Source organism: Balaenoptera physalus, assembly GCF_965194825.1.
Source record: "Balaenoptera physalus genome assembly, chromosome: 1".
Lineage (NCBI taxonomy): Eukaryota > Metazoa > Chordata > Mammalia > Artiodactyla > Balaenopteridae > Balaenoptera > Balaenoptera physalus.
The window spans coordinates 114,593,372-114,806,347 of NC_138882.1; the positions used below are offsets into that span (position 1 = coordinate 114,593,372).

Here is a 212,976-nt window from a genome sequence, read left to right on the forward strand (position 1 = left end):
AACAGTATATAATGAAGCATTAAATGGTACAGCAAGGAAAATTTGTAGGATATGGATAATAAAGAAAAAAAGACAAGTGAAAAACTTTGTGAGACTTAAACATCTCTGTACTAATTTTATTTGTGTGATTTTCTGTTTATTCATGGGCTAGCAAATTAAAACAGGTTAAAAGTAATTCAAACAAGAGACCATGTCCTCTACTGCTCGCAAAATAATTTGGCAGGTTTGTAAGAGTTTTGACGCCCCCTAGCGGCCAGTTATAATAGTATTGTCTGCCTGCACTTACAGTTCTGCGGTAACTTTTGTTTTTTAAATTTAATTTTATTTTTTTTTATACAGCAGGTTCTTATTACTTATCTATTTTATATATATTTGTGTATATATGTCAATCCCTATCTCCCAATTCATGACACCACCACCACCCCGCCCACTTTCCCCCCACTTGGTGTCCATATGTTTGTTCTCTACATCTGTGTCTCTATTTCTGCCTTGCAAACTGGTTCATCTGTACCATTTTTCTAGATTCCACATATGTGCGTTAATATACAATATTTATTTTTCTCTTTCTGACTTACTTCACTCCATATGACAACTCTGGGTCCATCCATGCCTCTACAAATGGAACGACCCAAGTTCGTTCCTTTTTATGGCTGAGTAATATTCCATTGTATATATGTACCACGTCTTCTTTATCTATTCGTCTGTCGATGGGCATTTAGGTTGCTTCCATGACCTGGCTATTGTAAATAATGTTGCAACGAACACTGGGGTGCATTTGTCTTTTTGAATTATGGTTTTCTCTTTTGGCTTCTGTTTTGAAGCCAAAAACAATAGGGAAGACTTTGATTTAAAAATATCAATACTTTTCAAAGTTTTCTTTGACTAATATAGGCTGCATAGTGTAGTGGTTAACACATAATCTCCAGAGCTGGCCTGCCTCAGTCCAAACACCAACTTTGCCACTGACTAGCTGTTTGAGCCTGGGCAAATGTTGCTTAATCATTCCATGTCTCAGTTCCCTCTCTGTAAATTGGGAATAACAATAGTACCCTCTTCATGACATTTTTACAAGAATTAACTGAGCTGATATTTTTAAAGCACTTAGAACAGTGCCTATCACATAGTAAGCATAATATAAATATATGCTAAATAAATTAGAGCAAATCACAGTAAAGCTCATTCTTATATTTACATTATACTGACAATAATTTATAATTTTTCTAAACTTGGGAAAATTAACTTCTCTGTGCTTAAGCTTCTTTAATAATAAATAATCATGTGTGAGGAAATTTTTAAAAATAGACTTTCATTTATTTATTTTATTAAGAATTCTCTTTTAGGGCAGTTCTAGGTTCACAGAAAAATTGAGAGGAAGGTACAGAGCTTTCCCATATACCTGCTGCCGCTACACATGCATAGCTTCTCCCATTATCAACATCCTCCACCAGATAGAACATTTGTTAAAACTGATGAAACTATTGATACACCATTATCACCCAAAGTCCATAGTTTACAATACGGTTCACTCTTGGTGTTGTGTATTCTGTGAGTTTGGACGACTGTGTAATGACACATATCCATCATTATGGTATCATACAGAGTATTTTCACTGCCCTAAAATTCCTCTGTGGTCCACCTATTCATCTTTCCCTCCCACCAAACCCCTGGCAACCCCTGACCTTCTTCTTGCCTCCCTAGTTGGCCTTGTCCAGAATGTCATATTTGGAGTTACATAGTATGTAGCCTCTTTAGATTGGCTTCTTTCACTTCGTAATATGCATTTAAGGTTGTTGCATGTCTTTTCATGACTTGAAAGCTCATTTTTTTAGCACTGAATAATATCCATTGTCTGGATGTACCACAGTTTATTTATTTATTCACCTACTGAAAGACATCTTGATTGCTTCCACATGAATTATGAATAAAGCTGCTATAAACATCTACGTGCATGCTTTTGTGTGGACATATGTTTTTAACTCCTCTAGGTAAATACCAAGGACTGTGATTGCTGGATCATATAAGAGTATGTTCCGTTTCGCAAGAAGCCACCAAACTGTCTTCCCTTTTGCATTCCCACCAGCAATGAAGGAGAGTTCCTGGTGTTCGCATCCTTGCCAGCATTTGTTGTTGTCAGTGTTCTGAATTTTGGCCATTCTAATAGGTGTGTAGTGGTATCTATTGTTTTAATTTGCATTTCTCTGATGATATATAATGTGAAGCATCTTTTCATAGGTTTATTTGCCATCTGTATATCTTCTTTGTTCAGGTATGACTTTATTTTTTAGAAAAGTTTTATATTTACAGAAAAATTGAGAGGCTAGTACGCAGAATTCCCATATACCCACACCCAGTTTTTCCTACTATTACCATCTTACAGTAGTATGGTACATTTGTTACAATCTATAAACCAATATTGACACTTTATTACTAACTGAAGTTCACAGTTTATTCAGATTCCCTTAATATCTACCTAATGTTCTTTTACTATTCTAGGATCCCATCCAGGATACCACATTCCATTTAGTTTTCATAATCTCCTCAGGCTCCCCTTGACTATGACAGTTTTTCAGACTTTCCTTGTTTTTGATGACCTTGACAGTTTTGAGGAGTACTGGTCAAGTATTTCGTAGAATGCCCTTCAATTGGGATTTGATATTTTGCCCATGATCAGATTGGGGTTATGGGAGTTGAGGAGGAAGATCACAGAGGCAAAGAGCCATTTTCATCACATCATATATACTATCATCATGATTTATGACTGTTGATGTTGACCTTGATCACTTGGCTGATGTAGCTTTTGTCCACAATAAGTTTTTGTAGGTTTCTCTAGAGTACGGTTACTCTATTTCCTCCCTTTCCATAGTCTTTAGAGGGAAGTCACTACGTGCAGCCCACACTTAGGGAGTAGGGATTTATGTTCCCTCTCCTTGAGGACAGAGTATCCATATAAATTATTTGAAATTCTTCTGCATAGACTATTTGTCTCTTCTCCTCCATTTATTTTTATTCAATGATTTATTTACACCAGTATTGACTCAGATAATTATTTTATGCTTTGGGTTATTATCCAATTTTACTTTTATTTATTTTTTCCAAATTGTTCCACCTCTGGCTATTGGGAACTCTTTCAGTTGGCTTCTCTGTCCCTTTGTCATATCCCTATCAATAAGATTTTTAAAGAAATCACATCCTAAAAAAAAAAAAAAAGAATGAAATCTCATTCCTTACTTTCTGTCACTTCAACATGCTCCAAGCTTATCTTGTATATTTCCTGCCCTAGTCCTAGAATCAACCATTTCTCCAAAAAGCCCTAGTTCCTTTTATTGGAGAATAATGTTAGAAACCAAGATCTGAGTGTTATGTGTATTTGTGCTAGGGGATGTCATTTCTTTTATGATCCCTCTCGGTTAACAGATCAAAGAAATGTATGCATGTATAATAATCAGTGTATACATACATATCTATTAATATTTTTATTTGTAACCATATGTGTCTATAGTAAGCTAAACATGAGTTCTTCCTGATATCTCCAACTCTAACCCATCACTACATAGATCGTTCTAGCCTCCTCCCCTTGCTTGTCTGTAAATTCTTACTCCAGCAATGAGCTACACCTGCCGCCCAATCTCTCGGTTGTTCAGTTCCAGTATACACATGTAGCAGTATCAGAATTGTTAACACATACCCCCAGGTGAAACAACTTTATCAACGAAAGTAGAGTTCTATGCAATTTCTTTTCCCTTCAGTCTTCCAGATTCTACTCATTTCCAATTTTACTTAAGGTCAGCACCTTTCCCCGCCCCCTCCTTCAGTGACGTTGTTTCATATATATATATATTTTTAAAAATTATTTATTTATTTTTGGCTGTGTTGGGTCTTTGTTGCTGCGTGTGGGCATTCTCTAGTTGCGGCGAGCGGGGTCCACTCTTTGTTGCGGTGCGCGGGCTTCTCATTGAGGTGACTTCTCTTGTGGAGCACGGGCTCTAGACGCGGGCTTCAGTAGTTGTGGCTCACAGGCTCTAGAGCACAGGCTCAGTAGTTGTGGCGCAGGGGATTAGTTGCTCCACGGCATGTGGGATCTTCCCAGAACAGGGCACGAACCTGTGTCTCCTGCATTGGCAGGCGGATTCTTAACCACTGCACCACCAGGGAAGTCCTCATATATATATATATATATATATTTTTTTTTTAATAATAATTTATTTATTTATTTTTGGCTGTGTTGGGTCTTCGTTTCTGTGCGAGGGCTTTGTCCAGTTGCGGCAAGCAGGGGCCACTCTTCATCGCGATGCGCGGGCCTCTCACCATCGCGGCCCCTCCTGTTGCGGGGCACAGGCTCCAGACGCGCAGGCTCAGTAGCCGTGGCTCACGGGCCCAGCTGCTCTGCGGCATGTGGGATCTTCCCAGACCAGGGCTCGAACCCGTGTGCCTTGCATTGGCAGGCATATTCTCAACCACTGCGCCACCAGGGAAGCCCATATATTTTTAATATATTTAGATTCTCTTTACATGATCTGCTTTCCTTCCTGGAATTTTCTGACCTCCTAAATGATTTTATTTTAATTTTCATACATTAAAGTTCACTCTTTGTGTTTTACAGTTCTACAGCTTTTGATAATTGTAGAATGTCATGTATCCATGATTAAAGTAGTATACAGAATAATTTCACCTCCCTAAATGTTACCTGTGCTTCAGCTCCCCATCCTTCCACCCTGAAACTCTGGTAACCACTGTTTTTATTGTCTCTATAGTTTTGCCTTCTCCAGAATGTCATATAATTGGAGTCATACAGTATGTAATCATTTCAGGCTGGCTTAGTTCACTGAGCAATATGCATTTGCAATTCCTCCATGTCTTTTTGTGGCTTGATAGCTTGTTTCTTTTTATCTATGAATAATATCCCATTGAATGGATGTACAATTTATCCAGTCAGGCAATGTTTTAATAACTGAAAATGCAGAGATGAAAAAGTCATCCTTACCCTGGAGAAATTCCCTGCCACTGGAGTTGGTGGCACATAAATAAACTACAGCATGATAGAGCTATATTACATGTATAAACAAGGCGCTGTGGGCACCCATAGGAGAAAGTGGACATCTACGTAAGAATGTGATGAAGCATAATACAGAGAAAAGCTTACACTTACCTTGGGCCTTGAAGAAAAAGTAGGCATTTGAGGGTGAGAAGGGAGCAGTAAGATGATTGATGAAAATGAGCCTGCCAACAAGTATTGCAAGAAGGTGAGAGAGACTGCCTCAGGTCCCGGATAACAAGTGCATTTTTCTAAGGTTGGGAGGAAGGGGCTCTGCAGTTCCCCTTCTGGTGTCACTTGGATAATAGCAATAACAATGACTCTCACTTGTCGAGCACCTACTACCACGTGCCAGGCACAGTGCTGGGCATTGTATGTGTATTTTTCCCTCACAGGACTGTCCTTGTGTGTGTGTAACACACACACATGCAAAGATATGGAAAAAACTCCATCATGCTTCCTGTTGGAAGCTGATACTACTGAAGGTGAGTGCTATTCAAGTGTGTGGGGTAACTGAAGAGACATTGTCTGATACATGTGTAGAAAGCCTGCCCTTTGCTGTTTAGCTGCAGCTACCACTTTCAGGCCTTCCTCACCCCAGCTCCTCGTCTCTAGGCCCCAAAGCTTTAAAATAATCACTGCATTACCAATTGCTGCATTCCATGGGATTGGCCACCTCCTCTGTCTTATCCAGGGATCAGGTCTCGAGATCATCTCATTTTCTTCTACCTCTGAGATTCTATATTTACCTAAACAATTCCAGAAATGAGAGATGGTAAGAATTTGGATCAGAATTAGAAGACACCAAGCTTTTCTTTTATGAAAATAGCAAAATGAGGTCAACTTTCTCTTGACTCTGCCCCATGTAAGTTTCCTAAAGAAAGTCAAAGCAAATCTGTTGATCTATATTTAGGCTGCCTGCTTCCTACTCGAGAGCTCAGAACTGAACTCTTCTCCCTCGTGTTGACTCTGTAATATGTGACAAGGCCTTGAGATTGGCCCAGCACCCCATGGAGGCCATTAGAACAGCACTGTCCTGGAATAGAGTTCTCTAGGGGAAAGAGCTATAAAAATGTGGAAACTGAGAGAGTAAGTAATATTCCCAGAATATTAAATAGCTCCAACTCTGATAATCTTGACTTTTGGCACTGGAAGATAACAGGCCAATTTGTACCAAGAGACAAATTACCACTTTGTGATAGTCTTTAACAAAGACTTGGCAACCCTACTGATACTACAAATCTTGTTCATATTTCAGCCAATGAGGTCCTCCAGGGCATGTGTACTGAGTGACACATCACATAGCTAAATATAAAGCAGCAGTTAATTTGACACCCACTGCAAGATGACAGAAGTGGAACCTACCAAATGACTCATAATTATTATTTCCAACATTTAAAATACTGGTAATTAAGTTTCCTGTATTCACTTCCTAAGATGCAAGCTTTTCCAAAAATTAAACTCAAATTTGTTGTAGAATATAATTTCAGGATCTAAGGAATTATAGAAAGTCACAGTTGCATAAATATAAACATGTGTTCTTATCCACATTTGGCTAGTTAGCATTTAGCTTACAGTCCTTAAAATGTTATCAGTATTGACTTTCCCTTTAGGCAAAAAGTTATTTTAGTCAAGTTAGACTAGAGGTAATTGTGTAAACAACCAATTCTGCTACTAGACTGAAACATCCTGAGGGTATGTATGTGTTTCAACTGTCCTTGTACCCTTCACACACCAGAGGCTTCCAGTTGTCCTTCAGTATTCATGGTACTACAGCCCCCAGTTTTTTAAGTGGGTTACATGGTCACTCAGAATAAAGACCACATCTCCTCAGGCTGACTTAACAGTGGGTGTGGTCTGGTAACTAAGTTCAGACAAATGATATGTGGGCATAAGTGTAAACAGTCTCCAGGAGCCTTCCTTAACTTAGCTTTCTTTTCCATTTTTTCTTCTTCCTGCTGGCTGGATGGTGGATCTAATGGCTACAGGTGAGCAACTATCCAGGAGGTGAGCAGCTTTGACCATGAAATGATCTTAGAAGAGAGGCCAGGCCTGGCAGAGCAACTTCATAGAGCAAAATCACACACCAGTCTGGCCTGCCTCCATCTGGACTTTTATGTGGGATAAACTCTTCTGTCTTATTCAGGCTGCCGTCACTAGCAACAGAGCATAATTCTAACTGTTAAACCTTAAAATCTCTAGCATGTGTTAATGTTCCCAGTGAAGAATATATAGTAATGAAAGTTTATTGAATAAATGTTGCAAATTTGGGGGTATACATTATTTTTGTTGGTCCAGAAGTTCACTGGCTGAAACAGGAAAACAGTGAGGTCATCCTAAGGTCAGAGGGAAATCAGATCAAGGAGCTTAAGCATTCAGGAGACCAGCAATTATCAGGCAAATAAGGAAGAAACAGTCAATGCTAAGGCTCAGTGAAAGAAGACATGGCTTGGTCTAGGGACATGGAGATAAGAGGAGTTTGGGATCATCTGTCTCTGGCCCAGAGGATAGTGAGCAAGTAGCTCAGGGTCTATGTCAGAGGTTCTCATCCGGGGGTAGTTTTGCTACTGAGTGGACATTGGCAATACCTGGAGGCTTTTTTGGTTGTCACAACTGGTTGGGGGAGGAGTGATGCTGTGAGCATCTAGTGCATAGAGGCCAGGGGTGCTGCTAAACATCCTACTATGCACAGGGCAGCCCCCATAACAAAGAATTATCTGGCCCAAAATGTCGATAGTGCTGAGGTGAAGAAACCCTGGTTTAGCTGACGATAGCTGTACAGATTGGACCCCAAACTCCAGCTGCTCTTGGAATTCAAGCCAGAGTTAAAATGGATCATTCAGCCAGCCTGGATAGCATCTTGGAAATAGACAATCCAGACTTTCGTGTTCAGCATCGTTAAGCAGATTTCGTGACTAAGCTGAGTACCTGCAAACTGCTCCCAGAATATTAAATAGCTTATACCTCAGAGTTCCTCCCTCAGCACAAAGATAATTGTGTTTAAGTATAAGGCTGAGGCTGTGACATGCTCACAAGCCCTTAAGGAGAGCATAGGATATAAAACAGGCATATATTGGGGCCCTAAGATCTCAGATAGAGAAGCCCCCTTCTGTTCTCTGAATGTAGGGAGAGGAATTAGCTTGACAAGCAGCTTCTCCTTTGATGTGCGTCATCAGCTTCCTACATGTGGGAATTGTCCCCACATTCCCAAGGCCAGGGCTTGTGCAGAAGATCTATGCCAGAGCAGCTGAGAGGGCAGACCTGTCCTTAATGCTGCAGTTGACTTGCTGTTTGAACTGAAGTAACCCTCTGACTTTTCCAGGTGCCAGTTTTCCTTACAGTGTGAAAGTCAAAATTATCATTAGCTGGAGGGGAGGCCTGAGGGAAAGAGAGAGGAAGAGCAAGTTGATTGAGCTGCTCTGGCTGTTAAGCACTGTGTGCATAAATCAACTCACTTAAACCGAAGAATATCCCCCTTGGTTCTAGGATGACAGTACTGTGGAAATGAAGTCCTATTTATATTCTTATTATATTCCTGCAACATACATTTGTTTCTCATATTAATTAGAATGGCAATAATTACTTTCGTTTCTCAAAAAATTATTGCCCAGCTTCCTTCAATATTAATTGAATGCTTATACACAAAGCACTATGCTTGGACTTCCCTGGTGGCGCAGTGGTTAAGAATCCGCCTGCCAATGCAGGGGACACGGGTTCGAGCCCTGGTCCGGGAAGATCCCACATGCTGTGGAGCAACTAAGCCCGTGCACCACAACTACTGAGCCTGTGCTCTAGAGCCCGTGAGCCACAACTACTGAGCCTGTATGCCACAACTACTGAAGCCCGTGCGCCTAGAGCCCGTGCTCCGCAACAAGAGAAGCCACTGTAATGAAAAGCCCGCGCACTGCAACGAAGAGTAACCCCTGCTCGCCGCAACTAGAGAAAGCCCGTGCACAGCAACAAAGACCCAACACAGCCAAAAATAAAATAAATAAATTTATTTAAAAAAAAAAAAAGCACTATGCTTGGTGTTATGTGGTTCCTGCAGGAAAGCAGACATTCACACAAATAAATTGTAATACAAGGGAGAAAGTCATAATGTCACCCGAAAACTGGGTTTGCCTCTTGGCGGCTGTTGAGCCAAAAAGACACAACCAAGGCAAAGAGTGGGGGACAGAAGGACTTATTATCACTCGCAGCAAGTAAGGAGAGCACCAGGGATCTTTCCCAAAGTAGTGTCTCCTCAACTGCAAAACTGGGGAAATTTTAAGCTAGGGGTACATGCATAGTCATGATGGGGCTTGGGCGGTCAACAGAGTGCAAGCTCTAGTGGATTGAAGTCATGAGGGTCAGAAAAGGTCAACATCATCAGCCCTTAGGTTCCAGTTGATCTGGTCGTTGAGCGCTCTAGCCAAATCTTTACCATTGGAACAGAACGGGAGTCTTCACAATGGATGTATTATCTTTGCTCTTGTTACTTCTCTGGCCTGATAACAGTCATTTGTTTCTGCATTCTTTTGTTCCCTTAAGACCATCAGTTACTGAGAACTGTTCAAGGGCAAGCATTGCAGCCAGGCTTAGACCACAAAATGGCTTAGGCCAAAAACGGCTTCTCTTATGTCAAGAAAGCCATGCCTGGTTCTCTTTCTCCAGGGACTCCTACCTTATCTGCTTACAATAATGCCATAGAAGAGACATAAAATATTATGGGTCCATTGGGAATGGAATAATCAATTTTGTTGGAAGAAATAGGTTCGGCCATTAGTTATTTTGTTTAAAAAATATTTACTGCACTTTTACTATATGCCAGGCAGTCTGTTAAATGATGGAGATTCAAAATGAATGAGACCAAAGAGCCCTAAGCTGAGTGGGTAACAGATGTATATTGAGAAGTGGCATTTGAGCTATGAGAATGGGAGGAGGTGCGGGTTATTCCAGGCAAAGTAAAAACTTCAAATTAAGTTTGTCTTTTGTCTTGGTTTCTTTCCAATGCCTTCAAATAGTTGTTTAAGAATACACCCCCACACACACACACACTGGAATATTATTCAGCCATAAAAAAAGAATGAAATTTTGCCATTTGCAACAACAGGGATGGACTTTGAGGATATTATGCTTAGTGAAATAAGTCAGACAGAAAGAGACAAATGCTTTTTTTTTTTTACTTATATGTGGAATCTAAAAAATAAGACAAACAAATGGATATAACAAAACAGAAACAAACTAAGATACAGAGAACAAACTAATGGTCACCAGTGGGGAGAGGGTTGGGTGAGCGACAAGATAAGGGAAGGGGATTAAGAGGTACAAACTACTAGGTTAAAATAAATAATATACAAGGATGTAATGTACAGCACAGGGAACGTAGCCAATATTTTATAACTTTAAATGGAGTATAATCTATAAAAATATCGAATCACTATGTTGTACACCCGAAACTAATACTGTATTTCAATTATACTTCAATTAAAAAAAAAAAAGATTCAGGGCTTCCCTGGTGGTGCAGTGGTTGGGAGTCCGCCTGCCAATGCAGGGGACACGGGTTCGAGCCCTGGTCCAGGAAGATCCCACATGCCACGGAGCAACTAAACCCGTGAGCCACAACTACTGAGCCCGTGTGCCACAACTACTGAAACGCACGCCCCTAGAGCCCTGCTCTGCAGCACAAGAGGCTGCCATGATGAGAAGCCTGTGCACCGCAGCAAGGAGTGGCCCCCGCTCACCGCAGCTAGGGAGAGCCCACACGCAGCGACGAAGACAAAAAATAAAAAATATAAAAATTAAAAAAAAAAGATTCAATCTTAAGGCCAAGCCTCCAGGGAAGCTTTTTTTAAAATGACTTTATTTTTTTTAGAGCAGTCTTAGGTTCACAGTAAAATTCAGAAGGTATAGATTTCTCATATATTCCCTGCTCGCACATAGGCATAGCTTCCCCCCATTATCAACATGGGAAAGCTTTTAAATTGTCCATATCTCAGTGTGAATTTCTTCCAATACCCAATCAGATTACTTTCTCCTAGCACCTTGGAGAGGAATTTTATTTAGGAAGCAGAAGTTGGGATGAGCATGACTGTAGAATGTAGGGCAATTTGGGGGAAGACATTTATATTAGAACACTTCTTATCATAACAGAAATTGACCACAACTGGTCAGGCAAACGGGGGAATTTATTAGCAGCCTATCATGACTGCAGACAAGACGTAGCCAGAATTCAAAGAAGTCTGGAACCAGGGGATCCAACACCACTATCTTTCTCATTTCTTTGCTTCTCTCAGCATGAGGCTTCATTCTCTCAGTATAGCTTCCTCCACAGCCGGGAGAGGACTGTTAGGTCCCTATCCTGGGCTCTCACAGTTTTGCCTCTAGATGACTGACTTTTTTCCCCTGAGCTCCAAGCCAAAAAAATCCCGAGGATGGATGCTAACTAACTTGGCTTGTGATTTGACCTAACTTTGACCAGGTTATGAAATACTCTGGTTGGCTCAGTTTGGGTCATGTTTGCACCCACAGACCCATCAACTGTGAACAAAGGGCAGGATTTGTAACAACTTGGCAGTTCCTTTTGAATCACATGATGGTAACAGGAATAATATACCCCAGAAGAAAAGGGGTGCCATTTTGAGGAAGGAAAGCATGTGGACCAACACATATGCTAGGTGTCCACTAGGGGAACACCCCAGGTGGCTTGGCAAAGCCTTGGGCAGAAGGTTCAGAAAGAGGTTTAAGTGTAACAACAGGGACTTCCCTGGTGGCACAGTGGTTAAGACTCCACGCTCCCGATGCAGGGGATTGGGTTCAATCCCTGCTCAGGGAACTAGATCCCCCATGCATGCTGCAACCAAGAGTTCACGTGCCGCAGCTAAGGAGCCCGCCTGCCGCAACTAAGACCTGGCGCAACCAAATAAATAAATAAATAAATATTTGGGGGGGAAAAAAAGCAAGAATGACTTGACTGTCATAAAAAAAAAAAAGTGTAACAACAAATTCCTATTACTTGTAAATTTTTTCAAGGCCCTAGAAGTCCTAACAGCCCTACATAGCTCTCAAGTCATCTCTGGCTTATGCTGCTGATAATCTAACAAACCCAGTAATAATGAGCTGGATTCCTCTGAGACCTCTTATCTTCTGCTATTTGGGTAGCTGGGGAAGGAAATGTACCCAGTTCTGTCCAGTAGCATTTCCTCCCTTGAGGATTAGGTTGTAACATAAACCACAGGGTCCTAAAGTGACAAATCATATCAAATATCATATCACACTGATTTGGTCTGAATTCTTGATATTTTCTGGCTCCTTATCTCATTGTATTCACATCAAGGTCACCTCTACAGAGAGACCTCCCTGATCCACCCACCCAGATATTTTTATTTCTATTCTCCTGCCTGATTCTACTTTTCTAATCACATTTATCATTACCTGATGTCTGTTGGTCTCTTTGTTTACTGTGTATCTCTCAATAGAATTTAGGCTCCATGAGGGCAAGGATTTTGTTTACTGCTGAACCCCTGCACCTGGAGCAGTACCTGTCACATGATAAACACTTAATGAATCATTTTTGCACTGTGGCAACCCTTTGATAGAGCAGTGGTCTTCTCATTTATTCAAGGTGAAATACTGGGAAATCATGATACAATGCTGGGAAAATAATGTATTTAATTTCATCTTATGGAATAGAAACAATTTTCTTACAGAAAAATGGCTGTATGCATATAATTTTGGTGAGACTTTCAGCTGGGCCTAAACTATAATTCATACATTGATCTAGGCATGTGGATTCTACAACCAACTCACCAGGATCCTAGATTGGCATTGGATAGTTGGCCTGAGGATCCATTTTATAGATAGATAGATAGATAAATAGATAGATAGATACATATTCATCAAATTCAAAATAGTGGTGACCTCTGGGAACCAAGAGGGATAACATTCAAAAGGGACTTTAGCATTAGTTTAATGCTCTAATATTTTAAGATATTTTGAATAGAGAGAGCGACAGAAAGAGAGAGATAGACAGAGAGACAGAGAGACAAAGACAGACACACAGAGACAGGGACAGAGAGATAGAAAGAAACATTTTTTAAAAATACTATAAACATGATAAAAGACTGGAAGCAAATATGCCAAAATATTAAGAGGAGTTGATTTTGAATGGTAGGAATATGGCTGACTGTTTTCCTCTTTATTCTCTTATTTATTTTTCAACTCACCCTCACTAAATAAAACATGATATAAAAACAGAATTAATCATAAAAATTGAAGATTTGAACTACTGCTAAGAAGGTTTTTACTGAAATAAATTGATGGAGTAGCCTGGCCATTTTTTTCTGCAACTCCAATCTCATATTCTTGCACTTTCACTTCCTAGGCCTAGGATTTATCTTTTTTTTTTTAATATAAATTTATTTATTTATTTATTTATGGCTGCGTTGGGTCTTTGTTGCAGTGTATGGGCTTCTCATTGCAGTGGCTTCTCTTGTTGCGGAGCACGGGCTCTAGGCGCATGGGCTTTAGTAGTTGTGGCACATGGGCTCAGTAGTTGTGGCTCACAGGCTCTAGAGTGCAGGCTCAGGAGTTGTGGCGCTCAGGCTTAGTTGCTCCAAGGCATGTGGGATTTTCCAGGACCAGAGCTCAAACCCGTGTCACCTGCACTGGCAGGCGGATTCTTAACCACTGTGCCACCAGGGAAGTCCCGGCTTTACCTCTTTTTAAAAACCATTTTCTTTTTAATACTGTGGTGATATTCTGAAAATATGTTGAGAGGGAAGATGTGACTGTGACCTTGTGTTGAGTCTCTACTTCCCAGAATCATTTTAGATTCAGAACTGGTTACATATTAGCTCTAACCAGCAGAGTGATTCAGTTCTTTGAAAGAATAGAATTTTAATGTCTCTTTCTATTGATATCTTCCATTTTTAATATGCTTTGTAGAGTAGTAGTTTAGTCTTAGAATCCACAAAATCTATGGTAAAACTTATTTGATCATAAAGGTCTTTGCTGGATCCAGTAAATGCCCTACATCCCTTTTTAGCACTTGGAATTTTAGCAATTACATGGCCGATGTTGTCCGAGTTACAGCATTATCCAGGGCAGGGATTTATGTTTGCTCTGTTCATTGCTATATATTTCCCCAGGTCCTAGCACAACAGGTAGGTAGCATAGAAAGGGCTCAATGAATGTTTGTTGATAAATGGATTTGAAGCATTTGAGAAATTCCTACTTGTGTATTGCTTAATTTAAGATTTGGTCTACTTACTTTTTTAAAAAATATTTATTTATTTGGTTGCATCAGGTCTTAGTTGCAGCATGCGGGCTCTTTGTTGCAGTGCAGGGGCTTCTCTCCAGTTGTGGCGCACAGGTTCCAGAGCACACGGGCTCAGTAGTTGTGGCACGAGGGCTCCAGAGTGCATGGGCTCAGTAGTTGCGGCATGCGGGATTTCTAGTTGTGGTGCGTGGGCTCTACAGCATGCAGGCTTAGTTGCCCCGCAGCATGTGGGATCTTAGTTCCCTGACCAGGGATTGGACCCATGCCCCCTGCATTGGAAGGTGGATTCTTAACCACTGGACCGCCAAGGAAGTCCCCCGATTTGGTCTACTTTCTCTCGGTGAGAGTCTCTAAAAATATACATAATAAATCACCAGGAAATGGGAGACTGGACTGATCAGACTAGGGTCCCACACAGCTGGGGGAGTGGAGGGACAGAATTAGGACTGGGGTGGGAGAGGTTCAGCTAAGGAAGGGAGGAGATAGGGTGTTGGGAAACAAAACCAATAGCTGTCCACATGGTAGCCCACAAACTCATCATAAACTATTCAATCACATTAGAAATTTCAGAAAGAAAACTTAAAATGAGAAAGAAGGAGAAAATGCTAGGTGTTATGGTGAGGGGCAGAAAGGGGTTGGAGGAACAGAAGGGAGGCCAGAATGAGTGAGGCAGAGAGCGCTTGGACATGAAGACAGAGAGGGAGGCACAGCAGGCCAGGGTGTAAATCTAGGGTTTTATTTTCAGTGTGTGGGTGACATGACCCATTTATGGATCATTCTGGTAGCCATGTGGAGAATGAACATCGAGACGGGGCAAGAGTAGAAGTTTAGAAACCAGCTAGGAGCTTCTTTCAGCCATTCAGGCAAGTGATGCTGATGGCCAGGACCAGAGTAGCAGTGGGCAAAGGTAGCAACCAGATATTAAGTGACTATTTAAACAAATAATTAATTATAATTGAGATATGTGCCACAAAAGAGTTGAATGAGGCAACTCAACTCGGTCTGGTCTGGCGGGTAGAAGAGCAGTCAGGTAAGGTTTCTTTGAGCAAATGGCATTCAAGCAGGGAATGGAAGGATGAGTGAAGTGGGAAAGGAGAAGAAAAATTTCTAGAACAGGGGTTGCAGGTGGGAAAGCTTTGGGGCCAGGAAGAGCACAGCTAAATCCGGGAACTAAAAAGTGGTCTGTGTGGCTCAAGCAGAGAACAAGAGGAGCCACTGTGTGGGATGAAGCTGGTGGGGTCAGCAGGAGTCAGATATCATAAGGTCTTCGAAGCCTTAAATGCCTTATAAGACTGTTGAGTTTTAGCCGAAAAGCACTAGGAAGACACAGAGGGACTTTAAGCCTGAGGGGAATGTTACTTGTTTCTTCATTTAACATATATTTATTAAACATCATCTATTGTACATGACCATCATCTATGTGATCAGATTCATAGTTTAGAGAGAGTACTCTGATTGCAATATGGGAAATGAATCAGAGGGAGCAAGAACAAGTGCAAAGGACTAGTGGGTGAGCTTCTGAAGTAGACAGTGGGAGACAGTGGTGGTTTACCCTACAGAGGTGGCAGTGGGCATAGAAGGATATGGATGATGTAATGATTGGCAGGTTGGGGGAGCAGGGGTATGGAAGAGGCTCAGAGACTGAGCACTGCACAATAGGCATTGGCAGATGGGGTTCAGCAAAGAGTTGGGACATTGTATTAGATTCCAAGGAGCACCTAGTCAGTCTCCTGCTTCTTATCCTAGAGTATCTTAGAATGTCCTTACAGGACTATGATAAACCTTGCAGAACGACTACCAAAAAATAGATGGTATACTTAGAATACTTGTGAGCGAGCTTCTTTACAAAGGCTTGCTTATAAAGAAGTGGGCAGGGTGTAAGGGAACCAACCACAAAGGGTAACCCTAGGCCCCAACTATATGTGACAAGGGGAGAGGGCAGTTACCGGAACCCAGAAGGAGAAAGTCATATGGAGAAGGTCACTTTGACCTATACTCTTTGGTCAAGGAATTTACAGGGAAGAAGCCAGGGGAGTAGAAATTCTCCCTGACTCACTTTCCTCCCATTCATCGGTCCACTGCCTGGGATCCCCATTGGTAAACCCCAACCAGAAGGACTTGGAGACTCTGTGGTATATTCAAGTCAGCCTCCAGGTGTGAATGCAGGTGAGGGTGGAGAGTAGACCTGGAGAGGCAAACAGAAGTCCATGCTGGAGCTCAGCCAATCAAATTAACAATTCAAATTATCACCTCTTAGCCTGCATTGGAATAGGATTTCAGACATTTTAATTGAGAAACAAAAATGAAACAAGGAAAATTGTTCTCAACTGTTAGAGGAAGTCCCTCCATCTATTCTTACTTGTTACTCAGGTTATTTAGTTGTAAAATCTGATGAAAATAACCTTTGGGAATCTGCAGTTTTTGCCAATCTTGTAGCAAGATCTTCTAAAATACAGTTTGAGAAATAAAGACTTTTACAGTGAAGTTCAAAGGAATTTGCATCCTGCAAAAGTGTGGTTTGTTTCCTGCAACCTAGGCAACTCCTTGGAGCTTAAATGCATCAGAACCAGAAAACCTGGCCAGATAACAAAATTATTTTGCCGCATCATGAATCTGAGCTACCTAGGCTTTCTGCGTTTGGCTTCCCTATTACCCAAGTTACAGCAAATTTGTTTTTCTAAGCACATTACCGTTTTAAAATCCTTGACAAATCAAGGAAAAGTCATTATTCTTGCTTAAAATTCATCTGGTCAACACATTTTCCGTATATGACCTAGTAAAACAGGTTAGTCAGGTATCTTATTTCTTTGTCCTCTAAAATGTTATTATCCTGGAACAAGCTTTCAATATTTTTCTTAATGGCTCTGGTTTCCACTGCAAGTTAACAATGATTATTTGTGGTCTGACAGTTCCCTTGGCTTTACACCAAAAACAGGAGCAAGAAAGCACATTCTTAGGGAGGTTTAACATCTAAGCCAGACATTCAGCTGTGAATCCAAATTTTCTCTTCTGTACTCCTTCTCTCCCTCGAGTGAAAATGCCATCTGACAGTTTCTTTGGTTTCCTAGCTTCAGAAAGTTATTCAAGCCCAGCAATTCCCAAAAATATCACAGCATTTTCAAGTCAGTATAAATGTCGATCTGTTTTCTTAAGTAGGATATTTGTCTCCAAGTTAAAAGAAATGAAGTATTTTTTTCTCTATTTTAGAAAGTTGGTTATCAAATATTGTCTTGGGGCAAAACTTCAGCCTGAGATTAGTAATGTAGACAAGTCAACGGCAGGTTGTGAGGTGCATACAAAGAAAGTGGAAAGCTCTCCCTTCTCTCCCTTCTCCTTCTGCTCTGTCCCTGCCACCCATGCCCCACCTAAAACAGTCCTCCCCTTGAGAAAGAAGAGAACAACAGTGAGAGGATGGGGCAGGGAAGGCTGTATGAAGAACTTGGGAAATTTCTTGGTTTCTGAACACTTTAACTATCAACGTTCAATAACAACAGAAAAGTTTCAATTAAAGACCTTAGGCACTAAAGGCAAATTAATTTTGCCTTTTTGTTTTGAAAGTGAAGACTAGAGAACTGAAAATTCTATTTAATAAAAATAAAATTTGGCTTTCAAGAGATGTAGCTTCGGCTCCAGATCGTCAAAGGTGCTGAAGATGGGCAGGCCAGCATTGAGGTAGACCAGTAAACCAGTTTATTTTGCAACTGATTTAGCAGCTATAGGAAGCAAACAGCCACAATCACTACTGGCAGCCACCCAGTCATAAGAAGAGGAGATTAGGATGAAGCCAATATGGGGAATGTCACAGAAGAGAGATGAGAATAATACGACATCACTCACTGATATCACTAAAGTACTGGAGAAACCAACCCTGAAGGCAACCTTCCACCTCTGGACTTTATGCCTAATAAGCAAATACATTTTTACATGATGTTAACAGATTTGATTTAGGTTGTTTGTTCTTCACAGCTGAAAGCATCTTTAACTGATGCTGGGATCTGTCACATCTCCAGCATCCACATGACTGTGTACTCATCATTCACATTTTGAATGATGGTCGAGAGACCCCATACAACCCTCAATCAACCAACAAAAGCCAGGTTTTGGATGTGGCAAGTTTTGCGTGGTACCTTAAAGATGGAACAAATTTTTTGTCATTGGGCAGCCACTGAAAGATGAAGTCAGTTTTCCCTTCCATTGAGTCTGGGCTGGCCATATGGCCTCTTCCGACTAACACAATGCAGTGAAAGTAACATTGGATAACTTCTGAGGCTGGGCCTTAAGAGACTTGCAACTTTCATCATGCCACTTGGAACTCTCCCTCTGAGAACCCAGCGACCCTGTAAAACATCCACCTATCCTGTAACCGTCTTGCCGTGAAGAAGCCCAAGCTAGCGGTAAGAGAGAAAGAGACAGACAGGCAGACAGACCCTGTGGAGTAGCACTGAGGTGCCAGACATGATAAAACCTTCTTGAATGCAGCCAAGTGAATCCCAGCAGACTCCATAGAGAGCTAAGAACCACTCAGATGAGCCCTATCCAAATTCATGACTCACAAATAAAAATAAATAAAGATTGTTATTTTAAGCCACGAAATAAATAAATAAATAAATAAAATTTAACTTAAAAAATCCAGTTCTAAAGTATAATCAGAGAAATGATAGAGAAAAGCAGGAGAATGAAGAGGTGGAGGGAGAAATAGAGAAATGACCACAGTGATTGTCAGATTCCTGAGAAACACAGATTTAATGTGTTCATATTAGTGCTTATATATTAATACCATTCTTTTTCCATTAAAAATTTTAATTATAACTTGTTAAATATAACTTACATTTTTAACAACTTTGAGCATTTTTGAAATAATTTTGAGTTTTTTATTTTTAATAAAAATGATTGTATTTAAGGTATAACATGATGATTTGATCTATATTTATGCAGGGAAATGATAACTACAGTCAAGCTAGTTAACATGTAATCTCCTCACATAGTTACCAGTTTTTTGGTGTGATGAGTACCTGAAATCTATGCTCTTAGCATATTTCTAGTGTTCAATAGAGCATTATTAAGAAGAGCCATCATGGAACTTCCCTGGTGGTCCAGTGGTTAAGAATCCACCTTCCAGTGCAGGGGACGTGGGTTCGATCCCTGGTTGGGGAACTAAGATTCTACATGCCGTGTGGCAACTAAACCTGCACCACAACTAGAGAAGCCTGCACGCCACAAAGAAGAGCCTGTGCGCCACACGAGAGATCCCACATGCCACAACTGAGACCCGACATAGCCAAATAATAAAATTTTTTTAAAAAGTTGATTTAAAAAAAATAGCCATCATGCCTGTACATAATACCTCTAGACTTATTCACGCTACACAACTGAACATTTGCATCCTTTCACCAGCATCTCCCCTTCCACCTCCCTACTCCCCAGCCCCTGGTAACCACAACTCTATTCTCTGCTTCTGTGAGTTCAATTTTTTTTCTTCTTTTTAGATTCCACATATAAGTGAGATCATACAGTATTTGTTTTTCTTTGTCTGGCTTATTTCACTTTGCATAATGTCTCCTTGTTTGTCCTGATAGGACCTCATTCTCTGCCCACACACTCCTCTTTAGCCAAACCCATCTCCATGCTCCCAGAGCCTGCCCAGTCTCTAACCTGACCTCTGACATCTGCATCTCCCTAACTTCTCTAGGCCTGGTTTATAATTTATAATTCCTTGCTTTGCACTGGCCTTTAATTTTCGTGGGCATCTGGATAAAACATTTATTGCTGACTCATTGCCTAGTTTATGAAGTGATCCTTGTCTTTTTCTGAGCAATGGGTCTAGTAGAATAGCCCAGGCCTTAAAATTAGGTAGATCTGAGTTTGGATCCCACACTGCCAACTTACCAGATGTTTGATTTTGGTTAAGTTAACCAACTACTTTGAGCTTAAATTTTCGCGTTTGTCAAATACGGGCAATGAGGTCATTGTGAGGATTATTTGAGACTTCATATGTAAAACAAGTAACATGATAGGTGACAGATACTTTTCATTTTCTTTTCTTTCCAACCCATCCATTGGGGTAAAAGTGAGGGAAGAAGCAATGGTTTATGGGTGTCTAAAGTTCTTTTATTTTATTTTTTTAAAATTGAAGTATAGTTGATTTACAATGTTGTGTTAATTACTGCTGTACAGCAAAGTGACTCAGTTATACATATATATACTTTTCATATTCTTTCATTTCCATTATGGTTTATCACAGAATATTGAATATAGATCCCTGTGCTATACAGTAGGACATTGTTGCTTAAAGTTCTTTTTATATCTCACCAAGAAGAGAAATGGGATTCTCTGGGCTTATGAGCAATATAGTTCTTAGTGACAGCTGAGTCTCCTAATGTCTCAATCTCAAGATTAAGCATCATAAGAAAAATGGTGTTTGTAGTATCAATGGCAGTATTCAACACCCTTGGAATATTTCAGTCAAATCTCAGTAGTGATGTTTTTTGCAGTAGACCTTTTTTTTAAATTCCCTTGGCAAACTACCCTGGCCTAATTTTTAGAAAGGAACCTGGATAGGAAAAGGAAAACTCTGAATATTAATCGCCTCCCATACTTGTAAATAGTAAACAGAATTAAAACTGCCTGATGAAATCAATTCATTAAAAATCCTCTTCAATAAAAGCAAAAAGAATTCTAAAAAGGCCAAAAAAAAAAAAAAGTTTGGCATAATGTGCCTCTAAAGAAATAATTTTTTTTTCAAGCAATAAAGGTGATAGCAGAAAAACCATGGCTAATTAACCAGAATAAATGTGGTTAAGAAAAGCTGTTTCATCAAGTAAAAACCAGACAGTGTGAGAAATTCAGGCAAAGATTTAGTAATAAATAATAAAAATGATTAAGGGACTAACAGTAAAGAAAATAAGTGGCCACCATAACTGAGTCCTGACTCAGGAAAAACACTCAATGATTTAAACCATGGAGATAATCCCATGATATATAGGTAGATCTCCTGGATAATGGGCACCTGGGGAGAGCAGGGAAGTATGTGTTGTAAAATAGGCACCTTGACAGCCTGCCATCTCTCTAGCTCTCCTATACAAAGATCTTACTCCAGGCACAGACTCTAAGAGTCACTGGGCTAAGCTTGCTAATATCCCTGTGCTCCTCCAGATCCTTCCAAAGTGTCTGGGACTTGGAATAACTAGGCCAAGATGTACCTCCCGCCTCCCACAGCAATCCTAGAGCTCTTCTTCACCCCCTACCCTGCCCCAGTTCTGGAACATATGAAGTGGCTGACCAAGTGAAAAACACAATAGTCTAGCCAGTTCCTGAAACAGCAGAGTCAAGAAATATGCAAGGTCTGTGTCTATCTATGGTCACGTCATACAGGGTCATGGATTTTGGTTTGCCTCAGGCTTCTATTCTACCTGAACTGATTTTAGCCCACAGCGTAATTCTCTAGGCAGCCAGCCTAACCTCCCTGTCTACCACAAGGCTAAGGAAGGAGTAAGAACTGGTCTGTTCCACATGATGGCAGAGGACACAGACCTGCCCAGTTTGAGCCTGTGCCCTTAGGACTGGCTTAAAACCAAATCCTGGGTTTGGGCACCATCCACCAAAGTATTTGCTTTGTCATGATACTGAAGACCAAAGGCTGGGAAGATTACATTATCATGGCAGTAAAAATAAAGCTTACTTTCATGTGTGTTCTATGATTTGTTTGCCTAGTAATCTTACTTCTTCATTGGGCAGTATTAATGGTGAGGCAGAGAGTGGAGGTATAGAGATTCTAAAGGGAGGAGCACAGAGGCAGGCAGTTGAGAAGAGAGATGCTGTAACCATCAAGTCCCTTGCTGCTTACCTCTCTCCTCTAAAAACATCTCCATTCCGCCTGAAAAATTAAGATCCTGTTTTCATAAATGTCTACGTTTCGTAGGTTGTGTCATTCTTTCTCATGGAACCATCAAGGTTTAAAAAGAGCTTAGGTGTTTGCCCACTGAGAGCAACCCTAAATGCTACAATGCCAATCTGAACATGAGCCCCCTGAAACCCCTGGTGAAAAGAAGGCAGATACCCTTCTGCATCTCTTCTTGCTGGGTCTTATGGCTTTTGCATCCTTATACTGTCACTGCAGGAGAGATCAATACTCTGAGACCCAGTTAAAAGCCAAAGTCCTGCTTTCCCACTTCATTTCTGCTATCCCATTCCCCAGGAGCTGGGTCCTGTTCTCATTAGTCCTCATTAGCTTTGAATAGATTACTTTGAATGACACTACTCTGCTTAGAATTTCTGAGGATGGGATAAATGCTAAGACCAGTGAATCCCATTATCACAGCCTTACTTTTTTTTTTTTTACTGTAAAATAAGTTCCTTGATCAGAAGCAATGTTGTATAGTATACCATTCAGGTGAATGAGGCATTAAGTAAGTACATGGAAATATTACTGGAGGACATACAGTGGGCAAGAAAGATTATCCAGAATAAATTTCCATTACAATGAGGACCAATTACTAAATTACTATCCCTTAATAGTACTAATAGAAGGGGGGGGCAATATAATCAATATGCCACCAGGTGGCAGTGTTTTCCTGCTGAGTATAGCACTGTATTGCAGGCTCAAGGTAGGTGGAATTGAGGGCTCAAGATCAGGTTGACATTAAGCAGTGGTAGTAGCCAGACCAGCTTTGTTGAAGAGAATCCCATATTATATCCATGAATAATCTCCAACCCTGACACCATTAGTCTTTCCATGAACCTAATGTGCAAGTACTGAAGTGTTTGGGGAAAGAATCTTGAGTCACAAAATGGGTAATTTTGTCCACCTGACTATGCAGAGCATCTTCTACTGCAAAGGCTGTTTGATGGGCATTCTCAAAGGACACAAATATTCTCACATTCGGGATCATTCCTAGATATTCATTCACATATATCTTCCCTAAACCTACAGCAACTGATCCCCTGGTGTTCTGTTCTTCCTTCCAAGTTTCTGAATATGTGACCAAACCTTTAGCCCCTGTCCTTGAATTTATATAGATCTATACTTCAATCCATCTCTCTTTCTTGGCAAATGGACCATAAAATGTACTGGTCAAAGTTATGCCCACTGGGAGGATTTCCATTCCTCCATTGTCTTTTCAGGACATACCTAAGTTGAACTGCCATGGCAGTTCAGTTTTGGCTAATAACATCAGATCATGGACAGTCATCTGTAATCCAGGCTTAAATTTCTTTTTCTTCTGTCAGTTGATCATAGGTAATTCCCCAGAAGGATATAGCTGTGGAGTGAGTGTGGAAAGAGTAGTCATACTGTGAGTGAGAGACACCTGCTCATGAAACTTATTTGGGTCCTCAGAAGTAATTTAAATATGATCTTATACATGCCATTTCCCCCGATGACGGAATGCTTAGCTCACCAAATTCATGGTTTTGTGGCTCAGATAACTTCCAGTTAAGATGGACAACTCACTGCATATTGGGTGTTCTGTGGCCAGGTAGAGGTGGCTGGATACCTTGGTAAGACACATGCATTCCAGAATTGGGAGGGAAACTCCATCAAGGTTCAGAGACCAGCCAATTCAGCGTGGTTTTTAGGAGCCCAGTGGTCAGAGGCTTGCCAGAATAATCTCTTCAAAGTAAAATACAAATTGTAACATCTCTCACCCTCACTATAAAGAGAGAAGCAAAGAAACTGGAAGTGTCTTTGGGTTCTGGAGACACAACATATTCCACACTTAAGAATATTGCTCCTCAACCACATAGCGCAGGGAGATCAGCTCTGTGCTTTGTGACCACCTAGAGGTGTGGGATAGGGAGGGCGGGAGGGAGATGCAAGAGGGAAGAGATATGGGAACATATGTATATGTATAACTGATTCACTTTGTTATAAAGCAGAAACTAACACACCATTGTAAAGCAATTATACTCCAATAAAGATGTTAAAAAAGAAAAAGAATATTGCTCCTGCTCATAGACTGGGTGACATGGAGGGATGTCAGCTCTGAGGGGGCTCAAAGCAGGAAAGGATACTCCAGCAGGTCCAAAGTGTGGAGCAGTCAGCCACTTGGGCCATATGATCCAGCAGGCCCTATGGTGTTAGAGGTACCATTGGTGGCAAAAAATGCAGTAAGAGCCTATGGAGAACTCCACAAGGTTGGCCCCTGAGATTTTGAAGAAAGGTCATACCATCCACAGCAGAGAATTACATATTATTTGAAAAACAGGTCTTGGCAAGTTACAGAGGGGTAAAGGCAGAATGCTTGACGATGGAACATCAAATGACCCATGCATTCAGAATTTCCTCTTATAAGCTGTGTTCTGTCAATTACACCAAGTCAAAAAGTTGGAGGGGCTCAGTAACAATCCTTTATAAGATGGAAACAGGATATCCAGGATCAAGTTCAAACAGGGCCAGAGGGCACAAGTAAGCTGTATGAGCACATATCTCAGACTCTCATGCCACCCATCATAGTTGTGCTAGTTCTCCTCCCATGGCTTGTACCCACGGCCTAGTGAAGGGCCCCGTATGACCAGGTAAAGCAGTGAGAAAAGCCGAAGACTGGTTTATAGATGGGTCAGCTCTAAGTACCTACAGGCTAAAAATGGATGACTGCATCATAGCCACATTCAGAGTTGGTCTTGGAAGACAGTGGAGAGGGCGAATTTTCCCAGATGACAGAGTTAGGTACAGAGAACCTGTTCATCTGCTTTGGTGGAAGGAGAAGTGGCCTGAGGTAAGAACATATAGATTCCTGAGTTGTGGGCAATGGCTTGGCTGTTTGGTTGGAGGCCTGGAAAAAAAAAAAATTGGAAGAGCACAGACAAAGGGGTCTGGGTAGAGGAATGTGTATGAAAATGTGAGAGGAGGTACAAGTGTGAAGGTATTTGTATCACATGTTAACACCCACCAGGAAACATGCACCAGACACTAAACAACCAAGTAGACAAAATGGCTCATCTAATTGATATTAACCAGACGTCATCATCAGCAGTCCCAGAGTTGACATGATGGACATATGAATGGCATGATCATGTGGCAGAGATGGAGACTACATGTGGTCCCAACAGCATGGACTCATAGTTAACAAAACTGCTGCCTCTGAATGTCTAACGTGTCAGCAACAGAGACCAATGTTAAGCTCCCAATATAACATTATTCCTCAAAGAAATCATCCTGGACATTGGAGCTCTCCTATTCTAAAAGAGCTAGTGACTCCCTCTTACAAAGATAATACCTATTCCAGGTATGAGTTTTCCTTTCCAGCCCACAGAGCCTCAGCCAGGACTACTATCCAGGGGCTTTTGAAATGCTTGAGCCACGGGCATAGCATCCCACACAGCATAATATCTGATCAGGTGACCTGATTTAGAGCAAAGGTGCAGGTATGGACCTATATGTTCTATGGTCCTATGTATGGACCTATGTATTCTATGGACCTATGTATTCTATGGTCCATTCCATGGACCTATGGCCATGTATTCTACTCATCATATCACATGCCACATCATCCAGATGCAGCCAGGCTCATAGAATGCCAAAATGACCTTATAAAGGGCCAGTTGAAGTATAAACTAAGTCTGTCTGTCTGCTTTGTCTGCATTTATTTATTTGTTAGAATAACAAACCAAAAATGCTAACAGTGGTTTTTTCTATATGGTGATTTTTATTTTCTTCTTTTTGCTTATCTATATTTTCTACAGATTCTGAATGTGATAGTGTTAAATTAAAAAGGGGGAAAGTAAAAGAAGCTCCTCTTTTTTCACTGCACCAGAAAATAGTCCTTTACCTTCTGAGCTCCAGAATCTTTGCTTTTTATCTCTTGAACGCTCTAAAATCTGTGTGGCTCTTTTTTCACTATAAAAAACCTCCAGCACTTCCCTAGAACCAGAGAATCACTTTCCACAGAAATCTGCATTGCTGATGCATTTGTCACCCATTTTCCCTGGACCCTCTGAACCCATCATTGTTATTTTTCCATCAATGTTCTGAGAGCTCCTTACAGTGTCCGGCAAAAAAATTTACCTTGGTACCTTCTGAGTTCTAGAAACCCACTATTATTTATCTCAAGTCTCATAAACTATTTCACAGTGAATCTGTATTAGTTGTCTATTGCTGCATAATAAATCGCCCCCAAATTAGCAGTTAAAGCAACATTTATTATTTTACACAGTTTCCAAAGGTCAGAATCCAGGAACAGCTTAGCAGGGTGGATCTGGCTTAGCATCTCTTATGATGTTGTAGTAAAGATGTCGTTTGAAGCCTTATGGAGCTGAAGATCTGCTTCCAAGATGGCTCACTCACATGGCTGTTGGTTCAGTTTCTTGTAGAGCGGAGCTTTCCTCACAACATGGTAGCTGGTTTCCCCTAGAATGAGTGATCCAAGAGAGACTAACTTAGAAGCTGCAATTGCATTGTCTTTTATGGTCTAGTCTTAGAATTGACATGTCAATTATGTCATATTCAATATGTTAGAAGTAATTCACTAAGTTCAGGCAACACTTAAGGGAAAGAAAGACTTTTGCAGGGGAGAGTATCACAGAATTTGTGGACATATTTTAAAACCACCACAGAGTCAAACTTTAGAAAAAGTTCCAGATGTAGCAAGATCCATCAATCCCATTAGTTTCCTCTGAATCCTAAGGCTGTCCCTAGGGAATGTTGCCAAATTGCACAGTTCAGCCAAAACTGGGTATTCAGAACCCTAGATACCATCATTTATTATCCTACTGAACCATGGAAGCCATCACTTACTCCTCTTGAGCACACATGGATAAACCCCGGGGTATCATTAGATCCTTGAAATTTAAAAAAGCATAATTTATTCACTTAGACTGCCAAGCATGCTGTTATTTTCCTCAAACCCCAGAAACATGTTAAGACCTAAGATCACAAAATACAAAGAAAGGCCATAGAACATAGAAAGGAGCGGTTTTTCACTCAGAAAGAACCATTAATTCTAATTTTGTTCAGAGAAACAAATGAAAAACAAATTTTAAAAAAACCATTTATAGGAGTCTGATGCCTATTCAGCAGTACTGGTATCAAATGACAGATCTGGAATCAGTAGATCTAAAAAGTATATAGAAGGAAAGATCTTGGTCCTATGATCAATAAATTTTGATCAAGAGCTAATTCCTATTAATTAACTCTAACTTCTGTTTCCAGGCATGATGGGATACAGGAACTAGACTTCTTCTCCTGCCAGAAACCACAACAACAACAACAACAAAACAGGCAAACTACCTTTGAAATTTAAGAAACTACCTTAAGAAACTACCTTAAGAAGAGCAAATTATAACACAACATTGTAAATCAACTATACTCCAAAAAACATATAAAATAAAATAAATCCAATGATAGCACAGGAAAAAAAAAAAGAACAAATTAAACCCAGAGTAAACAGAAAGGAAAAAATAGAGATAAAAATATGTATAAATTAAATAGAAAAAATAAAAAAAAACCCAATAAAACCAAAAGCTAATTGAGGAGATCAATCAAATTGATAAATTAATAAATCTATAGCCAGATTTGTCAGAGAAAAACAGAGAATATACAAATTACCAATATCAAGAATGAGAATGGTGACATCACCAAAGATTCTACAGCTATTAAAAAGATAATAAGAGAATATTATCAATAACTTTGTACCTATAAATTCAACAGCATAGATAAAATATCAAATTCTTTGAAAGACACAAACTATTAAAATTTACTCAAGAAGAAATAAGGAACTTGAATAGCTCTATATCAATTAAAGAATTAAATCTGTGGTTAAAAACCTTCCTACAAAGAAAACTCCACAAGTCCTCATGGTCCATTCATAGGAGGATATAAGCAGTTGAGCTTCTAAGATGCTAAACACATCCAAAAAGGGCACTGAATGTGGCAGTCTGCCTTTCTTTTAAATTTTTTAAAAATGAATGAATGGTTTTTTGGAAAAGGAAGAAAACTCCAGGCCCAGATTGTTTCACTGTTAAATTCTAAACAACATAGAAGGAAGAAACAATACCAATTCTGCACAAACTCTCTCAGAAAATTGAAAAGTAGGGGTTTTCCCCTAACTTAATCTATAAGCCCCATATTATCCTGATACCAAAATCAGACAAAGACATTACAAGGAAACTATATATAGACCAATATGCCACATGAACATAGTGCAAAAATTCTAAAAATATTTTAACAAGTCAAATTCAACAATATATAAAAGAAACAATACATCATAGCCAAATAGGTTTTATCCTAGGAATGCAAGGTCAGTTTAACATTTGAAAGTCAATCAGTGTAACACACCATATTAACAAACTGGAAAAAAAGTCATATGACCATCTCAATAGATGGAGAAGAAACATTCAACAAAATCCAGCATCCTTTGCCAATAAAAACTCTCAACGAACTAAGATTAGAAAGGAACTTCATCAACTGGATAATGGCATACATCAAAAACCTATAGGTAACATCATACTTAATAGTGAAAGATAGGATGCTTTCCACCTAAGATTAGAAACAAGCCAATGATATTCATTCTCACCACTTCTATTCAGCTTCATCCTAGAGGGTCTAACCAGAGAAGTAAGTCAAGGGGGAAAAACCCAGATCTGAAAGAAAGAGCAAAATTATCTTTATTCACAGATAAAATAATTATGTATGTACAAAATCTAACAGACTCTCCAAAAATCTACCAGGACTAATAAATGAGTTTAGCAAGGTCTCAGGATACAAGATTAACATACAAAAATTGACTATATGCCTATATATTTGCAACAAACAATTAGACATTAAAAATTTTAAATATCATTTACAATTGAAGTTATGTCAAAAAATATGAAATACTTAGAGATAAATCTGACATAAGATGTGAAAGACCTGTACACTGAAAACTATAAAACACTGTTGAGAGAAATGAAAAAATAACTAAATAAATGGAAAGCTATACCTTGTACATGGGTCAGAAGACAAAATATTGTTAAAATGTCAGTTCTTCTCAATTTGTTCTATAGATTCAATGCAATTCCAAACAAAATCTCAGTAGGCTTTTTCATAGAACTTGACAAGCTAACTCTGAAATTTATGTGGACATGCAGAAGTCAAAAAAAAGTCAAAAGTAAAAAAAAAAAAGTCAAAACAATAGGCAAAATATTTTTGAAAAGAGAAAAAAAGAACAAAGTTGGAAGGCAAACACTATCTGATTTCAAGACTTATTATAAAGCTATACTATTCAATATGGTGTGGTATTAGTGTAAAGGTAGACATATAGATCAAAACAATAGAATAGAGAGTGAGGAAAAGACTCAACAAATGTACAAAGTAGACTCAGTGGAACAAGAGTAGTTTTTTTCAACAAGCGGAATTGGAACAATTGTATATCCTAATGCAAAACAATGAACTTCAATCCACAGCTCATACCATCTGCAAAAATTAACTTAGATGGATCATAACCTAAGTGTAAAACCTAAAACTGTAACACTTCTGGAAAAAAAAGGATAACATCTTTGTGATCTTAGGTTAGGTAAAGATTTCTTAGACAAAATGCACAATCCATGAAAGAAAAATGATAAATTTGATTTCATCAAAATTTAAAACTTCCACTTTTCAAAAGATATTGCTAAGAGAATGAAAAGGCAAGTCACTGACTAGGAGAAAACATTTTCAAAGCATGTATCTTATAAATGACTTTTATTCAGAATATATAAAGAACTTTTACAACTCAATAAGACAAATAATCCAATAAAATAAATAATGGGCAAAAAGTTTGTATATCTTCACCAAAGAAGATATATAGATGGCAAATAAACACATGAAAAGATGCTCATCATTAGTCCCTAGGGAAATGCAAATTTAAACCACAATGAGACACCACCATGCAAGCACCATAATAAAAAAGACAGACAATATAAAGTGTTGGCAAGGATATGGAGAAACTGAAACTTTGTACATTGCTGGTGGGAATTTAAAATGATACCAACCAGTTTGGAAGTCTTTTAAAATGTTAAATATACATCTATCCCATGATCCAACCAACTTCTAGTATTTACTTAGGAGGAAAGTAAGCATATGTTTATACAAATACCTGTACGTGAATGTTCATAGCAGATTTAATTGTAATAGTCCAAAACTGGAAGCAACCCAAATGTCTATTGAAGGGAGAATGGATAAACAAATTGTGGTATATCTAGGCAATGGCCTGCTACTCAGAATAAAAAACAATGAACTTTTTTTTTTTTCTGTCTGCATGAGTACGTCAGGCATTTGTGGAAATCTTTATTTCTTCAAGTCATCAAATCTCAATTTTTGTAAATTACCCCGGCAGTAATTAACAAATAGTCCTGGGGTGGCTTAGAGTCATAGATGACTTTTTTAATGTGCAAGCCACTGCACCCTTTGGGGGCAACTTGGAATCCAGAGAGGCTTCCTGCCAGCCTGGAGCATTTTGATCTGCTTCAGGAATGCTAAGTCCTGAGGGTGAGTATGATGGTATTTTAAAAAATTTCCTATCCTATTCCTAAATTTCCTATTCCTATTCCTAAGAATAGTTGATGAACAATATTGTATGAGTTACAGGTGTACAATATAGTGATTCACAATTTTTAAAAGTTATGCTCCATTTACAATTATTATAAAATAATGGCTATATTCCCTGTGTTGTACAATATATCCTTGTAGCTTATTTTATACATGATAGTTTATACCTCTTAATCTCCTACCCCTACATTCCCTCTCCCCCCTTTCCTCTCCCCACTGGCAACCACTGATTTGTTCTCTATATCTGTGAGTCTGTTTCTTTTTAAACAATGAACTATCGACACACACAACAGCATGAATAAATCTCAACATAATTATGCTGAGTGGAAGAATTCCGATCCCCTAAAAAAAGTACATACTGTATTATTCCATTTATATAAAACTCTAGAAAATCAAACAAATCTATAGTGACAGAAAATAGATCAGGGTTTACCTGGGTAGGGAGTGGCTAGGGAGGGGGTACAGGTGTACATGAAAACTTGTGAGGGTGATGAATACATTCCCTACCTTGATCATGGTGATTGCTTCACAGGTGTATGTATAAATACATCAAAACTTACCAAATTGTACACTTCAAATATATGCAGTTTACTGTATACTATTATACTTGAATTAAAATGTTTAAAAATTGTAATAAAAGTGATAATTTAGCAAGGACTTGAGGGAAGTGAGGAAGTTAGCCTTGTGGATAACTAATGGGAGATTTTAAAAAACATATTAACCAAATATTTGCAGTAAACATTCTTTTTTTTTTAACCCAGCAACTTTTCCTTTTAGTATAATATTACCTTTTGCATCAGTTAGGATTAGTTTTGGCTGCAAGTGACAGCAAATTTTAAAAGCTAGGAGCTAAAAAATCTAGAGGTTTACTCTTCTCTTTCATAAGCCTAGGCAGTTCAGGGCTGGTATGACTCCATGACGATCAAGGACCCAGATTCCTTCTAATTTGTTGCTACAGTTTCCATTTTGTGATCCTGGCTACTCCGGGCCCAGCCAGAACATTTCCCTTCCAGGTAGCAGGAAGGAGAAAAGAAGTATGCCCCTCCTGTTAGGATACTTAGAAATTGTGTATACACTCTTCTGCTTACATCCCATTGGCTAGAACTTATGGCTAGTCATATGACCACACGCAGGCCAGGAGAACTAGGAGAGGCTGTTTCATTCTGAACTGCCATGTGTGCAGATGTAAGAGGAAAAGGGAGAAGAAGGATATTAAGAGACATCTGATCAGTCTTTGCCATATCCTCTTCTTTTTTGAAGACAACTCCTTTTCTCTTACAAAGTGTGTGGCTCTAGTAAAGGCTGCCAATCATCTTAACAGCTCATTGGTCACAGAGATGGATGCATGACCTAAGCTGGACCAATGGGAGTGACAAAGATGGGAGATGGAAACTCGGGAGCCCTTGGAAGTCATGGGATCATCCTCAGGAACGCCAATGTGCGGAAGGCAGCGAAGACTGAAAGAAGGGTCCTGAAGGTTTTCAATCCCTGCTCCAGTTACACTTGAGGCTCGCTTGGCTACATTACTCACCCCTCATTTATGTTACCTGAGACAATATACCTTCGAAGCTCAATTGTTAACCAAAGAGTTTGCTAAGGGACCAGTTTTGGCCCTTGTGCAGCCTCCAAAGGGGCCAGTTTCACTAAAGAATTAACACTACCTTTGAAGCAATTCACATAAGAAGAAATATAAATGGCTGGTAAACATATAAAACAATGCACAATATCACTTCTAATTAGGGAAATTATAATTAAAGCAAAAAGAGGATACATTTTTGTTTGCTTAGAAGATTGACAAAGTTTCAAAAACTGGATAATATTCACTTCCTTTTAATGAGGAAACAGATGTTTTAATATACTATTATGAGAATGTAAATTGGTACCACATTTGTGGAAAAAAATTTCCAATACTGATCACAATTTAAAATGAATGTATCTTTTGACCAGCAATTTACTTTCAGGAAACTTCACTCCAGAAAACCATGCATAAGGATATTCATCAGAGCGTTATTTAAACAAGTGAAAGTTGGAGACAAAGTAAAACATTTATTAATAAAAACAGTTTCAATAAATTATGGTACATTCATATGATGGTACATTTTTTTTTTTTTTGGCTGCGTTGGGTCTTCGTTGCTTTGTGCAGGCTTTCTCTAGTTGCAGTGAGCAGGGGCTACTCTTCTTTGTGGTACATGGGCTTCTCATTGTGGTGGCTTCTCTTGTTGCAGAGCATGGGCTCTAGGCGCGCAGGCTTCAGTAGTTGTGGCTCACAGGCTCTAGAGCGCAGGCTCAGTCACTGTGGCACATGGGCTTAGTTTCTCCGTGGCATGTGGGATCTTCCCAGACCAGGGCTCAAACCCATGTCCCCTGTCTTGGCAGGCAGGTTCTTAACCACTGCGCCACCAGGGAAGCCCTGATGGTACATTTTAAAACAATTTTATAACAAGGTTTTTTATAACTATGGCCTTATGGTATATACATAAAACTATTGTAGAAAGTAGGTTGAATTTAGGTGGTGGCATGTAGGTGATATAGTTAAATGGAAAGAGCAAATTACACAACAGTATATAAAATATAATCTCATTTATTTTAAAAATACATGTATAGAGACCCTGTCAAAATTTGGGATTCCTTATCTCTCTAGGACCCTATTTTCATTTTTTTAAAGAATAGCAATGAGATAAAAATCAAAGAATAGCAAGAGAGAGAGAGTTGTAAAATAGGTTTGTTTTGTTTTATTGTGGGCGAGGTGTGTGTGTGTTGTTTTGCAGTCCGACCAGGTGTTGTCCTGATACCAATCATACTACCCCTGCGCTTCTGCCTGAAGGTGAGCTTGCTCAATGATCTGAATGGGATTGGGTCCCAGAGTTGGCTCTGCTCACTAGGCAATGAGCGTCAACAGCAAGAGGGATGTCCTCTCTCTCTGCCAAACCTTTTCCAAACCAAGCGAGCAAATGTTCCAAAACAGGAAGTTGTTCAGATGCCTTCTACTAATTTCCTCAGAGCATAAATTGTGAGCTCATGGTTATGGCCAACCTTGACCCCTTTCTTGAGGCCCTGAGAGACAGACAGATTTCTCTTCAGTCTTTTGTAGAAACACAAAAAGCAAACAATGCTTTCTGTACTAAGAAGTGTAAAGCGGGGTACTTATGGATGCTCCATAAATTCTCCTTTATTGCAGATATGAGTCTTATCTTCTTGGAAGGATCACACAGTCTTGGTGTACCTTGCTTAAGAATAATAGACAGTAGTTACAGCCTGTTCATCTCATCTGCTCTCCATGAAAAAAAGAGAATCATAATATATAGTGTCAGGGGTATCAAGTCACCCCATCCTTCGGGATTTCCTTAAGGTTGTGCGCAGATAAAGGTCTGGAAGGAGACACAAGAAACCATCCGTAGTGGGTACCGAGAGGCAGTGAGAACAGAGAGGATGGGGGCAGGAAGGCTTTCTGTGTGGTGTGAATATTTTACAAGTGTTTATTACTTTGTAATTAAACTCTTTTCTTTCCTGCTAAGAATTCATGCTGTATGCCTATTGTGTGTGTGAAAATGGACACCCTAAGGGACTTCCTTCGTGGTCCAGGGGTTAAGACTCTGTGGCCAAAAAAAAAGGACTCCCCAAAAGTATGATCTGAGGAAAAGCGTGGCCCTGCATTCTCCTGTCTACCTCCATGAAAAAGTTGACTCACTCTCCATTTAGGTATGCTTACTTGTTAGTTGCTTTCCTTTCATAAAGGGCACCAATTCTAGGTTGGTTATGCTTAATTATACCATAGAACTTCTACACTTCAGGCTCTTATCAGAAAATACAACCTTGAGTTTTCTGGTGTTAAATTATTAACAAAAGTTTAGTTGTAAAAATCATGTTCAGGGAGAACAGCCTGATGGGAATGGACCCATTCTCTAGCCATTCTAAATTTTGTTAGGTCTGGGGACAGATCCTTGGAGAGATTTCTTGGGCCACATTGTCCCAACACCCCTCTCCCTCATGACATGGCCCTTTTCTGACCTACATTTGGCATTTTGCCTTGAGTCTACCCTGAGAGGTATTTTAAGAAACAGTCAAATTATAGTCACCATGGTATAATACTGTAGAACTGTTATTAAGAACATTTTCTGGACATCACAACAATATAGGAAAAGCAACATTTTTTCCTGAGCATCTTGTCCTCTTTTATCTTATGGATACTGTGAATCTTGTAGTAGCTTTGCTTTCCCTTGGGCATTAGGAAACTCTGAGCCAAATCTGTGTTTTTCTCTGTATCTATGTAGAAGTTCATGGATGAAGTTTTAGTGCCTGGGTATTCTATTCCATTCTATTCTATTCTATTCTACTCTACTCTATTCTATTTTCAACCCTAGGTGTTATATTTTTCTACCTTTTTACTTTCCCTTTGCTCCCTTTACTCATTTATATTAGTAGATTTTTATTGTTATATTTTATGTATTTCTATAAATGACTCCAAATCCTTTTTTAAAAAAAAAAATAAAGTGTACTAAGGAATTCACTTTACCTTTGGAGCATATAATTTGCTAAACCTCACATGATTCCCAAAGTCTTGTGCAATGGTTCTGATTATACCGTATTAATACCAGTGTCCTCAATATTAACATCAAACCCTATTGTCACAACTCTAGAGTGACCATGAGAGTCACAGAACCTTATAAAGTCAATACTGTCTACAGCAAGCTATTGTGTTTTGAGTTAGTGAAAAATGTCGTAAGACTTGAACTCTAGATCCAGTTAGTTTGTTCATCCATTTAAATATTTATCACTATTTTACTATGTACTGGGCACACAGGTTCTGTGGATACAATGGTAAATAAAAAACAGACATGGCCTGTGCCCTCATAGAGCTTATAATCTAGAAGTGAAGACAGGCACTAATCAAATAATCCCACAAATATAATTACAGGCCATAAGTAGGCTTTGGGAGCATATGATGTGGAATCAGAACTTGTCTTGGGAGTCAGGGAAGACTTCTTTGCACTGAGATCTGCAGGATATCTAGAAGTTTGGGGAGAGGATAGGAAGGGGCAAGAAGCATTTTGGGAAGGAGGAAAAGTGTGTGCAAAAGCCGTGTGGCAGGAGGGAGCACAGTACAATGGGGGAGCTGAAAGAGGAGTCGTGTGGTGAAATGCAGACATCTGAGGGACAGTGGTGCTAGCTGAGGATATGCCAGCAGACAAGTGGAATGCCACTGAAGCATTTTAAATAATGACTATCTGTGAGCTATAGTAAATGATCCAACCTTTCTAACCCTGTTTGCTCGGGTATAAAACTGATCCTTAAGTGCATGGTAAATGCTGAGCTACCAGTCCAGCTACTGGTATTGGGGATTTAAGCTAAACTTTCTCTAGGGACCAGCACACTGGAAATTTCCATCTACTCAAGAGGAAAGCCATCTATAGAAAAAGAGCCCTTGGGGAGTTGTGGTTTGTTTTTTTTTAATGAAAGTATTCACTGTGAAAGAACAGTCTCAAATGTAAATAGATCTGGATGGATAACCTACAGGGATCAGTGTCTGCCCCATGCCCTTCAGGTACAAAGGTTTTAACTTAATGCTATGTTAATCTCCACAGAAAACTTGCAATATGCAAAACACTTTCAGATATATTATTTTGTTTAAGTCACACAAGTCTGTGACTTAAGTATCATTTTTTATCTTTCAGTGATGATAAAACTAGGCACCAGAGAAATAATTTACCCAAGGTCATATCACTAGAAAATAATAGAGCTGGGATTCAAACTCAGGTAGTCTGATCCAAATCCATATAAACAACAGTCATCACAGGGGTCTCTACAAGAATGAATGTGGCTGGAATTCCCTGTCAGACCTTGTAGTGACTGTGAAGATGAGGGGGAAAGGGAAAACTGGATCCATCAGTCCTCATTCCGTGAACCCAATGTAAAAGCAATCTTATCTTCTAAGGAAATGCCCTCAACTTCTCCTATCAACCTAGTCAGGTAAGGCAGGAGTAGACAGTCATTTGTCAATGTATAGTAGACCTTGGTATCTGCCAGAGAGTGGTTCCAGAACCCCCGAGGATACCAACATTCACAGATGCTCATGTCCCTAATATAAAATGGTGTAGTATTTGCATATAACCTACACACATCCTCCCATATACTTTAAATCATCTCTAGATTACTTAAAATACATAATACAATGCAAGTGCTATGTAAATAGTTGTCTGCACAGTATAATTTCAAGGTTTGCTTTTTGGAACTTTCTGAAATTTTTTTCAAATATTTTTGATCTGCTGTTGGTTCAATCTTTGGATGTGGAAACCACAGGTATGGAGGGCCAGCTGTATGTAACTACATGAGATGGTCCCCAGCTTAAAAGAAGGAAGTGAAACCGATAAACCCTCTGCCTACAGAGATAAAAGATTCTGTTTCCCCAGATGGCCTCGACAGGGTGTGGGTTCTGTGAGACTTATGCTTCATAAAGAGAAGGGAAATGTCACCAGACTCATATCTGTAGAACTTTATTAGCATTCCGTAAAGAGGGAGAAAATAACATGGTACTAGCTGTTACTTCTGTTTTAATAAGAAAACAACATTTGGAACAAAATCAGACCCACACTGGGGTAGAATAGGATGTCCTAGATACAACAAGTACTGACTTGGTATGGGATTATTAAGAAGCAAGCTCTCCAGTCATGCTGAGTCTATGCGCAGGATCTGTTTTCAGTTTTCAACTTGTCCTGAGAACTTGTAAGCCTCTTGCCAAGTTGAATTAGAGCAGCATCTGTGGAAACCGATTAAGAACGTCACATTACCTAGGAAGAGAGCAACAGAGTGCTGTAAACTCTTATCTGGATTAAAGTATCCAAAAGTGAAAAAAAAAAAAAAAGGTTAGCTAGTCGTTGAGTCAAATCTTTTGTTAACAAGGAAAAGGAAAGACCTCCTCTGGATGGACCAACTCTGTATTCCCCGGGCAGCTAGGTGTCCATTTTTCTACTTCTCCTGACAGTCCCAAGCTGGACATGGTTTGGCCTGAGAATCAAGTTTCCTTTGTAGACTTCTTTGCCTGGGTGCTTGACTTCTGGAGCACCTGTCCAGACTTGACTTCTGGAGGTCTGTCCAGACCTCTTGCAGAGGCAGTGCTCTTACCTCTTTTTTGCTCACTGGGTTCCTGTCTGCCTGGCTTTGGGTATTCCTGGTCTCCTAAAGCATTCCTTTGGGATTTCTGGTCAACTTGGTTGCTGTCTACTTGCCTGGTTTCTGGCACACTGTGAATTTTGCCTGCCTTTGGCTTCTGGATCACTGATTTTTTCTTTTTGGGTTCTTGTGTATTTCTAAACTGTTTTTTCATGCTTGCTGGCCCACTGTCTAGCAGACATCCACTTCCAACTTTCCTTAACTGTTTGATTTTTTTTTTACCTGTCTTTGCAAAGCGCTATCATTATTCACAACCCCAGAACCGACATTTTTAGAGCCTGAGATGGAGCAATCACAAGGAAATACCTTTTTGGAAAGAGGAAATGCAAGATTAGAGTGGAAGGTTGTTTAGCCTTCTTTAGATCTGAATCTCAAAAGGCAATAATAAAGACTATAAAGTTAAAAAAATCTGAATTCTAAGAGAAAGCCATTTATTGTTGGTAATACTTATAATAGAACAATAATTATCTAAGAATAATTTAAAGAACCAGACAGAGCATTGATTCTTAATAATATTCTATTTTTCATATCAAGAAAATTCTGTTCCTTTGAACTGTATGCTTTTAGCTTATTATGAAATGTTGAATATGTGAATTTCTTTTAAATGGGTAAAATTGAATTGTGCTATTTTCATAGGGATACACTGGCTCCTTTTGAAAGATTTACTTTTATGAGAGTTAATTTTTAAGGTACATATATAGAAAGCTATTCCTTACCAACAGTGTATTTTTCTTATGAATATATTTTTCTTGTCCCTTCAAAATTTATAAATGATGTGACTCTAGAATTGTACAATTGTAGTTTTCCTTGGAATCAGAAAAACAAATCCAGTTATTTTTGTATTTTCCAGAGTAGTATAACCTTTATTTTATTGTAAAGTGAATAGAGCAAAACAGCAGAAATATGTAGGGAATCTGACAGCCTGTGATAAAATTCCAGGTGTGCAGCCTCACAGTAAGACCTGGGGGAAATTACTCAATGTCTCTTCACCTGAGAAAGATTTTTAACGAACTCCACCTCCACAGTCTGTGACCTGGGGTCAAGTCATCCTTGCCACTGGTTTAATCTAGATAAGATTCTAAATTTTGCCTCTCTCCATGTGTCCCTATTCTAATAGTTAGACCTTTGCCTTGACCCCTATTCCAAACTTTGTGTTCCAGTTGCCTGTCCAGCACAGTTGATCACCTCTAGGTTTAGAACCCTGCCCTTCACACAGATGACAATTTTTAGATAGATCTTCCAGTTACCACTTCCAACCTGCTAGTCTGAATCCCAGAATACTATCTCCCCCTGAACTGTCTGATTTTCTGTCAACTTGACAGTGATCAACTGCTGCCTTGGACCTCTCATTGACAATTGCTTAGTGAACTATGGCCTGATACCTAGAAATATTTTGGACACTTGCTGGCATGTCAGTATTCCCAAGTTCTAATCCTATCCCAGTGGATATGTTCAAGACTGGTTCTCTTCCCCTCTCTGGTATTAGAGGGCCATACCCAGCCTACTTCCAAGATGCCAGATGTGTGATTCTGTATTGTATGATCCTACAGCACTAAGAAATTGTTAAATTGTGTTCATTATAATCTGTTTAATAAGATAGGGACTTGGGTGACATAGTTCAAAATGATCTCTATTAATGTAACAATGGTCTAAAGTTTTATGAGAGTTGGTATTTAAGGGACGAGTTTTGTTTTCTAAGAAAATTAATTCTTGTGGAAAAGCTTATTCCCCCAAAACTCAAAAATGGGTTTTTACCTAAAGCTTTTTGGGAAAGTTTCTTGAAGATGCTGACTTTCCATGAAGTTGTTCAATAATAAATTTCAAGAATGGTTGTAAACAAACCTACTTATTCAGTATACCTTTGAATTTAAAAAAACCCCTCCTTTTATTGTTTCTTTTCATCAAAAAAAAAAAGAAATCTTACATGGCCTTCCAGCATTTTATTTTATTTTATTATTTTATTTTATTGGCTGCCCTGCGTGGCTTGCAGGGATCTGACCAGGGATTGAACCTGCAATAAAAATGCCAAGTCCTAACCACTGGACCGCCAGGGAATTCCTGGCAACATGGCATTTTAGACATCTCTGTGTGTAGTGCTTACTCTGTGCTAGGTATTATGCTAAGAGCTTTATAACATATAACCTCCTTTAATCCTCACACAAGTTTATTAACCTATTACTAAAGATGAAACTGAAGCATAGAGATTTTAAGTAACTTGCCTGAGGTCACACAGCTAGAAAGTGGCAGAACCAGACAGTTTATCTATCTCTAGATAGCTCCTAATCATTACATGGAAATAAGAAACACTGAAAAAAAGAAAAAAAAAAGAAAAAAAGAAAGGGGGGGGGAACCTCAGGAAAAGATAAGGAGTATGTGCCACACGAAGTTTGGAATCCTTATGACATTTTCTGGATTGGTTGGTTATAACTGAATTTTACTCAGGGTAATCAGCAAGGAAACAGATGGGTCCTCTAAGAGCTCTGCTATCATCTGAGTGAATCGGTTGTTTCCTGGGTTAGGATGGTTATTCTTGTGTTCAAGAGATTTGGGAAATATTTAGGACTGGTCTTCAGAAGGAAAGAAACACTACAAATCACCCAACGAACAGTGTTCTGGCAGTGCTACCAGGTCATCTCTTGCTGCATTATGTCTCTATGCAATTTTCCCCTTTGGTAGAGAGCATGGCATATCCCATAAACCAAATTAAGAGGGTAGTCAAACCATATTGTGGAATGCTGTTTGAATACTATGACATTAACAGTTTGTCTGTATGAAACCCTGAGACTACTGCCAGAGGCTGAAAATATTCTCAGTCTCAGGACAGGTTCATATCCTGCTGAAGACCATAATTCACCCTAATAAGGTAATCCCTTCAATAACTCCCATGTGACAGGTTTTATACAATCATTTTTTTTTTAATTTATTTTTTATTTATTTATTTTTGGCTGTGTTGGGTCTTCATTTCTGTGTGAGGGCTTTCTCTAGTTGCAGAAAGCGGGATCCACTCTTCATCGCGGTGCGCGGGCCTCTCACTGTCGCGGCCTCTCTTGTTGCGGAGTACAGGCTCCAGACGCGCAGGCTCAGTAGTTGTGGCTCACAGGCCCAGTTGCCCCGCAGCATGTGGGATCTTCCCAGACCAGGGCTCGAACCCGTGTCCCCTGCATTGGCAGGCAGATTCTCAACCACTGCGCCACCAGGGAAGCCCGATATGATCATTTTTGACACACTTGCTACAGTCATTGTGAATTCTCAATACAGGTCTTTTACTGCAACCTTTTCATTAGGGAGGATTTCAATTTCCAGAATTTTAGTGTTATGCGTCAAGTAAGACAAATCCTAGCACCAAATTATTATAGGCTATTCTTTTTCCTGAGGAACTATTCCCCCAAAATGTCTCAGTGAATGTACAGATAAGAATAAGGAATGGAATAAATGATTCTGTTTCAGATTCTGAATGTTGCTTTCAAGTTAAAAACTTCTTAAAAATCTATTCTATTCTTATACCTTATATTCTCCTGGCAGCTTCATTTATTCATTCTTTCAACAAATATTTATGAATTACCTTCTATATGCCAGGTACTGTGCTAGGTATTATAGACGTAACAATGAACTAGAATTCTAATTATTCCCTTTTTTCTTTTCTGAAGCATTCCATATAAAAACCAGATACACAAAATACTTGCCCTATTTCATCTTAAGTTTCTGTGTTCCAGAGCTTCCCTGGCAGTGCAGTGCTTAAGAATCCACCTGCCAATGCAGGGGACACGGGTTTGAGCCCTGGTCTGAGAAGATTCTACATGCCGTGGAGCAACTAAGCCCATGCACCACAACTACTGAGCCTGCACTCTAGAGCCTGTGAGCCACAACTACTGAAGCCTGTGCGCCCTAGAGCCCGTGCTCCACAACAAGAGAAGGCACCGCAATGAGAAGCCCGCACACCGCAAGGAGGAGTAGCCCTGGCTCACCGCCACTAGAGAAAGCCTGTGTGCAGCAACAAAGACCCAACGCAGCCAAGAATAAATTAAAAAAAAAAAAAAAAGTTTCTGTGTTCCATACTCTTAACATCATTTCATAACATTTTGGACATAAAAGTTTCATAATACTTGGTGGTGGTGTTAGTGGAAAATTAGAGAACCATTGTATTTTTTTATTCCAATATCCAATTTGCCTTTTCATAGAAGATAAAACAGAGCCCTGTCCTTCATTTTCGTCTATGTTCTCATGCCTAAAACACAACAGACTTCATTTTTCCTGGAGTACAAATTCAGTCTCCACCTTGCCTAACCTATACCCTAAGCCATCTAGTGGATACAGGCTAAACAGTGTGAGTAAATAATTCATTTGTCTATTCTTTTCTCTAGGGAAGTTCCGGTGAAACATGGGTTCTTTTTTAATTGCATTATTAATCCAGAGCCTAATCTCCTCTTATACTCTTCACTAGTTCCTTTCTTGTTTCCAATTTTGAAGCTTCAAAGATGCTCCTGATTGGGTCTACTTTCCCAAATCACTATGTGGTTAACTCAGAGGTCATAAAGTCAAATGCCTACAAGGACAAGACTGGAAAAATAAGTAAGTTCTGAGGACTGGGGCAGGAAAATTGAGGAGTGAGGGGGACCGTGGCAAACTGCAGCACCTGGGCCCCCTCAAGGAGGAGGATGTGGTACTCAGTGCCGGCTCATTGTTGCTGAGTGAATGAAAGACTTGGTTAGCTGATCATCTGATTTTCAAAAGAGTCAAAAATCTGGAGCTTTATGTAAAATGTACCAATCTGTAAATGTTGGACCAGTCAAACAAAATGTGTCTGCCCAGGGCTGCCATTTGCAACCTCTGCTCTCACTGGAGTTGAATTCAAAGAACTAAAAGCATCTAGGTTTCCGAAATGGCCTTGAAGAATGTAAGTTGAGTTCTGTGATCCAACCCCACTATCCAGAGAAAAGGGAAAGAAAGACTTCTTATCAGAAGTGTGATTTGATATTGCTCTAATCAGTATAGTTTCAGTAATACTAATTAGTAGAGGGACTTTCCTGGTGGTCCAATGGTTGAGACTCCGTGCTCCCAATGCAGGGGACCCGGGTTCAATCCCTGGTCAGGGAACTAGATCCCGCATGCCACAACTAAAACTCCCGTATGCCAGAACTTAAAAAAACCTGGCACAGCCAAATAAATAAACAGTAGATTGTCATTCTGCAGTTTTAAAAAATGTATAATAAAGTAATCCATCTTTTATGTAATAAAAGGGGGATGAAATATATATTCAATTTCTAAAATACATTCAATTTTGCTTCTATTTATAAAGGAACACTGGCACTGGAAGAATACAATAAAAATTAATAAAAGTGATTATCTATGTGGGTAGCGACAAGGTAGAAAGGCAAGAGTGTGGGAATAAGACTTCTCAATGTATGTTTTTATTTAGGTTTTATTTTTGAACTAGGTGAAAGTATTACATGTTCAAAAATTAAAATAAATTTTAAAATGAAAGTAAAAGGCATTAAAATGTCTATTTTTTATTGCAGAGAAATGTGGTCGGTTGAAAGATAGATTAGAATGCATAAAGTATATAATAGGAAAAAATGCTATAAGGAAGTGGAATTATTAAAGTTCAAGAAGAAGAAAAGGTAACAATGTTACATTTCTGATAGCTAAAGAAACAATGTTTCATTTACTTTTCAAATGGGTGATACTCTTTCAATTATATTAAATCAAGATGGTATTTATATTCAACTAGACATACTTAAGAATTGTGTATTTTATTTTTCAATGCCAATATTTAGAACATAATGCTGGAAATAACTTCCTTTACAATTGTTTAATTTTATGAGAAAAAATTCGTATGCTGACATAAAAATGAGGAAGATATACATGTATTTTTCAAAATTCTTTTGGGAGTATGTAAATGAAAAAGTCCAAAGACCATTGATCTTGATTTTTCCTATATTTGAAATCACTGGAGCTGCTCCTTTGTCTCTGTAAGACCAAAGTTATGTTATACATGAGGACTAAGAGGCCACAAATTAGCACCTCTGAACACAACCATATGCATCAGCTACACAACAATTAGTTTTGGATTAGCTAGCTTTTATTTAGAAAAACAAACTTTTAAGTTCCATAAGAATGAGTGCTAGGTAAACAGGTAAATTTAAATGTTTGTAAGGTAGGTCCAGCATAAGACATCAAGAATTCATAGGGCCACTGTAATGAGTGTGGGAAGGAGAGCAAGGTCAAGAGGTAGAAGGTTTCTTATCCAAATTTGCTACAGGTCAACCTGCTTGGACCCATCTTGGGACTCACTTAGATGGATTTATAGCCAAAAGTGCAAGTCCAGTGGTATGAGAGCTCATCAAACCCACCTACAAGTTTTCCAGGATGGACCCTGGGGTAGCTGCTGTTCTACATGGGATGACAAGATAAACTACCCAAGTGAGAAATGAAAATGATCTAAACTGATTTTCCCCTTTCAAATAAGAAAATGTTAACTACACTTAATCTTTGTTGACTCTATATGGAAACTGAACAATCATTTCTTTTCGTTTGGTTGAAACTTTGTCCTTGTTATCTGTGTTTATATCCTTTACCATAAGAAGTCCCAGACTCCCGGGTCACTCTTTGTCTCCTACCCACTAACTCACTCAAAGCCCTTCACATCACCTATTTTGATTCCCTTTACCACACTCCCCAATTTCTGAGACTCTTCCACTGTGTCCTCTGGAATTCACAGTCCATCTTCATCAAAAACCTTTGTATCCTCAGTCTCTTCTCTGAATATTTCCTTCACCTTCCTGTTCTAAAGCAAACCTGGTTCACCCCTGGTGGATGCTGTTGTCCCTGCAGCCTTCCCACAGCCCTTGTACCACTGGACTTGGAGGTGGGAGAGGGATCCTTGTTGCTCTTCATTGCTTCTCTCAGGTTATTCTCTCCACCTCCTATCTAATTCCTCCCCCTACCCAGCATTTGTTTTTTTAACTCATGTCCTCTGGTGTTATCACTCTCCTCATTGTGGTAGTCCCCTACTCGCTCATAGATCACTCTGCTTTATTTCTCAAGGACTTTAGCTTTTGACTACTGGCATCCTATCCAGCATCTCTCTTGTCCTAAATCTTGTTGTTTTCAATATATACATGGATAATCCTCATGATACTCTCTCTTTGACTCTCTTCTAGTGACACTGTATTCCACACTCCTCAGCCATTCACTGCCATTTTCAGATTCCACCCTAGGCTTCATCACTTCTTCATACTCTTAATTTCATGCATCCCACTCTAACTACCACATTGTTGTGGTCACTCTGCAGAAGTGAGATAGATTCCTCCACTTAAATTTTGTTTTGGATGTCAAGATTGATGATGCTACACATGTACCAGCTTTTTCAGAGTATGAAAATTTTGTTACATACATAAAGAAGCTTTCTGGGGAGAGTAGGGCAGGCTCCAAACTGGTCTGAATATAGCTTGAGGGAGCAGAGAAAGGAGACTTTCTTAGGGTTTATGGTGGTTGGGGGTGGATGGGGCCAGGGTGAGTGGTCCCTCACATGGACTGGGTCTTGCATAGTTTGAACTTCCCACTGACACCAAAGGAGCAAGCACCTGGGCTTTCTTAACAGTTTACCCAGATGTGGGGCACAGGGAAAAGAGAAGTGGTGGGGCTTGAAAGCTGTCATTGAGTATCAAAAATGGAGCCAGACCCCTTATGTTATACCTACCTTTTCAGATCATTCCCCCTTGTTCTCTGACTCCTATAGTCCCTCAACCCCACAAGGACTGGCAATTCACTGATCCTACCACTTTTTTCTGTCCTTAATCTCTCCATATCTACTCTTCCCTCATTTTAAACTCCATGGTGAATCATAATCACTCCCTTACTTACATCCTTGACTTCCTTGGTCCTCTCTCCTTGCTCTTATTTCCTTGGTAAAACCTGATTACATAGAATTCTAAGCCTACTCTGAGCCTGCATCTTGACAGTCAATTATTGATGGAGGAAAAAAAGCACAATCACACTGACTTATCCCACTTAAATTTATGACCATGAACTCAAGTGGGCCCTTAATGACACTCAGCAAGCATATGATATTTTTTTCCTAGTCTATTCATCTTTCCATTCTCCTGGATGACTATTTCGCACCTTCGCTTCTCTCCTCACCTTCCCTTGCTCTTCTGAATCTCCTCCCCCCTGATGACCTGACTTCCTATGTCTCTGAGAAAACTGAAACAATCAGAAGAGAACTTCCACAGATTCCCACGGCCACTTCTACCACCTGCCTGCCAGTTTCCATAGATGAACAGACTGTGCTCCTGTCTACAGATAATCCTTTCATTTGTGTGCTAGATTCTAAACTCTTTCCTTCTCAAGGACACTGCTCCAGCAATTCTCTCTTCTTGCCCCTTTGTAAAATTTTCCTTCTCTTCTAGATCATTCTTATCAAAAACAAATATTTCTCCCAATTTTTTGGCCAACCCACTTTTGGCTCCACTTCCACCACCAGTTACTGTGGTAGTGGGCTCCCCACCACCATTTTGGGGCTCCCCTTTGCAGGAGAACTTCTCAAAAGAATTGCCTATAATATTAGCCATCTCCAATTCCTCTCCTCCTATTTTTTTCTTAAACCCATTCCAATCAAGTTTTCCCCCTTTTGCTCCACTGAAATATTACCAGTGGCTCCATGGTACCAAATCCAAGAGTCAATTCTCAGTCCTCACTCACATACTGAGCACTCACACCTTCTTGATAACATTGTATTCACTTGGCTTCCAGGCACCTCACTCTCGGCCCACCTACTTCACTGGCTGCTCCTTCTCAGCCTCCTTTGCTGGCTCATCCACTCTCCTGCCTTGAAGTTGCAAGGTTTCCTCCTTGCTTCTCTTCTATTTATACTCACTCCCTTGGTGATCTTGTCTAGTTTTGTGGCTTTAAATATCATTTAAATGCTGACACCTCTCTACTTTTTTGACAAATGTAAGTTTCTGATGACTTTTAGATCATACTACTGAACTGGCAACAACTCCTATATATCTTGGCTCCTCGCTTACCTCTTTGGTACAGTTCCTCAGAGCTATCTGCCTCCTGGGCTGCAGTCCTCAGTAAGGGGACCGCATGAAACATAACTCTCATCTTTAAAAAAATGCTGCTATCTCTCATATATCCCTAGCTTGGACCACCCTTCTTAACTCTGGACTCATATGTACAACTGCTTACTCAAGATCTCCACTTGAATTTCTAATAGATGTCTCAAATGTAACAAAGTCCAAAACTGAATTCCTGATCTTTCTCCCCAAAGCAACTCTACCTTTAGTCTTCCTCATCTCCATTGGTTTGTTTTCTTTGTTACATATCCCCTATCAGCTTGATTATCCTATTTGAATTTCTTGTTTATTACATTTATTACTTATTATTTATTACTTATACTTATGTAATATCCACAAGCCCTGGGGTTTTTGTATTTTGCTCAGGTATATAATCAATCAACTAGAACAATGTCTGGGTGCTCAATTAATATTTATTTATTGAATGAATGAAAGAACGAATTAAACCAGTACTTATCATACTTAGAAATTACCTTAGTCTCTTAATCCAAACTGAAAATCAATGAAAAACGGGTTTATTTGCCAGCAATAAAATACCACACAGGTTTTTTTTTAAATTTAATTTTTATTTTTTATACAGCAGGTTCTTATTAGTTACTTATTTTATACACATCAGTGTATACATGTCAATCCCAATCGCCCAATTCATCACACCACCCCCCCAACCCCCCCTGCGGCTTTCCCCCCTTGGTGTACATACATTTGTTCTCTGCATCTGTGTCTCTATATCTGCCTTGCAAACTGGTTCATCTGTACCATTTTTCTAGATTCCACATATATGCACTAATATATGATATTTGTTTTTCTCTTTCTGACTTACTTCACTCTGTATGAGTCTCTAGGTCCATCCACGTTTCTACAAATGACCCAATTTTTTCCTTTTTATGGCTGAGTAATATTCCACTGTATATATGTACCACATCTTCTTTATCCATTCGTCTGTTGATGGGCATTTAGGTTGCTTCCATGACCTGGCTATTGTAAATAGTGCTGCAATGAACATTGGGGTGCATGTGTCTTTTTGAATTATGGTTTTCTCTGGGTATTGCCCAGTAGGGGGATTGCTGGGTCATATGGTAATTCTATTTTTAGTTTTTTAAGGAAACTCCATACTGTTCTCCATAGTGGCTGTATCAATTTACATTCCCACTAACAGTGAAAGAGGGTTCCCTTTTCTTCACACCCTCTCCAGCATTTGTCGTTTGTAGATTTTCTGATGATGCCCATTCTAACCAGTGTGAGGTGATACCTCATTGTAGTTTTGATTTGCATTTCTCTAATAATTAGTGATGTTGAGCATCTTTTCATGTGATTCTTGGCCATCTGTATGTCTTCTTTGGAGAAATGTCTATTTAGGTCTTCTGCTCATTTTTGGATTGGGTTGTTTGTTTTTTGAATACTGAGCTGCCTGAGCTGTTTATATATTTTGGAGATTAATCCTTTGTCCACTGGTTCATTTGCAAATATTTTCTCCCATTCTGAGGGTTGCCTTTTCATCTTGTTTATAGTTTCCTTTGCTGTGCCAAAGCTTTTAAGTTTCATTAAGTCCCATTTATTTTTGTTTTTATTTCCATTACTCTAGGAGGTGGATCAAAAAAATCTTGCTGTGATTTATGTCAGAGAGTGTTCTTCCTATGTTTTCCTCTGAGTTTTATACGTGGTAATAAAATACCACACAGGTTTTAAACCTGTGTCTGTACTTGGTTTGGGGGAGGGGCAGACAAGAAAGCATCTCTTCATAAACGGAAAGCACTAGAACAAAGTTTAGGTAAAAACCACAGTAATAGTGAGTAAAGGTTTGCTTCTGGGGAAAACTCTTGTCAGAGCAACAGGCCCGAATGAGTTCTAAGTGGCCACCTAAACTTTGTTGGCGTCACGTGAAAAGGTGGTATACCGGGTAAAAAGAAGCAAAAACATCTTCCTCCATTACAAGTTATTAGGATCAACAGCTGTTCTCCCGCTAGGGTGGCTGTTTTTTTCCCTTATTTGGACTTCACTGTCAAAAGAAAGACACCACACCCTGTGTTATGTAGCCTTAACTGAGTAGCTATGCCACGTCCCAGGTCTACTGTCTTCAGTACTGTATTTAATTCAGTAATATTTTTCTTTTTTTCTTTTGACGCAGGGTTCCTGGGTGGGGCCAGGAAAACTCTGAAGCTGTCTGAAAACAATACAGACCCAAAAGGTCAGACTTTTAAAAAAGTACTCAGGAAAAAAGTTGAAGGCCGTTAGAGGAGAACTGTATTTGGCGGGCACGTTGACTTCAGCAGAGGGGAGCCCCGTCTGCGTTCGCTCAGGGGATGCGCCCGCCGGCGCCTCCTGCGGCCAAACGGACCACCGTGCTCCAAGGAGAAAAAGCCGGTCCCCCGGGAAGGAGCCCCAAGCTTCCCTTGAATTTCCACGCAACCCGCCCAGACACGTCCGGCCTGAAGGAGCAGAGTCCAAAGGGAGCGTCAGACCCTCCGGGCGGGGTGGCGGAACGCGCAACGCTGGGAGCGGGGAGCCGGGAGCAGGCACTTAGGTCGGCGTCGTCTGAGCGCTAGGCTCTCCCGTCCGCGGGGCGCAAGCCCTCACCCTGCCCGGCCAGCCCCTCCCGGGTCCGAGGGTGCGACACCCCCGCTTCCGCGGCGCCCCACCCCTCCTCCGCACGCCTCCCCTTTAAGCGCGAGGCGCAGTTGGATTTGTGTCGGCCAAGGCGAGGCGCGACTCCCCTTTATGCCGGAGACGGCGGCGGCTCTGACAGCCGCGGCAGCCCGGCGAGCAGAGCAGGAGGCCAGGCCTCGGGCCGCCGGCTGCAGTCACCGCAGCGAGGCCGGGAGAAGCGCGGCGCGCGCCGCCGCGGGGGCGGAGGAGTGGGCGGGCCCGGCCGAGCTGGGGGCGGGGGAAGGCGGGGAGCCGGGTCGCCAGCGCTCGGGTCCGCCTCTGACTGCGGCGCGGCGGGGCGATGTGTGATTACCATGGCGAGGAGTCTCTGTCCGGGGGCCTGGCTAAGGAAACCCTGTTACCTCCAGGTAGGCCGGCGGCGAGCCCGGCGCGCGCCCTCTCGCTGCGCGGGACTCGCCCGCCTCCCTCCTCCCTCCCTGGGTCCCGCGCCCGCCCGAACCCCGCTGCCCCCTGCCGTCCGGCACCTGGCGGCGCGCCCTCCCCCGCCGCCCGGGCGCCGCAGCCCCAGCCGCTGTCCCGCCGCCCCCCGCATGTCGGCCGGCCCGGGCTCGCCCTCGCGCCCCTCGCATCCCGAGAGCCCCGGGACGTGACCCGGGTGCGACCCTACGCCCCTCGCGTTCGGGGCTTCGCAGTCTGGGCTCGGGACGTGCCGCCGTCTTCTCCCTGGTCCGGTGCTCTCTTCCCCCCTCCGTGGTGGGCCCCTCAGGGAGGCTGTTCTCGAATCTGTCCTGAGTCTTCAGTAGGTGGTAGGAAAGGTGGTGTGTCATTCCTCCATATTTTAGAAAATTATGGTAATTTGTCACGTCAGTGTTTTCCCCAAACCCTGGAGAAGCGGCATGTGCCTCGGGCTGAACCCCTTGGTTCGGTCTCTCCGTCACACCCGTGATTTAAATGGGAGGTAGGGCTCGGAAGCCCAAGCGAGGCGGATGGATGTTTGCGTTTTAAAAGGAAGGGGACAGTGTCTTGGCCGATCTCAGATACCCCAACAATGCAAACGTAATTCTCAGTCATGTCATGTGTACTGTTGGCGTGTTAATTTTTCATGATTTCCCGTTCCACCCTCTGCTCCGCTGCCAGTCTGTGTCTTCGAACCCTACTACTGTCTTCATGTACTGTTGGTCACCAGGGGGACCTAGTAGACACCGTGAGTAGCTGAGCGCAAATCCATCACCCCAGTGGAAAAACAACTACAAATCAATGCCTCGCGTGGGTCTGCAGTGGCCTCTGCATTCAGAGGACAGTATTCCTTTACCGCTTACCTTAAAAGGCTTAAAGCTATTGATAGATTATTTTGGGATGGGAATTCGTGCTCAGCTGGTGCTTTTATCAATTATTTTAAAAGTTGAGAAGAAACCGTCATGGGGCAAGTAAGTCTCACATTTTTGTTTGGAAATTGCATGTGTGAATCATTACTCTGCAATGAGTGATGTACTGCAAGTTGGAAGCATGATTGACAGCCCATGATATGAAGAGTATAGGAGTAAAACGGAACGTTCTGAGTCTTTGTAGCAGCTCCACCAGTAGTAACTGTGCCTTGAGTAACAGTAGAGCAACCCCGTCTAGAATTCAACCCAGGCCAGCTACCTCTTTGTAACCCTTTATGTAAGAGGAAAAAAAAAAAAAAACCTTTCCAGACTCTATCCTCAAAATAAGTTTATTGAGATATTTTAAATGTTTTTTCTTAACTAAAACTGTCTAGCTATTTATTTATTTTTTCGATTTCGTGGCAGACTTTTAGACTTTGACTCATTTGGTTCTCAGTGTTCTCCACAGGTGTGGTTCTGACAGTTTTTTTGGCACCATAGTACAAGAGCTTTCAGATTGGCTGAGTTAAGATTAGTTTTACAAATAGTTATGCTTCTGTTAATGGGAAACATTTGGTATTTCTGCCTTCCTGAATGTGTGCATCATTATCTATTACCAAATTAAGGTAAACTCAGGTTTTAAGCATTTCAAAAGGATTTGGGGGCATAGTGGTATTTTAGTAGGCTATTTCTATATAAAATAATGATTAAGTAGAAACCTTTATTGATTATAGTATTATATTTGAGATAAATAAATTTAAAACTTGGGAACCTGATACGCTGGTGTTTTAAACATTGTCTTGGCATTAGTATTTATTCTCTTTATGAATTTTCTTTTTAGTTGTCCCTCACCATACTGTTTCAATTTAACCAGCTTTTACAAAAAGGCCTTCAAATTATTCGTGTCATGCCTTCTTCTGTTCTCTATTGCCTAAATGCCTCACCTTATGTTTTTAATACTTCCTCTACCATTAGGTGCTTCAACCTTGAAATTGTTTTGGGTGAAGTCAAAATAAAATATTTTCATCTAAGACCGTTATACAGCTAGCTACTCAGTTTCTCAGCCACTGAAAGTTGAATTAACATATACAGTACTCCTATTTTTATATTTCTTTTTCTTGAGAATAAAACCATGTTCCTTTGGGAACAGCATGAGGCATGAGGACAGAGCTGAGTTTTGTTCATTTGTGCATCTGGTTCATTATGCCCTTGAAAAAATTTCACAACTTTTCAGTTCCATAGTTTCCATATCGTGAAGTGGAGAGTGTAGTTCTTAGCTGAGTAATCACATGAATGTAGTGAGGATTAGCTAGATGAAGTTAAATCTATTTTGTGACACCTTTACTACATTTTTTAATAGAGAAGCATATGAACTTAAACGGTAAATACATATAGGTAAATATGTTAAATTCCTTCAACCAAAGGTCCCTGACTTTCTACCATCCCCCTTTTTATTTATTGAGTATTTATTGATCTGGGGGCATGATATGACTTAATTTTATTGACTCCATTATTTACTTAATAAATATTTGTTGATGCCTCTCACATGCCAGAAACTCTGTGAGGTGGTAGGGATTCTACAGGAGCGAAACAGAACACCTTTGTGGTTCTCATGCAGCTTAAAGTCTAGTCAGGGAGACAAATATTAATCAAATAATCTTAGAAATATATAGTGACATGAGGTATCACCTCACACCGGTCAGAATGGCCATCATCAAAAAATCCACAAACAATAAATGCTGGAGGGGGTGTGGAGAAAAGGGAACCCTCTTTCAGTGTTGGTGAGAATGTAAATTGATACAGCCACTATGGAGAACAGTATGAAAGTTCCTTAAAAAACTAATAATAGAACTACCACATGACCCAGCAACCCCACTACTGGGCATATACCCAGAGAAAACCATAATTCAAAAAGAGTCATGTACCAAAATGTTCATTGCAGCACTATTTAAATAGCTAGGACATGGAAACAACCTAAATGCCCATCAACAGAGGAATGGATAAAGAAGATGTGGCACATATATACAATGGAATATTACTCAGCCATAACAAGGAACAAAATTGGGTCATTTGTAGAGACATGGATGGACCTAGAGACTGTCATACAGAGTGAAGTAAGTCAGAAAGACAAAAATAAATATCGTATTTTAACACATATATGTGGAATCTAGAAAAATGGTATAGATGGCCTTATTTGCAAAGCAGAAATAGAGACACAGATGTAGAGAACAAATGTCTGGATACCAAGGGGGAAGGGGGTGGGGTGGGAGGAATTGGGAGACAGGGATGACACATACACACTATTGATACTACGTATAAAATAGACAACTGAGCGGAACATACTGTATAGCACAGGGATCTCTACTTAATGCACTGTGGTGTCCTAAATGGGAGGGAAACACAAAAGGGAGGGGATATATGTATATGTATGGCTGGTTCCTTTTGCTGTGCAGTAGAAGTTAACACAACATTGTAAAGCAACTAGACGCCAATAAAAATTAATTTAGGGCTCCCCTGGTGGCGCAGTGGTTAAGAATCTGCCTGCCAATGCTGGGGACACGGGTTCGAGCCCTGGTCCGGGAAGATCCCACATGCCGCGGAGCAACTAAGCCCGTGCGTCGTCACAACTACTGAGCCGGCGCTCTAGAGCCCGCAAACCACAGCTAGTGAGCCCGTGTGCCAAACTACGGAAGCCCGCACGCCTAGAGCCCGTGCTCCACAACAAGAGAAGCCACTGCAATGAGAAGCCTGCGCACCTCAACAAAGAGTAGCCCCCGTTCACTGCAACTAGAGAAAGCCCACGTGCAGCAACGAAGACCCAACACAGCCAAAAATAAATAAAATAAATAAATTAAAAAAAAATTTAACTTAAAAAAAGAAATATATAGTGACAACAGTAAGTGCTATGAAGGAAAAGTGAAGGAACAAAAGACTGCGTGACAGGAACAGAACAGTTTCTCTCTTTTTAAAAGTATTTTACTATGGAAATTTTTATACATACATAAAGCAGAAAAGAATAATGAACTCTCATGTACCTTATCACTTGCCCTCAACAATTATCAGTATTTTGTTTCATCTCCCCTCCCCCATGTCCTCTTTCCAACTAAAGTATTTTGAAGCAAATTTCAGGTATCACATCATTTCATCCAAATACCTCAGTATGAATTTCTAACAGATAAGGATATCTTTAGACATAATACCATTATCACACCTAACAAAATTAATAACAGTTCCTTATTTTCTCTCACTCTCCTCCTAGATATGCATTACCCTGAGAGGACTGACTAAATTCAATTTGCCATGGGGTGGGTTTACTATGATTTGAGAGGGTCTCTTGGTAAAAACAAAACAAAAAACTCTCCGCTTATCAGCTTGTTCCTACCGGAAGTTCTTTGCAGGGAAACGAATTCTCATTTCAGGTTTTGGGAGAATGTCTTAGAAAATGTCTGGTTTAATTAACATTTTCATGTAAATGTAATATTTTAATTTAAAGTGAGGCTGTAATTAGTCAACACATATAAAAGTTCTTGTTTTGTTTGGAACTAGGGGGAGGGGTGAAGAGTACCGAAGGAATTGAATGTCAAAGATAGGGGGAAGAGATGAAGGGCCCAGCAAGAAGAGAGGGAAGTTGCAGACAACGGCTTTGTATACTTGCCGTTTTGCTGTTCATCTTCAAGTGGGTGGAGTCAAAAAAGTAGTTTTGTCCTGAGGTGTTCGGGCCTTAGGGCTTGCAAGTTCCTCTTCCTACTGCAATTTACAGGGAAAAAATGTGAACAATTAACTTAATTATAAAGGAGCTTCGTTCTCAGTATTTCTTTAATCCAGATATCACTGTGGTGATTGATAATGTTTCTAGAAACCGTAGTATTACGCAATTATGATAAGTTTTCAGCTGTAATATGGCTTAAATAGGCATTTATGGACTAATGTGGGGACCTAAGTACTTTTTGTAGTTTTGTTTATATAGCAAAAGAGATTCTACTGCTTGTGAAGAAAAGAACTGATGTGGTGTGTCCATGTAGTAGAATGTTATTCAATAATAAAGAAGAATGAAGAATTGATAAGTGCTATAACATGGATGAACCTTGAAAACACTGTATGAAAGAAGCCACTCACAAAAGATCACATAGTCTATGGTTCCATTTATATGAAGTGTCCAGAAAAGGCATATCTATAAAGACAGAAAATAGATTAGTTGTTGCCTGGGGCTGGGAGGGTTGGGGGGAAATGGATATGAGATTTCTTTTTGTGGTAATGGAAGTGTTCTAAAATTGATGCTTTGTACAACTCTGTGAATATACTAAGAACCATTGAATTGTGTACTTTAAATGAATAAACTGTATGGTTGTGAATTATATCTCAATAAAGCTGTAAAAAAAAAAGAAAGAAAAGAAACTGAGTTTATCCCATTCATGTGGTCCTTCTCTCTGCCTCTTGTTGTAGATTCCACCAATGCCAGCTTTTTGGTGCAGGGAGTACCTCATCCAGAGGACTGGTGCAGGCACACTGTTTGCCTTTGCGGCCTCTCTGTGAGCCAGGAGGGACTGTGATAGCCCACAAGCATTTACCTGAGCAACAGGCAGCTCATGGCCAGGCAGTATTCTCAGAGCACACTAACTTGCGGTTGTCCTTCCTAGCTATTTTGTTGAAAACTTAACCTGGGAAATAGTACTTCCTGGACTAGCTAAATGTTGTGGCACATTGAACGGAGTAGAATCCTGCCTCTGAGAACAGAATCTGTAGGTGTGTTAACCAGTTTGGACCATTTTTAGGCAGTGTTTTTCTTCCACACATCATTGTGATGATACTCCTTGTGGCCTGCATGGTGACCCAGAATGACACCTGGGTTTGTCTGTTTTTAGCATCGTGTTTTCTACAAATTAGGAATCACTTGGTTTAGCGTTTACTCAGTCTGAGTGGGACTGATAACACAGCAGCCCTATAATTCATTGGTTTTACTTTTTAATACCTTCTTCCTTCTCACTATCATTAAGTCCTGGAAGAATGAAAGTTAAGACAATTTAAGCTAATTCTCTATACTTAGATTAGACACATTTTCCATTCCAGTTATTCTGCCTGCATGCCCTGTTACATATAAAAAGCTGGTGCAACTCTAATGGAATTTGAAGTCTGAGATACTTGGGTACTTCTGAAGATTTTTCAAGTCCTTTAAATCGCAAAAGTTTTAGATTTCTTAAGGCATCCTCTTAAAAATGACTAACAGTTTCAATATGTGTTCAGTAGGGCTGTCATGAATGGATGGATAGATGGCATGTTCTAATCAGGGTGTTGGCGCTTGTTTTAACATTTCTGATACTTGCCTGGCTCTTTGACTTACATTAGTACTAGTCTTCAAATATGACTACTGTAGATAGTTTGGTTATGACTTCATGTGGATATTTTGCAGGATTTAGTGCCAGATAGGGTTACTGATACGGATTAGCTGGTAATAGTGATAATGTTGACAAATATGGTAGTAAGACTAATACGGCTTTTTGCTCATTTTCAGCTCACAGGATTATTCTAAATCTAAGGATAGTAAGAGCAAGTAGTTGTTTCCTATTCTCCAAAGGGAGAAGGACTATAGGTAGCATGGTTTAATAATATAGCTTTATTATACCTGCTGTTCAGAGTTACACTTTTGCCTTTGCCTGAAACTATATCTCCAGAATGATGATTAGCTTTCTGAGACTTGTGAATACACAGGGAGCATCTGTATCCCATAATGTGTCTTAAATTCAAGCATAGAATTATAATGCAGCCTTTTGATATTACTATAAGTTGCTTTTCTACCCCTGTTAGAAACTCAAAGAAATGGTGAATTCTCAGGCAGACTTCATCCTCACACACTTTCAGGCTGTAGCATATAGTAAAAAAGTTTCTTCATTGTCATCTTCCCAGTGCCTCAGTTTTTCATCTTAATGTTGTTTTGTATTCTTTATAGAAGTTTTCTTTTTTTAGAGGTTTTCATTTTTTAAAGTTACTTTGAAAAACAATACTATACTATTCTGTTAAATACCATCTTTTTACATTGATTGAAAAGATAAATGTCTCACATTCTTAACGTATCTATTTCTAGACATTCAAATTATTTTGTGAATAATCTTCCTTTAAAACCCTTTAATCTAGAAAGTATATGAGTTTAGAAAACCCAGGATACTATAAAATGAACATGTTTTAAAAACCCAAAATATTAGTGGATGAATTTTTCTTTAGAAATAGTAGGGGATTTTTTTGATGACTATTTAATGAAATTAAATAATTATCTTTTTAGGTATGATCATGATATTGTGGGTATGTTTTTTTTTTCCTTTGTTTTGTTTTTTATTGTGGCCAAAACACACAGTATAAAGTTTACCATCTTAACCATTTTTAAGTGTACAGTATAGGACTGTTAACATATGTGCATTTTTGGCAACAGATCTGTAGAACTTTTTCATCTTGCAGAACTGAAACTGTACCCGTTGCACAACAACTCCTCATTTTCCCCTCCTCACCAGCCTGGTGACCACATTCTATTACACTTTCTGTTTCCATGTGTTTGACTTCTTTAGATAACTCATGTAAGTAGAATCATGCAGTATCTTTTTTTAAATTTTATTATTGCTTATTTTATTTATTTATTTTTGGCTGCGTTGGGTCTTTGTTGCTGTGTGCGGGCTTTCTCTAGTTGCAGTGAGCGGGGGCTACTCTTCGTTGCGGTGCGTGGGCTTCTCACTGCGGTGGCTTCTCTTGTTGCAGAGCATGGGCTCTAGGCACCAGGCTTCAGGAGTTATGGCTTGCGGCCTCTAGAGCTCAGGTTCAGTAGTTGTGGTGCACGGGCTTAGCTGCTCCACGGCATGTAGGATCTTCCCGGACCAGGGCTTGAACCCCTGTCCCCTGCATTGGCAGGCGGATTCTTTTTTTTTTTTTTTTTTTTAAAACGGCTCTGATGTCCTGCTAGCCATCTTTTTTTTTTTTTTAATTTATTTTATTTATGGCTGTGTTGGGTCTTCGTTTCTGTGCGAGGGCTTTCTCCAGTTGTGGCAAGCGGGGGCCACTCTTCATCGCGGTGCGCGGGCCTCTCGCTATCGCGGCCTCTCTTGTTGCGGAGTACAGGCTCCAGACGCGCAGGCTCAGTAGTTGTGGCTCACAGGCCCAGTTGCCCCGCGGCATGTGGGATCTTCCCAGACCAGGGCTCGAACCCGTGTCCCCTGCATTGGCAGGCGGATTCTCAACCACTGCGCCACCAGGGAAGCCCCGGCAGGCGGATTCTTAACCACTGCACCACCAGGGAAGCCCCAGAATCATGCAGTATTTGGTTTTTTTTGTGACTGGCTTATTTTACTTAGCATAATATCCTCAATATTCATCCATCTTGTAGTGTATGACAGATTTCTTTCTTTTTAAAGGTGGACTAATATTCCACTGTATGTGTATACCATTTATCAGTCGATGGACATTTAGGTTGCTTCCACCTCTTGGCTATTATGAATAGTGCTGCAGTGAACATGGGAGTTCTAGTATCTCTTTGAGATCCTGCTTTCAATTATTTTGTGTATATACCCCAGAAGTGGGATTGCCACATTATAGGGTACTTCTATTTTTAATTTTTTGAGGAACCTCTGTACTGTTTTCCACAGTGGCTATATCATTTTATATTCCCATCAACAATGCACAAGGGCTTCAGTTTTTCCACATCCTTGTCAGCACTTGTTATTTTCTGTTTTTTGGGTTTTTGTTTGTTTAGTGGCCATCCTAACGAGTGTGAGGTAATATCTCGTGGTTTGGATTTGCATTTCCCTGATGATTAGTGATGTTGAGCATCTTTTCGTGTGCTTGTTTAGCCATTTTCATGTCTTCTTTAGAAAAAGTTTCTTCTTGATTTATTGTTTCAAAATGATGTTTATTCAACAGGGTTATGGGTTATTGTAAACAGAACTCCCTTTTCTTTCCTAAGAAGGAGAAAGAGGAAGAGGGAGAGATATTTAAATACATTTAGAGAAAGTGAGAAAGCAAACAAATGTAGGACAATGTTAGCAATTGATTAATATAGGCATACAGCATAAGGGTATTAATTGCACTATTCCTCTAAATTTTCTGTAGATTTAAACATTTTCAAAATAAAAGGTTGGGAGAAAATTAATTAGGCTGGACTTCATAATAACTGAGGCTGACTAGAAATGAATGAACTCTCTCCAAAGTTACATTAAGGGTTAAGAAAATGAGATTTGATAGAGCATGTTTGAAGTCAGGGATTAAAGAAAGCATTGTTAGTTTCCCAGTGGTCCTATAACAAATTGCCACAGATTTAGCAGCTTAAAACAACACACATTTATTTGTACCCGTATCTCACACTTCTGAAGGTTAGAAATCCCAGGACGGTATGGCCCAGCTGGTTCTCTGCTCCAGGTTTCACAAGGTTGAAAATCAAGGCATCAGTAGGGTTGAGTTTCTTTCTGGAGCTCTGGGAATGAATTGATTTCCAGGCTCTTTCAGATTGCTTTCAGAATTCAGTTCCATGCTGTAGTAGGACTGAAGGCTCCATTTCCTTGCTGGCTGTTGGCTGGGGGTTGTTCTCAGCTTCTAGAGGCTGCCTCCATTTCTGGGTTCGTGGCTTCTTTTCTCCATCGTCAAAGCCAGTAACCGTGGGTGGAGTCCTTCGAATGTTTCCAGTGTCTCTGACTTCTTCTGCCTCAGCCCTTTTCTACCTTTCTCTGCCTCATCTCTCTGACTCCTTCCTCTTCTGCTTTTAAGGGTTCATATGATTACATTGGGTCCACCTGCATAATCCAAGATAATATCTCTATTTTAAGTCTCTTCACAGCAGCATCTAGATTAGTGTTTGATTAAATAACCAGGGAGTGGGAATGTTGGGAGACAGCTTTAGAATTCTGTCTACCCCAGAAAGAATACAACTGAAAATTCTGACAGTTTAAAAAAATCAATCATTTCCTAAAATATTTTGTTTTTTCCCCCTTTACTATTAGGTTTTAAGATATTGCCAAAGAAAAGATTTTATAAGAGAGTTATCATTGTATTTATCATTCCAGCAGTTACTATGAGAGGAATCTTGCATACTTATTAAAGGAAGGAAAGTACAAATAAATAGCTGCTGAACAACCACATGTGGTGATACTTGTTTTTACAATAGATACTGTTCTTGAATCTTTTGTATCCTTGTACAAACTGAAGTAAAAGTGGAAAAGTATCACTTTATGAACTCTAAGAAAAGGTTCTTTAAAATGTAACCTATTTCTTTCTGTTTATTACTGTAATTAATACTCTTGTTCTTTACCCCTTAAAGAAGACAATGCTTGGTTTTGTTTTAATGTGCCAGCTTATAAGATTTTTCAGTCACACCTGATCCAGTAGAACTAAATTCATATCCAGTGAAGGCAGAGCCTGTTTATTACTCTGGTCTTGTCCTTTATCCTAAGCATATAGTACTCAGGATATGCAAAATGATATAGTACAGTACATATATTCAAAAATATTGTGTAATGACTCTGAGATATTGAACTCCAATAGCTCACGCTAAGCACACACTGCTGTCTCTTTCACATTCTTACTCTTTACTGTTACCACCAGCACCATCGTATCATCCTTCCTCATCATTGTCATTATAATTGAGGCTCTTGCCACCCCCATTTCTTCCAATCTGCCAACCTCCTCTGGCTTCCCTCTTTTCCCTATTCAGTCAGGATCACATGTTCTGTCATTTCAGCTACTCTTCTTTGGTCACTCACTACTTCTTTGCTCCTCTGACCTTCCTTTATTCTTATTCTATCCTTTATTCCACTTTCCTTTCAATCTCATCTTCCTTTGCCCCCTGCTTTCCTCAGGACTCCAAGCTTCTCTACTTCTCACTTTGTAGTCTCCTTGGGTAATTGCATCTCTTCACGTGGCTTCCACTACAACCCAAATACTAATGGGTCTCAACTCTGTATCACCAGCCCAAACCTCCCCACCCAGAACTTCAGATTTGCATCTAGCTGCTTATTTGATATCTACCTCTAGATAGCACTTCGTATTCAACATGTCCAAAGCTAAAGTCCTGCCCCCAAATTGCTTCTTTCCCTATTTCAGTTAGTGATACTCTCCAGTTACTCAAGAGATAAATATACCCAAGTCCTTCTAGACTCTCCCTCTTTCCTTACCCTCATGTTTAATCCCTCAGCAATTCCACTAGTGCATCTCCTAAATAACTTTTGATTGCATCATCTTTAAAAAAAAAAAATACAGTGTTATCAACTATAGTCACCATGTTTTACATTAGATCCTCAGACGTTATTCATTGTGCAGCTGTAAGGTTTTACTGGCCTTTTATTGGCCTCTCCCTGTTTTCCCCACCTCCCAGCCTCTGGTAGCCATTTTTCTACTCTCTAAGACTTTGACTTTTTAAAAAATTTTTAGATTCTGCATATAAATGATATACCATGTAGTATTTTTCTTTCTGTCTGGCTTATTTCACTTAGCATAATGCCTTCAAGGTCCATCTATTTTGTTGCAAATGGTAGTATTTCCTTCTTTCTCATGGCTGTATGTATACATGTATACATGTATGTATACATGGTGTATGTATATGCCACATTTTCTTTATCCATTCATCTTCCAGTGGACACTTTGGACTCTTAGGTTGTTTCCATGTCTTGGCTATTGTGAATAATGCTGCAGTGACCATGGGAATGCAGCTATCTCTTTGAGATCCTATTTTCACTTCCTTTGGTTATATACCCAGAAGTAGGAATGCTGGATCATATGGTAGTTCTATTTTTTATTCTTTGCAGAATCTCCATACTGTTTTCCATAGTGGCTGAACCAACTTACATTCCCATCAGTAGTGCACTAGGGTTCCCTTTTCTCCACATCCTGGCCAACATAGTTGTCTCTTGTCTTTTTGATATAGCCATTCTAACAGGTGTGAAGTGATAGCTCATTGTGATTTTGATTTGCATTTCTCTGATGATTAGTGATAGTGAGCACCTTTTCATGTACCTATTGGCCGTTTGTCTCCTGCTGGTACTGTGATTCTCTCCTTTTGTCTCATGAGGCCCACTGTAATAGCCTCCAGAAAGCCCTTCCTCATTTACCCCTTTCAGACCCACCCTCCACATTACTTCCAGAGCAGTCTTTCCCAAAACGCCAATCTGATCTAATCTCCCTCCCTACCAGTGAAATCCTTCAGTGGCTTACCATTGCCTTCAGTAGACTAAGCAGAGTTCTGAGCATGGCTCTTTGTTTCTGGTCCCTTCCTATCTTGCTGTTTCATTCCTGCCACTGCCATCTCATGCACTGTTTGCTCTAGCAATTCTGAAAAACTTCCAGTTTCCCAACACACTGTGCTTCTCTCTCACATGTCAACCTCTCTACCCCACCATTTCCTCTTTGCCCTAGAATGCCCTTCCCCCATTTCCCTGCATCCCTCTTTACCTGGTTTATTCTCAGTTTTCTGCTTGTCCTTTAGGTTTCAACTCAGAGAGGAAGTGACCTTTCAGCAATTCCTCCCTAACATCCCACATGGTATTAGTGTACCTCTTTTGTGCCCCACACTGTGGGTACATGATATCTGGCACACACTTCTCTTACAGCAGTTATGATATTGAATTGTCATCAGTGATTTTCATATCTTTCTTCTGAGCCCCAGACTGTGATCTCCCTGACAGCCAAGATGTCAGTTTCCTCTCTTTATCCCCTGTGCCTAGCCCAAAGCAGCTGTTCAATAAATGTTTGTTGAAGGACTGAATCCAGACATAGAGTTTTATGGAGTTGATCAGATTAACTAATTACTTATATGAAAGAAAATGTGTATGCAATAAGTAAAATAGTATAGGTGAGCTTATGATGCAAATCATAAGTCTCCCCTTCCACTTCTCCTTACCCCCAGCTTTGCTCCCGAAAGGTAGCCTCCTTGAATCACTTATCTTTTTGGATTTCCCGGTGGCTAAACCTCTAACTTCTAGAGCTGTGTGTCTAAAGGGAACTGCACACACCCTGGGAGGTGCATGTGATGCTGAATTTGGGTACTGGAAGAAATTATTTGAAATTGTATTTATTCTCATATACTTTTTATATCTTAAAATGTTTTTGTCAGAATAGCTGATGATTTTTTGTTTTCGGTTCATTATTATAATAAGCATTCCCCCCCCACAATAAAAATTTCCCCCCCCACAATAAAAAGAATTCAAAATTATTCTTATATACTTTTAATTTCTATTACTGTGTGAGTCACAGTATACAAATAATAGGTTAATATAATCATAATTTTATATAGAGTATAAATAAGTAAATATACAAATGTTAGGGATTTGTGCTCTAAAATATTTTCCCTGAGAGGATTGTACAATAAAAAATGATTTGGGGCTGCTGCTCTAAACAATAGACTTTCACCTCTGTTTCTTGATTTATCAACTTTAGATATATCTATTGACTTTCTACTTTTAAGGAGTATTTAGCTTGCTTACACTACGGTCATCTCATTCTCTTCCAGTGTTTGTTTTAAATTTTACTTCTTCTGTTGCTTAACTTAGTAACTTCAGATAATAACAACTCTTTCTAATTTCATCCACTTTTGTCAGTCTGTCTACTCCTCCCTTTTTTTTTTTTTTTCACACACACACACACTGTATTTTATTTTTACAAGAGATAAATAGACTGACACCAAGCATTGTACATGGATGACCACAACAAAAGCAACAATGATTGCCATTACCAAACATGAAACACACTCATACTATGTCATAATATTGACATTCAGTCCAGTAATCCTCCATTGTAACAGCTCCTTTACTTTGCAGTGAAAATTGATTTGTATATTCTTTGCCTCTGAGTCCTTGTGGGATTTTTTTTTTTTTAAATTCAGACAGAAAGTCACAAAAATTATACTCATCCTCATCAGTTCACTCAGTCCCATGTAATTAATTTTTTTTTTCATCTTGATCTTTTGTTAGCACTTTTATGAGTTCATCAGTTTTTCATTAGAGTTCTGAAAATGCTTATTCATTCAGTTCAGCAGTACAGTCAGTTACTAGAAACCTGTACTTGTCAGAGTCTTTTCCATGAATTTCTTGAAGATGAAACCCTTTTATAGGAACATATTTGCAAAATCATCAGAGTACACCCAGAACTGTTTCACTCTGTATGACAGTCTCTAGATCCATCCACGTCTCAACAAATGACCCAATTTCGTTCCTTTTTATGGCTGAGTAATATTCCATTGTATATATGTACCACTTCTTCTTTATCCATTCGTCTGTTGATGGGCATTTAGGTTGCTTCCATGACCTGGCTATTGTAAATAGTGCTGCAATGAACATTCGGGTGCATGTGTCTTTTTGAATTACGGTTTTCTCTGGGTATATGCCCAGTAGTGGGATTGCTGGGTCATATGGTAATTCTATTTTTAGTTTTTTAAGGAACCTCCATATTGTTCTCCATAGTGGCTGTATCAATTTACATTCCCACCAACAGTGCAAGAGGTTTCCCTTTTCTCCACACCCTCTCCAGCATTTGTTGTTTGTAGATTTTCTGATGATGCCCATTCTAACAGGAGTGAGGTGATACCTCATTGTAGTTTTGATTTGCATTTCTCTAATAATTAGTGATGTTGAGCATCTTTTCATGTGCTTCGTGGCCGTCTGTATGTCTTCTTTGGAGAAATGTCTATTTAGGTCTTCTGCCCATTTTTGGATTGGGGTGTTTGTTTCTTTGATATTGAGCTGAATGAGCTGTTTATATATTTTGGAGATTAATCCTTTGTCCGTTGATTCATTTGCAAATATTTTCTCCCATTCTGAGGGTTGTCTTTTCGTCTTGTTTATGGTTTCCTTTGCTGTGCAAAAGCTTTGAAGTTTCATTAGGTCCCACTTGTTTATTTTTGTTTTTATTTCCGTTACTCTAGGAGGTGGATCAAAAAAGATCTTGCTGTGATTTATGTCAAAGAGTGTTCTTCCTATGTTTTCCTCTAAGAGTTTTATAGTGTCCAGTCTTATATTTAGGTGTCTAATCCATTTTGAGTTTATTTTTGTGTATGGTGTTAGGGAGTATTCTAATTTCATTCTTTTACATGTAGCTGTCCAGTTTTCCCAGCACCACTTATTGAAGAGACTGTCTTTTCTCCATTGTATATCTTTGCCTCCTTTGTCATAGATTAGTTGACCATAGGTGCGTGGGTTAATCTCTGGGCTTTCTATCTTGTTCCATTGATCTATGTTTCTGTGTTTGTGCCAGTACCATATTGTCTTGATTACTGTAGCTTTGTAATATAGTCTGAAGTCAGGGAGCCTGATTCCTCCAGCTCCATTTTTTTGCCTCAAGACTGCTTTGGCTATTCGGGGTCTTTTGTGTCTCCATACAAATTTTAAGATGATTTGTTCTAGCTCCGTAAAAAATGCCATTGGTAATTTGATAGGGATTGCATTGAATCTGTAGATTGCTTTGGGTAGTATACTCATTTTCACAATGTTGATTCTTCCAATCCAAGAACATGGTATATCTCTCCATCTGTTGGTATCATCTTTAATTTCTTTCATCAGTGTCTTATAGTTTTCTGCATACAGGTCTTTTGTCTCCCTAGGTAGGTTTATTCCTAGGTATTTTATTCTTTTTGTTGCAATGGTAAATGGGAGTGTTTCCATAATTTCTCTTTCAGATTTTTCATCATTAGTGTATAGGAATGCAAGAGATTTCTGTGCATTAATTTTGTATCCTGCAACTTTACCATATTCATTAATTAGCTCTAGCAGTTTTCTGGTGGCAGTTTTAGGATTCTCTATGTATAGTATCATGTCATCCGCAAACAGTGACAGTTTTACTTCTTCTTTTCCAATTTGTATTCCTTTTATTTCTTTTTCTTCTCTGATTGCCATGGCTAGGACTTCCAGAACTATGTTGAATAATAGTGGTGAGAGTGGACATCCTTGTCTCGTTCCTGATCTTAGAGGAAATGCTTTCAGTTTTTCACCATTGAGAATGATGTTTGCTGTGGGTTTGTCATATATGGCCTTTATTATGTTGAGGTAGGTTCCCTCTATGCCCACTTTCTGGAGAGTTTTTATCAGAAATGGGTGTTGAATTTTGTCAAAAGCTTTTTCTGCATCTATTGAGATGATCATATGGTTTTTATTCTTCAATTTGTTAATATGGTGTATCACATTGATTGATTTGCGTACATTGAAGAATCCTTGCATCCCTGGGATAAATCCCACTTGATCGTGGTGTATGATCCTTTTAATGTGTTGTTGGATTCTGTTTGCTAGTATTTTGTTGAGGATTTTTGCATCTATATTCATCAGTGATATTGGTCTGTAATTTTCTTTTTTTGTAGTGTCTTTGTCTGGTTTTGGTATCAGGGTGATGGTGGCCTCATAGAATGAGTTTGGGAGTGTTCCTTCCTCTGCAATTTTTTGGAAGAGTTTGAGAAGGATGGGTGTTAGCTCTTCTCTAAATGTTTGATAGAATTCACCTGTGAAGCCATCTGGTCCTGGACTTTTGTTTGTTGGAAGATTTTTAATCACAGTTTCAATTTCATTCCTTGTGATTGGTCTGTTCATATTTTCTAATTCTTCCTGATTCAGTCTTGGAAGGTTATACCTTTCTAAGAATTTGTCCATTTCTTCCAGGTTGTCCATTTTATTGGCATAAAGTTGCTTGTAGTAGTCTCTTAGGATGCTTTGTATTTCTGCGGTGTCTGTTGTAACTTCTCCTTTTTCATTTCTGATTTTATTGATTTGAGTCCTCTCCCTCTTTTTCTTGATGAGTCTGGCTAATGGCTTATCAATTTTGTTTATCTTCTCAAAGAACCAACTTTTAGTTTTATTGACCTTTGCTATTGTTTTCTTTGTTTCTATTTCATTTATTTCTGCTCTGATCTTTATGATTTCTTTCCTTCTGCTAACTTTGGGTTTTGTTTGTTCTTCTTTCTCTAGTTTCTTTAGGTGTAAGGTTAGATTGTTTACTTGAGATTTTTCTTGTTTCTTTAGGTAGGCTTGTATAGCTATAAACTTCCCTCTTAGAACCGCTTTTGCTGCATCCCATAGGTTTTGGGTCGTCGTGTTTTCATTGTCATTTGTCTCTAGGTATTTTTTTATTTCCTCTTTGATTTCTTCAGTGATCTCTTGGTTATTTAGTAACGTATTGTTTAGCCTCCATGTGTTTGTCTTTTTTACGTTTTTTTCCCTGTAATTCATTTCTAATCTCATAGCGTTGTGGTCAGAAAAGATGCTTGATATGATTTCAATTTTCTTAAATTTACTGAGGCTTGATTTGTGACCCAAGATGTGATCTATCCTGGAGAATGTTTCGTGCGCACTTGAGAAGAACGTGTAATCTGCTGTTTTTGGATGGAATGTCCTATATATATCAATTAAATCTATCTGGTCTATTGTGTCATTTAAAGCTTCTGTTTCCTTATTTATTTTCATTTTGGATGATCTGTCCATTGGTGTAAGTGAGGTGTTAAAGTCCCCCACTATTATTGTGTTACTGTCGATTTCCTCTTTTATACCTGTTAGCAGTTGCCTTATGTATTGAGGTGCTCCTATGTTGGGTGCATATATATTTATAATTGTTATATCTTCTTCTTGGATTGACCCCTGGATCATTATGTAGTGTCCTTCCTTGTCTCTTGTAACATTCTTTATTTTAAAGTCTATTTTATCTGATATGAGTATAGCTACTCCAGCTTTCTTTTGATTTCCATTTGCATGGAATATCTTTTTCCATCCCCTCACTTTCAGTCTGTATGTGTCTCTAGGTCTAAAGTGGGTCTCTTGTAGACAGCATATATATGGGTCTTGTTTTTGTATCCATTCAGCCAGTCTATGTCTTTTGGTTGGGGCATTTAATCCATTCACGTTTAAGGTAATTATCGATAAGTATGTTCCTATGACCATTTTCTTAATAGTTTTGTGTTTGTTTTTGTAGGTCCTTTTCTTCTCTTGTGTTTCCCACTTAGAGAAGTTCCTTTAGCATTTGTTGTAGAGCTGGTTTGGTGGTGCTGAATTCTCTTAGCTTTTGCTTGTCTGTAAAGCTTTTGATTTCTCCATCAAATCTAAATGAGATCCTTGCCGGGTAGAGTAATCTTGGTTGTAGGTTCTTCCCTTTCATCACTTTAAGTATATCATGCCACTCCCTTCTGGCTTGCAGAGTTTCTGCTGAGAAATCAGCTGTTAGCCTTATGGGAGTCCCCTTGTATGTTATTTGTCGTTTTTCCCTTGCTGCTTTCAATAATTTTTCTTTGTCTTTAATTTTTACCACTTTGATTACTATGTGTCTCGGCGTGTTTCTCCTTGGGTTTATTCTGTATGGGACTCTCTGCACTTCCTGGACTTGGGTGGCTATTTCCTTTCCCATGTTAGGGAAGTTTTCGACTATAATCTCTTCAAATATTTTCTCTGGTCCTTTCTCTCTCTCTTCTCCTTCTGGGACCCCTATAATGTGAATGTTGTTGCGTTTAATGTTGTCCCAGAGGTCTCTTAGGCTGTCTTCATTTCTTTTCATTCTTTTTTCTTTAGTCTGTTCCACAGCAGTGAATTCCACCATTCTGTCTTCCAGGTCACTTATCCGTTCTTCTGCCTCAGTTATTCTGCTATTGATTCCTTCTAGTGTAGTTTTCATTTCAGTTATTGTATTGGTCATCTCTGTTTGTTTGTTCTTTAATTCTTCTAGGTCTTTGTTAATCATTTCTTGCATCTTCTCAATCTTTGCCTCCATTCTTATTCCGAGGTCCTGGATCATCTTCACTATCATTATTCTGAATTCTTTTTCTGGAAGGTTGCCTATCTCCACTTCATTTAGTTGTTTTTCTGGGTTTTTTTTCTTGTTCCTTCATCTGGTACATAGCCCTCTGCCTTTTCATCTTCTCTATCTTTCTGTAACCTACTCCTCCCTTTTTAAGAAGGGACATTAGAACATGTTCTGTTTTTCATCTGGTTTTCCCAGTTTCTGTCAGCAACACTTTTTTTTTTTTTTTGGCTGTGTTGGGTCTTCATTGCTGTGTGCGGGTTTTCTCTAGTTGCAGAGAGTGGGGGCCACTTTTCATTGCAATGCGTGGGCTTCTCATGGAGGTGGCTTCTCTTATTGCGGAGCACAGGCTCTAGGTGTGCGGGCTTCCGTAGTTGTGGCACGCGGGCTCAGTAGATGTGGCTCGCGGGCTCTAGAGCGCAGGCTCAGTAGTTGTGGCGCATGGGCTTAGTTGCTCTGCAGCATGTGGGATCTTCCCGGAGCAGGGATCAAACCTGTGTCGCCTGCATTGGCAGGTGGATTCTTAACCACTGCGCCACCAGGGAAGTCCAGCAACACTTTTACATTGTCAAAGTTGATAACTTTTATATTTTGTCCTGTGACAATAACCAAATCTCCAAATAAGTTGACTCTAAAAGATGAAAACTATAAACAGTATTATATTATCATGACTTGTTAATTCTTCCATAAAGGAAAAATCTCCCTTGTAAACCTGAGATCCATTGACTGCAGCATGAAGTTATTTTCTCCTTGTCAGGAAAGTGGGTAGAATTACTGGGACAAATGCCTTTTGTTATTAAGCAAATTACTCCAAGGATTTGTCCCTTTCCAGAAGCTAAACCATATTTTTGCCGATAGGGAAGAGAACATGTGATATTTGCACATTCTCTATAGAAAGTTTCTTTTTGCTTAGAAATCATGCTTGCTTGCCTTTTAATATTCCTACTAAAGAATCATAATTTAAAGCCTAGCCTTTGGGATCTGTAGTGAAGTAACAGAGTTATGATTTGAGATCACTCTGAGCCACAGTTTCTCCCCTGAGCAGCAGTCAATATACTGTCTTCTATGGAATGGTTACCTGGTTATGCTCAGCTCTAGGAAGCAGACATTTATTATGTTATCTGCCCCTCAAATCCAAGTGAACTGAGCTAGTTTTGGAGTCCTAGACCATTTGAATAATGAAAACAACTTTCATCTTCGAGGAAGGCACTGCAGGTAGGAACTGGCTATCATTTGATGCCACAATTATAGAAAATAAAATGAGAGTAAAGCAGTTTTGGCCAGTCTTTCTCTTAGGGTCCTGAAATTTACATCTTGAGACCAACCACATCAAAGTTAATTCTGGCCTAAGATGAAGGGCCTCTCTATTTTTAGTACCCCCTAAAATATCATTCTATATTTAGTGCAGAGCCAATTTGTGTGCTGGGATTACATTTTCTCCAGGGCCGGGGTCATGACCCCTTGGCTCTCAAGACTGTAAGATCAATAACAACTACATCCCCTTTTCTCATATTCCAGTTCCTTATAATTAGGATATGTAAGTGTGCTTACTTGAAATGAAGCTTTTTTGTGACATTTGTCTTTTTCTTTCTTTTTAATTTTCAGGGAGTTCCTAATTGCTTTTTTTTTTTTTTTTTTTGGCATAATATGCCTTTACCATAGCCTCACTTTTTCCATATTCTGTGGAATCCCCCTTCATGACCAAATGCTTCATACTGCACAGCTGTCTTCCAAGGGTTTTCCTCCATTCTTCTATGTTAGAATCACTGTTCTTAGGATCCTGGGTCTTCCACTGTTCTGATTTATGCCATAATTTTACTGGGGTATATCCTGAAATAAGTTCTTTAGAAAGGATGTGTGGGAAGTAAACTTTCTGAGTCATGTCTAAAACTGTCTTTATTGTACCTTTGTTTGTAGTTAGGTTAGGTGCAGAATTCTGGGCTGAAAATAATTTTCTTTAAAACCGTGAAGACATTGTCTTCTAACATCCTCTGTTGCTGACAAGAAGCCAGTTTGATTGTCAGTCCTTGGTGGGTGACCTGTTTTTCCTGTTCAGTGTCTCCTTTTTATATTTGTTTTGGAATTCCATGAGGAAATGTATAAATGTGGGTCTTTTATCAGTTGATTGTATTAAGCACTCAGCCCTTTCAATTTTTTTTTTTTTAATTTATTTTATTTATTTATTATCTTCGGCTGCGTTGGGTCTTTGTTGCTGTACATGGGGTTTCTCTAGTTGCGGCGAGCGGGAGCTACTCTACGTTGCGGCGCATGGGCTTCTCATTGTGGCGGCTTCTCTTGTGGAGCACGGGCTCTAGGTGCGTGGGCTTCATTAGTTGCGGCATGCGGGCTCAGTAGTTGTGGCTCACGGGCTCTAGAGTGCAGGCTTAGTAGTTGTGGCGCACGGGCTTAGTTGCTCCGCGGCATGTGGGATCTTCCTGGGCCAGGGCTCAAACCCATGTCCCCTCCATTGGCAGGCGGATTCTTAACCACTGCGCCACCAGAGAAGCCCCCAGCCCTTTCAATCTTAAGACTTGGGTGTTTCTTCAACTCTGGGGAATTCTATTAATTAATAGCTTCTCCCTTCTCTTTTTTCTGTTCCCTCTTTTGGGGGCCTCTTATTAGTCAAATGTTGCACCTCTTGGATTGGCTCTTTGTATCTCTCACAGTTTCTTTATTATTTTCCATCTTTTTATCCGTACACTCTCATTCTGAGTTTCTCAGTTTTGTTTTCCAGTTCATCTGTTGATTTTTTCCTTTTCTAATCACTCTTCAAATTCTGACTTTTAAATTTAATTTAAAAGACTTCTGTTAAGTTCTTTGTTCCTTTTCTGTGTGTGTGGTTTCCTATTCCTAGTTTATATGCATGTAATACCCTCTGGAATCTTTTGATTATAGTAGTTTTTAAAAAATATATATTTTATTTTCTTATGTCCCTTAATTATATTTGTTCCCCTCAGGATTCCTTTTCCTATATATTTTTCTTAGCTCTTCTTTTTCATGCTGCTGGATTTTTCCATGTGCCTTGGTCGTCTATTCATATTTTAGAAAGCAGGGATGAGAAACTGGTGTGGATTTCCTCTGCTATTTGAAAAGTGGGTCTCTTTTCCCCGTAGACCTATCACCTGAGTGGATGGCTGACTGTGCCCTCTGTGTAGGTGGGGTGCGTTGGCTGGCCTTCTTGCTCTGGGGTGAGCCTGTGCTCAGGCTCTGGGGGCCCCGTGTCAGAGGAGTGCTTTATCCTGGGCAGACTGTACTACCATTAGAAGCCTTGGCTTTCCCCAGGTTGTTTGTTCCTTCAGCTATCTGGTTTTTCAACTGTGGGTTAATGCCAGGCTGCCTGTGATCTGCATGGGGGTGGGGGAAGCAGATGGAGGTGCCAACCAGCGCAGTTCCAGGTACAGACCTTCAAGTATCCCCACTGTCTTCAGCCCCACTTCTCACTCCTGCCCTCCCTCGTACCTCTGGCCCAGAGCCCAGAGCCATCAGGTGTTCCAGGGCAGATTGGCTCTCTAGATTCCTTCTAGCATTCCAACAAGCAGTTTGGCTTCCAGCTCCTTTAGGTTGCTTTGTGGAGTATTCTGGGCTATGGCTTTCTTTGCCCATCTCATCCGTCAACACAATTCCATCTGCTTTTTGAATTCTAGAAATTTGTTGGATCTTTCATCCACTGGTGAACCCCCCTACTTCCCCTTCCTTTTGATATTAAACTTTCATTGCTTCTTTTGTCTCCCTTCTTTCAGTGTGGTTTTGCAAGCTTTAAGTAGTAAATATATATCCTCAATCTACCATCTTGAAGTAAAAGTCCTGATATGAATTTTAACTATCTATCATTTGAATATTTACCTACCCTGTTTATCTTCATGGCTGCAATGTCTGTTTAAGCATTGCATAATTAATAAGTTATTTCAGTAAAATAAGGCAAGAGAATTGGCGTAAATAACTTCAGAGGGCTAAAGATATAATGGCACTTTTTTTTTCCAGAAAATCTTGTATAATAGCAACAGTTTATTTTAGTAAAAAAAGAAAGAAAGAAAAAACTACTCGATTAAAGATTAGAGTCTTAAAATTAGCGTCAATTTTGTTCCTGATTTTTATAGGTTATAGTCAACAAGGGTATTACCTGCTATGTATCAGGTAAGCACTGGGTTTGTAGCAGTGACTATATCTCTCTGCTGTCATAGAATTTGCATGTTGTTTGGGGGAGGGGCACTGATGGATAGAGAATAAATGAAGTTAAAAAATAACCACACAACAAAAACATCAGGTAGCTATGTGCACAATGCAAATAATTAAAATATGTGATGTGGTAGTGAGTGTCAAGACATTTGTGTTAGCCGGCTGGCTGGAGAACCTGAGATCTGACTAACAAGCAGGAGCCAGCCAGGCAAGAACAGGAAACTTGGTATTACCCTGAGAGAGCATATCCTTTCCTCTTTAGTCAGTGCTATCCACCCCCCTTTTGGTTTTGATCATCCTTCTGTCCTGTAAAAGATTTTCATGTTAATGTAATGAATTGCCTAAACATTTCATCAGCTTTGAAATAGCTCTTTGGTGAAATAGAAAGACTCATGAGATAATTTACTACCCTAGGACAGAGAAGGGATAAACAAGCCTTTTCAGTCTGTGATAGCGGAATGGTTTGGTGAATTTAAAGGCCTTAATTATTATGCTTTAAGCAACAACTTAATTTGCTTCAGTCTGATTCTTAGCTTTCAAGTGGAGTCTTCCTTTGATATATTGTGTTGCTATTTTGGTGCTTGTCATTTTGCTGTTGCACTTTTCCTCATCAAAAAGCATTTACTGCTCACTTTTTAAAATAAATTTATTTTATTTATTTATTTTTGTCTGCATTGGGTCTTCGTTACTGCACGCGGGCTTTCTCTAGTTGCGGCGAGTGGGGGCTACTCTTCGTTGTGGTGCGCGGGCTTCTCATTGCAGTATCTTCTCTTCTTGTGGAGCATGGGCTCTAGGCACATGGGCTTCACTAGTTGCAGCATGCAGGCTCAGTAGTTGTGGCTCACGGGCTTAGTTGCTCCGCGGCATGTGGGATCTTCCCAGACCAGGGCTCGAACCCGTGTCCCGTGCATTGGCAGGCAGATTCTTAATCACTGCGCCACCAGGGAAGCCCTCACCCATCTCTTTTAAAAAGTTTTCTTTCTTATATTTAAATTTCTTAAATCAAGAATTTGCAGTATATTTATGTTTAATTGATTGGTTGGTTTTCTTTAATTATAAAGAAAACTCAAATCAGAAAAAAAATTGTTTTAACACTTGAAGTCTTTTATTACAGAAAATAAAGAGAAATTTATTTTCAATTTACAGATAATTTTTTGTTGAGGAAAAATACAATAGAGTGGCAATAAAAGATTTTCAAACATATAATGTATTACATTAAAAAAAACTGTGTGGGAAGAATCACCTTTCCTGATGTTAATGCTTACTATACAGCTTTATTAATCAAGATGTTGTGGTACTGACAGAGGGGTACACAAGGATCAATGGAATAGAATAGGAGACCTAGAAATAGAGCCACATTAATATACCTGATTAATTTTTTACAAGGGATCTAAAAGTAATTTAAATGGAGGAGGGATAGCCCTTTTTTTTTGAATTTTTGAATTTTATTTTTTTTTTATACAGCAGGTTCTTATTAGTCATCAGTTTTATACACATCAATGTATACATGTCAATCCCAATCGCCCAATTCATAACACCCCCACCCCCACCCCCGCCACTTTCCCCCCTTGGTGTCCATACGTTTGTTCTCTACATCTGTGTCTCAACTTCTGCCCTGCAAACCGGTTCATCTGTACCATTTTTCTAGGTTCCACATACATGTGTTAATATACGATATTTGCTTTTCTCTTTCTGACTTACTTCACTCTGTATGACAGTCTCTAGATCCATCCACGTCTCAACAAATGACTCAATTTCGTTCCTTTTTATGGCTGAGTAATATTCCATTGTATATATGTACCACATCTTCTTTATCCATTCATCTGTCAGTGGACATTTAGGTTGCTTCCGTGACCTGGCTATTGTAAATAGTGCTGCAATGAACATTGGGGTGCATGTGTCTTTCTGAATTATGGTTTTCTCTGGGTATATGCCCAGTAGTGGGATTACTGGGTCATATGGAAATTCTATTTTTAGTTTTTTAAGGAACCTCCATACTGTTCTCCATAGTGGCTGTATCAATTTACATTCCCACCAACAGTGCAAGAGGGTACCCTTTTCTCCACACCCTCTCCAGCATTTGTTGTTTGTAAATTTTCTGATGATGCCCATTCTAACTGGTGGGAGGTGATACCTCATTAGTTTTGATTTGCATTTCTCTAATAATTAGTGATGTTGAGCAGCTTTTCATGTGCTTCTTGGCCATCTGTATGTCTTCTTTGGAGAAATGTCTATTTAGGTCTTCTGCCCATTTTTGGATTGGGTTGTTTGTTTCTTTAATATTGAGCTGCATGAGCTGTTTATATATTTTGGAGATTAATCCTTTGTCCTTTGTTGATTCGTTTGCAAATATTTTCTCCCATTCTGAGGGTTGTCTTTCGTCTTGTTTGTAGTTTCCTTTGCTGTGCAAAAACTTTAAGTTTCATTAGGTCTCATTTGTTTATTTTTGTTTTTATTTCCATTACTCTAGGAGGTGGATCAAAAAAGATCTTGCTGTGATTTATGTCAAAGAGTGTTCTTCCTATGTTTTCCTCTAAGAGTTTTATAGTGTCCAGTCTTACATTTAGGTCTCGAATCCATTTTGAGTTTATTTTTGTGTATGGTGTTAGGGAGTGTTCTAATTTCATTCTTTTACATGTAGCTGTCCAGTTTTCCCAGCACCACTTATTGAAGAGACTGTCTTTTCTCCATTGTATATCCTTTCCTCCTTGGTCATAGATTAGTTGACCATAGGTGCGTGGGTTTACCTCTGGGCTTTCTATCTTGTTCCATTGATCTATGTTTCTGTTTTTGTGCCAGTACCGTATTGTCTTGATTACTGTAGCTTTGTAGTATAGTCTGAAGTCAGGGAGTCTGATTCCTCCAGCTCCGTTTTTTTCTGAGGGATAGCTTTTTTAATAAAGCTATCCAAGTTCTGAGGCAACTGGATATCCATTGGCCAAAAAAAAAAGAACAACAACAAAAACCTTGACCTAAATCTTATACAAAAATTAACTCAAAATGGATCACGGATATAAATGGAAAATGTAAAACTGTAACACTTTTAGGAAAAAAAGAAGTAGAGAAAAGCTTTGGGGCCTAGGACTAGGCAAAAAGTTCTTAGACTTGACACCAAAAGCATGTTCCATAAAAGGAAAAATTGATAAATTTTAACTCACCAAAATTAAAATCTTTGCTCTGCAAAAAAACCTTGTTAAGAGGATAAAAAGACAAGCTACAGAATAGGAGAAGATTTTTTGGGGAGAGGGAGGGGGAGAAGATATTTTCAAGCCACATATCTGCCAAAGGACTAGTAACTAAAATACATAAAGAACTCTTAAAACTCAACTGTAAAAAAAACCAGTCCAATTAGAAAATAGGGAAAAGACATGCACAGACATTGCACTGAAGAGGATATACAGATGGCAAATAAGCACACGAAAAGATGTTCAACTTGGGACTTCCCTGGTAGCGCGATGGGTAAGACTCTGCACTCCCAATGCAGGGGGCCTGGGTTCAATCCCTGGTCGGGGAGCTAGATCCCACATGCATGCCGCAACTAAGAGCCCGCATGCCTCAACTAAAAAAAAACATGCCGCAAGGAAGATCCTGCGTGCCACAACTAAGACCCAGCACAGCCAAAATAAATTAATTACTTAAAAAAAAAAAGAGTTCAATTCATTAGCCATTAGGGAAATGCAAATTAAAACCACAGTGAGATATCATTGGAATGGCGAAAATAAGAAATATGGCAATAACAAATGCTGACAAGGATGCAGAAAAACTGAATCATTCATACATTAATGGTGGGAATGTAAAATGATCCAGCCACCCTGGAAAACAGATGGGCAATTTCTTAAAAAACTAAACATACAACTACTGTATGATTCAGCAGTTAAACTCCTGGGCATTTACTCCAGATAAATTAAAACTTATTGCTATGGACTAAATTGTACACATACCCCCCATTCATATGTTGAAGACCTAACCCCCAATGTGTGGTATTTGAAGTTAAGGCAGAGCCCTTGTGTTGGTATTGTGCCCTTACAAGAATAAACGCAGAGAGCTTGTTCTCTCTCTCTGCCATGTGAAGACACAGTGAGAAGGCAATTATCTGCAAGCTAGGAAGAGATCTCTCGCTAGAACCTGACCATGATGGTATCTTGATCTTGGATCTCCAACCTCCAGAACTGTGAGAAAATAAATTTCTGTTGTTTAAGCCATCCAGTCTATAGTATTTTGTTATGGTATCCTGAGATGACTAATATACTTATGTTTACACATACCTATATACGAATGTTTATAGCCACTTTATTTGTAATACCCCAAAACTGGAAACAACTGATGTCCTTCAGTGGATGAATGGTTGAAGAAACTGTTAAATCCAAACCATAGAGTATTACTCAGCAATAAAAAAGAATGAATTATTGATGCATGCAACTACCTGGATGAACCACAAGGATATTATGCTGAGTAAAAGCCAATCTCAGAAGGATACATACTGCATGATTCCATTTACATAACATTTTTGAAATAACATAATTGCAGGGATGGAAAATAGATTAGTGGTGTCCAGGGGATGGGAAAGGGATGGGAGAGAGGAAGACTATAGCTATAAAAGGGTAGTAAAAGGAGTCTTGTGGTGATACAGTTAGGTATCTTGATTTTGGTTACACAAAGTTACACATGTGATAAAATTGCATAGCACTACACACATATGCATGCATATGCAATGAGTGCATATATACTGGTGAAATGTGAATGAGCTCTGGATTGTACAAATGTCAATTTCTTCATTTTGATGTTTTGCCATTTTTAGTTATGCAAGATGTTAGTGTTGGGGGATGCTGGGTGAAGAGTACATGGAACTCATTGCACGTCTTAGCACCTTCCTGTGAATCTATAAACATTTCAAATTAAAAGTTAAAAATAATTTGTGGTGAAGGTAGAAAGGGAAATAAGTTCAAGAAGGAAAATAAGATACAGAAAACTTCTGACCATTCTGGACCAGTAGTTCATCAGTTTTTTGAAGTGGATACTGGCGCTATCAAATTGCTATAGGGTTTAAATTTCATTTGATACATTTAAGGTAGCATAATAGCCTTATTTTAAAGTATCAATACTTACAATATGTTAGCAATTACTCCTTTGTAACTATATAAACTTATGGTGCAAAATTTTAGATGTCAATTTTAAAATGTGCTGGGGGTGGGGGACAGTGTATAGTTTTCAAAATTCTCTTGGGCGTCTACAAACAAAAAAGCTAGATTTCAGTAGCATAATACCCCCATTGATGAAGGGGCTAAATTCCAAAAGTGTACTTTTATTTTTTAATTTGTTTTTAATAAATTTTATTTATTTATTTATTTATTTATTTTTGGCTGCATTGAGTCTTCGTTGCTGCGCGCGGGCTTTCTCTAGTTACAGCCAGCGGGGGCTACTCTTCGTTGCGGTGCACAGGGTTCTCATTGTGGTGGCTTCTCTTGTTACGGAGCACCAGCTTTAGGCGTGCGGGCTTCAGTAGTTGTGGCACGAGGGCTCAGTAGTTGTGGCTCCCGGGCCCTAGAGCACAAGCTCAGTTGTTGTGGCTTAGTTGCTCTGCAGCATGTGGGATCTTCCTGGACCAGGGATTGAACCCATGTCCCCTGCATTGGCAGGCAGATTCTTAACCACTGCACCACCAGGGAAGTCCCCAAAAGTATACTTTAAAAAAATCAAAATCTTAATTTCCAGAGGTAGTTGAATTTTTTTTTTTTTTTTTTTTGCCACACCACGCAGCATGTGGGATCTTAGTTCCCCAACCAGAGGTGGAACCCATGCCCCCTGCAGTGGAAGCCTGGAGTCTTAACCACTGGACTGCCAGGGAAGTCCCTAGTTGAAATATTAAAGAACTTGGGAGCTGTCAGTTAAGGGTAGGATTATAGTATCAAAAAGCCATTAAAGGGGCTTCCGTGGAGGCGCAGTGGTTGAGAATCTGCCTGCCAATGCATGGGACACGGGTTCGAGCCCTGGTCTGGGAAGATCCCACATGCCGCAGAGCAGCTGGGCCCGTGAGCCACAATTACTGAGCCTGCGCGTCTGGAGCCTGTGCTCCGCAACAAGAGAGGCCGCGATAGCGAGAGGCCCGCGCACCGCGATGAAGAGTGGCCCCCACTTGCCCCAACTAGAGAAAGCCCTCGCCCAGAAACGAAAACCCAACACAGCCATAAATAAATAAATAAATAAATAAAAATGTAAAGGGCCAGAATTAAAAAAAAAAACCAAAAAACCATTAAATAAGTAAGAATACAAATATGGCTCAAAAAAGAGTAAGAAAAGGAAGTGTTGTACTGTGTTTAGATAATGTTATTGTCCTCTAATGGCCTATTTTTTGAATCAATACAGGTATGTTTAGTTGCTGTGTTCTAAATAGGCAAGAGAAGAAAAGGAAAGAGAGGCAAAAGAGGGTTGGGTTTTTAGCAGTCTATGTTAGTGGGGGGCAGAATGACAAGGGATGTTCACTTCCACCTCCAGTAGTTACCCTGAAAGAACTACATCGTGTTAACTTTTAGATAATACATGATTTCAGACTTCCTGTTTTTGCCTCCCAGAAAGAAAATCTCTCTATATGATTGATGATGTCTCAGTCTTAAATAGAGGGTTAAACCATCCATTTCACCATTAGCTGACTTAATATGCAAGTATAGTTATAGTATAAATGAATTTCAGTCATTTGATACATGTAAATTATATCTAATCATTCTCTAGTTGATAGAGGAGTGGAATGTGAAGGAATATTTATCATTCGATAAAAAGGGGGCATTTGGGAAGGTGGGGGAAACAGTGAGTTAAGCTTTGAAAGCTACAGATAGGAGCAGAAAGTGAGGTATTTTGGTCTTGCTAATGCATTGTTTAACATGATTTATGAATGTTTTGGTTAATATTTTAAAATACTGCTGACTGCTTTATTAAGGAATTTATATCTCTGAGGATTAATTAACCTAAAATAGATCCCATTAAATCAGATTAATATAAAAATGGCCCATAGCTAGAGCTACCAAGTAAACGTAAAAGTCATTACGTTATGTAGACTTCCCTCCCCAAAGGTGATAGAAATTAATCATACAAAATGATACTCTTGGGATATAAATATCTTATGTAGCAAATATTTTTAATGAAGTGATTTTGAATTTAAATAAAAGTGAAAGAATTCTAATGTTGTATGCTTTTAAGATGAGTAATATGCTTTAGCATGAGATTTCAGGCATGTGATTTGACTTGTATCCAGCCCCTTTGTTTTTCTTAGCCTTATTTTTTTCATTTACTCGTGAGATGATGATGATGGTTGATAAGACAGTTTTTTCTTACCTCCCTAACAATATTTTCAATATTGAAAGAGGAGAGATCCTGTGGAAACTCGGAGGAAGGGGTGGGTTCACAGTAAGGGCTGGAATGTGAGTTTCAGGTTCCTGTAACATATCGGTGGAGACAGGTGTAATCCTGGACAGATGAACCCAGCTGGTGACCCCCTGGAGTTTAACTGCCGTAGGAGTGCTCAGCAAGACTTGAATTTGCCCAGAGACAAGATGGCAGAGGACGACTTGAGCTCATCCCCTCTCACGAAAACACCAAAATCACAACTAACTGCTGAAAAACCATCGACAAAAAAGGCTCAAGACTAGCAAAAAAGATATTCTACACCCAAAGACAAAGAAGAAACCACAACAAGATGAGCTATTTGTGCCTTTTAATCAAGTTTTCTGAGGACTGTGGATAAAAGGAAACAGAAGAAGTAATCAATAGCCTCAAAAATAGGAGTATATGAGAAATGACAAAAGATGTCAATAAAATACCAGAGGAAAGGACAGAGACATGAAAACTAATGCAATGGAGAAATCTGAAAACGAATTGCCAGTGGGCAGGTAGGGGTAGTGAATCAGAGACATACAAAATGATTTCATTAAAAAACAAGAAATTGCTGGCACCCACATCTCAGAAAGTCAGAGTTCAGGTGGGACTGTCAAAAGGAAGAACTACATAAGGGTTGAAGGACTATGTAAGGGGCATTTAGACCCATATACCCATCTCCTGATTTAAGCAGCCAGATGACTAATTTTTCCCACACCAACAGAAGATAAGATATTTGCACTCTGGAGGAGTAAAATGGGAAAAGCTCTGGAGTCAGTAATACCAGTCACAGATTAATGAGAAGCAAAAATGGGGTATAAGTGTAAGTCTACATAACAACTGATAAGACCCACACCTACTAGAAACCTAGTATGCCAACTAGAAATATATTCTGCAGGCAAGAGATTGAAGGAATCCTCTGGAGTGAGTGACCTGCCCCAGATGAAGATCTAGAGGGACTGACTTTGGAGGGACTCAAAAATTGTCCACCCTGTAATGAAGGTCACCATGGACAAATGCCTTCCACACATATAGAGCTTCCAATCATCTTTTTGAAGTTTCCTTTAAATATAAAAGAAAGTCTAAGATGACTTACTATAAGATAACTAGAAATTCAAGGAAAGTCTCTTATATGAAAGACAGAGATAAAACAAAACTCTTATTTTTACAGAAAAAAGGAATAAGAGAGGAACAGAATGCAGAGAACAGAAGAAACTTTGAAACAAAAATCTAATTAATATCTTCTGAGTTATGAGCAATGGTATTGCATCCATGAAATAAAAACAGAAAACAAAACAAAAATCTCAGAATTCTCAGAATTTAAAAATATGATAGCTAAATTGAAAATTTCATAGAAGAATTAAAAGATAACATTGAAAAAAATCTTTCAGAAAATAGAACAAATACAAGATTTTGGAAAATAGAAAAGACAAAGAGAAAAGTTAGAGAATCAATCAGTGAGGTCCAACATCCCATAATAAGAGGTCCAGAAAAAAAAATTGGTAAAATAAAGATGACGAATTTTTTAAATAATTAAAGGAAATTGCTCAAATCATGTATTGAAAAGTCCCACAAAGTACCCTAAACAATGAATGTAAAAGACATATCAAGTTACTTCAATGTGAAATTTTAGAACACTGGGAACAAATATAGGATCCTAAACCTTCCAGAGAGGGAAAAACAAAAACAAACCACATACAGTAGAATAGAAATCAGAATGGTGTCAGGCAAGATAAAAATGGAAATTGAAAAGAATGTAGCAATGACTTTAAAATTCTTAGTGAAATGATATCCAAACTAGACTTTTGTACCTAACCCAACAATCAGTCATGTCTGATCACAGAATGAAGACATCTTCAGACATGCAAAATCTCAAAACTTTCACCTCCTGGGCACCAGGAAGCAGAGAATCTAATCTACAAGATTTCTAGAATGATAGCGAAGACAGGCATTATGTTTTCAGTAGGATAGCAGTTTTCAAGGACAACTAGTTCAAATTAGAGCTGATAACAGATTAATAGATGATGGATATTTGAAACTAAAGATCATTTGGTACTTTGAATTTTTTTTTTTGATGTTTTGAATATTAAGGACACACTTCTGGTGGAGAAATTAGGGATGTACTGTGAGTGGTAAGTACAGTTAAGTAAATGCCAAAAACAGTGATTATTAATTCCTTAAAAAAAGGTAAAACAAAGCATACTGTTCATAGATGGAAATGTAATCATGTCATACATCTTACATGGCTCAGCTGAAATTAACATTCCTCAGGCCTTATTAAACCAGGAGGGAAGGGGGCAGGGCACAACGGTTAAAAGAATGACATAACCCAAGGGCACGACATAAACTGATTAGAACAAAATAGGTCCAAGATGGTGGGATGGGTAGACTTCCACTAGACCTTAAGCTTCAGGATATGCTCATTGTAACACATCAGCAAGCTAAACGAACGACACAACCACAGGGACCATGACACTTCCAAGACTGACCATAAAAGTCAAAAAGTAGGTGGTGGCCTAATTTCTGGAAATCGCCACCCCTTCCCCAAAATAGCTGGAATACTCTTCCCACTCATTAGCCTGTGAAATTACCCACCCCTATAAAAACTGACAACCCCATACCCTGGGGCTGCTTTCGCCTTCTGAGATGGCCCACACTCTGTCTGTTTAGTGCGTTTCTCTATAAATAAATCCACTTCTTACCTATCAAAAAAAAAATTGAAAGACGAATGCTTTAGCTTCTTCATAAAATGCTATGATATATAAAAATTATACATTTTTGAATGACTTTCAGAAAATACATTATAGCCTTCTGTGTTGTACTCTTGTGTATTTCAAGGATTTTTGTGAAGTCAGATTAATGAAATGCCCACTTTCTTCCTTCAAATTGTCTATTTATCTTGGTATGTGTTTATGATTACCTTGAAGAAATCAACATATTTTTTCATATTGAGAGCTGTTAATATATCTGTTACATAAAGATTTCTAGAAATTCATATACCAGTTATTTTTACATTTAATCATATTGAATATAGAAAATTTTATTATTATGTATGATGATAAATAAATGCTTTAACAAACTACAAAGTTCCACAGAATTTTTTTTCACTTTCAATAAGTAAATAGGGACATATTTATGTTACCTAATATGAAAAAGATCCTTCTAATATTTTTGTAGAACTTTGAAGAAGCAAACAGTTTACATTTTTACTTGGGAAAGGGCCTAGATAGAATAACACAATGGAGGTATAGGTCAGTGCTATCTATATTTACTAAATAGAGCCACATGTGGTTTCTCCCCCCCCACCCCCCCCTGTATATATAAACACTTTCAAGAGTCTGGATGCTATGTCCTTCATCTAAGCGAGTGGGTGTGGCTTAGATTCACACACTGGGCCACCTCCACAGAGAAGTTATGAGGATCATAGTGTCATCAGGAGGCTGTTTTACCTATAGGTGTTGGGAGAGGTTGGAGTGGGGAGTATCCCTAGCTCATAATTGAAGATTATGACTTTGTATGAAATACTCTAACATACTCATTAAGTATATAACTCTGTATATTGGCAAGTATGTTTTCCCTCTGTTATAAAAAATGGCATTTAAGGTTTTGTTTTGTTTTTTAATTTTTATTGGAGTATAGTTGTTTTACAGTGTTGTGTTATACAGTGCTATACAGTAGGTTCTCATTAGTTATCTATTTTATACATAGTATCAATAGTGTATACATGTCAATCCCAATCTCCCAATTCATCCCACCCCCCCCGCCTTGGTACCCATACGTTTGTTCTCTATGTCTGTGTCTCTATTTCTGCTTTGTAAATAAGATCGTCTATACCAATTTTTTCAGATTCCACATATATGCATTATATACGATATTTGTTTTTCTCTTTCTGACTTACTTCACTCTGTATGACAGTCTCTAGGTCCATCCATGTCTCTACAAATGACCCAATTTTGTTCCTTGTTATGGCTGAGTAATATTCCATTGTATATATGTGCCACATCTTCTTTATCCATTCCTTTGTTGATGGACATTTAGGTTGTTTCCATGTCCTGGCTATTGTAAATAGTGCTGCAATGAACATTGGGGTGCATGTGTCTTTTTGAATTATGGTTTTTTCTGGGTATACGCCCAGTAGTGGGATTGCTGGGTCACATGGTAGTTCTATTTTTAGTTTTGTTTTTTTTTTTTAAATAAATTTATTTATTTATTTATTTTTGGCTGCGTTGGGTCTTTGTTGCTGTGCGCGGGCTTTCTCTAGTTGTGGCAAGCAGGGGCTACTCTTCGTTGCAGTGCGCGGGCTTCTTACTGTGGTGGCTTCGCTTGTTGCAGAGCGTGGACTCTAGGTGTACGGGCTTCAGTAGTTGTGGCATGAGGGATCAGTAGTTGTGGCTCGCAAGCTCTAGAGCACAGGCTCAGTAGTTGTGGTGCACGGGCTTAGTTGCTCCGTGGCATGTGGGATCTTCCCAGACCAGGGCTCAAACTTGTGTCCCCTGCATTGGCAGGCAGATTCTTAACCACTGTGCCACCAGGGAAGCCCTATTTTTAGTTTTTTAAGGAACCTCCATACTGCTCTCCATAGTTGCTGTATCAATTTACATTCCCACCAACAATGCAAGAGGGTTCCCTTTTCTCCACACCCTCTCCAGCATTTATTGTTTGTATATTTTGTGATGACAGCCATTCAACTGGTGTGAGGTGATATCTCGTAGTTATGATTTGCATTTCTCTAATAATTAGTGATGTTGAGCATCTTTTCATGTGTTTGTTGGCCATCTGTCTGTCTTCTTTGGAGAAATGTCTATTTAGGTCTTCCGCCCATTTTTTGACTGGGTTTTTGTGGTTTTTTTGTTTTTTTGTTTTTGATATTGAGCTTCATGAGCTGCTTTTGTATTTTGGAGATTAATCCTTTGTCAGTTGCTTCGTTTGCAAATATTTTCTCCCATTCTGAGGGTTGTCATTTTGTCTTGTTTATGGTTTCATTTGCTAAGCTTTTAAGTTTAATTAGCTCCCATTTGTTTATTTTTGTTTTTATTCTTATTACTCTAAGAGGTGGGTCAAAAAAGCTCTTGCTGCAGTTTATGTCAAAGAGTGTTCTACCTATGTTTTCCTCTAAGAGTTTTATAGTGTCTGGCCTTACATTTAGGTCTTTAATCCATTTTGAGTTTATTTTTGTGTATCGTGTTAGGGAGTTTTCTAATTTGATTCTTTTACATGTAGCTGTCCAGTTTTCCCAGCACCACTTATTGAAGAGGCTGTCTTTGCTACATTGATATTCTTGCCTCGTTTGACGTAGATTAGGTGATCATAGGTGCATGGGTTTATCTCTGGGCTTTCTATCCTGTTCCATTGATCTATATTTCTGTTTTTGTGCCAGTACCATACTGTCTTGATTACTGTAGCTTTGTGTGTAGTCTGAAGTCAGGGAGCCTGATTCCTCCAGCTCCATTTTTTTTTTCCTCAAGATTGCTTTTGCTATTCGAGGTCTTTTGTGTTTCCATACAAATTGTAAACTTTTTTGTTCTAGTTCTGTGAAAAATGCCTATGGTAATTGGGTAGGGGTTGCACTGAATCTGTAGATTGCTTTGGGTAGTATAGTCATTTTCACAATATTTATTCTTCCAATCCAAGAACATGGTATATCTCTCCATCTGTTTGTGTCATCTTTGATTTCTTTCATCATTATCTTATAGTTTTCTGCATACAGGTCTTTTGTCTCCTTAGGTAGATTTATTCCTAGGTATGGCATTTAAGCCTTAAATAACCTTCAAGTTGGATGGTTCAAAAATAAACTTTGAAATTTCTTATAAATGAAGGGTGATATAAACAACCTTAGGTCAAGGTGTGATTTTTAACTTTGCAATGGACCTTTGACACAAATTGACAGTTACTTTTTTTTTTTTTTTTTTTTTTTTTTTTTAATTTTATTTATTTATTTATTTTTATTTATGGCTGTGTTGGGTCTTCGTTTCTGTGCGAGGGCTTTCTCTAGTTGTGGCAAGCGGGGGCCACTCTTCATCGCGGTGCGCGGGCCTCTCACTATCGCGGCCTCTCTTGTTGCAGAGCACAGGCTCCAGACGCGCAGGCTCAGTAATTGTGGCTCACGGGCCCAGTTGCTCCGTGGCATGTGGGATCTTCCCAGACCAGGGCTCGAACCCGTGTCCCCTGCATTGGCAGGCAGATTCTCAACCACTGCGCCACCAGGGAAGCCCGACAGTTACTTTTTAAGTTTAGGATTTACCAACGTAGAATGAGTAAAAGTGCTTATTTTCTCATAGGCAACTTGGGAAAGTATCTACTAAGTGATATTTTTTCTGACCAGAGAAGTATCTGATTAAAGATCAGAAGCTGAGTAAAGATCAATAGTCTAAACCTTCGGAATGGGAGAAAATACTTGCAAATGAAGCAACTGACAAAGGATTAATCTCCAAAATATACAAGCAGCTCATGCAGCTCAATATCAAAAAAACAAACAACCCAATCCAAAAATGGGCAGAAGACCTAAATAGACATTTCTCCAAAGAAGATACACAGATTGCCAACAAACACATGAAAGGACGTTCAACATCACTAATCATTTAGAGAAATGCAAATCAAAACTGCAATGAGGTATCACCTCACACTGGTCAGAATGGCCATCATCAAAAAATCTGCAAACAGTAAATGATGGGGAGGGTGTGGAGAAAAGGGAACCCTCTTTCACTGTTGGTGGGAATGTAAATTGATACAGCCACTATGGAGAACAGTACTGAGGTTCCTTAAAAAACTAAAAATAGAACTACCATATGACCCAGCAATCCCACTACTGAGCATATACCCTGAGAAAACCATAATTCAAAAAGTCATATACCACAATGTTCATTGCAGCACTATTTACAATAGCCAGGACATGGAAGCAACCTAAGTGTCCATCAACAGATGAATGGATAAAGAAGATGTGGCACATATATACAATGGAATATTATTCAGCCATAAAAAGAAACGAAATGGAGTTATTTGTAGTGAGGTGGATGGACCTAGAATCTGTCATACAGAGTGAAGTAAGTCAGAAAGAGAAAAACAAATACCGTATGCTAACACATATACATGGAATCTAAAAAAAAAAAGGTTCTGAAGAACCTAGGGGCAAGACAGGAATAAAGACGCAGACGTAGAGAATGGACTTGAGGACACAGGGAGGGGGAAGGGTAAGCTGGGACGAAGTGAGAGAGTGGCATGGACATATATACACTACCAAATGTCAAATAGATAGCTAGTGGGAAGCAGCCACATAGCACAGGGAGATCAGCTCGGTGCTTTGTGAGCACCTAGAGGGGTGGGATAGGGAGGGTGGGAGGGAGACGCAAGAGGGAGGAGATATGGGGATATATGTATATGTATAGCTGATTCACTTTGATATAAAGCAGAAACTAACACACCATTGTAAAGCAATTATACTTTAGTAAAGATGTTAAGAAAAAAAGAATGCAGTAAAATCATAAGGCATATTTCAATGTAAAAAAAAAGGGGGGTGTCTTATACATAACTGAATCTTTTGTTTTCCTGAGAGCTTGAAAACCATTTTCATTTTAACTTTTATAGTGGGAAAACTTTAAAATGTACTAGCAATTTTACCTGCCTCTGCGTAAGTCATGTAATCTTTGACAGGAACCTTCAGTACTAGGGCGTGGGCATCCAGTCAGCCAGAATTTGAGCTAAGTCTATATGCCGAAGTTTACATCCTTTACCAGAAAAATAAATTCACGACAAATAAAAAAAAAAAAATACCGTATGCTAACACATATATATGGAATCTAAAAGAAAAAAACATGTTTCTGAAGAACCTAGGGGCAAGACAGGAATAAAGATACAGACGTAGAGAATGGACTTGAGTACACTGGGAGGGGGAAGGGTAAGCTGGGACAAAGTGAGAGAGTAGCACTGACATATATACACTATCAAATGTGAAATAGATAGCTAGTGGGAAGCAGCTGCATCGCACAGGGAGATCAGCTCGGTGCTTTGTGTCCACCTAGAGGGGTGGGATAGGGAGGGTGGGAGGGAGATGCAAGAGGGAGGGGATATGGGGATATATGTATACGTATAGCTGATTCACTTTGTTATACAGCAGAAACTAACACAACATTGTAAAGCAATTATACTCCAATAAAGATGTTAAAAAAAAAAAGTTACAAACTACTATGTATAAAATAGAGAAGCAACAAGGATATATTGTACAACACAGAGAAATATACCCATTGTTTTGTAATAACTTTAAATGAAGTATAATCTATAAAAATACTGAATCACTATGTTGTACACCTGAAACTAATATAATATTGTAAATCAACTATACTTCAATAAAAAACAGTTGTTTAAAAAAAGATCAATAGTCTAGTCAATCATATATTTTCTTCTACCCTAAACTTTATTAATGCCTTACTAACATTCATATTAAATAATCAATACCTGTCAACATAACTTTGGAAAATAACATTATCTAGAGGAAGACTTAAAGAAATGCAGACACCCATGCACACACATGAACCTTCTCATTGATCTTCATTTTTGACAAAATTGCTTTGTTTATCCCTGCTTCTAACATTATGGCCTAAGTAGAAGCATTCACCCTGAATTGGTCTAATTTGAGACCAGTGTGCTGAGACTTCTACCCAGTTTCCCATTTAGGCAGTTGTTAAAAGCTGTCAAACATTTTTATTGTAGGCGTACTGGTGGCATGGGCTTTCTGTCTTTACTCAACACCCAGCTTTTACTCCTTAACAGTCCAGTCCCTCTGTGGGTCTTTATAAAATCACTTTAACCTTCTAAAGTGATTAGGCAAAAGCCAAAGAAGATTATCATCACCATATGCTCTAAAGCCCCCAGTATGACAATGAGGTGATATGAAATGGTGATTAAGAGCATCAGCTTGGGAGTCAGACACACTAGGATTCAGATTCTGGCTGTACCACGTATGTGCTGTCTGCCTTTAGACAACATACTCAGCCTAAATCTCCTTAACATAAAGTCAGGAAGATAACGAAAGTATTATATCATGGAGTTATGAGAATTAGATGAAATAATATACATAGTGCACTTTGCTCTGTGTATAGCTCATAATAAAGACAATGATAAGGGGAGGGGGAAGAAAATCACTGTTTTCTAATGCCTTTAAATTTTTTTTAAGTCAGGAAAGAGCAAATTCCTTCCACTAGACTGTTACTAGATCTCTAATTCTGTGAAGCTGTGAGTTTGGTAAAGGTTACTCTGCAATTAGCTTGAAATCAGTTTCATTATTAGCCTTTATGGCAACTTTGACATTTATCCAAGAGGGGCTGATTTTTTTAATGTGAAAGGCCAAAACCCTAACACAAAATAGCAAGAAAAAGTACTACTTCTTAACTTTTTATTTAAGTGTAACATGCATATGGAAAAGTACATATGTGATTAAGAACCATACCAGCACTCTAGAAGCCCTCTTCATGTTCTCTTCCTATTACCACCATCCCCAGCGATGGTAACCACTGTCTTGACTTTTAATGGAATAGATAATCATATTTTGTAGATAATCATATTTTGTCTGTTTTTGTTTTTTATATAAATAGACTCATGTCTTTTGGGTCTGGCTTCTTTTTTTTTTAATTTATTTATTTTTGGCTGTGTTGGGTCTTTGTTTCTGTGCGAGGGCTTTCTTTAGTTGTGGCAAGCGGGGGCCACTCTTCATCGCGGTGCGCGGGCCTCTCACTATCGCGGCCTCTCTTGTTGCGGAGCACAGGCTCCAGACGCACAGGCTCAGTAGTTGTGGCTCACGGGCCTAGATGCTCCGCGGCATGTGGGATCTTCCCAGACCAGGGCTCGAACCCGTGTCCCCTGCATTGGCAGGCAGATTCTCAACCACTGCGCCACCGGGGAAGCCCCGGGTCTGGCTTCTTTTGCTTAGCATTCTATTTGTGAGATTGATCCATATTGTCATGTGTAGTTGTTACCGAGTCCAAGCTCATAGTGCTTGCCACACAACAGTCCAGTAAATCGAGAGACGAGGTCTTGGGGCAAGGAGTAGTGACTTTATTCAGAAAGCCAGCAGACCGAGAAGATGGTGGACTAGCGTCCCAAAGAACCGTCTTCTCTGAATTAAAATTCAGGCTTCTTTCATAGTAAGAGGGGAGGGGGGTGATTGGTTTTTGCAAACTTCTTGGTGCCAGAATCCTTTGTTCTTGCAGCAGTCCCTGTAGGCCCAGTCATGGTCCTACATGACTGGAGGTCCTACAAACCTCCAACAAGACAAATGTTATTCTCTGTTCTGCAACTTTTTATCTCTATGTGAATGGGAAAGTGTTATACCTTGAAAGGCAGAGCCTTGAGAATGGGTTATCCTGTATATTTCAGGCTATTGGCAACATGCTTTTAGTAATTAACTTATAGCAAAAGCAGTAGAATACAAAGGTTAAAGTACAAGAAATAGATCCAGTATGGAGTCATATTTGTTCTTCTCTATTACATAGTTATATATATTCATTTTCATTGCTGTATAGTATTCTGTTGTGTGAGCACACCCCAATTTATTTATCTTTTCTACTGTTATTGGATACTTGGGTTATTTCTAGTTTTTAGCAGTTACAAATATTAAAGCTGTGGAGATTTTGGTACCTGTCTTTTGGTGAATATATGTAAGCATTTCTGTTGGACTGGAATTTCTGGGTCATAGGTATGCCTACATGCAGTTTAAATAAATAATTACACTCAATTTTCCAAAAGATTGTACCAGTTTATACCACCAGCAATATATGATAGTTCCAGTTCCAGCTCCATGTCCTCACCAATGCATTTTCTTCATTTTAGACATTCTGATGTGTGTAGAATATCACATTGTGGTTTTAATTTGCATTTTCCTGGTGACTAATGAAGTTGGACATCTTTTTAGGTTTATTTTCCATTTGGATGGCCCTTTATGTGAAGTCACACAAGTTCAAGTCTTTTGTTCATATTTCTGTTGTGTGGTCTCTATTTTTCTTATTGATTCATAGGAATTCTCTATGTAAAATCTATATAAGTCATTTTTCAGATATATTATTGTTATACCTTCTTCCACTTTTGTGGGTTGTCATTTTGCTCACGTTGTCTCTTGATGAACAGAAATGATAAATGTAATCAAATTTATCATTCTTTTTCTTTCATGGTCAGAGTTTTTATATCCTGTTTAAGAGGATACAAATACTTAAAATACTTTAAGGTCACAAAGATATTTTAGGTTTTTCTCTGAAGTTTTATTATCTTTCATATTTAGAATTGTAGTCCATCAGGAACTGATTTTTGTCTATGGTGTAATTAGAGGTTAAGGTACTTTTTTTTTCCAACTGGATACTCAGATGACCTTTGCTGAGCTTTTTGGAAAAGCAGCATGAATACTTTGGTAATAATGGGTCATTCACCACAAGAATGAGTTCCAACCCTAGCTCAAAATGAGACTGAAAGAACGTTTTAAGACCTCTTTTTCTTTCCTGCTTTGCCATTTGGTCTCCAGCATAGTAAAGCAGGTAGGGATTTCTGTTGATTCCTATAAGCTAAAACTCATGTCTTCTAGAGTTAGGTAAAGTATAACATGCAGTAACTGTGCAGTACTATTTGCAAACTATTCGTGATGGGTTAGTCACCAGTTAATGTGCTGTAACGCGGTCCCCAACCTCCGAGTACCGGTCCGTGGCCTGTTAGGAACCAGGCCAAACAGCAGGAGGTGACCTGCGGGTAAGCGAGTGAAGCTTCATCTGTATTTAAAGCCACTCCCCATCGCTTGCATTACCACCTCAGCTCCCCCTCCTGTCAGATCAGCAGCTGCATTAGATTCTCATAGGAGCACAAACCCTATTGTGAACTGCGCACGCGAGGGATCTAGGTTGCGTGCTCCTTACGAGGATCTAATGCCTGATGATCTGAGGTGGAGCTGAGGTGGTGATGCTAGTGCTGGGGAGCAGCTGCAAATACTGATTATCATTAGCAGAGAGGTTTGACTGCACAGAGACCATAATAAATCAATTGCTTGCAGACTCATCAAAACCCTATCAGAGGGACTTCCCTGGTGGTCCAGTGGTTAAGAATCCACCTTCCAGTGCAGGGGATATGGGTTTGATCCCTGGTCGGGGAACTAAGATCCCACATGCCGAGGGGCAGCTAAGCCCACGCGCCACAACTAGAGAGAAGCCCATGCACTGCAGGGAAGAGCCCGTATGCCTCAACGAAAGATTCTGCATGCCGCAACAAAGATCCCGCGTGCTGCAACTAAGACCTGATGCAGCCAAATAAATAAATAATTAAATAAATTTTTAAAAAAATCAGTGAGTGGCAAGTGACAGTTAAGCTGCATCTTACAGAGTAGACTGGACATAAGCAACAAACTTCGGGTGTCACTGTCTCCCATCACTCCCAGATAGGACCATCTAATTGCAGGAAAACAAGCTCAGGGCTCCCACTGATTCTGCATTATGGTGAGTTGTATAATTATTTCATTATATATTACAATGTAATAATAATAGAAATAAAGTGCACATTAAATGTAATGCGCTTGAATCATCCCGAAACCACGCCCCCGACCCCAGTTCGTGGAAAAATTGTCTTCCACGAAACCGGTCCCTGGTGCCAAAAAGGTTGGGGACTGCTGTGCTATAAGGAAGTTGGAGTGATTGGAGAAAGATGTATCTGACGGTATCTAGTTTTGGATTTTATATAAAAGTTTTTTAAAAAGTAAAAAGCTCCATAATAATAATATTGCCTTACATTTATAGAACAGTTTACAAAGCACTTTCATTTACACTATTTCATTTTGATCATTATAGTAACTAGCATTGCAAGGTTTTCAAGACAGATATTACTGTCCCCGTTTAACAGAAAAAAACCTAAAATTCAGATCAGTTCATCAGCTTGATAAGTAATTTGATAAAACTGATAACCCAGTAGTCTTCTTCCTTTGATCCAACCATCTTTACAAGATTGCTCTAGGCAAACTGAACCAGAGATTCAGAGAGCCCCGAAATATGATTTATTCTCTCAAAGGGATATAAAGCTTCAGTGTTTAATAAAAACAAAATATTTTAGGTCTGACGAATGAGCTGGAGCTTGAAGGGGTTCAGGTCATAGAGTCTGATAATCTCATATTTTCCTATTGTCTTCTTACAACCGTCAATTGAATTAGCTCTTTATGATGCCTTAATCCCTTTTTCTAGCACTTTATAAATAAACTTTGTGTTTGATATCTGTTAGCAAACAGACACAGGACCCAAATGCAATTAAACTGGACATGAAAATTGGTAAGAATTTAATTTTAAAAGTATAACTCAGAGGTCATCAAATTTGCATTATCCTACTCAATTGTAAGCCCCAGGCAGCTGGTGGATACAGGGACTATGTTTATAGGTTCTGGTTTTCCCTAGAGTAACCAATTGTGAACCACATGTAATGAACATCTCTAGTCTGTATGAACTAACGATTGTCTCAAGTAGAGAAGTGAAGGTAAAAGTTGTTTCTACTAGTGGTAGTTAAAAAAAAAAAAAAGATCTAAATGACCTATTCATTAAAAGGCTCAAACATAAATTATCCAGGGCCATATATAAAGCATTCAATAAAGCAATAGATCAAGGTTCTTCATATCTGGTAGAGGTGCATGGTACTTGCTATGGTGGTTCTGGCAGAACTAGACTAACAGTGACTCTGAGCATTTATGTTCGTTCTTCTCTGTTCCCCCTTCAGAAAAACTAGACTTCGGTTTTCAAAACTATCTACTTAGATAAATGAATACAGAAAGATATGATCTAAATCACCATAATTTAAACTGTGTACTACCACAATTTTCTGATAATAGTGTTCTCTCTGACTCTATGCGGAGCCAAATCAAATGCAGAGCCTTTTTTTATAGTGGAGATGATATTTCCTGTGTTTTAACTTGTTTAGTTAACCAAGTATGGATCGATGTGTTTATTTCTTTGCTTTACTGTTTGAATAAGTTCTATGATAATCAGGATAGGGACTTCCCTGGTGATGCAGTGGTTAAGAATCCGCCTGCCAATGCAGGGGACACAGGTTCGATCCCTGGTCTGGGAAGATCTCACGTGGTGTGGAGCAACTGAGCCTGTGTGCCACAACTACTGAGCCTGCGCTTTAGAGCCCATGAGCCACAACTAATGAGCCTTCGTGCCACAACTACTGAAGCCCGCGTGCCTAGAGCCCATGCTCCACAACAATAGAAGCCATGGTAATGAGAAGCCCGCGCACGGCAACAAAGGGTAGCCCCCGCTCACCGCAACCAGAGAAAGCCCACGCGCAGCAACGAAGACCCAACACAGCCAAAAATAAATTAATAAAGTAAATTAATTAAAAAAAAGATAATCAGGATAAGCTAAAGATCACGTTCTTGAGTTATCTGAAATTGCATTGTAAGTGGTAGAATTAATTTTAGTGATGCTGAACCAACCTGCTTGTTTATAGATGAGGAGGAAACAGGCTCGGAGTCACACAGCTAGTCAGTAGCAGAGCTAAGGTTTAATTCCTGGTCTTATAATCCTGATTCCAGTGCCCTGCCACCTTTAAATAAATTGGGGCATAATTTTTAAAATTTATTTTATTAAAGTATAGTTGATTTATAATGTGTTAATTTCTGCTGTACAGCAAAGTGATTCAGATTATATATATATATATATATATATATATATATATATATGTATATATATTCTTTTTCATACTCTTTTCCATTATGGTTTATTACAGATATTGAATATAGTTCCAGGGCATAGTTTTTTTTTTTTTTTTAATTTTATTTATTTATTTTATTTATGGCTATGTTGGGTCTTCGTTTCTGTGCCAGGGCTTTCTCCAGCTGTGGCAAGTGGGGGCCACTCTTCATCACAGTGCGCGGGCCTCTCACTATCGCGGCCTCTCTCGTTGCGGAGCACAGGCTCCAGACACGCAGACTCAGTAATTGTGGCTCACGGGCCCAGTTGCTCCGCGGCATGTGGGATCCTCCCAGACCAGGGCTCGAACCCGTGTCCCCTGCATCGGCAGGCAGATTCTCAACCACTGCGCCACCAGGGAAGCCCCAGGGCATAGTTTTTAAAGAATCTTCCCAAGTTTAAAGATACAGAATTTCTTAATTATGTTTTCATAGTTTTCAATCCAGTTCTAACCTCAGATACTTTGGTGACTCTGGGACTTAAAATGTACAGTTCTTTTAAAAAGCTATTATGTGTGGGGTCACAAAATAACAGTATATTCCTATTTCTAGCAAAATACTGATTGAGAAAGAGCCTATGACTTTCAAGTTTTTGAAATGACTTCGATTAAAAGTTTAAGATACAGGCAACATGGTCATTTAAATATTATTTAGAAATGTAGTACTGTTCAACAGAGAAGTTGAAAGGTTATTGAACTGAGAGTCTTGAGACCCACATTTTCTACTGGCACCAACTAGCTGTGTGATTTTGGGCAAATGACCTACCTTATTTGGGCTTCAGTTTGCTTGTCTGTGAAATAAGGAAGTAAGGCTAGAATTATAACTGTCTCTTTAGTAAATAACTCTCATTACTGCAAAATATGAGAAGTTAGGCAGAGCAAGTTTGTTGTCAGAAGTCTTTGGACATGAAAATGATCTGTGCATTACATTCTTTATCTTGACACTACTAAGTAAGCACAGACTAGCCAACCAGCAATCAATCTCCATCTGTAGAACAGCCACTGTTGTCCATGTATAGAAGTCTGGAGAAGGGCCAGATTTTATTTTTGCCAGAAATATTCTTGGCAAATCTGTATCCCTAGAGAGGACTGCTTAATTTTGTGGTGCAGTGCATAGTTTAGTGAAAAAGAAAAGGAATGCTGAGCTATTTCATTCTAAATGCTCTCAGAGATAGCTTTTGTTCATTTGTTTCTGCACTATGTTTCAAGATATGTTGAATGGAGGTGAGCCAAAATGAAATAAAAAGAGGAAGGTGAGAAACCGTCCACAGTATATGCTGACTCTGGAAATGAATTTGAACTGTGTGAGTTATGTGTGTTTACATATTGGTTGGCTAAAAAGGTCGTTCAGGTTTTTCCATAACATCTTCCAGAAAAACCCAAACGAACTTTTTGGCCACCCAATATACTGGAAACTTCAGATATATGTATATAGTATTAACTGTCTTGCCAGGTTTGTCATTTTAGACATTCTTGTGCTGATTTTTTCATTTTGAACTAGTCTCCTAGCTGTAAATTTTTTTTAACATCTTTATTGGAGTGTAAATTGTTTAAAAAGAACTTCATTATTGGAAAAATTTGTACTTTTTACAGATATTCCAAAACTGTCCCATTATTTTGTCTTCTGGAAATAAAGATAAAAGTATTTGAATAAATTTTCCACCACTTTCTATTTATTTGTAAAGATCCCAATTAACAACTGGATTTAAAATTAATTTGTTTGAGAAAGTTTATTTTGTGACTGGAAGTTAAATGCTGAAAATTAAATATCTGAATTTCATAAGCTGTAAGAATAAATCCTGTTGAAGCTGTATTTATCTAAAATGTCACTGTATGTCACTACTGATCTTCATCCTTCATTTCTTAATTCTTTCAGTCCTTCAGATACCTTCAAAATTCTTTTCTCCTTACCTCCATATCTATTTATTAACAGATCCTAATAACTTTACTTTCATAACGTCTCTCAGATTTCACTTTCTGTCCTTACTGCGTTGCCCCATCCTAATCCAGGCTGGGCCTAGGTTGCTGCAACAGCCTTCTAAGTAGTCCCCCTGACCTTGGTATTCCCTTTCAAACTGTTCAACTAAAATCCAGATTAATCTTTTTTTTTTAAATTTATTTGTTTAATTAATTTATTTTTGGCTGCGTTGAGTCTTCATTGCTGCGCTCAGGCTTTCTCTAGTTGCAGCGAGAGGGGGCTACTCTTCGTTGCCGTGTGCGGACTTCTCGTTGAGGTGGCTCCTCTTGTTGCGGAGCACGGGCTCTAGGCGCATGGGCTTCAGTAGTTGCAGCATGTGGGCTCAGTAGTTGTGGCTCTAGTAGTTGTGGCACACAGGCTTAGTTGCTGCACGGCATGTGGGATGTTCCCAGGCCAGGGCTCGAACCCATGTCCCCTGCATTCGGCAGGCAGATTCTTAACCACTGTGCCACCAGGGAAGCCCCAGGTTACTCTTTAAACATCAATTTAACCAGGCTATATATCTGTTTAAAAATCTTAAAACCTCTTAATTCAGTTCTCAATGCTATCAAGCCTTTAAAACCATCTGTATGTGGTCCTTTCTTTTCCATCCAACTGAATTAATTCAGCAAATATTGTTTTGAGCAACTGTGTGCAAGACACCGTGCAAAGGTAAAAATAAATAAAATCTAGCTTCTTGTAGATGTATAATATCAGCATTAATGTTAACACATCCAGGATTTTTTTCTGTTTAGAAACTTGTTCTACTTCACTCCACTGCACTTAGACTGTTCTTGCTAAGGTTATCAGTGATCTCCTTATTGCCAGATTCATCAGGCATTTTTCAGTCCTAATTGTGCTTTACATGGCATTGGTGCTGTCAGTCATGCCTGCTTTGTTGACACATTTTCCTTCCTCAGTTTCTAGGTATAGAAACTATTCACATTTTTTATTACTTCTTGGAATTTTTTTTTAACGAACAGAGTTTTCATTTTGTTGATCTTTATTTTGGGTTATTTTCTATTTTATTAGTTTCTGTATTTATTCCTCCTTTCCTTCTACTTCCTTGGGTTTTTTTTTTTTTTTTGTCAGTTTGTTTTCCTGTTCTTTTCCAACTTCTTGAGATGTATGTTTAGCTTTTTAATTTTTATTGAAGTATAGTTGATTTACAATGTTGTGTTAGTTTCTGGTGTACAGCAAAGTGATTCAGTTATACATATATATGTATTCTCCTTCATATTCTTTCCCATTATGGTTTATTACAGAATATTGAATATAATTCCCTGTGCTATACAGTGGGACCTTGTTTATCCATTCTATGTATAATAGTTTACATTTGCTAGTCCCAAATTCCCAATTCGTCCCTCCCTTATGCCCCTTCCCCTTGGGAACCACAAGTCTGTTCCCTATGTCTGTGAGTCTGTTTCTGTTTTGTAGATAAGTTCATTTCTGTCATATTTTAGATTCCACATATAAGTGATATCATATGGTATTTGTCTTTCTCTTTCTGACGTATTTCACTTAGTATGATAATTTCTAAGTCCATCCGTGTTGCTGCAAATGGCATTATTTCATTCTTTTTTATGACTGAGTAATATTCCATTGTGTGTATGTACGTATGTATATATCTCTGTGTGTGTGTATATATATATACCACATCTTTTTTATCCATTCATCTGTTGGTAGACATTTAGGTTGCTTCCATGTCTTGGCTATTTTAAATAGTGCTGCTATGAACATTGGGGTGCGTGTATCTTTTCTAATTATAATTTTGTCTGGATATATGCCTAAAAGTGGGATTGCTGGATCATATGGCAACTCCATTTTTAGTTTTTTAAGGAACCGCCATACTGTTCTCCATAGTGGCTGCACCAATTTACATTCCCACCAACAGTGTAGGACGGTTCCCTTTTCTCCACACCCTCTCCAGCATTTGTTATTTGTAGACTTTTTAATGATGGCCACTCTGACTGGTATAAGGTGATACCTCATTGTAGTTTTGACTTGTATTTCTCTAATAATTAGTGACATTGAGCATCTTTTCATGTGCCTGTTGGCCATCTGTACGTTTTCTTTGGAGAAATGTCTACTTAGGTCTTCTGCCCATTTTTTTATTGGGTTGTTTGTTTTTTTGTTATTGCGTTGTATGAGCTGTTTGTATATTTTGGAAATTAAGCCCTTGTCGGTCACATCATTTGCAAATATTTTGTCCCATTCTATAGGTTGTCTTTTCATTTTGTTTATGGTTTCCTTTGCTGTGCAAAAGCTTATAAGGTTGATTAGGTCCCATTTGTTAAAAATAGACTATTTATTTATTTGGCCATCCCATGTGGCTTGTGGGATTTCAGTTCTCTTATCAGGGATCGAACCCGGGCCCTTGGCAGTGAAAGTGCAGAGTCCTAACCACTGGACTGCCAAGGAATTCCCCAAAATAGACTATTTTTTAGTAGCAGTTTTAGATTCACAGCAAAATTTATCAGAAAGTACAGAGTTCCAATATATTCCCCACACATACAGCCTCCCCCACTATCAACATCCCCCACCAGAGTGGTATATTTGTTACAACTGATGAACCTACATTGACATCTCATTATCACCCAAAGTCTGTAGTTTACATTAACATTCATTCTTTGTGTTGTACAGTCTATGGGTTTGGACAAATATATAATGATAAGTATCCACCACCATTATAGTATCGTATAGAGTAGTTTCACTGCCCTAAAGTCCAATGTGTTCCACCTGTTCATCTCTCCCTGCACCCTAATCCTTGGCAACCACTGTTCTTTTTTACTGTCTCCATGGTCCTGCCTTTTCTAGAATGTCATATAGGTGAAATCATACAGTATGTAGCCTTTTCAGATTGTCTTCTTTCACTCAGTGATAGGCATTTGAGGTTCCTCCATGGCTTTTCATGTCCTCATGAAAATGATAGCTCATTTCTTTTTAAGACTGAATAATATTCCCTTGTCTGGATGTACCACAGTGTAGTTATTCATTCATCTACTGAAGGATATCTTGGTTGCTTCCACGTTTTGGCAACTATGAATAAAGCTGCTATAAACATCTGTATGCAGGTTTTTCTGTGGACTTTTTTTCAGTTAATTTGAGTAAATACCACGGAGCATGATTGCTGGATTGTATGGTAAGAATATGTTTTATTTTATAAGAAAATGCCAAACTGCCTTCCAAGGTGGCCGTACCATTTTGCATTCCCACCAGCAACAGGAGAATTTTTGTTGCTTCACATCCTTGTCGGTATTTGGTATTATCAGTGTTTTGAATTTTAGCCATTCTAATAAGTGCATAGTGGTATCTCATTGCTGTTCTAATTTGCAATTTTCTAACGGCATATGATGGAGAGTGTCTTTTCATATGCTTATTTTCCATTTGTATATCTTTTTTGGTGAGGTATCTTTAGATCTTCTGACTATAATTTTCAAACTTCTTTTCTGACCTGTGCCTTTAAGGCTATGTATTTCCCTGTTAGTGCTTTAGTTGCTTATCTGTTTGTATGATTTGAACCCTTCGAGTTTTATTTAGATTTTCTTTATACCTCAGCACTAAAAAAATAGTTCCATGTGTGCTTGAAAATAATATGTAGTTAGCAGTGTTGGGTGAAATGTTCTGTATTAGGTCAAATTTCCTGATCATGTTATATTGTTCAAATCTTTTCCAACCTCACTGATTTGTTTTTTTGGTCTACTTATCCTGTCAGTTATTGAGAGCGGTGTTAAACTCTCCCAAAACTATTGTGAATTTGTCTATTTCTCCTTGTAGTTCTGTCATTTTTGCTTTATGTATCTTGAGGTTATATGATTAGGAACCTATTAATCTAAAAATGCTGATCTTCATGGTGATTTCACATTTTTTCATTAAGAAGTGTCCCTTGAAGTCTCTTTTGGCTGATACTAATATAGCTATATTATCAGCTATGGTCCAGCTATAGCTATACCAGCTTTCAGTTTGTATTTGCTCAGTGTAACTTTTTCTACTCTTTTACTTTCACCCTTTATGTATTTTTATTTTTATTTTTATTTTTTTTAATCTTTTAATTTATCTATTTATTTATTTTTGGCTGTGTTGGGCCTTCGTTTCTGTGCGAGGGCTTTCTCTAGTTGCGGCGAGTGGGGGCTGCTCTTCATCGCGGTGCGCGGGCCTCTCACTATCACGGCCTCTCTGGTTGTGGAGCACGGGCTCCAGACGCGTAGGCTCAGTAGTTGTGGCTCACGGGCCCTGTTGCTCCGTGGCATGTGGGATCTTCCCAGACCAGGGCTCGAACCCGTGTCCCCTGCATTGGCAAGGCAGATTCTCAACCACTGTGCCACCAGGGAAGCCCCTTTCTGTACTTTTAAATTACACATGAGTCTTAATGAATTTTTTTGTTTCGTTTTTATCTAGTCTGAAAATCTTTGTCTTGTTTGTTTGTTTTGTTTTGATTTTTTTTTTGGCTGTGCCACATAGCATGTGGGATCTTAGTTCCCCGACCAGGGACTGAACCTGTGCCCCCTACATTGGAAGTGCAGAGTCTTAACGGCTGGACCACCAGGGAAATCCCAAGAAAATCTTTTTCTTTTAACAGCCTGATAATGTTTGTTTTTAACAGGAGCATTTCATTCATTCATATTTCATGTTGTTACTGATCTGTTTAAGTATATTATTTTGTTTTGTCTCCCTTAGTTTATGTAATGTTACTGTCTTGGTTCTCTTCATACCTGAGTTTTTTTTTTTTTAGTTTTGAGTGTGTGTGTGTGTGTGTGTGTGTGTGTGTGTGTGGGTGGGTGTCACTCTCTGTTCACCATTTAAATGCTCATGTTCCCCAGGATCTCATTATTTGCCTTTTGTTTTTCTTACTCTGTGTACTTGTCCTTGGTGACTTTGTTCATACTTGTAATTTCAACTACTGTTTACTTGTTGAGCTCCAAGCCTGTCTATTCTATTGCCTCCTGGACTTCCCCACTTGGAGATCCTATCACTTCCCCAGATTCATCATATCCAAAGCCATACCTTCTTTTACTCTAAAACTGGTCTACTACCTATATTCTCTGGAATATCACTACCATTCCTTTCTCATTATATCCTCATCTATGCTCCCTGCATATTCAGTCTCCAGGTCATAGAGCCATCTCCTTTCTAGTCCCAGAGCCACTGCCTTATTTTAGATCTTTATCATAATTTGCCCACTTTGTTACAACAGTCTTCTAAATGGTCTTGCTGAATTTATTCTTACATCACTACATTTTACTTTACATTGCTTGCAGAATGATGAAGGGTTTTATGCAGAACAGTGATATCAAATTTGCATTTTAGATATATAACTCTGAAAACTTCTGGTGAATATGGCAGTTATTAAAGATGTCTAATGGCTGTGTCCTTCCATCTCTAGTAGATTCTCTAGACAATGACTTTCTAACTTTTTCAACCATAACCTGTAATAAGAAACACGTTTTGTATGACGAATGAACACACACAAGTAACTGAAGCAAAAGTTTCAGTAATAATATTTAACTTTTCTACTTCCTTTACTGCATTCTGATATTCTCTAGTCTAGGCCATTTCATTTTTTAAAATGCTGGTTATGGTCCACTAAGTTGATTTAACTGCCTCTAGTTTGAAAAACTATGTTCAAGAGTTTGTCTCTTTCAACACATCCTATACAAAGGAGCAAAGGCAATTTGATGGAGAAAGGATAGTCTTTTCAACAAATGATGCTAGAACAACTGGATGTCCATGTGCAATAAAGTAAATTTAGACACTGACCTAAAACCTTCCACAAAAGTGAACTCAAAATGGGTCATAGACCTGAATGTAAAACACAAAATTGTAAAACTTCTAGAGGATGACATAGGTGAAGAATCTAGGTGACTTTGGGTTTGGCAATGTGTTTTTAGATTCAACACCAAAAGCACGATCCACGAACGAAAAAAGTGATTAGTTGGACTTCATTAAAATTAAAATTTTCTGCTCTGCAAAAGATACTGTTAAGGAAATGAGAAGACAAGCCACAGATTGGAAGAAGATAATTATAAAACATATATCTGGTAAAGGATTAGTATCCAAAATATACAAAGAACTCTTAAACTCAACAATAAAAAAGAAAAATACCTAATTAAAAGTGGACAAAAGAGGTAAAAAGACACCTCATCAAAGAAGATAAACAAATGGCAAGTAAGTATATGAAAAGATGCTCCACATCATATACCATTAGGGAAATGCAAATTTAAACAGTAATGAAATGCTACTACATACCTATTAGAATGGCTAAAATTCAAAACACTGACAATACCAAATGCTGACAGGGATGTGGAACGACAGGAACTCTCATTCATTGCTTGTAGGAATTAAAATGATACAGCCACTTTGGAAGATTTGACAGTATCTTACAAAGCTAAACATAGCCCCTTACCATATGACTCAGCAATCATTCTTCTAGGTATTTACCCAAATTAATTGAAAACTTATGTCCACACAGAAACATACACACAGATGTTTATAGCAGCTTTATTCATAATTGCCGAAACTTGGAAGTAACCAAGATGTCTTTCAGTAACTGTAATTCATCCAAACACTGGAATATTATTCAGCAATAAGAAGGAACGAGCTATCAAGCCACAAAAAGACATGGAGAAAACTTAAATGCATATCGCTACATGGAAGAAGACAGACTGAAAAGGCCACATACCATGTGATTCCAACTATATAACGTTCTGGATAAGGCAGACTATGGAGACAGTAAAAATAAGAGTGGTTGTCAGGGGTTGGAGGTAGGGAAGGAAACACTAGGGATTTGAAGGAGAGTGAGATTATTCTGTATGATACTGTGTGGATACATGACATTATGCATTTGTCAAAACCCATAGAACTGTGCAATATAGAGTGAACCCTAATATATACTATGGACTTTTGTTAATGTGTCAATATTGGTTCATTAATTGTAACGAATGTAGCACACTAATATAAGATATCAATAATAGAGGAAAATGAGAGGAGGGAGGAGAAGGAGTATATGGGAACTGTGTACTTTCTGCTCAATTTTTCTGTAAATCTAAAATTGCTATAAGACATAAATCTATTAATTTTTAAATAGAAAAGAGTATGCCTCTCCATTCATTCATTCAACAAACATTTGTTAAATACCAACTATGTGCCAAAGAGTGAAGTACTCGAAGTAATAAATTATGTAAGACATATATCTTTCAAAGAGTGTAGAGTCTAGTGGGGAAAGTAAATCAACAATTGGGGTTATATTTGCTATATCAGAAGTGTGTATAGACTGTTATGGGACCCAGGAAGGGATCACCTTAGTCTGGATTGGGGAGGGGGAAGAAGTCACAGAAAAGACTACTCAGAGGTCATGCTTTGTTTGAGATTTTTAGGGTGAGTAGCAGTTGACTAGATAAAAATTTGTGTGTCAGGGAATGAGCACCTTGAGGAGATGATATTCTATTGTCTATCTATGTAGACAAAGCAGTATCTGATAAGGCATAGAGGTAAGAATCAGCATGCTATGAAAAGAAAATTACAAAATTACAAACTTTCCTTAGTTATAGGAAAGTTTGCATCTGGGGTAATGTGAGTCATGAAATTAAGGGGGTAGATAATATCAAGAAGGACCCTGTTTATTAAATGAGCTAGAGTTTGTACTTTATCCTGAAGGCTAAGGAAAGTTACTTAAGGTGGGTTTACCTGATATAAGAAGATTCCTCTTGCTTTCTTCTTCAAATACGTAGTAATGCTGGATAAATTATAAACTCTCTTTCCCAGCTTTGTAATAAATATACAACAGAGCTTGAAAGCAAGAAAAGGAAATCTACAGATACCAGAATAGAAGAAGAAACTAAACATGAAAGGGAGTTAAAGCCGAGTGGACATTGAGGAGTGGGAGCTGTAGTTTTAAGGACTACATGAGGTGAGGAGAGAGAGCTTCAGGCCTGTGATAATCAGAGAATTGGAACTGATCTATGTGTTCAAAGTTGGGAGCCACAAAGGGCTCTTGAGGAAAGGAGTACAACAACTACACCTAAGGAAGCAACAAAGCACTTAGAGCTGGGGTTTTAGGCCTTTGGGGAGTCAGAAATAAGGAATAGGGCTAGAGGGAGGAGATGGCCAGTGACCCAAGATTAAGCCATTCAGCTCGTGGCATTCTTCTAAACACCATGCGTGGTTCAACAGTAGTTGTATGTTATAAAAATGTGTTCAGATGAAGTGAAGTCCAGGACTAAGTTTGATGGTTGCATAGTGATAACCTCTTAAGATCTCTTTACCTGGATTTAGAGATTGGAAGCATGTGACTATGCTAGCTGCTGGTTGCATCTCCTGACAACTTGGAAAGTCAGCCTTCAGATGAAGATTAAGCTCTGAAAGGTAGAATGGAGAATCAAAGAAACTGGCTCTTGGGGAATAGTGTTGAGATACTGAATCAAAACAACACTGAATATTTCCCACTTCTGATAATGGCATAGTAGATTGCTCATGCTAGTCTTCTGCGTATAATGTGTGCATGCACGACTGTGTAGAGTGTGTGTGTGTGTGTGTGTGTTCGTGTGTTCTTAAACAACTATTTGAAGGCACTGGAAAGAAACCAAGACAAAAGAGAAACTTAGTTTGAAAGACAGAAAGTCCGTTTGAGGGCATTCCCCAATCTTTGCCTGGTTCCATAGGCAAAGGTCATGGATAACAGGGTTCAGGACTTAGCAGAGCAACTGGGAATTTAGGAAGGAAATCATGGAAGGAGTTACATAAAAGCCCACAAACCTGGATTTAAAACTTCCCAACTCCTATGTATGGATAGGAAGGCCCCAGGGAATGCAATGCAAAATCAGTACCCAGAAGCTAGAAGAACTGAGAGAGGTTTCAGCAGTTGCTGATGGCAGGGGAGACAGAATTTGAGAACTGAGTCCAGCCAAATTAACTGCCTGCTAGAACAAACACCAATCTTCAGAGGAACATAACAAAATTCAGTGTCTTGACAACATGTACATAATATATAGTATCTAATAAAAAATCACTACACATATGAAGAAACAAGAAAATGTGGTCATACTCAGGAAGAAAGCAGTCAATAACAAACCATCTCCAGGATGATCCAGATGTTCAAATTAGAAGCCAAGAACTTTAAAGAAGTCATCATAAATATGCTCCAGGACTAAAAGGAAAATATGTGTACAATGATTAAACAGATGAGAAATCTCAACAGAGAAAGAGAAACTATCTTTTAAGTCAAAATTTTAGAACAGAAAAGCACAATAACTGAAATGAAAAATAAACTGGATGAGCTTAACAGCAGACTTGAGATGTCAAGGAAAGAGTCAATTAACTTAAAGACGCAGACATAGAGAATGGACTTGAGGACACAGGGAGGGGGAAGGGTAAACTGGGACGAAGTGAGAGAATGGCATGGACATATATACACTACCAAATGTAAAACAGATAGCTAGTGGGAAGCAGCCGCATAGCACAGGGAGATCAGCTCGGTGCTTTGTGTCCACCTAGAGGGGTGGGATAGGGAGGGTGGAAGGGAGACACAAGAGGGAGGAGATATGGGGGTATATGTATATGTGTAGCTGATTCACTTTGTTATACAACAGAAACTAACACACCATTGTAAAGCAATTATACTCCAATAAAGATGTTAAAAATAACTCAATTAACTTGAAGACAGATCAATAGAAAATATTCAAGTTGAAGAGCTGATAAAAAGATTCATAAAGGGACTTCCCTGGTGGCACAGTGGTTAAGACTCTGTGCTCCCAATGCACGGGACCCGGGTTTGATCCCTGGTCAGGGAACTAGATCCCACACGCATGCCGCAACTAAGAAGCCCACGTGCCACAACTAAGGAGCAGGCAGGCCACAACTAAGGAGCTTGCCTGCCACAGCTAAGACCTGATGCAACCAAATGAATGAATGAATTATTTTAAAAAAGAGTAAGATTCATGAAAACTAGACAGAGCCTCAGAGACCTCTGGGACAACAGCAATTGGCTAACATAACATGTAATTTGAGTCTCTAAGGGAAAGGAAAGAGAAAATGAGGCCAAAAGAACTGACAAATAATGGTAAATTTGGCAAAAAAAAAAAATCAATTTATGTATTCAAAAACCATAGCAAACCCTAAGAAGAATAAATACAAAGATAACCACACCAGGTACATTATAGTCAAGCTGCTGAAATCCTGGTTTTAGCCAGAGAAAAACAACACTTTATACACAAGGGGCCAATCATACAAAATTATAGCTGATTTCCACCAGACCTGTACTATAAGAAATGCTAAAAGAAATTCTTCAGGTTGAAAGGCAATGATACTAGATGGTAACTCATATCTTCAGAAATGGATGAAGTTCAGTAGACATGGTAAAAATGTGGGTAAATTTAAAAGACTATATTTTCTTCTCTTAATTTCTTTAAAAGACATATTAGTGGTTAAAGCAAAATTTTAGCATTGTATTGTGGAGTTTATACCAATAGGACAAAGAAGTGAGGTATATAGAATTATGCTGTTACAAGATGGCTATATTTAATGCTCAGTAGTACAACATTAACTCTAAGTAGATTATATTAAGTTAATGATGTATGTTTTAATCTCTAAAGCAACCAGTAAAACAAAATGCAGAGTTACAACTAAAAGTCAATGGGACCACAGTGAGATACCAGTTTATACCCACTAAGATGGCTATAATAAAAAAGATGGACAGTAACAAGTGCTGACAAGGATGTGGAGAAATAGGACTTCTCATACACTGCTGGTGGAAGTGTAAAATGGTGCAGCTGTTTTGGAAAACAGCTTGGCAGTTCTTAAGTTTAACGTAGAGTATGACTCAGCAGATCCACTCTTAGGTATATACTCAAGGGAAATGAAAATGTACATCCACACAAAACATGTACATGAATATTAATAGCAGCTTATTCATAATAGTCAAAAAGTGGAAACAACCCAAGTGTCCATCAACTGCTGAATGGAAAAGTAAAATGTGGTATATACATTCAATGGAATATTGTTCAGCAATAAAAAGAAATACCGTACTGACACATGCTACAACATGGATGAACCTTGAAAACATCATGAAAAAATGAAAGGATCCAGTCAAAGATGACCACATATTGTATATTCATTTATATGAAAGGCCCAGAATAGGCAGATCTATAGAGATGGGAAGTTGATTAGTAGTTGCTTAGAGCTGAGTGGATGAGGGGGAATGGGGAAGGACACCTCATGGGTATGGGGTTTCTTTTAAGGGGATGAAAATGTTCTAAAATTAGATTTTGGTAATGGTTGTGCACCCTGTGAATATATTTTTTGAAAACATTGAATTGTATACTAATTTAAATGGGTGAATTGTATGATATGCGAAATATATTTCAATAAAGCTGTTTTCAAAAACCCAAGGGAGAGGGCTTCCCTGGTGGCGCAGTGGTTGAGAATCTGCCTGCCAATGCAGGGGACACGGGTTCGAGCCCTGGTCTGGGAAGATCCCACATGCCACGGAGCAACTGGGCCCGTGAGCCACAATTACTGAGCCTGCGCGTCTGGAGCCTGTGCTCCGCAACAAGAGAGGCCGCGATGGTGAGAGGCCCGCGCACCGCGATGAAGAGTGGTCCCCGCTTGCCGCAACTAGAGAAAGGAAAGCCCTCGCACAGAAACGAAGACTCAACACAGTCATAAATAAAAATAAATAAATAAATAAAAGAACGTGAATTTCTTTAAAAAAAAAAAAAGCCAAGGGAGAAATCAAAATGGAATACTAAAACCTTTTTCTCAGTTAACCCCAAAGGAGGAGCAGTAAAACAAACAAACGAACAGATGACACAAACAGAAAACAAGTAGCAAAATGGCAAATCTAAATCCAGCCAAATCAAATGTAAATGTTAGACTAAACCCTGCAATTAAAAGGCAGAGATCGTCAAACTGGATAAAAAGCATGACCCAACTATAAGTTGTCTACAAGGCATGCACTTTTAACACAAAGTCACAAGGTTGAAAATAAAAGGATAGGAAAAGATGAAAAGATATGCCATGCAGACATGAATCATTAGAAATTTAGAGTAGATATTTTAATAATGGACCAAAAATAGACTTCAAAACAGGGAGTATTATCAGAGATAGAGACATTTTATAATGATAAAAACCCCAATATAACAGGAGGACGTAATTACAAATGTGTATGTGCCTAATAATGTAGCTTTAAAATAGATGAAGCATAAAACTGACAAAACTAAAGGAAAAAGGATTCAATTCCCCAATTGTTGTTGGAGATTTTCACACCCCTTTAGAGTAATTAATAGAACAACTAGGTCAAAAATCTGTACAGATATAGAAGATCTGAATAGCACTGTAAACCACCTTGACCTAATTAACATTTATAGAATCCAACACCCAACAATTACAGGATACAGAATCTTTTCAGGTATCCTGGAACTTTTACCAAAATAGACTGTTTATAGGACCATGAAACAAGTTTGAATAAGAGTCAAAAGATTGAAATCTAAGAGAGTATGTTCTCTGATCACAATTGAATTAAATTAGAAATCAATAACAAAAAGATATCTGGAAAATTCCCAAAGATTTAGAAATTAAACAGTATATTTCTGAATAATGCATGGATCAAAAGAATATCAAAGGGAAATTGGAAAATATTTTCATGTAAATGATAATGAAAAACAAACGTGAGCATTTGTGAGATGTAGCGAAAGCATTGCTTAGCAGGAAATGTATAGCTTTAATTGTTCATACAGGTGTACCTTGGGGATATTATGGGTCCGATTCCAAACCATTGTAATAAAGTGAATACTGCAATAAATCGAGTTATATGAATATTTTGCTTTCCCAGTGCATATAAGTTATGTTTACACTATACTTAGACTATTAAGTACGCAACAGCATTATGTCTAAAAAATACGTACATACCTTATCTTTAAAAGACTTTATTGCCAAAAAATGCTAACCATCTTGCCTTCAGCGAGTTGTCACTGATCACCATAACAAATATAATAATAATGAAAAAGTTTTAAATATTGTGAGAATTACCAAAATGTGACACAGAGATACAAAGTAAGCAAATGCTGTTGGAAAAATGGTGCTAATAGACTTGCTTGACACAGGGTTGCCACAAACCTTCAATCTGTAAAAAAATGCAGTATCCGTGAAGTGCAGTAAAACAAGATATGCCTGTATTAGAAAGAAGGAATGGTTAAAATTTATTTTGTATATTTCCGGAAGCTAGAAAAACGTAAGCAAAGTAAAACCAAGAAGAAGAAAATTAAGAAAATAGCAAGTATCAATTAAATAGAAAACAGACAACAGAGAAAATTAACAAAGCCAGGGCTTCCCTGGTGGTGCAGTGGTTAAGAATCCGCCTTCCAATGCAGGGGACACGGGTTCGAGTCCTGGTCCAGACAGATCCCACATGCTGCCAAGCAACTAAGCCCATGCGCTGCAACTACTGAGCCTGCCCTCTAGATCCCGCAAGCCACAACTACTGAACCCGCATGCCACAACTACTGAAGCCTGCACGCTTGGAGCCCGTGCTCCACAACAAGAGAAGCCACTGCAATGAGAAGCCTGTGCACGGCAGCAAAGAGTAGCCCCCAGTTGCCCCAACTAGAGAAAGCCTGCACGCAGCAACAAAGTCCCAACGTAGCCAAAAATAAATAAATAAATATTTTAAAAAATTAACAAAGCCAAATGAATTCTTTCAAAAGATCAATAAAATTGAAAAACCCCTAGAAAAACACAAGTTATCAGTATTGGAAAAGAAAGAGGGAGTATCATCATAGATCCATAAACTTTAAAGAATAATAAAGGAATTCTAAAAACAACTTTTGCCAATAAATTTGACAACTTAGTGAAATAGAAAAATTCCTGGAAAAATACCGCTTGCCCAAACTGACACAAAATGAAATTAAAAGTCTGAATAGGCCTGTCGAAGACTTTGTGAAAGAAACTGAATTTGTAGTAAAAAAGATGCCTCCAGAAAAACTCCAGGCCCAGAGAATATCACTGGTAAATTATATCAAACATTATGAAAGAAACTAAACCTTACAAACTCTTACAGAAAATAAAGGAAGAAAACGTTTTCAACTAATTTTATGAGACTAGTATAATCATGAGACTAAAACATAGTAGAGATATTATAAAAAATTAAAATAAAAAAATCTCTTATAACATAGACATAAAACTGTCTAATAAAATATTAGCAAATTGAACCCAGGAATGTATATAAGGATTAACACAGCATGACCAAGTAGGTTTTATCCCAGGAATGTAAACTGGTTTTGTATTTGAAAATATACATAATTACCATAATAACAGAATAAGAAAAAAAACATATGATCATCTCAATAGATGCAGAAAAAACATTTGACAAAATTCAGCATAAATACTTGATACATGGACCTGGAATTAGAAGGGAATTTCCTCAACCTGATAAAGGGCATCAACAAAATAACCTTCAGCTAACGTAATTCTAAATGGTAAACCACTGAGAATTCCCTGGCAGTCCAGTGGTTAGGAATCTGTGCTTCCATTGCAAGGGGCACTGGTTCGATCCCTGGTCGGGTAACTAAGATCCCACAAGCCGAGTGGCCTGGCCAAAAAAAAAAAAAGTGAAAAAAGTTGAAGACAAATTTAAAAAATAAAATAAAATAAAATAAATGATAAACCACTGAACACTTTCCTCTTAAGACTAGGAACAAGGCAAAAGTACCACTCTTACAATTTCTACTCAACATTTTCCTGACTGTCCTTGCTAATGCAGTAAGGTAAGGAAAGGTCAAAGGAATAAAGATTGGAAAAGAAGAAGTAAAAACTGTTCCTATACACAGATAATTTATATAGTAGAAAATGAATCGTCAAAAAAATTGTTATCATCAATAAGTGAATTTAGGGACTTCCCTGCCAGTCCAGAGGTTAAGACTTTGCCTTCCAATGCAGGGGATGCAGGTTTGATCCCTAGTTGGGGAGCTAAGATCCCACATGCCTCATGCCAAAAAACCAAAACATAAAACAGAAGCAACATTGTAACAAATTCAATAAGGACTTTAAAAATGGTCCACATCAAAAAAAAAAATGAATTTAGCTTAGCATTGTCTTAAGGTACAAGGCCAATAAAAATATTAATTGTATATTTACATATATATGAGAGTTAAAAACCAATTATATTTTAATAGTATCAAAAATAAAATACTTGAGAATAAATTTAACATGCACAGCTCTACACTGAAAAGTACAAAATACTGCTCAAGAAATTAAAGATGTAACTATATGAAGATACATAATTTTCATGGATTGGAAGCCTTGAAATTGTTGACATATCACTTCTTCTAAATGAATCTATAGGTGCAATGCAATGCCAATCATAATCCCAGCTGATTTGTTTTATAAATAAAAACAGATCAGCTAATTCTAAAATTTATATGGAAGTGCTAAGGACCTGTTATAGCCAAAGCAATGTTGAAAAAGAAGAACAAAGCTGGAGGATTTATTCTCATCAAGGCTTAGTTATAAAGTGACAATGATCAATATACCATGGTATTGGTATAAGGGTAGACACATAAAGAAATAGAAATAGGGTTCCAGAAATATACACACATATGTAAAGTCAATTGATTTTTGCTAAAAGCACCAAAGCAATTTAATGGAAAAAAGAAACTTCAAGAAATGGTGTTGGAACAACTGGCTAGCTAAAAAAAATAATTAACCTCAATCCCTACATTACACCATGCACAAAAATTAATTCAAGGTGGATCAGAGACCCAAGTGTAAAAATTAAAACTATAAAGGCTTTAGGGAGTTTCCTGGTGGCCTAGTGGTTAGGATTTTGGGGTTTCACTGCAGAGGACCCAGGTTCAATCCCTGGTCAGGGAACTAAGATCCCACAAGCCATGCACGGCCAAAAGAAAAAAAAAACCAAAAAAAAAAAAAAAAACCAAAAAAACTATAAAGCCTTTAGAAGAAAATATAGGAGAATTTTTTTTTTTTGCAACCTGAAAGTCAGGCAAAATTTTCTAAGGCATAGAAAGCAAAAACATTAAAACAAACATCGATACATTAAACTTCATCAAAATTAAAAACTTCTGCCCATCAAAACATGCAGTTAAGGAAATGAACGTGGAACCCACAGGCAGAGTTCAGAATTGGAGGGGAGTCACAAAACATGTGTCTGACAGAAAACTTGTACCACGAACATGAAATAAATTACTCCCAAAACTCAATAAATGACACCCACCCCCAAAGACTTAAAAGACCTAAACAAACACTTCACAAAAGAAGATATTATATGAATGGCTAATAAAAATACAAAACACCATTATTCATCAAGGAAATGCAAATTAAAACACAACGAGATACTTCCTATTCCCTAGAATACCTAAAATAGTAAGGCTGAAAATACCAAATGTTGGCAAGAATGTGGAACAACTGGAATATTCATACACTGTGGATGGAAATTTTTTTGGCAATTTCTTAGAAAGTTAAACATATACCTACCCTTTAAATCAGTAATTCTACTTCTGTATATTTATACAGGAGTAATGGAAACATACTCCACAAAAAGACTTGTACAAGAGTGTTCATAGCATCTTTATTCAATGTACAAAACTAATAACTCACGTATCCATAAATGGGAGAATAAGCAGTTGTGGTTATATGCATACAATAGCATACTGCTCACCAAAAAAGGAGTGTACTATTGATCTACGCAACAAATGGATGAATCTCATAGACATAATGCTGTGTGAAAGAAACCAGACATTGAAAAGCATATGCTGAATGATTTCATTTATATAAGATTGTAGAAGAGGCAAAACTAATCTCCACGGGAAAAAAAATTGGAACAGAGGTAGCCTGGGGCTAGCAGTGGGGAGCTATGGGTTGACTGGGAAGAAACACAAGAGGACTTTCTGGGGAAACAGAAGTGTTCTATGCTTAAATTCGATGTGGGTTATAAATGTGTGGCCATTTGGTAAAATTTTACAGTGAAGATTTGTGCACTTCCATTTATGTAAATGTTACCTGAGAACTTCCATTACAAAAATAACAATCAAGTAGGGGTAGGGAGAAGGTGGAGGCATCCATGATACAAGAATGGCAGAATCTTAAAGTGTTGAAGCTGGGTGCTGAGTACATAGGGGTTCATTGTACCATTCTGTTTACTTTGTACAGATTTGAAATTTTCCATAATAAAAAATTTTGCTTTTTTTTTTTAAACTGGATGCCCACCATACTACAGAACTTTCAAATTATTTGGGCCCATAAATTTTATTTCTGTCAAAACCAATTAGAGATGGATTTTCTATGACTCATAGTCAAAAGCATCTCAAATAATACACTGAAGATTGTAGTGATTGTTTTTTTTAAAATATTCTATCATTTCTGCATAACAATAAGCCTAGTAGTTGGTTCTTATCTCAATTTAGCAGATGGAAACCTGTTAGACACCGGGAATTAGATAAGAAGTTGTACTCATCAACTGTACAGCTGTAGATTGGAGCAGGGGAATCCACTAGCACATACATTGACAGAATGGGGCCAGAGGCAGTCCACGCATTCTGTTTGTTCTCAAACAGCAGGCCTAGATGTCTTTCTCATCCTCAAATGAGAGGTCACATAACAATAGGGGACTTATAAAACTTTTAGAACAAGGGAAAGGGAACATCATCACGGAGATTTAAAGTAAGAGCAACTCTGAAAATTATATTTTATAAGAATTATAAGAAATTTTAAAACTTTTCTGTATCCTTTGTTGATGCAAGAAGAAAAGGCTTCTATGGAACTGAAGCATAAAAACAAAAGGAACAAATAGGCTGAGATGAAAACAGGGCAAAAAGGATGGATAGATGTAGGTAAACAACATGCAGTAGCAGAATTAAAATACAAATTGGAGACGGTAAAAGGTAGGATTCACACTGAGGTGTACTGAGGTAATGATGTGGAAAACACATTTGAGAAATGTCCTGGGAAATCAGAGGGATAAATAAAAGAGATTGAAAACTGTGGGAGAGATGGTAGCTGTTGATGACATCAAATGTCAGAAGGTGAGCCAAAGTTTTCAAGGGAAAAGGCTGTGACTAGGCAGTCTTGTATCCAGCTGCATTTTGTTTTGTTCATGAGGGTAACAGACATTCATGTGTGCCAGGGTTCAAAACTATGCCAACAGTTCACATAACCTCCTTGAAAAACAAAACATTGAGTTGACTGAAAAACAAATCAAAACGAAGAACTTAAGGGCAGAATATATGTCACGAAAGTCCTGGCAGACTTCCTAAAGGACTACCAGTAAGCAGAAGGCAGTCACAAGCTCTTAGCGGAATCCTCATCCTACCAAACCACTCTGATGGAACTGAGCACACTGATGAATCTGCAGGAATGTGTGTCGTGTGCTATCTGGACTAAACTTAAAAGCAAACAGTTTCCTTATGAGTTGTTATTCCCCCTGGACAAAATTGTGTAATTGGGCACAAACAACTCATCTGGAAATCATCTCCCTCAGGCACTGTTTACTACAAGATTCAGAAGCTCAAATAAGAGCAAAGTACAATAATGTTAAAAAAGAAGAAAAAAATAATTTCTCAGAAAAAAAAGACTGAAAGGAAATACTTCAAAATGTTAAATAAATTAACACAACATTGTAAATCAACTATACTTCAATTTTAAAAAGCTAAATAAATGGTTACTACAAACCTATATGATTTTTAATCTTTGACTTTCTTGTATTTTTTAGCTTTTGAAATGAGCACGTATTGTTTTTCAGGTAAAAAAAGAAAGAAAAATTGATGAAAATGCTGTTACTAGCAAAAAAAAAAAAAGCATACAAAATAGTGGAACAAGAAAGAGCCAAAAACAATTAAGACTTCATTAAACAGTTAAACCGGAGAATACATGTATTATTCAAAGTATAGTATTAGCTAAAACAATGTAAAAGGGAACACTGAAACATTCACCTTTTTCAATTTCAAAATTTTTAAATTTTACTTTTATTTATTTAAATAATGACTTATTTTAATAGTGGCTTTACAGTTTTTCAGATATATCAGTTTACGAAACATCATAACAAATAAACAAAAGGAAACAACAAACCAAAATAACAGATTGGGATTGACATATATACACTAATATGTATAAAATAGAAAACTAATGAGAACCTGCTGTATCACCAGCCCAAACCTCCCCACCCGGAACTTCAGATTTGCATCTAGCTGCTTATTTGATATCTACCTCTACATAGCACTTCATATTCAACGTGTCCAAAGCTAGAGTCCTGCCCCCAAATTGCTTCTTTCCCTATTTCAGTTAGTGATACTCTCCAGTTACTCAAGAGATAAATATACCCAAGTCCTTCTAGACTCTCCCTCTTTCCTTACCCTCATGTTTAATCCCTCAACAATTCCACTAGTGCATCTCCTAAATAACTTTTGATTGCATCATCTTTAAAGAAAAAAAATACAGTGTTATCAACTATAGTCACCATGTTTTACATTAGATCCTCAGACCTTATTCATTGTGCAGCTGTAAGGTTTTACTGGCCGTTTATTGGCCTCTCCCTGTTTTCCCCACCTCCCAGCCTCTGGTAGCCATTTTTCTACTCTCTAAGAGTTTGACTGCTAAAAAAATTTTTAGATTCTGCATATAAATGATATACCATGTAGTATTTTTCTTTCTGTCTGGCTTATTTCACTTAGCATAATGCCCTCAAGGTCCATCTATTTATGAACCTGATTCCCCATCAAAACTATGAGCCCTTTCAGGGAAAGAATCATATCTCATGCATCGGAGTGTCTAGCTTAGTTCTTGGCACTAGGATTCTGTAGAATCTCAAGCTGGGCCCCTAATGTGTTTGTGTGCACCACAATTGATTTGGCTCAAATAATACACTGTTTTGATTAATGGCAGTTCTCCCTTTGATTAGAATTTCATGCCAAGGTGGTTCATTGCTTTTTCCTTTAAGATATATGTCAAATCAATTTATCAAACATTGAATGAAGCCCTATGTGTCCTAAGTACTGACCAGCCCCATGGAGATATGGAGATGAATAAGACATGGTTCCTGCACAGTGGAAGTCACAGAAACTTTTTTGGGTCTCCCTCCCTCCATTTCTCCATTCTTTCCTCCCATTCCTTTTCTGGATAAATTTTTGCTGAGTCCGGAATTGTGTCCAATGGGGTAAATACATGTAAAGAGGTTTTTTTTTTTTCTTTTTGCAATACAGTCTACTCAGCGCAACAATAGAAGTTTATTCCAGATATAGAGATAGCACAGAAGAAAGCATCATAGAATTCTTAGGGTGGACGTGGGGGATCCTGGAGGTGGTGACTTCTAAGTGAGCTATAAAGAATAAAAAGACACTCCAAATGCTCAGGTAGGTGAAAAGTACTTTCAAGCAAAGAAAGAGCATATGCAAAAGCCTAGAGATGTGAAGTAGCATCATGTGTTCCAAAAACAATTCTACTTTGGTATCTCTGCAGCATAAAGTTTAGTAGAATGGGGATGGTGTGGGGTGGGAGACGAAGATAGGGTAATAGGCAATATTTTAAGTGCTAAGGTCTTTTATGTTTGGCAAACTTTTTAGTTAAGAGAAGGGTAGTCTCCAGTATAGCTGGTGGTATTAATAATACAAGTGTGAGCCATTATATTGCAAATTTCCATCCGTTTCCATCGTAGAATTAAGCAAGGTTCTGTGATCATCTAGCTGTAGTTTAGTGTTCATTGTATGGGTGAATAAGAATGAAAAGAATATGCTCCCTGGAGTTGATGGTGCTATTGAGGATAAAGAATTTACCCACACAAACAGTTCAGAGCCCTTACCAAGCAATCTACAAACTAGTGCAAACTAAAATTGTAAAGATAGTATATAAGTACAATCTTTTGTTTTAATTGAAGTATAGTTGATTTACAGCGTTGTGTTAGCTTCTGGTGTACAGCAAAGTGATTCAGTTATACATATATATACATATTCTTTTTCATATTCTTGTCCATTATGGTTTATTACAAGATATTGAATATAGTTCCCTGTGTTATACAGTAGGACCTTGTTGTTTATCTGTTTTATATATATTAGTGTATGTCTGCTAATCCCAAACTACTAATGAATCCCTCCCCCACCCCCTTTCCCCTTTGGTTAACCATAAGTTTGTTTTCTATGTCTGAATAAGCACAGCTGGATGAGTTATAGGAGTGATTTAGGAAAACATGGGTTATAAAGAGACAACCTGATCTGGGGCTTAAAAACAATTTCCATCAGAGCTAGCTGAGCATAGAAAATACAGAACTGAGTAATGTACTTGTAAATTAGAAACCTTTGAATGTTCTGTAGTCTATAGTCAAGAAATGACCTTCTACTTAGATCAACACATAATCATCTCTGAGCTTTATAGTATAAGCAGGAGACAAATTTATTTTTTCTTTATAATAAATTTATTTGTTTTCTTATTCTCTACTGGTGACAGAGGCTGTGTTAAGTATTTAGTTAACAGTTATTTTCCACTAATTTTAGTTTTAAGGCACTTTAAGGTATTCAATTTGCCTTAGAGATTGTTTATATGAAAAGAGTCCCTGTGTCTCTGCCAAGTCACCCTCAGTCCAGGGTACACTAGGGTCACCTTAGATTCTCCTTTCATCTCTCTACTCTCAAAAATACACCACAGCGTCTGCCTTTTTCCTTGTGGAATGCATTAACTCTTCTTGTTCACTAGGGCTCACATCCCCACAGCCCTCTACTTGGATATTCTTTCCTCTCATGGAGCTCGGGTGGACTTTTGTCAGCTCATAGGGTTTGTATGTGGACCATCCTAGAGCCTTTGATCATTAAATCACATTTCCCACTTAGGCAAACTCAAATTTACGAGATGGTGTGTTGTAATCAATCCTCCAAAAGAAGGATGGGGGAACCTTCCACTTTCTATTTGTATGCCTCATAAATTATTTCAGTTTGACAATGAGCATTTGCTATTTTCATAATAAAAAGTAAAGATGACCCACTTTTGAAAAATGAAATTCAACAGTAGAGACTTTAGTACCATTTTCAGGTCTGTTAAATTAATCTATCTATATCTACACACACACACACACACACACACACACACACACACACACACACCCCATAGTGCAAAATAATGTTGAAAAATTCATACTAGTTTAGAAAGCAAGAGCCATAAAATTGTTCCTACTGTATGACCCGGAAGCTCTACTGCTGAGAAACAACCTAAGGAAATAATTCAATAGAAGGAAAATATAAAAATCTTTACAAAGCTTGTATACACACAGAAAAATTGGAGAAAGAAGACTTTAAAGTCAACATAAGGGGAAAAGTTAGGAAAATAATGATAAATCAACTGGATGGCATATTATTGCGACACTGAAAATGAATGTCATAAAACTATGTTAACAACACAGCATGTTTACAGTATAATGAGAAAAAGAATACAAAATTATATATACACTGATTATAGATGTGTATAAAATGAATTACATGTGGACAACTAGAAGGAAATGGATAATGAAAACAGCTGTTGTTCTAGTTCAGTGGAATTATGGGTGAATTTTAAAATTTTATTGAATGTCTTTTCAGTAAATAAAATTGGAAAAATTGCAGGAGTTTCAAATTGTCAGTCAATTCAGATTATCTTTGTTCTGGGACCTTTGCAGCAAAAAGAAGGAAAGACTCCAGAGTCTCGGCCCCTTTCCTCTTTATTTCACTGGCCAAAAGAATTACTCCCTAGGAAAGAAGGAAACATCTACTTTCTTAGAAAGTTATAAAAAGGAACATTCTCAGGGCGTATGACACTGGAATGACCTCCTGCAGAAGACTGTGGACTCCATTCTTAGAAATTATTAAGAAAGTAGTTGTGGTTGATTTATTTGTTCATATTACTGAACATGGATTAAATCCAATAATTTTTAAATAACCTCTTTATTGAGATAAAATTCACATACTATAAAACTCACCCTTGGGACTTCCTGGTGGCGCAGTGGTTAAGAATCCGCCTGCCGGGACTTCCCTGGTGGCGCAGTGGTTAAGAATCCGCCTGCCAATGCAGGGGACACGGGTTTGAGCCCTGGTCCAGGAAGACCCCACATGCCGCGGAGCAACTAAGCCCGTGCGCCACAACTACTGAGCCTGTGCTCTAGAGCCTGCGAGCCACAACTACTGAGCCCTCGTGCCACAACTACTGAAGTCCATGCGCCTAGAGGCCGTGCTCTGCAACAAGAGAAGCCACCACAATGAGAAGCCCGCACACCACAACAAAGAGTAGCCCCCCCTCGCCGTAACTAGAGAAAGCCTGTGCACAGCAACAAAGACCCAACACAGCCAAAAATAAATAAATTAAAAAAAAAGAATCTGCCTGCCAACACAGGGAACACGGGTTCGAGCCATGGTCTGGGAACATCCCACATGCTGCGGAACAACTAAGCCTGTGTGCCACAACTACTGAAGCCTGTGCACCTAGAGCCCGTGCTCTGCAACAAAGAGTAGCCCCCGCTCGCCACAACAGGGAAGAGCCTGCGTGCAGCAATGAAGACCCAACGCAGCCAAAAATAAATAAATAAAATAAGTAAATTTATTAAATAAATAAATAAATGGAATCAGACAATATGTGGCCTTTTGCATCTGTCTTCTTTCATTTAGCATAGTGTTTTCAAGGTTCATCCGTGTTATAGCATATATCAGTACTTCATTCCTTTTTATAGTTTATAGTTGAATATTAATATTCCACTGTATAGTATGCCACATTTTGTTTATCCATTCATCAGGTGATGGAAATTTGGGTTGTTTCCACTGTGTGTGTGCATGTGTGTGTGAAGCTATTGTGAGTAATGATGCTATGAACATTTGTGTAAAAATTTTCGTGTGGATACTTGTTTTCAGGTTTTTGGTTATATATGTAGGTGTGGAATTGCTGGGTCTTGTGGTAAGTCTGTGTTTAACTTTTTATGGATCTGTTTTCCAACGTGGCTACACCATTTTACACTCTCACCAGCAATATATGAGAGTTCCCTGATGATCTTTTGACATCCCTTCCAATTCTTAACACAGTGCTTGACATGTAGTAAACATTCAATAGATACCCGTTATTCTTACTGATAACATCATCACTGTTATTAGAGAAAACTGGAAATTGCCTTGTGTCTGTTGTCTCTAAGTAAAATGAAGTCACTGTATTATTTTCCTTACTAGGCTATATTTTGGCTTTTTTTACTCTCAGTAATTGGTAATGATATTTTTTCCCTTAATTATATTTTCTAGAGAGAGATTATGTGTGAGAGAATTTCTTCCTTAAATAAATTACTTTGACATAGCTCTGAAGTCTGTAATATATTAAATAAATACACGTACTCATATATTTAGGGCATGCCATTTTGTCCTCCAGGGTCCCCAGTCCTGCTGCCCCGAATATAGGTGGTGGAGATAAATCTGTGGGTGCTTCTGTGGCATAGCAGCAGGCTGTTAGAGCAAAGGAAGGTGAAGAAAAATAGAGACCCAGGCCTTGAACACTGGGATCACTATGGTTGGAAGTGCAGCAGGGTGTGTAGGGGTCTTATATGTGACCTCTTTTTCCTGTCCACACCACTTTTGCCATATTCCTCCTCTCTCACTCCCTTACTGCCTCCCAAATGTTTCCTATTCCTATTTTAAGGGAAAGTTCATATAAAAAAGAGCTTCATGTATGATAAATAATTAAAGTCTTAGGAGGTCTCTGGTAGTCCAGTGGTTAGGCCTCCGCGCTTCCCCTGCAGGGGACCCGGGTTGGGGAACTAGGATCTCACAAGCTGCACGGGTGCGGCCAAGAAAAAAAAAAAAAAAAGAAAAGAAAAGGTGTTGACAGGGACTTCCCTGGTGGTGCAGGGGTTAAGAATCCGCCTGCCAATGCAGGGGACACGGGTTCGAGCCCTGGTCCAGGAAGATCCCACATGCCGCAGAGCAACATGCAGTGCACCACAACTATTGAGCCTGCACTCTACAGCCCGCGGGCCACAACTACTGAGCCCGCATGCCACGACTACTGAAGCTCATGTGCCTAGAGCCGGTGCTCCGCAACAAGAGAAGCCACTGCAATGAGAAGCCCGCGCACTGCAACGAAGAGTAGCCCCTGCTTGCCGCAACTAGAGAAAGCTCGCGCGCAGCAACGAAAACCCAACACAGCCAAAAATAAATAAATTAATTAATTAATTTTAAAAAAAAAGGTGTTGACAATACAAAGATCTAGGTCAAGTCATTGTTTAACACCTTTTATGCTTTTTCCTATTGCCACATTTTTAAAATGTTTTCTTACCCTTCATGCCCATTAATCCAATTCACTCAACAGATGTTTATTGCTCACCTAGTATAATGCCAGGAACTGTTTTAGGTACCTGTTCTTATTCTTTTCCATTGCCTTTTGCTCCCACCTTTTTCTATCCCTTTCTATTTCTCAAATTGGAAATCAGAGAGAAATAAAAATGAGAGAAAGAAATTGTAGGGTATAGTATCTATGTATATTACATTCTCTGAATATTCTAGTAATCATTTCACTGATTTTCTTTGATTTCACAAAATTGTATGTTTTCCTTAAACACCTCAGAGATGTGTAAGAGGACATCCCATTTGTGTGTACAGTGGATTTGAGGACTTCTTGCCAGTTATCTGCCTCTTTCCAGAATGGCAATGTTGATTTGTTCTTTATTTTCTAAGTCTGGCAAAATGGGTCCTGGCAGGAGGAGAAAGAAAAATATAAATCAGAGAAGATAGGCAGAGAGGAGTAAAACAAAAGCCTCTGCCAGGGAGGGGGTTATGAATCAGAGAAGTGGTTGAGGCCTCCAAGTACTTAATATCTTATATATAATATTATTACATTATGTTGCCCTTATGTGTCAGTTCAGTAAGGTAGTTTAATTGTAGCTCATGGTGCCAGAAGGAATTTTAGAGATTATTTAATTCACTTACAAAAAATATATCATGGAACATGCAAGGTACCCTATTTTCACCCTAATTGATACAAAGGGGTTAATAATAAATTCTGATAAACTGGAAGAATAAATTGGATATGTTTGCTGTCTTTTATTTACTAACTCGGAATCCATCTTTGTAAGTAGTCTCAAAACAGAAATGTTCTTCAACTAGGAAAACAAATGAATAGACCAGTATTTCCTCTCTCTCTCTCTCTTTTTTTTTTTCCATATCATCCGTGGTATAAAAGAGAATGAGCATTTGTAAAGCACTAGGGCAAACAGACAGGGCTACTGTCTACTGGAGGTAACTCACCTGAGGTTGAGGCCATCAGTATCTTGACCTACCTGTAACTATCTCACACACCAGTTGAGGAATTCGGAAATAAATTGTGTAAACCACAGTATTATGTTGAGTCAGTGTTGAACTTTACCCTTTACTAACAAAGGCAGTGTGTTTTAGCATGAGCAAGGTGACTGGAAACAATGGCCTAATTAACTCTAGGGCTTCCTATATACGTGTACACATGACGTTGCAGCTGGTAATAAATACTGTATGGCTACAGCAGAAAACAAATAGTGCATATTTTAGATTATTAAAGCTGGACTCTGGGGGCTTCCCTGGTGGCGCAGTGGTTAAGAATCTGCCTGCCAATGCAGGGGACACGGGTTCGAGCCCTGGTCGGGGACGATCCCACGTGCCACGGAGCAACTAAGCCCGTGCACCACAACTACTGAGCCTGCACACCTAGAGCCCGTGCTTCGCAACAGGAGAAGCCACTGCAGTGAGAAGCCAGCGCACCGCAACGAAGAGTAGACCCCACTGCCCACAACTAGAGAAAGCCTGTGCGCAGCAACAAAGACCCAATGCAGCCAAAAATAAATACATAAATAAAATACTAAATAAATTTTTTTTAAAAAAACTGGACTCTGACTTTTAGATTTTCATGGTCACTTGGGTTTTGGAGAAAATTTGAAGGTATTGGACATAAGTTCTAGACCTTTGGACTCATCAAGCCTTGGAGAAGGGGGTATTGGGGCTTGAAGTTTCAAGCAGGTGAAACATTTTTACAAGTATGTAATACCCTATAGTATTTTGAAAATTACATCTATATTTTCATAGAAAACTTTTCTCTGCCTTTTTCCCTTTAGAACAAAAGGAATTCTTTAAGCTATAATGAGAGGAATATTGTCTTATTTTTAAAATTGCATGAATGTTTGACATATATATAAATATATGTTTTATATATATACATATATGTGATATATATATCCCATTTGTAAGTTTTGAATCATAATTTAAAAAACTAACATCCATGAACCTATCACAGCTTAAGAGTTTTAAGTTAAAGTTTGTCCATGTAACTGCTGGGAATGGGGCAGGAACCTAAACATTTTCATCCTAAATCCATTGCTCTTTCTAATAAGTATCTTTATGTTGATACATATCATCCCTCATTATTAAAATGTGCAATGTTGTCATGAAAACAAATTGAAATCAGTGACAACACCAAATGTTGGTGAGAATGCAGAGAAACTGGATCCTCATACATTGCCAGTGGGAATATAAAATGGTATAGCCGCTCTGGAAAATAGGTTGGCAGTTTCGTTAAAAATTAAACATGTATAACTGCCATAAAATCCATCAATTACATTTTGGAGCATTTATTCCAGAGAAATGAAAACTTCTTTTCAAACAAAAACCTGTAAATGAATGCTACAGTAGCTTTATTTATAATACTCTAAAGCTGGACTCAATCCAGATATCCTTCATTAGTTGAATGATTAAAGAAACCGTGATACGCACATACCTACGTGGCTGCCAAGGAATCAGAGGAGGGGATAGAGATAGATGTGGTTATAAAAGGGCAATGTGGAGATCTTTGTAGCGATGAAATTGGTGTGTACTTGACTGTAGTAGTGGATACACAAAGCTACCACATAAAACTGTATAGAACTAAATACATTCACACACACACACAAATGAGTACAAGTAAAACAGCAAATCTAAATAAAATCAGTAGATTATATCATTATCATGGTTGTGATATTGTAATTTTGTAAAATGTTACCATTGGGAAAACTGGGCAAAAGGATCTCTGTATTATTTCTTCTTTTTTTTTTTTTAAGTCTTTTTTTTTTCTTTTTTTGGCTGCGTTGGGTCTTCATTGCTTCGTGTGGGTTTTCTCTAGTTGCGGCGAGCGGGGGCTACTCTGTTGTGGTGCGCGGGCTCAGTAGTAGTGGCACACGGGATTAGTTGCTCCGCAGCATGTGGGGTCTTCCTGGACCAGGGTGTGCCCCCTGCATTGGCAGGCAGATTCTTAACTACTGCACCACCAGGGAAGTCCCTTTTTTTAAGTCTTTATTGAATTTGTTACAATATTGCTTCTGTTTTATGTTTTGGTTTTTTGGCTGCGAGGCATGTGAGATCTTAGCTCCCTGACCATGGATCAAACCCGCACCCACTGCATTGGAAAGCGAAGTCTTAACCACTGGTCTGCCAGGGAAGTCCCTCTCTGTATTATTTCTTACAAATTCATGTGATTCCACAGTTATCTCAGAATAAAAAGCAAAAAAAAAAAAAAAAAAGGAAATCCAATTTTAAATAACTAAATTATTGGTTCAAATTTTAAGAGCTATAGCATATTTCTTTTATTAACAATAATTATTATTACTTATAATAAATCATTTATTGTTTTTTGAAATCTTGGAACGGAAGGGATCTTGAATGATGCATTCTCCTTCTGGCACTATTGCCAGTTAAGTAGTTGTTCAGTGTAATCTCGTTTTAGTAAACTAGACAGGGGTTTCCTGAGAGATTTTTAATTTATTTAGCTTGTGTCTATAACTCTTTCCCCCCAGATTTAATATGAATAATCTGGGGAACTTTTAAAATGCATGTTCCCAAGCTTCATCTGTAAGGATTCTGATTCAGTAGATCTGAGGGTAGGTCCTGACAACCTGCATTTAAAAAAATTGTATCAGCAGATTTTGATTCAAAAGAACAATGGATTGTACTTTGAGAAACATTGAATTATAATTTTTATGATGAATAAATAAGAACACTTTAAATTTCTTTGTGGCATGGAGGATTTGTGGTTAGGTGAGAGTTTTAAGAGCAAAGTACTGATAAAAATTTTTCAAACACCCACGTGTTGAAAAAAGAATGTTTGATTAAACTGAGTATGTACTTACTCTGAATCAACAAGAACTCTGAACAAAAAGGAGCTTGCTTGCCTTTGGTTCTTATTCATGTTGAAGGAGTCCTGCCCATCTCTTAACTGTTTGGCCTGCCTGACCACTCATGATTTACTTGGTACAAAGAAGGCAAAGACTCCTGTTTTAGTTACATAGACTGTATAAAGGGACTGCTCTGCTAAGGTGAACGATTTATAAGCCCTGAAAGTAACGTACTCATTAATTGTTTATTTTTTGTAAATGAAGTTCCACCTAAAGTAATTGACCCATCCTTATTCTTTTCCCTAAACTCTAGTAGTCAAGTCATTTTACATGACTGTTGTTGTTGAAAAGCAGATGTAAAGAGATTGTCCCGTTCTACCTTTTGGGGTGCTCAGTTTGCTTGTTGAAAGCTGATGGGTCTCTCTCTGCACTGCCTCCTCAAACAAATAATGGGAACATTTTCATTTGGGAATACTCCAGGCTTACAGGGGAGTCCAGTCCAACTCCTGGGTATATGCTTTGAGCTAGTGAGTTGTCCTGTGGAAGCCCCTCTCTCTAGGCTTGGGGCGAGGAAGGATCAACCCTACCCTTCCTTTCAAGAGTATTTATAGGATAACAACACATCTCTCCAAGGAAACCTCTTGCAAATCCTCCCTCTCTAATATCCCCATCTGACTGGGGGTGTAGTCAGGGAACCAGCCCTGGCCCTTTTTTTTTTTTTTAAGATTTATTTATTTTTTTTTTATTGATTGATTGATTGCTATGTTGGGTCTTCGTTTCTGTGCGAGGGCTTTCTCTAGTTGCGGCAAGCGGGGGCCACTCTTCATCGCGGTGCGCGGGCCTCTCACTATCGTGGCCTCTCTTGTTGCGGAGCACAGGCTCCAGACGCGCAGGCTCAGTAGTTGTGGCTCACGGGCCTAGTTGCTCCGCGGCATGTGGGATCTTCCCAGACCAGGGCTCGAACCCGTGTCCCCTGCATTAGCAGGCAGATTCTCAACCACTGCGCCACCAGGGAAGCCCGCCCTGGCCCTTTTGACTTTTAATGTGTGTGTTTTCTTGGGCACCTCACTTTGGTATACAGCTTTTATTGTATCTTTGTGCTTCACAGCACAAAGCATATAGCACCATGTATTGTATACAACTTGGTAATTTATGTAGTAAAAATACAAAAATATACATGGGAAAGATAGACACCAATTTCCAGATAATGATTTCCTCTGAGGATGAAAGAAAAGATGAGGAATATAAGGGGAGAAGGTAAAGATCTGGTCGTAACATTGTATTTCTTCTTAGAAAAGAATTTTAAATAATATGGCAAACTGTTGACATCTATTTACATTTAGTGGTGGGTACAGAGCTACCTTTTATGTTATTTTCTCTATTTTTCTTTTTTTTTTAATTTCTTATTAGAGTATAGTTGATTTACAATGTTGTGTTAGTTTCAGGTGCACAATAAAGTGAATCAGTTAAACATATATATATATTATATATATATATCTACTCTTTTTTAGATTCTTTTCCCATATAGGTCGTTATAGAGTATTGAGTAGAGTTCCCTGTAGGTTTCAGTAGGTCCTTATTAGTTATCTGTTTTATATATAATAGTGTGTATATGTCAATCCCAATCTCCCAATTTATCCCTCCCCCCTTCTATTTTTCTATACAGACATTTTATCTGTATGTTTGAAATGTTTTATAACTACAAATTAGTTGGAAAAATGAATCTAGGTTACAGTAATTCTTCTGTTATAGGTTTCTCTCTCCCTTTATTCTCAAAGACAGAGAAAACAGAAGTCATCTGATGGAAACTACGCAACCTCCCCACTCAGATACACACGCACACGTGCACCCTCCTTTCCCTCTTGCCTCTGGGCACAGTGGAGTCGCTGTCTCTTCATCTCTGCTCTGGGTCCCCTTCCTTCTGACCTCTCAGACACCTTGTGCTGTTAATCTGCCAACACCCTACCGTCTTCAGACTCTTTCTGCTGACTTCCTGTCAATATTTTAATATGTGCTAGTTACTCTTAGCTTAAAAAAAAAAACAAAAACAACCCGTGCCTCAAGCAGGTGCAGTACTATTTACAATGCAGGCAAAAACATTTTCATTTAGAAACCTGTCTCAGTGCGTTTTCTTTATAAGTGAGCTCCTTTTCTTCTGTTGTAAAAATTGCTGTGATCAAAATAGCTGTCGTCTGTCTCTGAAGCATTTTCTGTAGGTTTCATTTTGTTTTGTTTTTTGCTTTCTTTGGAATTTAGGAGAGAAATGGGAAGGCAATTTAGATTAACACTTGTCTGAGAAATTCCAAAATTAGAGATGGCCATCTGGTTTGCATGATTTGTAATATTTTTGAAATAAGATTATCATTCCAAACAGATTTTTAGTCTATTCTAAAATAATACTTAATTTTTAAGCTGCTACAACTATCAACTATTTTACTATTGAACTGAAAAGAGGAATGTTAGGTGTTGATGATGTTCATTCAATCCAAGAAGGAATGCTTCTGTGACCTCTCTGTTCTCTGAGAGACTGATTTGAGCAGCGGAAGGCCGTATTTCTCATTCCTTGGACTGACATAACCTGAAGGCCCATCTTAGATTTCTCTGTGCTTCTAATAATTCTTTAGGGTAATGTACTTAGGTCAGGCCTGAAGTACTCAACCACAGTAGCTCTATTCAGTGCCCCACTGGTCTATGTATACCTGGGCTTTTGTCAAATCTAGTGCTAAAGATTCAGAGAGCATCAACTATTCAATTCTTTTTAAAAAAATTAAAAGGAAAAAGATTCAGCATATTAAAAAAATTCAAGGCCACTGTCTTAAAACTGTAACTGTAAATGAAACTAAAAATGTAATTGCCTATAGAATTGGATGCTGGTGAAAGTGAAAAAAGCGCATTTGAAAAACCAGAGAATGTTAATTGTTGCAAGCTGTTTGGAAAGTATGTAACAATATGTATCATTAACCTTTTAAAACTATATACCCTTTGACCTAGAAATTTTCTTGCTGAAATCTCTCCTGAAGAATAATCAAATACTCAAGCAAATACTTATGTATTTAATACAGTAGGCAATAGAGTAGAGCGAATACAGACTCTGAAGCCATGTTGCCTCAATTCAAATCCTGGTTCTCCTATTTACTACTAGTATAGCCTTGCTTTTACCTGCATATGTTTCTCAGTTTCTGCATCTGTAAAATGAAGAATAGTCCCCACTCATAGAGTTCTTATAAGGAGATTTAAGAGTAAGGAGGGGTCCAGTATCACTTAGCTACAACAACAATGCTGCATAACAAATTGTCCCCAAAACTCGGTGACACACAATGACCATTAATTTCTCACTCATACATCAACAGGTCAGCTGGAGTTCAACTTTTCTAGGCTGGGATTGGCTCCCGGCTATGGGTTTGGTTCAGGTGGGCTACAGTGTCACTTACTGTCCTGGGATGAATGGACTACCAGGGACCTGTTCTTCTCCTGGCAGTGCCTGAAGTGTAAGAAGGCAAGTCCAGCTGTACACTTTTCTTTGCATCACATCTACTAACAAACATTGGCCAAAGCAAGTCACATGGCCAAGCCCAACATCAAAGAGGCAGGGAAAGCGGGGGAGGGGGAAGGAATTAATATTTACAATCCAAGCGTTGACAAACTATTTCTATAAAGAGCCAGATAGTAAATATTTGGGGCTTTGCTGGCCATACGGTCTCTGTTGCAACCACTCAACTCTGCCATTATAGCATTAAAGTAGCCTTAGACAGTAAATCAGCGAACGGGGTGGCTGTGTTCCAATAAAATTACAAAACCATGTAGCAGACTGGATTTGGCTCGTGGACAACAGTTTTCTTACCCCTGACCAATTTACCACCCCAGAGCAGACTTTTTATGAAGAAAACAGTTCCTGGTACAGGGTAACACTAATAAATATTGGCTCTCATTAATAATAATGTTACTATTAATAGACCACAATATTGTAAATAATAAAAATGTCCAACAATAGAAATAGGATTAAATAAATTATGGTATACCCATACTGCAAAATGTTATGCATTCATTTAAATATCATATATTTTAAATATCAAGACTATGTAATGGCCTAAGAATGTGTTTAATAGTACGTTAAGTGAAAAACAGTGATAAATGGCATTTATCATAAGACCCCAATTTTATTTTTCTTAATGTATGTTATATATGTACATTATATAACAGCTACGAAAGAAATACACCAAAACTGGATCATTTACCTTCTTTTTTACATAATTATTTTTTGTTTGGTTTTTTTTTTTATTGATATAATTAACATATAACATTGTATTAGCTTTAGGTATACAACAGAGTGATTTGATATGTGTGTATATACTGCAAAATGATCACCACAATTAGTTTAGCTAACATCCATCTCCTCACATAGTTACAATTTTTTTTCTTGTGATGAGAACATTTAAAATATGCTCTCTTAGCAACTTTCAAATAGACAATACAGTATTGTTAACTACAGTCACCATGCTGTACATTACACCCCAGGACTTATTTATCTTATAACTGGAATTACATAATTCTTTATTGTCCATTTTTTCTATACTGGGCATGTACTGTTTTCTGGTATGAAAGTACTTCGATGAGAAAAAAAATAATAGAATCTGGGTCCACTGAGGACTCTTCTAACTCCGATGTAGTTACCATTTAATATGTCACTTCTGTTTTAATTGCTTTACAAATGAGGAGTTTACCTTCAGAGATGTCTGATTAGAATGGACTAGATAGACACTGTTCAACCTGTTATATATATATTTTTAAATTTATTTATTTTATTTATGGCTGCGTTGGGTCTTCGTTGCTGCACACGGGCTTTCTCCAGTTGTGGTGAGCGGGGGCTACTCTTCGTTACGGAGCACGGGCTCTAGGCGCGCGGGCTTCAGTAGTTGTGGTGAGCGGGATCTAGAGCGCAGACTCAGTAGCTGTGGCGCACGGACTTAGTTCCTCCGCGGCATGTGGGATCTTCCCGGACCAGGGCTCGAACCGGTGTTCCCTGCATTGGCAGGCGGATTCTTAACCGCAGCACCACCAGGGAAGCCCCAACCTGTTATATTTTTAAATTAAAGTTGTTCCGCTCTAGGGCTTCTGAAAATCTGTGCAGGGTACCAACCAATGGGAATAGAACCTACACACGCCTCTCAGGTCAGAGGAACCGTAGCTCCTTTCTGACCGCATTCCCTGAGCAGCCACGGTCCTTTCAGTGATACAAAGGCAGAATGCTGTCGCACAGAGGTGAACCACCTCCCCCAGCCCTGCTCTGGCCACCCCAGTATTTGAACACACACATCTGCTTTTCTCATGTATCAGAGAGAGGTGAGGTTTCCGTATTTAATTGCTACTGTGTCTGGAAGTCACATAAATGAATCCTGGGAAAGGAAGCTTCAGAACCCAGCTTCCTTCTTCATCAATCTCACAGAATATTAACATTAATTTCCTTTTAAAAACGCTTTACAATAATCAAGTTTCATCTAAATTATAATCAGCCTCTGGATATTCCAAGATTCCAAACTCTGTTGAAAATTGTTAAATCAATCAGGTTGTACAACCGTAGAGGTAACTATTCCAAATAAATTTTGCCCTAAAGTGTACTTCAGAATCTGAAGTTTAAGGGGACCATGCTGTTTAATCTCCGAGTTTCGGTAAAACATAGCTAAACTTTATTTTCAGTAAGTGACTTGTTAGTGAATTTAAGTGCCCACTAGGATTCCCGTGTGAGATTTGGATGTGGATATTGTATGTGTAGTAAGTTCTAGACCCAGTATGGTGCCTCAGGCGTACTAAAAAGGGAAAATGGACACGTGATTTGCCCATTCTGGTTGCCCGAATCTTAACTGAAACACTAAGGGAATGTGAATTCTATTCGGAAACGTATGTATAACCATATCTCAAGTAGTTCTTTAACTTGGGACTTTGTGTACATAAGCTAAAGATTTGTTGATAGTTACTGAGCTCATGATATGGAATGAAAACTGTATTCAGTAACTTAAACACAAATACATACAACTACAAATACTATTAATGGATTTTAATTGCAATTTCCAGTTCTGCCCCACTAAGGAGGAAGGGAGAACTCTTAATCTGAACGGCCAAGAAAATTGTCTCTGTTCTGGGTAGGACCGCCACATTGTTTTTCTCCTCTCCCTGCTTTGTTGATCCTATCTGGGAGTGGTAGCTACTCTCCAAAGATGACCCCTCAGTAGCCATGCCTCCTGGTATGCATGCCCTTACGGAGTACCCCTCCATTCCATCTGATCTGGCCCTGTGTAACCAAGAGAGTGGGGCAGAAATGATGCAGCTTCTGCCTTGGTCTCTGGGAACACTTGCCCTGGAGTAAGTCAGCCATCATGTAAGAAGCCTGACTACCCTGAGCACCATGCTCCGAAGAAGGCCAGCTAGCCACATGGAGCTAGCTGGACGTGTGAGTGAAACAGCCACCCCCGTGTCCAGCCCAGTCAGTCCTTTGTCACATGTCTTCAGCCCTAACCACGAATGCATGAAAAACTTGAGAGAAGTGACCAGCTGAGTCCAATCAACTCGGAACCATGAGAGACATAAATTATTTTTGTAAGCCACTGAGTTTGGGGATAGTTTATTATACACAATAGAAAATTGGAACACTTAGCTTTCTTAACCCCTGTCTTTCTGCACTGGGATGTTGAAGAACTCCATGACCGAGTTCATTTGCTCTTGCAAATGCTAATATTCCTTTTATGTAGAGTGCTGATGGGGGCTGCACCTCCCTCCCATGTGCTCTATGAAATGCCAGCTGTCTACTTGTTCATTAAAAGCCCTCTGTGTGCCTGCTTTTTTAATCCTGGGAATGGCTTTGCCCTGTTTTCCTGGCCTTACAGCTCTTTTAAACATGAGCCTGGCTTGTGGTCTCTAAAGCAGCAGCAGCAAAACAAAGGATTATAGTCTTCAACTTTTAGCGACAAAAAGTCGTTTCCTCACTGACAGATAACTAAAGTCACACCCACCCCCAGGCAGTTCTGTGACACTCCCCATGTAATGCCTTTAGACTTCCTCCTGGCACAGCTGACTTAGGCCAAAACTGTTCACATCAGCCTCATACCACATCAGTGTATGGTTGAACTATTCGTTTTCGTTGTCTCTCCCAAACCTTCTGAATCCATGATTTCTAGGAACATTGGATGAAATATATGAGACCCACAGAGTGCATGGAGCCAAGCATAGAATGCATCTCCATACTATGTGGGTTTTTTTCCCAACGGAGCTTGAAAAGAAATGTATACATTTAAAAATTTATGTATTGATTGTGATAAGACAAAGTAAATTTCTCACTTAAAAAAAATAATCAAACAGTGGAATACTCTGCAGCAAAGAAAATGAACAAATTATGGCTGTATGCATCAGAGAAAGGTGTAAGTCACAATAGAATATATGGTATATGCTTCTATTTCTGTAAAGTTCAAGAGCAATGAACATCAAATTCTGTGTTTTAGGGATACATGATCAATGGTTAAATTACATAGGAAAGCACATATATGATTATCATTGAAGTCAGGAGCATGTTAATTAACCCTTACTGAAGAGGTCACATGGGGGTCAGTGAAAGCACTAGAGAAACTGTTTCTTAACCCAGGTGGGAGTTATATGGGTATTTAGTTTATAATTTAAGTTATACTTATATATTTTAAACAATTCTATATGAATGATATATTTTCTAGTATTTTAAAAAAAAGTTTTTGAAAAGCAGTCAGGAGACTTCTAGATCCTAGAGGTATGTTTTTAAATAGATATGCTAAGCACCTATATACAAATATGTATTTTTTTCAGATTAAAAAAGTAATATGTATTCATTATAGAAAATCTGTGTAATAGAGAGAAAAATAAAAATCATCCATAATCCCACCACTTTTGACATTTTGAGATAACCACCCTTGACATTTGGTTTATTTCCTTGCAGTTTCTACAGTCTGTTGGTAACTTTCTCTCTCTTTTTTTTTTTTTAAAGCAAAATTGGGAACATACCATACATGTTGTTTTGAAAGCTGATTTTTTTCTCTTACCATATCATGAGCGTTTTCCCACACTCTGACACTTCTTTGGGATAGTAATTTGCTATTGAAACTAGCCACAGGCTTAAGGATCACCCCATGCAATTAGTTCCCCCACAAAAAGTGTTCTGCATTTTTGATGCTGTCAGTGCCTAAGCTATAAAAAATATGAACCAGCGTTCAGAGAAAATGTGAAAATTATCTGCTCCCTGTTAGAATTTTATTTCTGGAGTTCTAATAAAATCAAAACAGAGAATATGCCATGCAAATAAAACCTTTAGAATTTAGATCAGAGAACAATGACAAATCTTCCTATAAAAGTGAAAATTCACGGCTTCCCTCGTGGCGCAGTGGTTGAGAATCTGCCTGCCAATGCAGGGGACACGGGTTCGAGCCCTGGTCTGGGAAGATCCCACATGCCGCGGAGCAACTGGGCCCGTGAGCCACAACTACTGAGCCTGCACGCCTGGAGCCTGTGCTCCACAACAAGAGAGGCCGCAATAGTGAGAGGCCCGCGCACCGCGATGAAGAGTGGCCCCCACTTGCCGCAACTAGAGAAAGCCCTCGCACAGAAACGAAGACCCAACACAGCTAAAAATAAATTAATTAATTAATTTTAAAAAACTTAAAAAAAAAAAAAGTGAAAATTCAGCTCTTAGAAAGATGAAGAATTCTAAAACTCTGATCAATAGACTAATAATGCCCTTTGACAAGGAATTCTTCTCTAAAGTTTTGTCATAAAAAAAGCATTTTCATGCTCAGGACAAGTTGGGGACCATAGATATTTTTAGAACCTTTATTTTCACTATTTTTAACATAAGAGCTCAAGATTTTCCTTGTGTGGAATGACATGAAAGTAATTTTTTGTGTGTTTCTTTGGTTGAGTATCATAGTTGTTTTTTGATGTTTATGAAAATTAGCACTAGGATAGTTTAGATACATTTAGATAATTTTCTTAATGGTTTTCCCATAGCCTTCCAACTAAGCAGTGAAACACCCTTTAATAAAGGTACAGGAGGGACTTCCCTGGTGGCACAGTGGTTAAGAATCTGCCTGCCGGGACTTCCCTGGTGATGCAGTGGTTGGGAATTTGACTGCCAATGCAGGGGACACGGGTTGGATCCCTGGTCCGGGAAGATACCACGTGCCGCGGAGCAACTAAGCCACTGGGTCCCAACTACTGAGTCTGCGCGCCACAACTACTGAAGCCCATGCGCCATTTATTAAAAAAAAAGAAAAAAAAAAAAAAAGAATCCGCCTGCCAGTTCAGGGGACATGGGTTCTATCCCTGGTCCGGGAAGATCCCACATGCTGTGGAGCAACTAAGCCCGTGCGCCACAAATACTGAGCCCGTGAGCCACAACTACTGAAGCCCGCGTGCCAAGGGCCCATTCTCGGCAACAAGAGAAGTCACTGCAATGAGAAGCCTGCTCGCCACAACTAGAGAAAGCCCAGTGCAGCAACAAAGACCCAACGCAGCCAAAAAATAAACAAAATTGAGTTATTTGTAGTGAGGTGGATGGACCTAGGGTCTGTCATACAGAGTGAAGTAAGTCAGAAAGAGAAAAACAAATACCATATGCTAGCACATATATATGGAATTAAAAAAAAAAAAAAAAAGGTTCTGAAGAACCTAGGGGCAGGACAGGAATAAAGACGCAGACATAGAGAATGGACTTGAGGACACGGGGAAGGGGAAGGGGAAGCTGAGATGAAGTGAGAGAGTGGCAGGGACATATATACACTACCAAATGTAAAATAGATAGCTAGTGGGAAGCAGCCGCATAGCACAGGGAGATCAGCTCGGTGCTTTGTGAGCACCTGGCGGGGTGGGATAGGGAGGGTGGGAGGGTGACGCAAGAGGGAGGAGATATAGGGATATATGTATATGTCTGGCTGATACACTTTGTTATAAAGCAGAAACTAACACACCATTGTAGAGCAATTACACTCCAATAAAGATGTTAAAAAAAAAAAAAAAAGGTACAGGATCCATTCCAAAGTTTATCTGTATGTGTTGTGGTATAAAGTATTTACCTTATTAAATGCTTTCTTTATATTTCTGTTTTTTTACAGCTAGCATATTTTTCAAAAGTATTATTACTATAAATATCTAGAGTTTATTTAAAGAAAAGGGGTAAAAGTTATATTTGGGGATATATGTGAATAATTTTAACTTTAGTTTTTTTCAGCCAGATTACTCCTAACTATTTAGCAGTAAAAGCTAGCTACAATGTTGTCAATATAACAACAAGGAAAAAAAAGATTTTTGAAGTTTATTTCAGAGTAACTGGTAATTGAAAAACTTGAATAAAAATATGTTGTACACATGAAACTTACATAAATGTTATAAACCAGTGTTATCACAAAAGAAAAAGGGCAAACATGTCTCTCAGCTTTTTCTATGAAATGATGAAATCATTGTATTTGAGTTTTTGCAAGCAATAGCCTCATCAATTTGTTAGGTTTTCTGAGTGTTCAAGTCCACTAAACATATTAAGTAAGACATGATACCTATTTTTCTTCCTTACTTTTCAAAATTAAGAACATCTGTGCAGGAAGTATTTAGAGGTAGAGCAGATGGGACTTTGTGCTTTATATGTTTGTAAAAGATGTTGAATGTGAAAAATTGACAAGTAACATAAAAGTAGTCTTACATGGCTAAATTTTGAGGTGTTGCTTCTTTATGCCTATTTTTAAAACTTAATGTAAAATCATTTGAATAAGATCATAGATTTTCAGATTTGTTTTGAAATAAAGTTATCACAGTGAGATAAAACAATATAAAAAAAGAAAAAGTATCACTATTCTTTACGGTAGAATTGGTAGGAAAGTTTATTTCATCATTTATATATTTTCCATCTCCAGTGATTTTTCTTTATTTATAATAAGATATTGCCAATCATTTAGTCATAAAGAATTACTTCTGTTATTTCCAGACAGATGTTATATTTTTCTAATTAGTAGTAGTTTATGCCTTAAAGACTAAAATAAAATGATAGTGTCATACAAAGTTGATTCTTTCAACTGCTTAATTTTTGTTTTCATTTTACTGTGTAACCATAATACAAGTTTTCTCAGCCTTAGCACTATTGACATTTGGGGAGATAATTCTTTGTTGTGAAGGGCACTTCTGTGCATTGAAGGATGTTTAACAGCATCTCTGGCCTCTACCCACAAGACTCCAGTAGCACTCCCCAGTTCCAGACATTGCCAGGTATCCCCTGGGGGCAAAATTGACTCCAGTTGAGAATCATTGCTGTAGTGTTTTTACTAAAATTCTTATCATGACTTTCAAGAGCATAATTTAGAATAAAGCAATGTACCACTAGTAGCTAGGCACAAAATCAGCAGAACAGAAAATCTGCTGGGCCGTATTTTGGATAGTTCAGCAAAAAAAAAAAAAGGTCAGAAACAGTAACTACATTTCTTAAAGTCTAGATTGTCTAGGGAATTGGTATGGAACAGACCACTGGGAACATTTTAGTGAGTGCCACACAGGGAAATAAAATTAGTTAATAGCTACAGATGTCATTTATGGCTGTTTTTTTTAATCTTTATTTTAAAATGTGAAGCAGCAGAATCTGCAGAAATTAAAGAACACATGAATATATATGCAAATCAATCAATGTGATACATCATATTAACAAATTGAAGGATAAAAACCATATTTTAAATACCTAGAAGTAGAATTTCTATGTAAAAAAAGTATAAAGTTTTTGATGAGTTTTATCAGGTATTCTTCTGGAATATTTAACAGTATTTTACTATAAGTAACTGTATCAGAATGCTTGTTTCTCCTCAAAATATGCACTTTTCCTCCAGTGTACACACTGTATATATTTTTTCTTTTTGCAAATCTGGTATGTTAAAAATATATTTGACATTCAATATTGCTCTTAAAAAAAAAAAACAACCATATGATAATCTCAGTAGATGCAGAAAAGGCTTTCAACAAAATTCAGCACCCATTTATGATAAAAACTCTCCAGAAAGTAGGCATAGAGGGAACCTACCTCAACATAATAAAGGCCATATATGACAAACCCACAGCCAACATCATTCTCAATGGTGAAAAACTGAAACCATTTCCTCTAAGATCGGGAACAAGACAAGGTTGCCCACTCTCACCACTATTAGTCAGCATAGTTTTGGAAGTTTTAGCCACAGCAATCAGAGAAAAAAAGAAATAAAAGGAATCCAAATCAGAAAGGAAGAAGTAAAACTGTCACTGTTTGCAGATGACATGATACTATACATAGAGAATCCTAAGGATGCTACCAGAATACTAGAGCTAATCAATGAATTTGGTAGAGTAGCAGGATACAAAATTAATGTACAGAAATCTCTTGCATTCCTATACACTAATGATGAAAGATCTGAAAGAGAAATTAAGGAAACACTCCCATTTACCATTGCAACAAAAAGAATAAAATATCTAGGAATAAACCTACCTAAAGAGACAAAAGACCTGTATGCAGAAAACTATAAAACACTGATGAAAGAAATTAAAGATGATACAAACAGATGGAGAGCTATACCATATTCTCGGATTGGAAGAATCAACATTGTGAAAATGACTACCCAAAGCAATCTACAGATTCAATGCAATCCCTATCAAACTACCAATGCATTTTTCACAAAACTGGAACAAAAAATTTCACAATTTGTATGGAAACACAAAAGATCCCGAATAGTGAAAGCAATCTTGAGAAAGAAAAATGGAGCTTGAGGAATCAGGCTCCTTGACTTCAGACTCTACTACAAACCTACAGTAATCAAGACAGTATGATACTGGCACAAAAACAGAAATATAGATCAATGGAACAGGATAGAAAGCCAGAGATAAACCCATGCACATATGGTCACCTTATCTTTGATAAAGGAGGCAAGAATATATAATGGAGAAAAGACAGCCTCTTCAATAAGTGGTGCTGGGAAAACTGGACACCTACATGTAAAAGAATGAAATTAGAACACTCCCTAACACCATACACAAAAATAAACTCAAAATGGATTAAAGACCTAAATGTAAGGCCAGACACTATAAAACTCTTCGAGGAAAACACAGGCAGAACACTCTATGACATAAATCACAGCAAGATCCTTTTTGACCCACCTCACTGGAGAAATGGAAATAAAAACAAAAATAAACAAATGGGACCTAATGAAACTTAAAAGCTTTTGCACAGCAAAGGAAACCATAAACAAGACGAAAAGACAACCCTCAGCATGGGAGAAAATATTTGCAATTGAAGCAACTGACAAAGGATTAATCTCCAAAATATACAAGCAGCTCATGCAACTCAATATCAAAAAAACAAACAGCCCAATCCAAAAATGGGCAGAAGACCTAAATAGACATTTCTCCAAAGAAGATATACAGATTGCCAACAAACACATGAAAGGATGCTCAACATCACTAATCATTAGAGAAATGCAAATCAAAACTACAATGAGGTATCACCTCATAATGGCCATCATCAAAAAATCTACAAAAAATAAATGCTCTAGAGGGTGTGGAGAAAAGAGAACCCTCCTGCACTGTTGGTGGGAATGTAAATTGATACAGCCACTATGGAGAACAGTATGGAGGTTCCTTAAAAAACTAAAAATAGAACTACCATACGACCCAGCAATCCCACTACTGGGCATATACCCTGAGAAAACCATAATTCAAAAAGAGTCAAGTACCACAATGTTCATTGCAGCACTATTTACATTAGCCAGGACATGGAAGCAACCTAAGTGTCCATCAACAGATGAATGGATAAAGAAGATGTGGCACAAATATACAATGGAATATTATTCAGCCATAAAAAGAAACGAAATTGAGTTATTTGTAGTGAGGTGGATGGACCTAGAGTCTGTCACACAGAGTGAAGTAAGTCAGAAAGAGAAAAACAAATACCGTATGCTAACATATATATGGAATCTAAAAAAAAAAAAATGGTTCTGATGAACCTAGGGGCAGGCAGGAATAAAGACACAGACATAGAGAATGGACTTGAGGACACTGGGAGGGGGAAGGGTAAGCTGGGACAAAGTGAGAGAGTAGCATGGACATATACACTCTACCAAATGTAAAATAGCTAGCTAGTGGGAAGCAGCTGCATAGCACAGGAAGATCAGCTCCGTGCTTTGTGACCACCTAGAGGGGTGGGATAGGGAGGGTGGAAGGGAGATGCAAAAGGGAGGGGATATGGGGATATATGTATACGTATAGCTGACTCACTTTGTTATACAGCAGAAACTAACACAACATTGTAAAGCAATTATACTCCAATAAAGATGTTAAAAAAAAAACACACATGAAGGTCCTTATACTATTTTGTGTTACTCTCAAATCACAGTAATTTCCATGGCATGCTGGAATAAAAACGTGTTTCACTCCTTTTGTCCTTATATGTACAACAGGTGATGCCCAGTGCCCTGCTGGGAACATCATTAATCCAACTTCCTCTCCAAAATTTTTGACATTCTGTATCATGATGAACACTCAGCGGGCAAGCCAGTTTACAGGGTGTTTTTCCTTTTAAACATATGCCAGGGAAAAAATTTAACGTAGCTATTTGAGAGAAAGGCAAAATGATTCCAAGTTTTATTAAACTGGCTCTGCAGGAGGGAGAAATATACAAGTCTTAGCCTGCCGGCATCTATTAAGCTCAATATGCATTTGAAAGCTAATAGAAATCATTGATGGAGAGTCCAGAGGGTAGTTGACATTACTAAGCTTCTTGAGGTAGGTGTCAAGAAGAAGTTAAGACAGGACCAAATTCTGAACACTAAGAGAGAACCCTACTCACCAGGTCTGTGTTGTTTCCTTTGCTCTGCGACTTCTACCTGCTGTGGAGCAAGGCAGGAAGGAAAAAAGAAAATATTCTTTTACATTGTATTGCAGTGTAAGGTCTTCCTTGACTTTTTACTAAATGAATTGAGATTAATCTTCTTTTAAAACCCTATCTCAGTGTTAATATAAGATTGGACTTGTCACGCAGGTGGGTGATTGTAACTTTATTGCCATTAAAAGATTTCAAATTGCATTCATGCTTCTTTGTGCGCATAATGAAAAATGAGCAAAATAATGAAGATTGATATTTCCTTAAGTCTGCTCTGTTTCATTCTGATGTCTGCTCTTCTACAATGCTGTGTTTCTAATTGTACACGGTTTAGTGATATCTAGGAGTATATAGTTGTTGCCCATAAATAAAAATCACAAAGTTGGTTTAAAAAAAAAAAAAAGATTGGCTTTTCTTTTAGCTTTCCTAAAATAAAATGGTTTCAATAATTTTATTCAGTAACTTCTTGATTCCTACATTTGTATTATATTATTTCAGATTTTACATGTACATCAGTTTCATGTGGAATTTATTATTTTTTTAAATAAATTTATTTATTTATTTTTTGGCTGCGTTGGGTCTTCGTTGCTGTGCATGGGCTTTCTCTAGTTGCGGCGAGCGGGGGCTACTCTTTGTTGCAGTGTGCAGGCTTCTCGTTGTGGTGGCTTCTCTTTGTTGTGGAGCACAGCTCTAGGCACGTGGGTTGCAGTAGTTGCAGTGCGTGGGCTCAGTAGTTGTGACTCGCGGGCTCTAGAACGCAGGCTCAGTATTTGTGGCACACGGGCTTAGTTGCTCCGCGGCATGTGGGATCTTCCCAGACCAGGGCTCAAACCCATGTCCCCTGCATTGGCAGGCGGATTCTTAACCACTGCGCCACCAGGGAAGTCCCTCATGTGAAATTTATTTTGATATAAGATATGTTTTAGGTATTTAAATATGCTATTTCCAATGATTAACAGTTGTCTCATCATCTTTTATTAAATAATCTTTCTCTAGGGGCCAAAAAAAAAAAAAAAGATTGAACTTCTAAAAGTAAAATCATGCCATGCTACAGTTGTTCAGAGAACCTTCTTCACTGTGTTGAGGGTACTCGTGTGGTAGAGTTATAATTTGTTTGTCCCTTTAACTGGAGATGTTCTAAAAGTGCCTAAAGCAGCACCTGGCACTTAGTAGACAATAAATAGTTGCTGAATGAATGTGTGGGAAGGGGGTGTCTTGGTGTGGAAGTATTCCTTATCGCACAACATAAAAAAATGTTTAAAAAGTAGAGAAAAACATGTACAAAAGAAGGCATGTAACTATCACCCAGCTTGAACAGTTACCAACACACGGCCAATTTTGTTTTAATCATACCCCACCTACTTTTCCCTTCCCATATTATTTTGAGGCAAATCCCAGATATTATTTCACTCATAAATATTTCGATGTCTATCTCTAAAAGATAAGGTCTCTTTTCTTTAAACATTACATTATTACACCAGAAAAATTAAAATAATTCCTTAACGACGTCAGGTATCCTGTCAGTCTTCAAGTTTTCAATTGTCTCATAAATGTCATTTTCTTTTACAGTTTTACATTTGAATCAGGACTCAGAAAAGATCCACAGATTGTGATTATTTAATATACAGTATTTCTTATGTATTTTTTGATCTTTGGTTTTCCCATCTTCTCTCTATTTTCTCCCTTGTATTTTATTTGTTGAAGAACTGGGTTGTTTGTATTGAAGCACTTCCCACAGCCTAGAGTTTGCTGATTGTATCCTAATAGTGTCACTTACTTAAGTGTCACTTATATTCCTCTGTCTCCTGTATTTCCTGTAAACTGGTAAGGCTTAATCAGATTCAGATTCAGTTTTCTTTTTGGCAAACCCAAAAAGAAGGTGGTGGCCAAACCATAATGACAGCATTATTGGCTTTTTGTTCAGTGCCTTGAAAATTGATTTTGCTATTTGTTGAGTATTTTCTGTGTGCCTAGCAATGTGCTTATGTTCTATAGGCATTATGTCATTTAATCATATTTAAGCTTCATAATACTAGTACATATCAATTTCTCTCTGATGACTAGGCCTCTTATTAGGGCCAAGTAATCTTAAATGTCTTTCAAACAAACCCCTTGGTGTAAACCCCATTGTCATTTATGTGATTTAATTTGGAATTCTCTATGAACTTTCTTTTTACTGAATTCATTTAGAGCTATACAAAAATAACTTGCATTAAAGGCATTTTTAAAAATATTTTAATAATAAAGCTCAAAGACCTATCATATAATTGTGAATTCGTTGTACTCAAGCCTTTTGGTACTGGGATTCACCATCTGTTAACCTCACAGAGACCGATATCTAAACCGCAAATAAAGCCAACAGAATTCAGTATTTCCTGAGTCTCTTTTTCCTCTGCACTCATTGTCTTCTGCAGATGCATTTACGTCTCTTTCATCTCTTTCTGCTTTCTTTGCATGCTCACAGCGCTCACAGTATCCTACTGTTGCCCAGTGTGAGAAACTGACTTGTGACTGTAAAAGCAAAACTAGCCTTTCGTTGTTTGTTTACGTATCTTTATTTTGCTCAATTCTCCCCATAGTCCTAAATTCAGTTGTTTATAAAACCAGACCACTGGCGTTCCAGACTCAAAAAATAAATATCAAATTATCTTGACTAGCTGACATTTTGAAGATTAAACTGTTTGATATGTGGTTGATAGAGAAAAAGCACTAACTGACCCGAGTCACAATTAGATACCAGAGCACTGAGAGCAAAACAGTGCAAAGAGGATCCTGTTGTGCAGCTTTACAAACTGACATGCAGGGAGTATTTTATTCTTTATATATCTTAACCTTTCTTCTCCTTTAATAGTTGTAACTTTCTCCTTAAGTTTCCAGAATATCTATTAGGTGAAGCATTTGATTAGTTGAATAGAAGGAACATAAAGCATTGGTGAATACAGCAGGGAAGTAGGAATGAGTATGAATAATTTCTTACTCTGGTTGTACCTCACTGTGAGACATTAGACAAGTAGCCAAATTCTCTGTTCTTATTTCTTAAAACACAATTATTTTACCATGCTTATTCATGAAGAACTTTAAGATTCTTATTTGAAACACTCTTCTGTAAGCTTGTAGTAAGTGGGAATTGTGTCTTTCTTTACCTGATCTTACTGGGTGCCCAGGGTAGCATAGTGCACGTGCTTGTGCTTAATGAGTAGGTTTGGATGCTGGTGGTATTTGAAAGGTTATACATTTTAAAGGGTATTTTGTTCCCTTTTCCTTGGCAAGACCAAGGAGCTTCCTTTTCTAAGACCAGTGCTGTTTGGACTAAGTGAAAGTACACTTTGTTCTAGGAGAATTGCCATATGAAAGCCTAGAATATATATTGAGTTCTTCCAAGAAAGGGGGAAAAGTCATGTTCTAGGACAGTGAATGCTGACTTGGTGCTGAATGAATGATTGTTATGTGCTCTTTTACTTACAGGCTCGCTTCTCATATGTGCGAATGAAATATCTTTTCTTTTCCTGGTTGGTGGTTTTTGTTGGAAGCTGGATTATATATGTGCAATACTCTACCTATACAGAACTATGCAGAGGAAAGGACTGTAAGAAAATAATAGTAAGTATTTTTTATTTTCTAGTATATATGGAAAAACCTATTTTTAATTGAAGTACAGTTGATTTACAATGTCGTGCCAATCTCTGCTGTACAGCACAGTGACTCAGTTATACACATAGAGACATTTTTTTTTTATATTCTTTTCCATTATGGCTTATCCTGGGAGACTGGATATAGTTCCCTGTGCTATACAGTAGGACCTTGTTGTTTATCCATTCTAAATTTAATAACACATTAAAAAAACCTATATTAATAACACATTATATTTACTACTATATACATGCTAAAAATTTTTTTCAAAAATAAAAGTTAATTTGATTTTGAGTTGTGCTGAACTTCTTAGCATTTTGATATGACCAATTTAGTAGGACTGTTCCCCACTTTGAAAAATCCAGTATTCAGAAATCTGAATATGTGATACAGACTAGTGTGAAAGCATCCTTATTACAAAGAGGGATTTTTGTTTTTCAAATATACTTGAAGTTTAGTTTACTGTAATCAGATGGGTTTTTTTTTAAATAAATTTATTTATTTATTTATTTATTTTTGGCTGTGTTGGGTCTTCGTTGCTGCACGCGGGCTTTCTCTAGTTGTGGCGAGCAGGGGCTACTCTTCCTTGCAGTGCGTGGGCTTCTCATTGCGGTGGCTTCTCTTTGTTGCACAGCACGGGCTCTAGGTGCACGGGCTTCAGTAGTTGTGGCACACGGGCTCAGTAGTTGTGGCTCGCAGGCTGTAGGGCACAGGCTCAGTAGTCGTGGCACACGGGCTTAGTTGCTCTGCGGCATGTAAGATCCTCCCGGACCAGGGATTGAACCCGTGTCCCCTGCATTGGCAGGCGGATTCTCAACCACTGCGCCACCAGGGAAGCCCAGTCAGATGGGTTTTTAAATATTTATAGTATGAAAGTGTTATTTGCAGGCAACCTTTCTAGAACACATCTTTTGAATAAATGGAGTCATTCTCGAATACTGAAAATTTACCTAAAAAGCATATAAGTGTATTTATTATTTAATTTCTATCCTAATTATTGGATATATCTCAGGAAAATCGCTCTATCAGTCTAAGATTTCTAGAAAATCCAGGATAAGTAAATTTAACTCCTTGTTTTCTGCTAATATCTTCTATATAAATAATATTAAAACATTTCATCTGAGAATTATATTTTTGATATAATAGTGGTTGGGATCCCAATTATTATAACTTGTTAACAATTCTGTAATTATTGAGTGGTTACTCTTTAACTAGGCCAGTGGTGATAGGGGTGTGCATTTAGCAAGGAAGAAGATATCCAGACCTTACGAACTTAGAGTCTAGCAGGGAAGAAAATGAATAATTACAGTAAGGTAAAATAAATATTACAGTAGCAAATGTCTCCCCATAAGACAGGGAGAGCTGAACCTTTGAAAAGTTCTAAGAAAATAAAAATCAATTTAATTCCGGCTACTCAGTCAGGATAAAAAATTTTAAAAAACAACAGCAAAAACAAAAAACCATTATTCCCCAGGAGTATTACAGCCTCTTAACTAGGCAGGGGAGAAATTACTAATATAAGAAGCAAGGGAATTAATTAACAAAGAAGAGTCCCAAATCAAGGAGGGTTGAAAGATGTCAATCTTATGTTCATTCCCATGGGCCATTCCAGATCCTTGAGGAGTTTTACTAGGAGGAACCTCTGGAGCCAGACAATACACTGGGTACTTTACATGGTCATTAGTACTTAAAATAATACTGTGAAAGCCCCCCAAGCCCACTTTACAAATAAAGAAATATGGCTAGCAGAGAGAAGAATTTGCCTGTGATGGTGGAGCCAGAATTTGATCCTAATTCTGTCTCTATAGAAAGCTCATGCTCTTTCTGCTACCCAATGTCAGAAAAGACTGATAAAGGAAGTTATAGATTAATGAAGCTAACAAGATCCCCCACAAAACTCACCAGCTCACCTTCAATGAAGAAGAAAGAAGTTATATAATCAACTATAACATATAAATAACCAAAACTATTTGAAATGTTTATTTCCTTTTTTTTTAGGTCACCTTTCTCACACATTAAAGTGTACACATTAAAGTGTATTCCATGATCAGATATATTTGAAAACAGAGGGTTAAACAAATATAAATAACTGACTTTACTGGGGCCTTCTCAGGATCTTTAATATACTAGTGTGCATTCTGCATCTCCAGAGAAAGCAAATATACTTGATTAGGAAAAAAATCCATCTCCACTGCAGCCCTCCCAGGAAGACCTATTAACATCACTTGGTTATGTTAGAAGTACTGTTCTAGAGATTAAGCCCAAATGAAATAGACATGGTTTTATCTGTTTTAATACAATAGCCTTTAAAATGTTAGGCATATGTTGGTACATATTCTGTTATGGGTGAATTATAGTTGAAGTACCATATTATTTTCCTTTAAGTTTACTTTAATTGATAAGGAATGGAAGCAGAATATAATTCTAGCATAATTTAATGGTTATCATTCTAAAACTTGAAAATAATGAAAATGTTTGCTGAGCCTAAAATATATCCTTTTTCCTAAGACTGGCTTTAAAAAAAATTGTAGTTTCTCTGCATTTGGGAATTATGTTCTTAAAACTTACCACAACTAGTAGTACTAAGACCAGTAGTACTAAGATAGTACTGATATGACATAGGAATTGTGTGATTAGAACTAAAAAGCAGGCAGAGAAAATATTTTTAAAGTATATGTTAAAGCTTCAAAGAGCTAACAAGATAGTGAGGAATTACTTGATCAAGATCTGGGAGAGGATAAGATTTAAGAGAGGTGAGCCTAGATTTTGTGGCTGTGTCTGCCTGGAGATGTATGACCTGAAATACAGTCTTATGGGGCTAGGAAGATAAAAATATAGTCCATTTTCTACCAAGAGTGGGACCTTGGTACACCATGCTTTGGGCTGAGATTCCAAAGGACTGAACACCAATAGTGAAGGTGAGCTAAAAGAACCTCAGAGAGGCGAGCTGACTTTGTAGCTTCTTTTTCTCTTGAGGAATTTGCTGATGCTGGGCATGAGCAGGGATCTGAGAACCAGGACTGTATACTGGGAGAGTGCTGCTGCTGGGGATAAGAAACCAGCAAGCTTTTATAAAGAAAACTAAGGGAGCCTCAAGCATAAAGCCAGTTATCCTGTTGGGATATTTGCCAAATTCTGGGGCTTTACAGAGTGGGAGGCTAAAAAAATCTCATTGGAAAGCCTTTGAAAAGCAGACGCTTTGGCAGTCTCACAAGATACAGACTAGAGTTATGAACCTTCCAGGGGGAGAAACCTCAATGAATTCCCAGGCTCTCAGTTAAAAATCTTGGAGGGCTATGCTCTTGGAATAGAGATGAGTCAAAAATAGGTTGAGCTTTACCAGAGGTACAATTCAGCCTGCACTCAGCACAGCCCCTCACTGGATTAAGGCGATCAGCTACCATTATATCTGCCTACTAGAGGGAAGGGAAATCCTCTCTGGAGGCATTATGTAGACAATTACAGAGCATGCCAAAAGACAAGATGACATGACTGAAAACCAAGAAATAAACACGGACAATAGAAGCAGATCCACAGATGACCTAGATATTGGTGTCATCCTAAAAGGATTTTAAAATAACTATGTTCATGTTCAAGTAAGTAGGAAAATAGGTAGAGAATATAAATAAAACAATGGCTAATTTCAACAGGGAATTGAAATGTATTTAAGAGAATCAGGAAGATAATATGGAAGTTCCTCAAAAAGTTAAATATAGAATTACCAGTAATTCCACTTCTAGGTATATACTCAAAAGAAATGAAAGCAGGGACTTAAACAGATACTTGCACACCAATGTTCATAGCAGCATTATTCACAGTAGCCAAAAGGTGGAAACTCTCTAATGTCCATTAACAGATGAATGCATAAACAAAATGTGATATATACATACAATGGAATATTATTCAACCTTTAAAAGGAATGAAATTCTGATGCATACCACAATATGGAGGAACCTCGAAAATACTATGCTAAATGATATAAGCTAGATGCAAAAGGACAAATGTTGTATGTGTCCACTTACATGAGGTACCTAGGATAACAATTACATATAAATTGGGAAAAGGGTAAAAGGAGTTAAAATGTTTAAAATCCTTATCATATTGCAGAGTAGGGGAAAAGTATTAATCAATTAACTTTAGACTTGCTAATTCAACTATGTATTTGTTATTTCTAGGATAGCCTCTGGAATAGAAAAAGAGTGTATCATTTCCAAACTAATACAGAAAAAATGGAATAAATAATAAAAGAACACTCAGTTCTAAAGAAGGCAATAAAGTAAAGAAAAAGAAACATAGGGCTTCCCTGGTGGCGCAGTGGTTGAGAGTCTGCCTGCCAATGCAGGGGACACGGGTTCGAGCCCTGGTCTGGGAAGATCCCACATGCCACGGAGCAACTAGGCCCGTGAGCCACAATTACTGAGCCTGTGCATCTGGGGCTTGTGCTCCACAACAAGAGAGGCCGTGATAGTGAGAGGCCGGCGCACTGCGATGAAGAGTGGTCCCCACTTGCCATAACTGGAGAGAGCCCTCGCACAGAAATGAAGACCCAACACAGCCATAAATAAATAAATAAATAAATAAATAAATGGATTATCACGTTTAAAAAAAAAAAAAAAAAAAAAGAAACATAACAGGCAGAAGAAGTAGAAAACACATAATAAGGTGATAGATGTCACAAATTGAATTCCCTGGGAAACAGACTCAGAGACTGAGATTTGCCTGAAGGAAGTTTATTGGGATGGGCTTTTGAGGTTAACATCTGTGGGGGAGTGAGGAAGGAAGATAGACCAGAATGAGAAGTTTAAACTGCAATGCAGTAGTAATAAAAGCATCAGTTGATTCTACAGGGAACCTGGGGGTGGGATGGCCTTGCAAAGGTCCAGGCCTTTATACCCCCCTCACTGACCAGTCATTGTATACAGTTTTCCATCCTCTCCCATCCTCCCTAAAGGGGATATGACTTTGGGTAAGGCTGTATTCCAGCTGGGGCCAAGTCCCAAAGAAAGATTCAGCTGAGAGCTGTTGACTGCCTATATGCTCAGCAGCTGAGGGAATGAGTGCTCTATTTCTAGAGGAAATATGGGTGGCTTACCACGGCACTGACTGTAGTATATCTAAACCCAAATATGTTGGTAATTACATTAAATGTAAAGGGACCAAATGCTTCAGTTAAAAGACAAAGATTGTCAGACTGTGTTAAAATTTAAAAACAACTATATGATATTTATAAGATACACATCTAAAATATAAAGATGCAGATAGATTGAAAGTAAAAGAATAGGAAAACATTCGTGCAAATTCTAAAAGTGGGGATGTTTAGAGGAAAAACCATGGCTATATATATTTATGTAAGTTTTATATTACACAGACTATACCTCTTTTTTAAAGTCTGAATCAGCCCTTACTGGCTTGAAATGCAGTTCCTTGTAAATTTGCTTGTCCCGGATTGCAGTTTTACAATAGCTGCTAAGTAATTGTCTGGCCTTTTCATAAATTATGGCAATATCCATGCATACTTGTTCTGGTCCTAGTAATTCCTGGTTTGAAATGTGGAGTCTAAACTGATTGTCTCTCTCCCTCTGTATTACTGCATAGATTGTTCTCTTAAGTGGAATGAACTGAACAGAGCATATAATAAGATGGCTGTTTTCAGTTTGGGATATAAATATGTAAAACTGCATTATCTCAAAACCACATTTAGCAAAAACATGCTTGCCAAAGGATTATAGTATCTTATGTATAAACTCTGAACAGATTTCCTTCAAAATCCTCAGTCAATTTCATTTTAGTGAACTAAGGAAGATTATAAAGAGACATAGAAGATCCAAAAGTAGCCCTACAAATATTGTTTGCTAAAGATTAACAATGAGGGTTCTTTTCTTCCTTTGAAAGCTGGCAGTTTAGCTTTTAACTTTTATCAAGTTTTTTTCTCATTTTTAATAATTTAATATTTATTTTCAAGGTAATTACTGTCACATAGGAATCATATTAAAAGTATAGTCCATTTTAGAAGATACATCGATCAACAAATATTTCTTGAACACTTACTACATGTTAGTCATTATTCTAGGTGCTGTTGATACAGTAGTAAGCAGAGTCCACGTCTGGAGGAGCTTATATTCTGGTAGCAGAATATGAATAATAAAAACAAAAACAAATAAATGACTTCAGGTACTGAGAAGTGCAGTGAGAAAGGATATAATAGTAGTATTTAGTAGAGAATGGCAAAGGCATCTTATCTTGACCAGAGTGGTTGGGACAGGCTTCCCTGAGAAGAGGGCATTTTGAATTGAAACCTGGTGAGAAGGAAACAGTTGTGTATCTGGGCAAAAAGCATGTAAGGAGAAAGGACAGTGAGTGCAAATGCCCAAAGAACAGAGGAAGTTTGGGAAATACAACCGGTTTCATGTGTGACTTATGAAAATCTGTCTCATTACTTTAGTCATATCAGTACATTATAAAACCTTGTATATTAATGGTACGGTACAACAAGTATGAGGAACTTCTTGATTACGAGTACTCAACTATATCATGTTAGTCTACTGGAAAAAATACTAGCCTGGAGTCAAAGAACCAGCCTTACCCTTTCTCGTGGTGTATTGTATGGCTTTGAATAAGTGACTTCATTTCATTGACTTGCTATTAATTCCATTGTACAGGTGAGAAAAGTATTTCTGCCCTACCTGCCTCACAGATTTTATGAGGATAAAGTGGAAGTGAATCAGTTAAGCTGAATGATACTCTGACATATCTATTTCTTTTGTTTTAAAATAAATGTTTATTTTATCCCACAATAAGAAGTTTCTTGGGCAGCTAAAGTATCTGACATATCTGTTGAATACAGAGAAGGTTCTCAAGTCCTTGACTTGATTTCATTTGGCTTGGGGCAACTACCCTAGTCTTTGTTGCCCCTGTAACCATAGCATTGTACTTCAGAAGTTTCCCCAGAAGATTGCTGTGGCTCTCCCATTTAGAGCATTGCCTCTAAGGTGAGAACATTGTTTAGGTTAGGAATGACAGGTGATCAACAGAGTGTGATAAGCAGTTTACTTATGTTTAAGAATAATGGTCTGTCTCAGCTTACATAGCTTTCTTCTTTCTGTATATCTCTGTCTCTGCCTTTTCACCTTTCCCTCTGTTTGTGTGTGATGGGTCATGTCTACTGCAGTAGTTAAGTGCATAAGCACTGGAATAAATGAGGTTCAGGTTTGAGTTCTGGCTTTGCCATTCCTTAGCTGTATAGGTTAGGCAAATTATTTAGCCTCTATAAAATGGGGATTAAAATGAGGATTTTAATATTCTCAGGTGGTTGTGAGTTCACGTGTTAAAAGGCTTAATACAACACTTAACTCGACACGTAGTAAGTGCTCAATAAATTATTATTATTATTATTATTTCAAGTTTATGCCTTTGAATCTGACTGGAACGATAAGATATATACATACACACATACATACATGACATTATATGATCAGTTGCATCAATCAAGTTTCAAGCAGAGAAGCAGAGCCAAAAATATATATTAAGAGATTGATTATTATTTTAAATTTTATTAATACAAATTTATTAATATTATTTATTAACAACATGTGTGGACCTTGAGGGCATTATGCTAGGTGATATAAGTCAGCCAGAGAAAGACAAATACCACATGATCTCATTTATATGTGGACTCTAAAACACAACAAATCCAGCTCACAGATACAGAGAACATATCGGGGTTGCCAGAGGAGGGGGTGTAGGGTGGCCAAAATGGGTGAAGGGGGTCAAAAGGACCAAACTTCCAGTTATAAAACAAATAAGTCATGGGGACACAATGTACAAGATGGTGACCATAGTTGATACCACTGTATTGTATATTTGAAAGTTGCTAAGAGAGTAGATCTTAAATGTTCTCTTAAGAAAAAAATTCTGTAACTATGTATGGTGATAGATGTTAACTAGACTTCTTGTGGTGATTATTACACTGTATATACAAATATTGAATCATTATATTCTATACCCGAAAGTAATATAATGTTATATGTCAATTATGTCTCAATTTTTTTAAAAGTGAGAGATTTCTTGCAAAAAATTGGCTTACCCAATTGTGGCAAGTCCGAAATGACAGGCTAGAACTCTTGGGCCTAGGCTAAAGCTGCTATGCACAAACAGAATTTCTTCTTTGTCAGGGAAGCCTCAGCAATGCTCTTAAGGCCCTTCGACTAATTGAATCAGGCTCACCCAGATTATCTGGGATAATCTCTCTTAAAGTCAGTTGATTATGGACACATCTCTAAAATACAGCAACACCTAGATTATTGTTTGCTTCATTAGCTGGGAACTGCAGTTTAGCCAAGCCAACACACCCGAAGATTATCACATCCGGTTAAAATGATTTAGTTTGTGCTACAAATAGTTGTATTACAAAAATTTAAGGAAAGAAGGTTTCAATGAATAGATAAATCACTATGGGTAGCATAGTAAAGAAAGGCTTCATAGAGGAGGTAGATCTTCTGTAGGGCCTTACAGAATAGGAAGAATCTGGAAAGACACTGAGGAGCACCTTTCTCCTTCTCATTACAACCAAGCTTGCCTTAGCACTTTTATCCCTAAGAGCAAGATGCTGATTAACATTAGATCTGAGAATTCCCAGAACCATGCATCAGTAGCCAGTGAACCACAGCCTTGGTCACTGGGCCTTTTGGCTACCTGCAAATTAATATCTTTTCCTCTTTTGTCTTTTTACAGTAAATTTTAAAAACAAACTTAGAATGTTGAACAAATCAAATATGTATTTCATATGCATTATGTACTGTGTGTGAATTAGTCTAATTTAGTAATCAAGTACATTTCTTATAATTTCAACATGGGAAGTCACTACAGAATATTAGTATTACTGCCCTGAGATGTTTTTCTCTAACCAATGGATCATTTTTGTTAAAAGATGTCATAAAGTTAATGGGATTCTTAACTTCTAGCCAAAACTGAGATTAATTTTGCACCTTGTACATTGACTTGCAATTTCAATTCAAGTTTCTTGTTTTCAGTTTTTAATAAAAGTATGAAACCTTCCACTGTTATATCCATTATTTAGAGCTGGATTCTAGTGAAATGCGTAATAGGCTTTTAAAACTCCAAGAGGGGAAATGGAGTGGGGGTGGTGTTCCTGGGAAGCCAAGGTTAACTTGTGGAAGCGTAAGGAATAAGAACTCTTCTGCTCATCTTTGTTTAAAGGCAGCTCTCTCTGAAAGTAAGGGCAACAGTAACTAAGCCTAATTAGATGTGCTTAGAAGGATCCATTTTTTTTCCATTTGTGCTTTTTTTCTTTTTTCCACCAAGCTAGTTACAATATGTTGTATAATTCACTGTACATTTTCTCTGATCATAGCAATCACTAATTGACTCATTATTTCAGCAAAGTTCTATTTTGTGCCTAACCATAAAGAAATTTTGTACAGTTTGACTCTGTGGTTTGCTGGGTTCTTTAAAAAAGAAAAAAAAGAATGGTGGGTGAGGGAGAGAAATTTTCCTTCTGTACGTTTTTCAGGACAACTTTGTTTAATATTGAAATTTCTGGCATGTTTCTCCATGATCGAGAGTGTTTGTTCTGAGGTTCTACCTGGGTAATAGAAGAATCACTCGCTGTGATATTCTGGTGAACCTTTGTGACTATTATATGAGCACATGCTTTAAAATGAAACATTAAAAGGTGAGAGAGCCTCTAGATTTTATTACAGTCTCTTAAGATTTAATTTCTAGAGATAATGATTTGTTGCTTAAAACAACTAGCTTAACATATACTAAATTTGGGGACTTCCCTGGTGGTGCAATGGTTAAGAATCCGCCTGCCAATGCAGGGGACACGGGTTCGATCCCTGGTCTGGGAAGATCCCACATGCCGCAGAGCAACTAAGCCTGTGCGCCACAACTACTGAGCCTGCGCTCCAGAGCCTGCAAGCCACAACTACGGAGCCCAGGTGCCACAACTACTGAAGCCTGCGCACCTAGAGCCCATGCTCTGCAACAAGAGAAGCCACCGCAATGAGAAGCCTGCGCACCACAATGAAGAGTAGCCCCTGCTCACAGCAACGAAGGTCCAATGCAGCCAAAAATAAAAATAAATAAATAAAATAAAATTTATTTTAAAAAATATAGTAAATTTAAGATACTTAGAACCATGTTTCCAATTAGATAGCAGTACATAACTAATGGTTTCACTTAGCTTTTATTTGCTCAGGATCAATTATTACTTGACTCTAGAGGTTCATATTGTGCTGTTATCCTATATTTTTAAAATACATGGAACCAGTTCACTTGGAACATACTGCTTTTAAAGTGCAAGCTTAACTTTTTCCTTTTAAAAATATGGTCTTCCTTTATGCCAACTTGAGTTAGGTTACCTATCTCTTCTTTGCAAACTTACAGAAAAATATTTACTGAACAAATTTATTTCAAATCTTAACAGACATAAGCCCTATTCCAAGGATAATCTTACTGGTTAAATTATAGTAGCATTCCTGGTGGCCTTCACGTGCTGGGCTGCACTGTCTCATGTCACGTTCACCATGATGCTGAGGCAGGTGGCATCACTGTTATCATGAACATCGTTCCTGAGAAGCAGTAAAGAGACTAGGGGTTAAAGCCAGCTTAGAAGAAACAAGCCAGCAGTAAAACACCATGTGATTTTAGTTATGTGCTTACTAGCGCTGTGCTGGAACCTGGAGTTACAGAGATAAGGCATGTTCCCGCCCTGAAGACACTTACAGACTAGGAGAGGACGTGAAAAAATAAACAAGAAGTACATAATTGAGACTGGGAGTAGGGTTGGTAGATTTAGGGGGAAAAAAACCCAAACAGGATACCCAGTTAAATTTGAATTTAAAATAATGAGTGTTTTTTAGTATATGTCCCAAATATTACCAATAAACAACTAAAAATTTTTAGTATATGTTCCATGCAATGTATTTTTTTATTGAGCCATCCCAAGAAGGTTCCAGAAGACTTTCTGGAAGAGGTTGTATCTGGACTGAATTTTGAGCAGTGCAGGCAGAAAGAGGCATGTGCAAAGCTACAAAGATATGAAAGAATGCTACATTCCAGAAACAGCGTGGCTAGAGCAGAGCGCATGAGGGGCAGTTTATAGAGGTCAAGTTAGCAGAGTCAAATTCAAAAAACCATTCATGTTGTGTTAAGGGTAGTAGAGAATCAATAGAAGTTTTTAAACAGGGAAGTGAGTGATCAGATTTATGTTTCAGACGAATTTCACTGGTTGTAGTAGAGGGTAAATTGGATAGGAGACTATCACACGCAGGGAGACCAGTTTTATGGTTGTTGTTGTAATCCAGGCACAAAGCAGTGAGAGCTTAAACCACGGCATTGGCGGAGGGAATAGAGGAAGAAATAGCTTCAAAGGATATTAAGGAAATGATTTGATCGCCAGCACATGGTGACCAGCTGAATGCGGGAGGATGAGGAGGAAGGAGGCGGTTAAGACATCTCACTGTTCCCTCCCTTGGATGCCTGAGTGGATGATGGCACCTTTCAATGAGGCAGGGAATAAAGGAGAACAACCCTTGGGGGAGAGGAAGGCAGGAGATGGTGAGTTCAGTTTGGGGAAGGTTGAGTGTGAAGTACTTGTAAGTTATCCAAATGGAGACAGGAGATGTCCAGGAAGCACTTAGATATTTAACTCAGGAGAAAGGCCTGTGTAAGGACAGAGGTTTGTTAGAGCCATGGGAATAAATGTTACCCATGATGACATACAGAGAACCCAAAGAAAGTAGAACAAAACCCTGGAAAACAATATTTATGATTATGAGAAAGGAAGAGAATGACTCCACAGAAAGACTCAGAACAAGTGGCCAGAGAAGTAGGAGAAAAACATGGGGACAGAAGCCATTAGAAAAGTGGTCAACAAGGACGAATGCTGAAGAGAGGTTAAATAATGTAAGAACTGAAATTTGCAATTCAGAGTTCATTGTCAAAAGTGTTATAAGCACTACCAAATGTAAAATAGACAGCTAGTGGGAAGCAGCCACATAGCACAGGGAGATCAGCTCGGTGCTTTGTGACCACCTAGAGGGATGGGATAGGGAGGGTGGGAGGGAGACGCAAGAGGGAGGAGATATGGGGATATATGTATATGGATAGCTGACTCACTTTGTTATAAAGCAGAAACTAACACACCATTGTAAAGCAATTATACTCCAATAAAGATGTTTAAAAAAAAAAGTGTTATAAGTATTTTCAAAGTGTACTACGGTCCAAAGCCAAAATATGTTGGATTAAGTTTGAATGGCAGGAAATAAGTGTTGACAGTGAGTTTAGACTACTGTTTCTAGAAACTGTGCTGGGAAATCTGTTGGTTTGGGTTTGGTTTGGTTTGGTTTGAATTTTTTTTGATTGTGATAAAATCCACATAACACTTACCCCCTTAACCATGTTTGTTTCTCAGTTTGTTATTACTTTTAGTCCCCACTTTATTGAGATATAATCAACAAATAAAATTGTAAGATATTTAAAGTATGTGGTGATTTGACATACATATACACTGTGAAAGGATCCCTCCCTCGAGTTAATTAACACGTCCATTACCTAACATACTTCCTTTTTTAGTGTGTGAGAACAATTAAGTTCTACTCTCTTAGCAAATTTCAATTATACAATACAGTGTTATCAGCTATAGTCACCATGTTATAATACGTTAGAGCCTTAGACCTTATTCATTTTATAAATGAAAGTTTGTACCCTTTACTATCCTCTCCTTATTTCCCCCACCCTCTCAGCCCCTGGCAACTACTTTCCTACTCTCTGTTTCTCTGATCTTTTTTTTTTTTTTTGAAATGCCACTTATGAGTGATACCGTGCAGTATTTGTCTTTCTCTCTCTGGCTTATTTCACTTAGCATAATACCCTCCAGGTTCATTCATATCATTGCAAATGACAGGCTGAATAATATTTCATTGTGTCTATATACCACATTTTCTTTATCCATTCATCTGTCCACAAACACTTAAGTTGTTTCTATAACCTTGGCTATTGTGAATAATACTGCAATGAACAAGGAAGTACAGCTATCTCTTTGAAATAATGATTTTGTTTCCTGTGGATATATACCCAGACGTGAGGTTGCTGGATCGCATAATAGTACTATTTTTTTTTAATATAAATTTATTTATTAGAGACTGCATTGGGTCTTTGTTGCTGCGCACGGGCTTTCTCTAATTGCCGCAAGCAGGAGCTACTCTTTATTGTGGTGCGCGGGCTTCTCATTGCGGTGGCTTCTCTTGTTGTGGAGCATGGCCTCTAGGCACACGGGCTTCAGTAGTTGGGGCTTGTGGACTCTAGAGCGCAGGCTCAGTAGTTGCGGCTCGCAGGCTTAGTTGCTCCACGGCATGTGGGATTTCCCAGACCAGGGATCAAACCCGTGTTCCCTGTATTGGCAGGCGGATTCTTAACCACTGTGCCACCAGGGAAGTCCCAGTAGTACTATTTTTGATTTCTTGAGGAACAGCAATACTATTTTCCATAGTGCATCTTAACCATTTTTAATCGTACAGTTCAGTAGTGTTAGGTATATTCACATTGTTTTGTTTTAGATATATTCCATAACTTTTTCATCTTGCAAAACTGGATCACTATACCCCTTAAACAACATCCCATTTTCCCTTTCCCCAAGCCCCTAGCAACTACCTTCTGTTTCTATGAGTCTGACTACTTTAAAGATCTCACATAAGTGGAATCACACAGTATAGTTACACTTGAACAACATGGATTTGAACTGCATGGGTCAGTTTATGGTGGATTTTTTTTGACTAAATATGTTCTACAGTATTATATGTACCGCAGTTGGTTGAATCTGCGGATGCAGAACCATGGATACAGAGGGCTGAATATAAAGTTATACACAGATTTTCTGCTGGGGAGGGGATTGGTGCCCCTAACCCCCATGTTGTTCAGGGGTCAACTGTGTTTGTCTTTTTGTTGACAGGCTTATTTCACTTAGCGTAATATCCTGAAGGTTCATCCATATTGTAGCATGTGTCAAAATTTTCTACCTTTTTAAGGCTGAATAATATTCCATTGTATGTATATAACCACATTTTGTTTATCCATCTATCCATCCATCCACGGATTCTTGGGCTGCCTCCACCTTTTGGCTGGGAAATTGTTTTAAACTGACCTAATCCAGTTTGGTCATGCACACTTCCTTAGATTCTATTTTGAAAGATAATGGTAGCCACAGAAAATGTTTGATATAGGTGAGTATTAACTACTTCCTCACAACCTTTTTACTAGGTTATAATGAAAATGATTTCTACTATACACATAGGCATTTATTCAGCATGTATTTGTTTATAAGCAGCCACAAAACATTTCATATAATCAGTCTGTAAACTCATTAAAGTTCTAACTCTGGCCTTTTAGGTGTTCTATCAACTTTCATGAAAGATTTCAGAGGCAGCTCCTGTTACCCTTATAATTAGCATCAGGCAACTAGAAATTCTGAACCAGTGATTCTCAAAATGTGGTCTCTTGGACCAGCAGCACAGTACTGCGCATGGATCTGTGCTGAAGCTCCCTGAAGTTGAGCACCTCTGCTGTAGAACGATTAGCTCTGGGTACCTCCCTAAAGATAAAGGTATGGCTTCAACTGGTTCTTATACCCTCTTTGTGAAAGAGTAGGAATGTCTCTTATTGTAGCCAGTCCACCTCTCTTAATTTCACCAGTGATAGTTCATTTCTAACTTAACCATGCTATTTAACTAGCCACAGATTTCACCAGTTAAATCCTAATTTGCTGATTAACAAAACCTCAGAGATGGATCAATCCTTATCAAGATATGGATAATATTGTAGAAGCCCTTACAGCAGCTGCCTCTGGAGCATGGGCTTCCTGACTACCTTATTAGAATGCTAGCCAAGCACCTGTGCATTCCTGATTGGGACATTAGAGGCACCTGGACTATAAACAAGCACACTAGTAGCACACTGTATATGCTGAAAGTAAAATACAGACATTAGAACAGAAGGGAACAAAAGAGTGGGGAGTGTTCGTGTGTGCGTGTGTGTATGTGTGAAGAGAGAGGGAAAGAGACTGAGTGTGATGAGCACCGTTAATGGCCCAGAGAAAGAAGTTAGGAGAGAAGGGAAGAATGAGAGGTTGAAGATACAGTGAGAGTGCAGAGAATGGTGAAGTTGATTTAAAATAGATGATGTAGGGAATGGGTGAGGGTGCTGACTAGAGACTTGGAGAATTTTCAGGAATTAAGAACCCAACTATTGTGTTTCCTCCTAAATAAGGAGAAATTGGTAAGATTGTCTGAAATACATTTTTAGAATGTGGATCTTAGAAAATTATTTAAAACCTGGTACTATACATCTGTTCATTGTTATCGCCCCTTGTGGTACAGTTCCCGTAGTTCATGAAATTATTCCTTCAGCGTAAATGGGTTTTGTAAAATGTAGCTGAAGAGTGCCATCTTCTGGTACTCTGAGGTATGTACAAGCAAAGGGGGTTGTGTGGTAGAATCATAGTAAAATAAAGCCTTTGATGTTTTGTGCTGAGTATTGTAAAGTTGAACATTCTTTATAGTTTCTGTGTTTTTTTAGTTAGAAGATCAGATTACTGACAGTGATTATAGTTTGTGTGTATGGCCGAGCCTAAAAACAAGACAAAACAAAAAACAAAACAGTATGTGGCCAGCCATCCTTTTCATAAAAGCATGTGGGAAATTTGCTTTTGGTTTGTGATGGAAGCCACAAGTTGAAGAGCCTGTTCTTTGTGACTACCTCTTTGATGCAGGCTTGGCTTGGCGCCTTTGCTCAAAACAAGAATCTGATTCTTGTAGCTGAATACCGGATTTGTCTTCACTGTTTCACAGCTTGCTAATAAGATACTGGTTTGTCCCTTTTTTTTTTTTTTTAATGTTTTAAATATTATGGAAAAGCATTCATTTTATCCTCAATGAGGTTTTAAAATCAAAACCTCTATGCTCTTTATGGTGGTTATTTAATAAACATTTATTAGACACTTAAATATCAACCTCTGTGCTATGTGCTAAAGGGAAGCGGAGATTCAGAGATGACTAAGACCATGTCTGTGCCTTCAAATCATCTTACTTTGTATTAGGGAAGATAATGTGAACGTAAATGATGTTAGATTTGGGAATACAAGAAAAGAAGGGAGGAGAATATAGGCTCAGGAAGGAAATAATACAGCCTCAAGATTATTCACTGGAAGCCAGGTGTGGTGGAGAGGGCCATGTTTAAATCTTGACCTTGGGCGGAGTGGCAGATAGAATGTGCTTCAGGATGCAGGAGCCAAAGATCAGGACAGTTAAAGTGGATAGCTCTATTAGTCCTATTCCAGGAGTTGTTCGTAATAGAATGCCCTGTTTCTGGATAAAAACCCAGACTACACTTCATTTATTCATCCATCCAGCAAGTGCTTTTTATATGATTTGAGTATATGCAAAATCCCAAGGAAACAAATAATGAAAGTCCTGACCCCACTTTGAGTTGCTTGTGCAAAGGGAATGAGTGTGATCAGGGCCCCTAAGCAGGAGCACTGGGGCAGGCATCAGACCCCACCACTATTAAACCTGCTCTGCATGTTGCTCTCCAAGATAAGTAATCCTGGTTCTTTTACTTCAGTGGTTAAAAGCACAGGCTCTGGAGGCAGACTATCTGGGTTCAGCCAGCACCACCACTAACCTGCTCTGTAAGTTTCTTAACCTCATGACCTCTCTTGCCTCAGTTTCTTTAACAATAAAATGGAAATAATCATAATACCTCTTTCATAGGGAGGTTGTGAGAATCAAAGAGAAATACATGAAAAGTTCTTAGAACAATGTTGACATGTAGAAAACAATATAACAAACACCTGTGTACCTACTATCTTCATAACAGACCTTAACCTTTTGCCATATTTGCTTCATTTTTTTAAAAATTTATTTTATTTATTTATTTTTGGCTGAGTTGGGTCTTCGTTGCTGCGCACGGGCTTTCTCTAGTTGTGGCGAGCAGGGGCTACTCTTCGTTGCAGTGCGCAGGCTTCTAATTGTGGTGGCTTCTCTTGTTGCGGAGCACAGGCTCTAGGTGCACAGGCTTCGCTAGTTTTGGCTCCTGGACTTCAGTAGCTGTGGCTCGTGGGCTCTAGAGCACAGGCTCAGTAGTTGTGGTGCACGAGCTTAGTTGCTCCACAGCATGTGGGATCTCCCCAGACCAGGGCTCAAACCCGTGTCCCGTGCATTGGCAGGTGGATTCTTAACCACTGCACCACCAGGGAAGCCCAATATTATCTTTTGACCTTGGATATTAAAGATAAGGAAATCAGGGACTTCCCTGGTGGTCCAGTGGTAAATAACCCACCTTCCAGTGCAGGGGACGCAGGTTCGATCCCTGGTCGAGGAACTAAGATCCCACATGCCGCGGGCAACTAAGCCCACATGCCACAACTACTGAGCTTGTGTGCCTCAACGAGAGAGACAGCGTGCCACAGACTACCGAGCCCACGTGCTCTGGAACCCGCATGCCACAACTAGAGAGAAGCCCAACACCACAACTAGAGAGAAACCCAAGCAGACCACGCGCCGTGACGAAAAGATCCTGCATGCCTCAACAGAGATTCCATGTGCCTCAACTAAGACCCGACTCAGCAAAAAAAAAGGGGGGAGGGGAATAAATAAATAAAATAAATATTTAAAAAATAATGAAGATAAGGAAATCAACATCCTTTTGCTGTCTCTCATCTTCCATCTCTCCTTCTTGGTTCTTGTTAATTTTATTACTTTTACTGGTATAATTTATAATATTAACATTCTGAACAATATACAGTAATGATTAAGAGAAGGAGCTCTGGAACCAGACTGCCTAGGTTGAAATCTTGGCTTTATCATTTTGTAGCTTGAGCAAGTTACTTAATAGCTATTTCTGTTTCCTTATTTTTACAATGGCTATAACAATAGGTTCTACCTCACAGGGCTGTTGTCATAATAAAAGTACAGCACTGGAACAGTGCCTGACATATGGTAAGTATCTAGTAGCTACCATATACTATATTAACAATTATTATGAAATAGATTTCCATAGTTGTTTTCATCCCAGTCCTACATTTCAACTGGCTTACATGTTCAATTTCTCTGTTCATCTCTTGGTTGCCTAAAATTCATTCTCTATAGTTCTTCAAGAGTTGCTAATGGGAATTCTATCTTCTGATCCTTACATGTTCAAAAACATTTAACACCTTTTACTTGAAAGAAAGTTTGGCTATGGAGAATAAGAAGAGCTATTCTGAGCACTTATTAAAATCATAGATGATCTATCCTCATTAAACCATTATAGCTCATAATAATGCTATAAATCAAGTGGTAGGTACCTCCCCTTTTACAAATGAGAAAATTAGGACACAGGCAGCTCACACTTCCTTTCTCAAACTTTGCTGGCATTGCACCACTGTTATCTACCTTTGAATGTGGCTGTGGAGAAATCTGAGGCCAATCTGATTTATTTCCCCTTAAAAGTGTCTTGATCTTTTTGCCTGGATGCTCAAAGAATTATTTATTTTTGAAGTCCAGTAAAATTCAATGGGATATGTCACAGGGGTCATTCTGTGTCAGTTTCCTTGGGACAGTGTGTGTCCTTTCAATCTGTAGATTAAAGACTTCTTTCACTTACATGAAGTTCTCTTGAATTCTACTTTGATTATTTTTTCTGTTCTATGTGTTCTATTCTCCCTCCCATGGACATGCTGGATAGCCTTTGTCTTCTATATCTATAATTTTATCTCAAATTCTTTTTAGTTCTTTTTAAATTTCCATTTCATTTTGCTCACTTTTCTCAACCTAGCCCTCATAAGTCTTACTATGTTGTTATTTTTGTCTGCCCCCCCCTTTTTTCCCCATTCATAATGTGACTTCAATTTCTTCGATTTTTTTCTTTTTCTTCATTTTTGAGTTCTGCTTGCTTATTTTACATTTACTTCTTTTGTCTCTCATTATGTCTTCTGCTTTGAGGCCTTATTTTAAACTGTTTCATTAAGTCCTTTGAATTCATAACTGTTTGTTTGGTGTGCTTCATGGCAGTATTTTTCTGGAAAATTTCTTTATTTGACATGTCCTTTTCCTATTCCTTTCCTCCTTTTCCTTGTACATTTGCTGTATAGATCTCCTGCTTGTTTTCTTTTGAGTATTACTCATTACTGAATGAAAGGAGTTCTTCAACCACTATTTGCAAGAAGCAACTGGGACAGTGAAATGAGCAAGTGGTGAAACTTCTGTGGCCCAGAGTTTGTGTGTGTGTGTGTGTGTGGGTGTGTGTGAAAGAGAAAAAAAGATGAGATGGAGACGAGTGTCTCCACAGATTGGTTTAGCCTGTCTATCTCCCCAGCAACTACAGAGATACTCATAATATAGTCTCTCCCAACCCTTATTTTATTTACAGACTGCCTCCAACATAGATAACATTTTTAAGGATTTTATCAATCAGCACTGCCTTGCCCCACTACTTTACGATGCCAAATAGAGTCCTTAGAAGTTCCCACAGCTTGTGCCCCTTAAACTTTCATTGCAAACCAGAGTGATGGTTCTGTTCCTCTGGTGTACCACCTATTCAGTGCTCCGCCAACTTTGTCTGAGAAGTGAGGTCACAGCAGGTATTTAATCTCAGCATCCTTCTGTACTCTGGTGTAATTTTCACTGTATTTTGCAGGCCATCCTCATTTATTGTGCCTTAGGGTTACACTGGTACCTTATTTTGTCAAAGCGTTTGGTTTCTTTTTTTTTTTTCCGCTGTGCCACACGGCTTGTAGGATCGTAGTTCCTTGACCAGGGACGGAACCCAGGCCCTCGGCAGTGAGAGCTAAGAGTCCTAACCGCTGGACCGCCAGGGAATTCCCATCTTTTTCTCTTTTTCTTGTTTTGGGGCAATATCAAAGATGACAAGATGACAGAGGTGACTTAATTTTGTTATTATAAAATATTTCGGTATTTTAAACTCTATTTTTTATTTTAAAATTGAGCCATTTTTAAAAATTGAGTGCCCACCTTCTCACAGAGAGTAGGTACCATACCACCTCAGGCCATGCTAAGTGGGAAAAATGGTTTCAAAATTCTATGCACACCCTAGTCACAACAAGATCTCTCATCATTATATAGCTAGTAAGGAGCAGAGCTTGTATTCAAATCCAAGTCTGTCCAGATCCAAAGCCTGAATTCTTTTCATCATAGGACTTTCTCTTAAAGAATATAGATATCTCTTTATGGTATCTTTAATATGTTTCTTCTTTTTTAAATTTTAATTTTCTTGGTGTATAGTTGATTTACAATGTGTTAGTTTCAGGTGTACAGCAAAGTGATTCAGTTATACATATACATATATTCATTCTTTTTTAGATTCTTTTCTCTTAAAGGTTATCACAGAATATTGAGTAGAGTTCCCTGTGCTATATACAGTATGTCCTTGTTGGTTATCTATCTTATATATAGTAGTGTGTGTGTGTTCATCCCAAGCTCCTGATTTATCCCTCCCCTCTCTGTCCCCTTTGGTAACCATAAGTTTGTTTTTGATATCTGTAAGACTGTTTCTGTTTTATAAATAAGTTCATTTGTATCTTTTTTTTGGATTCCACATGTAAGTGATATCATATGATATTTGTCTTTCTCTTTCTGACTTACTTCACTTAGTATGATAATCTCTAGCTCCATCCATGTTGCTGCAAATGGCATTATTTCATTATTTTTTATGGCTGAGTAATATTCCATTATATATATGCCACATCTTCTTTATTCATTCCTCTGTCGATGGACATTTAGGTTGCTTCCATGTCTTGGATATTGTAAATAGTGCTGCAGTGAACACTGGGGTGCGTGTATCTTTTCAGATTATGGTTTTCTCCAGATATGTGCCCAGGAGTGGGATTGCTGGATCATATGGTAATTCTATTTTCAGTTTTTAAAGAACCTCCCTCCATACTGTTCTCCAGAGTGGTTGTGCCAGTTTACATTCCCACCAACAGTGTAGGAGGGTTCCCTTTTCTCTACACCGTCTCCAGTATTTGTTGTTTGTGACTTTTTGATGATGGCCATTCTGACTGGTGTGAGGTGATACCTCTTTGTAGTTTTGGTTTGCATTTCTCTGATAATTAGTGATGTTGAGCATCTTTTCATGTGCTTTTTGGCCATCTCTATGTCTTCTTTGGAGAAATGTCTGTTTAGATCTTCTGCCCATTTTTTGATTGGGTTGTTGTTTTTTTTGACATAGAGCTGCATGAGCTGTTTGTATATTTTGGAGATTAATCCTTTGTCAATTGCTTAGTTTGCAAATATTTTTTTTTTTAAATTTTTTATTAATTTAATTTATTTATTTTTGGCTGTGTTGGGTCTTCGTTGCTGTGCGCGGGCTTTCTCTAGTTGTGGCGAGTGGGGGCTACTGTTCACTGTGGTGCGCAGGCTTCTCATTGCGGTGGCTTCTCTTGTTGCGGAGCTCGGGCTCTAGACACGTGGGCTTTAGTAGTTGTGGCGCACGGGCTTAGTTGCTCCGTGGCACGTGGGATCTTCCCGGACCAGGGCTCGAACCCGTGTTCCCTGCACTGGCAGGCGGATTCTTAACCACTGTGCCACCAGGGAAGCCCTGCAAATATTTTAATATGTTTCTTCTTATGAACATTTTTCTATTAACTACTTTTTTATTTCCTGGTTTTTAGTGTGACAAGTACAAGACTGGAGTTATTGATGGGCCCGCATGTAATAGCCTTTGTGTTACAGAAACTCTTTACTTTGGAAAATGCTTATCGACCAAGCCCAACAATCAGGTATGGACATTATGAATAAACAGTCCAGATTTATGGTGCTCTCTGATTTTACCTTAAACTAAATTAAAGCATTGTTAAGAGCATTCTTGAACTAGAACTTTAGGACATTTTAAATACTTCAATTGTGTATGCGTTGATTCACTCATCCAACAGATGTTTATAAATCCCCTATTCCCAGCATGTTCCAGACACTGTTTTAGTTATTAGGAAAATAGTGGTGATTAAGATAGATAAGATTACTTCCCTCTGAGTCTCACATTATTCCAGAGGGATGGGGAACATAAACAGTTGATAGATAAATAAATAAGCAAGGTAATTACAGAACGTGGTGTGTTTTATATAGGTTGTAAACAGGGTGGGTTGATGAAAAATGCAGGGGACGGTGAGGGTAGAAATATGCTTTAGAAGAGGTGATCAGGGAGGACCTTTCTAAGATAAAATTTGAGCTCATACCTGAATGAAGAATTAAACTGAGGCATGGGCAGAGGACAGGATGAGCTAAATCACAAAAGAACTATAAATAGCTGATAAGTATAACGAAAAAAATGTTCTGGGCTTCCCTGGTGGAGCAGTGGTTGAGAATCTGCCTGCCAATGCAGGGGACACGGGTTCGAGCCCTTGTCTGGGAGGACCTCACATGCCACGGAGCAGCCAGGCCTGTGAGCCACAACTACTGAGCCTGCGCGTCTGGAGCCTGTGCCCCGCAATAAGAGAGGCCGCGACAGTGAAAGGCCCGCGCACCGCGATGAAGAGTGGCCCCCACTTGCCACAACTAGAGAAAGCCCTCGCATAGAAACGAAGACCCAACACAGCCAAAAAAAATAAAGTAAAAAAAAGAATAAAGGCAAACACATTTAAAAAATAAAAATGTTCTACCTCACCTATCATCAAAGAAATATAAATTAAAACAATAGGACACCATTGTGCTAGAAGAAAATACAACAAAACATCAACACCGGGACTTCCCTGGTGGCGCAGTGGTTAAGAATCCGCCTGCCAATGCAGGGGACACAGGTTCGGTTTCTGGTCCAGGAAGATCCCACATGCCGCGGAGCAACTAAGCCTGTGCGCCACAACTACTGAGCCTGCGCTCTAGAGCCCATGAGCCACAACTATTGAGCCCGCATGCTGCAACTACTGAAGCCCGCGCGCCTAGAGCCCGTGCTCCGCAACAAGAGAAGCCACCACAATGAAAAGCCCGCGCACTGCAACAAAGAGTAGCCCCCACTTGCCATAACTAAAGAAAGCCCGTGCGCAGCAATGAAGACCCAACGCAGCCCAAATAAATAAATAAATAAAATTCATTTTAAAAAAAAGTTAGAATCCATTGGAAAGATATAACTTGATAGCTTCCATCACTAGTTATTAAGAGATTCTAGAACAGATCTCTAAGCAATTCCTTAAGTAGCACAATATCCTAAGTTAAAAGCAAGTGTAATCAACCTTCTAACACTTTCTTTTTAAATCTTTTTAAAAACACTTCCTAGGGACTTCCCTAGTGGTGCAGTGGTTAAGAATCCGCCTGCCAATGCAGGGGACACGGGTTCGAGCCCTGGTCCGGGAAGATCCCGCATGCCGCGGAGCTACTAAGCCCATGCGCCACAACTACTGAGCCTGCGCTCTAGAGCCCGCAAGCCACAACTACTGAGCCCACGTGCCACAACTACTGAAGCCTGCGTGCCTAGAGCCCATGCTCTGCCACAAGAGAAGCCACAGCAATGTGAGGCCCGCGCACCACAATGAAGAGTAGCCCCTGCTCGCCGCAACTAGAGAAAGCCCGCGTGAAGCAATGAAGACCCAACACAGCCAAAAATAAATAAATAAAATAAATTTTTTTAAAAAATGAAGCAAACATGGCAAAAGGTTGAGGTCTGTTATGAAGATAGTAGGTACACAGGTGTTTGTTATATTGTTTTCTATATGTCAACATTGTTCTAAGAACTTTTCATGTATTTCTTTTTGATCCTCACAACCTCCCTATGAAAGAGGTATTATCATTATTTCCATTTTATTGTTAAAGAAACTGAGGCAAGAGAGGTCACGAGTTTAAGAAACTTACAGAGAAGGTTTGCACCGCAACGAAGAGTTGCCCCCACTTGCTGCAACTAGAGAAAACCTGCACACAGCAACAAAGACCCAATGCAGCCAAAAATAAATAAATAAATAAAATAAATTTATAAAGAAAAAAATCAACACTGGTTATCCTTGGGCAGTGGAATATTGCATGATTTTTATGTTCATCTTTTTTCTTTGAATTATTTCTAAGTTTCCAATATAAATACTCATTCATCTTATAGAAATTTAAAATAGATTTTAAGTCTACACTACTAGCCATGTTTAAGAGGATTTCTGAAATAAAGTCCAATATTTGAGTGTCTACTATGTGCTAGGTACTGCTTAAGGCATTGGGAGAGACCATGGGGAATAAGACAGACAAAACCTCTGGCCTCATATGCCTTATGTTTCATGTGAAAGAGGACAGATGATAAAAGAGCCAATAAAGAAATAAGATCATTTCAGGGACTTCCCTGGTGGTGCAGTGGTTAGGAATCTGTCTGCCAATGCAGGGGACACGGGTTTGATCCCTGGTCTGGGTAGATCCCACATGCTGTAGAGCAACTAAGCCCGTGCACCACAGCTACTGAACCTGCGCTCTAGAGCCCACGAGCCACAACTACTGAAGCCCGCGTGCCACAACTACTGAAGCCCGTGTGCCTAGAGCCCATGCTCTGCAACAAGAGAAGCCACTGCAATGAGAAGCCCATGCACCGCAACGAAGAGTAGCCCCCGCTCGTTGCAACTAGAGAAAGCCCGTGCGTAGCAACAAAGACCCAACACAGCCAATAGATAAATAAATAAATAAGTAAAAATTTAAAAAGAAAAAAAAAAAAAGAAATAAGATCATTTCAGACATTGGTAAGGGCCGTGAAGAAAATAAAATGGGGTCATGGGTTAGAGAGTGACCTGTGATGGAAGAGGGATCTATCCTAGGTAGGGGGTTGGGGAAGGCCTCCCTAAGGTGACATCTGGGCTGAGACTTGAATGATGTGAAGGAACCAGCCGTATGAAGATTGGTGAGAGTGCATTCCAGGCAAAACCAACAGCAAGTGAAGGAGGTCATGAAACAGGAATAATGCTGATAGGTTTAAGGAACATAGAGAAGACACACGTAGATGGGATATAGAGACCCAGGGAGTAAGTGGTAAATATCAGGTTGGAGAAGCAGGCCAGCTCATAAGAAGCCTAGCAGACAATGAAAACGGCTTTGGACTTTATTCTGATTGAATTAGAGGGTTTGATGCAGAGGAGTGATTAATATTATTACCAATTAATATGGTCATATTTGTTTTTTATGTATAAGCAAGAGTAGTCTGCCTGGGTTCATATGTTGGCTTTGCCACTATTGTATTCCCTTCATCATGCTGTTTCACTTCTTTCTGCTTCAGTTTCTCTATCAGTTAAATCAGGATAATAATAGTATCTACTGCATAGGGTTGTTACAGGGAGTAAGATAAATTAGTAGACTGTAGCACAGAGTAAAGCACCATATAATGTTAGTTTGATAAATAGCTAGATAGTTAATAGTGACTAATTCTGGGAATTAGAGAAATGGGTGTAGAACTTTTCCTTTCATCTTTCTGTGTAATTTGACTTTTAAAAAATTATATTTACAGCTATAAACACATTAGAAATAAGAAAGATCTCAAATAAACAATCAAACTTTGTAACATAAGGAATTATAAAATGAAGAGCAAACTAAACCCAAACCTAGCAGAAGGAAGGAAATATACGGATTACAGCAGAGATAAAGGAAATAGAGAATAGAAAAACAATAATAAAGAAATAATAATAAAGAAAATCAATGAAACCAAAAGTTCGTTCTTTGAAAAGGTCAACAAAATTTGACAAACCTTTAGCTAGATGGACTGAGGAACAGAGAAGACTCAAATAACTAAAATCAGAAATGAAGCGGGGACATTACTATCAGTTCTACATAAATAAAAAGGATTATATGAGAGTACAGTGGACAATTGTACACCAACAAATTGGATAATCTAGATGAAATGGGCAAATTCCTAGAAACACAAAACCTACTAAGAAATAGAAAATCTGCCTAGACCTATAACTAGTAAGGAGACTGAACTGGTAATCAGGCCTCCCAACAAGAAAAGCCCTGGACATGTGGGCTTCACTGGTAAATTCTACCAAACATTTAAAGAAGAGCTAGCACCAGTCCTTCTTTTTTTTTTTTTTTTTTTTTTTGGCTGCGCCATGAGGCATGTAGGATCCTAGTTCCCCGAACAGGGATCAAATCCATGCCCCCTGCAGTGGAAGCTCGGAGTCCCAACCACTGGCCACTGGACCACCAGGGAAGTCCCACATTAATCCTTATTAACTTTTGCTGGTTCAACATATGAAAATAGAGCAGTGTAATACACCAAATAAACAGAATGAAAGAGAAAAAAAGGATCATCGCAATTGATGCAGAAAAGGCACTTGACAAAATTCATGATAAAAACATACAGCAAACTAGGAATAGAAGGCAACTACCTCAACATACTAAAAACCCTTATGTGAAAAACCCACAGCTAACATCATACTCAACAGTGAAAGACTGAAAGCTTTTCATCTAAGAACAAGGCAAGGATGCCCACTTTCACCACTTCTATTCACCATAGTACTGGAAGCTCTGGCCAGATCAATTAAACAAAGAAATAAAAGGCATCCAAATGGGAAAGGAAAAAGTAAAATTATCTCTTTTGACAGAGGATGTGATCTTATTTGTAGAAAAACCTAAAGATTCCACAAAAAAATCATTAGAACTAATAAATGAATTCAAAGTCCACACACAAAAATCAGTTGCATTTCTATACACTAACAATGAACAATACAGAAAAGAAATTAAGAAAACCATTGCATTTATAATTGCATCAAAAAGAATACTTAGGAATTAACTTAACCAAGGAGGTGAAAGACTTGTACAATGAAAACTTCAAAACATTGCTGAAAGAAATTAAAGACATAAACAAATGTAACCACAACCCATGTTCATAGATTGGAAGACAATATTTTTAAGATGTTAATATTACCCAGCATGATCAAGATTCAGTGCAATCCCTAGCAAAATCCCAAAGACAATTTTTTGCAGAAATAGAAAAAGTCCTAAAATTCATATGGAATCTCAAGGGACCCTAAATAGCCAAAACAATCCTGAAAAAAATACCAGAAAGCTGGAGGACTCACTTCCTGATTTCAAATCTTACTATTAAAGCTGTAGTAATCAAACAATGTGGTAGTGGAATAAGGACAGATATATAGACTAATGGAATAGAACAGAGAGCCCAGAAATAAGCCCTCACATATATGGTCAAATGATTCTTTTTTTTTTGGCTGCATTGGGTCTTTGTTGCTGCGCACGGGCTTTTTCTAGTTGCGGCGAGTAGGGGCTACTCTTCATTGCAGTGCATGAGCTTCTCATTGCAGTGGCTTCTCTTGTTGCGGAGCTTGGGCTGTAGGCATGCGGGCTTCAGTAGTTGCAGCACACGGGCTCAGTAGTTGTGGCTCGTGGGCTTAGTTGCTCCGCGGCATGTGGGATCTTCCCGGACCAGGGATCAAACCCGTGTCCCCTGCATTGGCAGGCAGATTCTTAACCACTGTGCCACCAAGGAAGTCACTCAAATGATTTTTGACAAGGGTGCTAAGACCATTCAATAGGAAAAGGACTGTCTTTTCAACAAATGGTACTGGGAAAGCTGGATAAACACATGCAAAAGAATGAAGGTGGACCCTTACCTAACACCATTCTCAAAATTTAAGTCAAAATGGATCAAAGATCTAATGGTAAGAACTAAAACTATGAAACTCTTAGGGACTTCCCTGGTGGCGCAGTGGTTAAGACTCTGTGCTCCCAATGCAGGGGGCCCAGGTTCAATCCCTGGTCAGGGAACTAGATCCCACATGCATGCTGCAACTAAGGAGCCCTCCTGCTGCAACTAAGACCCAGCACAACCAGATAAATAAATAAATAAATATTTTGAAAAATAAAAAATAAATAAAACTCTTAGATGAAAACATAGGGCAAAAGCTTCGTGACATTGGGTTTGGCAATGATTTCTTGCATATGACTCCAAAGCCACAGGCAACAAAAGAAAAAATAGACAAATTGTACTTCATGAAAATTTTTAAGTATTGTGCATCAAAAGACAATATCAATAGAATAAAAAAGAAGCTCACAGAATGGGAGGAAATATTTGCAAATCATATATCTGATAAGGGATTAATATACAGAATATATAGAGGGCTCCTAAAACTCAACAACAAAAAAACAAACAGCCGGATTCATTCTCGAAAAAAGATATACAGATGTGCAATAAGTGCATGAAAAGATGCTCAGCGTCACTGATTATTAGGGAAATGCAAATCAAAACCACAATTAGGGAATTTTTTGGCAGTACAGTGGTTAGGACTTGGCGCTTTCACTGCTGACGCCCGGGTTCGATCCATGGTCGGGGAACTAAGAAAAAAAAAAGCACACAATGAGATACCACCTCACACCCATCAGGATGGCTACTATCAAAAAAACCAGAAAAGAAGGATTGCTACGTGTCCTTGGAATCATTTTCTGATTGTATAGAGAGTGTGAAATATTGACAAGTGGTAAAACAACTCAGGACAAGCATTGCTCAGTAAAATAAAACTCTGTGAGTTTATTCTGGAAAAAAAAAAAAACAGAAAATAACAAGTGTTGGCAATAAGGCAGAAAAACTGGAACCCACTGTTGGCAGGAATGTAAAATGGTGTAGCCGCTGAGAAAAACAGGTTGGCAGCTCCTCAAAAAATTAAAAGTAGCATGACCCTATGATTCAGAAATTCCACTTCTGGGTATATATGTAAAAGAATTGAAATCAGGATCTCGAAGAGATATTTGTACATCCATGTTCATAATATTCACAATAGCTAAAACATGGAAGCAACCCAAGTGTCAATCAGAGGATGAAAGCAAATGCAAAATGTGGGCTATTCCTACAATGTAATAGTAGTCAGCTTTAAAAAGGAAGGAAATTGTGACACATGCTACAATGTGGATAAACCTTGAGGACATTATGAAATAAGCCAGTCACAAAAGGACAAATTCTCTATGATTCCACTTATATGAGATACTTAGAGTGAGTAGTCAAGATCATAAAGACAGAAAGTAGACTGGTGATGGGCTGGGGGCTGGGGGAAGAAGGGGAACAGGGAGTTATTGTGTAATGGGTAGAGAGTTTCAATTTTACAAAATGAAAAGAGTTCTGGAGACAGATGGTGGTGATGGTAGCACAACCTCATGAATCTAATACCACTGAACTGTATGTTAAAAATAGTTAAGATGGTAAATTTTCTATTTTTGATATTTTACAATTTAAAAAATGGAAAATAATAAAACTGATGACCATGGTCAAAAATATATATATATATTTAGGTATGCAATACTTTTATAATTTAAAAAAATTAAGGAAAAATGCTTTGAAGTATGATTTCAAATTTGCAATTCAGAAAGTCAGCTCAATCTCGATGTTTTGTTGCTTGTGTGTTTTTTTAAGAGGACACTAAAAATATCGTGGTAGATTAGAGTTTTCTACTCTGCCTAAAGCATAACTTGTCATTCTTTTCACAGATGTATTTAGGGATTTGGGATAATCTACCAGGTGTTGTGAAATGTCAAATGGAACAAGCACTTCATCTTGATTTTGGAACTGAATTGGAACCAAGAAAAGAAATAGTGCTATTTGATAAGCCAACTAGGGGAACTACTGTACAGAAATTCAAAGAAATGGTCTACAGTCTCTTTAAAGTAAGTATATGCATTCACATGTTGCTAGTGTGAAGTGGTGCTCTTCTGGAAGCTGGCAGGACCTCATTCTAAGCCATAAAAATGTTGGTATTCTTTGACCTATATCAGGGACTCCATCTTGAGGAAATAATTCAAAGAAAAGAAAAAAATTTTTAGAGGGTGTTTAACATTACTTACTATCGCTAAAAATGTCCAGATGTGAGAGTTCATTAAGTAGATGGGGTGCTCTATAGCTTGACATTAAAACTGATATACTTGGGCTTCCCTGGTGGTGCAGTGATTTAAGAATCCGCCTGCCAATGATGCAGGGGACACGGGTTTGAGCCCCGGTCCAGGAAGATCCCACATACTGTGGAGCAACTAAGCCCGTGCACCACAACTACTGAGCCTGTGCTCTAGAGCCCGCGAGCCACAACTACTGAGCCCACGTGCCACAACTACTGAAGCCCACGCGCCTAGAGCCCATGCTCTGCAACAAGAGAAGCCACTGCAATGAGAAGCCCGCGCACTGCAACCAAGAGGAGCCCCCACTCGCTGCAACTAGAGAAAGCCCGTGCGCAGCAACAAAGACCCAATGCAGCCAAAAATAAATAAATAAAATAAATTTATTTAAAAAAAAACTGATATACTTTTTTTAAAAAGGTGAAATAAAATTAGACTGATTGCAAATTATTTTTTTAATTTAAAGAAATACTCAAAGATTAAATAGAAATATGAAAATATTGGGAATTCCCTGGGTCCAGTGGTTAGGACTCCACACTTTCACTGCCAAGGGTGCGGGTTCGATAACTGGTCGGGGAACTTCTGCAAACCACGTGGCATGGCCAAAAAAAAATGAAAATAATTACTTTTGGAAAGAATCTTTTTCTCATTTTTATTGCTCTTATATTTTAACTCAAAATCTTTCTTTTCTTTGAACAGTTTACACTTTTAGACTGTTTTATGCCAGAGTCTCCACAGGGAAATACTTGTAGCATTCATTATTGGAACACCTTGAATAAAATAATTGTTAATATAATAACAATTACAAAATAGAAAATAATTTGTAGTTGACCCTTTAACTTTGGATATGGGCAAATTACACTGCAATTTTGCAAGTAAGTGTATGAATAAGACAAAGATTAATTAATGGCTTGGTTAACTGTATTTATCTACAAGGTCTAAGGAGGCTATGGGCGTTAAGGTGGCCATTTCTTAACAAATATACTTAGCAAAGTGGGTTTTACCTCAAGTACATAAAACATAGTTCTGACTCACTTAGCAAACATTATAAATATTTGGAAAGGTATTAAGTCTGCTATGGGCATTCAGTAGCAAGATTATTACTTAGCATGGTAATTATCCCTGTAAAGGAAGTTAGTATGTTACATATGAGATTCTTTTCATCGCTTCTGTGTAATTAGCCAAATTCTTATCTTTACAGGCAAAGTTGGGTGACCAAGGCAACCTCTCTGAACTGGTTAATCTCATCTTGACAGTGGCTGATGGAGACAAAGATGGCCAGGTTTCCTTGGGAGAAGCAAAGTCAGCATGGGCACTTCTTCAATTAAATGAATTTCTTCTCATGGTAATACTTCAAGATAAAGAACATACCCCCAAATTAATGGGATTCTGTGGTGATCTCTATGTGATGGAAAGTGTTGAATATACCTCTCTTTATGGAATAAGCCTTCCGTGGGTCATTGAACTTTTTATTCCATCTGGGTTCAGAAGAAGCATGGATCAGTTGTTCACACCATCATGGCCTAGAAAGGCTAAAATAGCCATAGGACTTCTAGAATTTGTGGAAGATGTTTTCCATGGCCCCTATGGAAACTTCCTCATGTGCGATACTAGTGCCAAAAACCTAGGATACAATGATAAGTATGATCTGAAAATGGTGGACATGAGAAAAATTGTGCCAGAGACAAACCTGAAAGAACTTATAAAGGATCGTCACTGTGAGTCTGATTTGGACTGTGTCTATGGCACGGATTGTCGAACTAGCTGTGATCAGAGTACAATGAAGTGTACCTCAGAAGTGATACAACCAAACTTGGCAAAAGCCTGTCAGTTACTCAAAGACTACCTGTTGCGTGGTGCTCCAGTTGAAATTCGTGAAGAATTAGAAAAGCAGCTGTATTCCTGTATTGCTCTCAAAGTCACAGCAAATCAAATGGAAATGGAACATTCTTTGATACTAAATAACCTAAAAACATTACTGTGGAAGAAAATTTCCTACACAAATGACTCTTAGTTCATTTGGACATTGTGACCATTTTAAGAAATTCAGCACTTCAAAAGAAAAATCTTGAACATTTTTTCTAAATGGCTTGATTCAAATCCTTGCCAGTTATCACAAAACTCCTTTCCCCTGATCCTAAGGAAGCCATCATCTTAAAATACATGTTGATTGCTGAAGTAATGGCAGGAGGTATAGGATCAAAAGGTCCAAAAATATTCATTCCTGCCTTTTAGAAACGCTGGTACATTTCCTAGTACATTCACTGTGTAACTATTTTGACTAATGACTTAAAATAATGCTGTGAAAAGCCTCATTCCATAAACATCAACGGTCAGAGTATTTTGTAGATTTGTTAGCCAAAATATCAGTGCTGGAAATTGTTTGCATTGAAGCTGCTGTTTAAAAAAGAAAATTTATAAATTTACTAATGTCTCAGCATGGTAAAGTTTGCACATTAACAGAAATTAAGACTGCAAAGCAGGTAAATTAAAATTACTCCTTTATCAACAGATGTTGGGTTAATAGCATGGTTTCTTATAAATACATTTAACTCATTTAGACATCGCATTTTATGTGGCTTCAGGAAGTTTTGAGTGGCTCTTACCCACTGAAAACCCATCAGGAAGCATTCTACTTGGCAATATATAATTGCCAATTTTAGAGGCTGAATATGGATGAGTTCATCATCCTAGATTTAAAGGGTCTGTATCTTGGTATCAGCCAGCCAACTGGTCTTCAAAACTCGTTATCTTTAGGCCACAGACCTAACACAGATACACATATCCTGAATCTGAGCTATGGGAAAGTGGGACATTAAGAGCAAGCCTCTGAAATCATAAACTTCCTATTAATAATTTTCCATTTTCAAACAGTATTCCCTATTGGCCAAAGGACTGTTTCTCAAGAGGCATGTAAATATATCCATCTAACACTTTCTCATGCAAACTTGATATACAAGGGTTAGTATTTGCTCCTCTCTTTTGTGTTTATTCAGATCTGGCCTTTCAACTCCATAAAACGAAACACCTCTTATAATTAAAGAAAGAACCAGTATTTTCTGCTCAAAGGTTTCACCTGGATAAATATGTGTTAAAATTATATGACCTTCATTGGACAGCTATCTCTCAAGAACTAAAGCCATGGAGTAGCATCAGTTTCACTTACTTTAAAATTGTAAACTTTGAAGGTACTTTTTCTTCCACCTCATCATGTGGTTACAATAAATGAATGTAAGAAATATTTCTAGGGGAAGGTTTGTCTGTTGCTTGCCAGACTTTTTAAGAACAGCTGCACATCATACAATTCAAGGGATAACTCCAGTCAGGAAGAACAGATGCCCAAGGTATGAACTTTGAGGCAATATGTAAGATTTTCTGGAAAAAGCTACACTTGTTTCTGGAAGGAAAATACTGTCAATTTCAGGTATTTCCCACAGTTTCATTAACAAGAGCTTAACACAGAAACAGCTACTTGTTCAATAAGTTTATTACTGTCTTTATCTGAAAAATCTTCATATAAATTGTGGTTTGGTTTATTAACTCTCAGCAGCCCGTTCCTGAGCTCTAAGGAAGCTTGCCTTCTTCTGAGCTACCCGATCTTTCTTCTGGGCAAGTGACATTTTGGGACGGTTCCACCTACAGAACAAAGTAAAAAGAAGAGAAAGGGACATAAATTTTAAAAACCATAGCTAAAGAGAATAGAGAATATTTAACTTTGAAAAAGACACACTTTGTAATAAAATGGAGGTCAAATAATCCAAGTCCAATACCTGTTCTCTTCCTTAGCCTATTAAAAAATGCAGTAATTGACAGTTACAATGTACTGGGACAGAATGGGCCACCTCGGTAGCATCCAAGGCTAATACATTTCTATCACCACAATTACTTTAGCAAACCTGGTTCCCCTCACCTCTGCAACATCATGCAGAGCTAGTGATCGAGTTTGCACAACTTCAGAGTCTGAGCGAGATGAAACAAGGCAGGAACCCCTCCCAACCTCTTTCTCTTCAAAAAACAGTGAAACACATACCTCTTCTTTTTAACTTCTCTCTTAGGCTTCTTCTCATACACTGGATTCTCTCGTATTGCAGCATGAGCTTTCTTATACATCTCCTCCATCTGAAACAAAGCAAAGCAAACAGTACTTGGTTTCATTTCATATGCCCTAAACAGTAATAAAACACACTATTCTACTGCTTGCTCTATTTTGTCCTTCTAAGCCAGATTCTCAAAAGGAGCTAAACTAGATCAATATTGGTATCATTTTGTAACCCATCTTTTCCTAAGACAGTCCCAGTTTTTACCATAAGCAATATGAATTGACACTATTCACAAAACATAACAATCTTCCTCAAGAAAAATTCGCATGCATTTCTGAATAATACAGCTATACTTCATAAGTCACTCAAGTTTAAAGCAAACTTTTCTGTAGTAACACATTTTATGCTCATTTAAAGCCATCTGACCTAAATTCTTTCATTCAAGTATGGATACATGCCAGTATTTAAGATGTTAAGATGAAAAATATACGGACTAACAAGCAACTGCCAAATACATCTCTGTCCTCCCACGTTCCCCATATTTCTATCTTCCATTGATTTCTGATAGGTCTTTTCAAAAGTTATTCCCAGGATCCCATACCAGGAACCTCTTGATCTACTACCACAAATCACCAGTATCTGGCAGCAGTATCAGGCCTCTGTGGAATCAGAAAGAGGCCCGAATTTCCCTAGAAAACCACTATCCAATTAGAAACATTAATGAGAATTTTGTTCTAAAATTCAACAAAAAACAATGCTGCAACTCTCTGAAGTGTTTCAATACCCACCCCCCAAATGACTATTGATCACATGGAAGATCAAGTCATGAAGAGAAACTGTAAAATGTGTGAAATTCAGTAACAATTACAGCCTACCTAAAGAATGAGTCAAGGTAATCCAGGTCTCTAAAACTACTCATTCCATGTGAGTAAAATGCAATTACTGGGCTTCCCTGATGGCTCAGTGGTTAAGAATCCGCCTGCCAATGCAGGGGACACGGGTTCGAGCCCTGGTCTGGGAAGATCCCACATGCCGCGGAACAACTAAGCCTGTGTGCCACAACTACTGAGCCCGCACGCCACAACTACTGAAGCCCACACGCCTAGAGCCCGTGCTCCGCAACAAAAGAAGCCACCGCAATGAGAAGTATGCACACCACAAGGAAGAGTAGCCCCCACTCACCACAACTAGAGAAAGCCCGTGTGCAGCTTCAAAGACCCAACGCAGCCAAAAATAAATTTAACTAATTAATTTTTAAAAATGCAATTACTACATGCATTTGTATAAAGCTCATTAGCAAAGGAAAATAATGCAAAAACAGAAAGTGATCTTTCCCCCAATTATAATTCTATTTTAAAAATAATTTTCAGACATAGGTATGTCAAATACAAACTATGTAGCAACAGAAAAGAACCTAATAAAAACAATTACCTGACATATATCAATTTACATATAATTCTGTATTTGTAATAGGTTTATAATAATCTGTGATTTTTGTGTTCTATGCCTTCACTATCGAAACTGGCACTGTCATCATCAATTACCCCAATGTATTAACAGAGAGAGCCCTGAGACTCAACTTTAGGGGTGATAAACTTTGCAACATTAAACTGACTTTTGAAAACACGGGTCCCTTCACTTTTGCAACATCACACAGAACTAGTGATAGAATCTGTACATCTCCCCTTTTGTGTGCATGCCTGAGACACTGAGAAAGTCCAGAACATAGCACTTATCTGCTAAGATGAAGAAAGAACATTTTTGCCCCATGACCTCAAAATGAGTGAAGTTTAGTAACTAGCACCTCGTACGGGAGTAGATTATGACCACATGAATGAAATTTATAAATACAGAACAGCCAAATGCATACAAGCCACCAAAGGCTTTAGATTTGGATGCCTGAAGCCTGCCATCCTTCAGCATCTAAAAGATTCCTAAAAGCATGTCGACAAGTCTAGCTCCTCATAACAGTATCTTGTCTGACTTTTAACCTACCCTAGGTCCAACATCCCAATTTCATTTTAACATGCCCATATTCAACTTTTAACTGTTAACCTGAAATAAAACTGTATTAACATACCCACTCAAAACAGGTAGGAAACCCGGTTCTATAAATTTACCAATACAGGTATTTTTAGTTAAATTTTTACCATGTCTGGAGTTACGTTGTTCTTTATGTATTGAGAGAATTGTTTTTTGTAAGCATCTTCATCTTCTTCAATCAGGTAACGCATATAATCTGCAACGTTCTGCCCCATGATGTGCTTTCGGTGTACCTCAGCATTAAATTCTTTGCTTTCTGAATCATAACCAGGGAACCGTTTGGTACTGAAATAAAGTTTTCCATGTTTTAGTATATATTGGTTGAAATCAGTTCACTAGAAGGAATCATTTCAGTAGCTGCCATCAGTCCCGTCTTGAAACAATTAATTGCATCATATGCAACCAAAGGACCAACTACTGACTGCTCAGTTAGTGGGATATCATCATTCAGCAGCTAATTTTTGAATTCCAGGATAGAAAATCATGCCACAAGCACCTTTAAAAACCATTAAATGAACCAAGGCCACTATAAAGTTAGTTCTCCTTATTTCATAGCAAAGGGTTTCAAAATTACTCTCCCTAAATCCTACAGTTTCTCAGTGGTGCCTCAGGGTACACGGTAATAAGTGATTTGTTCGAGATCACATTTAACAGGTGCCTTGAATGAGAACCGCCAAGACCACCCCCGCCAAAAAACCCCACCCTACATTATAAAAGTAAGTTCCAGTTAGGTTACATTTTATCTCTTACCCCCCCCCCAAAAAAGGCAAGCCAGAAAAAGAAAGTTTTTGGTTGTTAAATCACCAACCACTAAAATATTCCTAAGCTAATAAATCACCTTAAAATGTATCTACTCAACAATAATAATCATTAACTCAAACCAAGGGAACCACCAAATTGAAAACAACCCACTTATTAGCTCCTAAGAACAGCCTACACTCTTATTTCCAGTTGAAAGTTTAAAAATTTACCTTTTTCTCAAACTTTTTTTCCCCCTAGAGTCCATATTTCCCCATAACTCAGTAAACAAATTTTCATTCTGAATTAAAAAACAAAAAAAAATAGGGCGAGTACTGGTGGAATCTAGTTGCTCATTTCTAACCAAAACTTAGCTACACACAAAAGGTAGTGGTTTCAACACTGGCTCTTCCGTTTATTGGCTCTAAAACCTTGGACAAATCATTTTACCCCTGAACCCCCGTCTCTTCATTTATAAACCATGTTACAGCTCCTTCCCACCCTGCAAGGTTCCCTTTGCACAGTACCCAGCACATGGCAGGTACACAATGATAGCTACTATTACTCTAATTGGTTCAGTTATCTCCACAGCCCAACCAGTTAGAAACAGTGCAGTACTGGAGTCCAGGCAACGAGGCCTTGAATACTATTATTACCTGTGAGGGATAGACAAGCCTCCATCGACAGCTCCCTTCAGGGCCCCAAAAACTTTATTCCCAGTAGTAGTCCTGGCAAGCCCTGCATCCAAGTAACAGGTGAAGGCACCAGGTTGACCATCAATGCTTTCCACATTGTATTCATCTCCAGTCACCTCGACTTGGCCTTCATAAATTTTGTCCATACCAAACCTATTAAGAAGCTATTAACAAAGAAGCCAATCTAAATGCTTGTTAGAATATATTCAAACAACAGTATCTCAAAATTCACAACTTTAATGACCTGACAAAAAATTTCCTTCCAAATCACTTTTTCCCTTTATCCCAATCTGCTTTTAAATATCAATTTTTAAATGCCACAAAAAGAAATTTCAGACATCCAATTTTACCAACAAGTACAACTGTTTAACAGTTTCTGAATCTGCTACATTGTCCATACTTGATTTTTGTAGCAATCAATTAAGACATGATACTTAAATCTCTTATATTTACTCAAGGGAAGTAATCTCCACCTTTCCTCAGTCATATTTAGCTATAATTCAACAACCAAATATTAAATATTATCATATGCAGTTTTAATTTGATTAAAATATTATGAGTAGGATCCTGTGAAGAGAACCTTTTGTGGCTCTACCCTGCCACTATGTTAATATGTGCCACTACTCTACTAGTCATCTATAGTGCCTTTGCACCAAGATGCTCATATAAAAGACAATGTCCCAACCCAAACATGTTTATAACCAGTGAAGATATGGGTCCCCAACAACGATGCATGCTTAACAATTCCACTGCAAAACAAGGTCAGAAAACAAAAACAAGGTGAAGATCACATTTTTGTTTCCTTTTATAGGAAATGTTGCCACCCAAAGGCGAAGATTATTAAAACAAAAATGAATCCCCCCACCAATGCCTACCCCCGCCTCAAAAGCTTAAGGCACTGCTTCTCAAAATTTAGCACGCATATAAATCACCTGGACACCCTATCAGAATATAAATTCTGAAGGTGTGAGGTATAGTCCGCATTTTTAATGTACACTGATGGTAAGATCTACACTTCTGACTAGATCTGTCCAACAATATAGTCACCAACTAGCCACAACCAGCTATTCATATGTAAGTTAAAAACTCAGTTATCAGTAGCACTAGACACATTTCAAGTGCTTAATAGCTTCATGTGGCTAGCGGCTACCGTATCAGACAGCATAGATTACAGATATCCATCAATGCAAAAAAATTCTATTGGTCTAGATATACCCAACAAACGGGAGAAAACAGAAAAAAAGGCTTCCCCAGATTATAAAGTACATCTCTGTCTTAAACAATGTATTTATATAAAATTATCTTCCCTGGTGACGCCCTTATAAGCCACAAGCAACAGGAGGCACTCCTCTCTCCCCACAGCTAGCTGAAGGTATCTTATCCATGTGGGAACCATCTATGTTGCAGACAACTCCAGTGAGCTAATTCCAAAATACATCACTTAAAGTAATCTTGTACATACCCTGCGTGCCAGCAGCAGGCCAGTACAATATGCTGCAGCATAATTTGTCAGGCCAACCTTCACACCATACTTCGGGAGTTCGTGAGCATAAGCTGCACAAACTATCATATCTCCTTCTATACGGGCATAAGCAATCTACAATAAGAGAAAAACCAGGTTAGCAATCTGTTTTCACTGTTTTGTGGATTACTTGTTCTAAGTGCCTTCTTTTTCAAAAGATTTAACAAAAAAACAGACGCAGATCTGCATCACTTAAGATCTGTCTTTGTTAAACCCACTCACCTTCAACAATTATGGCTTGGTCAACTATAGAAGGTAGGTTTATGAGTTTGTAAGTATGTTTTGACTAATTTCACAGTATGTAAGTCTCAAATTACCACAGACATCGAATATTAAAATACCTTTGGAATAAGTTATACTGTAGTTCCTTACTTCTGAGAAATACTGAAAAGACCCTGAGCTGGGAAAGCTGGTGAATTAAGGAGGCACTCTGAAAAATCAAAAAGGAATCCCTGATTATTTCAAACACCTTTTAAACTGAGCATATCTAAGTCCAACAATGTTTCAGAAAACCTAATATTTAGTTATCTGAACTTAGGTATGGAGGAAGAGATTGCCTTCACAACCAACAAATTAGTTTGCCCAGAAAATAGATGTGCCTGTTTCCTCCAAATCTCAAGTATGAAAAGTTTTCCTAGTTGTAAAAGCCCAGAAAACTACCTTCTAGGAGCAAATTGCCACTTTCTGTAAGTCTTTTACATGGGAGACACCTTCATAAGTATTTACTAAAACCTATTTCGAACAGTAAGCAGGAATAAAAATAATCTTAAGAGTCTAACTTAACATTCACAACTACCTACCTCTTCAAAGTATTGGATAAGTGAACTTAGTCCACGATAAATTCTATTATCCCACTGGAATTGGAATGGGCAAGAACCTTCTACTGGGTCTCAAATTTACTCTCCCACCCCCACAAAAATAGCACAGTACCATGAACTTCTCTAGTCCCGCCCCCCACCCCCGCCAATCAGAAAGTGAATGGGATTAAACTGGGTCAGGATTGCCAAACAGCTGATCCTCAGAGTATTTTTTACAGTACCAATTTCCCAGGCTCCAACTTCAGACCTACTAAAAGAACTACTCACTTAATGTTCCTTGGAGTGCCAGGCACTAGACTAGATGGACCTAATGCATATGTGTGTTTTGCTCCCCAAGTACAACTTTTCTACCACAGTGAGGGCAGAAGGGGGGGTGGAGGTTACCATCCATTACTTGAGTCTAGAATACAACTTACCTGACAAATGATATCTCTGTTAGTTACACGAACTATCATTCTGTATTTGGGTGTGTTGTACTTATTTTTATCTTGAATTACCAATCGTTTCCGAGCATAGTAGTCAGTTTTGCCCTCTGAAAGAAAAAAATAATTTAAAAAAGTCTATTCCACTACAAAGCAGATTCTTTTCATGCCGTGAACATGAAAACCTGACCATACCTCGCCGTCTTCTAAATTTCACTTGGTATCTCTTGAAGTAGGCCTTATTCTTGACAACTTTAACAAACCCCTTTAAGATAAAAGAATGTTATTAAAACTTTGATAAATGTTTTAGCTTCTGATACTTTTGACATTTGTGTTAACTGTGTAACAAAATAACACTTAAACTTCAAAAGTGAATCCAGACAACCATTACCTTCTCGAATCTGAGGTCAAGAATCACTTTTTCTTCTACTTTCCATCTGTCAAGACTGACAGTTTTATAAAGCAAAATAAAAATGAATCAGCAGGAAAAATGGAATGAAAAAACATACAAAATGCAGGCCAATTTATTATATTCACCAGATATAAAGCTGACACATTGATTTTAAATTCTTAAACTTACTCTCAACTTTTGTTTCCTATTGGACCAGCAATAATCCTAGTGCCCAACTTTTGCAAAACACTATTCAAGACAGCAATCTTGCAAATGTCAATCTGTTCTTAACACTGTCCCATTTCGAGACCCTAACCTAATATTTCCCTCTTTCCGCAAACGTTTTTCAAAAGCCTAAATTACTTGCCACAAAACATAACTGGCCAAGGATACATTCAGCAATTACTCCCGATTAAAACAACACTGTCCCCCACCAACTAAAGCAACACCCCACCCGAAGAATCATTAAAAAGCGGAGCCAGCGACAATCTAAAGAGGCAAAAGACGCATACCAAACTAAATGAGCTTCTTTTCGAGGCCCAGACACCACAGCCTCCAGGTTCTACTGACGGTTGTGACTTAAAAGCCACTTCTTCGGCCCCAAAACACCGGTTGTGAACAACTTGCCAGCCCCGACGCTCTCCCGGAAAACCCACCAAGCAGTCATGGGTGGAGCTGGGTCCGAGGAGCCGCAGCCCGTCTCCACTCAGTCATCCCCCTGCTAGTCTGAGACTGACTCCACAAAATCTCCGCGTCCCGGCCGCCTGCCGGTGCCCCCTCTGCCGGGCCAACACCACTCCTGCCGTTTGTCTACTACACTCACCCCATCCCCAATCCTCTGCCCCAACTCCCCCTCTTCTTCAACCCCTCCCCCCCGCCCGCTTGTGCGCCGTGGCAGCCATTAAGGCCACGCTGGGAGCTGCAGCCCGACCACGGCAGAGCCGGCAATCTAACAGCATCCGATCCCTGCGCCGCGCGAGACGGAACCTAGGTGGCCTTTAGGACAAGGAGAGGGAACCCCCGTGCATCTGTAGCCCCGAGACCGGGATACCCACTCACCATCCTGTAGAACAGAAGTTCTAGCCGCCACTGAGCTGCAGAACCAGCACGGCTCCGGTGGGGGAAAAAGGCCGCAGCGCGTGCGCAGGCGCAGTATGTAGCGCCGACGATCACGCCAGCGACGTGTGGAAGAGAGACCCGCCGGCCGCCAGGCTTGCAGTACGCCACCCCCTGCTGGTGGGAGGACTGATGCTGGACTTCGCCTTCCCGGAACAAATGCTCAAAGTCGCAGGGTCCCAAATCTCCTGACTGGTGATCCGACAGGGAAGGGCGGTGAGCGGTACCAGGGAGGATTGTAAAAGGCTTTCACTTTCCTATGCTAGGAAGTTGTTTCATAACAAACATTATTACTTTTGTAAGCAAGAAAAAAAAAGAAGTTTAAAAATTAAATAGAATGAATTAGCTCTAGAGCCCCTTTGCCCCCTCCTTGACTACTCCTCCGGGTCCAGAGCATGCAGATTCCCCCTCAGGAAGCCAAGCCTGGGTTAGGGGCCTTCCCACAGCACCTTTGTACCTGTCTCAGCCTACCCTAGATTGTAAACTCCCTGAGGGTGGGCCCTGCTGTCAAATTCACCTTTGAATCTCCAACATTTAGCACAGTACTCAGATTCAGTAAGTATTCGGTATTTGTTAAATGGTAAAAAAACAAAAAACAAAAACAAAAAAACTACTACTCTCTCCCCCCATCGTCTTCCCTGATCCCTGACTGCCTTATTCCTTTTCCCTCCCTCCATCACTCTCACCTAGTCAACATAACTTTTTTCTAAGTCCTTTTTTCATTCTTTTAAAACTAATTGCAACTTAAGAACGTGTCTTTTCCCTATTCTCCACACAGAGACTGAGAAGAACCAATCAACCAACCCACCAAACAAAAAAGCACCTCAAAAAACAGTATTCCCTCACCCAACAGTATTTTCAAAGGTGGTCTTTGGGCTATTGCATGGGAATTGTTTGGGTACTAGTTAAAATGCAAATATCTGAATATTCACCACCTCTACTAAATCAGACTGGCTGGCTTGGAGACTGGGAGTCTACATTTTATATTTGGCCTCAATCAAGCCAAGCCAAAAGGCCTCAGGAACGTAGAAAACAAATTCTATTTTCCCAACAGTGGAATTTACTGACTCCACCAGGAAAAAAAGACAAATTACATACTGGCACAGCAATTTAAAATATACCCATCCTTAGAATGAATTTTAACTCTGTACCCCCATCCTCCAATGATTTAAGCCTGCTCTTGGGACATGAGTGTGTATGAGTTTAATCTAGCAGGAAAGAATCAGCATGTAAACTGCTCAGTGTCAGAGCTGGGAGAAGGGTCTGCTGAACAGAATGACCAGGTTAAGTGGTTCCAAAAAACTGCCACTTGAAAAAAATAAGAATCATGAGGCCAGTTTCCTCTGGTTTCAATTTGTAACTCCTTTTATAACCAGAAAAATTTACATTGAGTCCCCTCTGGCCAAGGTCTACAAAGCCCTCAAGGAGAAATGCTAAAACATTCCTCACAGGCAAGTGTGGGTCCATCTTTGTCGAGTGGCTTTTGGAAATGTAAAGAAAGAGGCATACAATTTGTGTTTATAGAAAATACATAAGACCTTCATTTTGGTAGTCCATCGAGTTATTAGCCTACGAAACATGCCACGTGTCTTGGTCAGGCCCTGCTTACATTGCAGGTGGAATCATCAAGAGGGAAAGTCTACCTGGAAATAGGTCCAGCCCTAACTTTTGCACGTTTTAGGGCAAGGGTACATATGAAGGCGCACATACCATTAACCTGAATATTTGGAAGTTATGAAGCAAGCTAACACAATTAAATGTTTTATTCTTCTTATGTTGCTTCTTCTTAACTTATAAACCTTTATAAGAACAAAATTAAAATATGTGAACCTATTCCATTTGGTTGCAGCTGGGGGGTTGTGGCTAGCATGGCTGGCTCAGCCAATGCAGCTGGTGACACCAGGAACCAGGGGGAACTTGTCCAGCACCCTCGACCAACATAATCTTGTTCAAGTAGTAATACTTAAAAATCACAGTAATGGGACAAGTCAGTTTTGTGTGCCTCCTTATATCATGCACTGAGAACACAGTCTAATTTAATTGTCTGATACATGATGAAACTGCAAACAAACCCAGATTGAGGGATATTCTACAAAGTAACTGTCTGCATTCTTCAAAAGTGACAAAATCATGATGGATAAGGAAAGACTAAAGAACTATTCCAGATTAAAAGAGACCAAAATGACATGACAAACTTCATGCAATGTGTGATTCTAGACTTCATCCTGGACAGGAAAGGAAAAAAAGAAAAAGGAAGGTTTTTTATTTCTTTTGTACAAAGGACATTCTCAGAACAATCAGTGAAATTTGAATGGAATCTGTGAATTAGATGGTAGTAATAGATCAATGTTAATTTTATTCTGATAAGCAAACTATGGTTATATATGAGAGTGTTCTTATTTTTTAGGAAATATACTCTGAACTATTTTGGAGCAATAGGTATTATTTCAGCAACTTACTCTCAACAAATGACTCAGAAAATAATTACATTTGTGTGTATGTACACATATACATATACGTAAAGAGAAAGAAAATGATAAGGCAAACGTGTTAAAATGTTAACAATAGGGAATCTGGAAGAAGGGTATACGAAAATTCTTTGTACTGTTCTTACAACCAATCTGTGATCTTGAAATTATTTCAAGATAAAAAATAAAACATTGGGAATTCCCTGGTGGTCCAGTGGTTACGACTCAGTGCTTTCACTGCCCGTGAAATACCTGGTTGGGGAACTAAGATCCCGAAAGCAGCACAGTGTGGCCAAAGGAAAAAAAAAAAAATAGGGAAATTATTAAAAATAAAACATTGATTCCTGTTAGAATAGGAAATATTTCTTTTATTATTTGAAATGAAAGCAAACTCAGTTTTATCAAATAAATCAGCAGTTTTAGTTCTGGTAGTGATGATTTAACAACAAAATATGGAAAGTTTTCCCATATTTATTTTCCCATATATGTTATATATATTCATATATTATGAATTTGAGGTACCTACCTACTGCCCTAATCAGCTAGTTCTTTATTGAAACCACCATAATTATGATCAAAAAGCATCTTAAGTTATCTCAAAATGTTTTTTCTTTGCAATTGTTTTTTTATTAAATCATGATGATGACAGATTTTTTAATATTTATTTTTTTTATTTATTTATTTGGTTGCGCTCGGTCTTAGTTGCTGCATGCGGGCTCCTTAGTTGTGGCATGCAAACTCTTAGTTGCGGTATGCATGTGGGATCTAGTTCCCTTATCAGGGATGGAACCCGGGCCCTCTGCATTAGGAGTGTGGACTCTTAACCACTGCACCACCAGGGAAGTCCCTGCAGTTGGTTTTTGCTTTACGTGACTTTAGGGTTATACACTGAAGAATAGCAAATAGGTAAACTCCTTTATGGTTGGATCCCCTCTTTTGATATCAACACATTAGAAACATTTTAAACCTGTATTTTTTTTGCCACACCGGTTGGCATGTGGGATCTCAGTTCCCACAGTGGTCCCTGCAGTAGAAGTGCAGAATCCTAACCACTGGACCGCCAGGGAAGTCCCTGAAACCTGTATTTTTATCTAGGAAAAAAATAATTAGTCTTCAGTGAAAGAATAAACTTTGTTTCTTAACAGGAAAATGTATAAAGCTATGATTTTTATGGGACTGAAAGTCAGCAAAATATCAAGGACAATCAAACATAATTATGATTGAGCATGTCTGGGTGTTCTGTTGATAGGCTATTTATGTTTGAATGACTAATAAGATAAAGACATACAAAATTCATCAATTATAATGTATTTATTCCATAAAACTTCCTTTTTATCTCTTCATTTCAGCAAAATCTCTGTGTTGTCATCACCAAGATAGCTCGTCATTTGTGTTCTACATATAAGAAGGCCAAATTGGACAACTTTTCTTGGGTCATTGTGGTTCTTGAATAATTTTTATTAATTTCAATTCGGAGAAACTTCGCTGTGCTGAAGCAAGAGAAACTGGAATTTTAAATAATGTTCATAAGGCATACTTAGATTTGGAAATGAACCAGGATTTTTCACATATCACATTCAAACAATATAATGGTGTCATATATGATAAATTATTGTTTTCAATAGAATACAATAGAAACTATTACCAGATATTTTGGTATTATATCAACCACTGCCAGTTTTATTGCAATTTTCTCTGTCTCTTACAATAATATCCACATCCACCCAAGTTTTGTTATTCTTCTTACAATATTTCAATGATGAGGTGTAATAAAGGAAAACAAAAATAGTAGTATGTTGCTCAATTTGTTCAAATGTCTTTTCAATCAGACTATATACACTGACCTATCAGGGTCAGAAAATAATCTCTATCGAAATTAGTTTTAGGTTTGTTTGTACATGTTTTCTTCTTCACATTCATGCAAACTTTTCCGTTTCCTTCTTCTAATTTCCTTATATTTCACTAGAGTGTCACATTTGTTGAATATTCCTCATGCAGTTTCATTCAATTTAGAAAAAAATTTGTCTACAATTTTCATATTTTTACAAATTAGATCTGTTTGGGGTTTAAACACTTGTACTATGATTAAAAGCAAGTAATACTACATATTAAAAAATTAGCACAAATTTAAAATTCACTTTCTTCTGCCGAAGACTGATTTGCTCATTATTTGAGCACCTTCTGTTGTTTCACTTTACTCTTCTACAGCCTCTCACGTCTGGTCTAAATCAAATCTAACTTTTAACACAATGAAAAACCTCTGGAACCAGGAACTGGAACATAAAGATAAGCAAGAAATTGGAGGCTTGGCTTTACTCCATCACGAAACTTCATTATTCCAGAATCTTCTGTGTTCACGTTATCACAAAGAAAGGATTCAACAAGTTAATTTGTTTTCTTGTCTTTCCTAAAAAAAAAATTTCCCTTACTCAAATCCTCCTGTACTCCAAAGCAGTATCTGTTTCAAATGTTAACAACAGCACAAACCTAAAACCTTCATGACATTCAGACACAATTGCCTTTTGTGTCGAGGACACAGCACAAGAAATGTGGAACAGCAATTCCCTGGGGCCTGGAAGGTGTTCATTACCAGGGCAGATGCTTAGAGTTTCTGGTGAGAGCTAAATGCCAAGTCCTAAATGACAGAGGCAGCCATAGCCACACATTCCTTGATAAATTTACTTTTCTGTGTGTTTGTGATATGCAGGGTTTTATTAAGTACAGGACCAGGGCAAGGGGCCTGGCAAGGGCGCCTCTTGCCTGGATTAAGGTGAGGTACTTTCTGGAAACATCACAACCACCAAAGATCACCTGACTTGAAATGTCTGAGCTCCTCCCTATTGGCCTGTTCTTCCGGACTGGCCTCAATGACTCAGACTTGATTGGGAGGTTAGTGAATGGGGAATAGAAAGGGAGTTGGAGGATTTCTACATATATATTAGAAATAGCAAACATCTACTGAGACCTTACTAAGTGCCAGAGTCTATGCTAAGCGTTTACTACATTTTCTCATTTAATCTCAAAACTGCTTTAGCAGTAGTTCATTATCCCCATTTTACAGATGAAGAAAAGTATGCCACAGCCAATCACAGTGGAACACAGGGATTTTTCGAATCTAAGCCTGCCTTAAAACTGTACTAAAAGAAGGACCTTGTACTCTAAAAAATTCGTAAATGTGTATATTTGACTTCGGAATATATTCCCTGATGTATTTTTGTTTGACTAAGGGGTAAACATTCTTTGGCTTACACTAACGACAATTGACTTTGTTTAAAAATAAAGGTGAAACTGCAGCTAGTAAACTGTTGTCATCTTTTAAGTTATCAAAATGAACCTGAGGGCTTCCCTGGTGGCGCAGTGGTTGAGAATCTGCCTGCCAATGCAGGGGACACGGGTTCGAGCCTTGGTCTGGGAAGATCCCACATGCCGCAGAGCATCTGGGCCCGTGAGCCACGGCTACTGAGCCTGCGCGTCTGGAGCCTGTGCTCTGCAACAAGAGAGGCCACAATAGTGAGAGGCCCGCGCACCGCGATGAAGAGTGGCCCCCGCTTGCCGCAACTGGACAAAGCCCTCGCACAGAAACGAAGACCCAACACAGCCAAAAATAAATAAATAAATAAATATATAAATAAATATTTAAAAATTTAAAAAAAAAAAAAAAAAAAAAATGAACCTGAAGCTTTACAAACTTCCAGAAAATTAAGACTTAACAAAATTCTGATCAGTCTGAACTAAGGAACGTAGCTTGTTCACTAGATGAAGCCCATATTATTAGAAGTAGGAGAGAAGCCCTTTAAGCTAAAGAAGACAGTCTCAGGACAAATCTGAGAAGTCCAGAACCATTTTATTAGATGGTTAGTTAATACATGAAAGTCAAAAAGTTTAAATGATTCAGTAATATTTACATGTTTTCCTGGAGACTAGATTTATAGTAAGTTATTAAGAAAAAGTTTGAATGTCTAGGGATTGCTAAACTTTAGAGGTCAGCGCTGATTGCAGGGCAGTTATCACCTACCTACCTGCTCACCTAATAAAATCTATTACTGCCACAAAATCCATGGGGGTATGATATTAGGGGAAAGAAGCAGCTGGCTAGGAGTTTGTTAAGTGGTAAGGAACCTACCTGGGAATTAAAAGTATGTGTCTTCTTCTTTCCTGGAACCATCAAAATTAACTATAGTCTTATTTTGCCAGTTCTTCAAGGCTTAAAATATATGACTAATGACAAACTCCATAAATCCTTTTGAGATTCCACTTGTTAAATGACACTAATAATATTTGTCTCCCTCTTTAGTTACTTTGGAAATATAAGGAGGACCCAAGGTACACACAAGAAAGCCTACCAAGTTCTTTGGGAGAAACAACATAAATTATTGTGGATGATTGTCCCCTTAGGACATGACAGTAAAACCAGCTTCTGGATTCTCCCTATTTCCTGAGTCAACTTCTTCAAGGAAATATTGCTAACAAAAAAGGTGTAATTAGATCTGTTACAGACAACTTCAAAGCGATGGTCATAATGTTCTGAGTCATTCCTGCATTTCTGTGAGGGGTCAGCATCTTGAAGAGTCTGTGATTAAAGGCACAGTGTCTTGAATGGCACTTGGCACTGGCATCATAGCCATTAGATGAGTGAATACTCAGAATGACTCTAGGAGCTCCAATGGAGGGCAGGACAAGTACATGAAATGTACTTGCTATAGAGCAAATAACACCAAAAGCCTTAGAGTTATACTTGATGCCTCTCTTCTAATCAAGTTCCACATCCATATCCTGGTGGTGGCTGTATTTTTTTTTTTTTTTTTTTTTAGGTCACAGCACATGGCTTGCAGGATCTCAGCTCCCCAGCCAGGGACTGAACCTGGGCCATGGCAATGAAAGCCCAGAATCCTAACCACTAGGCCACCAGGGAACTCCTGTGGTGGCTGTACTTTTATACATATATGTAGATAAAATATCTGACCACTTCTCATGCCCTGGTCTAAGCTACCATCATCTGTTACCTGGATCATTGCATTAACCTCTTAGCAGTTCTCTCTGTTTCAAACCTTGCATTCCTACAATCTATTCTCCACACAGTCAGACTGATCTTTTAAAAATATGTCAGATAATGTCACTCCTGTCCTCAAAACCTTTCAATGGCCGAAGTTTCCACCATAGCCTATGAAGCCCTACAGGGTCTGTCCCTGCCACTATGTTTCTCTGACTTCATCTCCTCTCATTCCATCCCTTCCTCATTCTACTCCAACTTTCTGGCCTCGAAGCCATGCCTATCTTGGAGCTTTTGCACTATTCCCTCTGTCTTGATAGCTCATCCCCCAGATATTCATGGAATGTGCTGCTTTACTTCTTTCAAGTCTCTATTCAATTGTCTTCCTTTCAGAAAGGCCCTTCTTAACCACTCCATCTAATACAGAACACTCCATCACTCTCTATTCCCCATAGACTGCTTTTTCTACAAAGCATTTATTACCACCTAGCAATTATCAATTTATTTGTTAGTTTTTTAATAGTCTGTCTGCCCTCCCTACAGCAAGCACTCCCTTAAGGAAAGGAGGGACATTATCTGTTGCAGTCACTGCTGTATCACCAGCATGAAGAACAGAGCTTGGTATGCAATAAATTGAATGATAAATGAAATGAGAATAATATCATGATAGGCACATGATAATCTCTGATCATTTATTCTGATTATCCCATTTATCAATTGGTATGTAACAATCTACCTCAAAACAGAGGCTTAAAATAATATCATTCATTTATTTTGCTGTGAATCTGTAATTTGGGCAGGTCTCAATTTGGACAGCTTAGCTCTGGTCCATTTGGCATCAGCTAAAGCAGCTCAACTGGGGCCAGAAGGATCCACATTCAAGATGGCCCATTGACATGGCTGGTAATTTGGGCTTGCTATTGGCTAGGAGCTTGGTTCCTCTCCATGTGGGCCTCTCTATGACTTCCTCGCAGAATGGTGACTTGGTTCTTAGACTGAGAGTTCCAAGAGAACAAGGTAGAAGTGCATGGCATAGTGTGATTTCTACAGTACTCCACTGGACAAGGCAGTCACAAAGGCCCACCCAAGCGGAGAAGAGGCATGGACTTCACCTCTTACCCAGTAAGTGGCATGGTTCTAGAAGCACATGTAGAATGGGAGAGATTGTTACAGACATCTATTAAAAATACAATATTCTAGGGACTTTCCTGGTAGTCCAGTGGTTAAGACCCTGTGCTTCCACTGCAGGGTGCACGGGTTCGATCCCTGGTTGGGGAAGCAGTGTGGCCAAAAACAAAAAAACAAAAAAAAAATTGTCTATGCTAATTAAACCAATTTTTGAGAAACCATAAAATAATTATAACAACAAATATATTGGTGTGTATGGAACTGTGCTACATAATAACTGTACTTTTTTGGGGCTCATGTTACAAGTTATGCTTAGAGTATCTCAGAAAAAAGAAATATTCAATTTCTTTCTGGTCTTCCCCTCTGGTCCTACCTTCCGTGGCTCTTTTCCAGCTTCTATAACCACCTCTTTAAAAGGGACTTCAACCAGGACTGAATTCTTGCTCTTTTCTTTCCTCTACTATTAAAAAATTATATTAAATAAAATTTAAAATAGCAATTAAAAAGTCAATAAATTTATTCTGACCACACATCCCAAACGTTTTCTTAACTGTCTTCATTTTCAAATATTCCTTCGTTTGTGTAGTTGGATACGCATGATTGTTCATCTTTTAATTTCACGTGAGGTATTTTTTGATGTTTATAAGTTTACAGTTGATTATGGGTAGTTTGGTATTGCTTGCAGTGCCTCTGTGCACCAGGAGGATTGCACTCAGAAAGCTGCCAGAGGGGCTTCCCTGGTGGCACAGTGGTTGAGAATCCGCCTGCCAATGCAGGGGACACGGGTTTGAGCCCTGGTCTGGGAAGATCCCACATGCCACGGAGCAACTAAGCCCATGAGCCACAACTACTGAGCCTGCACTCTAGAACCCACGAGCCACAACTACTGAGCCCACGTGCCACAACTACTGAAGCCCACGCACAGCAACAAAGACCCAACACAGCCAAAAATAAATAAATAAATAAATTTATTTAAAAAAAAAAAGAAAGAAAGAAAGCTGCCAGAAGATAAAGCTGTATTTCAAGAGAGAAAGGCCAGTAGGGAAATGAACAAATGACTTTCTCCTCTCTGTCCAAGTGTACCTGAAGAAGGGCACAGCTACTGGCTACTGTCCCAAAATATGGGAAGTACGGGAGGAGGATGCAAATGAAAAGCTGGGGGAAGTTTTTAAAGATTCCTCTATTTCCACTAACAGAGGGGCAGGAGCAGGTCAGTTTTAGGGTTTGTGCATGTGTGTCTGTGTGTATGTTTCAGGTTGGGTAGGGAGGATAGGGAGGAATGCCTCAGGCAGAGAACGTGGGTAATGACAGTCAGTAGGTGTCAGTAAGCGACTTCACAAAAAAACAAAACAAAAACAAAAACAAAACAGGAAGTAAGCACAGGACTTCATAGACATTATACAGTTCATATCCATGTGCACTTCTATGTTTGGCCCTAAAATATGAGATGACCTATATGTGTGCCACAACTGTCCTTTGTATTTCAATCTTCTATAATACACAGATGGACATTCTGCCTCCAGCACGGAATTGACTGTATCGCCTAGGCCCACTGTCTCCTAATTTTTGCCCCATCTCTTTAACCCATTAATACCTGTTGCCACTCTTTGGTTGAGATAAAGACCAGCTTAGTGTGGGACACCTTTTCAAGAATATCTGAGGTTCAGTTGTAGTGACTTTGTATATTCTGAAGACCTTAAGTGACTGAATCATTTCTGGGATAGCTTTAAATTTGAAACCACCAAACCAGAAAGACTCCAGACCATTATGGGCCCCAGGGCCAGGGTAGTGTCAAAGAGGGAGAATGGGCTTTAGTATCTGCACAATGTTCATTAGCACCATAGTCATTGAATAGACAATTAGTATTTTCTCAATTTCTGTAAAGTGTTATATAAATGCAGCTTCGAGACCTGTTCTCCCACCCTACCTTCCCCCATAGAAAGCTGCCTGTCCCAGGCCCCTGCCACGTAGGAATCCTAAATCCATCACTAGTTCCTTATCTGCAATGACCCAACAACTTTTGGCTTCCTGACTTGGCTTGATGATTACAGTCTTATCTTCAGTTTTCGAGTGGGTGCAATTGAGAGTCTTTGAACTTTGCTAAACTTCAAGTCTCATACAACCAATGTAATTGTAGTGTTTACATTGGAATAACAGGTTCTGATCAGCATTAGTATGGGTACTTAAGTGTAGTTTTAACTTCTTTGCTTTTAGTTCACTGTGCGTACTTTGGCCATTTAATCATGGAAGTAATCATTAAAACATGGTGTCATCCCAGTCATAGTGAAGTAAAGGCCCAGTTCAAAAAAAAAAGTCTAAAATGGCTCTTTGCTTTATTTTTTTTTAATTTTTATTTTATATTGGAACATAGTTGATTAACAATATTGTGTTAGTTTCAGATGTATAAAATGGCTCTTTGGTTTAAAACCACCAGTATAAGAATAATTTTTCATCTGCCAAAAGTATAAAATTAACATGACTTTCTAGATAGAAGACTTTTAAAATTTTGCTGTTACCATTAATTGACACATTTGTTAATGAATCATAAGTCCTTTTTCCCAGAGCAAAGTAAGTTTTTTCTCTGTAACAGAGTAGATAACTTTTTTTTTTTCCTACCAGAATTCTTCTCAAGGAGAGCACTTGAGAAGAAAATACTTGGTTAAGGTGCTGGTGTGAAGAGTGAGATCCCAAGGACATGTTCAAGCATCAAGCTTGCTAAATTGCTATGCAGAAAGCCAGGTGAAGAATTTGCTTTGCTTCTGGAAGGGAGTAGGGTAGATGAGAGAGAATGGAAAGCAGAGAGAGAAAAGTGAAGCTTTCTACGAATTGACCTCTCACCATGATCCCACATATCTTCAGCGAAGTCTACTAAAATTCACAAAATGTTGGTGGAAGTGAATTTCTTGTGAAAGCTCATGAAGGGCTGAGTTCTGGGAAGGCATTAATGAAAGAGGAACAAAAACAGCAAGCCCCAAAATATGAGCCAAAGGCAGAGATGGCCATGAAATCAGAAGCCACTGGGAATTAACAGAAACCTTGATTAGGACATTGTATTTTACAGATCTCAGAAACTGAGGGATTGAGCTCTCTGAGAGGAAAGGGGGTTCCCCAGCTGAATCTGAACTAATTCTCAAAGAGAATTTTTTATGGAAGGTAGAGGACTGCCTAACACGGATTGTCAAACCTGACAGTTCCTGTCAAAAAGAAGGGTAATTGTTGCCTAACTTCATAATTTGGAAATTTAAACCCATGTAATAAGAATTGGCTTTTTAAAAAAATTAATTTATTTACTTATTTATCTTTGGCTGCATTGGGTCTTCCTTGCTGCACACGGGCTTTCTCTAGTTGCGGCGAGCAAGGTCTGGTGGCTTCTCTTGTTGCTGAGCATGGGCTCTAGGCGCACGGGCTTCATTAGTTGTGGCACGTGGGCTCAGTAGTTGTGGCTCGTGGGCTCTAGAGCCCAGGCTCAGTAGTTGTGGCACACAGGCTTAGTTGTTCCGCAGCATGTGGGATCTTCCCAGACCAGGGCTCGAACCTGTGTCCCCTGCATTGGCAGGTAGATTCTTAACCACTGTGCCACCAGAGAAGTCCCAAGAATTGGCTTTTTTGTATTACCTTAAAGAATCTACTAACTGTGTTTTTTAAAATTTTCTCTTCCATCTCCAAAATTTTGGAGAAATATATCTCATTTTTAAGCAGTTAACTGGGGCTTAAGAATGGAATTCTGATATGCCCAAGTATCAACTTTGATAGATCTCCCCAGAACTGATTTATGTTCTGCTCTATTATAATTTACTCTATTCCTCTGCACCTTGTTTCTCTGGGGTGAATGTTAAGCTGTACCTGTGAAGGCCTAGGTTTTAGGGTGAGCAGCTTCTAGATTTCAGCATGGCTCCAGGGCTTATTATCTCTCTGAGACCCAAATTCTTTTTTTTTTTTTAACATCTTTATTGGAGTATAATTGCTTCACAATGGTGCGTTAGTTTCTGCTTTATATCAAAGTGAATCAGCTAAACATACACATATATCCCCATATCTCCTCCCTCTTGCCTCTCCCTCCCACCCTCCCTATCCCACCCCTCTAGGTGGTCACAAAGCACCGAGCTGATCTCCCTGTGCTATGCAGCTGCTTCCACTAGCTATCTATTTTACATTTAGTAGTGTATATATGTCCATGCCACTCTCTCACTTCGTCCCAGCTTCCCCTTCCCCTTCCCCATGTCCTCAAGTCCATTCTCTATGTCTGCGTCTTTATTCCTGTCCTGCCCCTAGGTCCTTCAAAACCATTTTTTTTTTTAGATTCCATATATATGTGTTAGCATACAGAATTTGTTTTTCTCTTTCTTTTTTTTTTTTTTAATTTATTTATGGCTGTGTTGGGTCTTCGTCTCTGTGCGAGGGCTTTCTCTAGTTGCGGCGAGCGGGGGCCACTCCTCATCGCAGTGCGCGGGCCTCTCACTATCGCGGCCTCTCCTGTTGCGGAGCACAGGCTCCAAACGCGCAAGCTCAGTAGTTGTGGCTCACGGGCCCAGTTGCTCCGCAGCATGTGGGATCTTCCCAGACCAGGGCTCGAACCCGTGTCCCCTGCATTGGCAGGCAGATTCTCAACCGCTGCGCCACCAGGGAAGCCCTGTTTTTTCTCTTTCTGACTTACTTCACTCTGAGCCCCAAATTCTTTATCTGAGAAATGGCAATAATAATAATACCTACTTCCCAGAGTTACAGTGAGAATTAAATGAATACTCAATGTTCATTCTTATTAGCAGTACTGATGGAAATATTAATGGAAACACATATAAACCCAGTTTCTATGCTAATGTTTCATAATCTTCTTAGTGTTCAGGTTTATCTCTTGAAATGGATAGGGGGAAAGTGTCAGTGTACCTGAACACAAAAGGAGTTTCTCCTGAATAGAGCTAGACATAAACAAGGTAGGCGCAGACAAATGATAACAAGGGATTATTCAGAATACCACAGCCTGAAGGCTCCATAGCTACCAAATGCCTCCTCAGCTCTTGCCTAATATTCCGTGATCAGAAATCTAGTCATTCGGGCTTCCACAACTACTGAAGCCCACGTACCTAGAGCCCGTGCTCTGAAACAAGAGAGGCCACTGCAATGAGAAGCCCGCGCACCACAATGAAGAGTAGCCCCTGCTCGCCGCAACTAGAGAAAGCCCGCACGCAGCAACAAAGACACAATGCAGCCAAAAGTAAAATTAATTAATTAATTAATTAAAACACACACACACACACACACACACACACACACACACACACACACACACAAGAAATCTAGTCATTTAAGTAAAGGCTTGAATTCCCTGATGGTCCAGTGGTTAGGACTCCACGTTTCCACTGCTGGGCCCCAGGGTTCGATCCCTGGTCAGGGAATTAAGATACCACAAGCCGCGTGGTGTGAGCAAAAATTAAATAAATAAATAAGTAAAGGTTTTATTCAAATGTAAATACAAATACTGCTGGTAAAGATAACCATGGAGTGAATAATTTTAAACCTTCCTTTCTTAAGAAGAGGTTTTGAATGAGATTATGAAGGAGAAAATATGGGGGCAATGAACAGACTTCTGATAATCATAAAAAGAGAGAAAAAGTTAGAAAATTGAGAAGAGGTGGGCCTCAAAGACAAACTTGAAGGATTTAGTGATTCAAATGTTAATAGTTAAGAGAGTCTGTTTGCAAAATCCTGATAATGTAGCAGATTATGAATGTGGGCAATGTTAGACAAGCCAACATGGAGAGTGGATATTTCAGCCTGTGGGTGTTGTCTTCGAAACCAGAGTGAGTGGTTAGGTTTGCTTTCCTCTCACTCTTAAATTGCTTAACCTCACCACCGGAATTTATCTGGGCTAATTTCTCTGGAAATTCATGTAGTCTTGGAAATTGAGAGCTAGAACTGAGGATAACAGTGAGTGCGCTGGCCACTCAGACCTGGGGCTCTTGGCTTTGAGGTAGTTTCCGTGATTTCACCAGAGACTTGGGGACTAAGCATACACAGGAGATCTATTCGAGACCAAAAAGATTCCCTAGAACATGGACTTGTCAGGAGTCAGACAAGCCTAGGTTTGCATCCTGACTCAACGGCTTACTCATTGTGTGACTTTAAGCAAATTACATAACTGCTCTAAACCTCAGTATCATCATCTGTAAAACAGGATTAATAATACTTACCTCATAGGGTTGTGAATATTAAATAATACAGTTCATGTGAAGTGCCTAGCATTATATTTGGTGCATAGTAAATGCCCAATAAAATATAGGCTTTTTGTAATTACTTTTATATGGAGGTATGATGGTTTGTCTTACTTGGCTAGGCTATGCTATCTATTTATTCAGTCAAACATTAATGTAAGTATTGCTGCAGTGGTATTTTATAGATGTGGTTAACATCTACAATCAGTTGGCTTTAAGTAAAGGAGATGACCTTGATAATGTGAATAGGCCTCATCTAATAAGTTGAAGAACTTAATAGCAAAAACTGAGATTTCTTGGAGAAGAAATTCTGTCTCAAGTATGTAGCATAAAATCATGCTTGAGTTTTTAGTCTGCCAGCCTGCCCTACAAATTTTGGACTCAGGACTGGACCATCAACTCATGCCTGAGTTTCCAGCCTGCCAGTCTGCCCTGCAAGATTTCACATTAGCCAATCCCCACAATCACATGAGCCAATTCCTTAATATAAAGGAATTGTGTGTGTGTGTGTGTGTATTCTACTGGTTCTGTTTCTCTGGAGGACACTGACTGATACATGGGTTGTACTATGGGCATAGATCAACGCAAGAGGTTTAGAAAATCCAGTTGAGAGAGTGGAAAGAAGGAGAGAGGGCAAGAGAGGTTCTAAGAAAAATAGGATCCTCTAAACAGCTCCAGAGACCCAATTAGAATTTCCACAGGAAGTGGGAGTCCCTCAACTAGTGTGCAACCCAAAGTGGCTGCACAAAGCTGGGCCTGGTCCCCCCAGAGGAACTTCTACTCGCTCTTACTGAGGATCTTCTTCCACTCTGAGTTGTTTGCTCAGCCACACCCCTTCCTCTGTGGTCCTATGGAATTCACTGGGAGGAGGCGTCAGAGGTGCTTCTTTCCTCCAGGCTCAGGGACTGAGGACTGAAAGATGCTGTACCACAGTCATTGCAGGAACCCTGGCCCGCTCAGCCTCCTATTCCTTAGTGGCTCTGGAGAAAAGTCAGATGGGAACAAAAATCTCCTCCAACCCCTAAGGATTCCAAGGATGGACTCTTTCCTGCTGTGTGTCACTTACTGACTGTTATATGTTTCCAAAAATACTACAGATATAACATAGTGATTGGAATCAGAGTTGGAAGTTCCTCTCTCAGAGTCCCAAAGGGCACCCAGCTATTAATTAAAACTCAGATAAAATAACTGCTACTTCTGGGCAATGAAGCAGTTAATTAAGCAGAATTTGTTTAGATAATACTCATATTAAAGATTCAGATTTTTAAAATTCAACTTGTCAAATGACTCAAGAACCATTCATTTCATACTCTGCTTAAAATTACTTAAAAATCAAGGCATTACTATGCTTTGAAGACCATCTGAATAAAGGGAAACCTAACAGGCACAGTACCAGTGTGGACTGTCTCAGTGAGAAGCTTTTCTTTGTATTACAAACATCAAATGCTTAGCTGATCAAACATGGCCAATTATACACACTCTTTTGTCTCGCTTAAGTTTCTTGCACCATGGGTAACTTTCTAACCTATCATTAGCATTTTCTACTTCCATCTATTCTCCCTACTTCCATTGTTTCACCTTTCTGAAATTCCAGTTTTATCAGATCATGATTAATAATGAGCTTCCTCTGATTTAAATCTGAGTACCTAAAACAGTAATATCTATATTTTCTAATTAAAATTCTATAAAACTTTCTTCCCATGTAAAAAGTGTTTCCAAAGATAGATCAAGATCATTACAATATCAGTGGATATTTATTGGAAATTATGTCATTGTTTGGACAAACTAATTCTGAAAAAGTTTGAGCTGAGTTAGGAACAAATTATGTCCCATCAGGTGTTCATATGTTTCCCAGGTCCTACTCAAGGGTAGGGAAAAAGGGTCTGTGGACAAGATTAAACATGGAAAGATGTTATCCTTAGGATACTCAAGAATTCACTAAGCCAAAAAGCCCAAAAGGAAGTGATAAGGAAGGAGAAATTAATCAATGTGTGAAAACTGTTGATAAAATCTTGGATGACTCACCTGAGGAATCAAATTGAAGGGTCAGAATGGGTAGACAGTGAAACTGATGACCATGAAACTGAAAGACCAGAATGAAGAGGCAAGTATTGAGTAGATATTGATGAAGTTTTGTATTGGTAGAAATATGTTTCATCCTATTTTCCATGAAAGAAATAATTTGAGGAAGAATGAAGCTGTAAAATCATAGAGAAAATGTTGTTCATTTGACCAAAATCTGAGTTTTGATCTCATTTGTATCTCTGCCTACTCTGTGTCTACATCCAGGTGGCTCAGTGTGTTTGGGGTAAAAGCACAACCATGCTGACTGCTCTCATTTTAAATTTGTGACTGTGTACTTCAAGTGGGCCATTGATGATGCCTGGCAATCATATTATATTTCTCTAGTGAATTTATTTTTTCACTCTCCTAGACAACTATTTCATACTTTCCTATTAGCTACATCTTCCTCTTCTTCCTCTCCTTCTTATTCTTCCCCTTCTTCTTCTTCTTCTTCTCCTCCTCCTCTTTCTTCTTCTTCTCCTTCCCCTTTCCCTTCTTCTTCTTCTTCTTCTCCTTCTCCTTCTCCTTCTCCTTCTCCTTCTCCTTCTCCTTCTCCTTCTCCTTCTTCTTCTTCTTCTCCTTCCCCTTTTTAATGACTGCTTCACAAATTTGCATATAATCCTTGCACAGGGGCTATGCTAATCCTCTCTGTATTGTTCCAATTTTAGTATATGTGCTGCCAAAGCAAGCATTCTCTTAGCTTCTGAAATTGCCAGTACTGTCTCCACCCTCACTTTCAGATGACTTCTCCTCTTGTTTCACTGAGAAATTATAAGCACAATCAGAAAAGTATGTCCACAAATTCCCAGCATCTCTACCCACCTAAACACTTTTGTGTACAGATACCCTGCCTTTTCTCTTGTAACAATGGATGAATTGCCCATGATTCCTTCTGAGGCTAACTCTTCCACGCCAGCACCTTACTCTGTGATATTGTTCCAGTAATTCTCTCCCTTCTCTCCTGCACCCTCAATTTCCCCTTTCTGATAGATCTTTCCCATTAGCATCCAAACAAGATGTTATTTATCTCACTTTAAAAACAAACAAAAAACACTTTCTTACAACTACTCCTCCATTCTTCACCTTTCCTTTACAGCAAAGCTCTTTCAAAGGTTTGTCTGTTTCTCTGATTCCATTTTCTTTCCTCTTATTTTTTTCTTGGTCCCACTCCAGTCAGGCTTCTGCCTACAGTGTTCCATGGAAACATCTCATGGTCACCAATCATTTCCATTTTGCTAAATCCAATGGTCATTTCTCTTTACCCATCAATAGCAACTGACTCAGTATTCTTGAAATACTTTTTTTCTCTTGGCTTCCCAGACACTATACACTCTCCTGGTTTCCCTTCCACTTCACTGGCTGCTCTTTCTCAGTCTCTTTGGTTAGTTCCTCTTCTCTTCAACCTTTCTAATTGTGCCCTAGCTAAGACTCAGTCTTTGAGCCTCTTCTCTTTTTCATCTATACTCACTCAGTTCAATCTTACAGCTTTCCACGTATCAGTGACTATGATCCCATTTTTATAAATTAACCAACTATAGGTATTCATTTACTCAGAAATGAGACAGAAAGGAAAGAGACCAAAAAAGTCAAGGGTGATTATCATTCGGTGATGAGATTACAAGTGATTTTAATCTCTGTAATCACATTTTATACAATTAACATATTTCTGTAATCAGATTTTTAAAAAAGAAGGATACATGGCTGGAGGGATGCAGAGAGATTTACCCAAAAAAACTCTAAAACATTCTTTTCCCACCCTAAGCATCAGAACGCTTTGGAAATAATGAGAGACATGCAGATGTGAAACGATTCTTTAGGAGTGGGAGAAAAGAAGGCTTGGTCAACAAAAACTATGCCAACTTGCTTGCATTGTCCAGGACAGGACCTGTTTATATTTCCCAGGCTCTGAATGACTGAGAGCCACAGTCATCCTCCTGGGGAAGGACAATGGGAAAGTCTGAAGGCTTGAGGATCCCAGTCCTTGAGTACTTAGGCTCCAGAATTTTCTCTGACGTAGAATAAAAATTCACTGAATATTTTGTTCCCTACAAATAGAATTTTAATAGTATTACTTCTTGTTTACTAAATCGGAGTTTTCCTCTTTAAAATTGTTTTGGTATGCAATATTTCCTCAAAAAAAGGATATCTGTGTGTAATGAAACTCAGCAACAAAATAGATGGCCTTGAACAACCCAGAAATTTACCTGGTCCCTATACATCACCAATACCTTTTCATGTACCTAGGCTACCCCTTTCCTATCCTATTCCCCTACCTCTCTCCCCAGAAGAGAAAACCACTAACCTGATGTCGTTGCCATTTTCATATCTATTTTAATAGTTTTGTTGGGTATGTATACTTTCTTAAACAATGTATTATTTAGTTCTTTTTAGAACTTCCTAAAAATAGTATCACATCTTATGAGGCTTTCTGCAAGGTGCTTTTGCAACTCAATATTATGTTTCTAAGGTTCATCTACACAGTTGTGTGGAGCTGTAGTTCATTCATGTTCACTGTTACATAATATCCCATTGTGTTAATATTCCATACACATTCACCTGTCAATGGATATTTGGCTTGTTTTTAGTTTTTTCTATTACTAGCAATGCTGCTATGAACTTTCTTGAAACTAATATACATGTGTAAGGGTTTTTCTAGGCCAATAGCTTTCAGGCTTTTTTTCACTGCAACCCAAGCAATAAGTGTATTTTACTCTGCAGTTCAGTACACCTATATGGCACAGGGTTAGGGGTTCATACATTTCCATAGTGTAGAGTTATTGCAGGAAAACAGAAGTTATTTAGAAGTGTATTTTCAAATATTGAGATCTCGGGGATTAAAATTGATTTATCTATCTTCTTATGTTTAAGATAGAAAGGTAAATAGATAAAGTTTTTGCTAGTGACTCCTAATTTAGTTGCATTTTGGTCAGAAAAAATATTCCATATGATACCAATTGCTTGAAATTTGTTGAGACTTGCTTTATTGTCTGAAAAGTGGTCAATGTTTAGAAATGTCCCATGTCAATTTTTAGAAATGTTCAGTGTGTGCTTGAGACAAATGAGTATTCTCAAATTATTGGAGACAGGTTTCTATTCTTCCATAATAAATCAAGGTTAATTACTTTTTTTAAAAATTTAATTTATTTTTTTGGTGGCGCCTTGAGGCATGTGGGATCTTAGTTCCCTGACCAGGGATGGAACCTGCGCCCCCTGCAGTGCAAGTGCAGAGTCTTAACCACTGGACCGCCAAGGTTAAGATTTTTTAAGAATGTTTAAAACAATGTTTACAGATGAAATGATTTGCTATAAGAATTTGCTTTAGGGGCTTTCCTGGTGGTCCAGTGGTTAAGAATCCACCTTCCAACGCAGGGGATGCGAGTTCCATCCCTGGTTGGGGAACTAAGATCCCACATGCCGCGGGGCAACTAAGCCTCTGCCGCAACTACTGAGCATGCGGGCCACAACTAGAGAGCCCACATGCTGCAACTAAGACCCGATGCAGCCTAAAATAAATAAATATATATTTTTTAAATTGCACACAATACAAAGTTTAAAAAAATTTTGTTTTAAGATACTCCAGTTCCTCTTACTCCCTCAGAAAAAAATTGCAGAGATATCTTAAACAAGATTCCCAAAATGGGGAATTCCCTGGTGATCCAGTGGTTAGGACCCAGTGCTTTCACTGCGGTGGCCCCTGCAAGCCGCGCAGTGTGGGCAAAAAAAAAAAAAAAAATTGCCTAAATGGATTAGTACTTAGAGGTTCATTACATCATATCAAGGTTCCACAAAGTGTGGTCTTCCAACCACTAGCATCAACACTACCTGGGAACTTGCTATAAATTGGTCTCATCCTTAACCTACCGAATTAGAAACTGGGGATGGAACACAGCAATCTGTTTTAACAAACTCTCCAGGTGCTTCTGATGCACACTAAAGTTTGAGATTTTACCACAGCTGTCTTTTAGTTGATATTTGCCTGACTTCTTTTTCTAGTTGAAATTCTATTAAGATAATTGTACATTTATACACAGTTGTAAGAAATAATACAGGGCAATTTCTTGTACAGTTTGCCCAGTTTCTCCTAACACTTTGCAAAACTATGGTCTATCATCACCAGGTTACAGACACTGATGATTTGTCTTTTTTCTATCTCTTTAAACCCTTCTATATTCTTATGTTTTAGGTATGTCTCTTGTAAATAGTTGGGTTTTATTTATTTTTTAATCCAATCTACTTTAACAGGCTAGTTCAATCCATTTACATTTATTAAATTACTAACATTTCTACTTGTTTCCACTTTCTATTTTTTCTTTTTCTTTTTTCCTGTTTTTCTCTTCATGGCCTTTTGTTTTTTCATATTAAGGTTTAAAAATTATTGTTATCTAGTATGCTATCCTATTCCATTTTCTCCCCTCTACTGACTTGAAAATTGCATATTTTATTGTTCTTTTAGTGGTCACCCTTGAAGCATTCGTAACAATATCCCAAGTTAATTCTTCCCTCCGAAACAATATAAGGGCCTTCGAACTCTTTAACTTTGGTCATCACCTTACCAACCTAAATGCTATTTTTTCCAGTTTTTTGTTTTATACTTTTCTTTAATCTTTCAAATTAGCAATATTTATTGTTATACAGATATTTGTTTAGATTTGACTACCTGCTTACCTATATCTTTGCTGAGTAGTTCATCTCCCACCTTTTAGCTAGGATTATTTTCCTTCTTTCTTTTCCTGTTCCTGGTCTGAGACCGGCAACATTGGCATCACCTGGGCAATTATGAGAAATGCAGACTCTTAGGCTCCTCCTCAAGATCTACTGAATCAGTATCTGCATTTAATACAATCCCTGGGTGATTTGTATGCATATTAAAGTTTGAGAAGCATTGTCCCAAAGTGTTCCCTTTCAAAATTCTGTTAGTGCAAGTCTCCTGTGGTAAACATTCTCAGTTCCTATTTATCCAAAAAGATCTTCATTTCACCATTCTTCTTGAATGGGTGCACAGTTCTTCATTAACAATTATTTTCTCTTAGCATTTTTAATGACCTCATTTCTCTGCCTTCTAAATTATTTGCTTTTAAATTTGCTGTTTATCTAATTGCCATTCATTTCTCTCTGGCTGCTACTGAGATGTTTTCTTTGACACTATTCTGTTTCACTACAATGTTTTCAGCTTTGGATAGATTAGGTGTTTTCCTTGTGGTACAGATTTGGGAAGATCTAAGATAAAAATCTAGAGTGAATAGTTATATTAAAAAAATAAGTGGATAGAGCTCATGGAGTCATAGGTGATAGTTTTACAAATGATTGATAATTTCTTGGCTACATGTAGATGGTAATAAATCAGACCTGATTGTCATTCAGGCAAAATATACAATAGAAGTGAATTACATTGTGTTTTTCTTATTGCTGGATGTTAATTGTGACTTGAATTAGATGTTACTTGAGACTCACAAAGCTACAGTTTTGCCTTTTTTATACTTAAGTATACTTAATTATTACAAAAACTTTATGGATCATAACTAAACAGGAGTTAAACCCTTTAAAAGCTGATATGATGGAGAAAATAGAATTCTGTACCATTGTTTCAGGTCTACATCAAGAGATTAAAGTCTTAAAAGTTGAACTCAGCTATAAAAAAAAGAAATATTGCCATTTGCAGCAACATGGATGGACCTAGAGAATACCGTACTAAGTGAAGTAAGTCAGACAGAGAAAGATAAATGTCATATGACATCACATATGTGGAATCTAAAAAATAATACAAATGAATCTATATATGAAACAGAAACAGGCTCACAGACATAGAAAACAAACTTATGTTTACCAAAGGGGAAAGGCAGGGCGAGAGGGATAAATTAGGAATATGGGATTAACAAATACAAACTACTATACATAAAATAGATAAGCAACAGTAAATAAGGATTTATTGTGTAGCACAGGGAACTATAGCCAACATCTTGTAATAACCTATAATGTAAAACAATCTGAAAAAAAATGTGTATATATAATTGAATCACTTTGCTGTATACCTGAAACTAACATAATATTGCAAATCAACTATATTTCAATAAAAGAAAAGAATCTTAAATGCTGAAATGAGCACAAGTTAGGATCCAAGACTAGTAAATTGTGTTGCCCATAACTTATACTTAATTACAAACAAAGATAAAATGTTCTTTTTCATCCTCCCCAGTTTTTACAGAATGAGTAGTATTGGGGCAGGGAAACCACTTTCAGCTTTCTGGGCAACAATAAATAAGTAAAGTTTACAAATTGAAAAGATTTTAGTTCTAATTTTTATTATTATCTTTAAAATGAAAAAAAAATTTTTTTGGCCTCACAGCTTGTGGGATCTTAGTTCCCTGACCAGGGATTGAACCCTGGCCCTGGGCAGTGAAAGCATGGAGTCCCAACCACTGGATCACTGGGGAATTCCCAGTTCTAATTATTTTTATATTGGTCTAATTTAAATGAGGTACTTACAGCTTTTACAGCTTTTATTTGTGAATACAATATTTATTATTATAGTTATTTTGTACGTGTTTAATTGCTCATTTTCAATATGTGTTCCAAAATATCAGGGGTTTTGTCTATTTTGTTCATTATTGTATTCCTAGTACTTAACCTTGCCTGGCGTGAAACAGATGTTGAATAAACATCTGCTGATTGAAAGAATGAGTGAACATAGTGATGCCATACAACAATTCTCCAAGTATTACATGTCACCATCTAAAAGATAAAATGAAGCTGGTGTGGAGTAGAGCCTGCCATGGAAGGAAACGTAAGTGGAAAATAAATCTCTGTTGGTGTAAGCTGCCGAAATTTGGGGGACTTTTGTTATGCAAGATTTGGAGGATTTTGTTACTGCATAACTCAGCAAAAGCCTGATGATACAGCATATACAATACTATGCACATATAGAATACAGCCCAATAGATGAGATTTCAAAGAAAGTGAATTCAATAAGCATTGACTAAATACATCTACAACCTCTTCAGTTACCTAACAGAACAGAACTTTTGTTCACTAAGATCTGCCTCAAATATCACTTACTTTGTGGAAACTTTTCAGACTACCTCAGTATTAGTCAGGACTCTTGACTGCACATGACAAAAACCAGACTCTAACTTGTTCCACACCACCGCTCACCCTGCTCCTCCTTCAGTCTTCCCTGTCTTGTAAATGGCAACTCCATCCTTCTGTTGCCCGGCCCCCAAATCTTGGAGTCATCTTTGATTTCTCTCTCTTTTATCCCATAGCCAATCTAAAGACAAATCATGTTGACTGAAAATACATCCACGTTGATCACTCCTCACCTTCTTGCACTTCCTACTCTGGTCCAAGCAGTCACTTTTCTCAACAGCTTCTGACTCGTCTCCCCGTTTCTACCCTTCCTTAGAGTCAATTCACTGCACAGAAGCCAGCTGATGCTTTTAAATGTAAAACATGGATCAGATCATGTCACTCTGCTTATCCATCCCACTTAGAGTAAAAGCCAAAGTCCTAAAGATGGTAGGGTCCCCTATGTATTGTGGTTCCATTTTCTCTCTGATTTATTATCCTAGCATCTTCTATATTGCTCTTGCCTTTCTAACTACACCACAGCCTCCTTGCTGTTCCTTGGATATACGAGGCACATTCCTGCTTCAGAGCCTTTGTACTTGCTTTTCTCTCTGCCTGAAATGCTCTTTGCCAGACCTCTTGCTCTCTTACCACCTTATTTGTGAGGTCTTCCTTGCCTATTCTATTTAAAATTGTAATAACCCTCCCCCACACTCCTTCTTCACTTCTGTTTGTTTTCTCCATATACTTACACCATCTCATATACTATATATTTTGGGGGGTGGTTATTTATGTGTTCAATTTATTATTTCAACTAAGTCAAATCAAGATTCTCTTTCTCATTCTTAGGAGGCTTTCTTTTCTTTTTCTATTGTGGAAAACTATACATACCATGAAGTTTACTATTTTAATTGTTCTTAGATCTGTAATTCAGTGGCATTAAGTACATTCACAATATTGTATAACCATCACCACTATGTACGTAGTTTCAAAACATTTTCATCACCCCAATCAGAAACTGTGTACCTGGGACTTCCCTGGTGGCACAGTGGTTAAGAATCCACCTGCCAATGAAGGGGACACGGGTTTGAACCCTGGTCTGGGAAGATCCCAACATCCCATGGAGCAGCTAAGCCTGTGCGCCACAACTACTGAGCCCACACGCCACGACTACTGAAGCCCATGCACTCTAGAGCCTGCGTGCCACAACTACTGAGCCCACGCACCACAACTACTGAAGCCCACGCACTCTAGGGCCTGTATGCCACAACTACTGAAGCCCGCGCGCCTAGAGCCTGTGCTCCGCAACAAGAGAAGCCGCTGCAATGAGAAGCCCATGCACCACAACAAAGAGCAGCCCCCGCTCACCGCAACTAGAGGAAGCCCGCGTACAGCAAAGAAGACCAAATGAAGCTAAATAAGTAAATAAATAAACAAAATCAAATCAAAAAAAGAAAGAAAGGAAGTATGTGTACATTATTTTTAAAAAAATAAAGAAACTCTGTACTCATTTAGCACTAACTCCCCATGTCCCCCTCCCCTGGACACTAGTAACCTCTATTCTACTTTCTGTCTCTGTGAGTACCTAGATACCTCATACAAGTGGAATCAAACAATATTTGTTCTTTTTGTATTTGGCTTATTTCACTTAGCATAATATTTTCAAGCTTTATCCACCTTGTAGTATGTATCAGAACTTCATTTCCTTTTACAGCTGAATAATATTCCAGTGTATGGATATACCATATATAGTTTATCCATTCATTTGTTGATAGACACTTGGGTTGTTTCCCTTTTTGGCTATTATAGATAGTGCTGCTATGAACATTGGTGTATATGTTTGAATTCCTGTTTTGAATTCCTTTAAATAGCTTGATGTAGAATTGCAGGGTCATATGGTGATTCTATTTAACTTTCTGAGGAACTGCCAACTGTTTTCCACAGTGGCTGCATCAGTTTACATTTCCATCAGCAATGTATAAGGGTTCCAATTTCTCCAATGTCCTCAGCAACATTTGTATTTTCTGTTTTTTTCTTGATAGCCATCACAGCGAGTGTGAAGTGGTATTTCATTGTGGTTTTCACCTGTGTTTTCCTAATGACTAATAATATTATACATCCTTTCGTGTGCTATTGTATATCTTTTTTGGTGAAATGTCTGATCAAGTTCTTTTCCCATTTTTTAATTGGCTCATTTGTTTTTTGTTGTTAAATTGTAGCAATTCTTTATATAGTTTAGATATTATTCCTTATCAAATATATGATTTGAAAATATTTTCTCCCATTCCATGAGTTATTTTTTAACTCTTTTGATAGTGTCCTTTGATGCAGACACATTTTTTAAAATACATTTATTTATTTATTTTTAGCTGCATTGGGTCTTCGTTGCTATGCGTGGACTTTTCTCTAGTTGCAGCAAGCAGGGGCTACTCTTCCTTGTGGTGCATGTGCTTCTCATTGCAGTGGCTTCTTTTGTTGAAGACCATGGGCTCTAGGTGCACGGGCCTCAGTAGTTGTGGCTCACGGACTCCAGAGCGCAGGCTCAGCAGTTGTGGCACACGGGCCCAGCTGCTCTGTGGCATGTGGAATCCTCTCAGACCAGGGCTTGAACCCGTGTCCCCTGCATTGGCAGGCAGACTCCTAACCGCTGTGCCAGTAGGGAAGTCCAGACACATTTTTAATTTTGATGAAATCCAATTTATGTATTTTTTCTTTCGTTGCCTGTGTTTTTGGTGCCGTATTTAACAAATCCAATGTCATAAACATTTCCCCATTTAAAAAAAATATTTATTTATTTATTTTGGCTGATCTGGGTCTTAGTTGCAGCATGCATGCGGGATCTAGTTCCCCGACCAGGGATCGAACCTGGACCCCCTGCAATGGGAGCGCAGAGTCTTACCC

The 212,976-nt window shown here is 38.6% G+C and overlaps 2 protein-coding genes and 1 long non-coding RNA gene across 4 annotated transcripts; 1 reads left to right on the plus strand and 2 right to left on the minus strand.

Annotated features, from left to right (window-relative positions):
- The first annotated feature begins 49,903 nt into the window (after positions 1–49,903).
- Positions 49,904–177,556, plus strand: DIPK1A (divergent protein kinase domain 1A). The gene is made up of 5 exons (XM_082477882.1): positions 49,904–50,047; positions 144,356–144,490; positions 166,206–166,313; positions 173,971–174,147; positions 175,571–177,556. The coding sequence occupies exons 1-5, from the start codon at positions 49,994–49,996 to the stop codon at positions 176,381–176,383; spliced, it is 1,287 nt and encodes a 428-aa protein (XP_082334008.1). The 5' UTR covers positions 49,904–49,993; the 3' UTR covers positions 176,384–177,556.
- Positions 52,113–71,339, minus strand: LOC309636588. The gene is made up of 2 exons (XR_014250088.1): positions 68,861–71,339; positions 52,113–63,566 (listed from the first exon to the last, which is right to left on the minus strand). It is a non-coding gene; the product is annotated as an uncharacterized lncRNA (long non-coding RNA).
- Positions 177,557–177,838: 282 nt separating the features above from the next.
- Positions 177,839–186,240, minus strand: RPL5 (ribosomal protein L5). 2 transcript variants are annotated; one of them, XM_082478182.1, is made up of 8 exons: positions 186,098–186,240; positions 184,843–184,912; positions 184,642–184,757; positions 183,348–183,482; positions 181,847–182,049; positions 180,560–180,737; positions 178,400–178,488; positions 177,839–178,005 (listed from the first exon to the last, which is right to left on the minus strand). In XM_082478182.1, exons 1-8 carry the CDS (start codon positions 186,098–186,100, stop codon positions 177,906–177,908), a joined length of 894 nt encoding a protein of 297 aa, XP_082334308.1. In that variant the 5' UTR covers positions 186,101–186,240; the 3' UTR covers positions 177,839–177,905. The 2 variants fall into 2 exon arrangements, with proteins under 2 accessions (XP_082334308.1, XP_082334309.1); XM_082478183.1 differs by lacking the exon at positions 186,098–186,240 and adding an exon at positions 185,039–185,061.
- Positions 186,241–212,976: the final 26,736 nt, after the last annotated feature.

Coding starts and splice junctions, on each gene's coding strand:
- DIPK1A (XM_082477882.1), top strand. CDS start 49,994: ATGGCGAGGAGTCTCTGTCCGGGGGCCTGGCTAAGGAAACCCTGTTAC. Junction 144,491..166,205: donor AGGACTGTAAGAAAATAATA/GTAAGTATTTTT, acceptor CCTGGTTTTTAG/TGTGACAAGTACAAGACTGG. Junction 174,148..175,570: donor TGGTCTACAGTCTCTTTAAA/GTAAGTATATGC, acceptor TTATCTTTACAG/GCAAAGTTGGGTGACCAAGG.
- RPL5 (XM_082478182.1), bottom strand. Junction 184,758..184,842: donor GAAATTTAGAAGACGGCGAG/GTATGGTCAGGT, acceptor TTTTTCTTTCAG/AGGGCAAAACTGACTACTAT. Junction 180,738..181,846: donor GGCTTGTCTATCCCTCACAG/GTAATAATAGTA, acceptor ACTTTATTTCAG/TACCAAACGGTTCCCTGGTT.